A 288,358-nucleotide genomic window follows, 5' to 3' on the forward strand; every position below is an offset into this window, starting at 1 on the left:
GGAGTGTGGTGCAGACGTGGTCAGGGCCAGGAGCTTTGGGGTTACCCTGCCACTTGACGAGTGCACATATTGTGAGCTCGTTAATGGGCTCAAATTCTGTTATTGGGCCTGTATTTCATATCTGAGCCACTCGTACGGTAACTATTCTCTCCTGCCTATCGCTCACCTCATTGTGGATGACGTGAGTCTGGTATTGTGACTCCAGTGATTTTGCCATTATTTCTGCCTTTACTCATTTGTCATATGCAAGACCATTCTTGCTGTGGCATGGCTTGTTTTCTCTGGTGGGGTCTTTCTGCTGCTGGGTTATTTTACAGACGGTTTCTGCAGGTCACTCAGCTCGTCAAGGAACATCGCCGCTTGAGTGCAGGGGGAAGACTGTGGCTCTGTGGTAGCAGTCTCTGCGACCTGGGGTGGGGAGGTCTGTGGTGGTGGGGCACAGGGCGGCCGGGCGACAGCAGCCATCAGGGCACATGGTGGGTGAAGTGATGGGTAGGGTTCTGGCACTGGCATATTCGGTCTGTGGCTTTTGGTGGCAGCTGCACTGGTGCCTGTGGCTGTGGCTGCAGGAGCAGAGCTCATAGTCATTGCCGCAGCTGATGTAGCAGTTCATAAGGACGACCATGTGGGATGGCTAACCATCAGCTTCATTCTTGTAGGGCAGTGGCTGCAGTTTGCTGGACGGCAGTTACTGCAGAGAGCGCATTTTTCTGGCGTGTCCCGTTTCTTGGTACACGTTTTACTGAGATGGGGGCTGCGCATTTTACGCGCTCTGTTGGTTAGTTACAGTTTTTGGCACTGTGGAAGAGCTGCTGAAATTGGTGGCATTGTACAGGACCTACAGGCTGCCGATATTTTTTAATTGTGACTCCGCAATGCAGCATGAGCTTTATCACGTGTAGTTCGCAGTTTGTCTGGTCAGGATGGAGAATGACCTTGAAGGACACACGTTTCTTGCAACCTTCTCCTGATCTTGCCAGATCAGAGGCACGTGTTTCTTGTTTGACCTCTATGACCTTGAACCTGGAGAAGAGTTGGGGAGACCTTTTATCACTGCCTTGAATGTGTCTCATTCCAACATCAGATATGTGTGATGGCGGATGTTATGTCTCTGAAAGTAATCTTTTATTGTTCTGTAGTCTCAATGTGCGGACATCTGAAAATTTATTGACGAGACCCTACATGAGGTGTTGAGGCCACCACCTTTTAACATCGGTGCAATCTCCTTGATTACTTTCATAGTGCCAATTTGAATGGTAGCTATGATGGGAGGGATCTTGTCCTCCTCCTGTTTAGGCTGGGTCCCTGATGTGGAGGGATGGTTCTTCTTCACCACAATTTCATCCACTTCTGGCAATGCAATTGGGGCATAGCTATTGGAGGCGGAGATGTTGGTGACTACAGTCTCCTCACTCAGCTCCGTGTCATCTTCGGTGGTGGTACACTCCAAAGCGAGCTGGCTGGGTGCCAGATGCTTCGTCACTGGCATTATGTCCATGTCTGTGTGTTTTCGAGTTTTTCTCTTTGTAACATTTGTGGAGGAATGGCTGGGGGAGCCTAGAGACTGGGCACCACAGTGCGCCCAGTGGACTGGGGCTTTGGATTTACTGAGAGTGTCGGGAGCGGTTTCCAGAGTCAGACTGACACTGCCAAGGGGTGCTTAATGTTCATTTGTTGGCACTGTTAGGTCTCCCTGAACAGCGCCATCCCTAGCATAAACTACACACGGGTATCTGGGTAGTATCATGGGCACTGGTGTAGGAATTTCTCCACTCTTAGAGGAGCAGAGAGGATGCCCGGCGGCAGTTTCTGACTGCGACACACTGATGGCAGATCAGATAACTCAAAACGAGAGCAGTATGATGCCCGCAGCCCCTGCGCTGCCAGTAGACCGGCAGGTGCTGTGCCACAAAGGGACCACACATAGGTATTACCATGACAAAGTAGCTGTGCACAGGCAAAGCATGGGCTTCCGCACATAACAGTTGTGCTGCACTGTGTATACACGACGAATTTTCCTCCACTATGGCAAGTGTAAGCATTCCCCAAGAACAGCAGCCAGCAGCACAGTGACCATTCGCCACAAGTCCTCACCCTCGAACGAAAGACGTGGAAGAAAGATCTTTCCTCACCCTCAAGGAGGCACTAACATCATCTCCATTCATATCATTGTATGATGAGACAGAACTTCACACAAAGAGTAGCAGTTAAGGTACAGGTGGCAGTTCTGTAACAAATTCAGAAAGATATAGAAAAGGTGGTAACTTATTCTTCCACAGTACTCTTCAAGTCCATGACGAACTACTGTGAAACAGACTGAGTGCTTTGCAGCTGTTTAAAACAAGTTTTGGCCGTATTTATTTGGTGAACAATTCACTTTTGTGATGGACCACCACTCTCTATGCTGGCTGATGAGCCAGAAGGACCCATCGTGACTAGCTCAGGGAATCTTTAAGTTTCTTGTAGAAGACATCATTTTGAAACACAGAATCCCATGTGATGATCTCTGATCATGGAAAAGTTTTGCAGACCAGTATCAGAAGTAATTTCACACTTCAATATCACCCACAGAATAACAGTTGCCTAACATCTACAAGACGACTGCCCCCCAAGAATGCTTTCATAAGATATTGGCTGATATGCTCTAGATGTATACGGACTTTGAACGCAGAGATTGGGATACAATACTGCCTGTTGTGACAGTCTAATACAACACACTGAAGCAAGACACTGCAGACTTCACACTGTTCATTCTGCTCCACGGTTGCAAGGCCGATGCAGTAATGGATACATTGTTCCCGTTTCAACTCAACGATACTCAGGATGACTACATGGACACCTAATCACCAAGACTGAAGAAGCAAGACAGATGGCTAGTATACAAATTCTGGACACCTAGGAGAAAGACCGAGAGTATTATAACGCCAAGCACCAGCCAGTAAGGTACAGCCTGGGAGAGTTGCGATGGATTTTTGCACTACTGCAGGAAGTGCGACTATCAGAGAAGTTATTAAAGCACTACTTTGCGCTGCATCATATCCTTTATCATTGTCAGATGTCACATATGAAGTCTAAGACAAGAGCGAAGAGATGTGATCCATATCCTCTTTATGAAGCTGTACTACAGTCCCAAGGTGCATATTGATCATGGGGCTTCTTGTTCAAGGGAAATGAAGGCCCACTTGACAATGAGAAAGCTTCAATGATAATGGTTGTGATTATGATTTTAACAGGACTGAACACCTGGATTATCAGTTCCGCATTGCGCTGGGAATTCACGTGAAATTATATGGAAGGAGAAATGACATCAAGGTTTGTGATCTTGTCAAAATGGTTGAAAATTCACATCACACTAACCTAAGTCAGATGGTAAAATATGAGATAAAATTCAGAATGCTAAAAAGTGTAGCTGGTCACTGAAGGATACCCCATGGAGGGCCATCATAGTCAGTACTACGAAAAATGGGTGAGAAAATGAAATCTTTATGAACAACAGAGTCAATTAATGTAAACTATTAAATAAAATACACACAAAAAGTTAAAGAATGCATAACAATGCAGAGGTAGAATGTAGCTGGAGGCCATTCAGGGCACATGTTGCAGTTAGAGATGCTTCCCTTCTCACCCACATCTGGACACCACATCTTTAGATGCATTACATTTTATAATGAAACCAACTTTCCCTCAGGAATTTGTTATCAGGCATCACATCGTCTTCAAGTACCCATGTCAGAGAAGTAGACAGGTTGATGTCCTGTCTCACAGCAATCAGCAGGGCTACCATGAGATGAAAACCATACATTGAGCTTGACACAAAAGGAACCTGTGGATAAGCCTGGAGCAGCCAATACACAGCTGCCACAGTATGATGACATCTTTCAAAGAGCCTTGGAGAGAAGTACTCCATCCCTTGGTGGTCCTCTAGATTGGACTCAGCTTGCTTAGGGCATGGTAGCTTGCCACTGCGTAACAGAGGTTTTCAAAATCAGCTGTTGCATTTGCAGTCGTAGGTTTGTATCTGGTACTCGAAGTTCAAGTTTGTCTATTGTGGTGGCTTCTTTAGCTAATTTGGCAGTGAGTTCATTTTCTAGAATGCCCATGTGGCTTCGTGTCCACATCAATGTTACTTTCATTGTGGAACTGTGAAGGTCAACTAATAGGTATTGGTTGATATTGACCAAAAACTTTTCTGGAGTAGCACTGAGATATGTTTTATAAGTAGCTCAAGGAGTCACTACTAACAAAGATTTCCCTTATGGCGTGAATTGTATGTACTGCAGAGGCCATGATATAGTGCATGCCCTTGTGCCCCTTTGTATGGTAAAAGCGTAACCTACCCTGTGATTGACTTTTGATCCATCTACATCTACATCCATCCTCCGCAAGCTACCTGATGGTGTGTGGCGGAGGGTACCTTGAGTAACTATCGGTTCTCCCTTCTATTCCAGTCTCGTATCGTTCGTGGGAAGAAAGATTTTCGGTATGCCTCTGTGTGGGCTCTAATCTCTCTCATTTTATCCTCATGGTCTCTTTGTGAGATATACGTAGTAGGGAGCAATATACTGCGTGACTCCTCGGTGAATGTATGTTCTCGAAACGTGAACAAAAGCCTGTACCGACCTACTGAGCGTCTCTCTTGCAGAGTCTTCCACTGCAGTTTATCTGTCATCTCCGTAACAGTTTCACAATTACTAAATGATCCTGTAACGAAGCGCTCTGCTCTCCGTTGGATCTTCTCTATCTCTTCTATCAACCCTATCTGGTATGGATCCCACACCAGTGAGCAGCATTCAAGCAGTGAGAGAACAAGTGTACTGTAACCTAGTTCCTTTGTTTTCGGACTGCGTTTTCTTAGGATTCTTCCAATGAATCTCAGTCTGACATCTGCTGTACCGACGATTACTTTTATATGGTCATTCCATTTTAAATCACTCCTAATTCCTACTCCCAGATAATTTATGGAATTAACTGCTTCCAGTTGCTGACCTGCTATATTGTAGTTAATTGATAAACGACTTTCCTTTCTATGTATTCACAGCACATTACACTTATCTACATTCAGATGCAATTGCCATTCCCTGCACCATGCGTCATTTAGTTGCAGATCCTCCTGCATTTCAGTACAATTTTCCATTGTTACAACCTCTCGATATACTACAGCATCATCCGCAAAAAGCCTCAGTGAACTTTTGATGTTATCATCAAAGTCATTTATATATAATGCGAATAGCAACGGTCCTACCACACTCCCCTGCGGCACACCTGAAATCACTCTTACTTCGGAAGACTTCTCTCCATTGAGAATGACATGCTGCGTTCTGTTATCTAGAAACTCTTCAATCCCATCACACAATTGGTCTGATAGTCCGTATGCTCTCACTTTGTTCATTAAACGACTGTGGTGAACTGTTTCAAATGCCATGTGGAAGTCAAGAAACACAACTTCTACCTGGAAACCCGTGTCTCTGGCCCTCACAGTCTTGTTGACAAATAGTGCGACATGATAATCTTTTTAGAAACCCATGCAGATTCCTACAGACTATATTTCTCGGTTGGTTAGTTGGTTTGTGAGATTGAACGGACCAGACTGCTAGGGATATCAGTCCCTTCTTCCATGGACGCGAAACACCCACAAAGAATAAAAACTAACAATGGAGTTCACAAGAGATGACACAGGACAATGAAAACTCTGACAGAGACCAGACAAAGGGAATTAAAATCATAAAGAGTGTGACAGTGGATGGCCGACCATAGAGACAAAAAAGTAGAAGCCAACCACCAAGAAACACACTAAAAAAAAGTCTAAAATCGTAGTCAAAAGGCCACACTAAACACAAAATAAGGACAAACACTTAGATGAAGTAATAAAAGCCCACTGCATGAATAAAATGCAAAACTAAGCCTGCCATGGCAGTGTCATCTATTAGAAGTGCAGGGAGAGGTATCAGGCAGCACAAACGTCTGCCTGAGCGCAGTTAAAAAAGGACAGGTCAACAAAATGTGGACCACCGTCAAAGCTGACGCGGAGCGACATGGAGGTGGGTCCTCACGGCGCAATAAATAGCTGTGCGTCAGACGAGTGTGGCCAATGCGCAGCTGGCACAGAGAACAACAGACTCCTTGCGAGGGACCTGCAAGGAAGTGCAGAATGCACCAGTAGCATCCCTGATGGCCCAAAGTTTATTGGGTGAAGGAAGGGTGCGCCATTCTTCACACCAGGTGTGAAGTACCTTCTGATGCAAAACTGACCTGAGGCCACCCTCCGGAAGGCCAATAGCCCAGGCTTGTGCAACGACAGCGTGTTTGGCCAGCATGTCAACTCGTTCATTTCCTGGTATGCCAAAATGACCCAGGGTCCACAAAAAGACCACAGAGCAGCCGCAACAGGCAAGATTATGGAGGGAATCTTGGATAGCCATCACCAGACGAGAGCAAGGGAAACACTGGTTGATAGCTCATTAATCGCTCAAGGAGTCTCTACAGATAACGAAGGATTCATCTGAGCAGGAACGGATATAGTCTAAGGCGCAAAAGATGGCGACAAGCTCGGCAGTGAAAACGCTGCAGCCAGCCAGCAATGAGTGTTGTTCATAATGATACCCTGGAGTAAGAGCATAACTGACACAGTTAGCAACCATTGAACCGTCAGTATAGTCTACGTCAGAGCCTTCAAAGCTGCAAGGAATGAAAGAAAATGGCGGCGGAGTACCTCAGGAGGGACTGAGTCCTTCGGGCCCTGTGCCAAATCGAGCCAAATCCATGGGTGGGGCACACACCAGGGGGTGTACACAGAGGGGCCCGGACAAGAGGTGGAAGAGGGAAAACCTCAAGCCCAGAGAGAAGAGCTCTGACGAGAACTGCGATTGCACAACCCAACCGGGGCCGCCGTTCTGGAAGATAGACGACAGACTGAGGGAACAGGAGACAGTAATTGCCATGCCCGGGGAAGCAACAAACGTGTGTAGCATAAGCAGCCACTAATCGTTGGTGCCAGAACAGCAATGGAGAGACACCTGCCTCCACAAGTATGCTGTTGACAGGGATTGTCCGGAAAGTTCCAGTGGCGTGTCGGATCCTGCTGTTAAGGATAGGGTCCAGCAACCGCAATGCGGGAGGGTATGCCAAAGCATAAGCCATACTCCCATAATCTAGTCGAGACGGAATTAATGCCTGGTACAGCCGTGGAAGGGTAGACTGATCGGCACCCCAGCTGGTGTGGCTTAAGCAAGAAATGGCGTTAAGATGCCGCCAGCACGTCTGTTTAAGCTGCCGAATATGCAGCAGCCAAGTCAACTGGGTATCGAAAACCAATCCCAAAAACCGTCGTGTCTCTACCACAGCAAGAGGTTTGCCGTCAAGTTAAAGCCATGGCTCAGGGTGAACAGTGCGCCACCAGCAGAAATGCATAACGCAGGTCTTGGCAGCTGAAAACTGGAAGCCATGCGCTACAGCCCAAGACTGTGCCTTGCGGATAGCGCCCTGAAGCTGCCGTTCAGCAGCTGCAATGCCAGTAGAGCTATAGCATAGGCAAAAGTCATCAGCATACAAGGAAGCTGAGGCAGACGTTCCCACCACCGCAGCGGGCCCATTAATTGCAATAAAAAAGAAGCAGACACTCAAGACATAAACTTGCAGTACCCACTCTCCTGAACATGGGAAGAACTATGGGAGCCCACAACTTGCATGTGAAAGGTACGAAGCGACAGAAAATTTTGTATGAAAATCGGCAGCGGACCCCGAAGACCCCATCCATGAAGCTTAGAGAGGATTTCTTATCATATTGTATGCCGTCTGCATGTCAAAAAAGACGGCAACCAGGTGCCGACGGCAGCCAAAGGCCGTACGGATGGCAGACTCCAGGCTCACCAGATTATCGGCGGCAGAGTGGCCCTTAAGGAACCTGCCCTGAGTCGGAGCCAGAACGCCCCATGACTCGAGTAGACAACTCAACTGCCGGCTCACCATGCGTTCGAGCAACTTGCAAAGAACGTTGGTGAGGCTAATGGGGTGGTAGCTGCCTACCTCCAGTGGGTTCTTGCCAGGTTTCAAAATGGGGATTCTGATGTTTTCCCGCCATTGCGACAGGAACTCACCCTCAACCCAGATGCCGTTGGAAAGGTCTAGGAGGCGTCGTTGGCAGTCAACCGAGAGGTGTTTGAGCATCTGACAGTGGATGTGATCTGGCGCGGGAGCCGTATCAGGGCAAGCGGCTAGGGCAGTTCAGAATTCCCACTCACTGAACAGAGCACTGTAAGATTCAGGGTGGCGTGTGTGAAATGAACGGCTCCGACGTTCCAACCACTCTTTCAGCGAATGAAAGGCCAGTGGGTAATTTTCAGAAGCTGAACTCTGAGCAAAATGCTCCGCTAAGTGGTTGGCAAATGTGGCGGAGTCAGTACAGACCGCTCCATTCAGCGAAAGCGCAGGGACACTGACGGGGGTCCAATAGCTATAATTTCGCCTTATCTTGGCCCAAACCTGCGATGGAGAGGTACGGAGGCCAATGGTGGAGATATACCTTTCCCAACACTCCTGCTTGCATTGGAGAATGAGGCAGCGAGCTCATGCACGGAGCCGTTTAAAGGTGATGACGTGTTCCAATGAGGGATGCTGCTTCTGATGCTGGAGGGGCCACCTGCGATCTTTAATCGCCTCAGCGATCTTAGGCGACCACCAAAGCATAGCCCTCCACTGAGGGGACCCAGGAGAACAGGAACAGGAAATGGCAGATTCTGCAGCAGTAACGATGCTGGTGGTAACCGAGTGGACCACCCCATCAATGGAATCATTGGGAAAAGGCTCAATAGTGGCAATGGAGATGAAAAAGTCCCAGTCAGCTTTATTTATAGCCAATCTGCAGGGGTGCCCAAAAGAGTGACACTGTGGGAGTGACAAAGATCGGAAAGCGGTCACTACCGCACAAGTCGTGCACACTCCATTGGACAGATGGTAATAAGCTAGGGCTGAAGATCGAAAGGTCCATGGCTGAGTATGTGCCATGCACCACAATGAAATGTGGGGGAAGATAGAGACTGCAGACAGTAACAGCCTGAGGCATCCACACCCGAACAGCGACAGCCTCTAAAGGTGTTTGTAGAGGGACAGACTCGCTGCGAAGAAAGTGAAGGACAAAGATGCAGATGCCATCAGATACCCTCTCGTAAGCTCCCCGGTTATTATAACAACTCCAATAGCTACAGAGGGCGGGAGTTCACATTTCTGGAAACCAAGTTTGCTGAAGAGCAATGCAGAGGGAAGGGTGAAAGCTGAGAAGTTGTCAGAGTGCAGCAAGATGGTGGAAGAAACCACTACAGTTCCACTGGATGATGACATTGTACATGGCTAAGGAAGGCGTGAAGTGACAGAGGAGGCACATTAAGCCACTGGGTCACCTGCCACCACCAACTGAGTACCCATGCAAGTGACATCCATTGCGTCTGATGGTGGTGGTGGTTAGTATTTAACGTCCCATCGACAACGAGGTCATTAGAGACTGAGCGCAAGCTCGGCTTAGGGAAGGATTGGGAAGGAAATCGGCCATGCCCTTTCAAAGGAACCATCCCGGCATTTGCCTGAAACGATTTAGGGAAATCACGGAAAACCTAAATCAGGATGGCTGGAGACGGGATTGAACCGTCGTCCTCCCGAATGCGAGTCCAGTGTGCTAACCACTGCGCCACCTCGCTCGGTGCGTCTGATGGTCCAGCGGGTTTCTAGGTCCTCAGCGGATAACAGTATCTCCACCTCATCCTCAGACGCAGAGCTTTAAGGTTGTGGAGGGGTGGATGCCAACCCAAGTTCGCTGGTCTTAGAGGTCTTCTTCTTGGACTTATCTCGCTGCTCCTTGCATATCACTGGCTGGGAGGGATTCACAGATTCAGCTCCGGGACAAGCGCTATCATACCAGCCAGGCACAGATCATACATTCCATCACCTTGCTAACACAGCTGGTGACAACTGGAACAGCAACTAGAAGGAAGGTGTTTGTCCTCATCAGTCTTAGGTACAGGTACGGCAGTGGCTTCTTGCCAGCAACTGAGAAAGGTGCCATGTATGCAGATGCGACTGAATGTATGAAGAAGAAAGTACTTGCCTACAAGAGAAAGGTCCTGCCAAATATGAATGTTAACATTGTCCGGTCCTGGGGTGGAAGATCAGGATGAAGTGAGAGCATGATCTAGCTCCATCAGAGTAAAGGTGGCACTATAACATTCACTACTGAGAGGAGAAGGCTATCATCTGAGCTTCCTCCACTCATTTCTGATGAGGAAAGGCAGGTTGATAGTGGATAGACCTAGAAATATCTGCAAAATAGCAGCCTAAGGTGTTGGAGATAGAAGTTGAGTCCCATAGTGCTCAGAGCCATTTGAACCATTTTTTTTGTTGGAGATAGCAATGGGGTCCAGAATGACATCATCTGCTATGGTTGGGCAACAAACTTAGGACTGGACATTGGTCCCATAGAGCCGCTGGAGGTTGGCCCACATGATGGAAAAGAGAGTGGAACTGTTGAAAGTACTAGCAAATGAAATTAAGCTAGACATTTTGCTATCCTGAAGAACGTGACAACTCTGTGCATTCAAATGTTTGTAACGAATACAGTTTGCCATCATAGGATGACAATTTAAAACATGAAGAGCACATCTCTGTGTGTGAATCACATCATGGCATGCCTCAGTTTATTAAAGGACTGGGACACAGTGTGGTAAAGATGAAGTGTGATGAATGGATGTTCTGTTGCAGCAAGGATAAAGTCTGTAAGGTATTCTACCTGATCATCACATCTGAGAAAATGTTGTTCAGCAAAGTTCATCGGGGAGGAGTAAAGCCTCCAGTGAGCCTTATAAAGCTGCCAATTGGATTTACAAGCAGGTGGGTCAGGAGTCAGCAAATGGGCAGCACATCGGAAATGGTCGCTCGAGTACATGTTAGAACGGACCACTCAATATGACAGGTAATCTGGGCAGTGCAGAACAAGAGGATGAAATGGGAATAGGTGTGTGTGGAGTCTGAAAGGAATTCGGGTGCTCCAGCATTGAGGCAGATAAGGTTGAGGTGGTCAGCAAAGAGAGCACCTCTCTAACAGCTTCTGGAAAATCCAGAAAACGGATGGTATACATTAAAGTCACTGAGCGGCAGAGCGGGGTGAGGGAGTTGACCAATAAGCTGGAGGAAGTCTGCCCTGGTGAAACTGAATGACCAATAGGGATGGAGATGTTACAAGGAGAAAATATGAAGCGAGGAAGGAAAATGTGGACTGCAACAGTTTGTAGAAGGGTGCTCAGTGAGATTGTTTGACTATTATCATCATCCTGAATCAGCTGCATGATTCCCACACAAGATGGAATGTCATATGCCATCCTTGTGGGACTGTCAAAGCGGATTAGAAAGAAATGTGAGAGGTCAGATCAGTTGCAAGGGCACAATTTTCTTTCCTGGAGGCAGAAGACAAGTGGATGCTGTGATTCCAAGAGCAATTGTAACTCCTCCATGTCTGATCTAAGGCTGCAAATGTTCCACTGGAGGAGAGTCATATTGGAGAACCAGGAAGAGGGGAAAAAATGAAAGGTTGTGATTTCAGTGGCTGAAGAGGATCTACAAATCAGCGAAGGGGAAGACCAATCATCTTTGTTTGGGGCTCCTCTTATCCCTACTGGCCTGCTGGTTGTGAAGCATGGGATTTTGTCACTGGGGCAAAGAAGTGGTGGCTTGGTGTCCAGCTGGAAGATAAGGCTAGAGGGATGCTACTGCGATACTGGGTGATTTGATAATTACAATGCTGAATTTGAGGTCGCAAGTCTGCGTGGTCTTGTCCTTCATAGAGTGAGGTGTAACAAGTACAGAACTGTAATTCCCGGATGGTACAACTCAAGGGTTTGGACTAGCCAATAACTCGCGAGCAACAGGGTAAGGTACTTTTTCCTTCATCCAGATCTCCTGGACAGCCCCTCATCAAGATACATTAGACATTCCTGGGATGAGGCAGCACAGTCTACGTTACTACTGATACAACATGGAGCAGGAGGCACGCAATAGCCCTCGAGAGCATCCCTGCCACATGTAACATCGGGCAGTGTTTTCTACAGGACATTTGAGTGTGGTTGTAATGTTGCCATTGGTAGCAATGAATTGTGTTTGGAATGTATGGTCAGAATTTGACAACTTCATAGCCTGCTTTGATCTTTGATGGCACCACTAGCCGATCGAAACTGAGAAAAAGTGTGCCCATAGGAACTGAGGGGTGGCATCAACTGTTTTCATTACCTGATGCACTGCACTGACACCCTGATCAGAGAGGTAAGTTTGGCTTTTTCCCTTGGTCAGATAATAAAGCAGCTGAGTATAAATAACCACATGCAAAAAATTCAATGTTTGATGGGCCTTGACACAAACAGGTTAACCATGGAGGAGAGAAGCTGTAAGCAGTTGCCAGGCTTCAAAATCACTATTGGTTGCAAAAAGCGAAGCCCCATTATGCAGACAAGATCAAGATTTCACAGAGCCAGCAAGTGCATCTACGCCTTTCTGAAGAATAACCTGATTTACAGTAGCAAAGGACTGACCTCCTTCAGTATGTGATACCACAACAAACCAAGATGTGACTGGAAGAGTTTTTAAATCTTTATCCCCATTCCATTTACATTTAGCAGACACAGACTGTGCTGAAGGCGAGTGGCTCACCGTGAGAAAATTCCCCCATAGTTGCCAAAATTTCCAATGAAGCACTCCTTCCAACTGGGGGGACCCTCTGAGGGGGGCTCTCCTGCCTTAGCTGACTGTTCACACCTCAGGTCACACCTCCGAAACTACTGACAGAGACCAATTGGCTATTTGGGAAGGTCAAACTCAGGCAATCAGAGGGTACATGTGAACCCAACCAGTTGCCCCAGGGCTGGGAATTGTGTGTTATTAAGTTACCTGTTGCACATCAAGTGCATGGGCTGGCCTTCACGAGTGCACGGGAAGGAAGAAAAATAAATGAACCTCAAACACCGAAGTGGAGGACAGGTATGAGACAGAGAATGAAGAAAGGAAGAAAACAAATGAGGGACTGTTCTAATGCTTGCCTACTGAAAAATAAGAATAAATTCCCAAAAATATCCCAGACATGGTCCCCAAACAGAAGGACAATCATGCAGCACGGAAAGGGAAGGGATATGGCAAAGGCTAGGGCCTCGTGGTAGCCAAGTACAAACTCACCAAAGAGTGGTGAGCCCCCTGAAGGAAGGGGGGCAGGGGCAAGGAAGTGACAGGACCATCAGAAACTGGTCACTGTCACAATGATCTTCAAGTGGCAGCCATGATAGTGAAGCCACAAAATGGGGAAAGAGAGAGAATTAGGTCAATATCTGAAAATGTGCCTTATCTGGCACTGGAGTGGGTAAAAGTACTATCATTGACGAGATGCATATCAATGATCGAAAAGAAGCTGGTCAATAAGGCCTCTACCGGACAAAGGGTACTTCCCTATAGGAGGTGGCATGCATTGAAATCTGCATGTTGCAAAAAATGGAGAGGCAACAGAGTTATTGGGTTAAGGTGGTCACCTCAATGTAAATAAATGGTCTGCCTGGAGATTGATAAACATTACAAATGGTTTTCACTGGGACCTTTTGCACCCATATTGCTATTGCTTCCAATGTGGTAGAGAAGGGAATTCATTCACGGATGACGTATGTGCAAACCAATAGAAAGATACCTTCACATGCCCTCTAGGGGCCACACAGTTCTGAGAGAATGTGAAGTAACCTTGAAGCATTGGAGAGTGGTGAAGTGTGTTTCTTGGAGAGCAACAAGGACCAAATAAAAAAAGGAAATTGTTGTAGTTCTACTGTGACTGTAATATCCATTACAATTTCATTGGGTCATTGTGTTATGGGTGTCCTTGTTAGGTGTGAAGAGGCCAGGAGGACGAGTCATGGCCCAGCATTACTGCCCATCACAAGTAGAGATGGAACAACATCTACTACCACTACTAGTCATTTCCTTTCCTGTTCCACTGACAAATACGGCGGAAGGAGGGGGGGGGGGGACGCCTATCTATATGCCTCTATATGAGCCCTAATTTCTCTTATCTTAGTTTCATGGTCCTTATGCACAATGTTAGTGGCATACAGCTTAAAATGCCAGTTCTCTACATTTTCTCAATAATGTTTCTCAGTAAGAATGTGACCTTCCCTCCAGGGATTCCCATTTGAACTCCTAAAACATCTCCATAGCACTAATGTGTTGTTTGAACCCACGAGTAGCAAATCTAGCAGCCTGCCTATGAATTGCATCAATGACTCCTTTCAATCCGACCAGGTACTGATCCCAAACACTCTAGCACTATGCAAAAATAGGTCACTCCTCTGAAGTTGAACCACTCTTTCGTAAGATTCTCCCAATAAACCAAAGCTGACCATTCACCTTGCCTACTACAGTACTCGCATGCTTGTTCCATTTCATATCGCTTTGCAACGTTACGCCCAGATATTTAAATGACTTGACCATGTCAAGCAGGACAGTAGTAATACTATGTCTGAATGTTACAGTTATGTACTTCCTAATCATCCTCATTAACTTAAATTTTTCCATATTTAGAGCTAGCTGCCATTCATCACACCAACTAGAAATTTTGTCTAAGTCATCTAGTATCTTCCAACAGTCACTCAACTTCAACACCTTACTTACACCACAGTATCCTCAGCAAACAACTTCAGATTGCTGCACACCCTGTCCATCAAATCATTTATGTATACAGAGGACAAAAGCCATCCTTTCACACTTTGCTGTGGCACTTCTGATGATACCCTCGTCTCTTCTATTACTTAAGAAGTCTTTGAACCACTTACGTATCTGTGAACTTATTCCGCATGGCTGCACCTCTGTTAACAGCCTGCAGTGTGGCACTCAGTCAAATGCCTTCGGGAAAAATAGAAATATGGCATCTGCCTGTTGCCCTTCATCCACAGTTTGCAGTATGCCATGTGAGAAAAGGGCAAGCCGACTTTCGCATGCGCAATGCTTTCTAAAACCATGCTGATTCATGGAAATGAGCTTCTCAGTCTCAAGAAAGTTTATTACATTCAAACAAATAATATTTTCAATAATACTTCAGAAAACCAAGGTTAGGGATACTGATCTGTAATTTTTCAGATCCATTCTCCTACCCTTCTTATAAACCGGAGTCATCTGTGCTTTTTTTCCAGTCATTTGGGACTTTGTGCTGGGTGAAAGACTCACGATAAATGCAAGCTAGGTAAGGTGCTAATGCCATAGAGTACTCTTTGTAAAAACAAATTGGGATTCCATCTGGACCTGGTTATCTATTTGCTTTCAATTCTTTCAGTTGTTTCTCTATGCCAAGGATGCATATTGCTACGTTGTCCACATAGGAGTCTGTCCAATGGTGAACTGATGGTATGTTTGATTCTGTGTGAATGGTTTTATGAATGTGAAATTTAGAATTTCAGCTTTCATTTTGCTCAACATTACATTACAACATAAATACTCAATGCTTTGCTGTATTTGGAAATCTAAACATGGAAAATACGAAGAGATGAATCACAAAAGATAATACAAAACCACAGACAGAAGTAAAAATGGCATACAAAAATTGATACATAAACCAAGCTACAGCCAGTCTTTGACACTTATTAAGACAAGTAAAGAGCTTACAGTGTGCTAGGAAGTGAAACAAAACCTTAATTTTATTAAAATTAAATTTTGGGTTCCTGTTACATCTCTGAAGGCAGTATAGTTCCACATCAGGTTCTTATAGGAAAGAGGCAATGCCAGGAAAAGATGGGAAGAAATATAGGGAGGCAAATGAGGTCAGTAAAAGTTTTAATGAACACAGTGTTTAGGTACAGGCAAAACTTGAAGATACCATTACACCAAAACCTTTGTTTTAAATAAAAGAAACAACGTGAGAGAAAAAGTATGATGATCATTTCCAGTATCACAGAATGTGTTTTTCTGCTGCCAACAAATGTATCAGAGATAGCAAAAATGATACGCAGTCTAGTGCCCAGAAACACAGAGGGTCTTGATGCAATGCACTGCTTGGTTAAACAGACACACAAAATGATTACTATTACATAAAATGGCTACGATATTTATCTGCATCTACAATTTTACTCTGCAAAACAACAAAGTGCACAGTGGAGGTACTTACCATTGTATCACTCAGGGCTCCTTTCTGTTCCTTTGCTATACAGAGCATGCAAAGTAAGATTTCTTAAATGCACTCAGTATGCACTGTAATTAGTACAACTTTGTCTTTGCAGTCCCTACTGAAGTATACACAGCGTGCTGTGGTATAGTTCTAAATTTATCATTTAGTAATTGGTTGGTTTTGGGGTTTGATGGGGAGCTAAACATTGACGTCATCAGTCCCCTGTTCCAAACAGACATACTTGTAAAAGGCCTACACAGTAAAATGGAACCTCTGCACCCAGAGGGAGGGAACACCAAGGGGTACAGAGCTAAAATGAACACTGCAATAACACAGAACAGAGGACATTTAAAAGGAGCAGAGCAAATAGTTGACTAGAGTAAAACAGACTTCAGTGGTTGATGGATTAGGTAAAAGGTCAACCTCTCAACTACAAATGAAGAACCTCCAGCTGGAAAGCGTTGATAGAGGTACCAACACAACTTGCCGGCCGAAGTGGCCGAACGGTTCTAGGCGCTACAGTCTGGAACCGCGCGACCGCTACGCTCGCAGGTTCGAATCCTGCCTCTGGCATGGATATATGTGATGTCCTTACGTTAGTTAGGTTTAAGTAGTTCTAAGTTCTAGGGGACTGATGACCTCGGTAGTTAAGTCCCATAGTTCTCAGAGCCATTTGAACCAACACAACTTGTTACCATGAAAGGCCATATTTTGCTATCCAGGTCACAATTAGAAGTCGCTGGAGTGGGTGTGGCCTGAGAAATCACGCGAGAGCGCCCACACTAGAGCGAGTGATAAAACGCAGCTGCACAGATAAAACGTAAAACTGAGTCAGCTATAGAGGCATTGTCACCTACAATTAAAATAAGTGCAACTGCTAAGTTAAAGGACTGCCGCAAAGGGGCTAAAAGGGGGAACTCCATCAGAAGATGGACCACTGTCAGCACTGCATCAAAGCGACACTTGGGCGGGTTCTCACAGCGAAGGAGGTAACTGTGGGTGAACCACCTATGTCCAATTCGGAGATGGCAGAGAACAACAGAGTCCCTACGCGTGCACCTCAAGGATGAGTTCCATATGGCTGTGGATGACTTTACCATGCGGAGCTTATTTGGCGTGTTCAAGACAGACCATTCAGAGGTCCAGACATCGCGGACCTTGCAATGTAGGGCTGACCGGAGGTCTCTTTCCACGAGACCAAGCTCTAGGGGTGGCATAGTGGTGGCCTGCTTGGCCAACCTATCAACACCTTCCTTTCCTGGAATGCCGATGTGGTCCGGGAGACACACAAACGTTGCTGAACGACCACACTCTGCAAGAGCAAAAACAGCATCTTGAATACTATGCACCAAAGGGTCCCGAGGAAAACACTGGCCGAGTGCTTGCAATCCACTCAGGGAGTTACTGCATATGACAAATGACTCCCCAGGGCAGGAGGAAAGGTGAGCGAGTGCACGATAAAGAGCAACCAGTTCCGCAGTGAAAACACTGCTCCCACAAGGCAGGGAATACTGCTCAACGTAGTCGCTGTCGATTAAAGCAAACCCAGTGCGTCCATCGACCACAGAACCATCGGTGTAGACTACATCTGCATCGCGAAATGAGGCAAGAAGAGCGATGAATTGTTGACGAAGACTGGCAGGTGGAACGTAGGACTTGGAGTCACAGCACAAATCCAAGCAAAGCCGCAAGCGAGGGAGGTACCAAGGAGGACTAGAAGAAAAGGGCAGGAAGGATGGAGGAAGGCGAAAGGACTAGTGACGAGAGAAGGGAATGAATGCAGACCGCGATCGGGAGACCCGACCTAGGCCGCTATCGTTGGGAGGGGACTGCAGAAGATGGAAATAGGAGCCTGCAGTTTGGGTGGTCAGGCGAGGCATGGACGCGAGTGATGTGAGACACAAGCAACTGTTGTCAGCAGAATCGTAGGGGAGGGATTCCAGCTTCTACAAGAAGGCTAGCCACCGGATTAGTGCAGAAGGCACCTGTCGCCAGTCTGACGCCACAATGGAGAATCAGGTTGAGGATCTGCAACGTTGAAAGTGCTGCTGAGTAGTACACCACGCTCCCGTAGTCGAGACAGGACTGGACTAAGGCCTTGTAGAGCTGTAGGAGGGTTGTTCGTGCAGCCCTCCAAACAGTGTGGCTGAGGCAGCGAAGGATGTCGAGGTGCTGCCAGCACTGTTGTTTAAGCTCGCAAAGATCAGATGTCCAAGTGAGCTGAGCATCAAACAGCATTCCAAGAAAATGATGCATCTCCACAATATGTAGGAGTTCATTGGCAAGGTAGAGCTCTGGATGGAGGTGGACCATTCAACGGCGACAGAAATGCATCACTCGGGTCTTGGAGGCTGAGAACTGAAAACCATGGTTAGATGCCCAAAAATGTGCCTTATGGATAGCTCCCTGCAGCCACCGTTCAGAGACACTGATGCTTGGGGAACTGTAATAAAGACGTAAGTCATCAGCATATAGAGGAACAGACCGAAGAGCCGACTGCAGCCTCAAGGCCGTTAATGCCATCAAAAATAGGGGAACAATGAGAACCGAGCCCTGTGGGACACCGTTCTCCTGAATATAAGCAGAGCTACAATAGGTGCCAACTCTAACCCGAAAAGAGCGATTGGAGAGAAAATTCCGTAGAAAACTCGGAAGTGGACCCTGTAAGCCCTATACGTGCAGCATAGCAAGGATATGATGGCGCCAGGTGGTATCGTATGCCTTCTTAAGATCAAAGAAAACAGCAACTACATGTTCTCGCCGGGTAAAAGCTGTGCGAATAGCCGATTTTAGCGAGACTAAAATGTCGATCGCTGAGCGGCCCTGATTAAAGCCCCCCTGTTGCTGGGCCAGGAGGCCCCGAGCTTTGAGGATCGCCACCGACTCATCATCCCTTCCAGGAGTTTGCACATAACGTTGGTAAGGCTGATAGGGTGATAGCTATCAACCACCAGCGGATCTGCACCAGGTTTCAGCACCGGGATGGTAACGCTATCCTGCAAACGAGTTGGGAAAATGCCCTCGGTCCAGATGCGGTTAAACAGGGCGAGTATTTCACCCTGACAGTGCTCTGAGAGATGGCGAAGAAATTGGTGGTGAATTCCATCTGGACCTGGAGAGGTATCAGGGCAAGGTGTAAGTGCACTTTGGAACTCCCATTCACTAAACGGGCTAATGTATCATTCTCAATGGTGCGTGTGAAACTACAACTGCGTATGCTCAGCGTGCTCTTTAATGGTGCGGAATTCTGCACCGTAGCCTGCTGTCGCGGAAATACGAGCAAAGTACTCTGCCCTATGTTCAGCGATGGCGATTGGGTCAGTAAAAAGTGTACCCCGAAGAGAAAGGCAAAGGACAGATGCATTAGGGCGAAACCCAAAAATGCACCGAACCCGCGACCACACCTGAGATGGGGAGGTGCGAGAACTTATGGTGGCAACATATCGTTCACAGCAGTCCTGTTTGCACCGCCGGATTAACCGCCGAGCCCAGGCCCGCAGCCGTTTAAATGCATCCAGATTCTTTAGTGGAGGATGACGCCGGTGTCGTTGCCGGGCTCGCCGGCGGTCCCAGATAGCTTCTGCAATCTCTGGTGTCCACCAATGGACTGACATACACCTTAGGGTACTTGACAAATAGGGGACAGTTGCGTCGGCAGCAGGAACAATGGCCATAGTGACCTCGTCCACTGCCAAATCAATGTCAACAGGAAGTGAACCAATGGCCACAGTTGCTGAGGTATAGCCTGGCCAATCGGCTCCATGAAGACACCATCGTGGCAGCTGGTCAAGGGGTTGGAAGTGAAGAAGAAAAACCAGGATAGGAAAGTGGTCGCTACCACAGATCGTCGTGGACCCTCCAACTGAGGTATGGAAAAAGACCTGGGCTACTAAGAGAGAGATCAATGGCCGAGTATGTGCCATAAGTCAAGCTAAAATATCTGGCAGCACCAGTGTTAAGGAGGGAAATGTCCTGCTGTGCCAAGAGAGCCTCAATGTTCCTACCCTGGCCCGAGATCTGGGCCCCACCCCATAGAGGGTGGTGGGCATTAAAGTCCCCCAAAAGGAGGAATGGCGGGGGGAGCTGGGCGAACAAGACAGCTAGGTCAGCAAGAGGGACAACCTCATCTGGGGGAAGGTAGAGGGAACAGATGGTAAGCTCCATTCCTGCCCGGATTCTAACAGACACAGCCTCGAGAGCCGTGTCAAGTGGCACTGGGGCACTACAAACAGTGGCAAGAACATAAACACAGACACTGCCAGACACCACGTCGTATTCTACGCAATTCTTATAGTAATCCCGGTAGCCACAGAGGAAGGCGGTCCGCCGAACAGGAAACCAGTTTTCCTGTAGGGCTGACAAGTGGCAGGGAAGCGACACAAAAGCTGCTTCAACTCAGCAAGGTGGTGGAAAAAACCACAGCAATTCCATTGAAGGATAAGGGTATCTGACTATGGAGACATGAAAGAACCTGAGGGGGGGCGGAGGGGAGGGGATAGGTCACGCCTTAGAAGTGCTCGCCGCCACCGATTGTGAAGTAGCCTGATCAACTTCCATAGGAGCTGTGAGTCGAGCAACATCTAGTTCCTGAGTGGACGCTAAACACTCCACATCAACTTCAGGTGCAGTGGTGAACTCCTTTTCTGTCTCTATGTCCTCCTTCTGCTTTTTCTTCTTTTTGGTAGGGTTCTGTTTGTCCTTCGGTTTATCAGGCTGGGTGTGCTTTTCTGATCCAGTCTCATGGACCGAGGAAGATCTGGAAGCCCTACGGCCCTCAGCCACTGGCTGACATCTGGAGGGGCAGTAACCGTGGAAGGGAGGGCACCAAGGGGATCCAGAGGAGGCGGGCACTTCTCCGGTGCAGAGGTGGTGACTGAAGCCCCAAAGAAAACAGGGGAGCAACGGAAGAGGGTGTTCCCCAACTACCAGGGGGGCAGGAATAGACAGCCGGGGTGGATGACCCACGAAAGGTTGCTGAGCTTGGGGGCTCATCACCAGGGATAGTGACAACGAAGCTTCTGCAGCGTAAGTCGATGAAATGCGCACAGGGTGAAGTCGATCGTACTTGCATTTAGCCTCTGTGTAAGTGACCCTGTCCAAGGTCTTATACTCCATAATCTTCCGTTCTTTTTGATAAACTATGCAGTCTGACGAGAAAGGGGAATGTTTCTGTCCACAGTTGACACAAACAGGGGGCAGCAAACATGGGACGTTTGGGTGGGAGGCACGTCCACAATCCCGACAGGTAGGGTTGGCATCACATCTCTATGACATATGGCCAAACCTCCAGCAGTTGAAGCAGCACATGGGAGGAGGGACGTAATGCTTAACATCACATCGATGTATCATCACCTTGACCTTCTCGGGCAGGGTGTCACCCTCAAAAGCCAAGATTAAGGCACTGGTGGTGACCCTACTATCTTTACGTCCCCTGAAGACACGTCGTACAAAGTGGACACTGCGGCGTTCCAGATTTGCACGGAGCTCGTTATCAGACTGCAACAACAGGTCATGATGAAAAATAAGTCCCTGAACCATATTGAGGCTCTTATGAGGCGTAATGGAGACTGCAACATCACCGAGCTTGCCACAAGCGAACAATGCCTCTGACTGTGCTGGGGATGCTGTCTGTATGAGGACTGCTCCAGACCTCTAAATTTTCCACAAAAAACTGAGGCTTAGTGGTCAGAAATGTGTGCCCATCTGTTCGGCTGCAAACCAGAAATCAAGGAGAATACGTCTCACCAGGTAATTTAGACCACCTTTCCTCGCCTGGTGTGGACAGGGAAGCGTTCCCTTCCCTTGGGGGTCATACTGTAAAGCATTCAACTTTCCTTTCTTAGAGACCTGTGCTTGCACACTATTCGTATTTCTTTTCATGGTCGTCCCGCGAGCAGCTAGGAGAAGGGATGTCCACCCTGACAGAGCCCCGCTAGCCTGGGTAAGCCTAATAAAACCGGAGGGTGGCAGGTTCCCCAGAGGTCGCCTGCTAGCAACTGTTCAACCTCAACAGCCATGTGCCTCCTCGGTGCGCAGCACACCTTGAGATAGAGGTTTTTTTTTTATAGAGGTTTATACCATCCTCGCAACCCATGCAGTTAAGCCAAGATAACCAGGATCTGTACCACACAACATTCCACCATCGCGCCTTACGGTGGTCGTTTAAGCATGCTCAGAGGTTATGGTATTGAGGACTGGTGGCACTTCCCAGTCGCCAGCTCAGAGACCCCGGGGTTGCCAAGCCCATACCCAGCAACTAATGCTGAGCCCCCTGAGGGTATTGAATAGTTGTGCTTGAATTTTTTTAAGCAGAGTTTCACTGGATAGTTAGTGTCTATTTCCAAGGGTCTAACAATTTAGGTTTTTCAGCCTCTCCATGACAATCCCCCATGAGTGACAGAAAGTCATCGAGTAAAACAGAAGTGATTTCTGGCGTTCCCAAGGTAGCGTTATAGCCCCTTTGCTGTTCCTCCTCTATATACACAATTTGTGAAACAATCTGAGCAGCCGTCTTAGGTTGTTTGCAGATGATGCTGTCATTTATCGACTAATGAAGTCATCTGAGGATCAAAACAAATTGCAAAACAATTTAGAACAGATACCACAATGACGCGAAAATTGGCAGTTACCCTTAATAACGAAAAGTGTGAGGTCATCCACATGAGTGCTAAAAGTAATTCGTTAAACTTCGGTTACACAATAAATCAGTCAAATCTAAAAGTCGTAAATTCAACTAAATACGTAGGCATTACAATTAAGAACAACTAAAATTGCAAGGAACACACAGAATATGTTGTAGGAAAGGCAAAATAAAGACTGCTTTATTGGCAGGACACACAGAAAATTTAACAGATTTACTAAGGAGACTGCCTACACTACGCTTGTCTGTCCTCTTTTAGAATACTGCGGCATGGTGTGGGATCCTTTCGATATATGATTGACGGAGTACATCAAAGTTCAAAGAAGGGCAGCAGGTTTTGTGTTATCATGAAATATGGGAGAGAGTGGCACAGAAATGATACAGGATTTGGGCTGGACATCATTAAAAGAAAGGCATTCTTCGTTGTGACGGAATCTTCTCACGAAATTCCAATAACCAACTTTATCCTCAGAATGCACAAATATTTTGTTGACACCAATCTAAATAGGGAGAAATGATCACCATGATAAAATAAGGGAAATCAGAAATAGATGTTTGTTCTTTCCACACGCTACCCGAGATTGGAATAATAGAGAATTGTGAAGGTGGTTCTATGAACCCTCTGCCAGGCACTTAAATGTGATCTGCAGAGTATCCATGTAGATGTACATAAACATATTGATTCATCAAATGCAGTAATTTCCCATAATCTTATAAATTTCACTGCCGAATAACCTTTCAAAGGCTGCCGTTTCCAAAGGCACTTGGAAACACATCAAAATTATTTACTTTCCTGTATGTTACAGGTTTATCATGACCAAGTAAGAACGGAAATTGCTGCAACTGCTGATTTTGTGTCAGTTATTGCAGATGAGACAACTGACATTTGAAGAATTTCATGGTATGTTGTGGTTATCTGGTACATTATGTCCAAGATTAAACCTGTACAGAGGTTATGAACTTTTCTGACTCCTTATGAACATGATGCAAAAAGATTAGTAAAATTTATTGGATATAGTGAATAATTCAGACAAAGTTATTTCTGAGAGCTAAGAAGAAGCAGCTGTTATGAGTGGTCATTTTTCAGATATAGAGGATCTTCTGAAAGAGCATTTTAATCATGGCTATTTTGTTCATTCTTAGGCCCATAAGTTGAATCTGATTTTACACACTGACATATTGTATCATCAATTACAATTATAAGCTGATCCTTAACAAGCGGCAGAACATTTCAAAACAGCCACACAAGATATCCAAGGTAGAGTAATTGACAACTGCCACATGCAGAGAGCTGCCATATTCTGCGAAGAGAGAGACAAGAAAGCAAACTTCCAAAACCTGTTGCTGCAAAAGAAGTGTGTGATACTTTTGTCACTCAAGCTGGTGAGTGCTTTCACTTCACTGAGTATCTTGTCACTGAAAATTCTCTAGTTCTGTAAAGTTCATTGCATACACAAGTCAATTTCCGCAAACAGTGCTGAAGAGGTGTTTTGAGATATCTCTCTTCCTTGAATGAAATAAGCTGAGAAGGGGGCCTGCAGATACTGTACACAAGGATGGGTTTAGAATTCGTCACAGGTACTGTTCCATTTCTGAAATTCCTGTTCATCCAACTGAGCCTAGCAGAAGCTTTTTAGTGAAACACAAACTCCTCAAAGTGACTGCTACCTTACCGATGACAACATCTTAGGTGGAGTGATCTTTCTCTACCCTGAACAGAAACTTTTCTGCAAAGTACTATGAGTCAAGAGTAGCTAATAGCACTAGCAGTGTTTTACATCGAAATGGGCTTTGTATGCAGCATCACCAACTTCAATGAATGCACTATTGACAGCTTTGCTGCTTTTAAGGAGAGGAGATTGGATTCTTCATATGTTCATCTAAGGCAAGTGTATTTTCACACAGCATTTCTTTTGTTATTCATTTTTAGCTTTGTTATATTAGTTATTCGAAACTGTAGTCCATTTTCCAGTGAATCCCCTTGAAAAAGCTCCACTAACTGCTACTGTAGTAAACTAACACACAGGACAAAATGTATAAAGAATATATCTGTATTCAGAAATAAGTTAAGAGGTTACTTAGTCTAAACTTTTCTATACAGCCTAAATCAATACCTTGGAGTCAAACACTAATAATAATGAGCTTGCTGCTGCTCTTCTGGATTTTCTAGGTACCTTTGGACACACACTATTCTGCACAAGTGAAGATGCCATAGAGCAGAATTCTGAAGATGAATTAATGAAGTACTGAAGGCATCCAAGTTTGGTTTAATTGTAATTTTTACCCTCCTTTGGTTATGTCTGCAAAATCTTGAATTGAATTTTTTATAAACCTAGGAGTGATTTAGTTTTGTTTCAACTGATATGTTTGTGAAATTGTCGATGGTCTGAATCAGAGTTAACACCAATTCTGCAGGCTGCAGATTCCTTGACCAGCATCATGTGGTGGAGGTATCAGGGTCTTAATATTTCCTAGGTCCTCTACACACCTTTCTGCAATTGACCATGTCATCTTTATGGTGAGGAGAGTGTTTCATAATATTGTTAATAATTGGTTCCTTTTACTGACCACTGACAAAGACAATGTAGTTGCTGATAGGTTCAAGAAAAATCTGAGTTTCATCTCTATTAGAGATGCAACTCACACAATTATAGCAGGTGGTGGCTTAAGTCTACTATCGGTATGCTGTCAAAATACATGTTTCAAGGAAATGGTAGGCACAAAACATTTTATGAAATTTCTGAAAATTTATTTCAGCAGGTAGTTTGGATGCCCACACCAAGTGCAAAAGGTTGTGATAACATACTAGAGCTCTTAGTGACATACAATCCTTAGGTAACTGAGAACCTCTTGACACAGGAATCAGTAAAATGCAGGAAGATCTGCTGATGATTGATGCTTGGTGCAGGGAGTGGTAACTGACCTCAACATAAACAAATGAAACATATTGTTAATGCAGAGAAATAAACCTTATTTTATGACTACACATCTACACAACAATAACTGGAAGCCATTACTCCCACAAAATATCTAAAAGTATGCTTACACTGTGATCTGAAGTGGAACAACCACATAAAATTAATCACAGTAAGGCAGATGCCACACAGATTCATTGGAAAAACCATCAGGAAATGGAGTCAATCAACAAAGAAAGTAGCTTACAAAACATTTGTTCAATCAATGCTTGAATACCGATCATCATCTGGGATCCACATCAGATATGATTGATTGAGAAAACAGAAGAGACACAGAAGAGCACAGGTTACAGGTTCATTTAGTAAGCATGAAAGTGTCATGGAGACTCCAGTCAGAGACCCTGCAAGATAAAATTCCAAGAATGTACCATTCCTAGAGGAGTCAATCAATATACTGCTTCCTCCCATATTTGTCTCACAAAAAGACCACCAAGATATAATTAGAGAGATTTGATTCCACACAGAGGCTTAACAGCAATTGTTCTTCCCGTGAATCATACGCAACTCGAGTAGAAAAAGTAGGAAGTGACAGTTGTACACAAACCACTAGATGTAGTTGTGACCACAAGATCACTGCAGTGAAACTGAACACCATAACATTTAAATCCACCAAAACTAAATACAAAATACATCTAAATTAGGAAAAATTCAATTGATGCCTTCCTGAGAAAAAAATACCCAACCTTTCCAAAATAACAATGCACTGAAACTTCTTGGCAGATTAAAACTGTGTGTGCCGGACCGAGACTCTAACTCGGGACCTCTGCCTTTCGTGGGCAAGTGCTCTACTAACTGAGGTACCCAAGCACGACTCACGCCCCGTCCTCACAGCTTTACTTACGCCAGTACCTCACCTCCTACCTTCCAAACTTTACAGAAGCTCTCCCACGAACCTTGCAGAACTAGCACTCCTGAAAGAAAGGATATAGCGGAGACATGGCTCAGCCACAGCCTGGGGGATGTTTCCAGAGTGAGATTTTCACTCTGCAGTGGAGTGTGCACTGATATGAAACTTCCTAGCAGTGCATTGATTGGTTTGATCGTGAGGCACCAAAGAGTCACGAGTCTGACACTGGAGGAGTCTGTGGGTGATAAAAATTATATTGGGACACCAAGGCTAGAATACATTAACCATTTTAAAATGGATGTAGGCGGCAGTAGTTACATAGATATATAGAGGCTTGCACAGAACACACTAGCAAGGAAAGCCGCATTATAGTGTTCAGACTGAAGACCACAAGAACGACATCGTAACATTCTTATGACATACTTGCCAATGTTTTTGGAGCTAGGTGACAAGTATCTTTGAAGTTCCTCCTGGAAAAGTATGTGCAAATTGTACTACTGTAGAAATGGAAAACTATCAGCACCTTAACAGGAACCTAACTACAAATTAACATATAGACACGGCATGTCAGTTTCCGTAAGAATGAGCTTTTCTGATATCACAGTGTTAAAGAACTCGAATAAAGACCAAGAATATTGTTTGAATCAGACGCTATTTGTTATACTGCATATGTGAGCAGTACCTTCCACTTTCAATCGATTAAGCAACCAAAACACAATACATAAATGTATCTATTTTGTATACTTTTGCCAGTAAATTTTCCTCAATAAGACCTCAGATTTGAACCCATAGTACATTTTGCGATGTATACACAGGTTTAGCAAGTTTTCTACAACATTTGTAGTTTTATCTATTACGTTTAAGAAACATTAAAACATGATAGATGCAACAGAGACTACAGTATCTAATTTTGAGTAGTTAGTTAAGTATGGGAGCTGTTTTTCGCACTGATCGGGTGCTCATACGTTCACAGAAAAATTAATGGCCTTCCTAAAGTTCTGCCAAACAATCATTACATCTCACTTATAATAACATGATAAAAACTTCTACCACAAGCTCATCATATTGACTGAAAAATATTAATTTACCGTCTATAATTCAATAAATTTGGTAATTTGTGCCATACTACTCACTGAACACAATGCCTCTCCACACACAGCCTAAAAGAGAACCAGCCAGAACAAACAGCAACACCAAACTGAACCCAATACACCACGCAACACGGAAGCCCTGAACACACCACCAGAGGGCACCACGTACAGCAAGGTTTACCTCTGTCAGAAGATTCGATTGAAAAACTTTCCTTCGATCCGTAATTAACGACCTTGGGGCACCGTGTTTTAATACATTGTCTTCCACTATGAATTTAGCTACCTCGGATGCTTTGGCTGTTTTCACGGCTTTTGTAATGACGTAGCGTGCCAGATAATAAGTGCAAACAATAATCCGACTATTGTCACTAGCAGACATAGGAAATCGTCCAAGGAGGTCAATCCCAAAACGCTGGAAAGGCGTTTCGGCTGGTGGAATTTGTATAAGTTGGCCAAGTGGTTTCTGATCAGCTGCCTTTTTCCTCTGTCACTCTCGACAGTGCGACACAATGACGGACACTCCTAAATAAACCTGGCCAGAAAAATCTCTTGTGGATTCTATGCTATGTGTTAATAAATCATGAATGTCTGGCCTCAGGTGTGTCATTGAATTTCTGTAGAACGTATAAGCGAATGTGTTTAGGAATCACTGGTAGCCACCTCTTTCCAAACGGATCCAAATAATCCATTAACTATCTTTAATTGTCCTTTCACATCCTCTAACCGATTTAAGGCAAGCATAATTTTACATATCTTGGCGTCCTTCTTCTGCTCAGCAGAGAGATCCTGGAGTGCAGCCACACAGTCACTATCTTCATCAAAGTCTTGATGGTCTTGCACAGGATTTCTTGAGAAACAGCTGGCAGCTTGGTGGTTTCTTCCCCTTTTGTACATTCTGGTAATATCACACTGTTTATGATGTAGCGCCCACCTTATGAGTCGTCCTGTTGCATCCCTAAGATCTGTCAACACACAAAGTGAATGATGGTCTGTAACAACTGTGAATGGCCTTCCACAGAGCTACTGTCGAAATTTGCAAATGGGCCAGCTGTACCTCCACCAAAATAATGTCACGTAGAGGAAGGTCTAATTAGACGAATGGAGTTTTCTCACGATCAGCCTCATCTACTTCGATTCGCCAGTATCCCGAGTACATGTCCATAGCTGAGAAAAACTTACCCCCCATTCAGGCAATCTAGTGTATCGTCAATTCGTGGAAGAGGGTAAATGACCTTTTTAGTTATTCTATTAAGCTTCCTGTAATCAGCACAATTGCGTCAACTTCCATGCTTTTCCTGATGAGAACCACTGGTGACGACCATGGGCTGTGCGAAGGCAGCAGGATGTCATTCTTCATCATTTTCTCTACCTTGTCGCCAATTATTTGACGTTCCGTTGCTGACACACGGTATGCTTTCTGGCTTGTTAATTGATGGTCTCCAGTGGTAATCCGGTGCTTCACCGTCGATTTGTCTAATCTGCTCTTCACCTGTGGATTGATGCATTCAGAGAACTCTTGAAGAATGGCAAGTAGCTTCTTCTGCTGTTCCTTAGTGAGATCTGGCGATAGTCGAGCTAGAAGATCTTGTCTCTTGGTGGTAGTGCTAATGCTAATTTCGCTCATAGACTCGGCATGGGAGGTTTCTATGACGGTGAGCTGTTCTTCAATTAATGGCTCAGCATTTGCTACACACATGCGTCTTCGATGATTCTTGGCGACAGTTAGCTATCCACAGTTCACCGAACCCGCTCTTAAATGAGACAACAGAGGCTGGGATGACTTAGTTATTCACTGGTATACTTCTCTTACATTCCTCTACAAGATCCATGGATTGATGCATGGCATGACACATGACATTTACCTTTCTAGCGCTGACTGCAGGAATGAACACTTCATCCAGCACACATACTCTCCACACACTCTGATGTACATATGCCTGTCCACTGTATCTCATCTCATCTAGCATAATCTTCAAGTGACCACAATCTATAATTGCCTGAAAAGCTTTCAGAAAGTCCCATCCGAGAATGACGTCATGACTACACTCTTGGAAGATGTTGAATTCTCAGGGTTGTGTATGGCCACTTATACCCACACAAATGTTACATCTTCCTGTAGGTTTCCCATTTGCCACCCTCAGCAGAGACGTTTTTTGCATCGGTTATCTGCAAACTGGCGACAGTGATTTTCGGAAATGACTGAATATGATGCACCAGAGTTCACAAGAGCTTGGGCTGGTCGGATATTCAAGAGGATATCTATGTAGTTTCCTATCATTTTTGTAGTGATCGACAGTGAAGAATCTCTCTCTTCGGCGGCCTCACCTCCAAGGAAGGTCGCACCCTTTGGTTTCCCAGGTTGCGGCGGCTAGGTGATCGGCTGGAGCTTCTAAACGGCGATGGAGACCTTGATCTGCGTGTTGGGGAGCGTCCTCTCCAGTGGCTAGTCTGCGGCGGTGGTGACCTACGACGTCCTCCACCCACTACTTGTTGTTCATCTTCGTCGTCCCGGGGTTGGCGTCGGCTAAGATCTGTCTGTTGTCTTCTGGTGGAGGCGCCGGGTATTGGAACTTGTGATAGCGCACATCATCAACGACACAGTGGCTCCCATCAGGCCACAACAAAGCCGCCGTTTACGTGGCGAGAAACCAGAGTTCGAGCCATATTCAATAGATAGGAGACAGAAGAAGAAGAAGAAGAAGAGGACGTTATGGCGACAGCAACTGTCGCCCCCACATGAGACTTCCTTCCGGGTTCTCTGTGACGATGGTCAAGATCCAAACAAGTGGCTGAAGGTATATGAACATATAGCCAAATTTAACAAATGGGGTGACACCGTGTGTTTGGCTTACGTATTTTTGTACTTGGAGGGCACTGAGGAGCACTGGTATGAGAACAACGAGGAGAAATTCACTAGCTGGCGGAACTGCGCTAGTATTTCGGCGACACACAACGAAGTCATGGTATGACAGTGTAGAGGATTAACTGGGGGCGCGGGAACAGGAGCATTGACTGTCTGCTTGTTCCTGTTCCTCTTCTGTAATGATTTCGCTAGGCAGTGGCCTCTCAGCGATTGCACGCAGTTCTAGGTCTCGGTCAATCTGTGAGACATCAAAACCAGATCGAGCTATAGACCTCCCACCTAAATTTTTAAAATATTGTAAACATACAACGAAAATATGCATCGTCACTAGTTTTTAGTTAAAATCTTCAATGATCGGTGGAAAGGAGTCAAATATTTAAATGCATATGCAACATGCAAATGCATATAATTGCAGTCTCTAAATTATAACCAAACGGAAGAAATAAAATGAGCAGAACATACAGTGAGCACATATACGTATAATGTAGATAAAAATGGATGAAAGGTAGATGGAGAGAAACAGTTCATCATATTCCAACCTTGCTTAGATTCAGTATTATGGGACAGAGCACTCATGCGTGGCCTCATCCTCTGAAAAAATTGACATGTCCATCCTCACTGTCCAACCTTGCCTGTAAGGAGAGGTTCCCACCAGTGGGACAGACTTTTTGAAACAATCTATGCAGTGATTCCCCCCCATGAACCATGGACCTTGCCGTTGGTGGGGAGGCTTGCGTGCCTCATCGATACAGATAGCCGTACCGTAGGTACAACCACAACAGAGGGGTATCTGTTGAAAGGCCAGACAAACGTGTGGTTCCTGAAGAGGGGCAGCAGCCTTTTCAGTAGTTGCAAGGGCAACAGTCTGGATGATTGACTGATCTGGCCTTGTAACAATAACCAAAACGGCCTTGCTGTGCTGGTACTGCGAACAGCTGAAAGCAAGGGGAAACTACGGCCGTAATTTTTCCCGAGGGCATGCAGCTTTACTGTATGATTAAATGATGATGGCGTCCTCTTGGGTAAAATATTCCGGAGGTAAAATAGTCCCCCATTCGGATCTCCGGGCGGGGACTACTCAAGAGAATGTCGTTATCAGGAGAAAGAAAACTGGCGTTCTACGGATCGGAGCGTGGAATGTCAGGTCCCTTAATCGGGCAGGTAGGTTAGAAAATTTGAAAAGGGAAATGGATAGGTTAAAGTTAGATATAGTGGGAATTAGTGAAGTTCGGTGGCAGGAGGAACAAGACTTCTGGTCAGGTGACTACAGGGTTATAAACACAAAGTCAAATAGGGGTAATGCAGGAGTAGGTTTAATAATGAATAGGAAAATAGGAACGCGGGTAAGCTACTACAAACAGCTTAGTGAACGCATTATTGTGGCCAAGATAGATACGAAGCCCACACCTACTACAGTAGTACAAGTTTATATGCCAACTAGCTCTGCAGATAACGAAGAAATTGAAGAAATGTATGATGAAATAAAAGAAATTATTCAGATTGTGAAGGGAGACGAAAATTTAATAGTTATGGGTGACTGGAATTCGAGTGTAGGAAAAGGGAGAGAAGGAAACGTAGTAGGTGAATATGGATTGGGGCTAAGAAATGAAAGAGGAAGCCGCCTGGTAGAATTTTGCACAGAGCATAACTTAATCATAGCTAACACTTGGTTTAAGAATCATGATAGAAGGTTGTATACATGGAAGAATCCTGGAGATACTAATAGGTATCAGATAGATTATATAATGGTAAGACAGAGATTTAGGAACCAGGTTTTAAATTGTAAGACATTTCCAGGGGCAGATGTGGACTCTGACCACAATCTATTGGTTATGACCTGTAGATTAAAACTGAAGAAACTGCAAAAAGGTGGGAATTTAAGGAGATGGGACCTGGATAAACTGAAAGAACCAGAGGTTGTACAGAGTTTCAGGGAGAGCATAAGGGAACAATTGACAGGAATGGGGGAAAGAAATACAGTAGAAGAAGAATGGGTAGCTTTGAGGGATGAAGTAGTGAAGGCAGCAGAGGATCAAGTAGGTAAAAAGACGAGGGCTAGTAGAAATCCTTGGGTAACAGAAGAAATATTGAATTTAATTGATGAAAGGAGAAAATATAAAAATGCAGTAAATGAAGCAGGCAAAAAGGAATACAAACGTCTCAAAAATGAGATCGACAGGAAGTGCAAAATGGCTAAGCAGGGATGGCTAGAGGACAAATGTAAGGATGTAGAGGCTTATCTTACTAGGGGTAAGATAGATACTGCCTACAGGAAAATTAAAGAGACCTTTGGAGATAAGAGAACCACTTGTATGAACATCAAGAGCTCAGATGGAAACCCAGTTCTAAGCAAAGAAGAGAAAGCAGAAAGGTGGAAGGAGTATATAGAGGGTCTATACAAGGGCGATGTACTTGAGGACAATATTATGGAAATGGAAGAGGATGTAGATGAAGATGAAATGGGAGATACGATACTGCGTGAAGAGTTTGACAGAGCACTGAAAGACCTGAGTCGAAACAAGGCCCCGGGAGTAGACAACATTCCAGTAGAACTACTGACGGCCTTGGGAGAGCCAGTCCTGACAAAACTCTACCATCTGGTGAGCAAGATGTATGAAACAGGCGAAATACCCTCAGACTTCAAGAAGAATATAATAATTCCAATCCCAAAGAAAGCAGGTGTTGACAGATGTGAGAATTACCGAACAATCAGTTTAATAAGCCACAGCTGCAAAATACTAACACGAATTCTTTACAGACGAATGGAAAAACTAGTAGAAGCTGACCTCGGGGAAGATCAGTTTGGATTCCGTAGAAATACTGGGACACGTGAGGCAATACTGACCTTACGACTTATCTTAGAAGAAAGATTAAGGAAAGGCAAACCTACGTTTCTAGCATTTGTAGACTTAGAGAAAGCTTTTGACAATGTTGACTGGAATACTCTCTTTCAAATTCTAAAGGTGGCGGGGGTAAAATACAGGGAGCGAAAGGCTATTTACAATTTGTACAGAAACCAGATGGCAGTCATAAGAGTCGAGGGACATGAAAGGGAAGCAGTGGTTGGGAAGGGAGTAAGACAGGGTTGTAGCCTCTCCCCGATGTTATTCAATCTGTATATTGAGCAAGCAGTAAAGGAAACAAAAGAAAAATTCGGAGTAGGTATTAAAATCCATGGAGAAGAAATAAAAACTTTGAGGTTCGCCGATGACATTGTAATTCTGTCAGAGACAGCAAAGGACTTGGAAGAGCAGTTGAATGGAATGGATGGTGTCTTGAAGGGAGGATATAAGATGAACGTCAACAAAAGCAAAACGAGGATAATGGAATGTAGTCGAATTAAGTCGGGTGATGTTGAGGGTATTAGATTAGGAAATGAGACACTTAAAGTAGTAAAGGAGTTTTGCTATTTGGGGAGCAAAATAACTGATGATGGTCGAAGTAGAGAGGATATAAAATGTAGACTGGCAATGGCAAGGAAAGCGTTTCTGAAGAAGAGAAATTTGTTAACATCGAGTATAGATTTAAGTGTCAGGAAGTCTTTTCTGAAAGTATTTGTATGGAGTGTAGCCATGTATGGAAGTGAAACATGGACGATAACCAGTTTGGACAAGAAGAGAATAGAAGCTTTCGAAATGTGGTGCTACAGAAGAATGCTGAAGATTAGATGGGTAGATCACATAACTAATGAGGAGGTACTGAACAGGATTGGGGAGAAGAGGAGTTTGTGGCACAACTTGACCAGAAGAAGGGATCGGTTGATAGGACATGTTCTGAGGCATCAAGGGATCACCAATTTAGTATTGGAGGGCAGTGTGGAGGGTAAAAATCGTAGGGGGAGACCAAGAGATGCATACACTAAGCAGATTCAGAAGGATGTAGGTTGCAGTAGGTACTGGGAGGTGAAGAAGCTTGCACAGGATAGAGTAGCATGGAGAGCTGCATCAAACCAGTCTCAGGACTGAAGACCACAACAACAACAACAACAACAACAACAACAACAACAACATGCAGTGATTCAGGTAAAGGTCCAAGGAAATCACACCCTGCAACCATTCACCCTGGTGGGCCCTCATTTGCGAGTAATGGACGAAATAAAGATTCAGAATTTCGTGTCATGATCTATACATTTAAAAATGAAAGCACTTCACATAGTGGTTGCATAGTGTAATGGTGAAGGTATCGACCTCACGTACAGTGTGTTGTTGGTTTGAATCTCGGCAGATGTACTTAATTTATTTCTATTTTAAACCTTCATCGAAATGACTTTGATCATTATTTTTATTCAGTTAATTGGTGTAAATGTAATTTTTCTATTCATTGGTCACATTATTTTAATCAACGTTTTAATTTCATTTGCTCTTATTTTTTCTTCCTTTCGTTTTTTGCACTTGGAATCTTCGTGCATGTGAATCTAGTTAATTTTATGTATATATCATGTTTTAAAATTTGAAGATGCCGATCTGTGGGTTAAAAGCAGAAAGCAAATGATGAAATAATCTGTAAACGTAGTCTTCCCCGGCCGTTGTCACAGTCAATAAAATTCTTCTGAGTTTGAGGCCGCATTGTCATCTGTAAATTTAGCAATACACCCTGAGAAAGGCGCTTTGCAACAGTCGTCGAAACGTCGGAATTTTACAGATGACAATGGGGCCTCAAACCCAGAAGAACTTTATTGACGATGAAATAATCTATTTATATGACTGTGCAATGGATTCAAGAATGTATATTTCGTTAAAAGATTTACATCTATTTGGATGGCTATCGTCATAGAAACATTCAAAATATACATTCTTATTGCGCTATTTACAAATTAACATAGATAATGATTTAAACGAAAGCAGGGATTATAAGTAAAACGAAATTCAGGCAAAATGAGAGACATAAATGATGAATGCAATAACACTGATGAGAAGTCAGATGACAAAATGAAAGTAATTAAATCGAAATTAATAATACCAATAATCAAAATCACATGAACTATGATTCCAAATGAAAAAGGCGAATAGGTAGAAATATGAGTGCAAATGATGAACCTTATACGATGATAAATATGACTGGCAAATGATAAAAAATACATTTAAACCAATTAATTGAATAAAAATAATGATCAAACTCATTTCGATAGAGATCTAATAATAAATAAGTGTATATCACGAGATTTGAACTGCATGGGATGTCAGTACCTTCGCCATTACGCTATGTAACCGGACTGTAGGCCCTCATCGCTATTAAATCTTTACACCAATATGCGAAATATTTATTAATATTTACTTTCAAATCAGTGCACACCAGGATGAAAGACAATACGGCACCTCCATCCCTTACGGATAGATTTGAAGAGTCGATTCTCCACTTTCTACGACATTATGTTAAATTCAATGTTGCGGGACGGACCACGTATCTGCGGTCACGTCCTCCAAAAATTGATATCTCGAATTCTGATACCCTACCCTAATAGCTTGCAACAGATTTGTTGGCCAGAAATATTATATGTTACTACAAATGTTGTTGGGTGCGTATTACGCATGTCAGAAACAGTTAAGTTCCACGGGAGCTTATAGCTATTTTGTTAGCAAAACTGAAAACCTTGTAGCTATAGAGGCTTATTACTGTCACTTCTTCCTTGAAAAACTTCTGTTTGCTGTATGAAATCAACTTGCTATGAGCACTGCCTCAGGCGGCATGTGATACTTATGTAGCGTTGTCGGTAGATGGCAGCTCGCACGTTACCTCTTAGCGAGACGGGGGAGCGTCCCACACGTAAACTGAATGCGCGGGAAATAGAACTTCGCTATGTGTAGGGATGGGCTAAACTGTGACTTTTCAGTATCAGTGATTTCTGCGAGTGCTTCTTCCGGTAACTGCAATTCTTAGACGCAGCTTAAAATTACAGTTAACGCACTCTACCAACGCTATTTTCGCGATTTATAACCGTAGATGTGAAAGTCTCAAGTAAGAACTAAAGCTGGGTTTAGACTAGCAAGACGCTTGCAGAAGTTATTGCTGCAAGTTATTGCTGCAAGTTATTGCTAGCCGCTTGCAGCTGTGTTTACACAGCAGCTCAAGAATTAAGCAAGATTCTTCCGCAAGTTCTTTGGCAAGAAACTTGCGTCAATAAGTTGCTGATACTGTTTACATATGCTTTCAGTACCACTACGAGTGTCAGCCAAAGTGTAAAATGACAAGTAGGCGGGTGAGATATGCTGCAGCTCTTGTAATGCAAAACGTGAAAAAGAAAAAGAGAAGTATTTGGGTGAGAGAGTGGATAATGAGAAGATCGCAAAATGGTGCCTGTAATAACCCTTTGCAAGAACTTAGTATCGAGCGCATGGATACTTTTGAAAACTTTTGCAGAATGTCCTCAAACGATCTGGAGTATTTGTTGATGTTAATCAAACTTCGGTCATGCTATTTCAGCAAAGGAACGTTTGCTACTCACTCTGATTTATAGCTACCGGTGAGCTAGGAATAAAATAGGCATTTCATTTATTTATGTGAAACATACAACCAAAAAAAGTTTGAATTTTGGAATCTTTTCTTTGTAGGAGACTCATACAAGTCCCTAATGTACTTGTTTCATATTCCCGTCAGCGCGATTTCTCTGATCGTACCCGATGTATGTAGAGCCATTTTTAACGTTTTGAAAAGGGAAAATTATTTGAAGGTATGTGAAAACACAACAATGAAATTAAATTTTTATTGAAATAAACTGCATTTTACAGAATGATATGCTTATAAAAATGTTTTTTTTCTAATGCTCATAAAATGGAAAGTGATAAGCTAAGTAAATAGAACATGTAATAATTACACATCATCTTTTTCTAGACTCCTAAAACAACAAGCGAGTGGATGCAGGTGGCAAAGGGGTTGTGTCTTCAAGTTATGCTACTTTCTATGTACTTCTTTTATAGATGTGTCGAATATCGACGAGATTTCACTTAATGCGCTCATCTTCTTCACTCTATCCTTAAAGTCTCGGTTATGCACGTTCTGTATTTCGGGGTAGCTCTCCACGGCTTCAGTAAAATGTTCTGCATCATGTTTCATCCATTCCCGTTTCTCCTCCATTTCTGAAATTTGTTTGCATATAATACATAAGATTGTTGCATAGAATTAAGTCACCACATTAAGTAAAATGTTAAATATGAGTGTTATCCAGATGACATACATACTATAACTTGCGCTTCCTACTTGCAGGAAATAGAAATAAATCCTAAAAGCTGCAAGTTACTTGCAGATACTTCTTGCGTGGCGTTCACACTGGAAGCGGAAAACGTACAGCAAGTCACTTCTGCAATAAATTGCTACGGTCGCAAGTCGACTTGGCGATATGTTTACACTCGCAAATCTCACGGCAAGTTCCTCCGCGCAAGTAAATTGCTGCAATAACTTGCTGGTGTAAAACAAGCATAAGAAGCAGTTTCATATACAGGAATGCTCATTTCCCCGTCCTATAGCTTCGAAGAGTCGATTCTCCACTTTCTACGACATTATGTTAAATTCAATGTTGCGGGACGGACCACATATCTGCGGTCACGTCCTCCAAAAATTGATGTTTTGAAATCTGATTCCCTAGCCTAATAGCTTGCAACAGATTTGTTGGCCACAAATATTATATGTTACTACAAATGTTGTTGGGTGCGTATTACGCATGTCAGAAACAGTTAAGTTCCACGGGAGCTTATAGCTATTTTGTTAGCAAAATTGGAAAGGTCGTTGTTGTGGAGGTTTGTTACAGTCATTTCTTCCTTGCGAAACCTCTGTTTGCTATTTGAAATCGACTCGTTACGAGCGCTGCACGCGGTACTTGTTCAGCGTCGTCGGTAGATGGCAGCTCGCACGTTACCTCTTAGCGAGACAGGGTTGCGTCCCACTCGTAAACTGAATGCGCGGGAAATATAACTGCGCTATGGGTAGGGATGGGCTAAACTGTGACTGCTCAGTATCAGTGATTTCTGCGAGTGCTTCTTCCGGTAACTGCAATTCTTAGACGCAGCTTAAAATTACAGTTAACGCACTCTACCAATCCTATTTTCGCGATTTATAACGGTAGATGTGACGGTCGCAAATATCTAAGAAGCAGTTTCATGAACACGAATGCTTATTTCCCCGTCCTGTAATACATTCCATTCTAAAGTTATTTGCTGCAATTCGCAGTCAACTAAATGACGACAGAGCTTACAATCAGCCAACAAAAATTGTGATACGAGTGGCGTATTTTGTAGATTATCTTGGTTGACATGGTTCAGATACGGATCAGACGTGTACATTTTTGGGTAGATTTGTGTCCACAATCATAACTTACTATACATGTGCGTTTGCCAAGGCGACAGCAAGGAAGGGAAAAAAACATCAGATTCGTGACAGCTCAAAACACATGAAAACACGCAGGTCTACGAAAGGACATGTAAGGAACGTTTTCAATATAATATGATGGTGTGTTGTAGTGTTGTGGATGTATCTAAGACTATGTATTAGTTTCCTTAAGAACATGCTTAAAATGTATCTCGTTACTTTGTTAATAATGCATTATTTACTTTGCTATATGAAAATGCTTACCACATATCCTATTTCTTTTTTTAAGTGTCGTGCATACAGAGTGTTAAGTTCGTACATTCTCAAAATGGTAGAAGTTAGGATCCCATTTGGAAAATTTACCTGGACAAGGAGTGGTGATAAAACGGGAGTTTGCCTTGGCAGGTAACGAAACGTATTTACAGGTTTTGTTAAGAGTGTACATGACAGGATTTGAGGTGCATGAGAGTTCACTACCTTCGCCATTACGCTATGAAACCAGACTGTTTTAAGTCATTATCATTTTTAAATCTGTTCATCAATACACGAAATTTCGAAATTTTTGGTATTAATGAGTGCCCACCAGGTAGAAAGGCTGGAGGGAGGCTCAATATTGCAAGGGCCTCATGGTAGGAGCACGTAATGCATCCCAACAACAGTGCATAAAATGATAGTTTTGGTGATGCAGTTGTTAAACTGGAGGTGGGCACAATGTTGCAAGGGCAGATTGCCATATGTCAACCTAGCTTAGATCATAAAGTCCCTTACAGATAAGTCGGTCACCTCACAGATAAGTCTGTCATCTCAGCCAGTGTTCCATGGCATTGTGATGGACACTATCACACTCTAGCCATATTTTACAGATTAAAAGAAAGGCTAGAACAGTGTTTGTAAGAACCAGTAGTTAACTGTTTGTTACTTTCATGTAGTTTATTTCACTACATACAGTCTTTAGCTTGTAAAGCTTTCCCCCTTTTGTCAATTAGTATGATATTGACAGCGCATTGCATTCCGCCCATCCCTCCCCTCCTCCTCCTCCTCCTCCTCCTCCTCCTCCTCCTCCTCCTCCCCCTCCCCCGCCCCCCCGCCAAAATTCTTGATTCCTGTATAGCTGTTAGGTTGAGGAATCAAACTTGTGTTCCCGTTATGGTGTAAAGTCTTTGCACAATTATGAGATGCAATTATATTGATTTTAGTTGAGAATTAAATGTATTTTCTTCAGAAAAGCAATTTTACAAAATTGTTATCGACTATTACTTTATCATAATTGATATTTATATTTTTAGAGTTGCAAGCAGAACTCTGTACATTTCAAAAGGAAGGACATGTATCTTTTGATCGCCATCGATGGCAATGCATTGCAAAGTGCTCCCATGCTGGCCTCTAGTTTGGTATGTAGTTGTCATGTTACGGCTTTCCATTCACTGGCACAGTTGACAGTTGCAGGATCGTTGTTAGTGCATGTATATGTGCTGCAGTATGTTTCCTCAACACATCCACCTGTGCTAAATGGGAATTAAGATGGAAGTGGGCAGGCCAGACCAATCGACAAATATCTTTTCATTCCGAGATCTCTTGCACCTGTGCTGTTTGATGCAACTATGCATTGTCATCCAGAAAAATGAAGTCAGGGCTGCATACATTTCTGAAAATACAAACAGATTGAAGGAATAGTGTATCACGATGATGCAACATTATGGCTCTCCATACCATAACAACTAGACCACTGAAATGATCATGTTCGACAATGCTCCTGGGTGCATTATGTGAGGCCTCATGGTTGCAGCACTTACTGCACCCCTACAACACTGCCTAACATGATAGTTTTTGTGGTCTAGTTTTTATGCTGGAGGGAGGCACAATGTTGCAGGGGCATACTGCCTTCAGATCTCTGAACACAGTACACTCAACAGTCAACATCATTCTGACAATGTACTCGTTTCCAATGTTTGGTTTCTCACAAGCACATTTGGCCATTTTTATAGATGGCCATACGTGACCACATTGAACAGTGGAGCGGTCGAGCATGTTGGGAGGTGGGAGGGACGCATTGCAGTATGGTCACATGCACCAATGACCATCCAGCTGTGGAGGAATGGAACATCCTATCACAAGAACTCTCTACTAGGCTCGTGACTATGTGGGAGCACATTGTAGATTATGCATTACCATCCTCGGTGATCACACACCCTATTAAGAACTGTTGCATTTCTTTTGTAATCTCCAGGGAACCATAATAAATGATATCAACTTCAGGGTAATTATTATCTTTGCATGAAAGCATCATTTATGTTTATGTCATACTGTATTTCTTTCAGTTACCTTCAGTACTGTAATCAAGTAGTAATTTATATATATTGTCTCATCGAGCTATCTTACTTGGCATTGACACATAAAGTGAAAGTTACTTTTTCCTTATATTCTTCAAGCCAGTGTAGTATGAATGTATGTGTCTGTGAATGCTTTTGGGACCCTATTGTTGTTTACTGTGGTGTGAAACTAATATGTGTTGTACAATCTATTGCATGTACAACATGGTCACCATCACAAGATCCTGAAGAGTATGGAGAGCCATGTTCCTATTGCCATCCCCATGCTGTCAACAACTTGTTGCTCTTACTTACCTGCCGCAATTGTTAGCCTGCTGTAGTCATCAACCAGAAGATGCCCTCAAGAGATTGTAATAAATTAGAAATCAAGTGCAAGAGAGATTGCCAGATGTCATCCTGTTGTCAGTTTTCTGAAGGCGACATTTTCCCAATAACCTGTTGACAAAGCCATGTAAAGGTTTGTCCCTCTCACTCCCACAGAAGCCAACTCTGAAGAAATTTCTCACATTTTCCCAGAAAAACAGCTTCTATCAAAATCTGTATTAATTCAAAGTGTGTATTGTATAACCCAACGCTGAGATGCTGTTTGACAACACACTTACTAAGTCACTCCAGTATGAACACTTGAGTTAATTAATACTACGAAATATTAATACCATTTAAAAAAAAAGAAGATAATTGGAGATTATTTTGTGTTTGAATTACTCCCTGCTTCAAACAGTTGGTGATTAGACTTATTAGAAACATCATTAATGCTCAAACTATCATGTTTCATGTTTTAATAATGCAAATGGTAAAAGCAAGTTAGTGTCTCATGTAATAATAAAGTAATAAGTAGATTTATGAAAATTGCACAGAGTCTACGATTCATCAGTCTTCTTGTTAATATTATGAATTGACATGTGATTGTTGTATGTAAGTTTATTGGTACAATAAATTGATGAGTCTTGCAAGGAGTGTGAAAATCAGTTTTGGTTGTTTGATAAAAAAGCATTCAAGCTGGTGGTCAACTGTTCTGTTTGTATTAAATAAAGATGCACCACCCTACTGCATTCAGATACAGAGGAATAATCATCCTATAGGTATAAATCAAAGGTGGTGCCCGGTAATAGTTGATATGAATGTAGTAGTAGTAAACATGGGGAATAGTGTTCCACTGATGAGGGGTACCCAACAAAAACATTTTACAACAAAGAATTGTCAATATCTAATCATGAATGGTGCTCATCAGTTATCACATGCCTTCAGTATATTGAGATATAAAGCTAACAATTCCATCAGGTCCTAATAAAGCATTCATGATGGCTTATGATTGTTGCTAAAAGTATTGTGTTTCACTATAGAACAAGTTTATGGAACCAGCACACATCCACTCAAACAGCCCAACAACTGCTCTTATTGGTCTTGAGTACACAATATGCGTTACATATTCCTGCAGTAAAAAGTTACAGATGTGATCAGGAAAACGCAGATGAGGAAGTTGGTGTCTAATACCAGGAGGAAGATGGGCCTGCATTATGAATCAAAAATCCTTACTATTGTACAAAAAGGAGTCCATTACATGAGCTGCAAGGTGTTCAATGCTCTCCCACCATCACTGAAATTACTTATCGATGATCTTCCCAAATTTAAACAACAGCTCAAACAGTATTTATTAGATAATTCCTTCTGTTCGGTAGAAGAATATTTCAGTAGAGTTAACTGTAATTAATTTTTTCATTTACTAACTTTTTGTGCTATTGTGCCTTACGATACTCACAATCATTGTTAACATTTCTGTGTCTTTCATTTAGCTATTAAGATCTAGCATTTTTTTAATGTAATTTTTTCTATACCTATTAATGTGTATTTTGTCTCATACCAGATACCCTTTTGCAAGAGGTACTTTTATGTATTCCTTTTGTATTCTTTCACGTCCTACATCCATGCGAATGTCTCGCTGTAATGGATTTATGGGATATAAATAAATCAATAAATAAATAATACTTCTATTTACTCACCAACTGAAAGCAGTACAATACTCAAATTGGAGATTGTGACTGTACAACCATCTTGAATGAAGTATCCAATAAAGAATGTTTTGCAACTGATGACTTATTGAAGCAGCAGTAAGTGGTTGCCACACAAAGCATGTCACTATTTGACATATAGTGTACTGAAAACATTATATCTAAAAGGGACTGCCAGTGACTGTATTTGTCATTGTGGTACTGTTCAATGGAGAGAGACACACATCTAAAGCTACGAATGTGAAGGTGTCACCAACCAAGTAGCAATAGGGAAAGAAAAGTTAAATAATTTTGTCTCTTCCAGATTTGCCTGTTGCATATATTTTTATTAATATTAGTGTTTGTATTATGATTTGAAACAATTAATTGGTAATTACTGTGAAGGTTGTGCATGTGACAGGAACATACAGGTGCGTAGAAGTTCTATACAAGAAGACCATAGCTTCTCATCCAGGTAGTATGTACAGAGCAGTCTGTAGAACTGAAAACGTCCAATGAGTTTACAAGGATAATTTCGAAAGTAGTGTGAATAAACTATAAGACTGGCAAATTGTGGTGAATAACATGAAATAGGTAAGTCTGATAAACATCAGCACCACCAATGTGTTTTGGAAAATAATTGTCGAAAATAAACTTGTGAAAAATATGAAAGTTCAGAAGATGCAAAATCATTTGGGGTTCAAAACTACGCAAGTGATCTTACTATAATAAAATGCTAAAGTCCCAAAAGTGGCATCAAATCTAAAGACTAGCACCCAGCGAACGGCATACCCGATGGGAGGCCGTAGTTACACGATGACCAATTTTTTAGCTATTCCATGTAGGATTTTTTCCAGAGAGCTATTATTTTATTTTATGGTCTCCCTTATGATGAATTTCAGCATTGCCATTATCAGATCTGTATAAAAGAGGTACAAATGTTAGAAGTAAATGGTAAAATACGTAAGCTTAAATAGAAAATGACCTACCAGTAATAAATAGAGATTAAATATTGGTACAATGTAGCTCTAGCTCGCCAGTGAGTACCAGTACACAAGTAAGTGCCAACTGAATACCATATCAAGTAATTTCTGAAACAACTGCCCTCCACATGGTGCTAGTAAAGCAACTCTTAAATAATTGAAACCTTCCTCAAAATACTGTGACTCAAATATGTTTAGTCCCCTCCACAAATTTATTAATTCCACGAATTTTATGTTTGGGATGGTGAATGGAATTTGTATGAAGTTATCTACTGTCTGAGTTAGTTTTCTATAGAGTTTGTGTTCTCAAGCCCCATCAGTTTCTAATTACCATGTAAGGGGCACCAGCTCTTTCATATGGAGGCGCTTACCAAAAACAAATATTGGTGTTACAGTTAGTATAGATGTTAAAAGTTCTTTTTCATAAATTAAATGTTGTAATATCAGTGCTTAAGTATGGATATATTCATTTACAATTTCGTCTGTTACATGTAATTTGACTAGTGAGAAAAAATTTATGCTGGCTCGTGAACATTATAAGAAAAGGTAAATCGTTTTGTAATATGAAATTTCTCAAATTGTGTGTTCCTTCCCATTCAATGATGCTTCCATGTTTTGGTAATTCTGAACGTTAATTATCAATTGTGGTTCGTAACAGACTAGTCTAACATTCATTGTGCATTAAACTGCTTCGCTGTTTATTGATACTTTTTGTTACGTAGCTTCAGTCATTATAGAAATTTTTGTTTGTCATCCAACATCACTAATAGGAAGAAGTTAATTAGTCTATTATGTTAATAAGAACATGTTAGCATCCCACATGGTGTATAGGAAGTTATTATTCCAATTACAACTGTTAATTTTTAATTTACAGCAAAAAAATGTCAAATGCACGTACTGAGACCAATTCTGATAATTATTGTTGCTTGGTCTCAGATCTAAATATAAAATAAAAGGTTCAATATCACAGAAACAGTGTTACAAGCTGTACATGCAAAAATAAAATTTGTCTTCTATTTCGTTTTCCGTTGTGAACTTTATATTAAAATTAATATACGAGTGTCATTCAAATAAACTTGAACTTTGTTCATCTGACCAATATAGTGACATGAACAGCTAGGTGCACTACAGAACTGCTTTCAAGAGAAAGGAAGGGGGGGGGGGGGGGAGATAGCCATGCACATGACTCGACACTCACCAAGAGTGATCAGAAGGTCCCACTGCCTGTTGAGAAACATTATTATTTGTTTTCTCTCCAGCAAAGGTATGAAATCAAGTGACATTTTGGAAGGACTCTAAACATTGTTCATGAACACAAGAAAGCTGTTACCAAAATTTTATCACAAGTGGTGATACGTTTTGGAAGTTCCCATACCATTTTATTGGATATATTAGAACAGAGAAAAATATTGGCAAGGTGGGTTTCACAACCTCCCACTAAGCCACAAAAGGTTGTATGCAAAAATATCTGTCAATTACTTCTGAATCACTATGACAAAGAAGAAAGAGAAGCTTTTCTGTGTCATATCATGACCTGCAATGAGATATGGGTCACTGCTACACCTCAGATAACAAGGGGATGAGTATCGAGTGGAAAAAGTTGGAGACATGCATTGATCAATGTCAAGAATGAACTTTCTGCTAGGCAAGTTTTGGTAGTTTTGTTTTGGGACTCAAAAGGTGTGTATATATGTTTAATTACCTGCATGGGGGAAGGAAAGAGAATGTGGAGTAATATTGCAATCTACTTGTTGATGCTAAGGCTGCCTATTGCAACAAATGATGCCAGCAGCCAATTCTCAATGTCCTCCTCCTGCATGACAACACGTGACATGTACAGCAGCTCTAACGCAAGAACAACTCTTAAAGCTACAAAGGAAACTCTTTAACACTCCCTTGCACCGCAGAATTGTCCCCATTTTAGTACATCTACATCTACATACAAACTCCCCAATCCACCATACGGTACGTGGCGGAGGGTACCTCATACCACATCTAGCATCTTCTCTCCCTGTTCCACTCCCAAACAGAACGAGGGAAAAATGACTGCCTATATGCCTCTGTATGAGCCCTAATCTCTATTATCTTTGTGGTCTTTCCACGAATTGTAAGTTGGCAGCAGTAAAATTGTACTGCAGTCAGCCTCAATTGATGCTTCTCTAAATTTCCTCAGTAGCGATTCACGAAAAGAACGTCTCATTTCCTCTAGAGACTCCCACCCGAGTTCCTTAAGCATTTCCATAACACTCACGTGATGATCAAACCTACCAGTAACAAATCTAGCAGCCCGCCTCTGAATTGCAGCTATGTCCTCCCTCAATCCGATCTGATAGGGATCCCAAACGCTTGAGCAGTACTCAAGAATAGGTCGTGTTATTGTTTTATAAGCCGTCTCCTTTACAGATGAACCACATCTTCCCAAAATTCTACCAATGGACCGAAGACGACTATCTGCCTCCACCACAACTGCCATTACATGCTTGTCCCACGTCATATCCCTCTGCAATGTTACACCCAAAAATTTAATCGATGCGACTGTGTCAAGTGCTACACTACTAATAGAGTATTCAAACATTACAGGATTCTTTTTCCTATTCATCTGCATTAATTTACATTTATCTATATTTAGAGTTGGCTGTCATACTTTACACCAATCACAAATCCTGTCCAAGTCATCTTTTATCCTCCTACAGTCACTCAACGACGACACATTCCCGTACACCACAGCATCATCAGCAAACAGCCGCACACTGCTATCCACCCTATCCAAAAGATCATTTATGTAGATAGAAAACAACAACAGACCTACCACACTTCCCTGGGGCACTCCAGATGATACCCTCACTCCGATGAACACTCAACATCGAGGACAACGTACTGGGTTCTATTACTTAAAAAGTCTTCGAGCCACTCACATACTTGGGAACCAATCCCATATGCTCGTACCTTAGTTATGAGTCTGCAGTGGGGCACAGAGTCGAATGCTTTCCGGAAATCAAGGAATATAGGATCCGTCTGATACCCTTCATCCATGGTTTGCAAGATATCATGTGAAAGAATGGCGAGTTGCGTTTTGCAGGAGCAATGCTTTCTAAAGCCGTGCTGATGCATGTACAGCAACTTCTCTGTCTCAAGGAAATTCATTATATCCTAACTGAGAATATGTTCGGGAATCCTGCAACAAACCGATGTTAAGGATATTGGTCTGTAATTTTGAGGACCCGTCCTTCTACCCTTCTTATATACATATATACGTATATAGTACAAAATATTTAGTCCATTGAGGAAGGAATTATGGTGGGAACACTGGATGATGTCACTGGGGTTGAACAGTATGTGCTCAGGTGGCTACAGGGGTATCCAGTTTTTTGTTCCATGAAAGTATCATGAAAAGCATTGTTATGACCTTCCAATTTAAATTTTAAATGACGCTTGTAATATTTAAGTTCAATAATGGTCTGATCATTATTGTGTTAGGATGGACAGAGAAGTCACAGAAATTCAAAAACAACTTTAAGAGATAGGGAATGAGACTGAAATTAAACAAACTGTTGGCCTTAATGCTAAATAAACCAAACAGTGACAACACTTCTGCAGTACAAGCTACGTAACATGCAGGCATAACTCCACAATCTTAGTCAGCAGTTCGCTGATGTCACAACCCAACGATTGTTTCATTTAGCTGACAGGTATTTCAAACAATTTACATCTATGTGACTCCAATCAGGCAACATAAAAGCCATCAGCAAAATGAAAGGGAAGTGGAATACAAGGAGTACATCATTCCCAAAGTGTGCATAACTACTCACAATACCAATGTATTTCATAACCGCATCAAGTCAGCTACACATCAGCACCCATCAGTGTTTTCTCGACATGCTGATCAAAGTCTGACAAAGTGACTCAAAGGATTTGATCAAGTCACCAAATACAATAGGTGGGGTGATATGATGCATTTGGAAAATGTGTACCTTTACTTGAACAGCAGCAGTTGCAGACCAATAAAGAGAAACTTGATAGCTGCGACAAATTCCAGACTGAACTGAAGAAAGCATCTGGTGACAACCAGCAGCTAGTCCTCTTAGCAGAAGAGCAATTGACGAACATGGTCCAATGTCATAGGGGGGGTCAGGGATTTTCTCTGCCTCGTGATGGCTGGGTGTTGTGTGATGTCCTTAGGTTAGTTAGGTTTAATTAGTTCTAAGTTCTAGGGGACTGATGACCATAGATGTTAAGTCCCATAGTGCTCAGAGCCATTTGAACCATTTTTTTGTCATAGGGAAACAACAAAGTTCTACACAGACAGAAGCCTACAAAATGTCACACACGATGAAAGGGTTTGCCGAAGAAAGGCACAAAGCTCTTCTGATAAAGTATGTCACAATAATCAAGGAACTCATCAAATGATGCCAGTATATGGAGGAAATGCAGCAGAAAAGAGTCAGAAGAAAGAAATAGGACCAACTCCTGAATGTGGTCTCTACAGTAGTTGTGTCTCTCATACACCGGACAGTGAGAGAAGAGATACCTCTTTTACGGCAACCATGGATCACTTATTGTCATGAGCATCCACAACTCATCCCCAAAGGTATACATATAGGGATAGCTGAAGTAGTCCATGGAGGGCAGCTTAGTGCCATAAATGAAGAATCATTCTCTGCTACCACTACAGACAACATAGAAGAGGAAGCCATGTCAGGAAGAACATCTGGGAGTGTTAGCTGATCTGCGCCAGTTTTTGGATGCTTTCAGATCCTGGGTGGAGGAAAGACAGACTAAGTGACCCATGGTAAAACATGGTATCAACACTGAGGATCATGCAACAATTAGCCAGCACTCGTTTAGGGTGTCACTGCTTGAATGATGGACAATCAGATAGCGGGCAAAGAAGACACTGCAAGTCAACATTATTGAACCTTCAGAGAGTACTTTGTCCTCTCCTGTGGTCTTTGTGAAGAAGCAGTTGGTGTACGATTGTGTGTGGACTACGGATAACTGAACAAATTCAGAAAAAGTCGACTCCCCTGTACTGGTGACACCCTAGACTGCTTGAAAGGACCAAAGAATTTCTAAACTGTAGACAGACAATAGGAAAATCAAGGTTGCTGGTGCTCAAAGGCAACATACTGCTTTCGTATCATTTACGAGTTCAAAGTTATGCTATTTTGACTATGTAATTTTCCAGCAAACTTTGAACAAATGAGCGAAAAACCTGCTTTAACCCCTTAAATGGGTGACATTCCTTTTCAATGTGAAGGACATTCTCGTTTTTTTTAAAGTCAACTGAAGAATATCTATGCTGCTTGAGTTCTGTCTTGAGAAACATTTAGACCACAGCCCTACACCTGATGCCAGAAAACTACCTCTTTGTCACCCAACGAAATAAGATTTTGAAGCACCTGATGAATGGTGATTGATTCTGCTTGATCCAGAGAAAATAAACTCCATCTCAAATTTTATGACTCCTTGATCTATCTGCGAAGTGAGAAGTTTTTTGGAATGTGCTCGTACTAGCAGTAATTCATAAAGAACTTCTATACCAACAAACAGTTGCAGGGAGATGCCAAATTTTCATGGAAAGAGGTGGACGACGAGGCTATTGGTGTTCCAGTTGTACACGAAGTACCACTGAGCTGTGCCTGCCTGAGTTTGAAATGCACTAGGGGTTTTCATGAAACTGAGGGATTGATTTTTTTGTGCATAAGCTTGTGTTTGGTGTTTTACAAATGCGTCACCGGTGTCTAAAGAGGCATGTATGGATTAATTTTCAGCGTTTGTGAGAAACTTCTGGTGGTTTGTTTCCTAAATTTTGTATGAGAAAGTGGGGCAAAGTTTGTGTTGTTCCGTAAATTTTTTAGGTTTTTCTTGAGTACGTGTGTAAACGGTGAGTTGGCCTACGAAGTCATGTATGTGTGTGTGTGTGTGTGTGTGTGTGTTTTGGGGACGTATTTGCCAGCACCACAGATGGCATGGAAAACTTTGTTCTGGAGATGATGCCGTCGGAAGAGTGATGTGACACCATAGACCATACCTCCGAGCCATACAGGATGACTGGAAGTATGAGCTGGTGCCAGAGATGTAGTCTGCACTGGATGGTTATACTATCGCCTTTCAGGAGTGGATATAGCCTACAGGAGAGCGCACAGCCCTAATTTGCAGGGGTAGTGAGGTGCCTGTTCCATGTCAGGCATCGATCTACTTCAACCCCAGGTAGATGACTGAATTTCTCCCAGTTATCTCTCGGCCATCAATTGTGAGTTGACATTCTGGGAATTTGATTTTACGGGTGAAATAGATTGCTTGGCACTTTGTAAGGTTTATCTTAATTTTCAAACGGTTGCACCACAGGGTTCTTTTGTGGAGATGCTGCTGGAGGTAGCAGTGTATCAGGAGGCGGCTGCAACTGCTTCTGTATGTGGCGTTGTCATCCGCATAGAGAGCAGTCTCTCAGCCCATCAGCCTAGGGATGTCATTCGTACATATGCAATAGACTACAGGACCTAAAACCGAGCCTTGTGGGACTCCTGCCACAATCTGTCTGTCTGGCTGGACTTGTCTCCATTCCTTACGAAGAACTGATGTCCTCTAAGGAAGGAGTCAATGATCCAGGTTATATTATCTGGGCACCCTATCTTCTGAAGTTTGTAGATTAGGCCATCAGGCCAGATGTGGTCAAATGCTTTTTGTATGTCTACTGCTCCTGTTGCTTCTTTCCGTGCCCTGGCTAGACGAATGTGTTCTACCAAGTGAAGGGATTATTGGATGGTGGAGTCCTCAGCACAGAAACCAAACTATTCAGGCATAAGGATGTTCTATTCAGTCAGAAACTGATGGAGGGGTGAAAGGAGTATTAATTCCTGGATTTTCCCCAGGCCTGTTAGGAGAGAAATGGGCCTTTAGCTTTTGGGAAGTATCAGGTATTTATTGGGTTTTGGTAGGGCGATGACCTTTGCAGTTTTCCACACTGACGGGAAGTATGTAAGTTTCAAGCAAGTATTATAAATGCTTGCCTGGTAGGATATAGCGGGAGGGGGAAGGTGTTTTTGGAGTGTGGTGCAGACGTGGTCAGGGCCAGGAGCTTTGGGGTTACCCTGCCACTTGACGAGTGCACATATTGTGAGCTCGTTAATGGGCTCAAATTCTGTTATTGGGCCTGTATTTCATATCTGAGCCACTCGTACGGTAACTATTCTCTCCTGCCTATCGCTCACCTCATTGTGGATGACGTGAGTCTGGTATTGTGACTCCAGTGATTTTGCCATTATTTCTGCCTTTACTCATTTGTCATATGCAAGACCATTCTTGCTGTGGCATGGCTTGTTTTCTCTGGTGGGGTCTTTCTGCTGCTGGGTTATTTTACAGACGGTTTCTGCAGGTCACTCAGCTCGTCAAGGAACATCGCCGCTTGAGTGCAGGGGGAAGACTGTGGCTCTGTGGTAGCAGTCTCTGTGACCTGGGGTGGGGAGGTCTGTGGTGGTGGGGCACAGGGCGGCCGGGCGACAGCAGCCATCAGGGCACATGGTGGGTGAAGTGATGGGTAGGGTTCTGGCACTGGCATATTCGGTCTGTGGCTTTTGGTGGCAGCTGCACTGGTGCCTGTGGCTGTGGCTGCAGGAGCAGAGCTCATAGTCATTGCCGCAGCTGATGTAGCAGTTCATAAGGACGACCATGTGGGATGGCTAACCATCAGCTTCATTCTTGTAGGGCAGTGGCTGCAGTTTGCTGGATGGCAGTTACTGCAGAGAGCGCATTTTTCTGGCGTGTCCCGTTTCTTGGTACACGTTTTACTGAGATGGGGGCTGCGCATTTTACGCGCTTTCTTGGTTAGTTACAGTTTTTGGCACTGTGGAAGAGCTGCTGGAATTGGTGGCATTGTACAGGACCTACAGGCTGCCGATATTTTTTAATTGTGACTCCGCAATGCAGCATGAGCTTTATCACGTGTAGTTCGCAGTTTGTCTGGTCAGGATGGAGAATGACCTTGAAGGACACACGTTTCTTGCAACCTTCTCCTGATCTTGCCAGATCAGAGGCACGTGTTTCTTGTTTGACCTCTATGACCTTGAACCTGGAGAAGAGTTGGGGAGACCTTTTATCACTGCCTTGAATGTGTGTCATTCCAACATCAGATATGTGTGATGGCGGATGTTATGTCTCTGAAAGTAATCTTTTATTGTTCTGTAGTCTCAATGTGCGGACATCTGAAAATTTATTGACGAGACCCTACATGAGGTGTTGAGGCCACCACCTTTTAACATCGGTGCAATCTCCTTGATTACTTTCATAGTGCCAATTTGAATGGTAGCTATGATGGGAGGGATCTTGTCCTCCTCCTGTTTAGGCTGGGTCCCTGATGTGGAGGGATGGTTCTTCTTCACCACAATTTCATCCACTTCTGGCAATGCAATTGGGGCATAGCTATTGGAGGCGGGGATGTTGGTGACTACAGTCTCCTCACTCAGCTCCGTGTCATCTTCGGTGGTGGTACACTCCAAAGCGAGCTGGCTGGGTGCCAGATGCTTCGTCACTGGCATTATGTCCATGTCTGTGTGTTTTCGAGTTTTTCTCTTTGTAACATTTGTGGAGGAATGGCTGGGGGAGCCTAGAGACTGGGCACCACAGTGCGCCCAGTGGACTGGGGCTTTGGATTTACTGAGAGTGTCGGGAGCGGTTTCCAGAGTCAGACTGACACTGCCAAGGGGTGCTTAATGTTCATTTGTTGGCACTGTTAGGTCTCCCTGAACAGCGCCATCCCTAGCATAAACTACACACGGGTATCTGGGTAGTATCATGGGCACTGGTGTAGGAATTTCTCCACTCTTAGAGGAGCAGAGAGGATGCCCAGCGGCAGTTTCTGACTGCGACACACTGATGGCAGATCAGATAACTCAAAACGAGAGCAGTATGATGCCCGCAGCCCCTGCGCTGCCAGTAGACCGGCAGGTGCTGTGCCACAAAGGGACCACACATAGGTATTACCATGACAAAGTAGCTGTGCACAGGCAAAGCATGGGCTTCCGCACATAACAGTTGTGCTGCACTGTGTATACACGACGAATTTTCCTCCACTATGGCAAGTGTAAGCATTCCCCAAGAACAGCAGCCAGCAGCACAGTGACCATTCGCCACAAGTCCTCACCCTCGAACGAAAGACGTGGAAGAAAGATCTTTCCTCACCCTCAAGGAGGCACTAACATCATCTCCATTCATATCATTGTATGATGAGACAGAACTTCACACAAAGAGTAGCAGTTAAGGTACAGGTGGCAGTTCTGTAACAAATTCAGAAAGATATAGAAAAGGTGGTAACTTATTCTTCCACAGTACTCTTCAAGTCCATGACGAACTACTGTGAAACAGACTGAGTGCTTTGCAGCTGTTTAAAACAAGTTTTGGCCGTATTTATTTGGTGAACAATTCACTTTTGTGATGGACCACCACTCTCTATGCTGGCTGATGAGCCAGAAGGACCCATCGTGACTAGCTCAGGGAATCTTTAAGTTTCTTGTAGAAGACATCATTTTGAAACACAGAATCCCATGTGATGATCTCTGATCATGGAAAAGTTTTGCAGACCAGTATCAGAAGTAATTTCACACTTCAATATCACCCACAGAATAACAGTTGCCTAACATCTACAAGACGACTGCCCCCCAAGAATGCTTTCATAAGATATTGGCTGATATGCTCTAGATGTATACTGACTTTGAACGCAGAGATTGGGATACAATACTGCCTGTTGTGACAGTCTAATACAACACACTGACTGAAGCAAGACACTGCAGACTTCACACTGTTCATTCTGCTCCACGGTTGCAAGGCCGATGCAGTAATGGATACATTGTTCCCGTTTCAACTCAACGATACTCAGGATGACTACATGGACACCTAATCACCAAGACTGAAGAAGCAAGACAGATGGCTAGTATACAAATTCTGGACACCTAGGAGAAAGACCGAGAGTATTATAACGCCAAGCACCAGCCAGTAAGGTACAGCCTGGGAGAGTTGCGATGGATTTTTGCACTACTGCAGGAAGTGCGACTATCAGAGAAGTTATTAAAGCACTACTTTGCGCTGCATCATATCCTTTATCATTGTCAGACGTCACATATGAAGTCTAAGACAAGAGCGAAGAGATGTGGTCCATATCCTCTTTATGAAGCTGTACTACAGTCCCAAGATGCATATTGATCATGGGGCTTCTTGTTCAAGGGAAATGAAGGCCCACTTGACAATGAGAAAGCTTCAATGATAATGGTTGTGATTATGATTTTAACAGGACTAAACACCTGGATTATCAGTTCCGCATTGCGCTGGGAATTCACGTGAAATTATATGGAAGGAGAAATGACATCAAGGTTTGTGATCTTGTCAAAATGGTTGAAAATTCACATCACACTAACCTAAGTCAGATGGTAAAATATGAGATAAAATTCAGAATGCTAAAAAGTGTAGCTGGTCACTGAAGGAGGGCCATCATAGTCAGTACTACGAAAAATGGGTGAGAAAATGAAATCTTTATGAACAACAGAGTCAATTAATGTAAACTATTAAATAAAATACACACAAAAAGTTAAAGAATGCATAACAATGCAGAGGTAGAATGTAGCTGGAGGCCATTCAGGGCACATGTTGCAGTTAGAGATGCTTCCCTTCTCACCCACATCTGGACACCACATCTTTAGATGCATTACATTTTATAATGAAACCAACTTTCCCTCAGGAATTTGTTATCAGGCATCACATCGTCTTCAAGTACCCATGTCAGAGAAGTAGACAGGTTGATGTCCTGTCTCACAGCAATCAGCAGGGCTACCATGAGATGAAAACCATACATTGAGCTTGACACAAAAGGAACCTGTGGATAAGCCTGGAGCAGCCAATACACAGCTGCCACAGTATGATGACATCTTTCAAAGAGCCTTGGAGAGAAGTACTCCATCCCTTGGTGGTCCTCTAGATTGGACTCAGCTTGCTTACGGCATGGTAGCTTGCCACTGCGTAACAGAGGTTTTCAAAATCAGCTGTTGCATTTGCAGTCGTAGGTTTGTATCTGGTACTCGAAGTTCAAGTTTGTCTATTGTGGTGGCTTCTTTAGCTAATTTGGCAGTGAGTTCATTTTCTAGAATGCCCATGTGGCTTCGTGTCCACATCACTGTTACTTTCATTGTGGAACTGTGAAGGTCAACTAATAGGTATTGGTTGATATTGACCAAAAACTTTTCTGGAGTAGCACTGAGATATGTTTTATAAGTAGCTCAAGGAGTCACTACTAACAAAGATTTCCCTTATGGCGTGAATTGTATGTACTGCAGAGGCCATGATATAGTGCATGCCCTTGTGCCCCTTTGTATGGTAAAAGCGTAACCTACCCTGTGATTGACTTTTGATCCATCTACATCTACATCCATCCTCCGCAAGCTACCTGATGGTGTGTGGCGGAGGGTACCTTGAGTAACTATCGGTTCTCCCTTCTATTCCAGTCTCGTATCGTTCGTGGGAAGAAAGATTTTCGGTATGCCTCTGTGTGGGCTCTAATCTCTCTCATTTTATCCTCATGGTCTCTTTGTGAGATATACGTAGTAGGGAGCAATATACTGCGTGACTCCTCGGTGAATGTATGTTCTCGAAACGTGAACAAAAGCCTGTACCAAGCTACTGAGCGTCTCTCTTGCAGAGTCTTCCACTGCAGTTTATCTGTCATCTCCGTAACAGTTTCACAATTACTAAATGATCCTGTAATGAAGCGCTCTGCTCTCCGTTGGATCTTCTCTATCTCTTCTATCAACCCTATCTGGTATGGATCCCACACCAGTGAGCAGCATTCAAGCAGTGAGAGAACAAGTGTACTGTAACCTAGTTCCTTTGTTTTCGGACTGCATTTTCTTAGGATTCTTCCAATGAATCTCAGTCTGACATCTGCTGTACCGACGATTACTTTTATATGGTCATTCCATTTTAAATCACTCCTAATTCCTACTCCCAGATAATTTATGGAATTAACTGCTTCCAGTTGCTGACCTGCTATATTGTAGTTAATTGATAAACGACTTTCCTTTCTATGTATTCACAGCACATTACACTTATCTACATTCAGATGCAATTGCCATTCCCTGCACCATGCGTCATTTAGTTGCAGATCCTCCTGCATTTCAGTACAATTTTCCATTGTTACAACCTCTCGATATACTACAGCATCATCCGCAAAAAGCCTCAGTGAACTTCTGATGTTATCATCAAAGTCATTTATATATAATGCGAATAGCAACGGTCCTACCACACTCCCCTGCGGCACACCTGAAATCACTCTTACTTCGGAAGACTTCTCTCCATTGAGAATGACATGCTGCGTTCTGTTATCTAGAAACTCTTCAATCCCAACACACAATTGGTCTGATAGTCCGTATGCTCTCACTTTGTTCATTAAACGACTGTGGTGAACTGTTTCAAATGCCATGTGGAAGTCAAGAAACACAACTTCTACCTGGAAACCCGTGTCTCTGGCCCTCACAGTCTTGTTGACAAATAGTGCGACATGATAATCTTTTTAGAAACCCATGCAGATTCCTACAGAGTATATTTCTCGGTTGGTTAGTTGGTTTGTGAGATTGAACGGACCAGACTGCTAGGGATATGAGTCCCTTCTTCCACGGACGCGAAACACCCACAAAGAATAAAAACTAACAATGGAGTTCACAAGAGATGACACAGAACAATGAAAACTCTGACAGAGACCAGACAAAGGGAATTAAAATCATAAAGAGTGTGACAGTGGATGGCCGACCATAGAGACAAAAAAGTAGAAGCCAACCACCAAGAAACACACTAAAAAAAAACAGTCTAAAATCGTAGTCAAAAGGCCACACTAAACACAAAATAAGGACAAACACTTAGATGAAGTAATAAAAGCCCACTGCATGAATAAAATGCAAAACTAAGCCTGCCATGGCAGTGTCATCTATTAGAAGTGCAGGGAGAGGTATCAGGCAGCACAAACGTCTGCCTGAGCGCAGTTAAAAAAGGACAGGTCAACAAAATGTGGACCACCGTCAAAGCTGACGCGGAGCGACATGGAGGTGGGTCCTCACGGCGCAATAAATAGCTGTGCGTCAGACGAGTGTGGCCAATGCGCAGCTGGCACAGAGAACAACAGACTCCTTGCGAGGGACCTGCAAGGAAGTGCAGAATGCACCAGTAGCATCCCTGATGGCCCAAAGTTTATTGGGTGAAGGAAGGGTGCGCCATTCTTCACACCAGGTGTGAAGTACCTTCTGATGCAAAACTGACCTGAGGCCACCCTCCGGAAGGCCAATAGCCCAGGCTTGTGCAACGACAGCGTGTTTGGCCAGCATGTCAACTCGTTCATTTCCTGGTATGCCAAAATGACCCAGGGTCCACAAAAAGACCACAGAGCAGCCGCAACAGGCAAGATTATGGAGGGAATCTTGGATAGCCATCACCAGACGAGAGCAAGGGAAACACTGGTTGATAGCTCATTAATCGCTCAAGGAGTCTCTACAGATAACGAAGGATTCATCTGAGCAGGAACGGATATAGTCTAAGGCGCAAAAGATGGCGACAAGCTCGGCAGTGAAAACGCTGCAGCCAGCCAGCAATGAGTGTTGTTCATAATGATACCCTGGAGTAAGAGCATAACTGACACAGTTAGCAACCATTGAACCGTCAGTATAGTCTACGTCAGAGCCTTCAAAGCTGCAAGGAATGAAAGAAAATGGCGGCGGAGTACCTCAGGAGGGACTGAGTCCTTCGGGCCCTGTGCCAAATCGAGCCAAATCCATGGGTGGGGCACACACCAGGGGGTGTACACAGAGGGGCCCGGACAAGAGGTGGAAGAGGGAAAACCTCAAGCCCAGAGAGAAGAGCTCTGACGAGAACTGCGATTGCACAACCCAACCGGGGCCGCCGTTCTGGAAGATAGACGACAGACTGAGGGAACAGGAGACAGTAATTGCCATGCCCGGGGAAGCAACAAACGTGTTTAGCATAAGCAGCCACTAATCGTTGGTGCCAGAACAGCAATGGAGAGACACCTGCCTCCACAAGTATGCTGTTGACAGGGATTGTCCGGAAAGTTCCAGTGGCGTGTCGGATCCTGCTGTTAAGGATAGGGTCCAGCAACCGCAATGCGGGAGGGTATGCCAAAGCATAAGCCATACTCCCATAATCTAGTCGAGACTGAATTAATGCCTGGTACAGCCGTGGAAGGGTAGACTGATCGGCACCCCAGCTGGTGTGGCTTAAGCAAGAAATGGCGTTAAGATGCCGCCAGCACGTCTGTTTAAGCTGCCGAATATGCAGCAGCCAAGTCAACTGGGTATCGAAAACCAATCCCAAAAACCGTCGTGTCTCTACCACAGCAAGAGGTTTGCCGTCAAGTTAAAGCCGTGGCTCAGGGTGAACAGTGCGCCACCAGCAGAAATGCATAACGCAGGTCTTGGCAGCTGAAAACTGGAAGCCATGCGCTACAGCCCAAGACTGTGCCTTGCGGATAGCGCCCTGCAGCTGCCGTTCAGCAGCTGCAATGCCAGTAGAGCTATAGCATAGGCAAAAGTCATCAGCATACAAGGAAGCTGAGGCAGACGTTCCCACCACCGCAGCGGGCCCATTAATTGCAATAAAAAAGAAGCAGACACTCAAGACATAAACTTGCAGTACCCACTCTCCTGAACATGGGAAGAACTATGGGAGCCCACAACTTGCATGTGAAAGGTACGAAGCGACAGAAAATTTTGTATGAAAATCGGCAGCGGACCCCGAAGACCCCATCCATGAAGCTTAGAGAGGATTTCTTATCATATTGTATGCCGTCTGCATGTCAAAAAAGACGGCAACCAGGTGCCGACGGCAGCCAAAGGCCGTACGGATGGCAGACTCCAGGCTCACCAGATTATCGGCGGCAGAGTGGCCCTTAAGGAACCTGCCCTGAGGCGGAGCCAGAACGCCCCATGACTCGAGTAGACAATTCAACTGCCGGCTCACCATGCGTTCGAGCAACTTGCAAAGAACGTTGGTGAGGCTAATGGGGTGGTAGCTGCCTACCTCCAGTGGGTTCTTGCCAGGTTTCAAAATGGGGATTCTGATGTTTTCCCGCCATTGGGACAGGAACTCACCCTCAACCCAGATGCCATTGGAAAGGTCTAGGAGGCGTCGTTGGCAGTCAACCGAGAGGTGTTTGAGCATCTGACAGTGGATGTGATCTGGCGCGGGAGCCGTATCAGGGCAAGCGGCTAGGGCAGTTCAGAATTCCCACTCACTGAACAGAGCACTGTAAGATTCAGGGTGGCGTGTGTGAAATGAACGGCTCCGACGTTCCAACCACTCTTTCAGCGAATGAAAGGCCAGTGGGTAATTTGCAGAAGCTGAACTCTGAGCAAAATGCTCCGCTAAGTGGTTGGCAAATGTGGCGGAGTCAGTACAGACCGCTCCATTCAGCGAAAGCGCAGGGACACTGACGGGGGTCCAATAGCTATAATTTCGCCTTATCTTGGCCCAAACCTGCGATGGAGAGGTACGGAGGCCAATGGTGGAGATATACCTTTCCCAACACTCCTGCTTGCATTGGAGAATGAGGCAGCGAGCTCATGCACGGAGCCGTTTAAAGGTGATGACGTGTTCCAATGAGGGATGCTGCTTCTGATGCTGGAGGGGCCACCTGCGATCTTTAATCGCCTCAGCGATCTTAGGCGACCACCAAAGCATAGCCCTCCACTGAGGGGACCCAGGAGAACAGGAACAGGAAATGGCAGATTCTGCAGCAGTAACGATGCTGGTGGTAACCGAGTGGACCACCCCATCAATGGAATCATTGGGAAAAGGCTCAATAGTGGCAATGGAGGTGGAAAAGGCTTAATAGTGGCAATGGAGGTGGAAAAGGCTTAATAGTGGCAATGGAGGTGGAAAAGGCTCAATAGTGGCAATGGAGGTGAAAAAGTACCAGTCAGCTTTATTTATAGCCAATCTGCAGGGGTGCCCAAAAGAGTGACACTGTGGGAGTGACAAAGATCGGAAAGCGGTCACTACCGCACAAGTCGTGCACACTCCATTGGACAGATGGTAATAAGCTAGGGCTGAAGATCGAAAGGTCCATGGCTGAGTATGTGCCATGCACCACAATGAAATGTGGGGGGAAGATAGAGACTGCAGACAGTAACAGCCTGAGGCATCCACACCCGAACAGCGACAGCCTCTAAAGGTGTTTGTAGAGGGACAGACTCGCTGCGAAGAAAGTGAAGGACAAAGATGCAGATGCCATCAGATACCCTCTCGTAAGCTCCCCGGTTATTATAACAACTCCAATAGCTACAGAGGGCGGGAGTTCACATTTCTGGAAACCAAGTTTGCTTAAGAGCAATGCAGAGGGAAGGGTGAAAGCTGAGAAGTTGTCAGAGTGCAGCAAGATGGTGGAAGAAACCACTACAGTTCCACTGGATGATGACATTGTACATGGCTAAGGAAGGCGTGAAGTGACAGAGGAGGCACATTAAGCCACTGGGTCACCTGCCACCACCAACTGAGTACCCATGCAAGTGACATCCATTGCGTCTGATGGTGGTGGTGGTTAGTATTTAACGTCCCATCGACAACGAGGTCATTAGAGACTGAGCGCAAGCTCGGCTTAGGGAAGGATTGGGAAGGAAATCGGCAGTGCCCTTTCAAAGGAACCATCCCGGCATTTGCCTGAAACGATTTAGGGAAATCACGGAAAACCTAAATCAGGATGGCTGGAGACGGGATTGAACCGTCGTCCTCCCGAATGCGAGTCCAGTGTGCTAACCACTGCGCCACCTCGCTCGGTGCGTCTGATGGTCCGGCGGGTTTCTAGGTCCTCAGCGGATAACAGTATCTCCACCTCATCCTCAGACGCAGAGCTTTAAGGTTGTGGAGGGGTGGATGCCAACCCAAGTTCGCTGGTCTTAGAGGTCTTCTTCTTGGACTTATCTCGCTGCTCCTTGCATATCACTGGCTGGGAGGGATTCACAGATTCAGCTCCGGGACAAGCGCTATCATACCAGCCAGGCACAGATCACACATTCCACCACCTTGCTAACACAGCTGGTGACAACTGGAACAGCAACTAGAAGGAAGGTGTTTGTCCTCATCAGTCTTAGGTACAGGTACGGCAGTGGCTTCTTGCCAGCAACTGAGAAAGGTGCCATGTATGCAGATGCGACTGAATGTATGAAGAAGAAAGTACTTGCCTACAAGAGAAAGGTCCTGCCAAATCTGAATGTTAACATTGTCTGGTCCTGGGGTGGAAGATCAGGATGAAGTGAGAGCATGATCTAGCTCCATCAGAGTAAAGGTGGCACTATATCATTCACTACTGAGAGGAGAAGGCTATCATCTGAGCTTCCTCCACTCATTTCTGATGGGGAAAGGCAGGTTTATAGTGGATAGACCTAGAAATATCTGCAAAATAGCAGCCTAAGGTGTTGGAGATAGAAGTTGAGTCCCATAGTGCTCAGAGCCATTTGAACCATTTTTTTGTTGGAGATAGCAATGGGGTCCAGAATGACATCATCTGCTATGGTTGGGCAACAAACTTAGGACTGGACATTGGTCCCATAGAGCCGCTGGAGGTTGGCCCACATGATGGAAAAGAGAGTGGAACTGTTGAAAGTACTAGCAAATGAAATTAAGCTAGACATTTTGCTATCCTGAAGAACGTGACAACTCTGTGCATTCAAATGTTTGTAACGAATACAGTTTGCCATCATAGGATGACAATTTAAAACATGAAGAGCACATCTCTGTGTGTGAATCACATCATGGCATGCCTCAGTTTATTAAAGGACTGGGACACAGTGTGGTAAAGATGAAGTGTGATGAATGGATGTTCTGTTGCAGCAAGGATAAAGTCTGTAAGGTATTCTACCTGATCATCACATCTGAGAAAATGTTGTTCAGCAAAGTTCATCGAGGAGGAGTAAAGCCTCCAGTGAGCCTTATAAAGCTGCCAATTGGATTTACAAGCAGGTGGGTCAGGAGTCAGCAAATGGGCAGCACATCGGAAATGGTCGCTCGAGTACATGTTAGAACGGACCACTCAATATGACAGGTAATCTGGGCAGTGCAGAACAAGAGGATGAAATGGGAATAGGTGTGTGTGGAGTCTGAAAGGAATTCGGGTGCTCCAGCATTGAGGCAGATAAGGTTGAGGTGGTCAGCAAAGAGAGCACCTCTCTAACAGCTTCTGGAAAATCCAGAAAACGGATGGTATACATTAAAGTCACTGAGCGGCAGAGCGGGGTGAGGGAGTTGACCAATAAGCTGGAGGAAGTCTGCCCTGGTGAAATTGAATGACCAATAGGGATGGAGATGTTACAAGGAGAAAATATGAAGTGAGGAAGGAAAATGTGGACTGCAACAGTTTGTAGAAGGGTGCTCAGTGAGATTGTTTGACTATTATCATCATCCTGAATCAGCTGCATGATTCCCACACAAGATGGAATGTCATATGCCATCCTTGTGGGACTGCCAAAGCGGATTAGAAAGAAATGCGAGAGGTCAGATCAGTTGCAAGGGCACAATTTTCTTTCCTGGAGGCAGAAGACAAGTGGATGCTGTGATTCCAAGAGCAATTGTAACTCCTCCATGTCTGATCTAAGGCTGCAAATGTTCCACTGGAGGAGAGTCATATTGGAGAACCAGGAAGAGGGGAAAAAATGAAAGGTTGTGATTTCAGTGGCTGAAGAGGATCTACAAATCAGCGAAGGGGAAGACCAATCATCTTTGTTTGGGGCTCCTCTTATCCCTACTGGCCTGCTGGTTGTGAAGCATGGGATTTTGTCACTGGGGCAAAGAAGTGGTGGCTTGGTGTCCAGCTGGAAGATAAGGCTAGAGGGATGCTACTGCGATACTGGGTGATTTGATAATTACAATGCTGAATTTGAGGTCGCAAGTCTGCGTGGTCTTGTCCTTCATAGAGTGAGGTGTAACAAGTACAGAACTGTAATTCCCGGATGGTACAACTCAAGGGTTTGGACTAGCCAATAACTCGCGAGCAACAGGGTAAGGTACTTTTTCCTTCATCCAGATCTCCTGGACAGCCCCTCATCAAGATACATTAGACATTCCTGGGATGAGGCAGCACAGTCTACGTTACTACTGATACAACATGGAGCAGGAGGCACGCAATAGCCCTCGAGAGCATCCCTGCCACATGTAACATCGGGCAGTGTTTTCTACAGGACATTTGAGTGTGGTTGTAATGTTGCCATTGGTAGCAATGAATTGTGTTTGGAATGTATGGTCAGAATTTGACAACTTCATAGCCTGCTTTGATCTTTGATGGCACCACTAGCCGATCGAAACTGAGAAAAAGTGTGCCCATAGGAACTGAGGGGTGGCATCAACTGTTTTCATTACCTGATGCACTGCACTGACACCCTGATCAGAGAGGTAAGTTTGGCTTTTTCCCTTGGTCAGATAATAAAGCAGCTGAGTATAAATAACCACATGCAAAAAATTCAATGTTTGATGGGCCTTGACACAAACAGGTTAACCATGGAGGAGAGAAGCTGTAAGCAGTTGCCAGGCTTCAAAATCACTATTGGTTGCAAAAAGCAAAGCCCCATTATGCAGACAAGATCAAGGTTTCACAGAGCCAGCAAGTGCATCTACGCCTTTCTGAAGAATAACCTGATTTACAGTAGCAAAGGACTGACCTCCTTCAGTATGTGATACCACAACAAACCAAGATGTGACTGGAAGAGTTTTTAAATCTTTATCCCCATTCCATTTACATTTAGCAGACACAGACTGTGCTGAAGGCGAGTGGCTCACCGTGAGAAAATTCCCCCATAGTTGCCAAAATTTCCAATGAAGCACTCCTTCCAACTGGGGGGACCCTCTGAGGGGGGCTCTCCTGCCTTAGCTGACTGTTCACACCTCAGGTCACACCTCCGAAACTACTGACAGAGACCAATTGGCTATTTGGGAAGGTCAAACTCAGGCAATCAGAGGGTACATGTGAACCCAACCAGTTGCCCCAGGGCTGGGAATTGTGTGTTATTAAGTTACCTGTTGCACATCAAGTGCATGGGCTGGCCTTCACGAGTGCACAGGAAGGAAGAAAAATAAAGGAACCTCAAACACCGAAGTGGTGGACAGGTATGAGACAGAGAATGAAGAAAGGAAGAAAACAAATGAGGGACTGTTCTAATGCTTGCCTACTGAAAAATAAGAATAAATTCCCCAAACAGAAGGACAATCATGCAGCACGGAAAGGGAAGGGATATGGCAAAGGCTAGGGCCTCGTGGTAGCCAAGTACAAACTCACCAAAGAGTGGTGAGCCCCCTGAAGGAAGGGGGGCAGGGGCAAGGAAGTGACAGGACCATCAGAAACTGGTCACTGTCACAATGATCTTCAAGTGGCAGCCATGATAGTGAAGCCACAAAATGGGGAAAGAGAGAGAATTAGGTCAATATCTGAAAATGTGCCTTATCTGGCACTGGAGTGGGTAAAAGTACTATCATTGAGGAGATGCATATCAAGATCGAAAAGAAGCTGGTCAATAAGGCCTCTACCGGACAAAGGGTACTTCCCTATAGGAGGTGGCATGCATTGAAATCTGCATTTTGCAAAAAATGGAGAGGCAACAGAGTTATTGGGTTAAGGTGGTCACCTCAATGTAAATAAATGGTCTGCCTGGAGATTGATAAACATTACAAATGGTTTTCACTGGGACCTTTTGCACCCATATTGCTATTGCTTCCAATGTGGTAGAGAAGGGAATTCATTCACGGATGACGTATGTGCAAACCAATAGAAAGATACCTTCACATGCCCTCTAGGGGCCACACAGTTCTGAGAGAATGTGAAGTAACCTTGAAGCATTGGAGAGTGGTGAAGTGTGTTTCTTGGAGAGCAACAAGGACCAAATAAAAAAAGGAAATTGTTGTAGTTCTACTGTGACTGTAATATCCATTACAATTTCATTGGGTCATTGTGTTATGGGTGTCCTTGTTAGGTGTGAAGAGGCCAGGAGGACGAGTCATGGCCCAGCATTACTGCCCATCACAAGTAGAGATGGAACAACATCTACTACCACTACTAGTCATTTCCTTTCCTGTTCCACTGACAAATACGGCGGAAGGAGGGGGGGGGGGGGGGGGGACGCCTATCTACATGCCTCCATATGAGCCCTAATTTCTCTTATCTTAGTTTCATGGTCCTTATGCACAATGTTAGTGGCATACAGCTTAAAATGCCAGTTCTCTACATTTTCTCAATAATGTTTCTCAGTAAGAATGTGACCTTCCCTCCAGGGATTCCCATTTGAACTCCTAAAACATCTCCATAGCACTAGTGTGTTGTTTGAACCCACGAGTAGCAAATCTAGCAGCCTGCCTATGAATTGCATCAATGACTCCTTTCAATCCGACCAGGTACTGATCCCAAACACTCTAGCACTATGCAAAAATAGGTCACTCCTCTGAAGTTGAACCACTCTTTCGTAAGATTCTCCCAATAAACCAAAGCTGACCATTCACCTTGCCTACTACAGTACTCGCATGCTTGTTCCATTTCATATCGCTTTGCAACGTTACGCCCAGATATTTAAATGACTTGACCATGTCAAGCAGGACAGTAGTAATACTATGTCTGAATCCTCATTAACTTAAATTTTTCCATATTTAGAGCTAGCTGCCATTCATCACACCAACTAGAAATTTTGTCTAAGTCATCTAGTATCTTCCAACAGTCACTCAACTTCAACACCTTACTTACACCACAGTATCCTCAGCAAACAACTTCAGATTGCTGCACACCCTGTCCATCAAATCATTTATGTATACAGAGGACAAAAGCCATCCTTTCACACTTTGCTGTGGCACTTCTGATGATACCCTTGTCTCTTCTATTACTTAAGAAGTCTTTGAACCACTTACGTATCTGTGAACTTATTCCGCATGGCTGCACCTCTGTTAACAGCCTGCAGTGTGGCACTCAGTCAAATGCCTTCGGGAAAAATAGAAATATGGCATCTGCCTGTTGCCCTTCATCCACAGTTTGCAGTATGCCATGTGAGAAAAGGGCAAGCCCACTTTCGCATGCGCAATGCTTTCTAAAACCATGCTGATTCATGGAAATGAGCTTCTCAGTCTCAAGAAAGTTTATTACATTCAAACAAAGAATATTTTCAATAATACTTCAGAAAACCAAGGTTAGGGATACTGATCTGTAATTTTTCAGATCCATTCTCCTACCCTTCTTATAAACCGGAGTCATCTGTGCTTTTTTTCCAGTCATTTGGGACTTTGTGCTGGGTGAAAGACTCACGATAAATGCAAGCTAGGTAAGGTGCTAATGCCATAGAGTACTCTTTGTAAAAACAAATTGGGATTCCATCTGGACCTGGTTATCTATTTGCTTTCAATTCTTTCAGTTGTTTCTCTATGCCAAGGATGCATATTGCTACGTTGTCCACATAGGAGTCTGTCCAATGGTGAACTGATGGTATGTTTGATTCTGTGTGAATGGTTTTATGAATGTGAAATTTAGAATTTCAGCTTTCATTTTGCTCAACATTACATTACAACATAAATACTCAATGCTTTGCTGTATTTGGAAATCTAAACATGGAAAATACGAAGAGATGAATCACAAAAGATAATACAAAACCACAGACAGAAGTAAAAATGGCATACAAAAATTGATACATAAACCAAGCTACAGCCAGTCTTTGACACTTATTAAGACACGTAAAGAGCTTACAGTGTGCTAGGAAGTGAAACAAAACCTTAATTTTATTAAAATTAAATTTTGGGTTCCTGTTACATCTCTGAAGACAGTATAGTTCCACATCAGGTTCTTATAGGAAAGAGGCAATGCCAGGAAAAGATGGGAAGAAATATAGGGAGGCAAATGAGGTCAGTAACAGTTTTAATGAACACAGTGTTTAGGTACAGGCAAAACTTGAAGATACCATTACACCAAAACCTTTGTTTTAAATAAAAGAAACAACGTGAGAGAAAAAGTATGATGATCATTTCCAGTATCACAGAATGTGTTTTTCTGCTGCCAACAAATGTATCAGAGATAGCAAAAATGATACGCAGTCTAGTGCCCAGAAACACAGAGGGTCTTGATGCAATGCACTGCTTGGTTAAACAGACACACAAAATGATTACTATTACATAAAATGGCTACGATATTTATATGCATCTACAATTTTACTCTGCAAAACAACAAAGTGCCCAGTGGAGGTACTTACCATTGTATCACTCAGGGCTCCTTTCTGTTCCTTTGCTATACAGAGCATGCAAAGTAAGATTTCTTAAATGCACTCAGTATGCACTGTAATTAGTACAACTTTGTCTTTGCAGTCCCTACTGAAGTATACACAGCGTGCTGTGGTATAGTTCTAAATTTATCATTTAGTAATTGGTTGGTTTTGGGGTTTGATGGGGAGCTAAACATTGACGTCATCAGTCCCCTGTTCCAAACAGACATACTTGTAAAAGGCCTACACAGTAAAATGGAACCTCTGCACCCAGAGGGAGGGAACACCAAGGGGTACAGAGCTAAAATGAACACTGCAATAACACAGAACAGAGGACATTTAAAAGGAGCAGAGCAAATAGTTGACTAGAGTAAAACAGACTTCAGTGGTTGATGGATTAGGTAAAAGGTCAACCTCTCAACTACAAATGAAGAACCTCCAGCTGGAAAGCGTTGATAGAGGTACCAACACAACTTGCCGGCCGAAGTGGCCGAACGGTTCTAGGCGCTACAGTCTGGAACCGCGCGACCGCTACGCTCGCAGGTTCGAATCCTGCCTCTGGCATGGATATATGTGATGTCCTTACGTTAGTTAGGTTTAAGTAGTTCTAAGTTCTAGGGGACTGATGACCTCGGTAGTTAAGTCCCAGAGTTCTCAGAGCCATTTGAACCAACACAACTTGTTACCATGAAAGGCCATATTTTGCTATCCAGGTCACAATTAGAAGTCGCTGGAGTGGGTGTGGCCTGAGAAATCACGCGAGAGCGCCCACACTAGAGCGAGTGATAAAACGCAGCTGCACAGATAAAACGTAAAACTGAGTCAGCTATAGAGGCATTGTCACCTACAATTAAAATAAGTGCAACTGCTAAGTTAAAGGACTGCCGCAAAGGGGCTAAAAGGGGGAACTCCATCAGAAGATGGACCACTGTCAGCACTGCATCAAAGCGACACTTGGGCGGGTTCTCACAGCGAAGGAGGTAACTGTGGGTGAACCACCTATGTCCAATTCGGAGATGGCAGAGAACAACAGAGTCCCTACGCGTGCACCTCAAGGATGAGTTCCATATGGCTGTGGATGACTTTACCATGCGGAGCTTATTTGGCGTGTTCAAGACAGACCATTCAGAGGTCCAGACATCGCGGACCTTGCGATGTAGGGCTGACCGGAGGTCTCTTTCCACGAGACCAAGCTCTAGGGGTGGCATAGTGGTGGCCTGCTTGGCCAACCTATCAACACCTTCCTTTCCTGGAATGCCGATGTGGTCCGGGAGACACACAAACGTTGCTGAACGACCACACTCTGCAAGAGCAAAAACAGCATCTTGAATACTGTGCACCAAAGGGTCCCGAGGAAAACACTGGCCGAGTGCTTGCAATCCACTCAGGGAGTTACTGCATATGACAAATGACTCCCCAGGGCAGGAGGAAAGGTGAGCGAGTGCACGATAAAGAGCAACCAGTTCCGCAGTGAAAACACTGCTCCCACAAGGCAGGGAATACTGCTCAACGTAGTCGCTGTCGATTAAAGCAAACCCAGTGCGTCCATCGACCACAGAACCATCGGTGTAGACTACATCTGCATCGCGAAATGAGGCAAGAAGAGCGGTGAATTGTTGACGAAGACTGGCAGGTGGAACGTAGGACTTGGAGTCACAGCACAAATCCAAGCAAAGCCGCAAGCGAGGGAGGTACCAAGGAGGACTAGAAGAAAAGGGCAGGAAGGATGGAGGAAGGCGAAAGGACTAGTGACGAGAGAAGGGAATGAATGCAGACCGCGATCGGGAGACCCGACCTAGGCCGCTATCGTTGGGAGGGGACTGCAGAAGATGGAAATAGGAGCCTGCAGTTTGGGTGGTCAGGCGAGGCATGGACGCGAGTGATGTGAGACACAAGCAACTGTTGTCAGCAGAATCGTAGGGGAGGGATTCCAGCTTCTACAAGAAGGCTAGCCACCGGATTAGTGCAGAAGGCACCTGTCGCCAGTCTGACGCCACAATGGAGAATCAGGTTGAGGATCTGCAACGTTGAAAGTGCTGCTGAGTAGTACACCACGCTCCCGTAGTCGAGACAGGACTGGACTAAGGCCTTGTAGAGCTGTAGGAGGGTTGTTCGTGCAGCCCTCCAAACAGTGTGGCTGAGGCAGCGAAGGATGTCGAGGTGCTGCCAGCACTGTTGTTTAAGCTCGCAAAGATCAGATGTCCAAGTGAGCTGAGCATCAAACAGCATTCCAAGAAAATGATGCATCTCCACAATATGTAGGAGTTCATTGGCAAGGTAGAGCTCTGGATGGAGGTGGACCATTCAACGGCGACAGAAATGCATCACTCGGGTCTTGGAGGCTGAGAACTGAAAACCATGGTTAGATGCCCAAAAATGTGCCTTATGGATAGCTCCCTGCAGCCACCGTTCAGAGACACTGATGCTTGGGGAACTGTAATAAAGACGTAAGTCATCAGCATATAGAGGAACAGACCGAAGAGCCGACTGCAGCCTCAAGACCGTTAATGCCATCAAAAATAGGGGAACAATGAGAAACGAGCCCTGTGGGACACCGTTCTCCTGAATATAAGCAGAGCTAAAATAGGTGCCAACTCTAACCCGAAAAGAGCGATTGGAGAGAAAATTCCGTAGAAAACTCGGAAGTGGACCCTGTAAGCCCTATCCGTGCAGCATAGCAAGGATATGATGGCGCCAGGTGGTATCGTATGCCTTCTTAAGATCAAAGAAAACAGCAACTACATGTTCTCGCCGGGTAAAAGCTGTGCGAATAGCCGATTTTAGCGAGACTAAAATGTCGATCGCTGAGCGGCCATGATTAATTCCCCCCTGTTGCTGGGCCAGGAGGCCCCGAGCTTTGAGGATCGCCACCGACTCATCATCCCTTCCAGGAGTTTGCACATAACGTTGGTAAGGCTGATAGGGTGATAGCTATCAACCACCAGCGGATCTGCACCAGGTTTCAGCACCGGGATGGTAACGCTATCCTGCAAACGAGTTGGGAAAATGCCCTCGGTCCAGATGCGGTTAAACAGGGCGAGTATTTCACCCTGACAGTGCTCTGAGAGATGGCGAAGAAATTGGTGGTGAATTCCATCTGGACCTGGAGAGGTATCAGGGCAAGGTGTAAGTGCACTTTGGAACTCCCATTCACTAAACGGGCTAATGTATCATTCTCAATGGTGCGTGTGAAACTACAACTGCGTATGCTCAGCGTGCTCTTTAATGGTGCGGAAATACGAGCAAAGTACTCTGCCTTATGTTCAGCGATGGCGATTGGGTCAGTAAAGTGTACCCCGAAGAGAAAGGCAAAGGACAGATGCATTAGGGCGAAACCCAAAAATGCACCGAACCCGCGACCACACCTGAGATGGGGAGGTGCGAGAACTTATGGTGGCAACATATCGTTCTCAGCAGTCCTGTTTGCACCGCCGGATTAACCGCCGAGCCCAGGCCCGCAGCCGTTTAAATGCATCCAGATTCTTTAGTGGAGGATGACGCCGGTGTCGTTGCCGGGCTCGCCGGCGGTCCCAGATAGCTTCTGCAATCTCTGGTGTCCACCAATGGACTGACATACACCTTAGGGTACTTGACAAATAGGGGACAGTTGCGTCGGCAGCAGAAACAATGGCCATAGTGACCTCGTCCACTGCCAAATCAATGTCAACAGGAAGTGAACCAATGGCCACAGTTGCTGAGGTATAGCCTGGCCAATCGGCTCCATGAAGACACCATCGTGGCAGCTGGTCAAGGGGTTGGAAGTGAAGAAGAAAAACCAGGATAGGAAAGTGGTCGCTACAACAGATCGTCGTGGACCCTCCAACTGAGGTATGGAAAAAGACCTGGGCTACTAAGAGAGAGATCAATGGCCGAGTATGTGCCATAAGTCAAGCTAAAATATCTGGCAGCACCAGTGTTAAGGAGGGAAATGTCCTGCTGTGCCAAGAGAGCCTCAATGTTCCTACCCTGGCCCGAGATCTGGGCCCCACCCCATAGAGGGTGGTGGGCATTAAAGTCCCCCAAAAGGAGGAATGGCGGGGGGAGCTGGGCGAACAAGACAGCTAGGTCAGCAAGAGGGACAACCTCATCTGGGGGAAGGTAGAGGGAACAGATGGTAAGCTCCATTCCTGCCCGGATTCTAACAGACACAGCCTCGAGAGCCGTGTCAAGTGGCACTGGGGCACTACAAACAGTGGCAAGAACATAAACACAGACACTGCCAGACACCACGTCGTATTCTACGCAATTCTTATAGTAATCCCGGTAGCCACAGAGGAAGGCGGTCCGCCGAACAGGAAACCAGTTTTCCTGTAGGGCCGACAAGTGGCAGGGAAGCGACACAAAAGCTGCTTCAACTCAGCAAGGTGGTGGAAAAAACCACAGCAATTCCATTGAAGGATAAGGGTATCTGACTATGGAGACATGAAAGAACCTGAGGGGGGCAGAGGGGAGGGGATAGGTCACGCCTTAGAAGTGCTCGCCGTCACCGATTGTGAAGTAGCCTGATCAACTTCCATAGGAGCTGTGAGTCGAGCAACATCTAGTTCCTGAGTGGACGCTAAACACTCCACATCAACTTCAGGTGCAGTGGTGAACTCCTTTTCTGTCTATCTCCTCCTTTTGCTTTTTCTTCTTTTTGGTAGGGTTCTGTTTGTCCTTCGGTTTATCAGGCTGGGTGTGCTTTTCTGATCCAGTCTCATGGACCGAGGAAGATCTGGAAGCCCTCAGCCACTGGCTGACATCTGGAGGGGCAGTAACCGTGGAAGGGAGGGCACCAAGGGGATCCAGAGGAGGCGGGCACTTCTCCGGCGCAGAGGTGGTGACTGAAGCCCCAAAGAAGGAGGGGTTGTTACTCTTGATGTTGAAAACAGGGGAGCAACGGAAGAGGGTGTTCCCCAACTACCAGGGGGGCAGGAATAGACAACCAGGGTGGATGACCCACGAAAGGTTGCTGAGCTTGGGGGCTCATCACCAGGGTAGTGACATCGAAGCTTCTGCAGCGTAAGTCGATGAAATGCGCACAGGGTGAAGTCGATCGTACTTGCATTTAGCCTCTGTGTAAGTGACCCTGTCCAAGGTCTTATACTCCATAATCTTCCGTTCTTTTTGATAAACTATGCAGTCTGACGAGAAAGGTGAATGTTTCTGTCCACAGTTGACACAAACAGGGGGCAGCAAACATGGGACGTTTGGGTGGGAGGCACGTCCACAATCCCGACAGGTAGGGTTGGCATCACATCTCTATGACATATGGCCAAACCTCCAGCAGTTGAAGCAGCACATGGGAGGAGGGACGTAATGCTTAACATCACATCGATGTATCATCACCTTGACCTTCTCGGGCAGGGTGTCACCCTCAAAAGCCAAGATTAAGGCACTGGTGGTGACCCTACTATCTTTACGTCCCCTGAAGACACGTCGTACAAAGTGGACACTGCGGCGTTCCAGATTTGCACGGAGCTCGTTATCAGACTGCAACAACAGGTCATGATGAAAAATAAGTCCCTGAACCATATTGAGGCTCTTATGAGGCGTAATGGAGACTGCAACATCACCGAGCTTGCCACAAGCGAACAATGCCTCTGACTGTGCTGGGGATGCTGTCTGTATGAGGACTGCTCCAGACCTCTAAATTTTCCACAAAAAACTGAGGCTTAGTGGTCAGAAATGTGTGCCCATCTGTTCGGCTGCAAACCAGAAATCAAGGAGAATGCGTCTCACCAGGTAATTTAGACCACCTTTCCTCGCCTGGTGTGGACAGGGAAGCGTTCCCTTCCCTTGGGTGTCATACTGTAAAGCATTCAACTTTCCTTTCTTAGAGACCTGTGCATGCACACTATTCGTATTTCTTTTCATGGTCGTCCCGTGAGCAGCTAGGAGAAGGGATGTCCACCCCGACAGAGCTCCGCTAGCCTGGGTAAGCCTAATAAAACCGGAGGGTGGCAGGTTCCCCAGAGGTCGCCCGCTAGCAACTGTTCTACCTTAACAGCCATGCGTCTCCTCGGTGCGCAGCACGCCTTGAGATAGAGGTTTATACCATCCTCGCGACCCATGCAGTTAAGCCAAGATAACCAGGATCTGTACCACACAACATTCCACCATCGCGCCTTACGGTGGTCGTTTAAGCATGCTCAGAGGTTATGGTATTGAGGACTGGTGGCACTTCCCAGTCGCCAGCTCAGAGACCCCGGGGTCGCCAAGCCCATACCCAGCAACTAATGCTGAGCCCCCTGAGGGTATTGAATAGTTGTGCTTGAATTTTTTTAAGCAGAGTTTCACTGGATAGTTGGTGTCTATTTCCAAGGGTCTAACAATTTAGGTTTTTCAGCCTCTCCATGACAATCCCCCATGAGTGACAGAAATTCATCGAGTAAAACAGAAGTGATTTCTGGCGTTCCCAAGGTAGCGTTATAGCCCCTTTGCTGTTCCTCCTCTATATACACAATTTGTGAAACAATCTGAGCAGCCGTCTTAGGTTGTTTGCAGATGATGCTGTCATTTATCGACTAATGAAGTCATCTGAGGATCAAAACAAATTGCAAAACAATTTAGAACAGATACCACAATGACGCGAAAATTGGCAGTTACCCTTAATAACGAAAAGTGTGAGGTCATCCACATGAGTGCTAAAAGTAATTCGTTAAACTTCGGTTACACAATAAATCAGTCAAATCTAAAAGTCGTAAATTCAACTAAATACGTAGGCATTACAATTAAGAACAACTAAAATTGCAAGGAACACACAGAATATGTTGTAGGAAAGGCAAAATAAAGACTGCTTTATTGGCAGGACACACAGAAAATTTAACAGATTTACTAAGGAGACTGCCTACACTACGCTTGTCTGTCCTCTTTTAGAATACTGCGGCATGGTGTGGGATCCTTTCGATATATGATTGACGGAGTACATCAAAGTTCAAAGAAGGGCAGCAGGTTTTGTGTTATCATGAAATATGGGAGAGAGTGGCACAGAAATGATACAGGATTTGGGCTGGACATCATTAAAAGAAAGGCATTCTTCGTTGTGACGGAATCTTCTCACGAAATTCCAATAACCAACTTTATCCTCAGAATGCACAAATATTTTGTTGACACCAATCTAAATAGGGAGAAATGATCACCATGATAAAATAAGGGAAATCAGAAATAGATGTTTGTTCTTTCCACACGCTACCCGAGATTGGAATAATAGAGAATTGTGAAGGTGGTTCTATGAACCCTCTGCCAGGCACTTAAATGTGATCTGCAGAGTATCCATGTAGATGTACATAAACATATTGATTCATCAAATGCAGTAATTTCCCATAATCTTATAAATTTCACTGCTGAATAACCTTTCAAAGGCTGCCGTTTCCAAAGGCACTTGGAAACACATCAAAATTATTTACTTTCCTGTATGTTACAGGTTTATCATGATCAAGTAAGAACGGAAATTGCTGCAACTGCTGATTTTGTGTCAGTTATTGCAGATGAGACAACTGACATTTGAAGAATTTCATGGTATGTTGTGGTTATCTGGTACATTATGTCCAAGATTAAACCTGTACAGAGGTTATGAACTTTTCTGACTCCTTATGAACATGATGCAAAAAGATTAGTAAAATTTATTGGATATAGTGAATAATTCAGACAAAGTTATTTCTGAGAGCTAAGAAGAAGCAGCTGTTATGAGTGGTCATTTTTCAGATATAGAGGATCTTCTGAAAGAGCATTTTAATCATGGCTATTTTGTTCATTCTTAGGCCCATAAGTTGAATCTGATTTTACACACTGACATATTGTATCATCAATTACAATTATAAGCTGATCCTTAACAAGCGGCAGAACATTTCAAAACAGCCACACAAGATATCCAAGGTAGAGTAATTGACAACTGCCACATGCAGAGAGCTGCCATATTCTGCGAAGAGAGAGACAAGAAAGCAAACTTCCAAAACCTGTTGCTGCAAAAGAAGTGTGTGATACTTTTGTCACTCAAGCTGGTGAGTGCTTTCACTTCACTGAGTATCTTGTCACTGAAAATTCTCTAGTTCTGTAAAGTTCATTGCATACACAAGTCAATTTCCGCAAACAGTGCTGAAGAGGTGTTTTGAGATATCTCTCTTCCTTGAATGAAATAAGCTGAGAAGGGGGCCTGCAGATACTGTACACAAGGATGGGTTTAGAATTCGTCACAGGTACTGTTCCATTTCTGAAATTCCTGTTCATCCAACTGAGCCTAGCAGAAGCTTTTTAGTGAAACACAAACTCCTCAAAGTGACTGCTACCTTACCGATGACAACATCTTAGGTGGAGTGATCTTTCTCTACCCTGAACAGAAACTTTTCTGCAAAGTACTATGAGTCAAGAGTAGCTAATAGCACTAGCAGTGTTTTACATCGAAATGGGCTTTGTATGCAGCATCACCAACTTCAATGAATGCACTATTGACAGCTTTGCTGCTTTTAAGGAGAGGAGATTGGATTCTTCATATGTTCATCTAAGGCAAGTGTATTTTCACACAGCATTTCTTTTGTTATTCATTTTTAGCTTTGTTATATTAGTTATTCGAAACTGTAGTCCATTTTCCAGTGAATCCCCTTGAAAAAGCTCCACTAACTGCTACTGTAGTAAACTAACACACAGGACAAAATGTATAAAGAATATATCTGTATTCAGAAATAAGTTAAGAGGTTACTTAGTCTAAACTTTTCTATACAGCCTAAATCAATACCTTGGAGTCAAACACTAATAATAATGAGCTTGCTGCTGCTCTTCTGGATTTTCTAGGTACCTTTGGACACACACTATTCTGCACAAGTGAAGATGCCATAGAGCAGAATTCTGAAGATGAATTAATGAAGTACTGAAGGCATCCAAGTTTGGTTTAATTGTAATTTTTACCCTCCTTTGGTTATGTCTGCAAAATCTTGAATTGAATTTTTTATAAACCTAGGAGTGATTTAGTTTTGTTTCAACTGATATGTTTGTGAAATTGTCGATGGTCTGAATCAGAGTTAACACCAATTCTGCAGGCTGCAGATTCCTTGACCAGCATCATGTGGTGGAGGTATCAGGGTCTTAATATTTCCTAGGTCCTCTACACACCTTTCTGCAATTGACCATGTCATCTTTATGGTGAGGAGAGTGTTTCATAATATTGTTAATAATTGGTTCCTTTTACTGACCACTGACAAAGACAATGTAGTTGCTGATAGGTTCAAGAAAAATCTGAGTTTCATCTCTATTAGAGATGCAACTCACACAATTATAGCAGGTGGTGGCTTAAGTCTACTATCGGTATGCTGTCAAAATACATGTTTCAAGGAAATGGTAGGCACAAAACATTTTATGAAATTTCTGAAAATTTATTTCAGCAGGTAGTTTGGATGCCCACACCAAGTGCAAAAGGTTGTGATAACATACTAGAGCTCTTAGTGACATACAATCCTTAGGTAACTGAGAACCTCTTGACACAGGAATCAGTAAAATGCAGGAAGATCTGCTGATGATTGATGCTTGGTGCAGGGAGTGGTAACTGACCTCAACATAAACAAATGAAACATATTGTTAATGCAGAGAAATAAACCTTATTTTATGACTACACATCTACACAACAATAACTGGAAGCCATTACTCCCACAAAATATCTAAAAGTATGCTTACACTGTGATCTGAAGTGGAACAACCACATAAAATTAATCACAGTAAGGCAGATGCCACACAGATTCATTGGAAAAACCATCAGGAAATGGAGTCAATCAACAAAGAAAGTAGCTTACAAAACATTTGTTCAATCAATGCTTGAATACCGATCATCATCTGGGATCCACATCAGATATGATTGATTGAGAAAACAGAAGAGACACAGAAGAGCACAGGTTACAGGTTCATTTAGTAAGCATGAAAGTGTCATGGAGACTCCAGTCAGAGACCCTGCAAGATAAAATTCCAAGAATGTACCATTCCTAGAGGAGTCAATCAATATACTGCTTCCTCCCATATTTGTCTCACAAAAAGACCACCAAGATATAATTAGAGAGATTTGATTCCACACAGAGGCTTAACAGCAATTGTTCTTCCCGTGAATCATACGCAACTCGAGTAGAAAAAGTAGGAAGTGACAGTTGTACACAAACCACTAGATGTAGTTGTGACCACAAGATCACTGCAGTGAAACTGAACACCATAACATTTAAATCCACCAAAACTAAATACAAAATACATCTAAATTAGGAAAAATTCAATTGATGCCTTCCTGAGAAAAAAATACCCAACCTTTCCAAAATAACAATGCACTGAAACTTCTTGGCAGATTAAAACTGTGTGTGCCGGACCGAGACTCGAACTCGGGACCTCTGCCTTTCGTGGGCAAGTGCTCTACTAACTGAGGTACCCAAGCACGACTCACGCCCCGTCCTCACAGCTTTACTTACGCCAGTACCTCACCTCCTACCTTCCAAACTTTACAGAAGCTCTCCCACGAACCTTGCAGAACTAGCACTCCTGAAAGAAAGGATATAGCGGAGACATGGCTCAGCCACAGCCTGGGGGATGTTTCCAGAGTGAGATTTTCACTCTGCAGTGGAGTGTGCACTGATATGAAACTTCCTAGCAGTGCATTGATTGGTTTGATCGTGAGGCACCAAAGAGTCACGAGTCTGACACTGGAGGAGTCTGTGGGTGATAAAAATTATATTGGGACACCAAGGCTAGAATACATTAACCATTTTAAAATGGATGTAGGCGGCAGTAGTTACATAGATATATAGAGGCTTGCACAGAACACACTAGCAAGGAAAGCCGCATTATAGTGTTCAGACTGAAGACCACAAGAACGACATCGTAACATTCTTATGACATACTTGCCAATGTTTTTGGAGCTAGGTGACAAGTATCTTTGAAGTTCCTCCTGGAAAAGTATGTGCAAATTGTACTACTGTAGAAATGGAAAACTATCAGCACCTTAACAGGAACCTAACTACAAATTAACATATAGACACGGCATGTCAGTTTCCGTAAGAATGAGCTTTTCTGATATCACAGTGTTAAAGAACTCGAATAAAGACCAAGAATATTGTTTGAATCAGACGCTATTTGTTATACTGCATATGTGAGCAGTACCTTCCACTTTCAATCGATTAAGCAACCAAAACACAATACATAAATGTATCTATTTTGTATACTTTTGCCAGTAAATTTTCCTCAATAAGACCTCAGATTTGAACCCATAGTACATTTTGCGATGTATACACAGGTTTAGCAAGTTTTCTACAACATTTGTAGTTTTATCTATTACGTTTAAGAAACATTAAAACATGATAGATGCAACAGAGACTACAGTATCTAATTTTGAGTAGTTAGTTAAGTATGGGAGCTGTTTTTCGCACTGATCGGGTGCTCATACGTTCACAGAAAAATTAATGGCCTTCCTAAAGTTCTGCCAAACAATCATTACATCTCACTTATAATAACATGATAAAAACTTCTACCACAAGCTCATCATATTGACTGAAAAATATTAATTTACCGTCTATAATTCAATAAATTTGGTAATTTGTGCCATACTACTCACTGAACACAATGCCTCTCCACACACAGCCTAAAAGAGAACCAGCCAGAACAAACAGCAACACCAAACTGAACCCAATACACCACGCAACACGGAAGCCCTGAACACACCACCAGAGGGCACCACGTACAGCAAGGTTTACCTCTGTCAGAAGATTCGATTGAAAAACTTTCCTTCGATCCGTAATTAACGACCTTGGGGCACCGTGTTTTAATACATTGTCTTCCACTATGAATTTAGCTACCTCGGATGCTTTGGCTGTTTTCATGGCTTTTGTAATGACGTAGCGTGCCAGATAATCAGTGCAAACAATAATCCGACTATTGTCACTAGCAGACGTAGGAAATCGTCCAAGGAGGTCAATCCCAAAACGCTGGAAAGGCGTTTCGGCTGGTGGAATTTGTATAAGTTGGCCAAGTGGTTTCTGATCAGCCATTCGAGGGTTGGATTCCCTCTCGTCTTCATCGAAGAGTTTCACTGCCTGGGCTACTCTCAGGGTGCGACTTCGACGTGGAAGCTTCTCGCCGTTTTCCTTGCCGTGTCGTCTGCTGTCCGTCACTACTGCTCGCCGTCCGGTCCTCCTCCTCCTCCTCGCCGCCGCCGCCTGGTCGCCGCCGCCGCCGTTTGGTCGCCGCCTGCCGGTCCTCGCCGCCGCCGCCGCCGCCGCCGCCGCCGACGCCTGCCGCCTGCCGGTGCTCGCCGCCGCCGCCGCCGCCGCCGTCGCCGCCTGCCGCCTGCCGGTGCTCGCCGCCGCCGCCGCCGCCGCCGCCTGCCGCCTGCCGGTGCTCGCCGCCGCCGCCGTCGCCGTCGCCGTCTGGTCGCCGCCGCCGCCCTTCTCGCGCGCCGTCACCATGTCCCAACCCACCACCACCACCACTATCATTTTCACCTCTCCCTCCGCTGCTCCAACCACCATCACATGGAGCTCCTCCTCCACCCCACTTCCCGTCCTTCCTTCTCTCCCTGTCCACCCCACCCCTGCGCCACTTTCGGCTGTCACCACCCCCAACTCCTCCTCCCCTATCACTGTCGCCCCATCGACAGCTACTGACTTTCCGCCGCTCCCCGCACCGCCTCCGACAGGCTCCAAGCCCGCACGGATCTCTGCTCGCCGTTCCACAGTCTCAGTGACACCCACGCCCCCTCCGTCTGCGTCTTCCGCTGCTCAGGGTGGTCCTGCCCCCCGCCATCTCCCCTTGCAACCCATACCCCTGCCCCCTCTCCACCCGGTCGTGCCCACGAAACCTTCACAGCGCCCGAATGTTGACCCTTCCCCCGCAGTCTCCTCCAAAAAAAACCCCAACCCCCGTGACCCACCCACCCCCATGGACGCGGCTCCGACCCCCGCCCCCGCCACGCCTGCCACCCACACCTTTGTCCTCTCCAATCCTGACCCTCAATTCCTTGATGCCCGCTCCCTCACCCTCGCCATCCGGAAATACTACCCCCATGCTCCCATCTCCCAACTGATTCCTCGCAAGGACTCGGTCCTCATAAAATCCCCCAGTGCTTCCCTCCACACCGATCTCCTCTCCCGCATCCCCCGTATCCAATTTGGCCAACGTGCAACCCTCACCCCCTATCACACCCCATCCTCTCCCCGTCAGCCTCAACCTCCCCGGCGTACGCCAACCTTCACCGCTGTGATCACGAAGCTTAGCCCCGTGATCACGGAGGCTGAGGTGTTGGCGGAACTCAACTCCCGGCCCGACATTGAAATCCGCTCGGCCCGTCGCATCTTCAATGATGCCGGGCCGACTTTTCTCATGCGGATATTCACCGAATCCTCCTCCTCCATTGACCGCCTCCTCACCGAGGGAGCCCTCATCTACAATCAGCGCCATAAGGTGGACCCCTCCCGTTCCCCAGTCCAATCCTACCGCTGCCAACGCTGTCTCACCTACAACGACCACATTACCTCTGCCTGCAAAAACCCCCCTACTTGTCCCCACTGCAAAGCTTCCCACTTCCTCAAGCATTACCCCAACCTCACCGCTCCCCCCTCCTGCAACACTTGCAACGAACCACATCCTACCTACTCCTCGAAGTGTAAAGCAAAACCTCCACCAGTAACCCCTGAGCTCACCGTGCCTGTCCGTCCTGTTGATGACCCCATCCACCCCAACAACTCCCTCCGCCCTCCCCCTACTGCTGAGGACATCATCCGCTTCACCACCATAGTGCTCCAAAACATCCACCCCTTCCAGCGCTCACACACTCTTTCCCAAATCGCCCTTGCTGCCCGTTCCATCTTCCATCTTACCACCTATGCCACATACTCCCACAACCAGGCCCACTTCACCTTCACCCCCCTCACCACCCTTGTCTAACTCTCCACTCCCATGGTACAACAACCGTACCGTATCCTGTACCACAACATTCACTCCCTGCCCACCCACAAACTCCTCTTCCTCCACACCCTACATCAGCACCGCGTGGATGCCTTCATCCTAAATGAAACCTTCCTTCAACCCCGTATCTCCGTCTCCACGGCTCCTTACACTCTACACCGCACCGATAACCCGTACCCTCTCGCGCGTGGCGGAGTTGCTATAGGCCACCTCAAGCACCTCCCTGTCCGGCCCCAACCTCTCCTTAACAATCCTGCTGAGCATCTCACCCTCAGCCTCTTCTTCCCCACCCTTACCATCACCTGTGCCACCATTTATGTCCGCCCTCGCACCCCCATCCCGTACGATTTCCTGGCCCACATTGACCGCACCTTCTCCACCTACGTGATTGCCGCCGACCTCAATATCCACAGCCGTGATCCTGCCGACCTCCGGCGGTGGCATCAGTTTCTCACCACTCTCCAGGGAGACCTGGTTCCCCTGCCTCAGCACTCCCGGCCCGAATCCAACACCACTCCTGATGTGGTCCTTGCCTCTCCAAACCTCCTTGGGCGCATCACCGTGGATGTCCTTGACCTCATTGGCAGTGACCATGCTCCTGTCCTCCTCACTATCTCTAACGGTCGCCATCCCCGCCACGCTCCTCGCCCTGCCGTCCCTCCTAAACTTGTCCATGATTACTCCCGTGCCAACTGGGATGCCTACCGGGATTCCATTCACACCCAGGTTGACGGCCACGACCTTACCCTCCAGTCTCCTGATGACATCTCTCGCACTGCTGCCTTCCTGCACCAGACCTTGTCTGACGCCGTCGCCACCCATATCCCCACCAAAGCCATCCACCCTCACCGCCCCGCCCTGCCTCCACAGGCCGTCCTTCTCCTTCGAGAGTCCCGCCGCCTCTACCGCTCTTTTCTCCGCACTCGTGACCGGGATACACTTACCCGCCACCGGCAATTACAGCGACACATCCGCAACCTGCTTGTTGCGAAGAAACGCCGAGCCTGGCGCCAGACATGTACACAACTCAACACCACGCTCCCCATCAACTCTTCCAAGTATTGGTCTGCTTTCCACCGCCTTACTGGGAACCGCCCCACCCCCCAGTACCCTCTCCTCCTTAATGACCGTCCCTTTCCTGACAACCTCAGTAAGGCCACCCACTTTGCCTCCCACCTCTCTGATGTTTTTTCCATCCCAGACGATCCCCACTTTGATTATTCCCTCTTCCCTGATGTCATGGACCGTACGGATACCTCTGTTCCTCCCCTTGCTCCTAGCTTCCAGTACTTGGGCCACACCCCACCTTCTGCACTTAACACTCCCATCACTACACAGGACATCAGCCTCACACTCCGCACTAAACGCAACACTGCTCCCGGCCACGACTGCGTTACCTACCGCCACCTCATACACTGCCCTCCCTCCTTCCTTTCCCTCCTTGCCACCCTCTACAATGTCATCCTTGCCACTGGCTTCTATCCTGACCTGTGGAAAACCTCCCGTATCCTGATGTTCTCCAAACCCAATCAGCCTCCGTCTGATGCCTCTTCCTATCGTCCTATCTGTCTCACATCGGTGTTCAGCAAGCTCTTGGAATCCATCCTTTCCCGGCGCATCCATCTCCACCTCCACCAAAACCACCTCCTCCCAAACACCCAATGTGGCTTTCGACCTTCCTTCTCTGCTGATGACCAACTCCTCCGCCTCACTCATCTCCTCTCCCTCCAGCTTAACTCCCGTCGCTCCGCCATTTTTGTCTCACTTGACCTCGAAAAGGCCTACGACCGTGTCTGGCATCCCGGTCTCCTGTTTAAACTCCAAACCTACGCCCTTCCTATCAACTACATCCGTCTGGTGGCCTCCTTCCTCTCCCACCGCCCCTCCTATGTTACCATCCATAATGCCAATTCCCCCACCTTCTACCCCTCTGCCGGTGTGCCCCAGGGCTCTGTCCTCTCCCCTCTCCTCTACCTCCTGTACACGGCAGATATGCCCCAACCCCCCCCCTCCAGTACACCTCTTGCAATATGCTGATGACACCGCATTCCTCGCCCTCGCTCCTACGCTCCAACGGTCCCAACGCCTTCTCCAGAATCACCTTGACCTTTTTGCTGCATGGTGTAACCAGTGGCTCCTGAAACTCAATCCTTCCAAGACCCAGGCAATCATCGTAGGTCGTACCACTCGCTCCTTCCGGCTCCTGGATTTCTCCCTTACTGTCTGCGCACGTCCTGTCCGCCTCGCCCCCACCCTCACCTACCTTGGCCTCACCATTGACCGTCACCTCACCTGGATACCTCATCTCCGCTCCATCCAATCCAAAGCCCGCAACCGCCTCCAACTCCTCAAACTCCTCTCTGGCCGGACATGGGGGTTGCACCCCTCTACCATCCTCCACACCTACAAATCCTTAATCCGTCCCATCCTCTGTTATGCCAGTCCTGCCTGGATATCTGCCCCCCCCAAATTCTATCAGTCCCTCCAGATCCTTGAGCGTCATGCACTCCGCCTCGCCTTCCGTATCCGCCTCCCGTCCCCCACGCGGATCCTCTATGATCTCATTCCTTTCCCCCATCTCCTCCTATTCCTCGAACATATCCGCATCCTCTACACCTCCTGCCGTCTTGAACCCCCTCACCCCCTGGTTGCTCCTCTCCTCTCCCATCCCCGACCCCTGCCACGTCTTCACCGTTGTGTCCCCCCTACCCTCCATCTCTACACCCTCCATCTCCTTTCCCAAGGTGGCTTCCGTCAACTCCCCCTCCCGGATGATGCCCTCTCTCCCTCCATTTATCCTTCCTATCAACTCTGATCCTCACTCCCCCTCCTTTCCTCCGTCCTTTCCCTGGGCTCCCTCTTCCTCCCCCCCTTCCCTCCTGTGTTTTCTCCCCGCCCATCCTCCCCCTCGGTCCCTTCCCCCCCCCCCCCCCCCGAGTCCTTTTGCATTCCCCTCCTCTGCCTTCCCCACTCCCTGGCCCGTCTGCTCAGCACCCCCCACCCCTCTTATGGGTCCTCATTCTCCACTGGCTTCTTTCCCCCCTCCCACCCTTCCCTTTTCCTCTCCTTCTCCCCCCCCCCTTTTTTTATTTCTCCGTCTTCTGTCCTGTTTCCCCCCACCCCCCACCCGCTCTCGGCTGTGGTATGTCATGTTTGTGCCCACTTTTTAGTGCTGTGTTTAAGTGAGTGTTCGGTGTTGTGCGTCTTTCCACAGTGATGCGAACAGAAATCATGCTGTCGCTGGGTGTGCATTTTTCTATTTTGCGAACAGAAACCAGACTGTTGCCGTGTTTTTTTTAACTGTCTGTCTGCTATTTTTCTGCTTCTTGTATCATCAACCCTGTGTTTTATGTTTTAAGTTCTAGCATTTTCTGCCATTTTACCTTTACGTCACCGATTTTCTCGCCAACTGTTGTTTTTTCTTATCTTCATCTTTTTACCACAAATTCTGTAGGCTGAAGAGCGGCGTAGTAAGCTGCTGCCAGCCCGCCCCCTTCGGGGGGAATTGAAATTCAATAAAGAAAAAAAAAAAAAAAAAAAAAATCTGATCAGCTGCCTTTTTCCTCTGTCACTCTCGACAGTGCGACACAATGACGGACACTCCTAAATAAACCTGGCTAGAAAAATCTCTTGTGGATTCTATGCTATGTGTTAATAAATCCTGAATGTCTGGCCTCAGGTGTGTCATTGAATTTCTGTAGAACGTATAAGCGAATGTGTTTAGGAATCACTGGTAGCCACCTCTTTCCAAACGGATCCAAATAATCCATTAACTATCTTTAATTGTCCTTTCACATCCTCTAACCGATTTAAGGCAAGCATAATTTTACATATCTTGGCGTCCTTCTTCTGCTCAGCAGAGAGATCCTGGAGTGCAGCCACACAGTCACTATCTTCATCAAAGTCTCGATGGTCTTGCACAGGATTTCTTGAGAAACAGCTGGCAGCTTGGTGGTTTCTTCCCCTTTTGTACATTCTGGTAATATCACACTGTTTATGATGTAGCGCCCACCTTATGAGTCGTCCTGTTGCATCCCTAAGATCTGTCAACACACAAAGTGAATGATGGTCTGTAACAACTGTGAATGGCCTTCCACAGAGCTACTGTCGAAATTTGCAAATGGGCCAGCTGTACCTCCACCAAAATAATGTCACGTAGAGGAAGGTCTAATTAGACGAATGGAGTTTTCTCACGATCAGCCTCATCTACTTCGATTCGCCAGTATCCCGAGTACATGTCCATAGCTGAGAAAAACTTACCCCCCATTCAGGCAATCTAGTGTATCGTCAATTCGTGGAAGAGGGTAAATGACCTTTTTAGTTATTCTATTAAGCTTCCTGTAATCAGCACAATTGCGTCAACTTCCATGCTTTTCCTGATGAGAACCACTGGTGACGACCATGGGCTGTGCGAAGGCAGCAGGATGTCATTCTTCATCATTTTCTCTACCTTGTCGCCAATTATTTGACGTTCCGTTGCTGACACATGGTATGCTTTCTGGCTTGTTAATTGATGGTCTCCAGTGGTAATCCGGTGCTTCACCGTCGATTTGTCTAATCTGCTCTTCACCTGTGGATTGATGCATTCAGAGAACTCTTGAAGAATGGCAAGTAGCTTCTTCTGCTGTTCCTTAGTGAGATCTGGCGATAGTCGAGCTAGAAGATCTTGTCTCTTGGTGGTAGTGCTAATGCTAATTTCGCTCATAGACTCGGCATGGGAGGTTTCTATGACGGTGAGCTGTTCTTCAATTAATGGCTCAGCATTTGCTACACACATGCGTCTTCGATGATTCTTGGCGACAGTTAGCTATCCACAGTTCACCGAACCCGCTCTTAAATGAGACAACAGAGGCTGGGATGACATAGTTATTCACTGGTATACTTCTCTTACATTCCTCTACAAGATCCATGGATTGATGCATGGCATGACACATGACATTTACCTTTCTAGCGCTGACTGCAGGAATGAACACTTCATCCAGCACACATATTCTCCACACACTCTGATGTACATATGCCTGTCCACAGTATCTCATCTCATCTAGCATAATCTTCAAGTGACCACACTCTATAATTGCCTGAAAAGCCTTCAGAAAGTCCCATCCGAGAATGACGTCATGACTACACTCTTGGAAGATGTTGAATTCTCAGGGTTGTGTATGGCCACTTATACCCACACAAATGGTACATCTTCCTGTAGGTTTCCCATTTGCCACCCTCAGCAGAGACGTTTTTTGCATCGGTTATCTGCAAACTGGCGACAGTGATTTTCGGAAATGACTGAATATGATGCACCAGAGTTCACAAGAGCTTGGGCTGGTCGGATATTCAAGAGGATATCTATGTAGTTTCCTATCATTTTTGTAGTGATCGACAGTGAAGAATCTCTCTCTTCGGCGGCCTCACCTCCAAGGAAGGTCGCACCCTTTGGTTTTCCAGGTTGCGGCGGCTAGGTGATCGGCTGGAGCTTCTAAACGGCGATGGAGACCTTGATCTGCGTGTTGGGGAGCGTCCTCTCCAGTGGCTAGTCTGCGGCGGTGGTGACCTACGACGTCCTCCACCCACTACTTGTTGTTCATCTTCGTCGTCCCGGGGTTGGCGTCGGCTAAGATCTGTCTGTTGTCTTCTGGTGGAGGCGCCGGGTATTGGAACTTGTGATAGCGCACATCATCAACGACACAGTGGCTCCCATCAGGCCACAACAAAGCCGCCGTTTACGTGGCGAGAAACCAGAGTTCGAGCCATATTCAATAGATAGGAGACAGAAGAAGAAGAAGAAGAAGAGGACGTTATGGCGACAGCAACTGTCGCCCCCACATGAGACTTCCTTCCGGGTTCTCTGTGACGATGGTCAAGATCCAAACAAGTGGCTGAAGGTATATGAACGTATAGCCAAATTTAACAAATGGGGTGACACCGTGTGTTTGGCTTACGTATTTTTGTACTTGGAGGGCACTGAGGAGCACTGGTATGAGAACAACGAGGAGAAATTCACTAGCTGGCGGAACTGCGCTAGTATTTCGGCGACACACAACGAAGTCATGGTATGACAGTGTAGAGGATTAACTGGGGGCGCGGGAACAGGAGCATTGACTGTCTGCTTGTTCCTGTTCCTCTTCTGTAATGATTTCGCTAGGCAGTGGCCTCTCAGCGATTGCACGCAGTTCTAGGTCTCGGTCAATCTGTGAGACATCAAAACCAGATCGAGCTATAGACCTCCCACCTAAATTTTTAAAATATTGTAAACATACAACGAAAATATGCATCGTCACTAGTTTTTAGTTAAAATCTTCAATGATCGGTGGAAAGGAGTCAAATATTTAAATGCATATGCAACATGCAAATGCATATAATTGCAGTCTCTAAATTATAACCAAACGGAAGAAATGAAATGAGCAGAACATACAGTGAGCACATATACGTATAATGTAGATAAAAATTGATGAAAGGTAGATGGAGAGAAACAGTTCATCATATTCCAACCTTGCTTAGATTCAGTATTATGGGACAGAGCACTCATGCGTGGCCTCATCCTCTGAAAAAATTGACATGTCCATCCTCACTGTCCAACCTTGCCTGTAAGGAGAGGTTCCCACCAGTGGGACAGACTTTTTGAAACAATCTATGCAGTGATTCAGGTAAAGGTCCAAGGAAATCACACCCTGCAACCATTCACCTTGGTGGGCCCTCATTTGCGAGTAATGGACGAAATAAAGATTCAGAATTTCGTGTCATGATCTATACATTTAAAAATGAAAGCACTTCACATAGTGGTTGCATAGTGTAATGGTGAAGGTATCGACCTCACGTACAGTGTGTTGTTGGTTTGAATCTCGGCAGATGTACTTAATTTATTTCTATTTTAAACCTTCATCGAAATGACTTTGATCATTATTTTTATTCAGTTAATTGGTGTAAATGTAATTTTTCTATTCATTGGTCACATTATTTTAATCAACGTTTTAATTTCATTTGCTCTTATTTTTTCTTCCTTTCGTTTTTTGCACTTGGAATCTTCGTGCATGTGAATCTAGTTAATTTTATGTATATATCATTATGTTTTAACATTTGAAGATGACGATCTGTGGGTTAAAAGCAGAAAGCAAATGATGAAATAATCTGTAAACGTAGTCTTCCCCGGCCGTTGTCACAGTCAATAAAATTCTTCTGAGTTTGAGGCCGCATTGTCATCTGTAAATTTAGCAATACACCCTGAGAAAGGCGCTTTGCAACAGTCGTCGAAACGTCGGAATTTTACAGATGACAATGGGGCCTCAAACCCAGAAGAACTTTATTGACGATGAAATAATCTATTTATATGACTGTGCAATGGATTCAAGAATGTATATTTCGTTAAAAGATTTACATCTATTTGGATGGCTATCGTCATAGAAACATTCAAAATATACATTCTTATTGCGCTATTTACAAATTAACATAGATAATGATTTAAACGAAAGCAGGGATTATAAGTAAAACGAAATTCAGGCAAAATGAGAGACATAAATGATGAATGCAATAACACTGATGAGAAGTCAGATGACAAAATGAAAGTAATTAAATCGAAATTAATAATACCAATAATCAAAATCACATGAACTATGATTCCAAATGAAAAAGGCGAATAGGTAGAAATATGAGTGCAAATGATGAACCTTATACGATGATAAATATGACTGGCAAATGATAAAAAATACATTTAAACCAATTAATTGAATAAAAATAATGATCAAACTCATTTCGATAGAGATCTAATAATAAATAAGTGTATATCACGAGATTTGAACTGCATGGGATGTCAGTACCTTCGCCATTACGCTATGTAACCGGACTGTAGGCCCTCATCGCTATTAAATCTTTACACCAATATGCGAAATATTTATTAATATTTACTTTCAAATCAGTGCACACCAGGATGAAAGACAATACGGCACCTCCATCCCTTACGGATAGATTTGAAGAGTCGATTATCCACTTTCTACGACATTATGTTAAATTCAATGTTGCGGGACAGACCACGTATCTGCGGTCACGTCCTCCAAAAATTGATATCTCGAATTCTGATACCCTACCCTAATAGCTTGCAACAGATTTGTTGGCCACAAATATTATATGTTACTACAAATGTTGTTGGGTGCGTATTACGCATGTCAGAAACAGTTAAGTTCCACGGGAGCTTATAGCTATTTTGTTAGCAAAATTGGAAAGGTCGTTGTTGTGGAGGTTTGTTACAGTCATTTCTTCCTTGCGAAACTTCTGTTTGCTATTTGAAATCGACTCGTTACGAGCGCTGCACGCGGTACTTGTTCAGCGTCGTCGGTAGATGGCAGCTCGCACGTTACCTCTTAGCGAGACAGGGTTGCGTCCCACTCGTAAACTGAATGCGCGGGAAATAGAACTTCGCTATGTGTAGGGATGGGCTAAACTGTGACTTTTCAGTATCAGTGATTTCTGCGAGTGCTTCTTCCGGTAACTGCAATTCTTAGACGCAGCTTAAAATTACAGTTAACGCACTCTACCAATCCTATTTTCGCGATTTATAACGGTAGATGTGACGGTCGCAAATATCTAAGAAGCAGTTTCATGAACACGAATGCTTATTTCCCCGTCCTGTAATACATTCCATTCTAAAGTTATTTGCTGCAATTCGCAGTCAACTAAATGACGACAGAGCTTACAATCAGCCAACAAAAATTGTGATACGAGTGGCGTATTTTGTAGATTATCTTGGTTGGCATGGTTCAGATACGGATCAGACGTGTACATTTTTGGGTAGATTTGTGTCCACAATCATAACTTACTATACATGTGCGTTTGCCAAGGCGACAGCAAGGAAGGGAAAAAAACATCAGATTCGTGACAGCTCAAAACACATGAAAACACGCAGGTCTACGAAAGGACATGTAAGGAACGTTTTCAATATAATATGATGGTGTGTTGTAGTGTTGTGGATGTATCTAAGACTATGTATTAGTTTCCTTAAGAACATGCTTAAAATGTATCTCGTTACTTTGTTAATAATGCATTATTTACTTTGCTATATGAAAATGCTTACCACATATCCTATTTCTTTTTTTAAGTGTCGTGCATACAGAGTGTTAAGTTCGTACATTCACAAAATGGTAGAAGTTAGGATCCCATTTCGAAAATTTACCTGGACAAGGAGTGGTGATAAAACTGGAGTTTGCCTTGGCAGGTAACGAAACGTATTTTTTGTTAAGAGTGTACATGACAGGATTTGAGATGCATGAGAGTTCAGTACCCTCGCCATTACGCTACGTAATCATACTGTTGTAAGTCATTATCATTTTTAAATCTGTTCATCAATACACGAAATTTCGAAATTTTTGGTATTAATGAGTGCCCACCAGGTAGAAAGGCTGGAGGGAGGCTCAATATTGCAAGGGCCTCATGGTAGGAGCACATAATGCATCCCAACAACAGTGCATAAAATGATAGTTTTGGTGATGCAGTTGTTAAACTGGAGGTGGGCACAATGTTGCAAGGGCAGATTGCCATATGTCAACCTAGCTTAGATCATAAAGTCCCTTACAGATAAGTCGGTCACCTCACAGATAAGTCTGTCATCTCAGCCAGTGTTCCATGGCATTGTGATGGACACTATCACACTCTAGCCATATTTTACAGATTAAAAGAAAGGCTAGAACAGTGTTTGTAAGAACCAGTAGTTAACTGTTTGTTACTTTCATGTAGTTTATTTCACTACATACAGTCTTTAGCTTGTAAAGCTTTCCCCCTTTTGTCAATTAGTATGATATTGACAGCGCATTGCATTCCGCCCATCCCTCCCCTCCTCCTCCTCCTCCTCCTCCTCCTCCTCCTCCTCCTCCCCCCCCCCCCCCCCCCGCCAAAATTCTTGATTCCGGTATAGCTGTTAGGTTGAGGAATCAAACTTGTGTTCCCGTTATGGTGTAAAGTCTTTGCACAATTATGAGATGCAATTATATTGATTTTAGTTGAGAATTAAATGTATTTTCTTCAGAAAAGCAATTTTACAAAATTGTTATCGACTATTACTTTATCATAATTGATATTTATATTTTTAGAGTTGCAAGCAGAACTCTGTACATTTCAAAAGGAAGGACATGTATCTTTTGATCGCCATCGATGGCAATGCATTGCAAAGTGCTCCCATGCTGGCCTCTAGTTTGGTATGTAGTTGTCATGTTACGGCTTTCCATTCACTGGCACAGTTGACAGTTGCAGGATCGTTGTTAGTGCATGTATATGTGCTGCAGTATGTTTCCTCAACACATCCACCTGTGCTAAATGGGAATTAAGATGGAAGTGGGCAGGCCAGACCAATCGACAAATATCTTTTCATTCCGAGATCTCTTGCACCTGTGCTGTTTGATGCAACTATGCATTGTCATCCAGAAAAATGAAGTCAGGGCTGCATACATTTCTGAAAATACAAACAGATTGAAGGAATAGTGTATCACAATGATGCAACATTATGGCTCTCCATACCATAACAACTAGACCACTGAAATGATCATGTTCGACAATGCTCCTGGGTGCATTATGTGAGGCCTCATGGTTGCAGCACTTACTGCACCCCTACAACACTGCCTAACATGATAGTTTTTGTGGTCTAGTTTTTATGCTGGAGGGAGGCACAATGTTGCAGGGGCATACTGCCTTCAGATCTCTGAACACAGTACACTCAACAGTCAACATCATTCTGACAATGTACTCGTTTCCAATGTTTGGTTTCTCACAAGCACATTTGGCCATTTTTATAGATGACCATACGTGACCACATTGAACAGTGGAGCGATCGAGCATGTTGGGAGGTGGGAGGGACGCATTGCAGTATGGTCACATGCACCAATGACCATCCAGCTGTGGAGGAATGGAACATCCTATCACAAGAACTCTCTACTAGGCTCGTGACTATGTGGGAGCACATTGTAGATTATGCATTACCATCCTCGGTGATCACACACCCTATTAAGAACTGTTGCATTTCTTTTGTAATCTCCAGGGAACCATAATAAATGATATCAACTTCAGGGTAATTATTATCTTTGCATGAAAGCATCATTTATGTTTATGTCATACTGTATTTCTTTCAGTTACCTTCAGTACTGTAATCAAGTAGTAATTTATATATATTGTCTCATCGAGCTATCTTACTTGGCATTGACACATGAAGTGAAAGTTACTTTTTCCTTATATTCTTCAAGCCAGTGTAGTATGAATGTATGTGTCTGTGAATGCTTTTGGGACCCTATTGTTGTTTACTGTGGTGTGAAACTAATATGTGTTGTACAATCTATTGCATGTACAACATGGTCACCATCACAAGATCCTGAAGAGTATGGAGAGCCATGTTCCTATTGCCATCCCCATGCTGTCAACAACTTGTTGCTCTTACTTACCTGCCGCAATTGTTAGCCTGCTGTAGTCATCAACCAGAAGATGCCCTCAAGAGATTGTAATAAATTAGAAATCAAGTGCAAGAGAGATTGCCAGATGTCATCCTGTTGTCAGTTTTCTGAAGGCGACATTTTCCCAATAACCTGTTGACAAAGCCATGTAAAGGTTTGTCCCTCTCACTCCCACAGAAGCCAACTATGAAGAAATTTCTCACATTTTCCCAGAAAAACAGCTTCTATCAAAATCTGTATTAATTCAAAGTGTGTATTGTATAACCCAACGCTGAGATGCTGTTTGACAACACACTTACTAAGTCACTCCAGTATGAACACTTGAGTTAATTAATACTACGAAATATTAATACCATTTAAAAAAAAAGAAGATAATTGGAGATTATTTTGTGTTTGAATTACTCCCTGCTTCAAACAGTTGGTGATTAGACTTATTAGAAACATCATTAATGCTCAAACTATCATGTTTTATGTTTTAATAATGCAAATGGTAAAAGCAAGTTAGTGTCTCATGTAATAATAAAGTAATAAGTAGATTTATGAAAATTGCACAGAGTCTACGATTCATCAGTCTTCTTGTTAATATTATGAATTGACATGTGATTGTTGTATGTAAGTTTATTGGTACAATAAATTGATGAGTCTTGCAAGGAGTGTGAAAATCAGTTTTGGTTGTTTGATAAAAAAGCATTCAAGCTGGTGGTCAACTGTTCTGTTTGTATTAAATAAAGATGCACCACCCTACTGCATTCAGATACAGAGGAATAATCATCCTATAGGTATAAATCAAAGGTGGTGCCCGGTAATAGTTGATATGAATGTAGTAGTAGTAAACATGGGGAATAGTGTTCCACTGATGAGGGGTACCCAACAAAAACATTTTACAACAAAGAATTGTCAATATCTAATCATGAATGGTGCTCATCAGTTATCACATGCCTTCAGTATATTGAGATATAAAGCTAACAATTCCATCAGGTCCTAATAAAGCATTCATGATGGCTTATGATTGTTGCTAAAAGTATTGTGTTTCACTATAGAACAAGTTTATGGAACCAGCACACATCCACTCAAACAGCCCAACAACTGCTCTTATTGGTGTTGAGTACACAATATGCGTTACATATTCCTGCAGTAAAAAGTTACAGATGTGATCAGGAAAACGCAGATGAGGAAGTTGGTGTCTAATACCAGGAGGAAGATGGGCCTGCATTATGAATCAAAAATCCTTACTATTGTACAAAAAGGAGTCCATTACATGAGCTGCAAGGTGTTCAATGCTCTCCCACCATCACTGAAATTACTTATCGATGATCTTCCCAAATTTAAACAACAGCTCAAACAGTATTTATTAGATAATTCCTTCTGTTCGGTAGAAGAATATTTCAGTAGAGTTAACTGTAATTAATTTTTTCATTTACTAACTTTTTGTGCTATTGTGCCTTACGATACTCACAATCATTGTTAACATTTCTGTGTCTTTCATTTAGCTATTAAGATCTAGCATTTTTTTAATGTAATTTTTTCTATACCTATTAATGTGTATTTTGTCTCATACCAGATACCCTTTTGCAAGAGGTACTTTTATGTATTCCTTTTGTATTCTTTCACGTCCTACATCCATGCGAATGTCTCGCTGTAATGGATTTATGGGATATAAATAAATCAATAAATAAATAATACTTCTATTTACTCACCAACTGAAAGCAGTACAATACTCAAATTGGAGATTGTGACTGTACAACCATCTTGAATGAAGTATCCAATAAAGAATGTTTTGCAACTGATGACTTATTGAAGCAGCAGTAAGTGGTTGCCACACAAAGCATGTCACTATTTGACAAATAGTGTACTGAAAACATTATATCTAAAAGGGACTGCCAGTGACTGTATTTGTCATTGTGGTACTGTTCAATGGAGAGAGACACACATCTAAAGCTACGAATGTGAAGGTGTCACCAACCAAGTAGCAATAGGGAAAGAAAAGTTAAATAATTTTGTCTCTTCCAGATTTGCCTGTTGCATATATTTTTATTAATATTAGTGTTTGTATTATGATTTGAAACAATTAATTGGTAATTACTGTGAAGGTTGTGCATGTGACAGGAACATACAGGTGCGTAGAAGTTCTATACAAGAAGACCATAGCTTCTCATCCAGGTAGTATGTACAGAGCAGTCTGTAGAACTGAAAACGTCCAATGAGTTTACAAGGATAATTTCGAAAGTAGTGTGAATAAACTATATGACTGGCAAATTGTGGTGAATAACATGAAATAGGTAAGTCTGATAAACATCAGCACCACCAATGTGTTTTGGAAAATAATTGTCGAAAATAAACTTGTGAAAAATATGAAAGTTCAGAAGATGCAAAATCATTTGGGGTTCAAAACTACGCAAGTGATCTTACTATAATAAAATGCTAAAGTCCCAAAAGTGGCATCAAATCTAAAGACTAGCACCCAGCGAACGGCATACCCGATGGGAGGCCGTAGTTACACGATGACCAATTTTTTAGCTATTCCATGTAGGATTTTTTCCAGAGAGCTATTATTTTATTTTATGGTCTCCCTTATGATGAATTTCAGCATTGCCATTATCAGATCTGTATAAAAGAGGTACAAATGTTAGAAGTAAATGGTAAAATACGTAAGCTTAAATAGAAAATGACCTACCAGTAATAAATAGAGATTAAATATTGGTACAATGTAGCTCTAGCTCGCCAGTGAGTACCAGTACACAAGTAAGTGCCAACTGAATACCATATCAAGTAATTTCTGAAACAACTGCCCTCCACATGGTGCTAGTAAAGCAACTCTTAAATAATTGAAACCTTCCTCAAAATACTGTGACTCAAATATGTTTAGTCCCCTCCACAAATTTATTAATTCCACGAATTTTATGTTTGGGATGGTGAATGGAATTTGTATGAAGTTATCTACTGTCTGAGTTAGTTTTCTATAGAGTTTGTGTTCTCAAGCCCCATCAGTTTCTAATTACCATGTAAGGGGCACCAGCTCTTTCATATGGAGGCGCTTACCAAAAACAAATATTGGTGTTACAGTTAGTATAGATGTTAAAAGTTCTTTTTCATAAATTAAATGTTGTAATATCAGTGCTTAAGTATGGATATATTCATTTACAATTTCGTCTGTTACATGTAATTTGACTAGTGAGAAAAAATTTATGCTGGCTCGTGAACATTATAAGAAAAGGTAAATCGTTTTGTAATATGAAATTTCTCAAATTGTGTGTTCCTTCCCATTCAATGATGCTTCCATGTTTTGGTAATTCTGAACGTTAATTATCAATTGTGGTTCGTAACAGACTAGTCTAACATTCATTGTGCATTAAACTGCTTCGCTGTTTATTGATACTTTTTGTTACGTAGCTTCAGTCATTATAGAAATTTTTGTTTGTCATCCAACATCACTAATAGGAAGAAGTTAATTAGTCTATTATGTTAATAAGAACATGTTAGCATCCCACATGGTGTATAGGAAGTTATTATTCCAATTACAACTGTTAATTTTTAATTTACAGCAAAAAAATGTCAAATGCACGTACTGAGACCAATTCTGATAATTATTGTTGCTTGGTCTCAGATCTAAATATAAAATAAAAGGTTCAATATCACAGAAACAGTGTTACAAGCTGTACATGCAAAAATAAAATTTGTCTTCTATTTCGTTTTCCGTTGTGAACTTTATATTAAAATTAATATACGAGTGTCATTCAAATAAACTTGAACTTTGTTCATCTGACCAATATAGTGACATGAACAGCTAGGTGCACTACAGAACTGCTTTCAAGAGAAAGGAAGGGGGGGGGGGGAGATAGCCATGCACATGACTCGACACTCACCAAGAGTGATCAGAAGGTCCCACTGCCTGTTGAGAAACATTATTATTTGTTTTCTCTCCAGCAAAGGTATGAAATCAAGTGACATTTTGGAAGGACTCTAAACATTGTTCATGAACACAAGAAAGCTGTTACCAAAATTTTATCACAAGTGGTGATACGTTTTGGAAGTTCCCATACCATTTTATTGGATATATTAGAACAGAGAAAAATATTGGCAAGGTGGGTTTCACAACCTCCCACTAAGCCACAAAAGGTTGTATGCAAAAATATCTGTCAATTACTTCTGAATCACTATGACAAAGAAGAAAGAGAAGCTTTTCTGTGTCATATCATGACCTGCAATGAGATATGGGTCACTGCTACACCTCAGATAACAAGGGGATGAGTATCGAGTGGAAAAAGTTGGAGACATGCATTGATCAATGTCAAGAATGAACTTTCTGCTAGGCAAGTTTTGGTAGTTTTGTTTTGGGACTCAAAAGGTGTGTATATATGTTTAATTACCTGCATGGGGGAAGGAAAGAGAATGTGGAGTAATATTGCAATCTACTTGTTGATGCTAAGGCTGCCTATTGCAACAAATGATGCCAGCAGCCAATTCTCAATGTCCTCCTCCTGCATGACAACACGTGACATGTACAGCAGCTCTAACGCAAGAACAACTCTTAAAGCTACAAAGGAAACTCTTTAACACTCCCTTGCACCGCAGAATTGTCCCCATTTTAGTACATCTACATCTACATACAAACTCCCCAATCCACCATACGGTACGTGGCGGAGGGTACCTCATACCACATCTAGCATCTTCTCTCCCTGTTCCACTCCCAAACAGAACGAGGGAAAAATGACTGCCTATATGCCTCTGTATGAGCCCTAATCTCTATTATCTTTGTGGTCTTTCCACGAATTGTAAGTTGGCAGCAGTAAAATTGTACTGCAGTCAGCCTCAATTGATGCTTCTCTAAATTTCCTCAGTAGCGATTCACGAAAAGAACGTCTCATTTCCTCTAGAGACTCCCACCCGAGTTCCTTAAGCATTTCCATAACACTCACGTGATGATCAAACCTACCAGTAACAAATCTAGCAGCCCGCCTCTGAATTGCAGCTATGTCCTCCCTCAATCCGATCTGATAGGGATCCCAAACGCTTGAGCAGTACTCAAGAATAGGTCGTGTTATTGTTTTATAAGCCGTCTCCTTTACAGATGAACCACATCTTCCCAAAATTCTACCAATGGACCGAAGACGACTATCTGCCTCCACCACAACTGCCATTACATGCTTGTCCCACGTCATATCCCTCTGCAATGTTACACCCAAAAATTTAATCGATGCGACTGTGTCAAGCGCTACACTACTAATAGAGTATTCAAACATTACAGGATTCTTTTTCCTATTCATCTGCATTAATTTACATTTATCTATATTTAGAGTTGGCTGTCATACTTTACACCAATCACAAATCCTGTCCAAGTCATCTTTTATCCTCCTACAGTCACTCAACGACGACACATTCCGGTACACCACAGCATCATCAGCAAACAGCCGCACACTGCTATCCACCCTATCCAAAAGATCATTTATGTAGATAGAAAACAACAACAGACCTACCACACTTCCCTGGGGCACTCCAGATGATACCCTCACTCCGATGAACACTCAACATCGAGGACAACGTACTGGGTTCTATTACTTAAAAAGTCTTCGAGCCACTCACATACTTGGGAACCAATCCCATATGCTCGTACCTTAGTTATGAGTCTGCAGTGGGGCACAGAGTCGAATGCTTTCCGGAAATCAAGGAATATAGGATCCGTCTGATACCCTTCATCCATGGTTTGCAAGATATCATGTGAAAGAATGGCGAGTTGCGTTTTGCAGGAGCAATGCTTTCTAAAGCCGTGCTGATGCATGTACAGCAACTTCTCTGTCTCAAGGAAATTCATTATATCCTAACTGAGAATATGTTCGGGAATCCTGCAACAAACCGATGTTAAGGATATTGGTCTGTAATTTTGAGGACCCGTCCTTCTACCCTTCTTATATACATATATATATAGTACAAAATATTTAGTCCATTGAGGAAGGAATTATGGTGGGAACACTGGATGATGTCACTGGGGTTGAACAGTATGTGCTCAGGTGGCTACAGGGGTATCCAGTTTTTTGTTCCATGAAAGTATCATGAAAAGCATTGTTATGACCTTCCAATTTAAATTTTAAATGACGCTTGTAATATTTAAGTTCAATAATGGTCTGATCATTATTGTGTTAGGATGGACAGAGAAGTCACAGAAATTCAAAAACAACTTTAAGAGATAGGGAATGAGACTGAAATTAAACAAACTGTTGGCCTTAATGCTAAATAAACCAAACAGTGACAACACTTCTGCAGTACAAGCTACGTAACATGCAGGCATAACTCCACAATCTTAGTCAGCAGTTCGCTGATGTCACAACCCAACAATTGTTTCATTTAGCTGACAGGTATTTCAAACAATTTACATCTATGTGACTCCAATCAGGCAACATAAAAGCCATCAGCAAAATGAAAGGGAAGTGGAATACAAGGAGTACATCATTCCCAAAGTGTGCATAACTACTCACAATACCAATGTATTTCATAACCGCATCAAGTCAGCTACACATCAGCACCCATCAGTGTTTTCTCGACATGCTGATCAAAGTCTGACAAAGTGACTCAAAGGATTTGATCAAGTCACCAAATACAATAGGTGGGGTGATATGATGCATTTGGAAAATGTGTACCTTTACTTGAACAGCAGCAGTTGCAGACCAATAAAGAGAAACTTGATAGCTGCGACAAATTCCAGACTGAACTGAAGAAAGCATCTGGTGACAACCAGCAGCTAGTCCTCTTAGCAGAAGAGCAATTGACGAACATGGTCCAATGTCATAGGGGGGTCAGGGATTTTCTCTGCCTCGTGATGGCTGGGTGTTGTGTGATGTCCTTAGGTTAGTTAGGTTTAATTAGTTCTAAGTTCTAGGGGACTGATGACCATAGATGTTAAGTCCCATAGTGCTCAGAGCCATTTGAACCATTTTTTTGTCATAGGGAAACAACAAAGTTCTACACAGACAGAAGCCTACAAAATGTCACACACGATGAAGGTTTGCCGAAGAAAGGCACAAAGCTCTTCTGATAAAGTATGTCACAATAATCAAGGAACTCATCAAATGATGCCAGTATATGGAGGAAATGCAGCAGAAAAGAGTCAGAAGAAAGAAATAGGACCAACTCCTGAATGTGGTCTCTACAGTAGTTGTGTCTCTCATACACCGGACAGTGAGAAGAAGAGATACCTCTTTTACGGCAACCATGGATCACTTATTGTCATGAGCATCCACAACTCATCCCCAAAGGTATACATATAGGGATAGCTGAAGTAGTCCATGGAGGGCAGCTTAGTGCCATAAATGAAGAATCATTCTCTGCTACCACTACAGACAACATAGAAGAGGAAGCCATGTCAGGAAGAACATCTGGGAGTGTTAGCTGATCTGCGCCAGTTTTTGGATGCTTTCAGATCCTGGGTGGAGGAAAGACAGACTAAGTGACCCATGGTAAAACATGGTATCAACACTGAGGATCATGCAACAATTAGCCAGCACTCGTTTAGGGTGTCACTGCTTGAATGATGGACAATCAGATAGCGGGCAAAGAAGACACTGCAAGTCAACATTATTGAACCTTCAGAGAGTACTTTGTCCTCTCCTGTGGTCCTTGTGAAGAAGCAGTTGGTGTACGATTGTGTGTGGACTACGGATAACTGAACAAATTCAGAAAAAGTCGACTCCCCTGTACTGGTGACACCCTAGACTGCTTGAAAGGACCAAAGAATTTCTAAACTGTAGACAGACAATAGGAAAATCAAGGTTGCTGGTGCTCAAAGGCAACATACTGCTTTCGTATCATTTACGAGTTCAAAGTTATGCTATTTTGACTATGTAATTTTCCAGCAAACTTTGAACAAATGAGCGAAAAACCTGCTTTAACCCCTTAAATGGGTGACATTCCTTTTCAATGTGAAGGACATTCTCGTTTTTTTTTAAAGTCAACTGAAGAATATCTATGCTGCTTGAGTTCTGTCTTGAGAAACATTTAGACCACAGCCCTACACCTGATGCCAGAAAACTACCTCTTTGTCACCCAACGAAATAAGATTTTGAAGCACCTGATGAATGGTGATTGATTCTGCTTGATCCAGAGAAAATAAACTCCATCTCAAATTTTATGACTCCTTGATCTATCTGCGAAGTGAGAAGTTTTTTGGAATGTGCTCGTACTAGCAGTAATTCATAAAGAACTTCTATACCAACAAACAGTTGCAGGGAGATGCCAAATTTTCATGGAAAGAGGTGGACGACGAGGCTATTGGTGTTCCAGTTGTACACGAAGTACCACTGGGCTGTGCCTGCCTGACTTTGAAATGCACTAGGGGTTTTCATGAAACTGAGGGATTGGTTTTTTGTGCATAAGCTTGTGTTTGGTGTTTTACGAAGGGCGTCACTGGTGTCTAAAGAGGCATGTATGGATTAATTTTCAGCGTTTGTGAGAAACTTCTGGTGGTTTGTTTCCTAAATTTTGTATGAGAAAGTGGGGCAAAGTTTGTGTTGTTCCGTAAATTTTTTAGGTTTTTCTTGAATACGTGTGTAAACGGTGAGTTGGCCTACGAAGTCTCGTATGTGTGTGTGTGTGTGTGTGTGTGTGTGTGTGTGTGTGTGTGTGTGTGTGTGTGTGTGTGTTGGGGACGTATTTGCCAGCACCACAGATGGCATGGAAAACTTTGTTCTGGAGATGATGCCGTCGGAAGAGTGATGTGACACCATAGACCATACCTCCGAGCCATACAGGATGACTGGAAGTATGAGCTGGTGCCAGAGATGTAGTCTGCACTGGATGGTTATACTGTCGCCTTTCAGGAGTGGATATAGCCTACAGGAGAGCGCACAGCCCTAATTTGCAGGGGTAGTGAGGTGCCTGTTCCATGTCAGGCATCGATCTACTTCAACCCCAGGTAGATGACTGAATTTCTCCCAGTTATCTCTCGGCCATCAATTGTGAGTTGACGTTCTGGGAATTTGATTTTATGGGTGAAATAGATTGCTTGGCACTTTGTAAGGTTTATCTTAATTTTCAAACGGTTGCACCACAGGGTTCTTTTGTGGAGATGCTGCTGGAGGTAGCAGTGTATCAGGAGGCGGCTGCAACTGCTTCTGTATGTGGCGTTGTCATCCGCATAGAGAGCAGTCTCTCAGCCCATCAGCCTAGGGATGTCATTCGTACATATGCAATAGACTACAGGACCTAAAACCGAGCCTTGTGGGACTCCTGCCACAATCTGTCTGTCTGGCTGGACTTGTCTCCATTCCTTACGAAGAACTGATGTCCTCTAAGGAAGGAGTCAATGATCCAGGTTATATTATCTGGGCACCCTATCTTCTGAAGTTTGTAGATTAGGCCATCAGGCCAGATGTGGTCAAATGCTTTTTGTATGTCTACTGCTCCTGTTGCTTCTTTCCGTGCCCTGGCTAGACGAATGTGTTCTACCAAGTGAAGGGATTATTGGATGGTGGAGTCCTCAGCACAGAAACCAAACTATTCAGGCATAAGGATGTTCTATTCAGTCAGAAACTGATGGAGGGGTGAAAGGAGTATTAATTCCTGGATTTTCCCCAGGCCTGTTAGGAGAGAAATGGGCCTTTAGCTTTTGGGAAGTATCAGGTATTTATTGGGTTTTGGTAGGGCGATGACCTTTGCAGTTTTCCACACTGACGGGAAGTATGTAAGTTTCAAGCAAGTATTATAAATGCTTGCCTGGTAGGATATAGCGGGAGGGGGAAGGTGTTTTTGGAGTGTGGTGCAGACGTGGTCAGGGCCAGGAGCTTTGGGGTTACCCTGCCACTTGACGAGTGCACATATTGTGAGCTCGTTAATGGGCTCAAATTCTGTTATTGGGCCTGTATTTCATATCTGAGCCACTCGTACGGTAACTATTCTCTCCTGCCTATCGCTCACCTCATTGTGGATGACGTGAGTCTGGTATTGTGACTCCAGTGATTTTGCCATTATTTCTGCCTTTACTCATTTGTCATATGCAAGACCATTCTTGCTGTGGCATGGCTTGTTTTCTCTGGTGGGGTCTTTCTGCTGCTGGGTTATTTTACAGACGGTTTCTGCAGGTCACTCAGCTCGTCAAGGAACATCGCCGCTTGAGTGCTATTGGCTATGAGCACTATGGGACTCAACATCTTAGGTCATAAGTCCCCTAGAACTTAGAACTACTTAAACCTAACTAACCTAAGGACATCACACACACCCATGCCCGAGGCAGGATTCGAACCTGCGACCGTAGCAGTCCCGCGGTTCCGGACTGCAGCGCCAGAACCGCTAGACCACCGCGGCCGGCACGCTTGAGTGCAGGGGGAAGACTGTGGCTCTGTGGTAGCAGTCTCTGTGACCTGGGGTGGGGAGGTCTGTGGTGGTGGGGCACAGGGCGGCCGGGCGACAGCAGCCATCAGGGCACATGGTGGGTGAAGTGATGGGTAGGGTTCTGGCACTGGCATATTCGGTCTGTGGCTTTTGGTGGCAGCTGCACTGGTGCCTGTGGCTGTGGCTGCAGGAGCAGAGCTCATAGTCATTGCCGCAGCTGATGTAGCAGTTCATAAGGACGACCATGTGGGATGGCTAACCATCAGCTTCATTCTTGTAGGCCAGTGGCTGCAGTTTGCTGGATGGCAGTTACTGCAGAGAGCGCATTTTTCTGGCGTGTCCCGTTTCTTGGTACACGTTTTACTGAGATGGGGGCTGCGCATTTTACGCGCTTTCTTGGTTAGTTACAGTTTTTGGCACTGTGGAAGAGCTGCTGGAATTGGTGGCATTGTACAGGACCTACAGGCTGCCGATATTTTTTAATTGTGACTCCGCAATGCAGCATGAGCTTTATCACGTGTAGTTCGCAGTTTGTCTGGTCAGGATGGAGAATGACCTTGAAGGACACACGTTTCTTGCAACCTTCTCCTGATCTTGCCAGATCAGAGGCACGTGTTTCTTGTTTGACCTCTATGACCTTGAACCTGGAGAAGAGTTGGGGAGACCTTTTATCACTGCCTTGAATGTGTCTCATTCCAACATCAGATATGTGTGATGGCGGATGTTATGTCTCTGAAAGTAATCTTTTATTGTTCTGTAGTCTCAATGTGCGGACATCTGAAAATTTATTGACGAGACCCTACATGAGGTGTTGAGGCCACCACCTTTTAACATCGGTGCAATCTCCTTGATTACTTTCATAGCGCCAATTTGAATGGTAGCTATGATGGGAGGGATCTTGTCCTCCTCCTGTTTAGGCTGGGTCCCTGATGTGGAGGGATGGTTCTTCTTCACCACAATTTCATCCACTTCTGGCAATGCAATTGGGGCATAGCTATTGGAGGCGGGGATGTTGGTGACTACAGTCTCCTCACTCAGCTCCGTGTCATCTTCGGTGGTGGTACACTCCAAAGCGAGCTGGCTGGGTGCCAGATGCTTCGTCACTGGCATTATGACCATGTCTGTGTGTTTTAGAGTTTTTCTCTTTGTAACATTTGTGGAGGAATGGCTGGGGGAGCCTAGAGACTGGGCACCACAGTGCGCCCAGTGGACTGGGGCTTTGGATTTACTGAGTGTGTCAGGAGCGGTTTCCAGAGTCAGACTGACACTGCCAAGGGGTGCTTAATGTTCATTTGTTGGCACTGTTAGGTCTCCCTGAACAGCGCCATCCCTAGCATAAACTACACACGGGTATCTGGGTAGTATCATGGGCACTGGTGTAGGAATTTCTCCACTCTTAGAGGAGCAGAGAGGATGCCCGGCGGCAGTTTCTGACTGCGACACACTGATGGCAGATCAGATAACTCAAAACGAGAGCAGTATGATTCCCACAGCCCCTGCGCTGCCAGTAGACCGGCAGGTGCTGTGCCACAAAGGGACCACACATAGGTATTACCATGACAAAGTAGCTGTGCACAGGCAAAGCATGGGCTTCCGCACATAACAGTTGTGCTGCACTGTGTATACACGACGAATTTTCCTCCACTATGGCAAGTGTAAGCATTCCCCAAGAACAGCAGCCAGCAGCACAGTGACCATTCGCCACAAGTCCTCACCCTCGAACGAAAGACGTGGAAGAAAGATCTTTCCTCACCCTCAAGGAGGCACTAACATCATCTCCATTCATATCATTGTATGATGAGACAGAACTTCACACAAAGAGTAGCAGTTAAGGTACAGGTGGCAGTTCTGTAACAAATTCAGAAAGATATAGAAAAGGTGGTAACTTATTCTTCCACAGTACTCTTCAAGTCCATGATGAACTACTGTGAAACAGACTGAGTGCTTTGCAGCTGTTTAAAACAAGTTTTGGCCGTATTTATTTGGTGAACAATTCACTTTTGTGATGGACCACCACTCTCTATGCTGGCTGATGAGCCCGAAGGACCCATCGTGACTAGCTCAGGGAATCTTTAAGTTTCTTGTAGAAGACATCATTTTGAAACACAGAATCCCATGTGATGATCTCTGATCATGGAAAAGTTTTGCAGACCAGTATCAGAAGTAATTTCACACTTCAATATCACCCACAGAATAACAGTTGCCTAACATCTACAAGACGACTGCCCCCCAAGAATGCTTTCATAAGATATTGGCTGATATGCTCTAGATGTATACTGACTTTGAATGCAGAGATTGGGATACAATACTGCCTGTTGTGACAGTCTAATACAACACACTGAAGCAAGACACTGCAGACTTCACACTGTTCATTCTGCTCCACGGTTGCAAGGCCGATGCAGTAATGGATACATTGTTCCCGTTTCAACTCAACGATACTCAGGATGACTACATGGACACCTAATCACCAAGACTGAAGAAGCAAGACAGATGGCTAGTATACAAATTCTGGACACCTAGGAGAAAGACCGAGAGTATTATAACGCCAAGCACCAGCCAGTAAGGTACAGCCTGGGAGAGTTGAGATGGATTTTTGCACTACTGCAGGAAGTGCGACTATCAGAGAAGTTATTAAAGCACTACTTTGCGCTGCATCATATCCTTTATCATTGTCAGACGTCACATATGAAGTCTAAGACAAGAGCGAAGAGATGTGGTCCATATCCTCTTTATGAAGCTGTACTACAGTCCCAAGGTGCATATTGATCATGGGGCTTCTTGTTCAAGGGAAATGAAGGCCCACTTGATAATCAGAAAGCTTCAATGATAATGGTTGTGATTATGATTTTAACAGGACTAAACACCTGGATTATCAGTTCCGCATTGCGCTGGGAATTCACGTGAAATTATATGGAAGGAGAAATGACATCAAGGTTTGTGATCTTGTCAAAATGGTTGAAAATTCACATCACACTAACCTAAGTCAGATGGTAAAATATGAGATAAAATTCAGAATGCTAAAAAGTGTAGCTGGTCACTGAAGGATACCCCATGGAGGGCCATCATAGTCAGTACTACGAAAAATGGGTGAGAAAATGAAATCTTTATGAACAACAGAGTCAATTAATGTAAACTATTAAATAAAATACACACAAAAAGTTAAAGAATGCATAACAATGCAGAGGTAGAATGTAGCTGGAGGCCATTCAGGGCACATGTTGCAGTTAGAGATGCTTCCCTTCTCACCCACATCTGGACACCACATCTTTAGATGCATTACATTTTATAATGAAACCAACTTTCCCTCAGGAATTTGTTATCAGGCATCACATCGTCTTCAAGTACCCATGTCAGAGAAGTAGACAGGTTGATGTCCTGTCTCACAGCAATCAGCAGGGCTACCATGAGATGAAAACCATACATTGAGCTTGACACAAAAGGAACCTGTGGATAAGCCTGGAGCAGCCAATACACAGCTGCCACAGTATGATGACATCTTTCAAAGAGCCTTGGAGAGAAGTACTCCATCCCTTGGTGGTCCTCTAGATTGGACTCAGCTTGCTTAGGGCATGGTAGCTTGCCACTGCGTAACAGAGGTTTTCAAAATCAGCTGTTGCATTTGCAGTCGTAGGTTTGTATCTGGTACTCGAAGTTCAAGTTTGTCTATTGTGGTGGCTTCTTTAGCTAATTTGGCAGTGAGTTCATTTTCTAGAATGCCCATGTGGCTTCGTGTCCACATCAATGTTACTTTCATTGTGGAACTGTGAAGGTCAACTAATAGGTATTGGTTGATATTGACCAAAAACTTTTCTGGAGTAGCACTGAGATATGTTTTATAAGTAGCTCAAGGAGTCACTACTAACAAAGATTTCCCTTATGGCGTGAATTGTATGTACTGCAGAGGCCATGATATAGTGCATGCCCTTGTGCCCCTTTGTATGGTAAAAGCGTAACCTACCCTGTGATTGACTTTTGATCCATCTACATCTACATCCATCCTCCGCAAGCTACCTGATGGTGTGTGGCGGAGGGTACCTTGAGTAACTATCGGTTCTCCCTTCTATTCCAGTCTCGTATCGTTCGTGGGAAGAAAGATTTTCGGTATGCCTCTGTGTGGGCTCTAATCTCTCTCATTTTATCCTCATGGTCTCTTTGTGAGATATACGTAGTAGGGAGCAATATACTGCGTGACTCCTCGGTGAATGTATGTTCTCGAAACGTGAACAAAAGCCTGTACCGAGCTACTGAGCGTCTCTCTTGCAGAGTCTTCCACTGCAGTTTATCTGTCATCTCCGTAACAGTTTCACAATTACTAAATGATCCTGTAACGAAGCGCTCTGCTCTCCGTTGGATCTTCTCTATCTCTTCTATCAACCCTATCTGGTATGGATCCCACACCAGTGAGCAGCATTCAAGCAGTGAGAGAACAAGTGTACTGTAACCTAGTTCCTTTGTTTTCAGACTGCATTTTCTTAGGATTCTTCCAATGAATCTCAGTCTGACATCTGCTGTACCGACGATTACTTTTATATGGTCATTCCATTTTAAATCACTCCTAATTCCTACTCCCAGATAATTTATGGAATTAACTGCTTCCAGTTGCTGACCTGCTATATTGTAGTTAATTGATAAACGACTTTCCTTTCTATGTATTCACAGCACATTACACTTATCTACATTCAGATGCAATTGCCATTCCCTGCACCATGCATCATTTAGTTGCAGATCCTCCTGCATTTCAGTACAATTTTCCATTGTTACAACCTCTCGATATACTACAGCATCATCCGCAAAAAGCCTCAGTGAACTTCTGATGTTATCATCAAAGTCATTTATATATAATGCGAATAGCAACGGTCCTACCACACTCCCCTGCGGCACACCTGAAATCACTCTTACTTCGGAAGACTTCTCTCCATTGAGAATGACATGCTGCGTTCTGTTATCTAGAAACTCTTCAATCCCAACACACAATTGGTCTGATAGTCCGTATGCTCTCACTTTGTTCATTAAACGACTGTGGTGAACTGTTTCAAATGCCATGTGGAAGTCAAGAAACACAACTTCTACCTGGAAACCCGTGTCTCTGGCCCTCACAGTCTTGTTGACAAATAGTGCGACATGATAATCTTTTTAGAAACCCATGCAGATTCCTACAGACTATATTTCTCGGTTGGTTAGTTGGTTTGTGAGATTGAACGGGCCAGACTGCTAGGGATATCAGTCCCTTCTTCCATGGACGCGAAACACCCACAAAGAATAAAAACTAACAATGGAGTTCACAAGAGATGACACAGGACAATGAAAACTCTGACAGAGACCAGACAAAGGGAATTAAAATCATAAAGAGTGTGACAGTGGATGGCCGACCATATAGACAAAAAAGTAGAAGCCAACCACCAAGAAACACACTAAAAAAAAACAGTCTAAAATCGTAGTCAAAAGGCCACACTAAACACAAAATAAGGACAAACACTTAGATGAAGTAATAAGAGCCCACTGCATGAATAAAATGCAAAACTAAGCCTGCCATGGCAGTGTCATCTATTAGAAGTGCAGGGAGAGGTATCAGGCAGCACAAACGTCTGCCTGAGCGCAGTTAAAAAAGGACAGGTCAACAAAATGTGGACCACCGTCAAAGCTGACGCGGAGCGACATGGAGGTGGGTCCTCACGGCGCAATAAATAGCTGTGCGTCAGACGAGTGTGGCCAATGCGCAGCTGGCACAGAGAACAACAGACTCCTTGCGAGGGACCTGCAAGGAAGTGCAGAATGCACCAGTAGCATCCCTGATGGCCCAAAGTTTATTGGGTGAAGGAAGGGTGCGCCATTCTTCACACCAGGTGTGAAGTACCTTCTGATGCAAAACTGACCTGAGGCCACCCTCCGGAAGGCCAATAGCCCAGGCTTGTGCAACGACAGCGTGTTTGGCCAGCATGTCAACTCGTTCATTTCCTGGTATGCCAAAATGACCCAGGGTCCACAAAAAGACCACAGAGCAGCCGCAACAGGCAAGATTATGGAGGGAATCTTGGATAGCCATCACCAGACGAGAGCAAGGGAAACACTGGTTGATAGCTCATTAATCGCTCAAGGAGTCTCTACAGATAACGAAGGATTCATCTGAGCAGGAACGGATATAGTCTAAGGCGCAAAAGATGGCGACAAGCTCGGCAGTGAAAACGCTGCAGCCAGCCAGCAATGAGTGTTGTTCATAATGATACCCTGGAGTAAGAGCATAACTGACACAGTTAGCAACCATTGAACCGTCAGTATAGTCTACGTCAGAGCCTTCAAAGCTGCAAGGAATGAAAGAAAATGGCGGCGGAGTACCTCAGGAGGGACTGAGTCCTTCGGGCCCTGTGCCAAATCGAGCCAAATCCATGGGTGGGGCACACACCAGGGGGTGTACACAGAGGGGCCCGGACAAGAGGTGGAAGAGGGAAAACCTCAAGCCCAGAGAGAAGAGCTCTGACGAGAACTGCGATTGCACAACCCAACCGGGGCCGCCGTTCTGGAAGATAGACGACAGACTGAGGGAACAGGAGACAGTAATTGCCATGCCCGGGGAAGCAACAAACATGTCTAGCATAAGCAGCCACTAATCGTTGGTGCCAGAACAGCAATGGAGAGACACCTGCCTCCACAAGTATGCTGTTGACAGGGATTGTCCGGAAAGTTCCAGTGGCGTGTCGGATCCTGCTGTTAAGGATAGGGTCCAGCAACCGCAATGCGGGAGGGTATGCCAAAGCATAAGCCATACTCCCATAATCTAGTCGAGACTGAATTAATGCCTGGTACAGCCGTGGAAGGGTAGACTGATCGGCACCCCAGCTGGTGTGGCTTAAGCAAGAAATGGCGTTAAGATGCCGCCAGCACGTCTGTTTAAGCTGCCGAATATGCAGCAGCCAAGTCAACTGGGTATCGAAAACCAATCCCAAAAACCGTCGTGTCTCTACCACAGCAAGAGGTTTGCCGTCAAGTTAAAGCCGTGGCTCAGGGTGAACAGTGCGCCACCAGCAGAAATGCATAACGCAGGTCTTGGCAGCTGAAAACTGGAAGCCATGCGCTACAGCCCAAGACTGTGCCTTGCGGATAGCGCCCTGCAGCTGCCGTTCAGCAGCTGCAATGCCAGTAGAGCTATAGCATAGGCAAAAGTCATCAGCATACAAGGAAGCTGAGGCAGACGTTCCCACCACCGCAGCGGGCCCATTAATTGCAATAAAAAAGAAGCAGACACTCAAGACATAAACTTGCAGTACCCACTCTCCTGAACATGGGAAGAACTATGGGAGCCCACAACTTGCATGTGAAAGGTACGAAGCGACAGAAAATTTTGTATGAAAATCGGCAGTGGACCCCGAAGACCCCATCCATGAAGCTTAGAGAGGATTTCTTATCATATTGTATGCCGTCTGCATGTCAAAAAAGACGGCAACCAGGGCCGACGGCAGCCAAAGGCCGTACGGATGGCAGACTCCAGGCTCACCAGATTATCGGCGGCAGAGTGGCCCTTAAGGAACCTGCCCTGAGGCGGAGCCAGAAGGCCCCATGACTCGAGTAGACAACTCAACTGCCGGCTCACCATGCGTTCGAGCAACTTGCAAAGAACGTTGGTGAGGCTAATGGGGTGGTAGCTGCCTACCTCCAGTGGGTTCTTGCCAGGTTTCAAAATGGGGCTTCTGATGTTTTCCCGCCATTGCGACAGGAACTCACCCTCAACCCAGATGCCGTTGGAAAGGTCTAGGAGGCATCGTTGGCAGTCAACCGAGAGGTGTTTGAGCATCTGACAGTGGATGTGATCTGGCGCGGGAGCCGTATCAGGGCAAGCGGCTAGGGCAGTTCAGAATTCCCACTCACTGAACAGAGCACTGTAAGATTCAGGGTGGCGTGTGTGAAATGAACGGCTCCGACGTTCCAACCACTCTTTCAGCGAATGAAAGGCCAGTGGGTAATTTGCAGAAGCTGAACTCTGAGCAAAATGCTCCGCTAAGTGGTTGGCAAATGTGGCGGAGTCAGTACAGACCGCTCCATTCAGCGAAAGCGCAGGGACACTGACGGGGGTCCAATAGCTATAATTTCGCCTTATCTTGGAACAAACCTGCGATGGAGAGGTACGGAGGCCAATGGTGGAGATATACCTTTCCCAACACTCCTGCTTGCATTGGAGAATGAGGCAGCGAGCTCATGCACGGAGCCGTTTAAAGGTGATGACGTGTTCCAATGAGGGATGCTGCTTCTGATGCTGGAGGGGCCACCTGCGATCTTTAATCGCCTCAGCGATCTTAGGCGACCACCAAAGCATAGCCCTCCACTGAGGGGACCCAGGAGAACAGGAACAGGAAATGGCAGATTCTGCAGCAGTAACGATGCTGGTGGTAACCGAGTGGACCACCCCATCAATGGAATCATTGGGAAAAGGCTCAATAGTGGCAATGGAGGTGAAAAAGGCTTAATAGTGGCAATGGAGGTGGAAAAGGCTCAATAGTGGCAATGGAGGTGAAAAAGTCCCAGTCAGCTTTATTTATAGCCAATCTGCAGGAGTGCCCAAAAGAGTGACACTGTGGGAGTGACGAAGATCGGAAAGCGGTCACTACCGCACAAGTCGTGCACACTCCATTGGACAGATGGTAATAAGCTAGGGCTGAAGATCGAAAGGTCCATGGCTGAGTATGTGCCATGCACCACAATGAAATGTGGGGGAAGATAGAGACTGCAGACAGTAACAGCCTGAGGCATCCACACCCGAACAGCGACAGCCTCTAAAGGTGTTTGTAGAGGGACAGACTCGCTGCGAAGAAAGTGAAGGACAAAGATGCAGATGCCATCAGATACCCTCTCGTAAGCTCCCCGGTTATTATAACAACTCCAATAGCTACAGAGGGCGGGAGTTCACATTTCTGGAAACCAAGTTTGCTGAAGAGCAATGCAGAGGGAAGGGTGAAAGCTGAGAAGTTGTCAGAGTGCAGCAAGATGGTGGAAGAAACCACTACAGTTCCACTGGATGATGACATTGTACATGGCTAAGGAAGGCGTGAAGTGACAGAGGAGGCACATTAAGCCACTGGGTCACCTGCCACCACCAACTGAGTACCCATGCAAGTGACATCCATTGCGTCTGATGGTGGTGGTGGTTAGTATTTAACGTCCCATCGACAACGAGGTCATTAGAGACTGAGCGCAAGCTCGGCTTAGGGAAGGATTGGGAAGGAAATCGGCCGTGCCCTTTCAAAGGAACCATCCCGGCATTTACCTGAAACGATTTAGGGAAATCACGGAAAACCTAAATCAGGATGGCTGGAGACGGGATTGAACCGTCGTCCTCCCGAATGCGAGTCCAGTGTGCTAACCACTGCGCCACCTCGCTCGGTGCGTCTGATGGTCCGGCGGGTTTCTAGGTCCTCAGCGGATAACAGTATCTCCACCTCATCCTCAGACGCAGAGCTTTAAGGTTGTGGAGGGGTGGATGCCAACCCAAGTTCGCTGGTCTTAGAGGTCTTCTTCTTGGACTTATCTCGCTGCTCCTTGCATATCACTGGCTGGGAGGGATTCACAGATTCAGCTCCGGGACAAGCGCTATCATACCAGCCAGGCACAGATCATACATTCCACCACCTTGCTAACACAGCTGGTGACAACTGGAACAGCAACTAGAAGGAAGGTGTTTGTCCTCATCAGTCTTAGGTACAGGTACGGCAGTGGCTTCTTGCCAGCAACTGAGAAAGGTGCCATGTATGCAGATGCGACTGAATGTATGAAGAAGAAAGTACTTGCCTACAAGAGAAAGGTCCTGCCAAATCTGAATGTTAACATTGTCCGGTCCTGGGGTGGAAGATCAGGATGAAGTGAGAGCATGATCTAGCTCCATCAGAGTAAAGGTGGCACTATAATATTCACTACTGAGAGGAGAAGGCTATCATCTGAGCTTCCTCCACTCATTTCTGATGGGGAAAGGCAGGTTGATAGTGGATAGACCTAGAAATATCTGCAAAATAGCAGCCTAAGGTGTTGGAGATAGAAGTTGAGTCCCATAGTGCTCAGAGCCATTTGAACCATTTTTTTGTTGGAGATAGCAATGGGGTCCAGAATGACATCATCTGCTATGGTTGGGCAACAAACTTAGGACTGGACATTGGTCCCATAGAGCCGCTGGAGGTTGGCCCACATGATGGAAAAGAGAGTGGAACTGTTGAAAGTACTAGCAAATGAAATTAAGCTAGACATTTTGCTATCCTGAAGAACGTGACAACTCTGTGCATTCAAATGTTTGTAACGAATACAGTTTGCCATCATAGGATGACAATTTAAAACATGAAGAGCACATCTCTGTGTGTGAATCACATCATGGCATGCCTCAGTTTATTAAAGGACTGGGACACAGTGTGGTAAAGATGAAGTGTGATGAATGGATGTTCTGTTGCAGCAAGGATAAAGTCTGTAAGGTATTCTACCTGATCATCACATCTGAGAAAATGTTGTTCAGCAAAGTTCATCGGGGAGGAGTAAAGCCTCCAGTGAGCCTTATAAAGCTGCCAATTGGATTTACAAGCAGGTGGGTCAGGAGTCAGCAAATGGGCAGCACATCGGAAATGGTCGCTCGAGTACATGTTAGAACGGACCACTCAATATGACAGGTAATCTGGGCAGTGCAGAACAAGAGGATGAAATGGGAATAGGTGTGTGTGGAGTCTGAAAGGAATTCGGGTGCTCCAGCATTGAGGCAGATAAGGTTGAGGTGGTCAGCCAAGAGAGCACCTCTCTAACAGCTTCTGGAAAATCCAGAAAAAGGATGGTATACATTAAAGTCACTGAGCGGCAGAGCGGGGTGAGGGAGTTGACCAATAAGCTGGAGGAAGTCTGCCCTGGTGAAATTGAATGACCAATAGGGATGGAGATGTTACAAGGAGAAAATATGAAGCGAGGAAGGAAAATGTGGACTGCAGCAGTTTGTAGAAGGGTGCTCAGTGAGATTGTTTGACTATTATCATCATCCTGAATCAGCTGCATGATTCCCACACAAGATGTAATGTCATATGCCATCCTTGTGGGACTGTCAAAGCGGATTAGAAAGAAATGCGAGAGGTCAGATCAGTTGCAAGGGCACAATTTTCTTTCCTGGAGGCAGAAGACAAGTGGATGCTGTGATTCCAAGAGCAATTTTAACTCCTCCATGTCTGATCTAAGGCTGCAAATGTTCCACTGGAGGAGAGTCATATTGGAGAACCAGGAAGAGGGGAAAAAATGAAAGGTTGTGATTTCAGTGGCTGAAGAGGATCTACAAATCAGCGAAGGGGAAGGCCAATCATCTTTGTTTGGGGCTCCTCTTATCCCTACTGGCCTGCTGGTTGTGAAGCATGGGATTTTGTCACTGGGGCAAAGAAGTGGTGGCTTGGTGTCCAGCTGGAAGATAAGGCTAGAGGGATGCTACTGCGATACTGGGTGATTTGATAATTACAATGCTGAATTTGAGGTCGCAAGTCTGCGTGGTCTTGTCCTTCATAGAGTGAGGTGTAACAAGTACAGAACTGTAATTCCCGGATGGTACAACTCAAGGGTTTGGACTAGCCAATAACTCGCGAGCAACAAGGTAAGGTACTTTTTCCTTCATCCAGATCTCCTGAACAGCCCCTCATCAAGATACATTAGACATTCCTGGGATGAGGCAGCACAGTCTACGTTACTACTGATACAACATGGAGCAGGAGGCACGCAATAGCCCTCGAGAGCATCCCTGCCACATGTAACATCGGGCAGTGTTTTCTACAGGACATTTGAGTGTGGTTGTAATGTTGCCATTGGTAGCAATGAATTGTGTTTGGAATGTATGGTCAGAATTTGACAACTTCATAGCCTGCTTTGATCTTTGATGGCACCACTAGTCGATCGAAACTGAGAAAAAGTGTGCCCATAGGAACTGAGGGGTGGCATCAACTGTTTTCATTACCTGATGCACTGCACTGACACCCTGATCAGAGAGGTAAGTTTGGCTTTTTCCCTTGGTCAGATAATAAAGCAGCTGAGTATAAATAACCACATGCAAAAAATTCAATGTTTGATGGGCCTTGACACAAACAGGTTAACCATGGAGGAGAGAAGCTGTAAGCAGTTGCCAGGCTTCAAAATCACTATTGGTTGCAAAAAGCAAAGCCCCATTATGCAGACAAGATCAAGGTTTCACAGAGCCAGCAAGTGCATCTACGCCTTTCTGAAGAATAACCTGATTTACAGTAGCAAAGGACTGACCTCCTTCAGTATGTGATACCACAACAAACCAAGATGTGACTGGAAGAGTTTTTAAATCTTTATCCCCATTCCATTTACATTTAGCAGACACAGACTGTGCTGAAGGCGAGTGGCTCACCGTGAGAAAATTCCCCCATAGTTGCCAAAATTTCAATTGAAGCACTCCTTCCAACTGGGGGGACCCTCTGAGGGGGGCTCTCCTGCCTTAGCTGACTGTTCACACCTCAGGTCACACCTCCGAAACTACTGACAGACCAATTGGCTATTTGGGAAGGTCAAACTCAGGCAATCAGAGGGTACATGTGAACCCAACCAGTTGCCCCAGGGCTGGGAATTGTGTGTTATTAAGTTACCTGTTGCACATCAAGTGCAGGGGCTGGCCTTCACGAGTGCACAGGAAGGAAGAAAAATAAATGAACCTCAAACACCGAAGTGGAGGACAGGTATGAGACAGAGAATGAAGAAAGGAAGAAAACAAATGAGGGACTGTTCTAATGCTTGCCTACTGAAAAATAAGAATAAATTCCCAAAAATATCCCAGACATGGTCCCCAAACAGAAGGACAATCATGCAGCACGGAAAGGGAAGGGATATGGCAAAGGCTAGGGCCTCGTGGTAGCCAAGTACAAACTCACCAAAGAGTGGTGAGCCCCCTGAAGGAAGGGGGGCAGGGGCAGGGAAGTGACAGGACCATCAGAAACTGGTCACTGTCACAATGATCTTCAAGTGGCAGCCATGATAGTGAAGCCACAAAATGGGGAAAGAGAGAGAATTAGGTCAATATCTGGAAATGTGCCTTATCTGGCACTGGAGTGGGTAAAAGTACTATCAGTGAGGAGATGCATATCAAGATCGAAAAGAAGCTGGTCAATAAGGCCTCTACCAGACAAAGGGTACTTCCCTATAGGAGGTGGCATGCATTGAAATCTGCATGTTGCAAAAAATGGAGAGGCAACAGAGTTATTGGGTTAAGGTGGTCACCTCAATGTAAATAAATGGTCTGCCTGGAGATTGATAAACATTACAAATGGTTTTCACTGGGACCTTTTGCACCCATATTGCTATTGCTTCCAATGTGGTAGAGAAGGGAATTCATTCACGGATGACGTATGTGCAAACCAATAGAAAGATACCTTCACATGCCCTCTAGGGGCCACACAGTTCTGAGAGAATGTGAAGTAACCTTGAAGCATTGGAGAGTGGTGAAGTGTGTTTCTTGGAGAGCAACAAGGACCAAATAAAAAAATGAAATTGTTGTAGTTCTACTGTGACTGTAATATCCATTACAATTTCATTGGGTCATTGTGTTATGGGTGTCCTTGTTAGGTGTGAAGAGGCCAGGAGGACGAGTCATGGCCCAGCATTACTGCCCATCACAAGTAGAGATGGAACAACATCTACTACCACTACTAGTCATTTCCTTTCCTGTTCCACTAACAAATACGGCGGAAGGAGGGGGGGGGGGGTGCCTATCTATATGCCTCCATATGAGCCCTAATTTCTCTTATCTTAGTTTCATGGTCCTTATGCACAATGTTAGTGGCATACAGCTTAAAATGCCAGTTCTCTACATTTTCTCAATAATGTTTCTCAGTAAGAATGTGACCTTCCCTCCAGGGATTCCCATTTGAACTCCTAAAACATCTCCATAGCACTAGTGTGTTGTTTGAACCCACGAGTAGCAAATCTAGCAGCCTGCCTATGAATTGCATCAATGACTCCTTTCAATCCGACCAGGTACTGATCCCAAACACTCTAGCACTATGCAAAAATAGGTCACTCCTCTGAAGTTGAACCACTCTTTCGTAAGATTCTCCCAATAAACCAAAGCTGACCATTCACCTTGCCTACTACAGTACTCGCATGCTTGTTCCATTTCATATCACTTTGCAACGTTACGCCCAGATATTTAAATGACTTGACCATGTCAAGCAGGACAGTAGTAATACTATGTCTGAATCCTCATTAACTTAAATTTTTCCATATTTAGAGCTAGCTGCCATTCATCACACCAACTAGAAATTTTGTCTAAGTCATCTAGTATCTTCCAACAGTCACTCAACTTCAACACCTTACTTACACCACAGTATCCTCAGCAAACAACTTCAGATTGCTGCACACCCTGTCCATCAAATCATTTATGTATACAGAGGACAAAAGCCATCCTTTCACACTTTGCTGTGGCACTTCTGATGATACCCTCGTCTCTTCTATTACTTAAGAAGTCTTTGAACCACTTACGTATCTGTGAACTTATTCCGCATGGCTGCACCTCTGTTAACAGCCTGCAGTGTGGCACTCAGTCAAATGCCTTCGGGAAAAATAGAAATATGGCATCTGCCTGTTGCCCTTTATCCACAGTTTGCAGTATGCCATGTGAGAAAAGGGCAAGCCGACTTTCGCATGCGCAATGCTTTCTAAAACCATGCTGATTCATGGAAATGAGCTTCTCAGTCTCAAGAAAGTTTATTACATTCAAACAAAGAATATTTTCAATAATACTTCAGAAAACCAAGGTTAGGGATACTGATCTGTAATTTTTCAGATCCATTCTCCTACCCTTCTTATAAACCGGAGTCATCTGTGCTTTTTTTCCAGTCATTTGGGACTTTGTGCTGGGTGAAAGACTCACGATAAATGCAAGCTAGGTAAGGTGCTAATGCCATAGAGTACTCTTTGTAAAAACAAATTGGGATTCCATCTGGACCTGGTTATCTATTTGCTTTCAATTCTTTCAGTTGTTTCTCTATGCCAAGGATGCATATTGCTACGTTGTCCACATAGGAGTCTGTCCAATGGTGAACTGATGGTATGTTTGATTCTGTGTGAATGGTTTTATGAATGTGAAATTTAGAATTTCAGCTTTCATTTTGCTCAACATTACATTACAACATAAATACTCAATGCTTTGCTGTATTTGGAAATCTAAACATGGAAAATACGAAGAGATGAATCACAAAAGATAATACAAAACCACAGACAGAAGTAAAAATGGCATACAAAAATTGATACATAAACCAAGCTACAGCCAGTCTTTGACACTTATTAAGACACGTAAAGAGCTTACAGTGTGCTAGGAAGTGAAACAAAACCTTAATTTTATTAAAATTAAATTTTGGGTTCCTGTTACATCTCTGAAGACAGTATAGTTCCACATCAGGTTCTTATAGGAAAGAGGCAATGCCAGGAAAAGATGGGAAGAAATATAGGGAGGCAAATGAGGTCAGTAACAGTTTTAATGAACACAGTGTTTAGGTACAGGCAAAACTTGAAGATACCATTACACCAAAACCTTTGTTTTAAATAAAAGAAACAACGTGAGAGAAAAAGTATGATGATCATTTCCAGTATCACAGAATGTGTTTTTCTGCTGCCAACAAATGTATCAGAGATAGCAAAAATGATACGCAGTCTAGTGCCCAGAAACACAGAGGGTCTTGATGCAATGCACTGCTTGGTTAAACAGACACACAAAATGATTACTATTACATAAAATGGCTACGATATTTATCTGCATCTACAATTTTACTCTGCAAAACAACAAAGTGCACAGTGGAGGTACTTACCATTGTATCACTCAGGGCTCCTTTCTGTTCCTTTGCTATACAGAGCATGCAAAGTAAGATTTCTTAAATGCACTCAGTATGCACTGTAATTAGTACAACTTTGTCTTTGCAGTCCCTACTGAAGTATACACAGCGTGCTGTGGTATAGTTCTAAATTTATCATTTAGTAATTGGTTGGTTTTGGGGTTTGATGGGGAGCTAAACATTGACGTCATCAGTCCCCTGTTCCAAACAGACATACTTGTAAAAGAGGTACCAACACAACTTGCCGGCCGAAGTGGCCGAACGGTTCTAGGCGCTACAGTCTGGAACCGCACGACCGCTACGCTCGCAGGTTCGAATCCTGCCTCTGGCATGGATATATGTGATGTCCTTACGTTAGTTAGGTTTAAGTAGTTCTAAGTTCTAGGGGACTGATGACCTCGGTAGTTAAGTCCCATAGTTCTCAGAGCCATTTGAACCAACACAACTTGTTACCATGAAAGGCCATATTTTGCTATCCAGGTCACAATTAGAAGTCGCTGGAGTGGGTGTGGCCTGAGAAATCACGCGAGAGCGCCCACACTAGAGCGAGTGATAAAACGCAGCTGCACAGATAAAACGTAAAACTGAGTCAGCTATAGAGGCATTGTCACCTAGAATTAAAATAAGTGCAACTGCTAAGTTAAAGGACTGCCGCAAAGGGGCTAAAAGGGGGAACTCCATCAGAAGATGGACCACTGTCAGCACTGCATCAAAGCGACACTTGGGCGGGTTCTCACAGCGAAGGAGGTAACTGTGGGTGAACCACCTATGTCCAATTCGGAGATGGCAGAGAACAACAGAGTCCCTACGCATGCACCTCAAGGATGAGTTCCATATGGCTGTGGATGACTTTACCATGCGGAGCTTATTTGGCGTGTTCAAGACAGACCATTCAGAGGTCCAGACATCGCGGACCTTGCGATGTAGGGCTGACCGGAGGTCTCTTTCCACGAGACCAAGCTCTAGGCGTGGCATAGTGGTGGCCTGCTTGGCCAACCTATCAACACCTTCCTTTCCTGGAATGCCGATGTGGTCCGGGAGACACACAAACGTTGCTGAACGACCACACTCTGCAAGAGCAAAAACAGCATCTTGAATACTGTGCACCAAAGGGTCCCGAGGAAAACACTGGCCGAGTGCTTGCAATCCACTCAGGGAGTTACTGCATATGACAAATGACTCCCCAGGGCAGGAGGAAAGGTGAGCGAGTGCACGATAAAGAGCAACCAGTTCCGCAGTGAAAACACTGCTCCCACAAGGCAGGGAATACCGCTCAACGTAGTCGCTGTCGATTAAAGCAAACCCAGTGCGTCCATCGACCACAGAACCATCGGTGTAGACTACATCTGCATCGCGAAATGAGGCAAGAAGACCGATGAATTGTTGACGAAGACTGGCAGGTGGAACGTAGGACTTGGAGTCACAGCACAAATCCAAGCAAAGCCGCAAGCGAGGGAGGTACCAAGGAGGACTAGAAGAAAAGGGCAGGAAGGATGGAGGAAGGCGAAAGGACTAGTGACGAGAGAAGGGAATGAATGCAGACCGCGATCGGGAGACCCGACCTAGGCCGCTATCGTTGGGAGGGGACTGCAGAAGATGGAAATAGGAGCCTGCAGTTTGGGTGGTCAGGCGAGGCATGGACGCGAGTGATGTGAGACACAAGCAACTGTTGTCAGCAGAATCGTAGGGGAGGGATTCCAGCTTCTACAAGAAGGCTAGCCACCGGATTAGTGCAGAAGGCACCTGTCGCCAGTCTGACGCCACAATGGAGAATCAGGTTGAGGATCTGCAACGTTGAAAGTGCTGCTGAGTAGTACACCACGCTCCCGTAGTCGAGACAGGACTGGACTAAGGCCTTGTAGAGCTGTAGGAGGGTTGTTCGTGCAGCCCTCCAAACAGTGTGGCTGAGGCAGCGAAGGATGTTGAGGTGCTGCCAGCACTGTTGTTTAAGCTCGCAAAGATCAGATGTCCAAGTGAGCTGAGCATCAAACAGCATTCCAAGAAAATGATGCATCTCCACAATATGTAGGAGTTCATTGGCAAGGTAGAGCTCTGGATGGAGGTGGACCATTCAATGGCGACAGAAATGCATCACTCGGGTCTTGGAGACTGAGAACTGAAAACCATGGTTAGATGCCCAAAAATGTGCCTTATGGATAGCTCCCTGCAGCCACCGTTCAGAGACACTGATGCTTGGGGAACTGTAATAAAGACGTAAGTCATCAGCATATAGAGGAACAGACCGAAGAGCCGACTGCAGCCTCAAGACCGTTAATGCCATCAAAAATAGGGGAACAATGAGAACCGAGCCCTGTGGGACACCGTTCTCCTGAATATAAGCAGAGCTAAAATAGGTGCCAACTCTAACCCGAAAAGAGCGATTGGAGAGAAAATTCCGTAGAAAACTCGGAAGTGGACCCTGTAAGCCCTATCCGTGCAGCATAGCAAGGATATGATGGCGCCAGGTGGTATCGTATGCCTTCTTAAGATCAAAGAAAACAGCAACTACATGTTCTCGCCGGGTAAAAGCTGTGCGAATAGCCGACTCTAGCGAGACTAAAATGTCGATCGCTGAGCGGCCCTGATTAAAGCCCCCCTGTTGCTGGGCCAGGAGGCCCTGAGCTTTGAGGATCGCCACCGACTCATCATCCCTTCCAGGAGTTTGCACATAACGTTGGTAAGGCTGATAGGGTGATAGCTATCAACCACCAGCGGATCTGCACCAGGTTTCAGCACCGGGATGGTAACGCTATCCTGCAAACGAGTTGGGAAAATGCCCTCGGTCCAGATGCGGTTAAACAGGGCGAGTATTTCACCCTGACAGTGCTCTGAGAGATGGCGAAGAAATTGGTGGTGAATTCCATCTGGACCTGGAGAGGTATCAGGGCAAGGTGTAAGTGCACTTTGGAACTCCCATTCACTAAACGGGCTAATGTATCATTCTCAATGGTGCGTGTGAAACTACAACTGCGTATGCTCAGCGTGCTCTTTAATGGTGCGGAATTCTGCACCGTAGCCTGCTGTCGCGGAAATACGAGCAAAGTACTCTGCCCTATGTTCAGCGATGGCGATTGGGTCAGTAAAAAGTGTACCCCGAAGAGAAAGGCAAAGGACAGATGCATTAGGGCGAAACCCAAAAATGCACCGAACCCGCGACCACACCTGAGATGGGGAGGTGCGAGAACTTATGGTGGCAACATATCGTTCTCAGCAGTCCTGTTTGCACCGCCGGATTAACCGCCGAGCCCAGGCCCGCAGCCGTTTAAATGCATCCAGATTCTTTAGTGGAGGATGACGCCGGTGTCGTTGCTGGGCTCGCCGGCGGTCCCAGATAGCTTCTGCAATCTCTGGTGTCCACCAATGGACTGACATACACCTTAGGGTACTTGACAAATAGGGGACAGTTGCGTCGGCAGCAGAAACAATGGCCATAGTGACCTCGTCCACTGCCAAATCAATGTCAACAGGAAGTGAACCAATGGCCACAGTTGCTGAGGTATAGCCTGGCCAATCGGCTCCATGAAGACACCATCGTGGCAGCTGGTCAAGGGGTTGGAAGTGAAGAAGAAAAACCAGGATAGGAAAGTGGTCGCTACCACAGATCGTCGTGGACCCTCCAACTGAGGTATGGAAAAAGACCTGGGCTACTAAGAGAGAGATCAATGGCCGAGTATGTGCCATAAGTCAAGCTAAAATATCTGGCAGCACCAGTGTTAAGGAGGGAAATGTCCTGCTGTGCCAAGAGAGCCTCAATGTTCCTACCCTGGCCCGAGATCTGGGCCCCACCCCATAGAGGGTGGTGGGCATTAAAGTCCCCCAAAAGGAGGAATGGCGGGGGGAGCTGGGCGAACAAGACAGCTAGGTCAGCAAGAGGGACAACCTCATCTGGGGGAAGGTAGAGGGAACAGATGGTAAGCTCCATTCCTGCCCGGATTCTAACAGACACAGCCTCGAGAGCCGTGTCAAGTGGCACTGGGGCACTACAAACAGTGGCAAGAACATAAACACAGACACTGCCAGACACCACGTCGTATTCTACGCAATTCTTATAGTAATCCCGGTAGCCACAGAGGAAGGCGGTCCGCCGAACAGGAAACCAGTTTTCCTGTAGGGCCGACAAGTGGCAGGGAAGCGACACAAAAGCTGCTTCAACTCAGCAAGGTGGTGGAAAAAACCACAGCAATTCCATTGAAGGATAAGGGTATCTGACTATGGAGACATGAAAGAACCTGAGGGGGGCAGAGGGGAGGGGATAGGTCACGCCTTAGAAGTGCTCGCCGTCACCGATTGTGAAGTAGCCTGATCAACTTCCATAGGAGCTGTGAGTCGAGCAACATCTAGTTCCTGAGTGGACGCTAAACACTCCACATCAACTTCAGGTGCAGTGGTGAACTCCTTTTCTGTCTCTATCTCCTCCTTTTGCTTTTTCTTCTTTTTGGTAGGGTTCTGTTTGTCCTTCGGTTTATCAGGCTGGGTGTGCTTTTCTGATCCAGTCTCATGGACCGAGGAAGATCTGGAAGCCCTACGGCCCTCAGCCACTGGCTGACATCTGGAGGGGCAGTAACCGTGGAAGGGAGGGCACCAAGGGGATCCAGAGGAGGCGGGCACTTCTCCGGCGCAGAGGTGGTGACTGAAGCCCCAAAGAAGGAGGGGTTGTTACTCTTGATGTTGAAAACAGGGGAGCAACGGAAGAGGGTGTTCCCCAACTACCAGGGTGGCAGGAATAGACAGCCAGGGTGGATGACCCACGAAAGGTTGCTGAGCTTGGGGGCTCATCACCAGGGATAGTGACATCGAAGCTTCTGCAGCGTAAGTCGATGAAATGCGCACAGGGTGAAGTCGATCGTACTTGCATTTAGCCTCTGTGTAAGTGACCCTGTCCAAGGTCTTATACTCCATAATCTTCCGTTCTTTTTGATAAACTATGCAGTCTGACGAGAAAGGTGAATGTTTCTGTCCACAGTTGACACAAACAGGGGGCAGCAAACATGGGACGTTTGGGTGGGAGGCACGTCCACAATCCCGACAGGTAGGGTTGGCATCACATCTCTATGACATATGGCCAAACCTCCAGCAGTTGAAGCAGCACATGGGAGGAGGGACGTAATGCTTAACATCACATCGATGTATCATCACCTTGACCTTCTCGGGCAGGGTGTCACCCTCAAAAGCCAAGATTAAGGCACTGGTGGTGACCCTACTATCTTTACGTCCCCTGAAGACACGTCGTACAAAGTGGACACTGCGGCGTTCCAGATTTGCACGGAGCTCGTTATCAGACTGCAACAACAGGTCATGATGAAAAATAAGTCCCTGAACCATATTGAGGCTCTTATGAGGCGTAATGGAGACTGCAACATCACCGAGCTTGCCACAAGCGAACAATGCCTCTGACTGTGCTGGGGATGCTGTCTGTATGAGGACTGCTCCAGACCTCTAAATTTTCCACAAAAAACTGAGGCTTAGTGGTCAGAAATGTGTGCCCATCTGTTCGGCTGCAAACCAGAAATCAAGGAGAATGCGTCTCACCAGGTAATTTAGACCACCTTTCCTCGCCTGGTGTGGACAGGGAAGCGTTCCCTTCCCTTGGGTGTCATACTGTAAAGCATTCAACTTTCCTTTCTTAGAGACCTGTGCTTGCACACTATTCGTATTTCTTTTCATGGTCGTCCCGTGAGCAGCTAGGAGAAGGGATGTCCACCCCGACAGAGCCCCGCTAGCCTGGGTAAGCCTAATAAAACCGGAGGGTGGCAGGTTCCCCAGAGGTCGCCCGCTAGCAACTGTTCTACCTTAACAGCCATGCGTCTCCTCGGTGCGCAGCACGCCTTGAGATAGAGGTTTATACCATCCTCGCGACCCATGCAGTTAAGCCAAGATAACCAGGATCTGTACCACACAACATTCCACCATCGCGCCTTACGGTGGTCGTTTAAGCATGCTCAGAGGTTATGGTATTGAGGACTGGTGGCACTTCCCAGTCGCCAGCTCAGAGACCCCGGGGTCGCCAAGCCCATACCCAGCAACTAATGCTGAGCCCCCTGAGGGTATTGAATAGTTGTGCTTGAATTTTTTTAAGCAGAGTTTCACTGGATAGTTGGTGTCTATTTCCAAGGGTCTAACAATTTAGGTTTTTCAGCCTCTCCATGACAATCCCCCATGAGTGACAGAAATTCATCGAGTAAAACAGAAGTGATTTCTGGCGTTCCCAAGGTAGCGTTATAGCCCCTTTGCTGTTCCTTCTCTATATACACAATTTGTGAAACAATCTGAGCAGCCGTCTTAGGTTGTTTGCAGATGATGCTGTCATTTATCGACTAATGAAGTCATCTGAGGATCAAAACAAATTGCAAAACAATTTAGAACAGATACCACAATGACGCGAAAATTGGCAGTTACCCTTAATAACGAAAAGTGTGAGGTCATCCACATGAGTGCTAAAAGTAATTCGTTAAACTTCGGTTACACAATAAATCAGTCAAATCTAAAAGTCGTAAATTCAACTAAATACGTAGGCATTACAATTAAGAACAACTAAAATTGCAAGGAACACATAGAATATGTTGTAGGAAAGGCAAACTAAAGACTGCTTTATTGGCAGGACACACAGAAAATTTAACAGATTTACTAAGGAGACTGCCTACACTACGCTTGTCTGTCCTCTTTTAGAATACTGCGGCATGGTGTGGGATCCTTTCGATATATGATTGACGGAGTACATCAAAGTTCAAAGAAGGGCAGCAGGTTTTGTGTTATCATGAAATATGGGAGAGAGTGGCACAGAAATGATACAGGATTTGGGCTGGACATCATTAAAAGAAAGGCATTCTTCGTTGTGACGGAATCTTCTCACGAAATTCCAATAACCAACTTTATCCTCAGAATGCACAAATATTTTGTTGACACCAATCTAAATAGGGAGAAATGATCACCATGATAAAATAAGGGAAATCAGAAATAGATGTTTGTTCTTTCCACACGCTACCCGAGATTGGAATAATAGAGAATTGTGAAGGTGGTTCTATGAACCCTCTGCCAGGCACTTAAATGTGATCTGCAGAGTATCCATGTAGATGTACATAAACATATTGATTCATCAAATGCAGTAATTTCCCATAATCTTATAAATTTCACTGCCGAATAACCTTTCAAAGGCTGCCGTTTCCAAAGGCACTTGGAAACACATCAAAATTATTTACTTTCCTGTATGTTACAGGTTTATCATGACCAAGTAAGAACGGAAATTGCTGCAACTGCTGATTTTGTGTCAGTTATTGCAGATGAGACAACTGACATTTGAAGAATTTCATGGTATGTTGTGGTTATCTGGTACATTATGTCCAAGATTAAACCTGTACAGAGGTTATGAACTTTTCTGACTCCTTATGAACATGATGCAAAAAGATTAGTAAAATTTATTGGATATAGTGAATAATTCAGACAAAGTTATTTCTGAGAGCTAAGAAGAAGCAGCTGTTATGAGTGGTCATTTTTCAGATATAGAGGATCTTCTGAAAGAGCATTTTAATCATGGCTATTTTGTTCATTCTTAGGCCCATAAGTTGAATCTGATTTTACACACTGACATATTGTATCATCAATTACAATTATAAGCTGATCCTTAACAAGCGGCAGAACATTTCAAAACAGCCACACAAGATATCCAAGGTAGAGTAATTGACAACTGCCACATGCAGAGAGCTGCCATATTCTGCGAAGAGAGAGACAAGAAAGCAAACTTCCAAAACCTGTTGCTGCAAAAGAAGTGTGTGATACTTTTGTCACTCAAGCTGGTGAGTGCTTTCACTTCACTGAGTATCTTGTCACTGAAAATTCTCTAGTTCTGTAAAGTTCATTGCATACACAAGTCAATTTCCGCAAACAGTGCTGAAGAGGTGTTTTGAGATATCTCTCTTCCTTGAATGAAATAAGCTGAGAAGGGGGCCTGCAGATACTGTACACAAGGATGGGTTTAGAATTCGTCACAGGTACTGTTCCATTTCTGAAATTCCTGTTCATCCAACTGAGCCTAGCAGAAGCTTTTTAGTGAAACACAAACTCCTCAAAGTGACTGCTACCTTACCGATGACAACATCTTAGGTGGAGTGATCTTTCTCTACCCTGAACAGAAACTTTTCTGCAAAGTACTATGAGTCAAGAGTAGCTAATAGCACTAGCAGTGTTTTACATCGAAATGGGCTTTGTATGCAGCATCACCAACTTCAATGAATGCACTATTGACAGCTTTGCTGCTTTTAAGGAGAGGAGATTGGATTCTTCATATGTTCATCTAAGGCAAGTGTATTTTCACACAGCATTTCTTTTGTTATTCATTTTTAGCTTTGTTATATTAGTTATTCGAAACTGTAGTCCATTTTCCAGTGAATCCCCTTGAAAAAGCTCCACTAACTGCTACTGTAGTAAACTAACACACAGGACAAAATGTATAAAGAATATATCTGTATTCAGAAATAAGTTAAGAGGTTACTTAGTCTAAACTTTTCTATACAGCCTAAATCAATACCTTGGAGTCAAACACTAATAATAATGAGCTTGCTGCTGCTCTTCTGGATTTTCTAGGTACCTTTGGACACACACTATTCTGCACAAGTGAAGATGCCATAGAGCAGAATTCTGAAGATGAATTAATGAAGTACTGAAGGCATCCAAGTTTGGTTTAATTGTAATTTTTACCCTCCTTTGGTTATGTCTGCAAAATCTTGAATTGAATTTTTTATAAACCTAGGAGTGATTTAGTTTTGTTTCAACTGATATGTTTGTGAAATTGTCGATGGTCTGAATCAGAGTTAACACCAATTCTGCAGGCTGCAGATTCCTTGACCAGCATCATGTGGTGGAGGTATCAGGGTCTTAATATTTCCTAGGTCCTCTACACACCTTTCTGCAATTGACCATGTCATCTTTATGGTGAGGAGAGTGTTTCATAATATTGTTAATAATTGGTTCCTTTTACTGACCACTGACAAAGACAATGTAGTTGCTGATAGGTTCAAGAAAAATCTGAGTTTCATCTCTATTAGAGATGCAACTCACACAATTATAGCAGGTGGTGGCTTAAGTCTACTATCGGTATGCTGTCAAAATACATGTTTCAAGGAAATGGTAGGCACAAAACATTTTATGAAATTTCTGAAAATTTATTTCAGCAGGTAGTTTGGATGCCCACACCAAGTGCAAAAGGTTGTGATAACATACTAGAGCTCTTAGTGACATACAATCCTTAGGTAACTGAGAACCTCTTGACACAGGAATCAGTAAAATGCAGGAAGATCTGCTGATGATTGATGCTTGGTGCAGGGAGTGGTAACTGACCTCAACATAAACAAATGAAACATATTGTTAATGCAGAGAAATAAACCTTATTTTATGACTACACATCTACACAACAATAACTGGAAGCCATTACTCCCACAAAATATCTAAAAGTATGCTTACACTGTGATCTGAAGTGGAACAACCACATAAAATTAATCACAGTAAGGCAGATGCCACACAGATTCATTGGAAAAACCATCAGGAAATGGAGTCAATCAACAAAGAAAGTAGCTTACAAAACATTTGTTCAATCAATGCTTGAATACCGATCATCATCTGGGATCCACATCAGATATGATTGATTGAGAAAACAGAAGAGACACAGAAGAGCACAGGTTACAGGTTCATTTAGTAAGCATGAAAGTGTCATGGAGACTCCAGTCAGAGACCCTGCAAGATAAAATTCCAAGAATGTACCATTCCTAGAGGAGTCAATCAATATACTGCTTCCTCCCATATTTGTCTCACAAAAAGACCACCAAGATATAATTAGAGAGATTTGATTCCACACAGAGGCTTAACAGCAATTGTTCTTCCCGTGAATCATACGCAACTCGAGTAGAAAAAGTAGGAAGTGACAGTTGTACACAAACCACTTTGATCATAATGGCTTGCAGAGCATAGATGTAGTTGTGACCACAAGATCACTGCAGTGAAACTGAACACCATAACATTTAAATCCACCAAAACTAAATACAAAATACATCTAAATTAGGAAAAATTCAATTGATGCCTTCCTGAGAAAAAAATACCCAACCTTTCCAAAATAACAATGCACTGAAACTTCTTGGCAGATTAAAACTGTGTGTGCCGGACCGAGACTCGAACTCGGGACCTCTGCCTTTCGTGGGCAAGTGCTCTACCAACTGAGGCACCCAAGCACGACTCACGCCCCGTCCTCACAGCTTTACTTACGCCAGTACCTCACCTCCTACCTTCCAAACTTTACAGAAGCTCTCCCACGAACCTTGCAGAACTAGCACTCCTGAAAGCAAGGATATAGCGGAGACATGGCTCAGCCACAGCCTGGGGGATGTTTCCAGAGTGAGATTTTCACTCTACAGTGGAGTGTGCACTGATATGAAACTTCCTAGCAGTGCATTGATTGGTTTGATCGTGAGGCACCAAAGAGTCACGAGTCTGACACTGGAGGAGTCTGTGGGTGATAAAAATTATATTGGGACACCAAGGCTAGAATACATTAACCATTTTAAAATGGATGTAGGCGGCAGTAGTTACATAGATATATAGAGGCTTGCACAGAACACACTAGCAAGGAAAGCCGCATTATAGTGTTCAGACTGAAGACCACAAGAACGACATCGTAACATTCTTATGACATACTTGCCAATGTTTTTGGAGCTAGGTGACAAGTATCTTTGAAGTTCCTCCTGGAAAAGTATGTGCAAATTGTACTACTGTAGAAATGGAAAACTATCAGCACCTTAACAGGAACCTAACTACAAATTAACATATAGACACGGCATGTCAGTTTCCGTAAGAATGAGCTTTTCTGATATCACAGTGTTAAAGAACTCGAATAAAGACCAAGAATATTGTTTGAATCAGACGCTATTTGTTATACTGCATATGTGAGCAGTACCTTCCACTTTCAATCGATTAAGCAACCAAAACACAATACATAAATGTATCTATTTTGTATACTTTTGCCAGTAAATTTTCCTCAATAAGACCTCAGATTTGAACCCATAGTACATTTTGCGATGTATACACAGGTTTAGCAAGTTTTCTACAACATTTGTAGTTTTATCTATTACGTTTAAGAAACATTAAAACATGATAGATGCAACAGAGACTACAGTATCTAATTTTGAGTAGTTAGTTAAGTATGGGAGCTGTTTTTCGCACTGATCGGGTGCTCATACGTTCACAGAAAAATTAATGGCCTTCCTAAAGTTCTGCCAAACAATCATTACATCTCACTTATAATAACATGATAAAAACTTCTACCACAAGCTCATCATATTGACTGAAAAATATTAATTTACCGTCTATAATTCAATAAATTTGGTAATTTGTGCCATACTACTCACTGAACACAATGCCTCTCCACACACAGCCTAAAAGAGAACCAGCCAGAACAAACAGCAACACCAAACTGAACCCAATACACCACACAACACGGAAGCCCTGAACACACCACCAGAGGGCACCACGTACAGCAAGGTTTACCTCTGTCAGAAGATTCGATTGAAAAACTTTCCTTCGATCCGTAATTAACGACCTTGGGGCACCGTGTTTTAATACATTGTCTTCCACTATGAATTTAGCTACCTCGGATGCTTTGGCTGTTTTCACGGCTTTTGTAATGGCGTAGCGTGCCAGATAATCAGTGCAAACAATAATCCGACTATTGTCACTAGCAGACGTAGGAAATCGTCCAAGGAGGTCAATCCCAAAACGCTGGAAAGGCGTTTCGGCTGGTGGAATTTGTATAAGTTGGCCAAGTGGTTTCTGATCAGCTGCCTTTTTCCTCTGTCACTCTCGACAGTGCGACACAATGACGGACACTCCTAAATAAACCTGGCCAGAAAAATCTCTTGTGGATTCTATGCTATGTGTTAATAAATCCTGAATGTCTGGCCTCAGGTGTGTCATTGAATTTCTGTAGAACGTATAAGCGAATGTGTTTAGGAATCACTGGTAGCCACCTCTTTCCAAACGGATCCAAATAATCCATTAACTATCTTTAATTGTCCTTTCACATCCTCTAACCGATTTAAGGCAAGCATAATTTTACATATCTTGGCGTCCTTCTTCTGCTCAGCAGAGAGATCGTGGAGTGCAGCCACACAGTCACTATCTTCATCAAAGTCTTGATGGTCTTGCACAGGATTTCTTGAGAAACAGCTGGCAGCTTGGTGGTTTCTTCCCCTTTTGTACATTCTGGTAATATCACACTGTTTATGATGTAGCGCCCACCTTATGAGTCGTCCTGTTGCATCCCTAAGATCTGTCAACACACAAAGTGAATGATGGTCTGTAACAACTGTGAATGGCCTTCCACAGAGCTACTGTCGAAATTTGCAAATGGGCCAGCTGTACCTCCACCAAAATAATGTCACGTAGAGGAAGGTCTAATTAGACGAATGGAGTTTTCTCACGATCAGCCTCATCTACTTCGATTCGCCAGTATCCCGAGTACATGTCCATAGCTGAGAAAAACTTACCCCCCATTCAGGCAATCTAGTGTATCCTCAATTCGTGGAAGAGGGTAAATGACCTTTTTAGTTATTCTATTAAGCTTCCTGTAATCAGCACAATTGCGTCAACTTCCATGCTTTTCCTGATGAGAACCACTGGTGACGATCATGGGCTGTGCGAAGGCAGCAGGATGTCATTCTTCATCATTTTCTCTACCTTGTCGCCAATTATTTGACGTTCCGTTGCTGACACATGGTATGCTTTCTGGCTTGTTAATTGATGGTCTCCAGTGGTAATCCGGTGCTTCACCATCGATTTGTCTAATCTGCTCTTCACCTGTGGATTGATGCATTCAGAGAACTCTTGAAGAATGGCAAGTAGCTTCTTCTGCTGTTCCTTAGTGAGATCTGGCGATAGTCGAGCTAGAAGATCTTGTCTCTTGGTGGTAGTGCTAATGCTAATTTCGCTCATAGACTCGGCATGGGAGGTTTCTATGACGGTGAGCTGTTCTTCAATTAATGGCTCAGCATTTGCTACACACATGCGTCTTCGATGATTCTTGGCGACAGTTAGCTATCCACAGTTCACCGAACCCGCTCTTAAATGAGACAACAGAGGCTGGGATGACTTAGTTATTCACTGGTACACTTCTCTTACATTCCTCTACAAGATCCATGGATTGATGCATGGCATGACACATGACATTTACCTTTCTAGCGCTGACTGCAGGAATGAACACTTCATCCAGCACACATATTCTCCACACACTCTGATGTACATATGCCTGTCCACAGTATCTCATCTCATCTAGCATAATCTTCAAGTGACCACAATCTATAATTGCCTGAAAAGCCTTCAGAAAGTCCCATCCGAGAATGACGTCATGACTACACTCTTGGAAGATGTTGAATTCTCAGGGTTGTGTATGGCCACTTATACCCACACAAATGGTACATCTTCCTGTAGGTTTCCCATTTGCCACCCTCAGCAGAGACGTTTTTTGCATCGGTTATCTGCAAACTGGCGACAGTGATTTTCGGAAATGACTGAATATGATGCACCAGAGTTCACAAGAGCTTGGGCTGGTCGGATATTCAAGAGGATATCTATGTAGTTTCCTATCATTTTTGTAGTGATCGACAGTGAAGAATCTCTCTCTTCGGCGGCCTCACCTCCAAGGAAGGTCGCACCCTTTGGTTTTCCAGGTTGCGGCGGCTAGGTGATCGGCTGGAGCTTCTAAACGGCGATGGAGACCTTGATCTGCGTGTTGGGGAGCGTCCTCTCCAGTGGCTAGTCTGCGGCGGTGGTGACCTACGACGTCCTCCACCCACTACTTGTTGTTCATCTTCGTCGTCCCGGGGTTGGCGTCGGCTAAGATCTGTCTGTTGTCTTCTGGTGGAGGCGCCGGGTATTGGAACTTGTGATAGCGCACATCATCAACGACACAGTGGCTCCCATCAGGCCACAACAAAGCCGCCGTTTACGTGGCGAGAAACCAGAGTTCGAGCCATATTCAATAGATAGGAGACAGAAGAAGAAGAAGAAGAAGAAGAGGACGTTATGGCGACAGCAACTGTCGCCCCCACATGAGACTTCCTTCCGGGTTCTCTGTGACGATGGTCGAGATCCAAACAAGTGGCTGAAGGTATATGAACGTATAGCCAAATTTAACAAATGGGGTGACACCGTGTGTTTGGCTTACATATTTTTGTACTTGGAGGGCACTGAGGAGCACTGGTATGAGAACAACGAGGAGAAATTCACTAGCTGGCGGAACTGCGCTAGTATTTCGGCGACACACAACGAAGTCATGGTATGACAGTGTAGAGGATTAACTGGGGGCGCGGGAACAGGAGCATTGACTGTCTGCTTGTTCCTGTTCCTCTTCTGTAATGATTTCGCTAGGCAGTGGCCTCTCAGCGATTGCACGCAGTTCTAGGTCTCGGTCAATCTGTGAGACATCAAAACCAGATCGAGCTATAGACCTCCCACCTAAATTTTTAAAATATTGTAAACATACAACGAAAATATGCATCGTCACTAGTTTTTAGTTAAAATCTTCAATGATCGGTGGAAAGGAGTCAAATATTTAAATGCATATGCAACATGCAAATGCATATAATTGCAGTCTCTAAATTATAACCAAACGGAAGAAATAAAATGAGCAGAACATACAGTGAGCACATATACGTATAATGTAGATAAAAATGGATGAAAGGTAGATGGAGAGAAACAGTTCATCATATTCCAACCTTGCTTAGATTCAGTATTATGGGACAGAGCACTCATGCGTGGCCTCATCCTCTGAAAAAATTGACATGTCCATCCTCACTGTCCAACCTTGCCTGTAAGGAGAGGTTCCCACCAGTGGGACAGACTTTTTGAAACAATCTATGCAGTGATTCAGGTAAAGGTCCAAGGAAATCACACCCTGCAACCATTCACCCTGGTGGGCCCTCATTTGCGAGTAATGGACGAAATAAAGATTCAGAATTTCGTGTCATGATCTATACATTTAAAAATGAAAGCACTTCACATAGTGGTTGCATAGTGTAATGGTGAAGGTATCGACCTCACGTACAGTGTGTTGTTGGTTTGAATCTCGGCAGATGTACTTAATTTATTTCTATTTTAAACCTTCATCGAAATGACTTTGATCATTATTTTTATTCAGTTAATTGGTGTAAATGTAATTTTTCTATTCATTGGTCACATTATTTTAATCAACGTTTTAATTTCATTTGCTCTTATTTTTTCTTCCTTTCGTTTTTTGCACTTGGAATCTTCGTGCATGTGAATCTAGTTAATTTTATGTATATATCATTATGTTTTAACATTTGAAGATGACGATCTGTGGGTTAAAAGCAGAAAGCAAATGATGAAATAATCTGTAAACGTAGTCTTCCCCGGCCGTTGTCACAGTCAATAAAATTCTTCTGAGTTTGAGGCCGCATTGTCATCTGTAAATTTAGCAATACACCCTGAGAAAGGCGCTTTGCAACAGTCGTCGAAACGTCGGAATTTTACAGATGACAATGGGGCCTCAAACCCAGAAGAACTTTATTGACGATGAAATAATCTATTTATATGACTGTGCAATGGATTCAAGAATGTATATTTCGTTAAAAGATTTACATCTATTTGGATGGCTATCGTCATAGAAACATTCAAAATATACATTCTTATTGCGCTATTTACAAATTAACATAGATAATGATTTAAACGAAAGCAGGGATTATAAGTAAAACGAAATTCAGGCAAAATGAGAGACATAAATGATGAATGCAATAACACTGATGAGAAGTCAGATGACAAAATGAAAGTAATTAAATCGAAATTAATAATACCAATAATCAAAATCACATGAACTATGATTCCAAATGAAAAAGGCGAATAGGTAGAAATATGAGTGCAAATGATGAACCTTATACGATGATAAATATGACTGGCAAATGATAAAAAATACATTTAAACCAATTAATTGAATAAAAATAATGATCAAACTCATTTCGATAGAGATCTAATAATAAATAAGTGTATATCACGAGATTTGAACTGCATGGGATGTCAGTACCTTCGCCATTACGCTATGTAACCGGACTGTAGGCCCTCATCGCTATTAAATCTTTACACCAATATGCGAAATATTTATTAATATTTACTTTCAAATCAGTGCACACCAGGATGAAAGACAATACGGCACCTCCATCCCTTACGGATAGATTTGAAGAGTCGATTATCCACTTTCTACGACATTATGTTAAATTCAATGTTGCGGGACGGACCACGTATCTGCGGTCACGTCCTCCAAAAATTGCTATCACGAACTCTGATACCCTACCCTAATAGCTTGCAACAGATTTGTTGGCCAGAAATATTATATGTTACTACAAATGTTGTTGGGTGCGTATTACGCATGTCAGAAACAGTTATGTTCCACGGGAGCTTATAGCTATTTTGTTAGCAAAACTGAAAACCTTGTAGCTATAGAGGCTTATTACTGTCACTTCTTCCTTGAAAAACTTCTGTTTGCTGTATGAAATCAACTTGCTATGAGCACTGCCTCAGGCGGCATGTGATACTTATGTAGCGTTGTCGGTAGATGGCAGCTCGCACGTTACCTCTTAGCGAGACGGGGGAGCGTCCCACACGTAAACTGAATGCGCGGGAAATAGAACTTCGCTATGTGTAGGGATGGGCTAAACTGTGACTTTTCAGTATCAGTGATTTCTGCGAGTGCTTCTTCCGGTAACTGCAATTCTTAGACGCAGCTTAAAATTACAGTTAACGCACTCTACCAACGCTATTTTCGCGATTTATAACCGTAGATGTGAAAGTCTCAAGTAAGAACTAAAGCTGGGTTTAGACTAGCAAGACGCTTGCAGAAGTTATTGCTGCAAGTTATTGCTAGCCGCTTGCAGCTGTGTTTACACAGCAGCTCAAGAATTAAGCAAGATTCTTCCGCAAGTTCTTTGGCAAGAAACTTGCGTCAATAAGTTGCTGATACTGTTTACATATGCTTTCAGTACCACTACGAGTGTCAGCCAAAGTGTAAAATGACAAGTAGGCGGGTGAGATATGCTGCAGCTCTTGTAATGCAAAACGTGAAAAAGAAAAAGAGAAGTATTTGGGTTAGAGAGTGGATAATGAGAAGATCGCAAAATGGTGCCTGTAATAACCCTTTGCAAGAACTTAGTATCGAGCGCATGGATACTTTTGAAAACTTTTGCAGAATGTCCTCAAACGATCTGGAGTATTTGTTGATGTTAATCAAACTTCGGTCATGCTATTTCAGCAAAGGAACGTTTGCTACTCACTCTGATTTATAGCTACCGGTGAGCAAGGAATAAAATAGGCATTTCATTTATTTATGTGAAACATACAACCAAAAAAAGTTTGAATTTTGGAATCTTTTCTTTGTAGGAGACTCATACAAGTCCCTAATGTACTTGTTTCATATTCCCGTCAGCGCGATTTCTCTGATCGTACCCGATGTATGTAGAGCCATTTTTAACGTTTTGAAAAGGGAAAATTATTTGAAGGTATGTGAAAACACAACAATGAAATTAAATTTTTATTGAAATAAACTGCATTTTACAGAATGATATGCTTATAAAAATGTTTTTTTTCTAATGCTCATAAAATGGAAAGTGATAAGCTAAGTAAATAGAACATGTAATAATTACACATCATCTTCTTCTAGACTCCTAAAACAACAAGCGAGTGGATGCAGGTGGCAAAGGGGTTGTGTCTTCAAGTTATGCTACTTTCTATGTACTTCTTTTATAGATGTGTCGAATATCGACGAGATTTCACTTAATGCGCTCATCTTCTTCACTCTATCCTTAAAGTCTCGGTTATGCACGTTCTGTATTTCGGGGTAGCTCTCCACGGCTTCAGTAAAATGTTCTGCATCATGTTTCATCCATTCCCGTTTCTCCTCCATTTCTGAAATTTGTTTGCATATAATACATAAGATTGTTGCATAGAATTAAGTCACCACATTAAGTAAAATGTTAAATATGAGTGTTATCCAGATGACATACATACTATAACTTGCGCTTCCTACTTGCAGGAAATAGAAATAAATCCTAAAAGCTGCAAGTTACTTGCAGATACTTCTTGCGTGGCGTTCACACTGGAAGCGGAAAACGTACAGCAAGTCACTTCTGCAATAAATTGCTACGGTCGCAAGTCGACTTGGCGATATGTTTACACTCGCAAATCGCACAGCAAGTACCTCCGCGCAAGTAAATTGCTGCAATAACTTGCTGGTGTAAAACGAGCATAAGAAGCAGTTGCATATACAGGAATGCTCATTTCCCCGACCTATAGCTTCGGAGAGTCGATTCTCCACTTTCTACGACATTATGTTAATTTCAATGTTGCGGGACGGACCACATATCTGCAGTCACGTCCTCCAAAAATTGATGTCTTGAAATCTGATTCCCTAGCCTAATAGCTTGCAACAGATTTGTTGGCCACAAATATTATATGTTACTACAAATGTTGTTGGGTGCGTATTACGCATGTCAGAAACAGTTAAGTTCCACGGGAGCTTATAGCTATTTTGTTAGCAAAATTGGAAAGGTCGTTGTTGTGGAGGTTTGTTACAGTCATTTCTTCCTTGCGAAACTTCTGTTTGCTATTTGAAATCGACTCGTTACGAGCGCTGCACGCGGTACTTGTTCAGCGTCGTCGGTAGATGGCAGCTCGCACGTTACCTCTTAGCGAGACAGGGTTGCGTCCCACTCGTAAACTGAATGCGCGGGAAATATAACTGCGCTATGGGTAGGGATGGGCTAAACTGTGACTGCTCAGTATCAGTGATTTCTGCGAGTGCTTCTTCCGGTAACTGCAATTCTTAGACGCAGCTTAAAATTACAGTTAACGCACTCTACCAATCCTATTTTCGCGATTTATAACGGTAGATGTGACGGTCGCAAATATCTAAGAAGCAGTTTCATGAACACGAATGCTTATTTCCCCGTCCTGTAATACATTCCATTCTAAAGTTATTTGCTGCAATTCGCAGTCAACTAAATGACGACAGAGCTTACAATCAGCCAACAAAAATTGTGATACGAGTGGCGTATTTTGTAGATTATCTTGGTTGACATGGTTCAGATACGGATCAGACGTGTACATTTTTGGGTAGATTTGTGTCCACAATCATAACTTACTATACATGTGCGTTTGCCAAGGCGACAGCAAGGAAGGGAAAAAAACATCAGATTCGTGACAGCTCAAAACACATGAAAACACGCAGGTCTACGAAAGGACATGTAAGGAACGTTTTCAATATAATATGATGGTGTGTTGTAGTGTTGTGGATGTATCTAAGACTATGTATTAGTTTCCTTAAGAACATGCTTTAAATGTATCTCGTTACTTTGTTAATAATGCATTATTTACTTTGCTATATGAAAATGCTTACCACATATCCTATTTCTTTTTTTAAGTGTCGTGCATACAGAGTGTTAAGTTCGTACATTCTCAAAATGGTAGAAGTTAGGATCCCATTTGGAAAATTTACCTGGACAAGGAGTGGTGATAAAACTGGAGTTTGCCTTGGCAGGTAACGAAACGTATTTTTTGTTAAGAGTGTACATGACAGGATTTGAGATGCATGAGAGTTCAGTACCCTCGCCATTACGCTACGTAATCAGACTGTTGTAAGTCATTATCATTTTTAAATCTGTTCATCAATACACGAAATTTCGAAATTTTTGGTATTAATGAGTGCCCACCAGGTAGAAAGGCTGGAGGGAGGCTCAATATTGCAAGGACCTCATGGTAGGAGCACGTAATGCATCCCAACAACAGTGCATAAAATGATAGTTTTGGTGATGCAGTTGTTAAACTGGAGGTGGGCACAATGTTGCAAGGGCAGATTGCCATATGTCAACCTAGCTTAGATCATAAAGTCCCTTACAGATAAGTCGGTCACCTCACAGATAAGTCTGTCATCTCAGCCAGTGTTCCATGGCATTGTGATGGACACTATCACACTCTAGCCATATTTTACAGATTAAAAGAAAGGCTAGAACAGTGTTTGTAAGAACCAGTAGTTAACTGTTTGTTACTTTCATGTAGTTTATTTCACTACATACAGTCTTTAGCTTGTAAAGCTTTCCCCCTTTTGTCAATTAGTATGATATTGACAGCGCATCGCATTCCGCCCATCCCTCCCCTCCTCCTCCTCCTCCTCCTCCTCCTCCTCCTCCTCCTCCTCCCCCCCCGCCAAAATTCTTGATTCCGGTATAGCTGTTAGGTTGAGGAATCAAACTTGTGTTCCCGTTATGGTGTAAAGTCTTTGCACAATTATGAGATGCAATTATATTGATTTTAGTTGAGAATTAAATGTATTTTCTTCAGAAAAGCAATTTTACAAAATTGTTTTCGACTATTACTTTATCATAATTGATATTTATATTTTTAGAGTTGCAAGCAGAACTCTGTACATTTCAAAAGGAAGGACATGTATCTTTTGATCGCCATCGATGGCAATGCATTGCAAAGTGCTCCCATGCTGGCCTCTAGTTTGGTATGTAGTTGTCATGTTACGGCTTTCCATTCACTGGCACAGTTGACAGTTGCAGGATCGTTGTTAGTGCATGTATATGTGCTGCAGTATGTTTCCTCAACACATCCACCTGTGCTAAATGGGAATTAAGATGGAAGTGGGCAGGCCAGACCAATCGACAAATATCTTTTCATTCCGAGATCTCTTGCACCTGTGCTGTTTGATGCAACTATGCATTGTCATCCAGAAAAATGAAGTCAGGGCTGCATACATTTCTGAAAATACAAACAGATTGAAGGAATAGTGTATCACAATGATGCAACATTATGGCTCTCCATACCATAACAACTAGACCACTGAAATGATCATGTTCGACAATGCTCCTGGGTGCATTATGTGAGGCCTCATGGTTGCAGCACTTACTGCACCCCTACAACACTGCCTAACATGATAGTTTTTGTGGTCTAGTTTTTATGCTGGAGGGAGGCACAATGTTGCAGGGGCATACTGCCTTCAGATCTCTGAACACAGTACACTCAACAGTCAACATCATTCTGACAATGTACTCGTTTCCAATGTTTGGTTTCTCACAAGCACATTTGGCCATTTTTATAGATGACCATACGTGACCACATTGAACAGTGGAGCGATCGAGCATGTTGGGAGGTGGGAGGGACGCATTGCAGTATGGTCACATGCACCAATGACCATCCAGCTGTGGAGGAATGGAACATCCTATCACAAGAACTCTCTACTAGGCTCGTGACTATGTGGGAGCACATTGTAGATTATGCATTACCATCCTCGGTGATCACACACCCTATTAAGAACTGTTGCGTTTCTTTTGTAATCTCCAGGGAACCATAACAAATGATATCAACTTCAGGGTAATTATTATCTTTGCATGAAAGCATCATTTATGTTTATGTCATACTGTATTTCTTTCAGTTACCTTCAGTACTGTAATCAAGTAGTAATTTATATATATTGTCTCATCGAGCTATCTTACTTGGCATTGACACATAAAGTGAAAGTTACTTTTTCCTTATATTCTTCAAGCCAGTGTAGTATGAATGTATGTGTCTGTGAATGCTTTTGGGACCCTATTGTTGTTTACTGTGGTGTGAAACTAATATGTGTTGTACAATCTATTGCATGTACAACATGGTCACCATCACAAGATCCTGATGAGTATGGAGAGCCATGTTCCTATTGCCATCCCCATGCTGTCAACAACTTGTTGCTCTTACTTACCTGCCGCAATTGTTAGCCTGCTGTAGTCATCAACCAGAAGATGCCCTCAAGAGATTGTAATAAATTAGAAATCAAGTGCAAGAGAGATTGCCAGATGTCATCCTGTTGTCAGTTTTCTGAAGGCGACATTTTCCCAATAACCTGTTGACAAAGCCATGTAAAGGTTTGTCCCTCTCACTCCCACAGAAGCCAACTCTGAAGAAATTTCTCACATTTTCCCAGAAAAACAGCTTCTATCAAAATCTGTATTAATTCAAAGTGTGTATTGTATAACCCAACGCTGAGATGCTGTTTGACAACACACTTACTAAGTCACTCCAGTATGAACACTTGAGTTAATTAATACTACGAAATATTAATACCATTTAAAAAAAAAAGAAGATAATTGGAGATTATTTTGTGTTTGAATTACTCCCTGCTTCAAACAGTTGGTGATTAGACTTATTAGAAACATCATTAATGCTCAAACTATCATGTTTCATGTTTTAATAATGCAAATGGTAAAAGCAAGTTAGTGTCTCATGTAATAATAAAGTAATAAGTAGATTTATGAAAATTGCACAGAGTCTACGATTCATCAGTCTTCTTGTTAATATTATGAATTGACATGTGATTGTTGTATGTAAGTTTATTGGTACAATAAATTGATGAGTCTTGCAAGGAGTGTGAAAATCAGTTTTGGTTGTTTGATAAAAAAGCATTCAAGCTGGTGGTCAACTGTTCTGTTTGTATTAAATAAAGATGCACCACCCTACTGCATTCAGATACAGAGGAATAATCATCCTATAGGTATAAATCAAAGGTGGTGCCCGGTAATAGTTGATATGAATGTAGTAGTAGTAAACATGGGGAATAGTGTTCCACTGATGAGGGGTACCCAACAAAAACATTTTACAACAAAGAATTGTCAATATCTAATCATGAATGGTGCTCATCAGTTATCACATGCCTTCAGTATATTGAGATATAAAGCTAACAATTCCATCAGGTCCTAATAAAGCATTCATGATGGCTTATGATTGTTGCTAAAAGTATTGTGTTTCACTATAGAACAAGTTTATGAAACCAGCACACATCCACTCAAACAGCCCAACAACTGCTCTTATTGGTGTTGAGTACACAATATGCGTTACATATTCCTGCAGTAAAAAGTTACAGATGTGATCAGGAAAACGCAGATGAGGAAGTTGGTGTCTAATACCAGGAGGAAGATGGGCCTGCATTATGAATCAAAAATCCTTACTATTGTACAAAAAGGAGTCCATTACATGAGCTGCAAGGTGTTCAATGCTCTCCCACCATCACTGAAATTACTTATCGATGAGCTTCCCAAATTTAAACAACAGCTCAAACAGTATTTATTAGATAATTCCTTCTGTTCGGTAGAAGAATATTTCAGTAGAGTTAACTGTAATTAATTTTTTCATTTACTAACTTTTTGTGCTATTGTGCCTTACGATACTCACAATCATTGTTAACATTTCTGTGTCTTTCATTTAGCTATTAAGATCTAGCATTTTTTTAATGTAATTTTTTCTATACCTATTAATGTGTATTTTGTCTCATACCAGATATCCTTTTGCAAGAGGTACTTTTATGTATTCCTTTTGTATTCTTTGTAATAATTCTGACACGTCCTACATCCATGCGAATGTCTCGCTGTAATGGATTTATGGGATATAAATAAATCAATAAATAAATAAATAATACTTCTATTTACTCACCAACTGAAAGCAGTACAATACTCGAATTGGAGATTGTGACTGTACAACCATCTTGAATGAAGTATCCAATGAAGAATGTTTTGCAACTGATGACTTATTGAAGCAGCAGTAAGTGGTTGCCACACAAAGCATGTCACTATTTGACATATAGTGTACTGAAAACATTATATCTAAAAGGGACTGCCAGTGACTGTATTTGTCATTGTGGTACTGTTCAATGGAGAGAGACACACATCTAAAGCTACGAATGTGAAGGTGTCACCAACCAAGTAGCAATAGGGAAAGAAAAGTTAAATAATTTTGTCTCTTCCAGATTTGCCTGTTGCATATATTTTTATTAATATTAGTGTTTGTATTATGATTTGAAACAATTAATTGGTAATTACTGTGAAGGTTGTGCATGTGACAGGAACATACAGGTGCGTAGAAGTTCTATACAAGAAGACCATAGCTTCTCATCCAGGTAGTATGTACAGAGCAGTCTGTAGAACTGAAAACGTCCAATGAGTTTACAAGGATAATTTCGAAAGTAGTGTGAATAAACTATATGACTGGCAAATTGTGGTGAATAACATGAAATAGGTAAGTCTGATAAACATCAGCACCACCAATGTGTTTTGGAAAATAATTGTCGAAAATAAACTTGTGAAAAATATGAAAGTTCAGAAGATGCAAAATCATTTGGGGTTCAAAACTACGCAAGTGATCTTACTATAATAAAATGCTAAAGTCCCAAAAGTGGCATCAAATCTAAAGACTAGCACCCAGCGAACGGCATACCCGATGGGAGGCCGTAGTTACACGATGACCAATTTTTTAGCTATTCCATGTAGGATTTTTTCCAGAGAGCTATTATTTTATTTTATGGTCTCCCTTATGATGAATTTCAGCATTGCCATTATCAGATCTGTATAAAAGAGGTACAAATGTTAGAAGTAAATGGTAAAATACGTAAGCTTAAATAGAAAATGACCTACCAGTAATAAATAGAGATTAAATATTGGTACAATGTAGCTCTAGCTCGCCAGTGAGTACCAGTACACAAGTAAGTGCCAACTGAATACCATATCAAGTAATTTCTGAAACAACTGCCCTCCACATGGTGCTAGTAAAGCAACTCTTAAATAATTGAAACCTTCCTCAAAATACTGTGACTCAAATATGTTTAGTCCCCTCCACAAATTTATTAATTCCACGAATTTTATGTTTGGGATGGTGAATGGAATTTGTATGAAGTTATCTACTGTCTGAGTTAGTTTTCTATAGAGTTTGTGTTCTCAAGCCCCATCAGTTTCTAATTACCATGTAAGGGGCACCAGCTCTTTCATATGGAGGCGCTTACCAAAAACAAATATTGGTGTTACAGTTAGTATAGATGTTAAAAGTTCTTTTTCATAAATTAAATGTTGTAATATCAGTGCTTAAGTATGGATATATTCATTTACAATTTCGTCTGTTACATGTAATTTGACTAGTGAGAAAAAATTTATGCTGGCTCGTGAACATTATAAGAAAAGGTAAATCGTTTTGTAATATGAAATTTCTCAAATTGTGTGTTCCTTCCCATTCAATGATGCTTCCATGTTTTGGTAATTCTGAACGTTAATTATCAATTGTGGTTCGTAACAGACTAGTCTAACATTCATTGTGCATTAAACTGCTTCGCTGTTTATTGATACTTTTTGTTACGTAGCTTCAGTCATTATAGAAATTTTGGTTTGTCATCCAACGTCACTAATAGGAAGAAGTTAATTAGTCTGTTATGTTAATAAGAACATGTTAGCATCCCACATGGCGTATAGGAAGTTATTATTCCAATTACAACTGTTAATTTTTAATTTACAGCAAAAAAATGTCAAATGCACGTACTGAGACCAATTCTGATAATTATTGTTGCTTGGCCTCAGATCTAACTATAAAATAAAAGGTTCAATATCACAGAAACAGTGTTATAAGCTGTACATGCAAAAATAAAATTTGTCTTCTATTTCGTTTTCCATTGTGAACTTTATATTAAAATTAATATACGAGTGTCATTCAAATAAACTTGAACTTTGTTCATCTGACCAATATAGTGACATGAACAGCTAGGTGCACTACAGAACTGCTTTCAAGAGAAAGGAAGGGGGGGGGGGGGGAGATAGCCATGCACATGACTTGACACTCACCAAGAGTGATCAGAAGGTCCCACTGCCTGTTGAGAAACATTATTATTTGTTTTCTCTCCAGCAAAGGTATGAAATCAAGTGACATTTTGGAAGGACTCTAAACATTGTTCATGAACACAAGAAAGCTGTTACCAAAATTTTATCACAAGTGGTGATACGTTTTGGAAGTTCCCATATCATTTTATTGGATATATTAGAACAGAGAAAAATATTGGCAAGGTGGGTTTCACAACCTCCCACTAAGCCACAAAAGGTTGTATGCAAAAATATCTGTCAATTACTTCTGAATCACTATGACAAAGAAGAAAGAGAAGCTTTTCTGTGTCATATCATGACCTGCAATGAGATATGGGTCACTGCTACACCTCAGATAACAAGGGGATGAGTATGGAGTGGAAAAAGTTGGAGACATGCATTGATCAATGTCAAGAATCAACTTTCTGCTAGGCAAGTTTTGGTAGTTTTGTTTTGGGACTCAAAAGGTGTGTATATATGTTTAATTACCTGCATGGGGGAAGGAAAGAGAATGTGGAGTAATATTGCAATCTACTTGTTGATGCTAAGGCTGCCTATTGCAACAAATGATGCCAGCAGCCAATTCTCAATGTCCTCCTCCTGCATGACAACACGTGACATGTACAGCAGCTCTAACGCAAGAACAACTCTTAAAGCTACAAAGGAAACTCTTTAACACTCCCTTGCACCGCAGAATTGTCCCCATTTTAGTACATCTTCATCTACATACAAACTCCCCAATCCACCATACGGTACGTGGCGGAGGGTACCTCATACCACATCTAGCATCTTCTCTCCCTGTTCCACTCCCAAACAGAACGAGGGAAAAATGACTGCCTATATGCCTCTGTATGAGCCCTAATCTCTATTATCTTTGTGGTCTTTCCACGAATTGTAAGTTGGCAGCAGTAAAATTGTACTGCAGTCAGCCTCAATTGATGCTTCTCTAAATTTCCTCAGTAGCGATTCACGAAAAGAACGTCTCATTTCCTCTAGAGACTCCCACCCGAGTTCCTTAAGCATTTCCATAACACTCACGTGATGATCAAACCTACCAGTAACAAATCTAGCAGCCCGCCTCTGAATTGCAGCTATGTCCTCCCTCAATCCGATCTGATAGGGATCCCAAACGCTTGAGCAGTACTCAAGAATAGGTCGTGTTATTGTTTTATAAGCCGTCTCCTTTACAGATGAACCACATCTTCCCAAAATTCTACCAATGGACCGAAGACGACTATCTGCCTCCACCACAACTGCCATTACATGCTTGTCCCACGTCATATCCCTCTGCAATGTTACACCCAAAAATTTAATCGATGCGACTGTGTCAAGCGCTACACTACTAATAGAGTATTCAAACATTACAGGATTCTTTTTCCTATTCATCTGCATTAATTTACATTTATCTATATTTAGAGTTGGCTGTCATTCTTTACACCAATCACAAATCCTGTCCAAGTCATCTTGTATCCTCCTACAGTCACTCAACGACGACACATTCCCGTACACCACAGCATCATCAGCAAACAGCCGCACACTGCTATCCACCCTATCCAAAAGATCATTTATGTAGATAGAAAACAACAACAGACCTACCACACTTCCCTGGGGCACTCCAGATGATACCCTCACTCCGATGAACACTCAACATCGAGGACAACGTACTGCGTTCTATTACTTAAAAAGTCTTCGAGCCACTCACATACTTGGGAACCAATCCCATATGCTCGTACCTTAGTTATGAGTCTGCAGTGGGGCACAGAGTCGAATGCTTTCCGGAAATCAAGGAATATAGGATCCGTCTGATACCCTTCATCCATGGTTTGCAAGATATCATGTGAAAGAATGGCGAGTTGCGTTTTGCAGGAGCAATGCTTTCTAAAGCCGTGCTGATGCATGTACAGCAACTTCTCTGTCTCAAGGAAATTCATTATATCCTAACTGAGAATATGTTCGGGAATCCTGCAACAAACCGATGTTAAGGATATTGGTCTGTAATTTTGAGGACCCGTCCTTCTACCCTTCTTATATACATATATATATAGTACAAAATATTTAGTCCATTGAGGAAGGAATTATGGTGGGAACACTGGATGATGTCACTGGGGTTGAACAGTATGTGCTCAGGTGGCTACAGGGGTATCCAGTTTTTTGTTCCATGAAAGTATCATGAAAAGCATTGTTATGACCTTCCAATTTAAATTTTAAATGACGCTTGTAATATTTAAGTTCAATAATGGTCTGATCATTATTGTGTTAGGATGGACAGAGAAGTCACAGAAATTCAAAAACAACTTTAAGAGATAGGGAATGAGACTGAAATTAAACAAACTGTTGGCCTTAATGCTAAATAAACCAAACAGTGACAACACTTCTGCAGTACAAGCTACGTAACATGCAGGCATAACTCCACAATCTTAGTCAGCAGTTCGCTGATGTCACAACCCAACGATTGTTTCATTTAGCTGACAGGTATTTCAAACAATTTACATCTATGTGACTCCAATCAGGCAACATAAAAGCCATCAGCAAAATGAAAGGGAAGTGGAATACAAGGAGTACATCATTCCCAAAGTGTGCATAACTACTCACAATACCAATGTATTTCATAACCGCATCAAGTCAGCTACACATCAGCACCCATCAGTGTTTTCTCGACATGCTGATCAAAGTCTGACAAAGTGACTCAAAGGATTTGATCAAGTCACCAAATACAATAGGTGGGGTGATATGATGCATTTGGAAAATGTGTACCTTTACTTGAACAGCAGCAGTTGCAGACCAATAAAGAGAAACTTGATAGCTGCGACAAATTCCAGACTGAACTGAAGAAAGCATCTGGTGACAACCAGCAGCTAGTCCTCTTAGCAGAAGAGCAATTGACGAACATGGTCCAATGTCATAGGGGGGTCAGGGATTTTCTCTGCCTCGTGATGGCTGGGTGTTGTGTGATGTCCTTAGGTTAGTTAGGTTTAATTAGTTCTAAGTTCTAGGGGACTGATGACCATAGATGTTAAGTCCCATAGTGCTCAGAGCCATTTGAACCATTTTTTTGTCATAGGGAAACAACAAAGTTCTACACAGACAGAAGCCTACAAAATGTCACACACGATGAAGGTTTGCCGAAGAAAGGCACAAAGCTCTTCTGATAAAGTATGTCACAATAATCAAGGAACTCATCAAATGATGCCAGTATATGGAGGAAATGCAGCAGAAAAGAGTCAGAAGAAAGAAATAGGACCAACTCCTGAATGTGGTCTCTACAGTAGTTGTGTCTCTCATACACCGGACAGTGAGAAGAAGAGATACCTCTTTTACGGCAACCATGGATCACTTATTGTCATGAGCATCCACAACTCATCCCCAAAGGTATACATATAGGGATAGCTGAAGTAGTCCATGGAGGGCAGCTTAGTGCCATAAATGAAGAATCATTCTCTGCTACCACTACAGACAACATAGAAGAGGAAGCCATGTCAGGAAGAACATCTGGGAGTGTTAGCTGATCTGCGCCAGTTTTTGGATGCTTTCAGATCCTGGGTGGAGGAAAGACAGACTAAGTGACCCATGGTAAAACATGGTATCAACACTGAGGATCATGCAACAATTAGCCAGCACTCGTTTAGGGTGTCACTGCTTGAATGATGGACAATCAGATAGCGGGCAAAGAAGACACTGCAAGTCAACATTATTGAACCTTCAGAGAGTACTTTGTCCTCTCCTGTGGTCCTTGTGAAGAAGCAGTTGGTGTACGATTGTGTGTGGACTACGGATAACTGAACAAATTCAGAAAAAGTCGACTCCCCTGTACTGGTGACACCCTAGACTGCTTGAAAGGACCAAAGAATTTCTAAACTGTAGACAGACAATAGGAAAATCAAGGTTGCTGGTGCTCAAAGGCAACATACTGCTTTCGTATCATTTACGAGTTCAAAGTTATGCTATTTTGACTATGTAATTTTCCAGCAAACTTTGAACAAATGAGCGAAAAACCTGCTTTAACCCCTTAAATGGGTGACATTCCTTTTCAATGTGAAGGACATTCTCGTTTTTTTTTAAAGTCAACTGAAGAATATCTATGCTGCTTGAGTTCTGTCTTGAGAAACATTTAGACCACAGCCCTACACCTGATGCCAGAAAACTACCTCTTTGTCACCCAACGAAATAAGATTTTGAAGCACCTGATGAATGGTGATTGATTCTGCTTGATCCAGAGAAAATAAACTCCATCTCAAATTTTATGACTCCTTGATCTATCTGCGAAGTGAGAAGTTTTTTGGAATGTGCTCGTACTAGCAGTAATTCATAAAGAACTTCTATACCAACAAACAGTTGCAGGGAGATGCCAAATTTTCATGGAAAGAGGTGGACGACGAGGCTATTGGTGTTCCAGTTGTACATGAAGTACCACTGGGCTGTGCCTGCCTGACTTTGAAATGCACTAGGGGTTTTCATGAAACTCAGGGATTGGTTTTTTTGTGCATAAGCTTGTGTTTGGTGTTTTACGAATGCGTCACTGGTGTCTAAAGAGGCATGTATGGATTAATTTTCAGCGTTTGTGAGAAACTTCTGGTGGTTTGTTTCCTAAATTTTGTATGAGAAAGTGGGGCAAAGTTTGTGTTGTTCCGTAAATTTTTTAGGTTTTTCTTGAGTACGTGTGTAAACGGTGAGTTGGCCTACGAAGTCTCGTATGTGTGTGTGTGTGTGTGTGTGTGTTGGGGACGTATTTGCCAGCACCACAGATGGCATGGAAAACTTTGTTCTGGAGATGATGCCGTCGGAAGAGTGATGTGACACCATAGACCATACCTCCGAGCCATACAGGATGACTGGAAGTATGAGCTGGTGCCAGAGATGTAGTCTGCACTGGATGGTTATACTGTCGCCTTTCAGGAGTGGATATAGCCTACAGGAGAGCGCACAGCCCTAATTTGCAGGGGTAGTGAGGTGCCTGTTCCATGTCAGGCATCGATCTACTTCAACCCCAGGTAGATGACTGAATTTCTCCCAGTTATCTCTCGGCCATCAATTGTGAGTTGACGTTCTGGGAATTTGATTTTATGGGTGAAATAGATTGCTTGGCACTTTGTAAGGTTTATCTTAATTTTCAAACGGTTGCACCACAGGGTTCTTTTGTGGAGATGCTGCTGGAGGTAGCAGTGTATCAGGAGGCGTCTGCAACTGCTTCTGTATGTGGCGTTGTCATCCGCATAGAGAGCAGTCTCTCAGCCCATCAGCCTAGGGATGTCATTCGTACATATGCAATAGACTACAGGACCTAAAACCGAGCCTTGTGGGACTCCTGCCACAATCTGTCTGTCTGGCTGGACTTGTCTCCATTCCTTACGAAGAACTGATGTCCTCTAAGGAAGGAGTCAATGATCCAGGTTATATTATCTGGGCACCCTATCTTCTGAAGTTTGTAGATTAGGCCATCAGGCCAGATGTGGTCAAATGCTTTTTGTATGTCTACTGTTCCTGTTGCTTCTTTCCGTGCCCTGGCTAGACGAATGTGTTCTACCAAGTGAAGGGATTATTGGATGGTGGAGTCCTCAGCACAGAAACCAAACTATTCAGGCATAAGGATGTTCTATTCAGTCAGAAACTGATGGAGGGGTGAAAGGAGTATTAATTCCTGGATTTTCCCCAGGCCTGTTAGGAGAGAAATGGGCCTTTAGCTTTTGGGAAGTATCAGGTATTTATTGGGTTTTGGTAGGGCGATGACCTTTGCAGTTTTCCACACTGACGGGAAGTATGTAAGTTTCAAGCAAGTATTATAAATGCTTGCCTGGTAGGATATAGCGGGAGGGGGAAGGTGTTTTTGGAGTGTGGTGCAGACGTGGTCAGGGCCAGGAGCTTTGGGGTTACCCTGCCACTTGACGAGTGCACATATTGTGAGCTCGTTAATGGGCTCAAATTCTGTTATTGGGCCTGTATTTCATATCTGAGCCACTCGTACGGTAACTATTCTCTCCTGCCTATCGCTCACCTCATTGTGGATGACGTGAGTCTGGTATTGTGACTCCAGTGATTTTGCCATTATTTCTGCCTTTACTCATTTGTCATATGCAAGACCATTCTTGCTGTGGCATGGCTTGTTTTCTCTGGTGGGGTCTTTCTGCTGCTGGGTTATTTTACAGACGGTTTCTGCAGGTCACTCAGCTCGTCAAGGAACATCGCCGCTTGAGTGCAGGGGGAAGACTGTGGCTCTGTGGTAGCAGTCTCTGTGACCTGGGGTGGGGAGGTCTGTGGTGGTGGGGCACAGGGCGGCCGGGCGACAGCAGCCATCAGGGCACATGGTGGGTGAAGTGATGGGTAGGGTTCTGGCACTGGCATATTCGGTCTGTGGCTTTTGGTGGCAGCTGCACTGGTGCCTGTGGCTGTGGCTGCAGGAGCAGAGCTCATAGTCATTGCCGCAGCTGATGTAGCAGTTCATAAGGACGACCATGTGGGATGGCTAACCATCAGCTTCATTCTTGTAGGGCAGTGGCTGCAGTTTGCTGGATGGCAGTTACTGCAGAGAGCGCATTTTTCTGGCGTGTCCCATTTCTTGGTACACGTTTTACTGAGATGGGGGCTGCGCATTTTACGCGCTTTCTTGGTTAGTTACAGTTTTTGGCACTGTGGAAGAGCTGCTGGAATTGGTGGCATTGTACAGGACCTACAGGCTGCCGATATTTTTTAATTGTGACTCCGCAATGCAGCATGAGCTTTATCACGTGTAGTTCGCAGTTTGTCTGGTCAGGATGGAGAATGACCTTGAAGGACACACGTTTCTTGCAACCTTCTCCTGATCTTGCCAGATCAGAGGCACGTGTTTCTTGTTTGACCTCTATGACCTTGAACCTGGAGAAGAGTTGGGGAGACCTTTTATCACTGCCTTGAATGTGTGTCATTCCAACATCAGATATGTGTGATGGCGGATGTTATGTCTCTGAAAGTAATCTTTTATTGTTCTGTAGTCTCAATGTGCGGACATCTGAAAATTTATTGACGAGACCCTACATGAGGTGTTGAGGCCACCACCTTTTAACATCGGTGCAATCTCCTTGATTACTTTCATAGTGCCAATTTGAATGGTAGCTATGATGGGAGGGATCTTGTCCTCCTCCTGTTTAGGCTGGGTCCCTGATGTGGAGGGATGGTTCTTCTTCACCACAATTTCATCCACTTCTGGCAATGCAATTGGGGCATAGCTATTGGAGGCGGGGATGTTGGTGACTACAGTCTCCTCACTCAGCTCCGTGTCATCTTCGGTGGTGGTACACTCCAAAGCGAGCTGGCTGGGTGCCAGATGCTTCGTCACTGGCATTATGTCCATGTCTGTGTGTTTTCGAGTTTTTCTCTTTGTAACATTTGTGGAGGAATGGCTGGGGGAGCCTAGAGACTGGGCACCACAGTGCGCCCAGTGGACTGGGGCTTTGGATTTACTGAGAGTGTCGGGAGCGGTTTCCAGAGTCAGACTGACACTGCCAAGGGGTGCTTAATGTTCATTTGTTGGCACTGTTAGGTCTCCCTGAACAGCGCCATCCCTAGCATAAACTACACACGGGTATCTGGGTAGTATCATGGGCACTGGTGTAGGAATTTCTCCACTCTTAGAGGAGCAGAGAGGATGCCCGGCGGCAGTTTCTGACTGCGACACACTGATGGCAGATCAGATAACTCAAAACGAGAGCAGTATGATGCCCACAGCCAGTGCGCTGCCAGTAGACCGGCAGGTGCTGTGCCACAAAGGGACCACACATAGGTATTACCATGACAAAGTAGCTGTGCACAGGCAAAGCATGGGCTTCCGCACATAACAGTTGTGCTGCACTGTGTATACACGACGAATTTTCCTCCACTATGGCAAGTGTAAGCATTCCCCAAGAACAGCAGCCAGCAGCACAGTGACCATTCGCCACAAGTCCTCACCCTCGAACGAAAGACGTGGAAGAAAGATCTTTCCTCACCCTCAAGGAGGCACTATCATCATCTCCATTCATATCATTGTATGATGAGACAGAACTTCACACAAAGAGTAGCAGTTAAGGTACAGGTGGCAGTTCTGTAACAAATTCAGAAAGATATAGAAAAGGTGGTAACTTATTCTTCCACAGTACTCTTCAAGTCCATGATGAACTACTGTGAAACAGACTGAGTGCTTTGCAGCTGTTTAAAACAAGTTTTGGCCGTATTTATTTGGTGAACAATTCACTTTTGTGATGGACCACCACTCTCTATGCTGGCTGATGAGCCAGAAGGACCCATCGTGACTAGCTCAGGGAATCTTTAAGTTTCTTGTAGAAGACATCATTTTGAAACACAGAATCCCATGTGATGATCTCTGATCATGGAAAAGTTTTGCAGACCAGTATCAGAAGTAATTTCACACTTCAATATCACCCACAGAATAACAGTTGCCTAACATCTACAAGACGACTGCCCCCCAAGAATGCTTTCATAAGATATTGGCTGATATGCTCTAGATGTATACTGACTTTGAACGCAGAGATTGGGATACAATACTGCCTGTTGTGACAGTCTAATACAACACACTGAAGCAAGACACTGCAGACTTCACACTGTTCATTCTGCTCCACGGTTGCAAGGCCGATGCAGTAATGGATACATTGTTCCCGTTTCAACTCAACGATACTCAGGATGACTACATGGACACCTAATCACCAAGACTGAAGAAGCAAGACAGATGGCTAGTATACAAATTCTGGACACCTAGGAGAAAGACCGAGAGTATTATAACGCCAAGCACCAGCCAGTAAGGTACAGCCTGGGAGAGTTGCGATGGATTTTTGCACTACTGCAGGAAGTGCGACTATCAGAGAAGTTATTAAAGCACTACTTTGCGCTGCATCATATCCTTTATCATTGTCAGACGTCACATATGAAGTCTAAGACAAGAGCGAAGAGATGTGGTCCATATCCTCTTTATGAAGCTGTACTACAGTCCCAAGGTGCATATTGATCATGGGGCTTCTTGTTCAAGGGAAATGAAGGCCCACTTGACAATGAGAAAGCTTCAATGATAATGGTTGTGATTATGATTTTAACAGGACTAAACACCTGGATTATCAGTTCCGCATTGCGCTGGGAATTCACGTGAAATTATATGGAAGGAGAAATGACATCAAGGTTTGTGATCTTGTCAAAATGGTTGAAAATTCACATCACACTAACCTAAGTCAGATGGTAAAATATGAGATAAAATTCAGAATGCTAAAAAGTGTAGCTGGTCACTGAAGGAGGGCCATCATAGTCAGTACTACGAAAAATGGGTGAGAAAATGAAATCTTTATGAACAACAGAGTCAATTAATGTAAACTATTAAATAAAATACACACAAAAAGTTAAAGAATGCATAACAATGCAGAGGTAGAATGTAGCTGGAGGCCATTCAGGGCACATGTTGCAGTTAGAGATGCTTCCCTTCTCACCCACATCTGGACACCACATCTTTAGATGCATTACATTTTATAATGAAACCAACTTTCCCTCAGGAATTTGTTATCAGGCATCACATCGTCTTCAAGTACCCATGTCAGAGAAGTAGACAGGTTGATGTCCTGTCTCACAGCAATCAGCAGGGCTACCATGAGATGAAAACCATACATTGAGCTTGACACAAAAGGAACCTGTGGATAAGCCTGGAGCAGCCAATACACAGCTGCCACAGTATGATGACATCTTTCAAAGAGCCTTGGAGAGAAGTACTCCATCCCTTGGTGGTCCTCTAGATTGGACTCAGCTTGCTTACGGCATGGTAGCTTGCCACTGCGTAACAGAGGTTTTCAAAATCAGCTGTTGCATTTGCAGTCGTAGGTTTGTATCTGGTACTCGAAGTTCAAGTTTGTCTATTGTGGTGGCTTCTTTAGCTAATTTGGCAGTGAGTTCATTTTCTAGAATGCCCATGTGGCTTCGTGTCCACATCAATGTTACTTTCATTGTGGAACTGTGAAGGTCAACTAATAGGTATTGGTTGATATTGACCAAAAACTTTTCTGGAGTAGCACTGAGATATGTTTTATAAGTAGCTCAAGGAGTCACTACTAACAAAGATTTCCCTTATGGCGTGAATTGTATGTACTGCAGAGGCCATGATATAGTGCATGCCCTTGTGCCCCTTTGTATGGTAAAAGCGTAACCTACCCTGTGATTGACTTTTGATCCATCTACATCTACATCCATCCTCCGCAAGCTACCTGATGGTGTGTGGCGGAGGGTACCTTGAGTAACTATCGGTTCTCCCTTCTATTCCAGTCTCGTATCGTTCGTGGGAAGAAAGATTTTCGGTATGCCTCTGTGTGGGCTCTAATCTCTCTCATTTTATCCTCATGGTCTCTTTGTGAGATATACGTAGTAGGGAGCAATATACTGCGTGACTCCTCGGTGAATGTATGTTCTCGAAACGTGAACAAAAGCCTGTACCGAGCTACTGAGCGTCTCTCTTGCAGAGTCTTCCACTGCAGTTTATCTGTCATCTCCGTAACAGTTTCACAATTACTAAATGATCCTGTAACGAAGCGCTCTGCTCTCCGTTGGATCTTCTCTCTCTTCTATCAACCCTATCTGGTATGGATCCCACACCAGTGAGCAGCATTCAAGCAGTGAGAGAACAAGTGTACTGTAACCTAGTTCCTTTGTTTTCGGACTGCATTTTCTTAGGATTCTTCCAATGAATCTCAGTCTGACATCTGCTGTACCGACGATTACTTTTATATGGTCATTCCATTTTAAATCACTCCTAATTCCTACTCCCAGATAATTTATGGAATTAACTGCTTCCAGTTGCTGACCTGCTATATTGTAGTTAATTGATAAACGACTTTCCTTTCTATGTATTCACAGCACATTACACTTATCTACATTCAGATGCAATTGCCATTCCCTGCACCATGCGTCATTTAGTTGCAGATCCTCCTGCATTTCAGTACAATTTTCCATTGTTACAACCTCTCGATATACTACAGCATCATCCGCAAAAAGCCTCAGTGAACTTCTGATGTTATCATCAAAGTCATTTATATATAATGCGAATAGCAACGGTCCTACGACACTCCCCTGCGGCACACCTGAAATCACTCTTACTTCGGAAGACTTCTCTCCATTGAGAATGACATGCTGCGTTCTGTTATCTAGAAACTCTTCAATCCCAACACACAATTGGTCTGATAGTCCGTATGCTCTCACTTTGTTCATTAAACGACTGTGGTGAACTGTTTCAAATGCCATGTGGAAGTCAAGAAACACAACTTCTACCTGGAAACCCGTGTCTCTGGCCCTCACAGTCTTGTTGACAAATAGTGCGACATGATAATCTTTTTAGAAACCCATGCAGATTCCTACAGAGTATATTTCTCGGTTGGTTAGTTGGTTTGTGAGATTGAACGGACCAGACTGCTAGGGATATCAGTCCCTTCTTCCATGGACGCGAAACACCCACAAAGAATAAAAACTAACAATGGAGTTCACAAGAGATGACACAGGACAATGAAAACTCTGACAGAGACCAGACAAAGGGAATTAAAATCATAAAGAGTGTGACAGTGGATGGCCGACCATATAGACAAAAAAGTAGAAGCCAACCACCAAGAAACACACTAAAAAAGAACAGTCTAAAATCGTAGTCAAAAGGCCACACTAAACACAAAATAAGGACAAACACTTAGATGAAGTAATAAAAGCCCACTGCATGAATAAAATGCAAAACTAAGCCTGCCATGGCAGTGTCATCTATTAGAAGTGCAGGGAGAGGTATCAGGCAGCACAAACGTCTGCCTGAGCGCAGTTAAAAAAGGACAGGTCAACAAAATGTGGACCACCGTCAAAGCTGACGCGGAGCGACATGGAGGTGGGTCCTCACGGCGCAATAAATAGCTGTGCGTCAGACGAGTGTGGCCAATGCGCAGCTGGCACAGAGAACAACAGACTCCTTGCGAGGGACCTGCAAGGAAGTGCAGAATGCACCAGTAGCATCCCTGATGGCCCAAAGTTTATTGGGTGAAGGAAGGGTGCGCCATTCTTCACACCAGGTGTGAAGTACCTTCTGATGCAAAACTGACCTGAGGCCACCCTCCGGAAGGCCAATAGCCCAGGCTTGTGCAACGACAGCGTGTTTGGCCAGCATGTCAACTCGTTCATTTCCTGGTATGCCAAAATGACCCAGGGTCCACAAAAAGACCACAGAGCAGCCGCAACAGGCAAGATTATGGAGGGAATCTTGGATAGCCATCACCAGACGAGAGCAAGGGAAACACTGGTTGATAGCTCATTAATCGCTCAAGGAGTCTCTACAGATAACGAAGGATTCATCTGAGCAGGAACGGATATAGTCTAAGGCGCAAAAGATGGCGACAAGCTCGGCAGTGAAAACGCTGCAGCCAGCCAGCAATGAGTGTTGTTCATAATGATACCCTGGAGTAAGAGCATAACTGACACAGTTAGCAACCATTGAACCGTCAGTATAGTCTACGTCAGAGCCTTCAAAGCTGCAAGGAATGAAAGAAAATGGCGGCGGAGTACCTCAGGAGGGACTGAGTCCTTCGGGCCCTGTGCCAAATCGAGCCAAATCCATGGGTGGGGCACACACCAGGGGGTGTACACAGAGGGGCCCGGACAAGAGGTGGAAGAGGGAAAACCTCAAGCCCAGAGAGAAGAGCTCTGACGAGAACTGCGATTGCACAACCCAACCGGGGCCGCCGTTCTGGAAGATAGACGACAGACTGAGGGAACAGGAGACAGTAATTGCCATGCCCAGGGAAGCAACAAACGTGTGTAGCATAAGCAGCCACTAATCGTTGGTGCCAGAACAGCAATGGAGAGACACCTGCCTCCACAAGTATGCTGTTGACAGGGATTGTCCGGAAAGTTCCAGTGGCGTGTCAGATCCTGCTGTTAAGGATAGGGTCCAGCAACCGCAATGCGGGAGGGTATGCCAAAGCATAAGCCATACTCCCATAATCTAGTCGAGACTGAATTAATGCCTGGTACAGCCGTGGAAGGGTAGACTGATCGGCACCCCAGCTGGTGTGGCTTAAGCAAGAAATGACGTTAAGATGCCGCCAGCACGTCTGTTTAAGCTGCCGAATATGCAGCAGCCAAGTCAACTGGGTATCGAAAACCAATCCCAAAAACCGTCGTGTCTCTACCACAGCAAGAGGTTTGCCGTCAAGTTAAAGCCGTGGCTCAGGGTGAACAGTGCGCCACCAGCAGAAATGCATAACGCAGGTCTTGGCAGCTGAAAACTGGAAGCCATGCGCTACAGCCCAAGACTGTGCCTTGCGGATAGCGCCCTGCAGCTGCCGTTCAGCAGCTGCAATGCCAGTAGAGCTATAGCATAGGCAAAAGTCATCAGCATACAAGGAAGCTGAGGCAGACGTTCCCACCACCGCAGCGGGCCCATTAATTGCAATAAAAAAGAAGCAGACACTCAAGACATAAACTTGCAGTACCCACTCTCCTGAACATGGGAAGAACTATGGGAGCCCACAACTTGCATGTGAAAGGTACGAAGCGACAGAAAATTTTGTATGAAAATCGGCAGCGGACCCCGAAGACCCCATCCATGAAGCTTAGAGAGGATTTCTTATCATATTGTATGCCGTCTGCATGTCAAAAAAGACGGCAACCAGGTGCCGACGGCAGCCAAAGGCCGTACGGATGGCAGACTCCAGGCTCACCAGATTATCGGCGGCAGAGTGGCCCTTAAGGAACCTGCCCTGAGGCGGAGCCAGAAGGCCCCATGACTCGAGTAGACAACTCAACTGCCGGCTCACCATGCGTTCGAGCAACTTGCAAAGAACGTTGGTGAGGCTAATGGGGTGGTAGCTGCCTACCTCCAGTGGCTTCTTGCCAGGTTTCAAAATGGGGATTCTGATGTTTTCCCGCCATTGCGACAGGAACTCACCCTCAACCCAGATGCCGTTGGAAAGGTCTAGGAGGCGTCGTTGGCAGTCAACCGAGAGGTGTTTGAGCATCTGACAGTGGATGTGATCTGGCGCGGGAGCCGTATCAGGGCAAGCGGCTAGGGCAGTTCAGAATTCCCACTCACTGAACAGAGCACTGTAAGATTCAGGGTGGCGTGTGTGAAATGAACGGCTCCGACGTTCCAACCACTCTTTCAGCGAATGAAAGGCCAGTGGGTAATTTGCAGAAGCTGAACTCTGAGCAAAATGCTCCGCTAAGTGGTTGGCAAATGTGGCGGAGTCAGTACAGACCGCTCCATTCAGCGAAAGCGCAGGGACACTGACGGGGGTCCAATAGCTATAATTTCGCCTTATCTTGGCCCAAACCTGCGATGGAGAGGTACGGAGGCCAATGGTGGAGATATACCTTTCCCAACACTCCTGCTTGCATTGGAGAATGAGGCAGCGAGCTCATGCACGGAGCCGTTTAAAGGTGATGACGTGTTCCAATGAGGGATGCTGCTTCTGATGCTGGAGGGGCCACCTGCGATCTTTAATCGCCTCAGCGATCTTAGGCGACCACCAAAGCATAGCCCTCCACTGAGGGGACCCAGGAGAACAGGAACAGGAAATGGCAGATTCTGCAGCAGTAACGATGCTGGTGGTAACCGAGTGGACCACCCCATCAATGGAATCATTGGGAAAAGGCTCAATAGTGGCAATGGAGGTGGAAAAGGCTTAATAGTGGCAATGGAAGTGGAAAAGGCTCAATAGTGGCAATGGAGGTGAAAAAGTCCCAGTCAGCTTTATTTATAGCCAATCTGCAGGGGTGCCCAAAAGAGTGACACTGTGGGAGTGACAAAGATCGGAAAGCGGTCACTACCGCACAAGTCGTGCACACTCCATTGGACAGATGGTAATAAGCTAGGGCTGAAGATCGAAAGGTCCATGGCTGAGTATGTGCCATGCACCACAATGAAATGTGGGGGAAGATAGAGACTGCAGACAGTAACAGCCTGAGGCATCCACACCCGAACAGCGACAGCCTCTAAAGGTGTTTGTAGAGGGACAGACTCTCTGCGAAGAAAGTGAAGGACAAAGATGCAGATGCCATCAGATACCCTCTCGTAAGCTCCCCGGTTATTATAACAACTCCAATAGCTACAGAGGGCGGGAGTTCACATTTCTGGAAACCAAGTTTGCTGAAGAGCAATGCAGAGGGAAGGGTGAAAGCTGAGAAGTTGTCAGAGTGCAGCAAGATGGTGGAAGAAACCACTACAGTTCCACTGGATGATGACATTGTACATGGCTAAGGAAGGCGTGAAGTGACAGAGGAGGCACATTAAGCCACTGGGTCACCTGCCACCACCAACTGAGTACCCATGCAAGTGACATCCATTGCGTCTGATGGTGGTGGTGGTTAGTATTTAACGTCCCATCGACAACGAGGTCATTAGAGACTGAGCGCAAGCTCGGCTTAGGGAAGGATTGGGAAGGAAATCGGCCATGCCCTTTCAAAGGAACCATCCCGGCATTTGCCTGAAACGATTTAGGGAAATCACGGAAAACCTAAATCAGGATGGCTGGAGACGGGATTGAACCGTCGTCCTCCCGAATGCGAGTCCAGTGTGCTAACCACTGCGCCACCTCGCTCGGTGCGTCTGATGGTCCGGTGGGTTTCTAGGTCCTCAGCGGATAACAGTATCTCCACCTCATCCTCAGACGCAGAGCTTTAAGGTTGTGGAGGGGTGGATGCCAACCCAAGTTCGCTGGTCTTAGAGGTCTTCTTCTTGGACTTATCTCGCTGCTCCTTGCATATCACTGGCTGGGAGGGATTCACAGATTCAGCTCCGGGACAAGCGCTATCATACCAGCCAGGCACAGATCACACATTCCATCACCTTGCTAACACAGCTGGTGACAACTGGAACAGCAACTAGAAGGAAGGTGTTTGTCCTCATCAGTCTTAGGTACAGGTACGAAAACAGCAACTGAGAAAGGTGCCATGTATGCAGATGCGACTGAATGTATGAAGAAGAAAGTACTTGCCTACAAGAGAAAGGTCCTGCCAAATCTGGATATTAACATTGTCTGGTCCTGGGGTGGAAGATCAGGATGAAGTGAGAGCATGATCTAGCTCCATCAGAGTAAAGGTGGCACTATAACATTCACTACTGAGAGGAGAAGGCTATCATCTGAGCTTCCTCCACTCATTTCTGATGGGGAAAGGCAGGTTGATAGTGGATAGACCTAGAAATATCTGCAAAATAGCAGCCTAAGGTGTTGGAGATAGAAGTTGAGTCCCATAGTGCTCAGAGCCATTTGAACCATTTTTTTGTTGGAGATAGCAATGGGGTCCAGAATGACATCATCTGCTATGGTTGGGCAACAAACTTAGGACTGGACATTGGTCCCATAGAGCCGCTGGAGGTTGGCCCACATGATGGAAAAGAGAGTGGAACTGTTGAAAGTACTAGCAAATGAAATTAAGCTAGACATTTTGCTATCCTGAAGAACGTGACAACTCTGTGCATTCAAATGTTTGTAACGAATACAGTTTGCCATCATAGGATGACAATTTAAAACATGAAGAGCACATCTCTGTGTGTGAATCACATCATGGCATGCCTCAGTTTATTAAAGGACTGGGACACAGTGTGGTAAAGATGAAGTGTGATGAATGGATGTTCTGTTGCAGCAAGGATAAAGTCTGTAAGGTATTCTACCTGATCATCACATCTGAGAAAATGTTGTTCAGCAAAGTTCATCGGGGAGGAGTAAAGCCTCCAGTGAGCCTTATAAAGCTGCCAATTTGATTTACAAGCAGGTGGGTCAGGAGTCAGCAAATGGGCAGCACATCGGAAATGGTCGCTCGAGTACATGTTAGAACGGACCACTCAATATGACAGGTAATCTGGGCAGTGCAGAACAAGAGGATGAAATGGGAATAGGTGTGTGTGGAGTCTGAAAGGAATTCGGGTGCTCCAGCATTGAGGCAGATAAGGTTGAGGTGGTCAGCAAAGAGAGCACCTCTCTAACAGCTTCTGGAAAATCCAGAAAACGGATGGTATACATTAAAGTCACTGAGCGGCAGAGCGGGGTGAGGGAGTTGACCAATAAGCTGGAGGAAGTCTGCCCTGGTGAAATTGAATGACCAATAGGGATGGAGATGTTACAAGGAGAAAATATGAAGCGAGGAAGGAAAATGTGGACTGCAACAGTTTGTAGAAGGGTGCTCAGTGAGATTGTTTGACTATTATCATCATCCTGAATCAGCTGCATGATTCCCACACAAGATGGAATGTCATATGCCATCCTTGTGGGACTGTCAAAGCGGATTAGAAAGAAATGCGAGAGGTCAGATCAGTTGCAAGGGCACAATTTTCTTTCCTGGAGGCAGAAGACAAGTGGATGCTGTGATTCCAAGAGCAATTGTAACTCCTCCATGTCTGATCTAAGGCTGCAAATGTTCCACTGGAGGAGAGTCATATTGGAGAACCAGGAAGAGGGGAAAAAATGAAAGGTTGTGATTTCAGTGGCTGAAGAGGATCTACAAATCAGCGAAGGGGAAGACCAATCATCTTTGTTTGGGGCTCCTCTTATCCCTACTGGCCTGCTGGTTGTGAAGCATGGGATTTTGTCACTGGGGCAAAGAAGTGGTGGCTTGGTGTCCAGCTGGAAGATAAGGCTAGAGGGATGCTACTGCGATACTGGGTGATTTGATAATTACAATGCTGAATTTGAGGTCGCAAGTCTGCGTGGTCTTGTCCTTCATAGAGTGAGGTGTAACAAGTACAGAACTGTAATTCCCGGATGGTACAACTCAAGGGTTTGGACTAGCCAATAACTCGCGAGCAACAGGGTAAGGTACTTTTTCCTTCATCCAGATCTCCTGGACAGCCCCTCATCAAGATACATTAGACATTCCTGGGATGAGGCAGCACAGTCTACGTTACTACTGATACAACATGGAGCAGGAGGCACGCAATAGCCCTCGAGAGCATCCCTGCCACATGTAACATCGGGCAGTGTTTTCTACAGGACATTTGAGTGTGGTTGTAATGTTGCCATTGGTAGCAATGAATTGTGTTTGGAATGTATGGTCAGAATTTGACAACTTCATAGCCTGCTTAGATCTTTGATGGCACCACTAGCCGATCGAAACTGAGAAAAAGTGTGCCCATAGGAACTGAGGGGTGGCATCAACTGTTTTCATTACCTGATGCACTGCACTGACACCCTGATCAGAGAGGTAAGTTTGGCTTTTTCCCTTGGTCAGATAATAAAGCAGCTGAGTATAAATAACCACATGCAAAAAATTCAATGTTTGATGGGCCTTGACACAAACAGGTTAACCATGGAGGAGAGAAGCTGTAAGCAGTTGCCAGGCTTCAAAATCACTATTGGTTGCAAAAAGCAAAGCCCCATTATGCAGACAAGATCAAGGTTTCACAGAGCCAGCAAGTGCATCTACGCCTTTCTGAAGAATAACCTGATTTACAGTAGCAAAGGACTGACCTCCTTCAGTATGTGATACCACAACAAACCAAGATGTGTCTGGAAGAGTTTTTAAATCTTTATCCCCATTCCATTTACATTTAGCAGACACAGACTGTGCTGAAGGCGAGTGGCTCACCGTGAGAAAATTCCCCCATAGTTGCCAAAATTTCCAATGAAGCACTCCTTCCAACTGGGGGGACCCTCTGAGGGGGGCTCTCCTGCCTTAGCTGACTGTTCACACCTCAGGTCACACCTCCGAAACTACTGACAGAGACCAATTGGCTATTTGGGAAGGTCAAACTCAGGCAATCAGAGGGTACATGTGAACCCAACCAGTTGCCCCAGGGCTGGGAATTGTGTGTTATTAAGTTACCTGTTGCACATCAAGTGCAGGGGCTGGCCTTCACGAGTGCACAGGAAGGAAGAAAAATAAAGGAACCTCAAACACCGAAGTGGAGGACAGGTATGAGACTGAGAATGAAGAAAGGAAGAAAACAAATGAGGGACTGTTCTAATGCTTGCCTACTGAAAAATAAGAATAAATTCCCAAAAATATTCCAGACATGGTCCCCAAACAGAAGGACAATCATGCAGCACGGAAAGGGAAGGGATACGGCAAAGGCTAGGGCCTCGTGGTAGCCAAGTACAAACTCACCAAAGAGTGGTGAGCCCCCTGAAGGAAGGGGGGCAGGGGCAAGGAAGTGACAGGACCATCAGAAACTGGTCACTGTCACAATGATCTTCAAGTGGCAGCCATGATAGTGAAGCCACAAAATGGGGAAAGAGAGAGAATTAGGTCAATATCTGAAAATGTGCCTTATCTGGCACTGGAGTGGGTAAAAGTACTATCATTGAGGAGATGCATATCAAGATCGAAAAGAAGCTGGTCAATAAGGCCTCTACCGGACAAAGGGTACTTCCCTATAGGAGGTGGCATGCATTGAAATCTGCATGTTGCAAAAAATGGAGAGGCAACAGAGTTATTGGGTTAAGGTGGTCACCTCAATGTAAATAAATGGTCTGCCTGGAGATTGATAAACATTACAAATGGTTTTCACTGGGACCTTTTGCACCCATATTGCTATTGCTTCCAATGTGGTAGAGAAGGGAATTCATTCACAGATGACGTATGTGCAAACCAATAGAAAGATACCTTCACATGCCCTCTAGGGGCCACACAGTTCTGAGAGAATGTGAAGTAACCTTGAAGCATTGGAGAGTGGTGAAGTGTGTTTCTTGGAGAGCAACAAGGACCAAATAAAAAAAGGAAATTGTTGTAGTTCTACTGTGACTGTAATATCCATTACAATTTCATTGGGTCATTGTGTTATGGGTGTCCTTGTTAGGTGTGAAGAGGCCAGGAGGACGAGTCATGGCCCAGCATTACTGCCCATCACAAGTAGAGATGGAACAACATCTACTACCACTACTAGTCATTTCCTTTCCTGTTCCACTGACAAATACGGCGGAAGGAGGGGGGGGGGGGGGGGGGACGCCTATCTACATGCCTCCATATGAGCCCTAATTTCTCTTATCTTAGTTTCATGGTCCTTATGCACAATGTTAGTGGCATACAGCTTAAAATGCCAGTTCTCTACATTTTCTCAATAATGTTTCTCAGTAAGAATGTGACCTTCCCTCCAGGGATTCCCATTTGAACTCCTAAAACATCTCCATAGCACTAATGTGTTGTTTGAACCCACGAGTAGCAAATCTAGCAGCCTGCCTATGAATTGCATCAATGACTCCTTTCAATCCGACCAGGTACTGATCCCAAACACTCTAGCACTATGCAAAAATAGGTCACTCCTCTGAAGTTGAACCACTCTTTCGTAAGATTCTCCCAATAAACCAAAGCTGACCATTCACCTTGCCTACTACAGTACTCGCATGCTTGTTCCATTTCATATCGCTTTGCAACGTTACGCCCAGATATTTAAATGACTTGACCATGTCAAGCAGGACAGTAGTAATACTATGTCTGAATGTTACAGTTATGTTCTTCCTAATCATCCTCATTAACTTAAATTTTTCCATATTTAGAGCTAGCTGCCATTCATCACACCAACTAGAAATTTTGTCTAAGTCATCTAGTATCTTCCAACAGTCACTCAACTTCAACACCTTACTTACACCACAGTATCCTCAGCAAACAACTTCAGATTGCTGCACACCCTGTCCATCAAATCATTTATGTATACAGAGGACAAAAGCCATCCTTTCACACTTTGCTGTGGCACTTCTGATGATACCCTCGTCTCTTCTATTACTTAAGAAGTCTTTGAACCACTTACGTATCTGTGAACTTATTCCGCATGGCTGCACCTCTGTTAACAGCCTGCAGTGTGGCACTCAGTCAAATGCCTTCGGGAAAAATAGAAATATGGCATCTGCCTGTTGCCCTTCATCCACAGTTTGCAGTATGCCATGTGAGAAAAGGGCAAGCCGACTTTCGCATGCGCAATGCTTTCTAAAACCATGCTGATTCATGGAAATGAGCTTCTCAGTCTCAAGAAAGTTTATTACATTCAAACAAAGAATATTTTCAATAATACTTCAGAAAACCAAGGTTAGGGATACTGATCTGTAATTTTTCAGATCCATTCTCCTACCCTTCTTATAAACCGGAGTCATCTGTGCTTTTTTTCCAGTCATTTGGGACTTTGTGCTGGGTGAAAGACTCACGATAAATGCAAGCTAGGTAAGGTGCTAATGCCATAGAGTACTCTTTGTAAAAACAAATTGGGATTCCATCTGGACCTGGTTATCTATTTGCTTTCAATTCTTTCAGTTGTTTCTCTATGCCAAGGATGCATATTGCTACGTTGTCCACATAGGAGTCTGTCCAATGGTGAACTGATGGCATGTTTGATTCTGTGTGAATGGTTTTATGAATGTGAAATTTAGAATTTCAGCTTTCATTTTGCTCAACATTACATTACAACATAAATACTCAATGCTTTGCTGTATTTGGAAATCTAAACATGGAAAATACGAAGAGATGAATCACAAAAGATAATACAAAACCACAGACAGAAGTAAAAATGGCATACAAAAATTGATACATAAACCAAGCTACAGCCAGTCTTTGACACTTATTAAGACAAGTAAAGAGCTTACAGTGTGCTAGGAAGTGAAACAAAACCTTAATTTTATTAAAATTAAATTTTGGGTTCCTGTTACATCTCTGAAGGCAGTATAGTTCCACATCAGGTTCTTATAGGAAAGAGGCAATGCCAGGAAAAGATGGGAAGAAATATAGGGAGGCAAATGAGGTCAGTAACAGTTTTAATGAACACAGTGTTTAGGTACAGGCAAAACTTGTAGATACCATTACACCAAAACCTTTGTTTTAAATAAAAGAAACAACGTGAGAGAAAAAGTATGATGATCATTTCCAGTATCACAGAATGTGTTTTTCTGCTGCCAACAAATGTATCAGAGATAGCAAAAATGATACGCAGTCTAGTGCCCAGAAACACAGAGGGTCTTGATGCAATGCACTGCTTGGTTAAACAGACACACAAAATGATTACTATTACATAAAATGGCTACGATATTTATCTGCATCTACAATTTTACTCTGCAAAACAACAAAGTGCACAGTGGAGGTACTTACCATTGTATCACTCAGGGCTCCTTTCTGTTCCTTTGCTATACAGAGCATGCAAAGTAAGATTTCTTAAATGCACTCAGTATGCACTGTAATTAGTACAACTTTGTCTTTGCAGTCCCTACTGAAGTATACACAGCGTGCTGTGGTATAGTTCTAAATTTATCATTTAGTAATTGGTTGGTTTTGGGGTTTGATGGGGAGCTAAACATTGACGTCATCAGTCCCCTGTTCCAAACAGACATACTTGTAAAAGGCCTACACAGTAAAATGGAACCTCTGCACCCAGAGGGAGGGAACACCAAGGGGTACAGAGCTAAAATGAACACTGCAATAACACAGAACAGCAGACATTTAAAAGGAGCAGAGCAAATAGTTGACTAGAGTAAAACAGACTTCAGTGGTTGATGGATTAGGTAAAAGGTCAACCTCTCAACTACAAATGAAGAACCTCCAGCTGGAAAGCGTTGATAGAGGTACCAACACAACTTGCCGGCCGAAGTGGCCGAACGGTTCTAGGCGCTACAGTCTGGAACCGCGCGACCTCTACGCTCGCAGATTCGAATCCTGCCTCTGGCATGGATATATGTGATGTCCTTACGTTAGTTAGGTTTAAGTAGTTCTAAGTTCTAGGGGACTGATGACCTCGGTAGTTAAGTCCCATAGTTCTCAGAGCCATTTGAACCAACACAACTTGTTACCATGAAAGGCCATATTTTGCTATCCAGGTCACAATTAGAAGTCGCTGGAGTGGGTGTGGCCTGAGAAATCACGCGAGAGCGCCCACACTAGAGCGAGTGATAAAACGCAGCTGCACAGATAAAACGTAAAACTGAGTCAGCTATAGAGGCATTGTCACCTAGAATTAAAATAAGTGCAACTGCTAAGTTAAAGGACTGCCGCAAAGGGGCTAAAAGGGGGAACTCCATCAGAAGATGGACCACTGTCAGCACTGCATCAAAGCGACACTTGGGCGGGTTCTCACAGCGAAGGAGGTAACTGTGGGTGAACCACCTATGTCCAATTCGGAGATGGCAGAGAACAACAGAGTCCCTACGCGTGCACCTCAAGGATGAGTTCCATATGGCTGTGGATGACTTTACCATGCGGAGCTTATTTGGCGTGTTCAAGACAGACCATTCAGAGGTCCAGACATCGCGGACCTTGCGATGTAGGGCTGACCGGAGGTCTCTTTCCACGAGACCAAGCTCTAGGGGTGGCATAGTGGTGGCCTGCTTGGCCAACCTATCAACACCTTCCTTTCCTGGAATGCCGATGTGGTCCGGGAGACACACAAACGTTGCTGAACGACCACACTCTGCAAGAGCAAAAACAGCATCTTGAATACTGTGCACCAAAGGGTCCCGAGGAAAACACTGGCCGAGTGCTTGCAATCCACTCAGGGAGTTACTGCATATGACAAATGACTCCCCAGGGCAGGAGGAAAGGTGAGCGAGTGCACGATAAAGAGCAACCAGTTCCGCAGTGAAAACACTGCTCCCACAAGGCAGGGAATACTGCTCAACGTAGTCGCTGTCGATTAAAGCAAACCCAGTGCGTCCATCGACCACAGAACCATCGGTGTAGACTACATCTGCATCGCGAAATGAGGCAAGAAGACCGATGAATTGTTGACGAAGACTGGCAGGTGGAACGTAGGACTTGGAGTCACAGCACAAATCCAAGCAAAGCCGCAAGCGAGGGAGGTACCAAGGAGGACTAGAAGAAAAGGGCAGGAAGGATGGAGGAAGGCGAAAGGACTAGTGACGAGAGAAGGGAATGAATGCAGACCGCGATCGGGAGACCCGACCTAGGCCGCTATCGTTGGGAGGGGACTGCAGAAGATGGAAATAGGAGCCTGCAGTTTGGGTGGTCAGGCGAGGCATGGACGCGAGTGATGTGAGACACAAGCAACTGTTGTCAGCAGAATCGTAGGGGAGGGATTCCAGCTTCTACAAGAAGGCTAGCCACCGGATTAGTGCAGAAGGCACCTGTCGCCAGTCTGACGCCACAATGGAGAATCAGGTTGAGGATCTGCAACGTTGAAAGTGCTGCTGAGTAGTACACCACGCTCCCGTAGTCGAGACAGGACTGGACTAAGGCCTTGTAGAGCTGTAGGAGGGTTGTTCGTGCAGCCCTCCAAACAGTGTGGCTGAGGCAGCGAAGGATGTTGAGGTGCTGCCAGCACTGTTGTTTAAGCTCGCAAAGATCAGATGTCCAAGTGAGCTGAGCATCAAACAGCATTCCAAGAAAATGATGCATCTCCACAATATGTAGGAGTTCATTGGCAAGGTAGAGCTCTGGATGGAGGTGGACCATTCAATGGCGACAGAAATGCATCACTCGGGTCTTGGAGGCTGAGAACTGAAAACCATGGTTAGATGCCCAAAAATGTGCCTTATGGATAGCTCCCTGCAGCCACCGTTCAGAGACACTGATGCTTGGGGAACTGTAATAAAGACGTAAGTCATCAGCATATAGAGGAACAGACCGAAGAGCCGACTGCAGCCTCAAGACCGTTAATGCCATCAAAAATAGGGGAACAATGAGAACCGAGCCCTGTGGGACACCGTTCTCCTGAATATAAGCAGAGCTAAAATAGGTGCCAACTCTAACCCGAAAAGAGCGATTGGAGAGAAAATTCCGTAGAAAACTCGGAAGTGGACCCTGTAAGCCCTATCCGTGCAGCATAGCAAGGATATGATGGCGCCAGGTGGTATCGTATGCCTTCTTAAGATCAAAGAAAACAGCAACTACATGTTCTCGCCGGGTAAAAGCTGTGCGAATAGCCGACTCTAGCGAGACTAAAATGTCGATCGCTGAGCGGCCCTGATTAAAGCCCCCCTGTTGCTGGGCCAGGAGGCCCTGAGCTTTGAGGATCGCCACCGACTCATCATCCCTTCCAGGAGTTTGCACATAACGATGGTAAGGCTGATAGGGTGATAGCTATCAACCACCAGCGGATCTGCACCAGGTTTCAGCACCGGGATGGTAACGCTATCCTGCAAACGAGTTGGGAAAATGCCCTCGGTCCAGATGCGGTTAAACAGGACGAGTATTTCACCCTGACAGTGCTCTGAGAGATGGCGAAGAAATTGGTGGTGAATTCCATCTGGACCTGGAGAGGTATCAGGGCAAGGTGTAAGTGCACTTTGGAACTCCCATTCACTAAACGGGCTAATGTATCATTCTCAATGGTGCGTGTGAAACTACAACTGCGTATGCTCAGCGTGCTCTTTAATGGTGCGGAATTCTGCACCGTAGCCTGCTGTCGCGGAAATACGAGCAAAGTACTCTGCCCTATGTTCAGCGATGGCGATTGGGTCAGTAAAAAGTGTACCCCGAAGAGAAAGGCAAAGGACAGATGCATTAGGGCGAAACCCAAAAATGCACCGAACCCGCGACCACACCTGAGATGGGGAGGTGCGAGAACTTATGGTGGCAACATATCGTTCTCAGCAGTCCTGTTTGCACCGCCGGATTAACCGCCGAGCCCAGGCCCGCAGCCGTTTAAATGCATCCAGATTCTTTAGTGGAGGATGACGCCGGTGTCGTTGCTGGGCTCGCCGGCGGTCCCAGATAGCTTCTGCAATCTCTGGTGTCCACCAATGGACTGACATACACCTTAGGGTACTTGACAAATAGGGGACAGTTGCGTCGGCAGCAGAAACAATGGCCATAGTGACCTCGTCCACTGCCAAATCAATGTCAACAGGAAGTGAACCAATGGCCACAGTTGCTGAGGTATAGCCTGGCCAATCGGCTCCATGAAGACACCATCGTGGCAGCTGGTCAAGGGGTTGGAAGTGAAGAAGAAAAACCAGGATAGGAAAGTGGTCGCTACCACAGATCGTCGTGGACCCTCCAACTGAGGTATGGAAAAAGACCTGGGCTACTAAGAGAGAGATCAATGGCCGAGTATGTGCCATAAGTCAAGCTAAAATATCTGGCAGCACCAGTGTTAAGGAGGGAAATGTCCTGCTGTGCCAAGAGAGCCTCAATGTTCCTACCCTGGCCCGAGATCTGGGCCCCACCCCATAGAGGGTGGTGGGCATTAAAGTCCCCCAAAAGGAGGAATGGCGGGGGGAGCTGGGCGAACAAGACAGCTAGGTCAGCAAGAGGGACAACCTCATCTGGGGGAAGGTAGAGGGAACAGATGGTAAGCTCCATTCCTGCCCGGATTCTAACAGACACAGCCTCGAGAGCCGTGTCAAGTGGCACTGGGGCACTACAAACAGTGGCAAGAACATAAACACAGACACTGCCAGACACCACGTCGTATTCTACGCAATTCTTATAGTAATCCCGGTAGCCACAGAGGAAGGCGGTCCGCCGAACAGGAAACCAGTTTTCCTGTAGGGCCGACAAGTGGCAGGGAAGCGACACAAAAGCTGCTTCAACTCAGCAAGGTGGTGGAAAAAACCACAGCAATTCCATTGAAGGATAAGGGTATCTGACTATGGAGACATGAAAGAACCTGAGGGGGGCGGAGGGGAGGGGATAGGTCACGCCTTAGAAGTGCTCGCCGTCACCGATTGTGAAGTAGCCTGATCAACTTCCATAGGAGCTGTGAGTCGAGCAACATCTAGTTCCTGAGTGGACGCTAAACACTCCACATCAACTTCAGGTGCAGTGGTGAACTCCTTTTCTGTCTCTATCTCCTCCTTTTGCTTTTTCTTCTTTTTGGTAGGGTTCTGTTTGTCCTTCGGTTTATCAGGCTGGGTGTGCTTTTCTGATCCAGTCTCATGGACCGAGGAAGATCTGGAAGCCCTACGGCCCTCAGCCACTGGCTGACATCTGGAGGGGCAGTAACCGTGGAAGGGAGGGCACCAAGGGGATCCAGAGGAGGTGGGCACTTCTCCGGCGCAGAGGTGGTGACTGAAGCCCCAAAGAAGGAGGGGTTGTTACTCTTGATGTTGAAAACAGGGGAGCAACGGAAGAGGGTGTTCCCCAACTACCAGGGGGGCAGGAATAGACAGCCAGGGTGGATGACCCACGAAAGGTTGCTGAGCTTGGGGGCTCATCACCAGGGATAGTGACATCGAAGCTTCTGCAGCGTAAGTCGATGAAATGCGCACAGGGTGAAGTCGATCGTACTTGCATTTAGCCTCTGTGTAAGTGACCCTGTCCAAGGTCTTATACTCCATAATCTTCCGTTCTTTTTGATAAACTATGCAGTCTGACGAGAAAGGTGAATGTTTCTGTCCACAGTTGACACAAACAGGGGGCAGCAAACATGGGACGTTTGGGTGGGAGGCACGTCCACAATCCCGACAGGTAGGGTTGGCATCACATCTCTATGACATATGGCCAAACCTCCAGCAGTTGAAGCAGCACATGGGAGGAGGGACGTAATGCTTAATATCACATCGATGTATCATCACCTTGACCTTCTCGGGCAGGGTGTCACCCTCAAAAGCCAAGATTAAGGCACTGGTGGTGACCCTACTATCTTTACGTCCCCTGAAGACACGTCGTACAAAGTGGACACTGCGGCGTTCCAGATTTGCACGGAGCTCGTTATCAGACTGCAACAACAGGTCATGATGAAAAATAAGTCCCTGAACCATATTGAGGCTCTTATGAGGCGTAATGGAGACTGCAACATCACCGAGCTTGCCACAAGCGAACAATGCCTCTGACTGTGCTGGGGATGCTGTCTGTATGAGGACTGCTCCAGACCTCTAAATTTTCCACAAAAAACTGAGGCTTAGTGGTCAGAAATGTGTGCCCATCTGTTCGGCTGCAAACCAGAAATCAAGGAGAATGCATCTCACCAGGTAATTTAGACCACCTTTCCTCGCCTGGTGTGGACAGGGAAGCGTTCCCTTCCCTTGGGTGTCATACTGTAAAGCATTCAACTTTCCTTTCTTAGAGACCTGTGCTTGCACACTATTCGTATTTCTTTTCATGGTCGTCCCGTGAGCAGCTAGGAGAAGGGATGTCCACCCCGACAGAGCCCCGCTAGCCTGGGTAAGCCTAATAAAACCGGAGGGTGGCAGGTTCCCCAGAGGTCGCCCGCTAGCAACTGTTCTACCTTAACAGCCATGCGTCTCCTCGGTGCGCAGCACGCCTTGAGATAGAGGTTTATACCATCCTCGCGACCCATGCAGTTAAGCCAAGATAACCAGGATCTGTACCACACAACATTCCACCATCGCGCCTTACGGTGGTCGTTTAAGCATGCTCAGAGGTTATGGTATTGAGGACTGGTGGCACTTCCCAGTCGCCAGCTCAGAGACCCCGGGGTCGCCAAGCCCATACCCAGCAACTAATGCTGAGCCCCCTGAGGGTATTGAATAGTTGTGCTTGAATTTTTTTAAGCAGAGTTTCACTGGATAGTTGGTGTCTATTTCCAAGGGTCTAACAATTTAGGTTTTTCAGCCTCTCCATGACAATCCCCCATGAGTGACAGAAATTCATCGAGTAAAACAGAAGTGATTTCTGGCGTTCCCAAGGTAGCGTTATAGCCCCTTTGCTGTTCCTTCTCTATATACACAATTTGTGAAACAATCTGAGCAGCCGTCTTAGGTTGTTTGCAGATGATGCTGTCATTTATCGACTAATGAAGTCATCTGAGGATCAAAACAAATTGCAAAACAATTTAGAACAGATACCACAATGACGCGAAAATTGGCAGTTACCCTTAATAACGAAAAGTGTGAGGTCATCCACATGAGTGCTAAAAGTAATTCGTTAAACTTCGGTTACACAATAAATCAGTCAAATCTAAAAGTCGTAAATTCAACTAAATACGTAGGCATTACAATTAAGAACAACTAAAATTGCAAGGAACACATAGAATATGTTGTAGGAAAGGCAAACTAAAGACTGCTTTATTGGCAGGACACACAGAAAATTTAACAGATTTACTAAGGAGACTGCCTACACTACGCTTGTCTGTCCTCTTTTAGAATACTGCGGCATGGTGTGGGATCCTTTCGATATATGATTGACGGAGTACATCAAAGTTCAAAGAAGGGCAGCAGGTTTTGTGTTATCATGAAATATGGGAGAGAGTGGCACAGAAATGATACAGGATTTGGGCTGGACATCATTAAAAGAAAGGCATTCTTCGTTGTGACGGAATCTTCTCACGAAATTCCAATAACCAACTTTATCCTCAGAATGCACAAATATTTTGTTGACACCAATCTAAATAGGGAGAAATGATCACCATGATAAAATAAGGGAAATCAGAAATAGATGTTTGTTCTTTCCACACGCTACCCGAGATTGGAATAATAGAGAATTGTGAAGGTGGTTCTATGAACCCTCTGCCAGGCACTTAAATGTGATCTGCAGAGTATCCATGTAGATGTACATAAACATATTGATTCATCAAATGCAGTAATTTCCCATAATCTTATAAATTTCACTGCCGAATAACCTTTCAAAGGCTGCCGTTTCCAAAGGCACTTGGAAACACATCAAAATTATTTACTTTCCTGTATGTTACAGGTTTATCATGACCAAGTAAGAACGGAAATTGCTGCAACTGCTGATTTTGTGTCAGTTATTGCAGATGAGACAACTGACATTTGAAGAATTTCATGGTATGTTGTGGTTATCTGGTACATTATGTCCAAGATTAAACCTGTACAGAGGTTATGAACTTTTCTGACTCCTTATGAACATGATGCAAAAAGATTAGTAAAATTTATTGGATATAGTGAATAATTCAGACAAAGTTATTTCTGAGAGCTAAGAAGAAGCAGCTGTTATGAGTGGTCATTTTTCAGATATAGAGGATCTTCTGAAAGAGCATTTTAATCATGGCTATTTTGTTCATTCTTAGGCCCATAAGTTGAATCTGATTTTACACACTGACATATTGTATCATCAATTACAATTATAAGCTGATCCTTAACAAGCGGCAGAACATTTCAAAACAGCCACACAAGATATCCAAGGTAGAGTAATTGACAACTGCCACATGCAGAGAGCTGCCATATTCTGCGAAGAGAGAGACAAGAAAGCAAACTTCCAAAACCTGTTGCTGCAAAAGAAGTGTGTGATACTTTTGTCACTCAAGCTGGTGAGTGCTTTCACTTCACTGAGTATCTTGTCACTGAAAATTCTCTAGTTCTGTAAAGTTCATTGCATACACAAGTCAATTTCCGCAAACAGTGCTGAAGAGGTGTTTTGAGATATCTCTCTTCCTTGAATGAAATAAGCTGAGAAGGGGGCCTGCAGATACTGTACACAAGGATGGGTTTAGAATTCGTCACAGGTACTGTTCCATTTCTGAAATTCCTGTTCATCCAACTGAGCCTAGCAGAAGCTTTTTAGTGAAACACAAACTCCTCAAAGTGACTGCTACCTTACCGATGACAACATCTTAGGTGGAGTGATCTTTCTCTACCCTGAACAGAAACTTTTCTGCAAAGTACTATGAGTCAAGAGTAGCTAATAGCACTAGCAGTGTTTTACATCGAAATGGGCTTTGTATGCAGCATCACCAACTTCAATGAATGCACTATTGACAGCTTTGCTGCTTTTAAGGAGAGGAGATTGGATTCTTCATATGTTCATCTAAGGCAAGTGTATTTTCACACAGCATTTCTTTTGTTATTCATTTTTAGCTTTGTTATATTAGTTATTCGAAACTGTAGTCCATTTTCCAGTGAATCCCCTTGAAAAAGCTCCACTAACTGCTACTGTAGTAAACTAACACACAGGACAAAATGTATAAAGAATATATCTGTATTCAGAAATAAGTTAAGAGGTTACTTAGTCTAAACTTTTCTATACAGCCTAAATCAATACCTTGGAGTCAAACACTAATAATAATGAGCTTGCTGCTGCTCTTCTGGATTTTCTAGGTACCTTTGGACACACACTATTCTGCACAAGTGAAGATGCCATAGAGCAGAATTCTGAAGATGAATTAATGAAGTACTGAAGGCATCCAAGTTTGGTTTAATTGTAATTTTTACCCTCCTTTGGTTATGTCTGCAAAATCTTGAATTGAATTTTTTATAAACCTAGGAGTGATTTAGTTTTGTTTCAACTGATATGTTTGTGAAATTGTCGATGGTCTGAATCAGAGTTAACACCAATTCTGCAGGCTGCAGATTCCTTGACCAGCATCATGTGGTGGAGGTATCAGGGTCTTAATATTTCCTAGGTCCTCTACACACCTTTCTGCAATTGACCATGTCATCTTTATGGTGAGGAGAGTGTTTCATAATATTGTTAATAATTGGTTCCTTTTACTGACCACTGACAAAGACAATGTAGTTGCTGATAGGTTCAAGAAAAATCTGAGTTTCATCTCTATTAGAGATGCAACTCACACAATTATAGCAGGTGGTGGCTTAAGTCTACTATCGGTATGCTGTCAAAATACATGTTTCAAGGAAATGGTAGGCACAAAACATTTTATGAAATTTCTGAAAATTTATTTCAGCAGGTAGTTTGGATGCCCACACCAAGTGCAAAAGGTTGTGATAACATACTAGAGCTCTTAGTGACATACAATCCTTAGGTAACTGAGAACCTCTTGACACAGGAATCAGTAAAATGCAGGAAGATCTGCTGATGATTGATGCTTGGTGCAGGGAGTGGTAACTGACCTCAACATAAACAAATGAAACATATTGTTAATGCAGAGAAATAAACCTTATTTTATGACTACACATCTACACAACAATAACTGGAAGCCATTACTCCCACAAAATATCTAAAAGTATGCTTACACTGTGATCTGAAGTGGAACAACCACATAAAATTAATCACAGTAAGGCAGATGCCACACAGATTCATTGGAAAAACCATCAGGAAATGGAGTCAATCAACAAAGAAAGTAGCTTACAAAACATTTGTTCAATCAATGCTTGAATACCGATCATCATCTGGGATCCACATCAGATATGATTGATTGAGAAAACAGAAGAGACACAGAAGAGCACAGGTTACAGGTTCATTTAGTAAGCATGAAAGTGTCATGGAGACTCCAGTCAGAGACCCTGCAAGATAAAATTCCAAGAATGTACCATTCCTAGAGGAGTCAATCAATATACTGCTTCCTCCCATATTTGTCTCACAAAAAGACCACCAAGATATAATTAGAGAGATTTGATTCCACACAGAGGCTTAACAGCAATTGTTCTTCCCGTGAATCATACGCAACTCGAGTAGAAAAAGTAGGAAGTGACAGTTGTACACAAACCACTTTGATCATAATGGCTTGCAGAGCATAGATGTAGTTGTGACCACAATATCACTGCAGTGAAACTGAACACCATAACATTTAAATCCACCAAAACTAAATACAAAATACATCTAAATTAGGAAAAATTCAATTGATGCCTTCCTGAGAAAAAAATACCCAACTTTTCCAAAATAACAATGCACTGAAACTTCTTGGCAGATTAAAACTGTGTGTGCCGGACCGAGACTCGAACTCGGGACCTCTGCCTTTCGTGGGCAAGTGCTCTACCAACTGAGGTACCCAAGCACGACTCACGCCCTGTCCTCACAGCTTTACTTACGCCAGTACCTCACCTCCTACCTTCCAAACTTTACAGAAGCTCTCCCACGAACCTTGCAGAACTAGCACTCCTGAAAGAAAGGATATAGCGGAGACATGGCTCAGCCACAGCCTGGGGGATGTTTCCAGAGTGAGATTTTCACTCTGCAGTGGAGTGTGCACTGATATGAAACTTCCTAGCAGTGCATTGATTGGTTTGATCGTGAGGCACCAAAGAGTCACGAGTCTGACACTGGAGGAGTCTGTGGGTGATAAAAATTATATTGGGACACCAAGGCTAGAATACATTAACCATTTTAAAATGGATGTAGGCGGCAGTAGTTACATAGATATATAGAGGCTTGCACAGAACACACTAGCAAGGAAAGCCGCATTATAGTGTTCAGACTGAAGACCACAAGAACGACATCGTAACATTCTTATGACATACTTGCCAATGTTTTTGGAGCTAGGTGACAAGTATCTTTGAAGTTCCTCCTGGAAAAGTATGTGCAAATTGTACTACTGTAGAAATGGAAAACTATCAGCACATTAACAGGAACCTAACTACAAATTAACATATAGACACGGCATGTCAGTTTCCGTAAGAATGAGCTTTTCTGATATCACAGTGTTAAAGAACTCGAATAAAGACCAAGAATATTGTTTGAATCAGACGCTATTTGTTATACTGCATATGTGAGCAGTACCTTCCACTTTCAATCGATTAAGCAACCAAAACACAATACATAAATGTATCTATTTTGTATACTTTTGCCAGTAAATTTTCCTCAATAAGACCTCAGATTTGAACCCATAGTACATTTTGCGATGTATACACAGGTTTAGCAAGTTTTCTACAACATTTGTAGTTTTATCTATTACGTTTAAGAAACATTAAAACATGATAGATGCAACAGAGACTACAGTATCTAATTTTGAGTAGTTAGTTAAGTATGGGAGCTGTTTTTCGCACTGATCGGGTGCTCATACGTTCACAGAAAAATTAATGGCCTTCCTAAAGTTCTGCCAAACAATCATTACATCTCACTTATAATAACATGATAAAAACTTCTACCACAAGCTCATCATATTGACTGAAAAATATTAATTTACCGTCTATAATTCAATAAATTTGGTAATTTGTGCCATACTACTCACTGAACACAATGCCTCTCCACACACAGCCTAAAAGAGAACCAGCCAGAACAAACAGCAACACCAAACTGAACCCAATACACCACACAACACGGAAGCCCTGAACACACCACCAGAGGGCACCACGTACAGCAAGGTTTACCTCTGTCAGAAGATTCGATTGAAAAACTTTCCTTCGATCCGTAATTAACGACCTTGGGGCACCGTGTTTTAATACATTGTCTTCCACTATGAATTTAGCTACCTCGGATGCTTTGGCTGTTTTCACGGCTTTTGTAATGGCGTAGCGTGCCAGATAATCAGTGCAAACAATAATCCGACTATTGTCACTAGCAGACGTAGGAAATCGTCCAAGGAGGTCAATCCCAAAACGCTGGAAAGGCGTTTCGGCTGGTGGAATTTGTATAAGTTGGCCAAGTGGTTTCTGATCAGCTGCCTTTTTCCTCTGTCACTCTCGACAGTGCGACACAATGACGGACACTCCTAAATAAACCTGGCCAGAAAAATCTCTTGTGGATTCTATGCTATGTGTTAATAAATCCTGAATGTCTGGCCTCAGGTGTGTCATTGAATTTCTGTAGAACGTATAAGCGAATGTGTTTAGGAATCACTGGTAGCCACCTCTTTCCAAACGGATCCAAATAATCCATTAACTATCTTTAATTGTCCTTTCACATCCTCTAACCGATTTAAGGCAAGCATAATTTTACATATCTTGGCGTCCTTCTTCTGCTCAGCAGAGAGATCCTGGAGTGCAGCCACACAGTCACTATCTTCATCAAAGTCTTGATGGTCTTGCACAGGATTTCTTGAGAAACAGCTGGCAGCTTGGTGGTTTCTTCCCCTTTTGTACATTCTGGTAATATCACACTGTTTATGATGTAGCGCCCACCTTATGAGTCGTCCTGTTGCATCCCTAAGATCTGTCAACACACAAAGTGAATGATGGTCTGTAACAACTGTGAATGGCCTTCCACAGAGCTACTGTCGAAATTTGCAAATGGGCCAGCTGTACCTCCACCAAAATAATGTCACGTAGAGGAAGGTCTAATTAGACGAATGGAGTTTTCTCACGATCAGCCTCATCTACTTCGATTCGCCAGTATCCCGAGTACATGTCCATAGCTGAGAAAAACTTACCCCCCATTCAGGCAATCTAGTGTATCGTCAATTCGTGGAAGAGGGTAAATGACCTTTTTAGTTATTCTATTAAGCTTCCTGTAATCAGCACAATTGCGTCAACTTCCATGCTTTTCCTGATGAGAACCACTGGTGACGACCATGGGCTGTGCGAAGGCAGCAGGATGTCATTCTTCATCATTTTCTCTACCTTGTCGCCAATTATTTGACGTTCCGTTGCTGACACATGGTATGCTTTCTGGCTTGTTAATTGATGGTCTCCAGTGGTAATCCGGTGCTTCACCGTCGATTTGTCTAATCTGCTCTTCACCTGTGGATTGATGCATTCAGAGAACTCTTGAAGAATGGCAAGTAGCTTCTTCTGCTGTTCCTTAGTGAGATCTGGCGATAGTCGAGCTAGAAGATCTTGTCTCTTGGTGGTAGTGCTAATGCTAATTTCGCTCATAGACTCGGCATGGGAGGTTTCTATGACGGTGAGCTGTTCTTCAATTAATGGCTCAGCATTTGCTACACACATGCGTCTTCGATGATTCTTGGCGACAGTTAGCTATCCACAGTTCACCGAACCCGCTCTTAAATGAGACAACAGAGGCTGGGATGACTTAGTTATTCACTGGTATACTTCTCTTACATTCCTCTACAAGATCCATGGATTGATGCATGGCATGACACATGACATTTACCTTTCTAGCGCTGACTGCAGGAATGAACACTTCATCCAGCACACATATTCTCCACACACTCTGATGTACATATGCCTGTCCACAGTATCTCATCTCATCTAGCATAATCTTCAAGTGACCACAATCTATAATTGCCTGAAAAGCCTTCAGAAAGTCCCATCCGAGAATGACGTCATGACTACACTCTTGGAAGATGTTGAATTCTCAGGGTTGTGTATGGCCACTTATACCCACACAAATGGTACATCTTCCTGTAGGTTTCCCATTTGCCACCCTCAGCAGAGACGTTTTTTGCATCGGTTATCTGCAAACTGGCGACAGTGATTTTCGGAAATGACTGAATATGATGCACCAGAGTTCACAAGAGCTTGGGCTGGTCGGATATTCAAGAGGATATCTATGTAGTTTCCTATCATTTTTGTAGTGATCGACAGTGAAGAATCTCTCTCTTCTGCGGCCTCACCTCCAAGGAAGGTCGCACCCTTTGGTTTTCCAGGTTGCGGCGGCTAGGTGATCGGCTGGAGCTTCTAAACGGCGATGGAGACCTTGATCTGCGTGTTGGGGAGCGTCCTCTCCAGTGGCTAGTCTGCGGCGGTGGTGACCTACGACGTCCTCCACCCACTACTTGTTGTTCATCTTCGTCGTCCCGGGGTTGGCGTCGGCTAAGATCTGTCTGTTGTCTTCTGGTGGAGGCGCCGGGTATTGGAACTTGTGATAGCGCACATCATCAACGACACAGTGGCTCCCATCAGGCCACAACAAAGCCGCCGTTTACGTGGCGAGAAACCAGAGTTCGAGCCATATTCAATAGATAGGAGACAGAAGAAGAAGAAGAAGAAGAAGAGGACGTTATGGCGACAGCAACTGTCGCCCCCACATGAGACTTCCTTCCGGGTTCTCTGTGACGATGGTCAAGATCCAAACAAGTGGCTGAAGGTATATGAACGTATAGCCAAATTTAACAAATGGGGTGACACCGTGTGTTTGGCTTACGTATTTTTGTACTTGGAGGGCACTGAGGAGCACTGGTATGAGAACAACGAGGAGAAATTCACTAGCTGGCGGAACTGCGCTAGTATTTCGGCGACACACAACGAAGTCATGGTATGACAGTGTAGAGGATTAACTGGGGGCGCGGGAACAGGAGCATTGACTGTCTGCTTGTTCCTGTTCCTCTTCTGTAATGATTTCGCTAGGCAGTGGCCTCTCAGCGATTGCACGCAGTTCTAGGTCTCGGTCAATCTGTGAGACATCAAAACCAGATCGAGCTATAGACCTCCCACCTAAATTTTTAAAATATTGTAAACATACAACGAAAATATGCATCGTCACTAGTTTTTAGTTAAAATCTTCAATGATCGGTGGAAAGGAGTCAAATATTTAAATGCATATGCAACATGCAAATGCATATGCATATAATTGCAGTCTCTAAATTATAACCAAACGGAAGAAATAAAATGAGCAGAACATACAGTGAGCACATATACGTATAATGTAGATAAAAATGGATGAAAGGTAGATGGAGAGAAACAGTTCATCATATTCCAACCTTGCTTAGATTCAGTATTATGGGACAGAGCACTCATGCGTGGCCTCATCCTCTGAAAAAATTGACATGTCCATCCTCACTGTCCAACCTTGCCTGTAAGGAGAGGTTCCCACCAGTGGGACAGACTTTTTGAAACAATCTATGCAGTGATTCAGGTAAAGGTCCAAGGAAATCACACCCTGCAACCATTCACCCTGGTGGGCCCTCATTTGCGAGTAATGGACGAAATAAAGATTCAGAATTTCGTGTCATGATCTATACATTTAAAAATGAAAGCACTTCACATAGTGGTTGCATAGTGTAATGGTGAAGGTATCGACCTCACGTACAGTGTGTTGTTGGTTTGAATCTCGGCAGATGTACTTAATTTATTTCTATTTTAAACCTTCATCGAAATGACTTTGATCATTATTTTTATTCAGTTAATTGGTGTAAATGTAATTTTTCTATTCATTGGTCACATTATTTTAATCAACGTTTTAATTTCATTTGCTCTTATTTTTTCTTCCTTTCGTTTTTTGCACTTGGAATCTTCGTGCATGTGAATCTAGTTAATTTTATGTATATATCATTATGTTTTAACATTTGAAGATGACGATCTGTGGGTTAAAAGCAGAAAGCAAATGATGAAATAATCTGTAAACGTAGGCTTCTCCGGCCGTTGTCACAGTCAATAAAATTCTTCTGAGTTTGAGGCCGCATTGTCATCTGTAAATTTAGCAATACACCCTGAGAAAGGCGCTTTGCAACAGTCGTCGAAACGTCGGAATTTTACAGATGACAATGGGGCCTCAAACCCAGAAGAACTTTATTGACGATGAAATAATCTATTTATATGACTGTGCAATGGATTCAAGAATGTATATTTCGTTAAAAGATTTACATCTATTTGGATGGCTATCGTCATAGAAACATTCAAAATATACATTCTTATTGCGCTATTTACAAATTAACATAGATAATGATTTAAACGAAAGCAGGGATTATAAGTAAAACGAAATTCAGGCAAAATGAGAGACATAAATGATGAATGCAATAACACTGATGAGAAGTCAGATGACAAAATGAAAGTAATTAAATCGAAATTAATAATACCAATAATCAAAATCACATGAACTATGATTCCAAATGAAAAAGGCGAATAGGTAGAAATATGAGTGCAAATGATGAACCTTATACGATGATAAATATGACTGGCAAATGATAAAAAATACATTTAAACCAATTAATTGAATAAAAATAATGATCAAACTCATTTCGATAGAGATCTAATAATAAATAAGTGTATATCACGAGATTTGAACTGCATGGGATGTCAGTACCTTCGCCATTACGCTATGTAACCGGACTGTAGGCCCTCATCGCTATTAAATCTTTACACCAATATGCGAAATATTTATTAATATTTACTTTCAAATCAGTGCACACTAGTGATGGGGAGCTCGTGAATGAGTCGTTTAAATGAACACTTCACTCCAGTGAAGTGTGAACTAACCACTCAATTTCAGTGAACTGGTACTTCAAACTCTCCACAGATAGTACACTCCACACTTTTTTTCTAGTTCGTTCACTCACTCTCTTCCCCTCTCCCACTACATCGGCGCTACGTCTCTCATTCTCCCTTCACTTCAATCCTCCCTGTACTGCCTGTCGACGAATCGCGCGGTGAAATACACTTAGAACAACAGTTGCACTTTGCTTTCACGTAACCTAAATCGGCGAAGAAACCCCAAATTTCATTACTTTTACGCGATCGCGTGTTGCTAGCCATTGTATAAGCGTGAACAGACACAAAAACTGCTTTCGAATAAAATAAAGAGGGATTTTACATGAAATCGTACCAATGACTACAGGTGACAGTTTACGTTTTGAATTTAGAGGGTTATTATTCTCAATAAAAATAAAATCTCCAGGAAAACTTCTGAATAATTACTTAGCGTAGGTATATAGACTTTGTGACAGTGGTAAACATACTCATTCTATTTTGGATTAAATTTTAAAAGTAACATAAACTTGGACTGCATTTCGTTGGTAGCCCTAGTTTTCAGTCCATAAATACAACAAATAAGGTTTCACTTGGCAGATGAAGACTCTTTTTGGCGCTTCATGAGAAAATGTCGAGCAAGATTAAACGTAATATCTTCTTTATATGTGACAGGCTTCTCTGTTTATCTTTCCTTTGTCCCCTTCGACCATCCTGTATTTAAGTTAACTCAGACGCTGTAAGACGCAAAACGTTGCGTGCACGTTACTGCATAGTTCGGCCATCTGTTGGTAAAAATATGAAGTATTACGAAGCTTTATTGTACGAGCGAGGCGAAGCGAGCGTAGCCGCGGCTGAACGGCGAACTGGGCAACTTCGCCAGGCTCCCGTACTTCATGAATGAACTACTTCATTTGAACGCTTCACGGCAAAGAATGAAATGAATGAAGTACTTCACGGGAATGAACGAGTTCGACCCATCTCTAGTGCACACCAGGATGAAAGACAATACGGCACCTCCATCCCTTACGGATAGATTTGAAGAGTCGATTCTCCACTTTCTACGACATTATGTTAAATTCAATGTTGCGGGACGGACCACGTATCTGCGGTCACGTCCTCCAAAAATTGATGTCGTGAAATGAACACATAGCCTGATAGCATGCAACAGATTTGTTGGCCACATATATTATATGTTACTACAAATGTTGTTGGGTGCGTATTACGCATGTCAGAAACAGTTAAGTTCCACGGGAGCTTATAGCTATTTTGTTAGCAAAATTGGAAAGGTCGTTGTTGTGGAGGTTTGTTACAGTCATTTCTTCCTTGCGAAACTTCTGTTTGCTATTTGAAATCGACTCGTTACGAGCGCTGCACGCGGTACTTGTTCAGCGTCGTCGGTAGATGGCAGCTCGCACGTTACCTCTTAGCGAGACAGGGTTGCGTCCCACTCGTAAACTGAATGCGCGGGAAATATAACTGCGCTATGTGTAGGGATGGGCTAAACTGTGACTTTTCAGTATCAGTGATTTCTGCGAGTGCTTCTTCCGGTAACTGCAATTCTTAGACGCAGCTTAAAATTACAGTTAACGCACTCTACCAACGCTATTTTCGCGATTTATAACCGTAGATGTGAAAGTCTCAAGTAAGAACTAAGAAGCAGTTTCATATACAGGAATGCTCATTTCCCCGACCTATAGTTTCGAAGAGTCGATTCATGCTCATTTCCCCGACCTATAGTTTCGAAGAGTCGATTCTCCACTTTCTATGACATTATGTTAAATTCAATGTTGCGGGACGGACCACATATCTGCGGTCACGTCCTCCAAAAATTGATGTCGTGAAATGAACACATAGCCTGATAGCATGCAACAGATTTGTTGGCCACATATATTATATGTTACTACAAATGTTGTTGGGTGCGTATTACGCATGTCAGAAACAGTTAAGTTCCACGGGAGCTTATAGCTATTTTGTTAGCAAAATTGGAAAGGTCGTTGTTGTGGAGGTTTGTTACAGTCATTTCTTCCTTGCGAAACTTCTGTTTGCTATTTGAAATCGACTCGTTACGAGCGCTGCACGCGGTACTTGTTCAGCGTCGTCGGTAGATGGCAGCTCGCACGTTACCTCTTAGCGAGACAGGGTTGCGTCCCACTCGTAAACTGAATGCGCGGGAAATATAACTGCGCTATGGGTAGCGATGGGCTAAACTGTGACTTTTCAGTATCAGTGATTTCTGCGAGTGCTTCTTCCGGTAACTGCAATTCTTAGACGCAGCTTAAAATTACAGTTAACGCACTCTACCAACGCTATTTTCGCGATTTATAACCGTAGATGTGAAAGTCTCAAGTAAGAACTAAGAAGCAGTTTCATATACAGGAATGCTCATTTCCCCGACCTATAGTTTCGAAGAGTCGATTCATGCTCATTTCCCCGACCTATAGTTTCGAAGAGTCGATTCTCCACTTTCTATGACATTATGTTAAATTCAATGTTGCGGGACGGACCACATATCTGCGGTCACGTCCTCCAAAAATTGATGTCGTGAAATGAACACATAGCCTGATAGCATGCAACAGATTTGTTGGCCACATATATTATATGTTACTACAAATGTTGTTGGGTGCGTATTACGCATGTCAGAAACAGTTAAGTTCCACGGGAGCTTATAGCTATTTTGTTAGCAAAATTGGAAAGGTCGTTGTTGTGGAGGTTTGTTACAGTCATTTCTTCCTTGCGAAACTTCTGTTTGCTATTTGAAATCGACTCGTTACGAGCGCTGCACGCGGTACTTGTTCAGCGTCGTCGGTAGATGGCAGCTCGCACGTTACCTCTTAGCGAGACAGGGTTGCGTCCCACTCGTAAACTGAATGCGCGGGAAATATAACTGCGCTATGGGTAGGGATGGGCTAAACTGTGACTGCTCAGTATCAGTGATTTCTGCGAGTGCTTCTTCCGGTAACTGCAATTCTTAGACGCAGCTTAAAATTACAGTTAACGCACTCTACCAATCCTATTTTCGCGATTTATAACGGTAGATGTGACGGTCGCAAATATCTAAGAAGCAGTTTCATGAACACGAATGCTTATTTCCCCGTCCTGTAATACATTCCATTCTAAAGTTATTTGCTGCAATTCGCAGTCAACTAAATGACGACAGAGCTTACAATCAGCCAACAAAAATTGTGATACGAGTGGCGTATTTTGTAGATTATCTTGGTTGACATGGTTCAGATACGGATCAGACGTGTACATTTTTGGGTAGATTTGTGTCCACAATCATAACTTACTATACATGTGCGTTTTCCAAGGCGACAGCAAGGAAGGGAAAAAAACATCAGATTCGTGACAGCTCAAAACACATGAAAACACGCAGGTCTACGAAAGGACATGTAAGGAACGTTTTCAATATAATATGATGGTGTGTTGTAGTGTTGTGGATGTATCTAAGACTATGTATTAGTTTCCTTAAGAACATGCTTAAAATGTATCTCGTTACTTTGTTAATAATGCATTATTTACTTTGCTATATGAAAATGCTTACCACATATCCTATTTCTTTTTTTAAGTGTCGTGCATACAGAGTGTTAAGTTCGTACATTCTCAAAATGGTAGAAGTTAGGATCCCATTTCGAAAATTTACCTGGACAAGGAGTGGTGATAAAACTGGAGTTTGCCTTGGCAGGTAACGAAACGTATTTTTTGTTAAGAGTGTACATGACAGGATTTGAGATGCATGAGAGTTCAGTACCCTCGCCACTACGCTACGTAATCAGACTGTTGTAAGTCATTATCATTTTTAAATCTGTTCATCAATACACGAAATTTCGAAATTTTTGGTATTAATGAGTGCCCACCAGGTAGAAAGGCTGGAGGGAGGCTCAATATTGCAAGGGCCTCATGGTAGGAGCACGTAATGCATCCCAACAACAGTGCATAAAATGATAGTTTTGGTGATGCAGTTGTTAAACTGGAGGTGGGCACAATGTTGCAAGGGCAGATTGCCATATGTCAACCTAGCTTAGATCATAAAGTCCCTTACAGATAAGTCGGTCACCTCACAGATAAGTCTGTCATCTCAGCCAGTGTTCCATGGCATTGTGATGGACACTATCACACTCTAGCCATATTTTACAGATTAAAAGAAAGGCTAGAACAGTGTTTGTAAGAACCAGTAGTTAACTGTTTGTTACTTTCATGTAGTTTATTTCACTACATACAGTCTTTAGCTTGTAAAGCTTTCCCCCTTTTGTCAATTAGTATGATATTGACAGCGCATCGCATTCCGCCCATCCCTCCCCCCCTCCTCCTCCTCCCCCCCCCCTCCTCCTCCTCCCCCCCCCCCCCCCCGCCAAAATTCTTGATTCCGGTATAGCTGTTAGGTTGAGGAATCAAACTTGTGTTCCCGTTATGGTGTAAAGTCTTTGCACAATTATGAGATGCAATTATATTGATTTTAGTTGAGAATTAAATGTATTTTCTTCAGAAAAGCAATTTTACAAAATTGTTTTCGACTATTACTTTATCATAATTGATATTTATATTTTTAGAGTTGCAAGCAGAACTCTGTACATTTCAAAAGGAAGGACATGTATCTTTTGATCGCCATCGATGGCAATGCATTGCAAAGTGCTCCCATGCTGGCCTCTAGTTTGGTATGTAGTTGTCATGTTACGGCTTTCCATTCACTGGCACAGTTGACAGTTGCAGGATCGTTGTTAGTGCATGTATATGTGCTGCAGTATGTTTCCTCAACACATCCACCTGTGCTAAATGGGAATTAAGATGGAAGTGGGCAGGCCAGACCAATCGCCAAATATCTTTTCATTCCGAGATCTCTTGCACCTGTGCTGTTTGATGCAACTATGCATTGTCATCCAGAAAAATGAAGTCAGGGCTGCATACATTTCTGAAAATACAAACAGATTGAAGGAATAGTGTATCACAATGATGCAACATTATGGCTCTCCATACCATAACAACTAGACCACTGAAATGATCATGTTCGACAATGCTCCTGGGTGCATTATGTGAGGCCTCATGGTTGCAGCACTTACTGCACCCCTACAACACTGCCTAACATGATAGTTTTTGTGGTCTAGTTTCTATGCTGGAGGGAGGCACAATGTTGCAGGGGCATACTGCCTTCAGATCTCTGAACACAGTACACTCAACAGTCAACATCATTCTGACAATGTACTCGTTTCCAATGTTTGGTTTCTCACAAGCACATTTGGCCATTTTTATAGATGGCCATACGTGACCACATTGAACAGTGGAGCGGTCGAGCATGTTGGGAGGTGGGAGGGACGCATTGCAGTATGGTCACATGCACCAATGACCATCCAGCTGTGGAGGAATGGAACATCCTATCACAAGAACTCTCTACTAGGCTCGTGACTATATGGGAGCACATTGTAGATTATGCATTACCATCCTCGGTGATCACACACCCTATTAAGAACTGTTGCGTTTCTTTTGTAATCTCCAGGGAACCATAATAAATGATATCAACTTCAGGGTAATTATTATCTTTGCATGAAAGCATCATTTATGTTTATGTCATACTGTATTTCTTTCAGTTACCTTCAGTACTGCAATCAAGTAGTAATTTATATATATTGTCTCATCGAGCTATCTTACTTGGCATTGACACATAAAGTGAAAGTTACGTTTTCCTTATATTCTTCAAGCCAGTGTAGTATGAATGTATGTGTCTGTGAATGCTTTTGGGACCCTATTGTTGTTTACTGTGGTGTGAAACTAATATGTGTTGTACAATCTATTGCATGTACAACATGGTCACCATCACAAGATCCTGAAGAGTATGGAGAGCCATGTTCCTATTGCCATCCCCATGCTGTCAACAACTTGTTGCTCTTACTTACCTGCCGCAATTGTTAGCCTGCTGTAGTCATCAACCAGAAGATGCCCTCAAGAGATTGTAATAAATTAGAAATCAAGTGCAAGAGAGATTGCCAGATGTCATCCTGTTGTCAGTTTTCTGAAGGCGACATTTTCCCAATAACCTGTTGACAAAGCCATGTAAAGGTTTGTCCCTCTCACTCCCACAGAAGCCAACTCTGAAGAAATTTCTCACATTTTCCCAGAAAAACAGCTTCTATCAAAATCTGTATTAATTCAAAGTGTGTATTGTATAACCCAACGCTGAGATGCTGTTTGACAACACACTTACTAAGTCACTCCAGTATGAACACTTGAGTTAATTAATACTACGAAATATTAATACCATTTAAAAAAAAGAAGATAATTGGAGATTATTTTGTGTTTGAATTACTCCCTGCTTCAAACAGTTGGTGATTAGACTTATTAGAAACATCATTAATGCTCAAACTATCATGTTTCATGTTTTAATAATGCAAATGGTAAAAGCAAGTTAGTGTCTCATGTAATAATAAAGTAATAAGTAGATTTATGAAAATTGCACAGAGTCTACGATTCATCAGTCTTCTTGTTAATATTATGAATTGACATGTGATTGTTGTATGCAAGTTTATTGGTACAATAAATTGATGAGTCTTGCAAGGAGTGTGAAAATCAGTTTTGGTTGTTTGATAAAAAAGCATTCAAGCTGGTGGTCAACTGTTCTGTTTGTATTAAATAAAGATGCACCACCCTACTGCATTCAGATACAGAGGAATAATCATCCTATAGGTATAAATCAAAGGTGGTGCCCGGTAATAGTTGATATGAATGTAGTAGTAGTAAACATGGGGAATAGTGTTCCAATGATGAGGGGTACCCAACAAAAACATTTTACAACAAAGAATTGTCAATATCTAATCATGAATGGTGCTCATCAGTTATCACATGCCTTCAGTATATTGAGATATAAAGCTAACAATTCCATCAGGTCCTAATAAAGCATTCATGATGGCTTATGATTGTTGCTAAAAGTATTGTGTTTCACTATAGAACAAGTTTATGAAACCAGCACACATCCACTCAAACAGCCCAACAACTGCTCTTATTGGTGTTGAGTACACAATATGCGTTACATATTCCTGCAGTAAAAAGTTACAGATGTGATCAGGAAAACGCAGATGAGGAAGTTGGTGTCTAATACCAGGAGGAAGATGGGCCTGCATTATGAATCAAAAATCCTTACTATTGTACAAAAAGGAGTCCATTACATGAGCTGCAAGGTGTTCAATGCTCTCCCACCATCACTGAAATTACTTATCGATGAGCTTCCCAAATTTAAACAACAGCTCAAACAGTATTTATTAGATAATTCCTTCTGTTCGGTAGAAGAATATTTCAGTAGAGTTAACTGTAATTAATTTTTTCATTTACTAACTTTTTGTGCTATTGTGCCTTACGATACTCACAATCATTGTTAACATCTCTGTGTCTTTCATTTAGCTATTAAGATCTAGCATTTTTTTAATGTAATTTTTTCTATACCTATTAATGTGTATTTTGTCTCATACCAGATACCCTTTTGCAAGAGGTACTTTTATGTATTCCTTTTGTATTCTTTGTAATAATTCTGACACGTCCTACATCCATGCGAATGTCTCGCTGTAATGGATTTATGGGATATAAATAAATAAATAATACTTCTATTTACTCACCAACTGAAAGCAGTACAATACTCGAATTGGAGATTGTGACTGTACAACCATCTTGAATGAAGTATCCAATAAAGAATGTTTTGCAACTGATGACTTATTGAAGCAGCAGTAAGTGGTTGCCACACAAAGCATGTCACTATTTGACAAATAGTGTACTGAAAACATTATATCTAAAAGGGACTGCCAGTGACTGTATTTGTCATTGTGGTACTGTTCAATGGAGAGAGACACACATCTAAAGCTACGAATGTGAAGGTGTCACCAACCAAGTAGCAATAGGGAAAGAAAAGTTAAATAATTTTGTCTCTTCCAGATTTGCCTGTTGCATATATTTTTATTAATATTAGTGTTTGTATTATGATTTGAAACAATTAATTGGTAATTACTGTGAAGGTTGTGCATGTGACAGGAACATACAGGTGCGTAGAAGTTCTATACAAGAAGACCATAGCTTCTCATCCAGGTAGTATGTACAGAGCAGTCTGTAGAACTGAAAACGTCCAATGAGTTTACAAGGATAATTTCGAAAGTAGTGTGAATAAACTATATGACTGGCAAATTGTGGTGAATAACATGAAATAGGTAAGTCTGATAAACATCAGCACCACTAATGTGTTTTGGAAAATAATTGTCGAAAATAAACTTGTGAAAAATATGAAAGTTCAGAAGATGCAAAAACATTTGGGGTTCAAAACTACGCAAGTGATCTTACTATAATAAAATGCTAAAGTCCCAAAAGTGGCATCAAATCTAAAGACTAGCACCCAGCGAACGGCATACCCGATGGGAGGCCGTAGTTACACGATGACCAATTTTTTAGCTATTCCATGTAGGATTTTTTCCAGAGAGCTATTATTTTATTTTATGGTCTCCCTTATGATGAATTTCAGCATTGCCATTATCAGATCTGTATAAAAGAGGTACAAATGTTAGAAGTAAATGGTAAAATACGTAAGCTTAAATAGAAAATGACCTACCAGTAATAAATAGAGATTAAATATTGGTACAACGTAGCTCTAGCTCGCCAATGAGTACCAGTACACAAGTAAGTGCCAACTGAATACCATATCAAGTAATTTCTGAAACAACTGCCCTCCAGATGGTGCTAGTAAAGCAACTCTTAAATAATTGAAACCTTCCTCAAAATACTGTGACTCAAATATGTTTAGTCCCCTCCACAAATGTATTAATTCCACGAATTTTATGTTTGGGATGGTGAATGGAATTTGTATGAAGTTATCTACTGTCTGAGTTAGTTTTCTATAGAGTTTGTGTTCTCAAGCCCCATCAGTTTCTAATTACCATGTAAGGGGCACCAGCTCTTTCATATGGAGGCGCTTACCAAAAACAAATATTGGTTTACCGTTGGTATAGATGTTAAAAGTTCTTTTTCAAAAATTAAATGTTGTAATATCAGTGCTTAAGTATGGATGTATTCATTTACAATTTCGTCTGTTACATGTAATTTGACTAGTGAGAAAAAATTTATGCTGGCTCGTGAACATTATAAGAAAAGGTAAATCGTTTTGTAATATGAAATTTCTCAAATTGTGTGTTCCTTCCCATTCAATGATGCTTCCATGTTTTGGTAATTCTGAACGTTAATTATCAATTGTGGTTCGTAACAGACTAGTCTAACATTCATTGTGCATTAAACTGCTTCGCTGTTTATTGATACTTTTTGTTACGTAGCTTCAGTCATTATAGAAATTTTGGTTTGTCATCCAACGTCACTAATTGGAAGAAGTTAATTAGTCTGTTATGTTAATAAGAACATGTTAGCATCCCACATGGCGTATAGGAAGTTATTATTCCAATTACAACTGTTAATTTTTAATTTACAGCAAAAAAATGTCAAATGCACGTACTGAGACCAATTCTGATAATTATTGTTGCTTGGCCTCAGATCTAACTATAAAATAAAAGGTTCAATATCACAGAAACAGTGTTACAAGCTGTACATGCAAAAATAAAATTTGTCTTCTATTTCGTTTTCCGTTGTGAACTTTATATTAAAATTAATATTCATCTGACCAATATAGTGACATGAACAGCTAGTTGCACTACAGAACTGCTTTCAAGAGAAAGGAAGGGGGGGGGGGGAGATAGCCATGCACATGACTTGACACTCACCAAGAGTGATCAGAAGGTCCCACTGCCTGTTGAGAAACACATTATTATTTGTTTTCTCTCCAGCAAAGGTATGAAATCAAGTGACATTTTGGAAGGACTCTAAACATTGTTCATGAACACAAGAAAGCTGTTACCAAAATTTTATCACAAGTGGTGATACGTTTTGGAAGTTCCCATACCATTTTATTGGATATATTAGAACAGAGAAAAATATTGGCAAGGTGGGTTTCACAACCTCCCACTAAGCCACAAAAGGTTGTATGCAAAAATATCTGTCAATTACTTCTGAATCACTATGACAAAGAAGAAAGAGAAGCTTTTCTGTGTCATATCATGACCTGCAATGAGATATGGGTCACTGCTACACCTCAGATAACAAGGGGATGAGTATGGAGTGGAAAAAGTTGGAGACATGCATTGATCAATGTCAAGAATCAACTTTCTGCTAGGCAAGTTTTGGTAGTTTTGTTTTGGGACTCAAAAGGTGTGTATATATGTTTAATTACCTGCATGGGGGAAGGAAAGAGAATGTGGAGTAATATTGCAATCTACTTGTTGATGCTAAGGCTGCCTATTGCAACAAATGATGCCAGCAGCCAATTCTCAATGTCCTCCTCCTGCATGACAACACGTGACATGTACAGCAGCTCTAACGCAAGAACAACTCTTAAAGCTACAAAGGAAACTCTTTAACACTCCCTTGCACCGCAGAATTGTCCCCATTTTAGTACATCTACATCTACATACAAACTCCCCAATCCACCATACGGTACGTGGCGGAGGGTACCTCATACCACATCTAGCATCTTCTCTCCCTGTTCCACTCCCAAACAGAACGAGGGAAAAATGACTGCCTATATGCCTCTGTATGAGCCCTAATCTCTATTATCTTTGTGGTCTTTCCACGAATTGTAAGTTGGCAGCAGTAAAATTGTACTGCAGTCAGCCTCAATTGATGCTTCTCTAAATTTCCTCAGTAGCGATTCACGAAAAGAACGTCTCATTTCCTCTAGAGACTCCCACCCGAGTTCCTTAAGCATTTCCATAACACTCACGTGATGATCAAACCTACCAGTAACAAATCTAGCAGCCCGCCTCTGAATTGCAGCTATGTCCTCCCTCAATCCGATCTGATAGGGATCCCAAACGCTTGAGCAGTACTCAAGAATAGGTCGTGTTATTGTTTTATAAGCCGTCTCCTTTACAGATGAACCACATCTTCCCAAAATTCTACCAATGGACCGAAGACGACTATCTGCCTCCACCACAACTGCCATTACATGCTTGTCCCACGTCATATCCCTCTGCAATGTTACACCCAAAAATTTAATCGATGCGACTGTGTCAAGCGCTACACTACTAATAGAGTATTCAAACATTACAGGATTCTTTTTCCTATTCATCTGCATTAATTTACATTTATCTATATTTAGAGTTGGCTGTCATTCTTTACACCAATCACAAATCCTGTCCAAGTCATCTTGTATCCTCCTACAGTCACTCAACGACGACACATTCCCGTACACCACAGCATCATCAGCAAACAGCCGCACACTGCTATCCACCCTATCCAAAAGATCATTTATGTAGATAGAAAACAACAACAGACCTACCACACTTCCCTGGGGCACTCCAGATGATACCCTCACTCCGATGAACACTCAACATCGAGGACAACGTACTGCGTTCTATTACTTAAAAAGTCTTCGAGCCACTCACATACTTGGGAACCAATCCCATATGCTCGTACCTTAGTTATGAGTCTGCAGTGGGGCACAGAGTCGAATGCTTTCCGGAAATCAAGGAATATAGGATCCGTCTGATACCCTTCATCCATGGTTTGCAAGATATCATGTGAAAGAATGGCGAGTTGCGTTTTGCAGGAGCAATGCTTTCTAAAGCCGTGCTGATGCATGTACAGCAACTTCTCTGTCTCAAGGAAATTCATTATATCCTAACTGAGAATATGTTCGGGAATCCTGCAACAAACCGATGTTAAGGATATTGGTCTGTAATTTTGAGGACCCGTCCTTCTACCCTTCTTATATACATATATATATAGTACAAAATATTTAGTCCATTGAGGAAGGAATTATGGTGGGAACACTGGATGATGTCACTGGGGTTGAACAGTATGTGCTCAGGTGGCTACAGGGGTATCCAGTTTTTTGTTCCATGAAAGTATCATGAAAAGCATTGTTATGACCTTCCAATTTAAATTTTAAATGACACTTGTAATATTTAAGTTCAATAATGGTCTGATCATTATTGTGTTAGGATGGACAGAGAAGTCACAGAAATTCAAAAACAACTTTAAGAGATAGGGAATGAGACTGAAATTAAACAAACTGTTGGCCTTAATGCTAAATAAACCAAACAGTGACAACACTTCTGCAGTACAAGCTACGTAACATGCAGGCATAACTCCACAATCTTAGTCAGCAGTTCGCTGATGTCACAACCCAACGATTGTTTCATTTAGCCTTGTGGGACTCCTGCCACAATCTGTCTGTCTGGCTGGACTTGTCTCCATTCCTTACGAAGAACTGATGTCCTCTAAGGAAGGAGTCAATGATCCAGGTTATATTATCTGGGCACCCTATCTTCTGAAGTTTGTAGATTAGGCCATCAGGCCAGATGTGGTCAAATGCTTTTTGTATGTCTACTGCTCCTGTTGCTTCTTTCCGTGCCCTGGCTAGACGAATGTGTTCTACCAAGTGAAGGGATTATTGGATGGTGGAGTCCTCAGCACAGAAACCAAACTATTCAGGCATAAGGATGTTCTATTCAGTCAGAAACTGATGGAGGGGTGAAAGGAGTATTAATTCCTGGATTTTCCCCAGGCCTGTTAGGAGAGAAATGGGCCTTTAGCTTTTGGGAAGTATCAGGTAGTTATTGGGTTTTGGTAGGGCGATGACCTTTGCAGTTTTCCACACTGACGGGAAGTATGTAAGTTTCAAGCAAGTATTATAAATGCTTGCCTGGTAGGATATAGCGGGAGGGGGAAGGTGTTTTTGGAGTGTGGTGCAGACGTGGTCAGGGCCAGGAGCTTTGGGGTTACCCTGCCACTTGACGAGTGCACATATTGTGAGCTCGTTAATGGGCTCAAATTCTGTTATTGGGCCTGTATTTCATATCTGAGCCACTCGTACGGTAACTATTCTCTCCTGCCTATCGCTCACCTCATTGTGGATGACGTGAGTCTGGTATTGTGACTCCAGTGATTTTGCCATTATTTCTGCCTTTACTCATTTGTCATATGCAAGACCATTCTTGCTGTGGCATGGCTTGTTTTCTCTGGTGGGGTCTTTCTGCTGCTGGGTTATTTTACAGACGGTTTCTGCAGGTCACTCAGCTCGTCAAGGAACATCGCCGCTTGAGTGCAGGGGGAAGACTGTGGCTCTGTGGTAGCAGTCTCTGTGACCTGGGGTGGGGAGGTCTGTGGTGGTGGGGCACAGGGCGGCCGGGCGACAGCAGCCATCAGGGCACATGGTGGGTGAAGTGATGGGTAGGGTTCTGGCACTGGCATATTCGGTCTGTGGCTTTTGGTGGCAGCTGCACTGGTGCCTGTGGCTGTGGCTGCAGGAGCAGAGCTCATAGTCATTGCCGCAGCTGATGTAGCAGTTCATAAGGACGACCATGTGGGATGGCTAACCATCAGCTTCATTCTTGTAGGGCAGTGGCTGCAGTTTGCTGGATGGCAGTTACTGCAGAGAGCGCATTTTTCTGGCGTGTCCCGTTTCTTGGTACACGTTTTACTGAGATGGGGGCTGCGCATTTTACGCGCTTTCTTGGTTAGTTACAGTTTTTGGCACTGTGGAAGAGCTGCTGGAATTGGTGGCATTGTACAGGACCTACAGGCTGCCGATATTTTTTAATTGTGACTCCGCAATGCAGCATGAGCTTTATCACATGTAGTTCGCAGTTTGTCTGGTCAGGATGGAGAATGACCTTGAAGGACACACGTTTCTTGCAACCTTCTCCTGATCTTGCCAGATCAGAGGCACGTGTTTCTTGTTTGACCTCTATGACCTTGAACCTGGAGAAGAGTTGGGGAGACCTTTTATCACTGCCTTGAATGTGTCTCATTCCAACATCAGATATGTGTGATGGCGGATGTTATGTCTCTGAAAGTAATCTTTTATTGTTCTGTAGTCTCAATGTGCGGACATCTGAAAATTTATTGATGAGACCCTACATGAGGTGTTGAGGCCACCACCTTTTAACATCGGTGCAATCTCCTTGATTACTTTCATAGTGCCAATTTGAATGGTAGCTATGATGGGAGGGATCTTGTCCTCCTCCTGTTTAGGCTGGGTCCCTGATGTGGAGGGATGGTTCTTCTTCACCACAATTTCATCCACTTCTGGCAATGCAATTGGGGCATAGCTATTGGAGGCGGGGATGTTGGTGACTACAGTCTCCTCACTCAGCTCCGTGTCATCTTCGGTGGTGGTACACTCCAAAGCGAGCTGGCTGGGTGCCAGATGCTTCGTCACTGGCATTATGTCCATGTCTGTGTGTTTTCGAGTTTTTCTCTTTGTAACATTTGTGGAGGAATGGCTGGGGGAGCCTAGAGACTGGGCACCACAGTGCGCCCAGTGGACTGGGGCTTTGGATTTACTGAGAGTGTCGGGAGCGGTTTCCAGAGTCAGACTGACACTGCCAAGGGGTGCTTAATGTTCATTTGTTGGCACTGTTAGGTCTCCCTGAACAGCGCCATCCCTAGCATAAACTACACACGGGTATCTGGGTAGTATCATGGGCACTGGTGTAGGAATTTCTCCACTCTTAGAGGAGCAGAGAGGATGCCCGGTGGCAGTTTCTGACTGCGACACACTGATGGCAGATCAGATAACTCAAAACGAGAGCAGTATGATGCCCGCAGCCCCTGCGCTGCCAGTAGACCGGCAGGTGCTGTGCCACAAAGGGACCACACATAGGTATTACCATGACAAAGTAGCTGTGCACAGGCAAAGCATGGGCTTCCGCACATAACAGTTGTGCTGCACTGTGTATACACGACGAATTTTCCTCCACTATGGCAAGTGTAAGCATTCCCCAAGAACAGCAGCCAGCAGCACAGTGACCATTCGCCACAAGTCCTCACCCTCGAACGAAAGACGTGGAAGAAAGATCTTTCCTCACCCTCAAGGAGGCACTAACATCATCTCCATTCATATCATTGTATGATGAGACAGAACTTCACACAAAGAGTAGCAGTTAAGGTACAGGTGGCAGTTCTGTAACAAATTCAGAAAGATATAGAAAAGGTGGTAACTTATTCTTCCACAGTACTCTTCAAGTCCATGATGAACTACTGTGAAACAGACTGAGTGCTTTGCAGCTGTTTAAAACAAGTTTTGGCCGTATTTATTTGGTGAACAATTCACTTTTGTGATGGACCACCTCTCTCTAAGCTGGCTGATGAGCCAGAAGGACCCATCGTGAGTAGCTCAATGGGCACTTAGGATTAAGAAGCACAACATAACAGTGCTATAAAAAACTGGATCCAAACACAAGGATGCCAGCTGCCTTTCAAAGAATCCTTTGTGAGAATGCAGCAGCATGAATGATATCTAAGTGATCATTGTAGTAAAGGATACTGCCACACTGAACAGTGGGGAAGATCTAGTACTACCAAAAATTGGAGAACTATTGAAGGAGGGGGAAACAATGGAAAAAGAATTTCGGTTGAGAAATAGAGAATTGTATATGAGGAGCTGTGAGTCAATGGGACGGAAATAGTTGCTCATCATCCCAGCTATTGTATGTACAAGTATTTACATGATGTTCCAACAATTGGTCACCTGGGATTTCTGAAGACACTAAGCAGACACAGTACAGGTATCACTTATCAGGTCTCTACCGACCTGTTAGATACTACAGACACTGTATGAGCCACTGTAAGCAGTGGCAATGGTGGAAGCATGTGCCACAGTGTCTGTATACTAGGGTATCTGGTACCAATCTTGCCTGAAGCACTGTCGCTCCACTGAACCAGAATCAATCTTTTCGGGAGGTTCCCTAAGTCAACTAATGGGAATTATGGATAATGGTTTGAACTGACTGCCTCACCAACTGTGTTGTCACTAAGGCTGTGTCAGCTGACGAGGCTGTGCCAGCTGATGAGGCTCAGGGAATCTCGAAGTTTCTTGTAGAAGACATCATTTTGAAACACAGAGAATCCCATGTGATGATCTCTGATCATGGAAAAGTTTTGCAGACCAGTATCAGAAGTAATTTCACACTTCAATAACACCCACAGAATAACAGTTGCCTAACATCTACAAGACGACTGCCCCCCAAGAATGCTTTCATAAGATATTGGCTGATATGCTCTCGATGTATACTGACTTTGAACGCAGAGATTGGGATACAATACTGCCTGTTGTGACAGTCTAATACAACACACTGAACCAAGACACTGCAGACTTCACACTGTTCTTTCTGCTCCACAGTTGCAAGGCCGATGCAGTAATGGATACATTGTTCCCGTTTCAACTCAACGATACTCAGGATGACTACATGGACACCTAATCACCAAGACTGAAGAAGCAAGACAGATGGCTAGTATACAAATTCTGGACACCTAGGAGAAAGACCGAGAGTATTATAACGCCAAGCACCAGCCAGTAAGGTACAGCCTGGGAGAGTTGAGATGGATTTTTGCACTACTGTAGGAAGTGCGACTATCAGAGAAGTTATTAAAGCACTACTTTGCGCTGCATCATATCCTTTATCATTGTCAGACGTCACATATGAAGTCTAAGACAAGAGCGAAGAGATGTGGTCCATATCCTCTGTATGAAGCTGTACTACAGTCCCAAGGTGCAAACTGATCATGGGGCTTCTTGTTCAAGGGAAATGAAGGCCCACCTGACAATCAGAAAGCTTCAATGATAATGGTTGTGATTATGATTTTAACAGAACTAAACACCTGGATTATCAGTTCCGCATTGCCCTGGGAATTAACGAGAATTATGTGGCAGGAGACAAGGAGAAATGACATCAAGGTTTGTGATATTGTCAAAATGGTTCAAATTTCACATCATACTAACCTAAGCCATATGGTATAAAGGGAGATAAAATTCAAGAAGCTAAAAAGTGTAGCTGGTCACAGAAGGATACCCCACGGAGGGTCATCATAGTCAGTACCTCGAAAAAAGGGTGAGAAAATGAAGACTTTATAAAATAGAGAGTCAATATAAACTATTAAATAAAATACATACTCAAAAAATTAAAAAATGCATAACAATGCAGAGGTAGAATGTAGCTGGAGGCCATTCAGGGCACACGTTGCAGTGATAGATGCTTCCACTCTCACTCACATCTGGACACCAAATATTTAGATGCATTACATTTTATAATAAAACCAACTTTCCCTCAGGAATTTTTTATCTGCTATCACATCGTATGCAAGTACCGATGTCAGAGAAGTAGACAGGTTGATGTCTTGTCTCAGAGTAACCAGCAGGGCTACCATGAAATGAAAACCATACATTGAGCTTGACACAAAAGGAACCTGTGGATAAGCCTGGAGCAGCCAATACACAGTTTCCACAGTATGATGACACATTTCAAAGAGCCTTGGAGAGAAGTACTCCATCCCTTGGTGGTCCTCTTGATTGGACTCAGCTTGCTTAGGGCATGGTAGCTTGCCATTGCGTAACACAGGTTTTCAAAATCAGATGTTGCATTTGCAGTCGTAGGTTTGTATCTGGTACTCGAAGTTCAAGTTTGTCTATTGTGGTGGCTTCTTTAGCTAATTTGGCAGTGAGTTCATTTTCTAGAATGCCCATGTGGCTTCGTGTCCACATCACTGTTACTTTCATTGTGGAACTGTGAAGGTCAACTAATAGGTACTGGTTGATATTGACCAAAAACTTTTCTGGAGTAGCACTGAGATATGTTTTATAAGTAGCTCAAGGAGTCACTACTAACAAAGATTTCCTTTATGGCGTGAATTGTATGTACTGCAGAGGCCATGATGTAGTGCATGCCCTTGTGCCCCTTTGTTATGGTAAAGCGTAACCTACCCTGTGATTGACTTTTGATCCATCTACATCTTCGTTCCATCCTCCGCAAATCACCTGATGGCGTGTGGCGGAGGGTACCTTGAGTAACTATCGTTTCTCCCTTCTATTCCAGTCTCGTAGCGTTCGTGGGAAGAAAGATTTTCGGTATGCCTCTGTGTGGGCTCTAATCTCTCTCATTTTATCCTCACGGTCTCTTCGTGAGATATACGTAGTAGGGAGCAATATACTGCGTGACTCCTCGGTGAAGGTATGTTCTCGAAACGTGAACAAAAGCCTGTACCGAGCTACTGAGCGTCTCTCTTGCAGAGTCTTCCACTGCAGTTTATCTGTCATCTCCGTAACAGTTTCACAATTACTAAATGATCTTGTAACGAAGCGCTCTGCTCTCCGTTGGATCTTCTCTATCTCTTCTATCAACACTATCTGGTATGGATCCCACACCAGTGAGCAGCATTCAAGCAGTGAGAGAACAAGTGTACTGTAACCTAGTTCCTTTGTTTTAGGACTGCATTTTCTTAGGATTCTTCCAATGAATCTCAGTCTGACATCTGCTGTACCGACGATTACTTTTATATGGTCATTCCTTTTTTAAATCACTCCTAATGCCTACTCCCAGATAATATATCGAATTAACTGCTTCCAGTTGCTGACCTGCTATATTGTAGTTAATTGATAAACGACTTTCCTTTCTATGTATTCACAGCACATTACACTTATCTACATTCAGATTCAATTGCCATTCCCTGCACCATGCGTCATTTAGTTGCAGATCCTCCTGCATTTCAGTACAATTTTCCATTGTTACAACCTGTCCATATACTACAGCATCATCCGCAAAAAGCCTCAGTGAACTTCTGATGTTATCATCAAAGTCATTTATATATAATGCGAATAGCAACGGTCCTACGACACTCCCCTGCGGCACACCTGAAATCACTCTTACTTCGGAAGACTTCTCTCCATTGAGAATGACATGCTGCGTTCTGGTATCTAGAAACTCTTCAATCCCATCACACAATTGGTCCGATAGTTCGTATGCTCTCACTTTGTTCATTGAACGACTGTGGTGAACTGTATCAAATGCCATGTGGAAGTCAAGAAACACAGCTTCTACCTGGGAACCCGTGTCTCTGGCCCTCACAGTCTTGTGGACAAATAGTGCGACATGATAATCTTTTTAGCAATCCATGCAGATTCCTACAGAGTATATTTCTCGGTTGGTTGGTTGGTTTGTGAGATTGAACGGACCAGACTGCTAGGGATATCGGTCCCTTCTTCCACGGACGCGAAACACCCACAAAGAATAAAAACTAACAATGGAGTTCACAAGAGATGACACAGGACAATGAAGACTCAGACAGAGACCAGACAAACGGAATTAAAATCATAAAGAGTGTGACAGTGGATGGCCGACCATAGAGACAAAAAAGGAGAAGCCAACCACCAAGAAACACACTTAAAAAAAAAAAAAAAAAAAGTCTAAAATCGTAGTCCAAAGGCCACATTAAACACAAAATAAGGACAAACACTTAGATGAAGTAATAAAAGCCCCCTGCATGAATAAAACGCAAAACTAAGCCTGCCATGGCAGTGTCATCTGTTAGAAGTGCAGGGAGAGGTATCAGGCAGCACAAACGTCTGCCTGAGCACAGTTAAAAAAGGACAGGTCAACAAAATGTGGACCACCGTCAAAGCTGACGCGGAGCGACATGGAGGTGGGTCCTCACGGCGCAATAAATAGCTGTGCGTCATCCGAGTGCAGCCAACGCGCAGCCAGCAGAGAACAACATACTCCTTGCCAGAGACCTGCAAGGAAGTACGGCATGCACCACTAGCCTCCCTGATGGCCCAAAGTTTGTTGGGTGAAGGAAGGGTGCGCCATTCTTCACCCCAGGTGTGAAATACCTTCTGATGCAAAACTGACCTGAGGCCACCCTCCGAAAGGCCAATAGATTAGGTTTGTGCACCGACAGCGTGTTTGGCCAGCATGTCAACTCGTTCATTTCCTGGTATGCCAAAATGACCCAGGGTCCACAAAAAGACCACAGAGCAGCCGCAACAGGCAAGATTATGGAGGGAATCTTGGATAGCCATCACCAGATAAGAGCGAGGGAAACACTGGTTGATAGCTCATAAATCGCTCAAGGAGTCTCTACAGATAACGAAGGACTCACCTGAGGAGGAACGGATATAGTCTAAGGCGCGAAAGATGGCGACAAGCTTGGCAGTGAAAACGCTGCAGCCAGCCAGCAATGAGTGTTGTTCATAATGATACACTGGAGTAAGAGCATAACTGACACAACCAGCAACCATTGAACCGTCAGTATAGTCTATGTCAGAGCCTTCAAAGCTGCAAGGAATGAAAGAAAATGGCGGCGGAGTACCTCAGGAGGGACTGAGTCCTTCGGGCCCTGTGCCAAATCGAGCCAAATCCATGGGTGGGGCACACACCAGGGGGTGTATGCAGAGGGGCCCGGACAAGAGGTGGAAGAGGGAAAAACCTCAAGCCCAGAGAGAAGAGCTCTGACGAGAACTGCGATTGTACAACCCGACCGGGGCCGCCGTTCTGGAAGATAGACGACAGACTGAGGGAACAGGAGACAGTAATTGCCATGCCCGGGCAAGATACAAACGTGTGTAGCATAAGCAGCCACTAATCGTTGGTGCCAGAACCGCAATGGAGAGACACCTGCCTCCACAAGTATGCTGTTGATAGGGATTGTCCGGAAAGTTCCAGTGGCGAGTCGGATCCTGCTGTTAAGGATAGGGTCCAGCAACCGCAATGCGGGAGGGTATGCCAAAGCATAAGCCATACTCCCATAATCTAGTCGAGACTGAATTAATGCCTGGTACAGCCGTGGAAGGGTATGCCGATCGGCACCCCAGCTGGTGTGGCTTAAGCAAGAAATAGCGTCAAGATGCCGCAAGCATGTCTGTTTAAGCTGCCGAATATGCAGCAGCCAAGTCAACTGGGTATCGAAAACCAATCCCAAAAACCATCATGTCTCCACCACAGCAAGAGGTTTGCCGTCAAGTTAAAGCCATGGCTCAGGGTGAACAGTGCACCACCAGCGGAAATGTATAACGCAGGTCTTGGCAGCTGAAAACTGGAGCCATGCGCTACAGCCCAAGACTGTGTCTTGCGGATAGCGCCCTGCAGCTGCCGTTCAGCAGCTGCAATGCCAGTAGAGCTATAGCATAGGCAAAAGTCATCAGCATACAAGGAAGCTGAGGCAGACGTTCCCACTACCGCAGCGGGCCCATTAATTGCAATTAAAAAGAAGCAGACACTCAAGATATAAACTTGCAGTACCCACTCTCCTGAACTTGGGAAGAACTATGGGAGCCCACAACTTGCACGTGGAAGGTACGAAGCGACAGAAAATTTTGTATGAAAATCGGCAGCGGACCCCGAAGACCCCATCCATGAAGCGTAGAGAGGATGTCGTACCATATCGTATGCCTTCTGCATGTCAAAAAAGACGGCAACCAGGTGCTGACGGCGGCCAAAGGCCGTACGGATGGCAGACTCCAGGCTCACCAGATTATCGGCGGCAGAGTGGCCCTTAAGGAACCTGCCCTGAGGCGGAGCCTGAAGGCCCCATGACTCGAGTAGACAATTCAACTGCCGGCTCACCATGTCTTCGAGCAACTTGCAAAGAACGTTGGTGAGGCTAATGGGGTGGTAGCTGTCTACCTCCAGTGGGTTCTTGCCAGGTTTCAAAATGGGGATTCTGATGTTTTCCCGCCATTGCGACAGGAACTCACCCTCAACCCAGATGCCGATGGAAAGGTCTAGGAGGCGTCGTTGGCAGTCAACCGAGAGGTGTTTGAGCATCTGACAGTGGATGTGATCTGGCGCGGGAGCCGTATCAGGGCAAGCGGCTAGGGCAGTTCAGAATTCCCACTCACTGAACAGAACATTGTAAGATTCAGGGTGGCGTGTGTGAAATGAACGGCTCCGACGTTCCAACCACTCTTTCAGCGAATGAAAGGCCAGTGGGTAATTTGCAGAAGCTGAACTCTGAGCAAAATGCTCCGCTAAGTGGTTGGCAAATGTGGCGGAGTCAGTACAGACCGCTCCATTCAGCGAAAGCGCAGGGACACTGACGGGGGTCCAATAGCCATAATTTCGCCTTATCTTGGCCCAAAACTGCGATAGAGAGGTACGGAAGCCAATGGTGGAGATATACCTTTCCCAACACTCCTGCTTGCATTGGAGAATGAGGCAGCGAGCTCAAGCATGGAGCCGTTTAAAGGTGATGACGTGTTCCAATGAGGGATGCTGCTTCCGATGCTGGAGGGCCCACCTGCGATCTTTAATCGCCTCAGCGATCTCAGGCGACCACCAAAGCATAGCCCTCCACTGAGGGGACCCAGAAGAACAGGAACAGGGAATGGCAGATTCTGCAGCTGTAACGATGCTGCTGGTAACCGAGTGGACCATCCCATCAATGGAATCATTGGGAAAAGGCTCAATAGTGGCAATGGAGGTGGAAAAGGCTTAATAGTGGCAATGGAGGTGGAAAAGGCTCAATAGTGGCAATGGAGGTGAAAAAGTCCCAGTCAGGTTTATTTATAGCCAATCTGCAGGGGTGCCCAAAAGAGTGACACTGTGGGAGTGACAGAAAGATCGGAAAGCGGTCACTACCGCACAAGTCGTGCACACTCCATTGGACAGATAGTAATAAGCTAGGGCTGAAGATCGAAAGGTCCATGGCTGAGTATGTGCCATGCACCACAATGAAATGTGGGGGAAGATAGAGACTGCAGACAGTAACAGCCTGAGGCATCCACACCCAAACAGCGACAGCCTCTAAAGGTGTTTGTAGAGGGACAGCTCGCTGCGAAGAAAGTGAAGGACAAAGATGCAGATGCCATCAGATACCCTCTCGTAAGCTCCCCAGTTATTATAACAACTCCAATAGCTACAGAGGGCGGGAGTTCGCATTGCTGGAAACCCAGTTTCCTGAAGAGCAATGCAGAGGGAAGGGTGAAAGCTGAGAAGTTGTCAGAGCGCAGCAAGATGGTGGAAGAAACCACTACAGTTCCACTGGAGGATGACATTGTACATGGCTAAGGAAGGCGTGAAGTGACTGAGGAGGCAGATTACGCGACTGTGTCACCTGCCACCACCGACTGAGTACCCGTGCAAGTGACATCTATTGCGTCTGATGGTCCGGCGAGATCTAGGTCCTCAGTGGATACCAGTATCTCCACCTCATCCTCAGACGCAGAGCTTTAAGGTTGTGGAGGGGTGGATGCCAACCCAAGTTCGCTGGTCTTAGAGGTCTTCTTCTTGGAATTATCTCGTTGCTCCTTGGGTTTCATTCGCTGGGAGGGCTTCACCGATTCAGTCTCCGGGATGGAAGAGGATCGCAAATCCCTATGACATGCTACTTGTTGGCACTTATGCCACTGTTGGGCATCATTCTCCAGCTTGTGGAAACCTGGTACGGGAGGGACCCAAGGGACCCCTTGCAAGGGAGAGGAGCCGAAGAAGTTTGATGCTTCTCTGGCTTAGAATCGGGGACGGACATCCCCGATGGGTGGGGGGTGTTGTTCCCGAGGTAGGAGGCCCAGGAGCAACAGTGACCCCTATGGGCAAGGGGGCATGTGGAGTTGTACAGCTTGGCGATCCGACTGGGGCTAGCACAGGTGTCGTAGCGGCGGCATATGAAGAAGTCATTCACACAGGATGTACTCGTTCATATTTCCTCTTAGCCTCTGTATAGGTCTGTCAGTCCACGGTCTTATATTCCATGATTGTTCACTCTTTCTGTAAAATCCTGCAGTCTGGCGAGCAAGGTGAATGATTCTCTCCGCAGCTGATACAGATAGGATGCGGGGCACATGGAGTATTGGGATGTGATGGGCGTCCGCCATCTCGACATCTTAGACTAAGTACAGCAGGAAGACATAGGGCCAAACTTACAGCACTTAAAGCAACGCATTGGGGGATGGATATAGGGCTTGTCATAACAGCAGTAGAACATCACCTTGACCTTCTCCAGTAATGCATCACGCTCGAAAGCCAAGATGAAGGCACCGGTAGCAATCTCATTATCCTTCGGACCCCGATGAACGCACCAGACAAAATGAACACCTCGTCGCTCTAAACTGGCGCGCAGCTCGTCATCAGACTGCAAAAGAAGGTCCCTATGATAAGTAATACCCTGGACCATATTGAAACTCTTATGAGGTGTGATGGTAATGCATATGACTTCAGCAGGTGTCATAGGCTTTCACCAAATCAAAAACCACAGCCACAGTCTGGTATTTCCACAGAAAAGTGGGCATGACATGGGTTGATAAGCGACAATATGGTCAACTGCAGCATGGTGTGTAGTGGTTAGTAAATTATGAGACAAGAGCTATCATACCAGCCAGGCACAGATCATACATTCCATCACCTTGCTAACACAGCTGGTGACAACTGGAACAGCAACTAGAAGGAAGGTGTTTGTCCTCATCAGTCTTAGGTACAGGAATGGCAGTGGCTTCTTGCCAGCAACTGAGAAAGGTGCCATGTATGCAGATGAGACTGAATGTATGAAGAAGAAAGTACTTGCCTGCAAGAGAAAGGTCCTGCCACATCTGAATGAGAACATCGTCCGGTCTTGGGGAAGAAGATCAGGATGAAGTGAGAGCATGATCTAGCTCCATCAGAGTAAAGGTGGCACTATAACATTCACTACTGAGAGGAGAAGGCTATCATCTGAGCTTCCTCCACTCATTTCTGATGGGGAAAGGCAGGTTGATAGTGGATAGACCTAGAAATATCTGCAAAATAGCAGCCTAAGGTGTTGGAGATAGCAATGGGGTCCAGAATGACATCATCTGCTATGGTTGGGCAACAAACTTAGGACTTGACATTGGTCCCATAGAGCCGCTGGAGGTTGGCCCACATGATGGAAGAGGGAGTGGAACTGTTGAAAGTACTAGCAAATGAAATCTAGCTAGACATTTTGCTATCCTGAAGAACGTGACAAAACTGTGCATACAAATGTTTGTAACGAATACAGTTTGCCATCATAGGATGACAATTTAAAACATGAAGAGCACATCTCTGTGTGTGAATCGCATCATGGCATGCCTCAGTTTATTAAAGGACTGGGACACAGTGTGGTAAAGATGAAGTGTGATGAATGGATGTTCTGTTGCAGCAAGGATAAAGTCTGTAAGGTATTCTACCTGATCATCATATCTGAGAAAATGTTGTTCAGCAAAGTTCATCGGGGAGGAGTAAAGCCTCCAGTGAGCCTTATAAAGCTGCCAATTGGATTTACAAGCAGGTGCGTCAGGAGTCAGCAAATGGGCAGCACATTGGAAATGGTCGCTCGAGTACATGTTAGAACGGACCACTCAATATGACAGGTAATCTGGGCAGTGCAGAACAAGAGGCTGAAATGGGAATAGGTGTGTGTGGAGTCTGAAAGGAATTCGGGTGCTCCAGCATTGAGGCAGATAAGGTTGAGGTGGTCAGCCAAGAGAGCACCTCTCTAACAGCTTCTGGAAAATCCAGAAAAAGGATGGTATACATTAAAGTCACTGAGCGGCAGAGCGGGGTGAGGGAGTTGACCAATAAGCTGGAGGAAGTCTGCCCTGGTGAAATTGAATGACCAATAGGGATGGAGATGTTACAAGGAGAAAATATGAAGCGAGGAAGGAAAATGTGGACTGCAACAGTTTGTAGAAGGGTGCTCAGTGAGATTGTTTGACTATTATCATCATCCTGAATCAGCTGCATGATTCCCACACAAGATGGAATGTCATATGCCATCCTTGTGGGACTGTCAAAGCGGATTAGAAAGAAATGCGAGAGGTCAGATCAGTTGCAAGGGCACAATTTTCTTTCCTGGAGGCAGAAGACAAGTGGATGCTGTGATTCCAAGAGCAATTGTAACTCCTCCATGTCTGATCTAAGGCTGCAAATGTTCCACTGGAGGAGAGTCATATTGGGGAACCAGGAAGAGGGGAAAAAATGAAAGGTTGTGATTTCAGTGGCTGAAGAGGATCTACAAATCAGCGATGGGGAAGACCAATTATCTTTGTTTGGGGCTCCTTTCATCCCTACTGGCCTGCTGGTTGTGAAGTATGGGATTTCGTCACTGGGGCAAAAATGTGGTGGCTTGCTAGAAGAGAAGGCTAGAGCGATACTAATGCGATACTGGGTGACTTGATAATTCCAATGCTGAATTTGAGGTCGCAAGTCTGCGTGGTCTTGTCCTTCGTAGAGTGAGGTGTAAGAAGTACAGAACTGTAATTCCCGGATGGTACAACACAAGGGTTTTGACTAGCCAATAACTCGCGAGCAACAGGGTAAGGTACTTTTTCCTTCATCCGGATCTCCTGGACAGCTCCTCATCAAGATACATAAGACATTCTTGGGATGAGGCAGCACAGTATACGTTACTACTGATACAACATGGAGCAGGAGGCACGCAATAGCCCTAGAGAGCATCCCTGTCACATGTAACACATCTGGCAGTGTTTTTTACAGGACATTCGAGTGTAGTTGTAATGTTCCCATTGGTAGCAATGAATTGTGTTTGGAATGTATGGTCAGAATTTGACAACTTCATAGCCTGCTTTGATCTTTGATGGCACCACTAGCCAATCAAAACTGACAAAAAGTGTGCCCATAGGAACTGAGGGGTGGCATCAACTGTTTTCATTACCTTATGCACTGCACTGACACCCTGATCAGAGAGGTAAGTTTGGCTTTTTCCCTTGGTCAGATAATAAAGCAGCTGAGTATAAATAACCACATGCAAAAAATTCAATGTTTGATGGGCCTTGACACAAACAGGTTAACCATGGAGGAGAGAAGCTGTAAGCAGTTGCCAGGCTTCAAAATCACTATTGGTTGCAAAAAGCAAAGCCCCATTATGCAGACAAGATCAAGGTTTCACAGAGCCAGCAAGTGCATCTACGCCTTTCTGAAGAATAACCTGATTTACAGTAGCAAAGGACTGACCTCCTTCAGTATGTGATACCACAACAAACCAAGATGTGACTGGAAGAGTTTTTGAATCTTTATCCCCATTCCATTTACATTTAGCAGACACAGACTGTGCTGAAGGCGAGTGGCTCACTGTGAGAAAATTCCCCCATAGTTGCCAAAATATCCAATGAAGCACTCCTTCCAACTGGGGGGACCCTCTGAGGGGGGCTCTCCTGCCTTAGCTGACTGTTTACACCTCAGGTCACACCTCCCAAACTACTGACAGAGACCAATTGGCTATTTGGGAAGGTCAAACTCAGGCAATCAGAGGGTACATGTGAACCCAACCAGTCGCCCCAGGGCTGGGAATTGTGTGTTATTAAGTTACCTGTTGCACATCAAGTGCATGGGCTGGCCTTCACGAGTGCACAGGAAGGAAGAAATATAAAGGAACCTCAAACACCGAAGTGGAGGACAGGTACGAGACAGAGAATGAAGAAAGAAAGAAAAAACAAATGAGGGAATGTTCTAATGCTTGCCTACTGAAAAATAAGAATAAATTCCCAAAAATATCCCAGACATGGTCCCCAAACAGAAGGACAAACATGCAGCACGGAAAGGGAAGGGATATGGCAAAGGCTAGGCCCTCGTGGTAGCCAAGTACAAACTCAACAAAGAGTGGTGAGCCCCCTGAAGGAAGGGGGGCAGGGGCGAGGAAGTGACAGGACCATCAGAAACTGGTCACTGTCACAATGATCTTCATATGGCAGCCATGATAGTGAAGCCACAAAATGGGGAAAGAGAGAGAATTAGGTCAATATCTGAAAATGTGCCTTATCTGGCACTGGAGTGGGTAAAAGTACTATCATTGAGGAGATGCATATCAAGATCGAAAAGAAGCTGTTCAGTAAGGCCTCTACCGGACAAAGGGTACTTCCCTATAGGAGGTGGCATGCATTGAAATCCGCATGTTGCAAAAAATGGAGAGGCAACAGAGTTATTGGGTTAAGGTGGTCACCTCAAGGTAAATAAATGGTCTGCCTGGAGATTGATAAACATTACAAATGGTTTTCACTGGGACCTTTTGCACCCACATTGCTATTGCTTCCAATGTGGTAGAGAAGGGAATTCATTCACAGATGACGTATGTGCAAACCAATAGAAAGATACCTTCACATGCCCTCTAGGGGCCACACAGTTCTGAGAGAATGTGAAGTAACCTTGAAGCATTGGAGAGTGGTGAAGTGTGTTTCTTGGAGAGCAACAAGGACCAAATAAAAAAAGGAAATTGTTGTAGTTCTACTGTGACTGTAATATCCATTACAATTTCATTGGGTCATCGTGTTGTGGGTGTCCTTGTTAGGTGTGAAGAGGCCAGGAGGACGAGTCATGGCCCAGCATTACTGCCCATCACAAGTGGAGATGGAACAACATTCATGGTTCAAATGGCTCTCAGCACTATGGGACTTAACTTCTGAGGTCATCAGCCCAACATTAATGAACATTGGTTCAATATCATATGGCGTGGGGTGATCTGGCACTTCCAGGGTCACAGGAATAGCCTTCTCCCAAGAATTATTTTCTTCTCTTTCACTTTTGGCAGTTGACGTTCTTGGCACAGCTTGTCCACCGAGTGTAGAAACAGACCCACAGTCCTGGGTTCCAGCAGCTGCTGGCTGGTTTCAGGCCTCTGATTGGTGGATTACTGTGCAGTAGTGTTCTGAGAGGGAGCCCTGTCACCACTAAACACCCGAGGTGGGTGGATGCAGGAAGTGGTTATTGAAGATGGTGGCATAGGAACTTCGAGAAGAGAGGGCTGTGGTAGATTCAGCTTTGAAAAGTTGAAGTAGGAGGGGTAATAGCTGTGATTTTGCATACATCGTTATCATGCCTGCTCGATGCATGTGTTCATGTTTTTTCCTTGCCTTAGCATTTGACAGGTAGTCAGTTGATCTACAATCTTGTATTTCTTTATTTTCAAGTTGTTTACTCCCTTATTTGCTGTAGCACTTCTACAAACAGTTTACATTTCTTTACACTGTCACTGTATTTGTATCTTTAAAATGAGAAAGTGTTCCCATTTCAAAATACATGCCATCATCAAAGGGGTCACCTGGCTGCACTCCTGTACATCGTGCGAATAGATGATAGTCATTCAAAAAGGTGTTGTGGAATCTCACAGACATTGATCAGTCACATAGTCATTAATATACCACAGATACAGAGGGTGGTTTGAATAAATTACAGCAATCTCAGGTAATTACAGTCAAGAAGCTGAAATATCAGGAATAAGTGTTGTCTGTGAAGAAATACTTGTAGGTTTTAGGCAGTTGAGGCAAGGAAATTTTAAAACTTGAAGAATTAATAAAAGCAATAGACTGGAAGGAGATATACTCATCTAATAACATACAAGAGTCAGATGGAGATACTTCTGCATCTACATATATACTCTGCAAGCCACCATACAGTATGCGGTGGGGGGTACCCTGTACCACTACTAGACTACTAGTCATTTCCTTTCCTGTTCCACTGACAAATACGGCGGAAGGAGGGGGGGGGGGGGGGAAGGCTATTTATATGCCTCCATACGAGCCCTAATTTCTCCTATCTTAGTTTCTTGGTCCTTATGCACAATGTTAGTAGCATACAGCTTAAAATTCCAGTTCTCTACATTTTCTCAATAATGTTTCTCAGTAAGAATGTGACCTTCCCTCCAGGGATTCCCATTTTAGCTCCTAAAGCATCTCCATAGCACTAATGTGTTGTTTGAACCCACGAGTAGCAAATCTAGCAGCCTGCCTATGAATTGCATCAATGACTCCTTTCAATCCGACCAGGTACTGATCCCAAACAATCTAGCACTATGCAAAAATAGGTCACTCCTCTGAAGTTGAACCACTCTTTCGTAAGATTCTCCCAATAAACCAAAGCTGACCATTCACCTTGCCTACTACAGTACTCGCATGCTTGTTCCATTTCATATCGCTTTGCAACGTTACGCCCAGATATTTAAATGACTTGACCATGTCAAGCAGGACAGTAGTAATACGATGTCTGAATGTTACAGTTATGTTCTTCCTAATCATCCTCATTAACTTAAATTTTTCCATATTTTGAGCACCAACTAGAAATTTTGTGTATGTCGTCTTGTATCTTCCAACAGTCACTCAACTTCAACACCTTGCTTACACCACAGTATCCTCAGCAAACAACTGCAGATTGCTGCACACCCTGTCCATCAAATCATTTATGTATACAGAGGACAAAAGCCATCCCTTCACACTTTGCTGCAGCACTTCTGATGATACCCTCATCTCTTCTATTACTTAAGAAATCTTTGAACCACTTACGTATCTGTGAACTTATTCTGCATGGCTGCACCTTTGTTAACAGCCTGCAGTGTGGCACTCGGTCAAATGCCTTTGGGAAAAATAGAAATATGGCATCTGCCTGCTGCCCTTCATCCACAGTTTGCAGTATGCCATGTGAGAAAAGGGCAAGCCGACTTTCGCATGCGCAATGCTTTCTAAAACCATGCTGATTCATGGAAATGAGCTTCTCAGTCTCAAGAAAGTTTATTACATTCAAACAAAGAATATTTTCAATAATACTACAGAAAACCAAGGTTAGGGATACTGATCTGTAATTTTTCAGATCCATTCTCCTACCCTTCTTATAAACCGGAGTCATCTGTGCTTTTTTTCCAGTCATTTGGGACTTTGTGCTGGGTGAAAGACTCACGATAAATGCAAGCTAGGTAAGGTGCTAATGCCATAGAGTACTCTTTGTAAAAACAAATTGGGATTCCATCTGGACCTGGTTATCTATTTGCTTTCAATTCTTTCAGTTGTTTCTCTATGCCAAGGATGCATATTGCTACGTTGTCCACATAGGAGTCTGTCCAATGGTGAACTGATGGTATGTTTGATTCTGTGTGAATGGTTTTATGAATGTGAAATTTAGAATTTCAGCTTTCATTTTGCTCAACATTACATTACAACATAAATACTCAATGCTTTGCTGTATTTGGAAATCTAAACATGGAAAATACGAAGAGATGAATCACAAAAGATAATACAAAACCACAGACAGAAGTAAAAATGGCATACAAAAATTGATACATAAACCAAGCTACAGCCAGTCTTTGACACTTATTAAGACAAGTAAAGAGCTTACAGTGTGCTAGGAAGTGAAACAAAACCTTAATTTTATTAAAATTAAATTTTGGGTTCCTGTTACATCTCTCAAGACAGTGTAGTTCCACATCATGTTCTTATAGGAAAGAGGCAATGCCAGGAAAAGATGGGAAGAAATATAGGGAGACAAATGAGGTCAGTAACAGTTTTAATGAACACAGTGTTTAGGTACAGGCAAAACTTGAAGATACCATTACACCAAAACCTTTGTTTTAAATAAAAGAAACAACGTGAGAGAAAAAGTATGATGATCATTTCCAGTATCACAGAATGTGTTTTTCTGCTGCCAACAAATGTATCAGAGATAGCAAAAATGATACGCAGTCTAGTGCCCAGAAACACAGAGGGTCTTGATGCAATGCACTGCTTGGTTAAACAGACACACAAAATGATTACTATTACATAAAATGGCTACGATATTTATATGCATCTACAATTTTACTCTGCAAAACAACAAAGTGCACAGTGGAGGTACTTACCATTGTATCACTCAGGGCTCCTTTCTGTTCCTTTGCTATACAGAGCATGCAAAGTAAGATTTCTTAAATGCACTCAGTATGCACTGTAATTAGTACAACTTTGTCTTTGCAGTCCCTACTGAAGTATACACAGCGTGCTGTGGTATAGTTCTAAATTTATCATTTAGTAATTGGTTGGTTTTGGGGTTTGATGGGGAGCTGAACATTGACGTCATCAGTCCCCTGTTCCAAACAGACATACTTGTAAAAGGCCTACACAGTAAAATGGAACCTCTGCACCCAGAGGGAGGGAACACCAAGGGGTACAGAGCTAAAATGAACACTGCCCAGAGGACATTTAAAAGGAGCAGATCAAATAGTTGACTAGAGTAAAACAGACTACAGTGATTGATGGATCAGGTAAAAGGTCAACCTCTCAACTACAAATGAAGAACCTCCAGCTGGAAAGCGTTGATAGAGGTACCAACACAACTTGCCGGCCGAAGTGGCCGAACGGTTCTAGGCGCTACAGTCTGGAACCGCGCGACCGCTACGCTCGCAGGTTCGAATCCTGCCTCTGGCATGGATATATGTGATGTCCTTACGTTAGTTAGGTTTAAGTAGTTCTAAGTTCTAGGGGACTGATGACCTCGGTAGTTAAGTCCCATAGTTCTCAGAGCCATTTGAACCAACACAACTTGTTACCAGAAAAGGCAATATTTTGCTATCCAGGTCACAATTAGAAGTCGCTGGAGTGGGTGTGGCCTGAGAAATCACGCGAGAGCGCCCACACTAGAGCGAGTGATAAAACCCAGCTGCACAGATAAAACGTAAAACTGAGTCAGCTATAGAGGCATTGTCACCTAGAATTAAAATAAGTGCAACTGCTAAGTTAAAGGACTGCCGCAAGGGGGCTAAAAGGGGGCAGTCCATCAGTAGATGGACCACTGTCAGCACTGCATCAAAGCAACACTTGGGCGGGTTCTCACAGCGAAGGAGGTAACTGTGGGTGAACCACCTATGTCCAATTCGGAGATGGCAGAGAACAACTGAGTCCCTACACGTGCACCTCAAGGATGAGTTCCATATGGCTGTGGACGACTTTACCATGCGGAGCTTATTTGGCGTGTTCAAGACAGATCATTCAGAGGTCCAGACATCGCGGACCTTGCGATGTAGGGCTGACCGGAGGTCTCTTTCCACGAGACCAAGCTCTAGGGGTGGCATAGTGGTGGCCTGCTTGGCCAACCGATCGACACCTTCCTTTCCTGGAATGCCGAAGTGGGCCAGGATACACACAAACGTTGCTGAACGACCACACTCTGCAAGAGCAAAAACAGCATCTTGAATACCATGCACCAAAGGGTCCAGGCGAAAACACTGGCCGAGTGCTTGCAATCCACTCACGGAGTCACTGCATATGACAAATGACTCTCCAGGGCAGGAGGACAGGTGAGCGAGTGCACGATAAAGAGCAACCAGTTCCGCAGTGAAAAACACTGCTCCCACAAGGCAGGGAATGCTGCTCAACATAGTCGCAGTCGATTAAAGCAAACCCAGTGCGTCCATCGACCACAGAACCATCGGTGTAGACTACATCTGCATCGCAAAAAGAGGCAAGAAGAACGATGAATTGTTGACGAAGACTGGCAGGTGGAACGTAGGACTTGGAGTCACAGCACAAATCCAAGCAAAGCTGCAAGCGACGGAGGTACCAAGGAGGGGTAGAAGAAAAGGGCTGGAAGGATGGAGGAAGGCGAAAGGACTAGTGACGAGAGAAGGGAATGAACGCAGACCGCGATCGGGAGACCCAACCTAGGCCGATATCGTGGGGAGGGGACTGCAGAAGATTGAAATAGGAGCCTGTGGTTTGGGTAGTCAGGCGAGGCATGGACGCGAGTGATGTGAGACACAAGCAACTGTTGTCAGAAGAATCGTAGGGGAGGGATTCCAGCTTCTACAAGAAGGCTAGCCACCGGACTAGTGTGGAAGGCACCTGTCGCCAGTCTGACGCCACAGTGGAGAATCAGGTTGAGGATCTGCAACGTTGAAAGTGCTGCTGAGTAATACACCACGCTCCCGTAGTCGAGACGGGACTGGACTAAGGACTTGTAGAGCTGTAGGAGGGTTGTTCGTGCAGCCCCCCAAACAGTGTGCCTGCCAGCACTGTTGTTTAAGCTCGCGTAGATCAGATGTCCAAGTGAGCTGAGCATCAAACAGCATTCCAAGAAAATGATGCATCTCCACAATATGAAGGAGTTCATTGGCAAGGTAGAGCTCTGGATGGAGGTGGACCATTCAACGGCGACAGAAATGCATCACTCGGGTCTTGGAGGTTGAGAACTGAAAACCATGGTTGGATGCCCAAAAATGTACCTTATGGATAGCTTCCTGCAGCCACCGTTCAGAGACACTGATGCTTGGGGAACTGTAATAAAGACAAAAGTCATCAGCATATAGAGGAACAGACCGAAGAGCCGACTGCAGCCTCAAGACCGTTAATGCCATCAAAAATAGGGGAACAATGAGAACCGAGCCCTGTGGGACACCGTTCTCCTGAATATGAGCAGAGCTAAAATAAGTGCCAACTCTAACCCGAAAAGAGCGATTGGAGAGAAAATTCCGTAGGAAACTCGGAAGTGGACCCTGTAAGCCCTATCCGTGCAGCATAGCAAGGATATGATGGCGCCAGGTGGTATCGTATGCCTTCTTAAGATCAAAGAAAACAGCAACTACATGTTCTCGTTGGGTAAAAGCTGTGCGAATAGCCGACTCTAGCGAGACTAAAATGTCGATCGCTGAGCGGCCCTGATTAAAGCCCCCCTGTTGCTGGGCCAGGAGGCCCCGAGCTTCGAGGATCGCCACCGACTCATCATCCCCTCCAGGAGTTTCCACATAACATTGGTAAGGCTGATAGGGCGATAGCTATCAACCACCAGCGGATCTGCTCCAGGTTTCAGCACCGGGATGGTAACGCTATCCTGCAAACGAGTTGGGAAAATGCCCTCGGTCCAGATGCGGTTAAACAGGGCGAGTATTTCACCCTGACAGTGATCTGAGAGATGGCGAAGAAATTGGTGGTGAATTCCATCTGGACCTGGAGAGGTATCAGGGCAAGGTGTAAGTGCACTTTGGAACTCCCATTCACTAAATGGACAGATGTATCATTCTCAATGGTGCGTGTGAAACGACAACTGCGTATGCTCAGCGTGCTCTTTATGGCGCGGAATTCTGCGCCGTAGCCTGCTGTCGCGGAAATACGAGCAAAGTACTCTGCCTGATGTTCAGCGATGGCGATTGAGTCAATACAAAGTGTACCCCGAAGAGAAAGGCAAGGGACAGACGCATTAGGGCGAAACCCAAAAATGCACCGAACCCGCGACGACACCTGAGATGGGGAGGTGCGAGAACTTATAGTGGCAACATATCGTTTTCAGCAGACCTGTTTGCTTTGCCGCATTAACCGCCGAGCCCAGCCCGCAGCCGTTTAAATTCATCCAGATTCTCTAGCGAAGGATGACGCCGGTGTCGTTGCCGGGCTCGCCGGCGGTCCCAGATAGCTTCTGCAATCTCTGGTGTCCACCAATGGACTGACATACACCTTAGGGTACTTGACGAACAGGGGACAGTTGCGTCGGCAGCAGAAACAATGACCATAGTGACATCATCCACTGCCAAATCAATGTCAACGGGAAGGGAACCAATGGCCATAGTAGCTGAGGTATAGCCTGGCCAATCGGCTCCATGAAGACACCATCGTGGCAGCTGGTCAAGGGGTTGGAAGTGAAGAAGAAAAACCAGGATAGGAAAGTGGTCGCTACCACAGATCGTCGTGGACCCTCCAACTGAGGTATGGAAAAAGACCTGGGCTACTAAGAGAGAGATCAATGGCCGAGTATGTGCCATAAGTCAAGCTAAAATATCTGGCAGCACCAGTGTTAAGGAGGCAAATGTCCTGCTGTGCCAAGAGAGCCTCAATGTTCCTACCCTGGCCCGAGATCTGGGCCCCACCCCATAGAGGGTGGTGGTCATTAAAGTCCCCCAAAAGGAGGAATGGCGAGGGGAGCTGGGCGAACAAGACAGCTAGATCAGCAAGAGGGACAACCTCATCTGGGGGAAGGTAGAGGGAACAGATGGTAAGCTCCATTCCTGCCCGGATTCTAACAGACACAGCCTCGAGAGCCGTGTGAAGTGGCACTGGGGCACTATAAACAGTGGCAACAACATAAACACAGACAGTGCCAGACACCACGTCGTATTCTACGCAATTCTTATAGTAATCCCGGTAGCCACAGAGGAAGGCGGTCCGCCGAACAGGAAACCAGTTTTCCTGTAGGGCCGACAAGTGGCAGGGAAGAGACACAAAAGCAGCTTCAACTCAGCAAGGTTGTGGAAAAAACCACGGCAATTCCATTGAAGGATAAGGGTATCCGACTATGGAGACGTGAAAGAACCTGTGGGGGGGGGGGGGGGGGGGGAAGGGGATAGGTCACGCCTTAGAAGTGCTCGCCGCCACCGATTGTGAAGTAGCCTGATCAACTTCCATAGGAGCTGTGAGTCGAGCAACATCTAGTTCCTGAGTGGACGCTAGACGCTCCACATCAACTTCTGGTGCAGTGGTGAACTCCTTTTCTGTATCTATGTCCTCCTTTTGCTTTTTCTTCTTTTTGGTAGGGTTCTGTTTGTCCTTCGGTCTATCAGGCTGGGTGTGCTTTTCCGATGCAGTCTCATGGACCGAGGAAGATCTGGAAGCCCTACGGCCCTCAGCCACTGGCTGACATCTGGAGGGGCAGTAACTCGTGGAAGGGAGGGCACCAAGCGATCCCTTCCACTCAAGGGTATCCAGAGGCGGCGGGCACTTCTCCGGTGCAGAGGTGGTGACTGAAGTCCCCAAAGAAGGAGGGGTTGTTACTCCCGATCTTGAAAACAGGGTAGCAATGGAAGAGGGTGTTCCCCAACTACCAGGGGGGCAGGAATAGACGGCCGGGGTGGATGACCCACGAAAGGTTGCTGAGCTTGGGGGCTCATCACCAGGGATAGTGACATCGAAGCTTCTACAGCATAAGTCGAAGAAATTCGCACAGCGTGAAGTCGATCGTACTTGTATTTAGCCTCTGTGTAAGTGAGCCTGTCCAAGGTCTTATACTCCATAATCTTCCGTTCTTTTTGATAAACTGTACAGTCTGACAAGCAAGGTGAATGTTTCTGTCCACAGTTGACACAAACAGGGGGCAGCAAACATGGGACGTTGGGGTGGGAGGCACGTCCACAATCCCGACAGGTAGGGTTGGCATCACATCTCTGACATATGCCCAAACCTCCAGCAGTTAAACCAACGCAAGGGAGTAGGGACGTAAGGCTTAACATCACATCGATGTATCATCACCTAACCTTCTCGGGCAGGGTGTCACCCTCGAAAGCCAAGATTAAGGTGCTGGTGGTGACCCTACTATCTTTACGCCCCTGAAGACACGTCGTACAAAGTGGACACTGCGGCGTTCCAGATTTGCACGGAGCTCGTTATCAGACTGCAACAACAGGTCATGATGAAAAATAAGTCCCTGAACCATATTGAGGCTCTTATGAGGCGTAATGGAGACTGCAACATCACCGAGCTTGTCACAAGCGAACACTCCCCGTGACTGTGCTGGGGATGCTGTCTGTATGAGGACTGCTCCAGACCTAAATTTTCCACAAAAAACTGAGGCTTAGTGGTCAGAAATGTGTCCCCATCTGTTCGGCTGCAAACCAGAAATCAAGGAGAATACGTCTCGCCAGGTAATTTAGACCGCCGTTCCTCCCCTGTTGTGGACAAGGAAGGGAACTATTGGGGGTCATACTGTAAAGCATTCAACTTTCCTTTCTTAGAGACTCGTGCTTGCGCACTATTCATATTTCTTTTCATGGTGGTCCCACGAGTAGCTACGGGAAGGGATGTCCACCCAGACACAGCCCCGCTTCCCTGGGTAAGCCTAATAACACCGGAGGGTGGCAGGTTCCCCAGAGGTCGCCCGCTAGCAACTGTTCTACCTTAACAGCCATGCGTCTCCTCAGTGCGCAGCACGCCTTGAGATAGAGGTTTATACCATCCTCGCGACCCATGCAGTTAAGACAAGATAACCGGGATCTGTACCACACAACATTCCACCATCGCGCCTTACGGTGGTCGTTTAAGCATGCTCAGAGGTTACGGTATTGAGGACTGGTGGCACTTCCCAGTCGCCAGCTCAGAGACCCCGGGGTCGCCAAGCCCATACCCAGCAACTAAATGCTGAGCCCCCAGAGGGTATTGAATAGTTGTGCTTGAATTTTTTTAAGCAGAGTTTCACTGGATAGTTGGTGTCTATTTCCAAGGGTCTAACAAGTTAGGTTTTTCAGCCTCTCCATGACAATCCTCCATGAGTGACAGAAAGTCATCGAGTAAAACAGAAGTGATTTCTGGCGTTCCCAAGGTAGCGTTATAGCCCCTTTGCTGTTCCTTCTCTATATACACAATTTGTGAAACAATCTGAGCAGCCGTCTTAGGTTGTTTGCAGATGATGCTGTCATTTATCGACTAAAGAAGTCATCTGAGGATCAAAACAAATTGCAAAACAATTTAGAACAGATACCACAATGACGCGAAAATTGGCAGGTACCCTTAATAACGAAAAGTGTGAGGTCATCCACATGAGTGCTAAAAGTAATTCGTTAAACTTCGGTTACACAATAAATCAGTCAAAGCTAAAGGTCGTAAATTCAACTAAATACCTAGGCATTACAATTAAGAATAACTTAAATTGCAAGGAACACATAGAAAATGTTGTAGGAAAGGCACACCAAGGACTGCTTTATTGGCAGGACACATAGAAAATTTAACAGATTTACTAAGGAGACTGCCTACACTACGATTGTCTGTGCTCTTTTAGAATACTGTAGCATGGTGTGGGATCCTTTCGATATAGGACTGACGAAGTACATCAAAAAAGTTCAAAGAAGGCAGCACGTTTTGTATTATCGTGAAATATGGGAGACAGTGACACAGAAATGAGACAGGATTTGGGCTGGACATCATTAAAGGAAAGGCATTTTTCGTTGTGACGGAAAATTCCAATAAACAACTTTCTCCTTAGAATGCACAAATATTTTGTTGACACCAACCTAAATAGGGAGAAATGATCACCATGATAAAATAAGGGAAATCAGAAATAGATGTTCGTTCTTTCCATGCGCTACGTGAGATTGGAATAATAGATAATTGTGAAGGTGGTTCTATGAACCCTCTGCCAGGCACTTAAATGTGATCTGCAGAGTATCCATGTAGATGTAGATGTATATAAACACAGTGATTCATCAAATGCAGGAATTTCCCATGATCTTATAAATTTCACTGCCGAATAACCTTTCAAACGCTAACGTTTCCAAAGGCACTTGAAAACTTATCAAAATTATTTACTTTCCTGTTTGCTACAGGTTTATCATGACCAAGTAAGAACGGAAATTGATGCAACTGCTGATTTTGTGTCAGTTATTGCAGATGAGACAACTGACATTTGAAGAATTTCATGGTATGTTGTGGTTATCTGGTACTTATGTCCAAGATTAAACCTGTACAGAGGTTATGAACTTTTCTCACGCCTCATGAACATGATGCAAAAAGGTTAGTAAAATTTATTGGATATTGTGGATAATTCAGACAAAGATATTTCTGAGAGCTAAGAAGAAGCAGCTGTCATGAGTGGTCGTTTTTCAGATATAGAGGATCTTCTGAAAGAGGATTTTAATCATGGCTACTTTGTTCATTGTTAGGCCCATAAGTTGAATCTGATTTTACACACTGACATATTGTATCGTCAATAACAATTATAAGCTGATCCTTAACAAGCGGCAGAACATTTCAAAATAGCCACACAAGATATCGAATGTATTGTAAATGACAATTCCCACATGCAGAGAGCTGCCATATTCTGCAAAGTGAGAGAGACAGGAAAACCAACTTCCAAAACCTGTTGCTGCAAAAGAAGTGTGTGATACTATTGTCACTCAAGCTGTTGAGTGCTTTCACTTCACTGAGCATCTCGTCACTGCAAATTCTCTAGTTCTGGAAAGTTCATTTCGTACACAAGTCCATTTCCGCATACAGTGCTGAAGAAGTGTTTTAAGATATCTCTCTTCCTTGAATGAAATACGCTGAGAAGGGGACCTGCAGATCCTGTACACAAGGATGGGTTTAGAATTCGTCACAGGTGCTGTTCCATTCCTGAAATTCCTGTTCATCCAACTGAGCCTAGCAGAACCCTTTTAGTGAAACACTGAAACTCCTGAAAGTAACTGATACCTTACCGATGACAACATCTTAGGTGGAGTGATCTTTCTCTACCCTGAACAGAAACTTTTCTGCAAAGTACTATGAGTCAAGAGTAGCTAATAGCACTAGCAGTGTTTTACATCGAAATGGGCTTTGTATGCAGCATCACCAAATTCAATGAATGCACTATTGACAGATTTTCTGCTTTTAAAGAGAGGAGATTCGATTTCTCATATGCTCATCTGAGGCAAGTGTATTTTCATACAGAATTTCTTTTGTTATTCATTTTTAGCTTTGTTATATTAGTTATTCGAAACTGTAGTCCATTTTCCAGTGAATCCCCTTGAAAAAGCTCCACTAACTGCTACTGTAGTAAACTAACACACAGGACAAAATGTATAAAGAATATATCTGTATTCAGAAATAAGTTAAGAGGTTACCTAGTCTAAACTTTTCTATACAGCCTAAATCAGTACCTTGGAGTCAAACACTAATAATAATGAGCTTGCTGCTGCTCTTCTGGATTTTCTAGGTACCTTTGGACACACACTATTCTGCACAAGTGAAGATGCCGTAGAGCAGAATTCTGAAGATGAATTAATGAAGTACTGAAGGCATCCAAGTTTGGTTTAATTGTAATTTTTACCCTCCTTTGGTTATGTCTGCAAAATCTTGAATTGAATTTTTTATAAACCTAGGAGTGATTTAGTTTTGTTTCAACTGATATGTTTGTGAAATTGTCGATGGTCTGAATCAGAATTAACACCAGTTCTGCAGGCTGCAGATTCCTTGACCAGCATCATGTGGTGGAGGTATCAGGGTCTTAATATTTCCTAGGCCCTCTACACACCTTTCTGCAATTGACCATGTCATCTTTATGGTGAGGAGAGTGTTTCATAATATTGTTAATAATTGGTTCCTTTTACTGACCACTGACAAAGACAATGTAGTTGCTGACAGGTTCAAGGAAAATCTGAGTTTCATCTCTATTAGAGATGCAACTCACACAATTATAGCAGGTGGTGGCTTAAGTCTACTATCGGTATGCTGTCAAAATACATGTTTCAAGGAAATGGTAGGCATAAAGCATTGTATGAAATTTCTGAATATTGTTTTGAGCAGGTAGTTCAGATGCCCACACCAAGAGCAAAAGGTTGTGATAACATACTAGAGCTCTTAGTGACATACAATCCTTAGGTAACTGAGAACCTCATGACACAGGAATCAGTAAAATGCAGGAAGATCTGCTGATGACTGATGCTTGGTGCAGGGAGCGGTAACTGACCTCAACATAAACAAATGTAACATATTGTGAATGCAGAGAAATAAACCTTATTTTATGACTACATGACTACAGACCAATAACTGGAAGCCATTACTCCCATAAAATACCTAAAAGTATGCTTACACTGTGATCTGAAGTGGAACAACCACATAAAATTAATCACAGGTAAGGCAGATGCCACACAGATTCATTGGAAAAACCATCAGGAAATGGACTCAATCAACAAAGAAAGTAGCTTACAAAACTTTTGCTCAATCAATGCTTGAATACTGATCATCATCTGGGATCCACATCAGATATGATTGATTGAGAAAGCAGAAGAGACACAGAAGAGCACGACATATTGTTACAGGTTCATTTAGTAAGCATGAAAGTGTCATGGAGACTCCAGTCACAGACCCTGCAAGTTAAAATTCCAAGAATGTACCATTCCTAGAGGAGTCACCCAATATACTGCTTCCTCCCATATCTGTCTCACAAAAAGACCACCAAGATATAATTAGAGAGATTTGATTCCACACAGAGGCTTAACAGCAATTGTTCTTCCCACTAATCATACGCAACTCGAATAGGAAAAGTAGGAAGTGACAGTTGTACACAAACCACCCTACACCAAACACCGTATGATGGCTTGCAGAGCATAGATGTAGTTGTTGTGACCACAAGATCATTGCAGTGAAACTGAACACCATAACATTTAAATCCACCAAAACTGAACACAAAATACATCTAAAATTAGGAAAAATTCAATTGATGCCTTCCTGAGAAAAAGAAATACCCATTCTTTCCGAACTAACAATGCACTGAAACTTCCTAGCAGATTAAAACTGTGTGCCGGACCGAGATTCGAACTCGGGACCTTTGCCTTTTGCGCGCAAGTGCTCTACCAACTGAGCTACCCAAGCACGACTCACGCCTCGTCCTCACAGCTTTACTTCCACCAGTACCTAGCCTCCTACCTTCCAAACTTTAGTGAAGCTCTCCTGCAAACCTTGCAGAACTAGCACTCCTGAAAGAAAGGATATTGCGGAGACATGGCTCAGCCACAGCCTGGGGGATGTTTCCAGAGTGAGATTTTCACTCTGCAGTGGAGTGTGCACTGATATGAAACTTCCTAGCAGTGCATTGATTGGTTTGATCGTGAGGCACCAAAGAGTCACGAGTCTGACACTGGAGGAGTCTGTGGGTGATAAAAATTATATTGGGACACCAAGGCTAGACTACACTAACCAGTTTAAAATGGATGTAGGCGGCAGTAGTTACATAGATACATAGAGGCTTTCACAGAACAGACTAGCAAGGAAAGCTGCATTATAGTCTTGAGACTGAAAACCACAAGAACAACATCTTAACATTCTTATGACATACTTGCCAATGTTTTTGGAGCTAGGTGACAAGTATCTTTGAAGTTCCTCCTGGAAAAGTATGTGCAAATTGTACTACTGTAGAAATGGAAAACTATCAGCACCTTAACAGGAACCTAACTACAAATTAACATATAGACACAGCATGTCAGTTTCCGTAAGAGTGAGCTTTTCTGATATCACAGTGTTAAAGAACTCGAATAAAGACCAAGAATATTGTTTGAATCAGACGCTATTTTTTATACTGCATATGTGAACAGTACCTTCCACCTTCAATCAGTTAGGCAACCAAAACATAATACATAAAAGTATCTATTTTGTATACTTTTGCCAGTAAATTTTCCTCAATAAGACCTTAGATTTGAACCCATAGTACATTTTGCGATGTATACACAGGTTTAGCAAACTTTCTACAACATTTTAAGTTTTATCTATTACATTTGAGAAACATTAAAACATGATAGATGCAACAGGGACTACAGTATCTCATTTTATGGTGTTAATTAAATATGGGAGCTGTTTTTCGCACTGATGGAGTGCTCATACATTCACAGAAAAATTAATGGCCTTCCTAAAGTTCTGCCAAACAATCATTACCGTCACTTGGGGTGATTTGGAACCACTGGGATGAAATGGAACACGGTATCCATTTCAACAAATCATCTTTGCTGTGGAGTGATACTTTGGTGTAACTAATGGAAACCACCTTCTAGAGTCACCACAGATATTAGTTGTTCCAGTGATATAAAAATTGTATGTGTCAAATAGGTATGTGATATTTTTTTAAAAATAATGTATTTAAGTGTAAAATTTACCTTTTTTCTAAAACTTTGGAAACAAACTCTGGTAATAGTAGTACAGTTCTCTGGAATGGGAATGTGGAGGACAACTTTCAGTGATGATGTTTGAAAAGTTAGGTTAGGTTTGGTTATGTTATTCATTAGTTGGAGGCATAAATGTAGAAAATCATATTTTTTCAGGGTGAATTGGAACATGTCACGGGTATACAAAAGAAGATTGGGCCAGCTGGCTATCAAAAATACAGCCAGACAAGCTTGGAGAAAGCTGTCAGATGTCAAGGCATGTAAATTATCACTCAGGAATGCACCCAAAAAATATGGTATACAACCTAGCACACTTTCAAGGAAATTAAATAACAAAATCCTTTGAAAATAGGTGGACAAACTGTTTTGATTTTAGAAGAAGAGAAGACATTAGTCAGTGGATTATTTAAATCCACAGAATGGGGTCATCCATTAATGACAAGTGAGATCAGGGATATTGTAAAGAGCTACTTGGACAGTAGGGGAGAGTGGAAAAGAGGTTTGAAGACAATAGGCCTGGATATGAGTGAAAAATCAGCTTTCACATCACCACAATCTTACTGTCCGTTTGAACGAAAATGTAAAGAGAGCTAGAGCTCAAGTGAACAGAGATGTTATTGCAAGCTATTTCGAAAATTTGGAGGAGACTGTGAGAGGTGTTCCATGTAGCCACATAGTCAACTACGATGAGACCAACTTCTCCGATGATCCTTGTGCTATCAGAGTGTTGGTCAAGAGGGGATGTAAACATCCTCATAGAATCATAGATTCATCCAAAACAAGCACATCTGTAATGTTAGCTGCTGCAGGAGCTGGACATCTTCTGCCACATTATGTAGTTTACAAGGCCTCTCATCTGTATCCAACCTGGACTGAAGGTGGAGTGAATGGTACAGCCTACAACAGAAACCAAAGTGGATGGTTTGACCTCAGTATATTTGAAGATTGGTTTCAGACAATAGCTTTGGCGTGTCTTAGAAGGCTTGAGGGGGTCAAAGTTCTGATAGGAGACAGTCTCTCAAGCCACATTTCCTTGTTTTTAGTCTCCCAATGTGAGAAGAAGAATATTAAGTTTGTGTTGCTCTCGCCAAATGTAACACACATCTGCCAACCTCTAGATGTGGCGTTCTTTCGCCCAATGAAGATAGCTTGGCAAAAAGATTTGACTGATTGGAAGAAAGGCAATACGGGTGTTCTTCCAAAAAGTGAATTCCCTAAGACATTGAAGGCGACATTATTGCAGGATTTCGTGCTTCTGGTATCATACCTTTAAATCAAGGAAAAGTTCTCTCTCTCTCTTACCTGTTAGTAGCTTGGAAAATGAAACAGGTGACCCAATGCAAGTATGGTCTGAAGCCTTTGTGGAACACTTTAAAGGTGTTCGTTACGGATCTGTTAATTTTCAACCCAAAAAATCTCGTGGTAGAAAACTGGGAGTTCTCCCTGAAAAAAGTGTCGTGTCACAGACAGAAATTTCAGACGATATTGGAGAGGACAGCAAGGAGAAGGAAGATGATGATCCCAAAGTTTTGGAGCAAGAAACTATAATCTCCGAGACGACAACTGAAGAGGAATATGGACCTGGACCTTCTGAGGCACCTCCAATGACACTGGCCAAAAACGATTTTGTCTTGGTTATGTTTCCTGTTACAGAGACTAACCATTCAAAATTATACGTAGGAAGGATTGAGGCTATGGAGCTGTATGACGACATTCAAGTTAATTTCATGAGGAAGAAAATTAGTGAGAAACAAGAATTTTTTTTTCCTGATGTTGTAGACATGTGTGTGGTGTCAAAGGCACAAGTTGTGATGAAGGTGCAAGGAACTGATTTCTGACAAGGCAGAGTGATATTTACAACTCTTGAAGGCATTGACATGTAATGTAAAGTGTTGTCTTAAGTAATGAATGATATGGTTTGTTTTTTGTAACATCATTGTCTTAGAAGAGCATTTGTAAGCTCAGAGACTTAATTGGCAATAATTAACACAAAGTTGAAGTAGTATAAACGCATTTTATTAGTAAAATGATTGTTAGATGAGTTTCACATGTTCCAGTTCACCTCACCACATGTTTAAAATGCAACTACTGTTAAAAATATGCAGTGTTCCAAATCACCCCAAGTCTAGGGGTGATTTGGAACACAATTCAGATCAAAATCTCAAGCAGGGTTATGGCACAGCATTTTCATTCATGTAACACACTGCTGTAGGAAGGACTAGAGATGCTGTATTTCAAATTTCAATATTATAGTACAATATTTTGCTATTTATTTTCAGTAAAAATTTCACTTTCTGTACCAATTCACCCCAAGTTACAGTACATCTCACAACAACATGATAAAAACTTCTACTACAAGCTCATCATATTGACTGAAAAATATTAATTTTCCCTCTATTATTAAATAAATTTGGTAATTTGTGCCACACCTACTCACTGAAAACAATGCCTCTCCACACAGAGCCAAAACGAGAACCAGCCAGAACAAGCAGTAACACCAAACTGAACCCAATACACCACACACCACGAAACCCTTGAACACACCACCACAGGCAACCACGAACAGCAACACAACGACACCTGCAAACACGCCAGATTCACAAACCAAACTCCTCGCCGTCCTAACGTCACACAGCACAACAGCCTTACGTCACGGGTCAAGGCCGAAGGGTGGGATCGGACGCTTCGGTCGACCCGAGAAACAGCTGCATTTGGCGGACGCCCGACACCTACCACTCGACGCATGGAAACGTCAATCACAAAGCAATTTTAATTAAGTACACTAACTTCTTAATGACATTGTTTCTCAAACACTTACTACTGCTCTTTGATTTAAATTTCACAGACGAGATAGTGGCACATACTACCAACTGTTCAACTGACACGCGCGATATTTCACTTATGTGCAGATGGCACTACATAAATAAATGTACGTGTTTTACGGTTGGACCTTAATCACTATTACTGTTTCAGCTAGAAAACAGAATTCTCTAATTCTGGCAGAAATACAGAGCAACGTTCACGCAGTCATTAGTGAATCTATCGAAGTTATTATACAAATAGAAGACCACCTAGCTCGATCTGCAACAGTTTTCTTCCATATTCATTGCTGAAGGGGCCTGCATGTGGTAGAAAATTGATTATTCTGTTTTACAAAGCCATCATATCCATAGGAATCAGCAATATGGGTAGCATGAAGACGTGTATGAGGGGGGGCCTCAGGTCAGCAGCGCAAAAAGGGGCAATTGCGCTCCCCTGGACCATGTAGTGCAGAGTTTTTAGTGTCACCTATAACATTTAGTTCTTGTGGCGTGACGTGTCTCGAAATTGAACAACTTATTTATATAAAAAAATGTCAAATTTAGATTCTAGTCACCTCCTGGAAAAATTCCTGCTGACGCTCATGATCATATCAGATTACTTTGATCATAATGTTTTCAATTTACGCGCAAATAAATACCTTATTATTGATGTTCTCAGATTCTATATTGATTAACCCACCGTGTCGAAAAAGTAATATTGCTAAAAGCAGCCTTCTGTATTTAATTTCATAATGTGTGCCAGAATTCGGTAGATGTCATTGACACAGTGGGCACGGGAATGTGTGCTGTGTTAATTCTTGAATGCTAGATTTTCTTATGCATGGACGTAACTAGAGGGCTAGTACCTTCTGCCAGTAAATAGCGGCATTGGAACTAAACTGATTAGCCAATGCATTTTGTCTTTTGAGTACTCACTAGAGTTGTATATCTACCGCAGACTATCACAAGTAAGCATAGACTATGGTAGTTTTCCTACTAGCCTTGGCCAGTAAAGATAGTAACAGTGTTACCTGCACGTAGGTGTGTTGTATACCTATGGGTGGTTAATTCATTTCGATCGCTTTGTTTGCATATATGATTAGTGCCTTAAGCCTGGTTCACATACGTAGCAAACGTGTCCCCACGGCTAGTGGTATAGTACTGTTGCACGTGTGAACTACCAGTTCATAGTGGCGCAACATATGAGACGTAACTTTCGTGATGCCACAGAAAGTTCAACTTACATTCCATCACTGCTGCATGGTGGCTGTATTTCGAAACACGAGCGTTCTGTCGCAATTATGGCGGAGTAATTGCTGCAGTGCTTTATTCGATTTCAGTGTGTCTTCATTTTATTACAGAAAAAAGTAAAAACCGTCGTCGGAAAGTAATGGACTTACTTTGTAACCAGTAAAGTGAGGCGTATAAACTTCACTTGTGAGACCAAGCACTGTATAAACTGTGGATTATATACGGAAAATAGCCCGCGTGTATGAATTGGCAGCTAATCGAAATGCCTACATCACCGAAAATAAGATTCTAAAATCTTGGAAGAATGGCCTATCTGTAAACGAACTTAACATGGCAACTATGGGTTAGCTTGCCACAGCAGACAGTATTTCCAGCTCCAAGCGTTATTTCTTTTATAAATGTGCTTCTGGCCCCTGATTTATCCATGCGCGAAATCTATTTTCGGTTTTTGTGTTCTGTCTCCCTTGTATTTCACTCTGGTCACAGCCCTTACGTCATAATGAGCATTATAACGTTGATATCCGCCCATATTATTTCAACTGAAGCCATACCGAAAGCTGTGCAGCTACGTAGAATTTCTGGCGTCCTGTGTGAACAGTAGTCACGGTGCCACTACAGAAGGCCACAAGCTGTGCCGTTACAGTAGTTGCGCGTGTGAACCCAACTTTACCAGATTCCCCTATAAACTGGATGAGGTGGATTGTCTAGAAACTGAGGGAGGATCTAGAAAGGGCCACATAACCTACGGAACAGTTTTGTTCTACATAGTTATCCTCCTGTCGGTTACTAAATAATATTTATAGCAAAATTGAAAGTGTCAGTATTTAATTCAGGTTTTATTCGAAAATGGTTGATTATTAACGTGAATCAAAGGGATTTATAATAAAAAATACATAATTAACTATACAGATTCTTCATGCTATTTCCTCTAGAAATGGTAAAACTAAAAAAGAAAATACGCGAAAGACAAACATGTCAAACATCGCTTCAACACTTCGTCGACCTTATATTACAATGTTTCTGTTATTTATAAACAACTGTCGTACTTAACAGTAATCAGAAACTCTTGCTTTTGATTATGATGGACAACGTTCTATTCAGTACGAAACAGGGACACCAATTGTACAGATTTTTTTATGTTTATGCATTTAAACTGTACATCGATCAAAAGTAATTGTTTTGGTTACTTAAAAGCGCACAAGTTACGCGGTCAAATAATTTTTATTACTTATAAAATGCAATTTATCTTTTTTAAGGATATAAAATACACATTGGATTATGTAACGTGAACAATGTGCGTTTCTAAATATCTGCAAAAGCGAAGAGAATTCGCTGGCTCCGAGTTTCTCTCAAACATTGATTTCTGTTTCTTCCCTTTAGTGGTAATAATACTTCTGACAATCCTACCGTTTACTGCTTGATTTATGTAAAATAAAAAAAATTAAAAAAACGAACAGTAGTTTTGGTAGAGCTGAACTCTAGTACTAACCCAATCTGCATCAACATCAGTAGGCATACTGTGCAAACCACTGTGAACTGCATAGCAAAAGTTACATTTCATTTTACCATGTATTGGGTATTGGAGTATCTTCCTGTTCTATTCACATATGGACCTCGCGAAGAATGATTGTTTAAATGCCTCTGAATGTGCTATAACGCATTAGTCTAAATTTGTCATCACAGTCCGTACTGGATCCGTAAGTATGGAGCAATAGTTAGTTCCTGGATTATTAACTTAATATTGCTTTTGGAACTTCATAAGTAAGCTTTTCCAGGATTGGCAGTTCAGGGTTTTCAGCATTTCTGTGATGTTTTCCACTGAGACAAACAAACCTGTGATCATTCGTATTGCTCTTCTTTGTACATGACCAAAATCCCTATCAGACCTGTTTGGTATGGATCCCACAGCCTTGAGAAAAATTCTGAGATGGAATTCACAATTGCTTTACAAGGAATCTGCTTTTTACACTGACAGCAATTCCCCATAATCTTATCAATGAACCGAAGTCTGCCACTTGCTTTACCTTAAACTGAGCATATGCAGTCTTCCCATCTCAAGTCCCCACAAGTTGTTACACCCAAGTATGTATGACATCTCAGTCCAGCTGTGGTAAATTGGTATTTTAGTCATAGTATACAGCTGTATTTTATTATGTGCACAGTTTTATGTTTCTGATTGTTTGAAATAAGTTGCCAATCTTCACATCACTTTGAAATCTTATCAAGATCTGACTGTATATTTTTGCTGCCGTTTTTTTAACATGGTACTTCATTATACATAACTGCATCATCTGTAAAAATCTGAGGTTCCTGTTAATATTGTCTACAAGGTCATTGACATAGGATGACCAAATTTCCAAAATCAAATTATAGGATACAAATTAGATGATGAAGTCAATCAAAATATTCTGGAAACTTTCGTTAATACTATGTATGTATAGCAGATTGGTGTTAAAATGGCTAGTGCTAAAACTACATAGGTCGTCGTACATTTTTGTTAAAACTTGCCCTAAAAAACAACGAAATACCTTGCATTACTAACATAGTAAATATTTTGTTGTTTTATTGTTGTCACATGCATGCACAATGTATCACTTTAACATAACGAGTTAACTATGGTAGACAATTATTACTTATCTATGTACTTATTTCTCATTCTAAATTCATCTGGAAGTTTTTCAGTGGGTAGTGTCTGAAAAAACATTTTTTTTATATTATATAGAAGAACATGTCATTCAGGAGTTTGATATCATATAGAATTGTATAAAATCAGCTCATGAAATATCCTGAAAATGAATCTTAGTTAAGATTATTTTCTTAACAGTTTCCACGCTAAATGTATTGTTTTTATCACTCCATAAAACATTTGTGATAGAGAACACATTTTCTGCAAAAGAATTAGTGCTAGATACAGCTAGCACAAACAAAGTAGTAAGTTTCAAATTCTTACACCACATATCTTGAGATCCAAGGAAGTTGAAAGTGATAGACCATTTTTACCACCAAAATTAACAGTTCCTAATTAATGGTTTTCCCATTCCACGAACTTCACTTACATGGTTCACTTCCCCAAAAAAGTTCTGGAACTGGTAAATTTCTTCTCAGTCAGCTTCCTTATGGTCGCAGTAGTGTAGTCCATTGACCTGAGGGAATGGTGGTATTCCATTGCATGGAAAGCTAGCACGTATAGTAATCACACCTGACAAACAAGAATTAACTGATGAAATTGTCAATAATGTCTTTCAGACATTCCTTGTAAACGTACTCTAACTGAATTTTGAAAAGACACAGTACACACAGTTCTGTATAGTAAATGGTATGACGCCATTAATAAATATAGACCTTAATCAGACGCATATAGCTAAGGTAGAATATTCAAAATTTTTAGGTGTGTTCATGGATGAGAGATTAAATTAGAAGAAACACATTGATGATCTGCTGAAACGTTTGAGTTCAGCTACTTATGCAATACGGGTCATTGCAAATTTTGGTGATTAACATCTTAGTAAATTAGCTTACTACGCCTATTTTCACTCATTGCTTGCATATGGCAACATATTTTGGGGTAATTCATCACTGAGGAAGTATTTATTGCACAAAAGCGTGTAATCAGAATAATAGCTGGAGTCCACCCAAGATCATACTGCAGACATTTGTTTAAGGATCTAGGGATATTCACAGTAGCTTCTCAGTATATATACTCTCTTATGAAATTTGTTATTAACAACCAAACCCAAATAAGAAGTAATAGCAGTTTGCATAACTACAATACTAGGAGAAAGGATGATCTTCAGTATTCAAGATTAAATCCAACTTTGGCACAGAAAGGGGTGAATTATACTGCCACTAAAGTCTTTGGTCACTTACCAAATAGTATCTGACAGATCACCAACAAGTATTTAAGAAGAAAATAAAAGAATTTCTGAATGACAACTCCTACTCTATAGAGGAATTTTTAGATATAAATTAAGAAAAAAAGAAAAACCAAACAAAAAAGTTATTTAAAAAAATAAAATAAAAACAAAAAATAAAAAGTTTTTATATTAACTTAATTATGTCGTGTATTGGAAAATTTGATTCGTTCCACATACCCAAATCCAAACCTAACCTGGCTCCAACAGTGTGGGGAGTTGGCAGGCAGTGTGATCAATCTTTGGAAATCACGCTACTTGGAGGCGGGACGAGGCATGCATACAGAACTGAATGTACCCCTGACAAAGGTCCCAATGCTCAAATGTTAGGGATATTGCTCCATTGACGAATACAATGTACGGCTGCATTTGCATATCGTAAGCTCTTAAGACGACTCCGCACAGACGCTCGCTTCAACAACTTCAGATTGTTGGACGTTTTGCAGTGCACTCAGTACGTCAGTGTGTACATGGCTTCTCAACTTAACCATTACACTCACGTATTACCGATGAGACACGATGGCTTCCAGGATACATGCAGTGTTTGGACACGTGGTGAATGCTGTTTTGTTATTCTTACTTTACCCCTTCACAAAGGAGGTATAGCACTTACGTGAAGCACAGAGCGCTCGTGCTTGTACCTTCCCTCAATACTGCGATTCTAGCTTTCACCAACAGACAGTCTTCCTGGCATCATGATAGCAGAGGTGGCCCCACACACATTGTGCCCACTGGTACCTGTTGGACATTTATCGCCATCCCTACCATATATTATGAAGGTTTTCGTGGAGCATATGGTTAGAGTTATACCGGAGGCACGGAATTCGACAGCAAAGATTTATTATAGTGTTCTCCAACGCTGGAATGCGGCTAACGACATTGTTCATAGCAACCCCACGGTCGACTGGACGCGGGTTTGACGAGCAATCTATGTGCCCTTCCTGTCAACTTTAGTGAGGTCAGTTGGGTACAAGGAATAGCGATACACTACATGCAGCGCAACGGCATAAAGGAAGTCCCCGATTTGTGGCAATACATGATCGACGAGTTCCTGGTCTTAATGAACAGACCGCAATATGGGAAGGTATTTGCTAACTATTTGGGATCGTTATTCATGGACCCACCACCCAACTGGAGTGTGCCGGGTGTGAGAAAAAACTGACTTGCAGACGTGGTGTTTCCACGATTCCGCTATGGTAACAGAAACAGTCTCTGTGTGCAGCGGCCCCGGACACTCTGATGGTTGCAGACTGGTGATACCCATTGCAATGACGACCGCCCCTTACTTGCTGCCAGCTTCGATAAGGCGATCCCTGCTGGCAAGATGGCCTTTGTTTAGATCATATTTTCGGCATAATTTTTGGCGTGTGGCTCCCTTGTTTTCCTTGCTCATTATATAAGATCCAGACGAGGTCACGAGGCTGGTAGACAACAAGGCAGTGGCTTGCGTCACACCTTCGACGGTCGTTTTCTCGAGCCAGTAGTGTGTGAAGTCGAGGTAACCGCCAAGCTACCTCATCTTTGGTTAACACCTGGCCGATGTAGTCGACGTCCACGTCATCAGGATGTAACAGAAACAGTGTCCATCGTCGTAGTCACCTCACGCCCATGCACCAGGAAAAATTGCGTAAATCCTGTGGCGTCTTCTTTGGCTGTGTTGTAGGCAAACGTCACGAAAAGTGTTATCTCTACCCAGTGGCTCTGCTCAATACTGACAAACATTTATAGCATGTCGGCCAAGGTCTTCTTAAAGCGTTCAGTAAGTCTGTTAGTTTGTGGATGGTAGGCAGTTGTCATGTGATGAGTAATGTTCCAAAGACGGTTTACCTCTGTCAGAAGATTCGATTGAAAAACTTTCCTTCGATCCGTAATTAACGACCTTGGGGCACCGTGTTTTAATACAATGTCTTCCACTATGAATTTGGCTACCTCGGATGCCTCAGCTGTTTTCACGGCTTTTGTACATCTACATCTACCTCCATACTCCGCAAGCAACCTGATGGTGTTTGGCGGAGGGTACCTGGAGTATCTCTATCGGTTCTCCCTTCTATTCCACTGTCGTATTGTTCGTGGAAAGAAGAATTGTCGGTATGCCTCTGTGCGCCCCGGCTCTAATCTCTCTGATTTTATCCTCATGGTCTCTTCGCGAGATATACGTAGGAGGGAGCAATATGCTGCTTGACTCCTCGGTGAAGGTATGTTCTCGAAACTTCATCAAAAGCCTGTACCGAGCTTTGTAATGGCGTAGCGTGTCAGATAATCAGTGCAAACAATAATTCGACTATTGCCACTAGCAGACGTTGGAAAGCGTCCGAGGTGGTCAATCCCAAAACGCTGGAAAGGCGTTTCGGCTGGTGGTATTTGTATGCGTTGGGCAGGTGGTTTCTGATCAGCTGCCTTTTTCTTCTGGCAGTCTTGACAGTGCGCCACATAGTGACCAACACTCCTAAATAAACCTGGGCAGAAAAATTTCTTGTGGATTCTATCTTATGTGTTAATTAATCCTAAATGTCTGGCCTCAGGTGTGTCATTGAATTTCTGTAGAATGTATAAGCTCATGTGTTTAGCAATCACTGGTAGCCACCTCTTTCCAAACGGATCAGAATAATCCATTACATATCTTTAATTCTCCTTTCACATCTTCTGACAGATTTAAGGCAAGCATTATTTTATATATCTTGGCGTCGTCCTCCTGCTCAGCAGAGAGATCCTGGAGTGCAGCCAGACAGTCACTATCTTCATCAACGTCTTGATGGTCTTGCACAGGATTTCTTGAGAAACAGTTGGCACCTTGGTGTTTTCTTCCACTTTTGTACATTATAGTAATGTCATACTGTTTAATATGTAGTGCCCACCTGACGATTCGTCCTACTACATCCTGAAGACCTGTCAAAAACAAAGTGAATGATGGTCTGTAACAACTGTGAATGGCCTTCCACAGAGCTACTGTCGAAATTTGCAAATGGGCCAGCTGTACCTCCACCAGAATAATGTCACGTAGAGGAAGGTGTAATTAGATGAATGGGGTTTTCTCACGATCAACCTCATCTACTTCGATTCGCCAGTATCCCGAGTACATGTCCATAGCTGAGAAAAACTTACCCCCCTTCAGACAATCTAGTGTATCGTCAATTCGTGGAAGAGGGTGAATGACCTTTTTAGTTATCTTATTAAGCTTCCTGTAATCAGCACAATTGCACCAACTGCCATTCTTTTTCCTGACGAGGACCACTGGTGACGACCATGGGCTCTGCCAAGGCTGAATGGTGTCATTCATCATTATTTTCTCTACCTCGTCGCCAATTATTCGACGTTCCTTTGCTTACACACGGTATGCTCTCTGGCTTGTTAGTTGATGGTCTCCAGTGTTAATCCGGTGCTTCACTGTCGATTTGTCTAATCTGCTCTTGACCTGTAGATTGATGCATTCAGAGAACTCTTGAAGAATGGCAAGTAGCCTCTTCTGCTGATGCTTAGTGAGATCTGGCGATAGTCGAGCTAGACGATCTTGTCTCTTGGTGGTAGTGCTAATGCTAATTTCGCTCATAGACTCGGCATGGGAGGTTTCTATGACGGTGAGCTGTTCTTCAATTAATGGCTCAGCATTTGCTACACACATGCGTCTTCGATGATTCTTGGCGACAGTTAGCTATCCACAGTTCACCGAACCCGCTCTTAAATGAGACAACAGAGGCTGGGATGACTTAGTTATTCACTGGTATACTTCTCTTACATTCCTCTACAAGATCCATGGATTGATGCATGGCATGACACATGACATTTACCTTTCTAGCGCTGACTGCAGGAATGAACACTTCATCCAGCACACATATTCTCCACACACTCTGATGTACATATGCCTGTCCACAGTATCTCATCTCATCTAGCATAATGTTCAAGCGACCACAATCTATAATTGCCTGAGAAGCTTTCAGAAAGTCCCATCCGAGAATGACGTCATGACTACACTCTTGGAAGATGTTGAATTCTCAAGGCTGTGTATGGCCACTTATACCCACACAAATGGTACATCTTCCTGTAGGTTTCCCATTTGCCACCTTCAGCAGAGATGTTTTGCTGTCGACGAATACGATTTTTTGCAACTGGCGACAGTACTTTTCGGAAATGACCAAATATGATGCACCAGAGTCCACAAGAGCTTGGGCTGGTCGGCCATCCATGAGGATATCGACATAGTTTCCTATCATTTTTGTAGTGATCGACGGTGGAGAATTTTTATCTTCGGCGGCCTCACCTCCAATGAAGTTCGCACCCTTTAGTTTTCCACGTTGCGGCGGCTAGGAGATCGGCTGGAGCTTCTGAACAGCGATGGAGAGATTGATCTGCGTGTTGGGGATCGTCCTCTCCAGTGGCTAGCCTGCGGCGGTGGTGACCTACGTCGTCCTCCACCCACTACTTGTTGTTTATCTTTGTCCTCCCGGGGTTGGCGTCGGCTAAAATCCGTCTGTTGTCTTCTGGTAGAGGCGCCGGGTATTGGAACTTGTGATAGCGCTCATTATCGACGACACAGTGGCTCCCTTCAGGCCACGACAAAGCCGCCGTTTACGTGGCGAGAAACCAGAGTTCGAGCCATATTCAACAGATCGGAGACAGAAGAAGAAGAGGACGTTATGACGACAGTAACTGTCGCCCCCACATGTGACTTCCTTCCTGGTTCTCTGTGACGATGGCCAAGATCCAAACAAATGGCTGAAGGTATATGAACGTAAAGCCAAATTTAACAAATGGGATAACACCGTGTGTTTGGCTTACGTATTTTTGTACTTGGAGGGCACTGAAGAGCAATGGCATCAGAACAACGAGGAGAAGTTCACAAGCTGGCGGAACTGCGCTAGTATTTCGGCGACACACAACGAAGTCATGGTATGACAGTGTCGAGGATTAACCGGGGGCGCGGGAACAGGAGCATTGACTGTCTGCCTGTTCCTGTTCCTCTTCTGTAATGATTTCGCTAGGCAGTGGCCTCTCAGCGATTGCACGCAGTTCTAGGTCGCGGTCAATCTGTGAGACATCAAAACTACATCGAGCTATAGACCTCCCGTCTAAATTTTTAAAATATTGTAAACATACAGCGAAAATATGCATCGTCACTAGTTTTTAGTTAAAATCTGCAGTATCCGGTGAAAATAAGCCAAATATTTAAATGCATATGCAACATGTAAATGCATATAACTGCGGTTTCTAAATTATAACCAAACAGAAGGAATAAAAGGAGCAGAACATATAGTGAGCACATATATGTATCATAATTGTAGATAAAAATGGATAACGGGTAGATGGACAGAATCAGATCATCCTATTCCAGCCTTGCTTAGATTCAGTATTGTAAGATGGGCCACTCATGCGCGGTCACATCCTCCGGAAAATTGGTATCTCCATCCTGTCTGTCCAACCTTGCCTATAGAGGAAGGTTCCCACCAGCGGGGCCTACTTTTTGAAACAATCTATGCGGTGATGTAGGTTAAGGTCCAAGGAAATCACACCCTACGACTATTCGACCTGGTGGCGAGTAATGGACGGAAAAAAGACTCAGAATTTGGCGTCATAATCTATACCTTTAAAAATTGAAGCACTTCACATAGTGGTTGCATAGTGTAATGGTGAAGGTGTCAACTTCACGTGCAGCATGTTGTTGGTTCTGAACTCAGCAGATGTACTTACTTTTCTATTTTAAACCTTTATCGAAATGATTTTCATCATTATTTTTATTCAGTTAACTGACAACTGTAAGTTTTCTATTCATTCGTCACATCATTTATATCAACGTTTTAATTTCAATTGCTCTTATTTTTACTTACTTTCGTTTTTTGCATTTGGAATCTTGGTGCATGTGAATCTAGATAATTTTACTTATATATCATCATGTCTAAACATATGAAGATGCCGATTTGTGGGTTAAAAAATGATGAAATAATCTATTTATGTCTGTTCAGTGGACTGAAGAATGTATATACTTCGTTAAAAGATTTACATCTATTTGTATAATTTGACTGTTTCTATGATGATAGCCATCCATTCTTATTGCGCTATGGACAAATTAACATACATGATGGTTTACACGAAAGCAGGAATTCTAAGTAAAATGAAATTCAAGCAAAACGAGAAACAGAAATGATGAATGCAATAACACTGATGGAAAGTCAGATGACAAAATGAAAGAAATTAAATCGAAATTAATACATACCAATAATCAAAATCACATGAACCAGGATTTCAAATAAAAAAGGCGGATAGGTAGAAAAATGAGTGCAAATGACATACCTTATACGATGACTAATATGAATGGCAAATCAAAAAATACATTTAAACCAATTAATTAAATACAATTAATGATCAAACTAATTTCGATAGAGATCTAATTATAAAAATGTGTACATGACGAGATTTGAACTGCATGTCAGTACCTTCGCCATTACAGTATGTAACTAGACTGTTGGAAGTAATTATTTTTAAATCTGTACACCAATATGCGAAAAATGTTCCCACCAGGGAGAAAGGCTGGAGCCAGGCGCAATATTGCAAGGGCCTCATGGTAGGAGTACTTAATGCATCCCAACAACAGTGCCTAAAATGATAGTTTTGGTGATCTAGTTGTTACGCTGGGGGGAGGCACAATGTTGCAAGGGCAGATTGTCATATATCAACCCAGCTTGGATCACAAAGTCCCCTACAGATAAGTGTCACCTCACAGATAAATCTGTCAGCTAAACCAGTATTCCATGGCATGGTGGTGGGCACTATCACACTCTAGCCATATTTTACAGATTAAAATAAAGGCAAGAACAGTGTTTGTAAGAACCAGTAGTTAACTGTTTGTTACTTTCATGTAGTTTATTTCACTATATACAGTCTTTGCCTTGTAAAGCTTTCCCCCTTTTGTGAATTAGTATGATATTGACAGCGCATTCCGCCCATCCCCCTCTCCTCCTCCTCCTCCTCCTCCTCCTCCTCCCCCCCCCCCCCAAATTCTTGATTCCGGAGTAGTTGTTATGTTGAGGAATCAAACTTGTGTTCCCAGTATGGTGTGAAGTCTTTGCACACTTATGAGATGCAATTATATTGATTTTAGTTGAGAATTAAATGTTTTTTCTTCAGAAAAGCAATTTTACAAATTTGCTTTCGACGATTACTTTATGATAACTGATACTTATATTTTTAGAGTTGCAAGCAGAACTCTGTACATTTCAAAAGGAAGGAAAGGTATCTTTTGATCGCAATGGATGGCAATGCATTGCAAAGTACTCCCATGCTGGCCTCTAGTTTGGTATGTAGTTGTGTCAGGGCTTTCCATTCACTGGCACAGTTGACAGTCGCAGGATGGTTGTTAGTGCATGTATATGTGCTGCAGTATGTTTCCTCAACACATCCACCTGTGCTAAATGGGAATTAAGTTGGAAATGGGCAGTCCAGCCCATTCGCCAGATGTCTGCAACTATGCATTGTCATCCAGAAAAATGAAGTCATGACCGCATGTATTTCTGAAAAGACAAACAGCTTGAAAGAATGGAGTGTCACAATGATGTTGCAACATTATTGCTCTCCATACCATAGCAACTAGACCACTGAAATGATCATGTTCGACAGTGTTCCTGGGTGCATTACGTGTGGACTGATGGTAGCAGCACTTAATGCTCCCAACAACACTACGTAACATGATAGTTTTGGTGGTCTAGTTTTTATGCTGGAGGGAGGCACAATGTTGCAGGGGCATACTGCCTTCAGATATATGAACACAGTACACTCATCAGTCAATATAATTCTGACACTGTACTCCTTCCCAATGCTTGGTTTTTCACGAGAACATTTGGCCATTTTTATATATGAGCATACATGACCACATTGAACAGCGGAGGTGGAGCTCTTTGAACGGGAGGAATTGGAATACAGCAAATCGAGTGAAGTGGCCTGATGAGGGGTATCTAACAAAAACATTTTACAACAAAGAATCGTCAATATCTAATCATGAATGGTGCTCATCAGGCATCACATGCCTTCAGTATATTGAGATATATAGCTAACAATTCCGTCAGGTCCTAATAAAACATTGGTGATGACTTATGTTTGCTGTTAAAAGTATTATGTTTCACTATAGAGCAAGTTTGTGAAAGCTGCACACATCCACTCAAAAAGTCCAACAACTGCTCTTATTGGTGTTGAGTACACAATGTGTTACATATTCCTGTAGTAAAAAGTTAGAGATGTGGTCAGGAAAACGCATGCCACGAAGTTGGTGTCTACTATTTACTCACCAATTGAAAGCAGTACAATATTCGAATTGGGGATTGTGACTGTACAACCATTTTGAATGAAGTATCCAATAAAGAAGGTTTTGGAACTGCTGACTAATTTAAACAGCAGTGAGTGTTTGCCACACAAATCATGTCACTATTTGAGAAACTGAGTACTGAAAATATTACGACTAAAAAGGACTGATCGCAATTGTACGTGCCAGTCTGTTACTGTGCAATGGAGAATGAGACTTCTTGCATAGAAACATTTTGATGTGCAATCAAATATGCGTACCATAGTATTTTTTGGTGGTAATAAATATGGAAAAATAGCCATGTTACTTGTAGTGTACGTCATTTGCAAGAGTTCTATAAAACAGTTTACAACAGTTTACTGAGACTTTGATCGTCATGAGTCCTGGGGCTTAACGGATCATGGAGGTAGGCAGCATCACAATGTTATACTTCTGAAGTACTTCAGGTTATTTCAGTCAGCTTCATCCAGAGAAATTTCTAACACTTTATGTACATAGGAAGATAATATTGGGATAAAATGAACACAACTCTGTAGAGTCATGTAGAAGAAACTGGATTCTCTCTCTCTCTCTCTCTCTCTCTCTCTCTCTCTCTCTCTCTATCTCTCTCTCCCCCACCCACCCCCCTAATTTCCCAACTGGAAATTATTCTGACACATCTTTTCATTCAGACTATTGAAAATTCTAGAGTAGGTAATACTAAGACGAAAAAACAGTAAGAAAAAAGCAAGGCTATAGATCGGAGCACAAGGCTAAAGGCCAAGATCACAACAACAAAAATATACTGGTGCTATTCTATCTTTTACACAGTCCTTAAGAAAAAAAAATCTGTACAATTATGTGGCAAATGGTGCTGGATTATAGAAAGGAAATTGGGCTAGGATACTTTTGTGACTAGCAGATCAAAAGTGAAAAAGATACTTGTAATTTTCAGTCAAGATCACTATAGATTAGGTTAAGTAATAGAGAAATCCATAGTCTATGCACATGGATTGCACAAGGTATTTTACTGCTGGTTAATCAAGATCGACTAGGGACTGGACAAAAAATTGACCTCCTTAAAGGCATGGATTAGAGGAATGGATAAAAGTAGTTTTTTCTTTGTGTTTTCATAAATATACATAATCCATATGACTTTCAATGTTAATATTACTCTTAACGCCAATAAGAAATAAACGTTTGGAACATATGGAGAAGTACGAACACTATTAAGCGCAGTAGTGTAATTTTACCTTTATTTTTGTGAGAATTATATGAGTGCTCAGGTCTAAACTTTGGAACTGGAAAGAGAAACCACTTTCAACCTACAGAAGAGTAGAAGTATAAACCACTTGAGGAGAACCAGCAAAGAACTTTGTAGTGAGGGGCAGGACCCAAATGTTTATACATTCTTTAGAATAAGCTAGTGTGCTGAAAGAAATATAGAAGTGAAGAAGGTATGATCTATGCACCAAGCCATGGAAGGTGAGTTATAAAGGTAAGTAAAAAACACAATGAAAGGAACACGAGCTGCAAACATAACTGACACAACCAGATCAGTAGATACTGTGAACTTAATAGGAGAATAACAAATAGTACACACTTACATCTAAAGCTACTTATGTGAAGGTGTCACTAACCATGGAGGAATAGGGAAAGAAAAGTTAAATAATTTTGTCTGTTCCAAATGGTTCAAATGGCTCTGAGCACTATGGGACTCAACTGCTGATGTCATAAGTCCCCTAGAACTTAGAACTACTTAAACCTAACTAACCTAAGGACAACACACACATCCATGCCCGAGGCAGGATTCGAACCTGCGACCGTAGCGGTCGCGTGGTTCCAGACTGTAGCGCCAGAATCGCTCGGCCACAAGCGGCCGGCTGTCTGTTCTAGATTTGCCTCTTGTATGTATTTATTAATATTAGTGTTTGTATTATGATTTGAAATTATAAATTGGTAATTACTGTGAAGGTTGTGCATGTGACAGGAACATACAGGTGCATACAAGTTCTATACAAGACCATAGCTCCTCATCCAGGAAGTATGTACAGAGCAGTGTGTAGAACTGAAAACGTCCAATGAGTTTACAAGGAGAATTTGGAAAGTTGTGTAAATAAGCAATGTGACTGGCAAATTGTGGTGCATGACATGAAATAGATAAGTCTGATAAACATCAGCATCACCAATGTGCTTTGGAAAAGAATTGTCGAAACTGAACTTGTGAAAAATATGAAAGTTCAGAAGATGCAAAAACATTTGGGGTTCAAATCTACGCTAGTGATCTTACGATAATAAAATGCTCAAGTCGCCAAAGTGGTGTCAAATCTAAAGACTTGCAACCGGCGAACGGCATACCCTATGGGAGGCCGCAGTTACACAATATCATAGAACCAGTTTACAACCTGTACATACAAAAACAAAATTTGTTGTCTCCTTCATTTTCCATTGTGAACTTCATATTAGAATTAAGATATGAGTGCCATTCAAATAACCCTGAACTTTGTTGATTTGACACAGTTTGGTGCACAACAGAACTGCTTACAAGAGAAAGAAAGGGCGGAAAGGGGGGAAGAGCCATTCACATGACTTGACGCTCACCATGAGTGATCAGAAGGTCCCACTGTCTGTTGAGAAACATTACAATTTGTTTCCTCGCCAATAAAGGTGCGAAATCAAGTGACATTTTGGAGGGATTCTAAGCATAGTTCATGAACACAGGAAGGCTGTTACCAAGGTTTTATAACAAGTGGTGATACGTTTTGGAAGTTCAAATACCATTTTATTGGATACATTTGAATACAGAAAAATATTGTCAAGGTGGGTTTCACGGCTTCCCACTGAGGCACAAAAGGCTGTATGGAAAAATTGCTGTCAATGACTTCTGAATCACTATGAAGAAGAAGAAAGAGAAGCTTTTCTGGGCCATATCATGACCTGCAATGAAATATGTTTAACTGCTATACCTCAGGTAACAAGGGGATGAGTATGGAGTGGAAGAAGTTGGAGACATGCATTGATCAATGTCAAGAATCGACTTTCTGCTAGGCAAGTTTTGGTAGTTTTGCTTTGGGACTCAAAATATGTGTGTATGCTTAATTTGCTGCATGGTCGAAGGAAAGTAAATGTGGACTAATATGGCAAGCTACTTGTTGATGCTAAGGCTGCCTATTGCAACAAATGATGCCAGCAGCCAATTCTCAATGTCATCCTCCTGAATGACAAAACGTGGCGTGTACAGCAGCTCTAACTCTTGAAAAACTCACAAGGCTACATAGGAAACTGGAACACTCCCTTACACTGCAGAATTGTCCCCATTTTAGCACCACATATTTAGCCCATTGAGAAAGGAATTATGGTTGAAACACTGGATAATGTCACTGGGGTTGAGCAGTATGTACTCAGGTGGCTACAGGCGTATCCAGTTTTTTCGTTCCATGGAAATGTCATGAAAAGCATTGTTGCGACATTCCGATTTATATTTTAAATGACGCTTGTAATATTTAAGTTTAATCATGGTCTGATCATTATTATGTTGTGATGGACAGAAAAGTCACAGAAATTCAGAAACAACTTTAACAGAAAGGGAATAAGACTGAAATTAAAGAAGCTGCTGGCCTTAATGCTAAATAAGTCAAACAGTGGCAACACGTCTGCAGTACAAGCTACGTAACACGCAGGCATAACTGCACAATCTTAGCCAGCAATTCGCTGATGTCACAACTCAACGATTGTTTCAGGTAGGTGCCAGGTATGTTAAAACATTCACACCTATGTGGCTCCAATCAGGCAACATAAAAGGGATCTGGAATACAAGGAGTAGATCATTACCGAAGTGCGCGTAACTACTCACAATACCAATGGATTTCATAACAGCAGCAAGTCAGCTACACATCAGGTACCCATCAGTGTTTCTCGACATGCTGATCAAAGTCTGACAAAGCGACTCAAGGGATTTGATCAAGACACCAAATACATTAGGTGGGGTGATATGATGCATTTGGAAAATGTGTACCTTTACTTGAACAGCAGCAGTTGCAGACCAACAAAGAGAAACTTGATAGCTGTGACAAATTCCAGACTGAACTGAAAAAAGCATTTGGTGACAACCAGCAGCTAGTCCTCTTAGCAGAAGAGCAATTGACGAACATGGTCCAACGTCATAGGGAAACAAAAAAGTCCTACACAGCCTACAAAATCTCACACACGATGAAAGGGTTTGTTGAAGAAATGCACAGAGCTCTTCTGATAAAGGATGTCACAATAATCAAGGAACTCATCAAATGATGCCAGCACATGGAGGAAATGCAGCAGAAAAAAGTCAGAAGAAAGAAATAGGACCAACTCCTGAATGTTGTCTCTACAGTAGTTGTCTCTCTCATACACCGGACAGTGAGAGAAGAGATACCTCTCTTTTATGGGAACCATGGATCACTTATTGTCATGAGCATCCACAACTCATCGCCAAAGGTATACATATAGGGACAGCTGAAGCAGTCCACAGAGGGCAGCTTAGTGCCATCAATGAAGAACCATTCTCTGCTACCACTACAGACAACATACAAGAGGAAACTACCACTGAACAGCCAGTAAGATCTGGGCTAAGTGAGGAACAACATCTGGGAGTGTTAGCTGCTCTGCGCCATGTTTTGGATACTTTCAGATCCTGGGTGGAGGAAAGACAGACTAAGTGACCCATGGTAAAACATGGTATCAACACCGAGGATCATGCAACAATTAGCCAGCTCTCGTATAGGGTGTCATTGCCTGAATGATCGACAATCACATAGCAGATAAAGAAGACGCTGCAAGTCGACATTATTGAACTTTCAGAGAGAACTTAGTCCTCGCATGTGGTCCTTGTGAAAAAGCAGTTGGTGCATGATTGAGTGTGGACTACTGATGACTGAACAAATTCAAAAAAAGAAGACTTCCCTGTACTGATGACACCCTAGACTGCTTGAAAGGAGCCAATAATTTCTCAACTGTAGACATTTAGACAGGCAACTGGAGGATCAAGGCTGATGACGCTCAAAGGAAATAGACTGCTTTCCAAGTTATGCCATTTGGACTATGTAATTTTGCAGCAAACTTTGAAAAAATGAAGGAAAAACCTGCTGTAACCCCTTAAATAGGTTGGTTGGTTGGTTTTTTGGGGAAGGAGACCAGACAGCGTGGTGATCGGTCTCATCGGATTAGGGAAGGAAGTTGGCCGTGCCCTTTCAGAGGAACCATCCCGGCATTTGCCTGGAGTGATTTAGGGAAATCACGGAAAACCTAAATCAGGATGGCCGGACGCGGGATTGAACCGTCGTCCTCCCGAATGCGAGTCCAGTGTCTAACCACTGCGCCACCTCGCTCGGTCCTTAAATAGGTGACACTTCTTTCCTACATGGATGACATTCTCGTTTTTTTTAGACGACTGCAGGCTTACACCTGATGCCAGAAAACTACCTCTTTGTCATCAAAGGAAATAATTTTGGAGCACCTGATGAATGGTGATGGAGTCTGCTTGATCCAGAGGAAATAAACTCAATCTCAGATTTTATGACTCCATGATCTATCTGTGAAGTGAGAAGTTTTTTTGGAATGTTCTCGTACTAGCAGTAATTCATGAAGAACTTCTATACCAAGGCATGTCTCTTCCACAAACAGTTGTAGGGAGATGCCAACTTTTCATGGAAAGAGGTGGACGACGAGGCTATGGGTGTTCTGGTTGTACACAAAGTATGATTGGGCTGCGCCCACCTGACTTTGGGATGTGCTAGGGGTTTTCGTGAAACTGGGGGATTGGGGTTTGTGCATGTTTTCTGTGTGTAAGCTTGTGTTTGGTGATTTACGTATGCGTCACTGGTGTGAAATTAGGCATGTCATTATTAATTCTAGGTGTTTGTGAGAAGCTTCGGGTGGTTTGTTTCCTAAATTTTGTATGAGAAAGTGGGGCGAAGTTTGTGTTGTTCCGTAAAAGTTTTTGGGTTTTTCTTGTGTAAGTGTGTAAATGGTGAGTTGGCCTACAAAGTCTCTTATGTGTGTGTTTGGCAGCGATCTATTTCGAACCCATGTAGATGACTGCATTTCTCCAACTGATTTTAAAGGTGAAATAGATTGCTTGGCACTTTGTAAGGTTTATCTTAATTTTCAAACAGTTGCACCACAGGGTTATTTTGTCAAGATGCTGCTGGACGTAGTGGTGTATGATGATGATGCGACTGCTTCTATATATGGCGATGTCATCCGCATAGAGAGCAATCCCTCCGCCGATCTGCCTAGGGATGCCATTCGTATATATAGAATAGACGACAGGACCTAAAACCTAGCCTTGCAGGACTCCTGCCACAATCTGTCTAGTTGGCTGGACTCGTATCCATTCTTCTGTTATTGGGCTCGTATTTCATATCTGATCCACTCGTACGGTAACTATTCTCTCCTGCCTATCGGTCACCTCATTGTGGATAATGTGAGTCTGGTATTGTGACTCCAGTGATTTTGCCATTATTTCTGCCTTTTCTTGTTTGTCATATGCAAGATCATTCTCGCTGTGGCGTGCCTTGTTTCCTGTGGCGGGATCTTTCCGCTGCTGGGTTTTTTTCATATTTTGCATCTGGATATGTCTGCTTTGTCGGATCTTAGTTTTCCCTCCCAGCAGCGGCTCTTGTTCTTTTGTAGTTGTTTTCTCACCTGGACCTCTAGACTCTGCAGTGGGCGGCGATCGGCTGCATCATGGTAGCACTGACACAGCCTGTGTCACCTGTGGTGGGCAACTATGTGGTCCCAGATGTCAGGGGGCAGGTCCCTGGCGAAATGATGAGTGGTTATCCTGACGCTAGTTGCTTGAGCACAGGAATGGAGGATGCCAATGAATTTCTCAATGGCTTTGTCCATGTCCCTTTCTGTCCAGAGCGGGGATTTTCCTCCATGTACTCTCCCACTAGATAGGTATATCCGTCCCAGTTTGTGATTACTTGCGTGCCTGGCATCCTCCTGACCTCGTCTTCAACACTGTCGAGATCCAGCACGACATGACTGTGGTCAAAGTCCAGTTCATAGTGCACTGAGGCCGAAGTTTACACGACAAAAATATCTAACATGTCAGAATTTCTGTTCGCATTGCCAGGAATATGCGTGGGCTAATCTGGGGTGATGACACTCAAGGTGGCATGCCCCTCAATGAATCCCCACAAAGTTCTGCCACTTGCATTCTCGGCACAACAGCCCCAGGCTCTGTGTTTCGAATGTAGATCCCCTCTCACCAATACATGATTGCCAACACTAAGCAGTGGCTGAAGGTCTTGTGCAGTGATAAGTGAAGTGGAAGGATGGTAGGCCGAAATAAGTTGCCAAATGTTTTGGCCAATTTTGCTTTCTACACCGGCAGCCTCAATAGTCTGAGTCTGTGGAAGTTCCAAGGATTAGAAGCACCTTCTACCCTTAACCAATACAGCTGTCCCGCGCCTGGGCAGTCCACACAGTCAAACTGGTGGATGGGATAGTTTCTGACAGCGAATCGTTCCTAGGGCTTCAGGTGCATTTCAGTCAGACACACAATATCGATGGCATGCCGGTCCAGATAGTCTTCCAAAAAAATTTTGCTGGGTTTAACGCCGTTGGCATCCCATGTTGCGAGTTTTATTCTTGTGTACCTAGGGGGATCCATCAAAGCATGTCATTAATGCCATTACTCCTTCAGCAATAATCATGAATTTTGTCAGGGCATCTGGTGCAGCTCAAAGCTTTGCTAAGATGTCCTAAAATGTGTTAAAGAGGGTACACGATGCTGAATCCTGAAAACGGTTGCCGCAGGTCACTCAGCTCGTCAAGGAACATCGCCGATTGAGTGCAGGGGGAAGACTGTGGCTGTGTGGTAGCAGCCTCTGTGCACTAGGGTGGGGAGGGCTGTGGTGGTGGAGCGCAGGGCGGCCAGGCGACAGCAGCTATCGAGACACGTGCTGGGTAAAGTGATGGGTAGGGTTTTGGCGCTGGCACGTTCGGTCTGCAGCTTTTGATGGCAGCCGCAGCCGCGCTGTTGCCTGTGGCTGCAGGAGCAGAGCTCGTAGTCATTGCCACGGCTGATGTAGCAGTTCATGAGGACGACCATGTGGGATGGCTCACGGTCAGCTTCAGTCTTGTAGGGCAGTGGCTGTAGTTTACTCGATGGCTGCTACTGCAGATAGCGCAATTTTCTGGCGTGTCCCGTTTCTTGGTACAAGTTTTACTGAGATGGGGCAGCACATTTTATGCACTTTAGTGTGGTTACAGTGTTTAGCACTGTGAAAGAGCTGCTAGAACTGGTGGCACTGTGCAGGACCTTCAGGCTGCTGATATTTTTTAATTATGACTCCGCAATGCAGAATGAGCCTTATCGCGTAGAGTTCACAGTTTTTCTGGTTGGGGTGGAGAATGACCTTGAAGGACACGCGCTTCTTGTGAAATTCTCCTGATCTTGCTGGGTCAGAGACACGCATTTCTTGTTTGAGCTCTATGACCTTGAAATTGCAGAAGTTGAGGTCTGCCATGATTTCTGTTGGGTCTGTGTCATGGGGGAGACCTTTTATCACTGCCTTGAATGTGTCTTATTCAGACATCAGATATGTGTGATGGCGGATGTCGTGTCTCTGAAAGCCATCTTTTATTGTTCTGTAGTCTGTATGTGTGGACACCTGAAACTTTCTTGATGAGACCCTACATGAGGTGTTGAGGCCACCTTTTACCATCGGTGCAATCTCCTTGATTACTTTCATAGTGTCATTTTGGATGGTAGCTATGATGGGAGGGATCTTGTCCCTCTTCTGATAGGGTGGGACCCTGATGTGGAGGGATGGTTCTTCTTCACCACAATTTCATCCACTTCCGGCAATGCAATTGGGGCAAAGCTATTGGAGGTGGGGATGTTGGTGACTACAGTCTCCTCACCAAGCTCCATGTCATCTTCATCTTCAGTGGTGGCACACACCGAAGCGAGCCGGCTGGGGGACGGATGCTTTGTCACTGGCATTACACCAATGTCTGTGTGTTTTCGAGTTTTTCCCTTTGTACTGTTCGTGGAGGAATGGCTGCGGGAGCCTAGAGACTGGGCGCCACAGTGCGCCCAGTGGTCTGGGGCTTTGAATCTACCCATTGTGTCCAGAGCAGTTTTCGGAGTCAGACTGACACTGCCAAGGGGCGCTGGATGTTCATTTATTGGCACCGTTAGGTCTCCCTGAACAGTGTCAGCCCTAGCATGAACTACACATGGGTATCTGGGTAGTATCATGGGCATTGGTGTAGGAATGTCCCTACTCTTGGAGGAGCAGGGAGGATGCCCTGCGGCACTTCCTGACAGGGACACATTGGTGGTAGATCAGGCAGCTCAAAACAGGAACAGCGTAACCCCTGCAGCACTTTTGTGATGGACCACCATTCTTTATGCAGTAAATGATACTGCCACTCAACAGGAGAAAGATCTAGTACTACCAAAATTTGGAGAACCACTGAAGGAGGAGGAACCAATGGAGGATAATTTCAGTTGAGAAATAGAGAATTGTATAAGACGAGCTGTGAGCCAATGGGATGGAAATAGTTGCTCATCATCCCAGCTATTCTATGTCCAAGTATCTGCATGATGCTCCAACATCTGGTCACCTGGGATTCCTGAAGACACTACACAAACACAGTACAGGTATCACTAGTCAAGTCTCTACTGATCTGTTAGATACTACAGACACTGTGTGAGCCACTGTAAGCAGTGGCAGTGGTGGAAGGATGTGCCACAGTGTCTGTATACCAGGGTATCTGGTACCAATCTTGCCTGAAGCACTGTCGCTCCACTGAACCAGAATCAATCTTTTCGGGAGGTTCCCTAAGTCAACTAATGGGAATGATGGATAATGGTTTGAACTGACTGCCTCACCAACTGTGTTGTCACTAAGGATGTGCCAGCTGACGAGGCTGAGCCAGCTGATGAGGCTCAGGGAATCTCGAAGTTTCTTGTAGAAGACATCATTTTGAAACACAGAGAATCCCATGTGATGATCTCTGATCATGGAAAAGTTTTGCAGACCAGTATCAGAAGTAATTTTCACTTCAGTATCACCCACAGAATAACAGTTGCTTAACATCTACAAGACGACTGCCCCCACAGAATGCTTTCATAAGATATTGGCATATATGCTCTCGATGTATACTGACTTTGAACGCAGAGATTGGGATACAATACTGCCTGTTGTGACAGTCTAATACAACACACTGAAGCAAGACACTGCAGACTTCACACTGTTCTTTCTGCTCCACGGTTGCAAGGCCGATGCAGTAATGGATACATTGTTCCGGTTTCAACTCAATGATACTCAGGATGACTACATGGACACCTAATCACCAAGACTGAAGAAGCAAGACAGATGGCTAGTATACAAATTCTGGACACCTAGGAGAAAGACCGAGAGTATTATAACGCCAAGCACCAGCCAGTAAGGTACAGCCTGGGAGAGTTGAGATGGATTTTTACACTATTGCAGAAAGTGCGACTATCAGAGAAGTTATTAAAGCACTACTCTGCGCCGCATCATATCCTTTATCATTGTCAGACGTCACATATGAAGTCGAAGACAAGAGCAAAGAGATGTTGTCCATATCCTCTATATGAAGCTGTACTGCAGTCCCAAGGTGCAAATTAATGGTGGTGGTGGTGGTTAGTGTTTAACGTCCCGTCGACAACGAGGTCATTAGAGACGGAGCGCAAGCTTGTGGTAGGGAAGGATTCGGAAGGAAATCGGGCGTGCCCTTTCAAAGGAACCATCCCGGCATTTGCCTGAAACGATTTAGGGAAATCACGGAAAACCTAAATCAGGATGGCCGGAGGTGCAAATTGATGATGGGGCTTCATGCTCAAGGAAAATGAAGGCCCACCTGACAATCAGAAAGTTTCAACGATAATGGTTGAGATTATGATTTTAACAGGACTAAACACCTGGATTATCAGTTCCGCATTGCACTGGGAATTCACGTGAAATTATGTGGAAGGGGAAATGACGTCAAGGTTTGTGATCTTGTCAAAATGGTTGAAAATTCACATCACACTAACCTAAGTCAGATGGTAAAATGTGAGATAAAATTCAGAATGCTAAAAAGTGTAGCTGGTCACTGAGGGATACCCAATGGAGGGTCATCATAGTCAGTACTACGAAAAATGGGTGAGAAAATGAAAACTTTATGAACAAGAGAGTCAATTATTGTAAACTATTAAATAAAATACACAACAAATTAAAGAATGCATAACAATGCAGAGGTAGAATGTAGCTGGAGGCCATTCAGGGCACATGTTGCAGTAGGAGATGCTTCCCTTCTCACACACATCTGGACACCACATCTTTAGATGCATTACATGTTATAATAAAACCAACTTCCCTTCAGGAATTTGTTATCAGCCATCACATTGTCTTCAAGTACCCATGTCAGAGAAGTAGACAGGTTGATGTCTTGTCTCACAGTAACCAGCAGGGCTCCCATGATATGAACACCATACATTGAGCTTGACACCAAAGGAACCCATGGATAAGCCTGGAGCTGTCAATACACAGTTGCCGCAGTATGATGACACCGTTCGAAGAGCCATGCAGGTAAGTTCAAATGGCTCTGAGTACCATGGGACTTAACATCTCAGGTCATCAGTCCCCTAGAACTGCTTAAACCTAACTAACCTAAGAACATCACACACATCCATGCCCGAGGCAGGATTCGAACCTGCGACCATAGCGGTCATGCTGTTCCAGACTGAAGCGCCTAGAACCACACGGCCACACCGGCCGGCTGGAGATAAGTACTCCATCCCTTGGTGGTCCCCTTGATTGGTCTCAGCTTGCTTAGGGCATGGTAGCTTGCCATTGCATAATGCAGGTTTTCAAAATCTGATGTTGCATGTGCAGTCGTAGGTTTGTATCTGGTACTGCAAGCTCAAGTTTATCTCTTGTGGTGTCTTCTTTAGCTAATTTGTCAGCTAGTTCATTTTCTAGAATGCCAATGTGGCTTGATGTCCACATCAACGTTACTTTCATTGCAGAGCTGTGAAGGTCAATTAATGTTTCTGGAGTAGCACTGAGATATGCCTTATAAGTAGCTCATGGAGTCGCTACTAATCAATATGTCACTTATGGCATGAGTTTTATGTACTGCAGAGCCCATGATATAGTGCATGCCCTTGTGCCCCTTTGTGATTGTAAAAACATAACCTACCCTGTGACTGACTTTTTATCCATCTCCATCCTCCACAAGGCACCTGAAAGTGTGTGGTGGAGGGTACCTTGAGTACCTCTATCAGTTCTCTCTTCTAGTCCTGTCTCGTATTGTTTGTGGAAAGAAATATTGTCCATATGCCTCTGTGTGGGCTCTAATCTCTTTTATTTTATCCTCATGGTCTCTTTGTGAGATATACGTAGGAGGGAACAATATACTGCATGACTCCTCAGTATGTATGTTCTTGAAACTTCAACAAAAGCCCATACCAAGCTACTGAGCGTCTCTCTTGCAGAGTCTTCCACTGGACATTATCTGTCATCTCCGTAACACTTTCATAATTACTAAATGATCCTGTAACGAAGCGCTCTGCTCTCCATTGGATCTTCTCTATCTCTTCCATCAACCCTATCTGGTACGGAACCCACACTGGTGAGCAATATTCAAGCAGTGTGCGAACAAGTGTACTGTAACCTACTTCCCGTGTTTTTGGACTGCATTTTCTTAGGATTCTTCCAATGAATCTCAGTCTGGCATCTGCTGTATCGATGATTAATTTTATAAGGTCATTCCATTTTAAATCACTCCTAATGCCTACACCCAGATAATTTATGGAACTAACTGCTTCCAGTTGCTGACCTGGTATATTGTAGCTAAATGATAAAGGTTCTTTCTTTCTACATATTTGCAGCACATTACACTTGTCTACATTCATATTCAACTGCCATTCCGTGCGCCAGGCATCAATTCATTGCAGATCCTCCTGCATTTCAGTACAGTTTTCCATTGTTACAACCTCTCGATATACTATAGCATCATCCACAAAAAGCCTCAGTGAACTTCTGATGTTATCCACAAGGTCATTTATATATATTTTGAATATCCACGGTCAGACGACACTCCCCTGCGGCACACCTGAAATCACTCTTACTTCGGAAGACTTCTCTCCATTGAGAATCACATGCTGTGTTCTGTTATCTAGGAACTCTTCAATCCAATCACACAATTGGTCTGATAGTCCATATGCTCTCACTTTGTTCATTAACACTTAAAGGTCTGGGACTTAATACAACATTCTCGCTCACGAGACTGCGGTTTTTTGTCATTTTTCAAAAAAATCGTAATTCAGGAACGGTTAGAGATAAATCATTACAGTTTTTTCATTTTTACCACTTTAACATAAACTTTACAGTGAAGTAACACTTTATAGTTACCAACTACACTTACATTTACACGGTTATCACAAGCTGATAGCTGAAACAAGGAAAATAGAAAATTGTTATAGTAGGATTTATTGTTGGTAGAAAGAATATGGCACTGGATTATGTTTTATAAAAACAACATGAAAGGTATTTTTTTAAAAAAAATACATTGCACAACTAAATTACATTACATTTTGTATATATCATTTCTATACGTAATTGGTTTTCATATGAAATAGCTCAAAGCATTCTGGCATGCACAGTGCAACATCACACATTGCACAATAATAAGTTGTATCTTTCCTCTTCCCCTTTCCAGTTTCTTTCTTAGCCCTGTCACCACTCACTTTGCACGATCTGCATGGCCTTGCTTTGTTGTCAGTTGGAGGAATTTTTCTTCCAAAATGACGCCCAGTTAGTCTGTCGCCTACAGTCAAAGGGTTCATTCCCACTTGTTCCTCCCCTGCCAACATGGCCAGTTTTTCTCCAATCACAGACATGAATTTATGCAGGGAACATGGTTGTCTGTGTGACATTTTATACATTATGTAACTGTTTACTATTCCCCGAATGAAAAAATGGAAGAAAAGCTTCTTCCAGCATTTCATACTTTTCTTTTGAAGGGGTAGTAAGCAACAAGTTGATCACTTCGATCACCTGTCTTGTTTATATTATAATCAAGGACTGCATCAGGCTTGAATTTTTTTATATGGCCCCCTTTAGCCCTGACGGTTACGTCAGATACTGTTGCCCCATGTTTTGAAGACTGTGGTGTCACCGCCAGACACCACACTTGCTAAGTGGTAGCCTTTTAAATCGGCCGCGGTCCATTAGTATACGTCGGACCCGCGTGTCGCCACTGTCAGTAATTGCAGACCGAGCGCCACCACACGGCAGGTCTAGAGAGACGTCCTGGCACTCGCCCCAGTTGTACAGCCGACTTTGCAAGGAAAAGTTCACTGACAAATACGCTCTCATTTGCCGAGACGATAGTTAGCATAGCCTTCAGCTACATTTGCTACGACCTAGCAAGGCGCCGTATTCAACTGATATTGAGATTCTATTAATGTATCATCAAGAGCGCTGTTCTACAAATGTGGATTAAAGTTAAGTATTCCAGAAGCTACGTACTTTTCTTTATAGCATTCATTACGTATCCTGTTTCAGACCTCACGCCAGCCTGCGTGAGTTTAAGCGCGTGCCTTTCGGCTTCCTCTCATTGTGTTTAGGCTGTCTTGTCTAGACCCAACAACGACAACACTGCCGCATCCCTGGTGTCCTTCCACTTACAAGCCATCATATGTGGTCTGTGTCTGAATGTCATTTCACCTTTCTTCAGTACAGCTTTTTTCATATTCGTAGGCATTTCCTTTCTGTTTAGCATAACATGCCGACACCTAAAGTGTCTTTCCTCCATAAGAAGTCAATAACTTTCGGGCTAGTACAAAACCGGTCCATGTAAACAGTGTGACCTTTAGGTACCTAGGGTTGAAGTAGACGTTCAAACAAAATGATTGAAATGGCTCTGAGCACTATGGGACTTAACTTCTGAGGTCATCAGTCCCCTAGAACTTAGAAGTACTTAAACCTAACTAACCTAAGGACATCACACACATCCATGCCCGAGACAGGATTCGAACCTGCGACCGTAGCGGTCACGCGGTTCCAGACTGAAGCGCCTAGAACCGCTCGGCCACCCCGGCCGGCGACGTTCAAACAATGGAATAATTGTGAAGTCGTCATCTTTGCCTGTGTAAACCTCCATATTTAGAGCATAACCAGTGTTTGAGTCACACACAAAGAACAGTTTGATGCCATACTTCTCTGGTTTGTTCTTCGTATAGACTCTAACATGTATCCTGCCTTTAAAGGCACACATTCCTTCGTCTATGGTCGAATTCTCACTTGGCACTAGCGAGTCTCTGAAGCTCTGCACAAGATAATCAAAATATGGCCTGATTTTATGTAAAAGATCATGATTTGGCTGTCCCCGTTGTATGTATGGATGTATCATTATTATTTGTATGCAGCATTGCCAAAATTGACTTGAAACGATCTCGGGACATCAGTCTAGCTGCAAATGCGTAGTGAAGGATGGGAGCTGTGGACCAGTAACCTGCTACGGATGACTTCTTAATCAGGCACATGTGAATTACTATATAAATAAATTCATAAACCTATGCTAAAGTAACAGGTTTCCAATGCGACCACAAACTGTGTTCCTTGATTTGATTGGTACGCCTCAAGTTTGCAATGGTATTTCCAGCATACCTGTTTGTTTCTTGTTTCACAAGCTTCGCCATATTCCTGTTGACATTGTTTTCATAAAAGTCAAATTCAGTCGATGTGGTATCAAGTGGAACTGTAATTCTCGGAACTTCTCCATAAACAGTATTCCTTACAGGAGGTGCAGACAAACGAATGTCATCCCATCCCAAGTCAGCATCATTGTCTGTCCTGGGTCTTCTTACTTGATGTACTCAACATGTACGCTGAGGTTTCGGTTGGTGAACTAAAATGACAATATGAAAGATTTGTAAATTTAGGGTGTCATAATTTTGCTCTAAATCAACAGCATTCTTATTGGTAATGAGAAAGATAAGGTTGAGAATAATTACCATTTTCAACTTCATGATCAGGAGCAGCTTGCTCTACATGCTGGGGTGTCTCCACACCATCAGTTTCATCTTCAGTTTCTGTAAATTAGTCGTATGAAGGATTTGCTAACATGTGTTCTATTATTTACCTAAATACCTAAACTAGTTATTACATAACACTGGCCAAAATTGTTTACTTTTATTACAGTCTACTGATTATTTATAAGCACAGAGAGGGAGTGAGAGCAATTACCATTCCGAAATTCACGATCTACTGGACGCGTTTCCTGCTGAGATGTCAAGTCAATATCATTCTGAAGCTCTTCTTCTGTAAATAAATAATCACATGTACAACTGGATAAACTTGTATTATCATTATAAGTCTAAAATATACTACTCGAAATATACATAGCAAACGTGTATGAGCAGCCTACTGTTTCTTACATGTTTCAACGTAACACAGTCTAAATTCCAGTAAATATGTTATAATTACCTATAGCATCTCTATCAACTTCAGAACCGTCACTAAGTTCTTCAGAACCCTAATCATTGAACAGAACATCCAAAATTTCTTCATCTTTTAGTCTTCGTCTACACTGTGACACCTTGCCACCACTGCTAATGCACAGATGTGACAGAATCTATAGAAACGAACATTTTTCCCATTGGTGCTGCTATCTAGCGGATTTTTCGCATAACTAAACCATCAAGCTGCGTAACGGAACACACTAGTATAGCCCATAGTTTGTTTTCTATGCATTTTTATACATCACTGCGGGCATAGCTCGTCGCGCGTCGGCAACGCTCACTACAGGGACTGCGGGCATAGACCGCAAAGTATTAAACGACTGTGGGGAACTGCATCAAACGCCTTGTGGATGTCACGAAACACAGCATCTACCTGGGAACCCGTGTCTATGGCCCGGTCCCTTGTTGCACGGACGTAAAACACCCACAAAGAATAAAAACTAACAATGGAGTTCACAAGAGACGACACAGGACGACGACTCAGACAGAGACCAGACAAAAGGAATTAAAATCACACAGAGTGTGACTGGTTGGCCGACAATAGAGACAAAAAAGGTAAAGCCAACCACCAAGAAAAACACTAAAAAATCCAGCCTAAAATCGTAGGCCAAAGGCCAGACTCAACACAAAATAAGGTCAAACAGATCAAGCGATAAAAGCCCCCTGCACGAATAAAATGCAAAACTAAGCCTTCCATGGCACTGTCATCCGTTCAAAGTGCAGGGAGTGTATCAGGCAGTGCAAACGTCTGCCTTAGATCAGTTAAAAGGGGACAGGTCAACAAAATGTGGAGCACCGTCAAAGCTGACCCGCAGTGACACAGAGGTGGGTCATCATGGCGCAATAAATAGCTGTGCATCATCCAGGTATGGCCAATGCACAGCCGGCAGAGAGCAACAGACTCCTTGCGAGAGACCCGCAGGGAGGTGCGCCACGCACCAGTAGCCTCCTTGATGGCCCAAAGTTTGTTGGGTGAAGGAAGGGTGCGCCATTCTTCACCCCAGGTGCAAAGTACCTGCTGTCACAAAACCGACCTGAGGTCACTCTCCGAAAGGCCAATCGCCAAGGCTGGTGCACCGACAGCCTATTTGGCCAGCATGTCAACTCGTTCATTTCCCGGGATGCCAACATGAACCAGGGTCCACACAAAGACCACAGAGCGGCCGCAACGGACAAGAGTATGGAGGAACTCTTTGATAGCCATCACCAGACGAGAGCGAGGGAAACACTGGTTGATAGCTCATAAATCGCTCAAGGAGTGTCTACAGATAACGAATGACTCACCTGAGCAGGAGCGGATATACTCTGGAGCGCAGAGATGGTGACCAGCTCGGCAATGAAAACTGCTGCAGCCAGCCGGCAATGAGTGTTGTTCATAATGATATCCTAGAGTAAAAGCACACACAACCAACAACCATCAAACCGTCAGTATAGACAACGTCAGAGCCTTGAAACATGGCAAGGATTGAAAGAAAGCGGCGGCGGAGGCCCTCAGGAGGGACTGAGTCCTTTGGGCCCTGTGCCAAATCGAGCCAAAGGCATGGGTGGGGCACACACCAGGGGCTATACGCAGAGGGGCCCGGAAAAGGGGTGGAAGAGGGAAAACCTCACGCCCAGAGAGAAGAACTCTGACGCGAACTGCGATTGTACAACCTGACCGGGGCCGCCGTTCTGGAAGATGGACGACAGACTGAGGGAACAGGAGACGGTAATTGGGAAGCCTGGACAAGCTAAAAACATGTGTAGCATAAGCAGCCAGTGATTGTTGGCGCCGGAACCGCAATGAAGGGACACCTGCCTCCACAATTATGTGGCTGACAGGGCTTGTCCAGAAAGCTCAAGTGGCGAGTCAGATCCTGCTGTTAAGGATAGGGTCCAGCAACCACAACGCGGAAGGGGATGCCAAACCATAAGCCATGCTCCCATAATCTAGTCTGGACTGAATTAACGCCTGGTACAGCCATAGAAAAGTAGACCGATCGGCATCCCAGCTGGTGTGGCTCCAGCAACGAAGGGTGTTAAGATGCCGCCAGCACATCTGTTTAAGCTGCCAAATATGTGGCAGCCAAGTCAACCGGGTATCGAAAACCAATCCCAAAAACCTATGCATCTCCACCACAGTAAGAGGTTCGCCATCAAGATAAAGCTGTGGCTCAGGATGAACAGTGCACCGCTGGCAGAAATGCATAATGCACGTCTTGGCAGCTGAAAACTGGAAGCCATGGTCTACAGCACAAGACTGCACCTTGCGGATAGCGCCCTGCAGCTGCCATTCAGCAGCTGCAATGCCAGTAGAGCTATAGTATAGGCAAAAGTCATGATCATACAAGGAAGCTGAGACAGACATTCCCAATGCCGCAGCGAGCCCATTAATTGCCATTAAAAAGAGGCTGACACTTTAGACAGATCTTTGCAGTAACCCATTCTCCTGAACTCGGGAGGAACTATGGGAGGCCGCAACTTGCACGCGGAAGGTACAAAGTGACAGAGAATTTTGTATGAAAATTGGCAGTGGACCCCGAAGACCACAACCATGAAACGTAGAGAGGATGTGATGTCGACATGTCGTATCGTATCGTATGCCTTCCGCATGTCAAAAAGCACAGTGACGAGGTGCTGATGGTGGGCAAAGTCTGTTGGTTGATTGTGGGATTAAAGGGACCAGACTACTATGGTCATCAGTCCCTTTTTCCAAAACTTGGAAACACCCACACAGAATAAAAACGAATAATGGAGACAAAAACAGACGACACATCACAAGAAAGACAGACAGAGACCAGACAAAAGGAATTAAAATCACACAGTGTGTGACAGTGGTTGGCCGACGAGCCAACATTAAAAACTCAGTCTAAAATCATAGACCAAAGGCCAGAATCAACACAAAAAATCATAACAAACACTCCAATTAAATGATAAAAAAACCCTGCCCGAATAAAGCGCAAAACTAAGCCTGCCATGACAGTGTCATCAGTTATAGTGGCAGGAAGCGTATCAGGCAGCGCTAACGTCTGCCTGAGCACACTTAAAATTGGACAGGCCAACAAAATGTGGACTACCGTCAAAGCCGACCCACATTGACATGGAGGCGGGTCCTCATGCCGCAGTAAATGGCTGTGTGTCAAGTACGTGTGGCCAATGTGTAGCCGACAAAGGACTACCGAGTCCCTGTATGTGGCTTGCAGGTATGACCGCCACACATCTGTCGTCTCCTTGATAGGACAGAGTTAGTTTGGTGTGGTCAGGTTGCGCCATTCAGTGTCCCAAAGTTCCAAAACTTTGGGGCGTAAGAGTGCTCACAAATCAGGCCCCGGGCGGCCAATGTCCAGAGATGGTTTACTGGTGGCCTGTTTCACCAGGCAGTCAATATTTTCATTGCCAGGTATCCCAACATGGCCTGGGGTCCACACAAAGACTGAAGAGCGGCCGCAACGGGGAAGAGTATGCAGGGACTTCTGGATAGCCATCATAAGACGAGAACGAGGGAAACACAGGTCGATAGCTCGTAAACCACTCAGGGAGTCGCTACAGATAACGAAGGACTCACCTGAGCAGGAGCGGATATACTAGAGGGCATGAAAGATGGCGACCAGCTCAGCAGTGAAAACGCTGCAGCCAGCCAGCAATGAACGTTGTTCGTAATGGAGTGAGTGCATAACCGACACGACCAGCAACCATCGAACAGTCAGTGTAAAGAACGCCAGAGCCTGATACGTGGCAAGGATGGAATGAAAGTGGCGGGAGAAGGCCTCTGGATGGACTGAGTCCTTCGGGCCCTGTGCCAATTCGAGACGAAGGCAAAGGCGGGGCACACACCACGGGGGTGTATGCAGAGGGGTCCGGAAAGGAGGTGGACTAGGGAAGACCCAAAGCCCGGAGAGAAGCTCTCTGATGCGGACCGCGATCGTGCAACCCGACCGGTGCCAACGTTCTGGGAGACGGATGACCAACTGCGGGAACAGGAGACAATAATTAGGATGCCCAGGCAAGCTACAAACATGCATAGCGTAAGCAGCCAGTAAACGTTGGCGCCGTAACCACAGGGGAGGGACACCTGCCTCCGCAAGTATGCTGTCCACAGGGCTGGTCCGGAAAGCACCAGTGGCAAGTCGGATCCCATTGTGAAGGACTGGGTCCAGCACCCACAACACAGATGGGGATGCTGAACCATAAGACAAGCTCCCATAATCAAGACGGGATTAATGCCTGGTAGAGCCGTAAGAGGGTGGATTGGTCGGCACCCCAGCTGGTGAGGCTCAAGCATCGCAGAGCATTAAGATGCCGCCAACACATCTGTTTAAGCTGCCGAACATGTGGGAGGCAAGTCAACCGGGCATCAAAAAAGACACCCAAAAACCAATGTGTCTCCACCACAGCAAGAGGTTCGCCGTCAAGATAAAGCCACGGCTCAGGGTGAACAGTGCACTGCCGGCAGAGATGCATAACGCAAGTCTTGGCAGCCAAAAACTGGAAGCTGTGTGTTACAGCCCAAGACTGCGCCTTGTGGATAACGCCCTGCAGCTGATGTTCAGCAACTGCAATGCCAATGGAGCTACAGGAGAGGCAGAAGTCGTCAGCATACAACGAAGCTGAGACAAACGTTCCAACCGCCGCAGAGAGCCTGTTAATTGCAATTAAAAACAGGCAGATACTGAGGACAGATCCCTGTGGTACACCGTTCTCCTGAACCCGGGAGGAACTATGGGAAGCCGCGACTTTAACATGGAAGGTACGATGCGACAGAAAATTTCGTAGGAAAGACCCCAATTATGAAGCCTAGAGAGAATGTGATGGCGCCATGTCGTATCGTACGCCTTCCGCATGTCAAAAAAGACAGCGACGAGGTGGTGACGGCGGGCAAAGGCCATATGGATGGCTGACTCCAGGCTCACCAGATTGTCGGCGGCAGAGCGGCCTTTACGGAACCAGCCCGGAGACGGAGCCAGAAGGCCCCGAGACTTGAGATGTTTACATTTTACCACCTCCGCGTGGCAAATGTTTTGACTTTTGAGTGAAATGCCCAGTCGATGTGCTGTTGTTTTCACGTCAATTCTACCAACAGTGGTTCAAATGACTCTGAGCACTATGGGACTTAACATCTGTGGTCATCAGTCCCCTAGAACTTAGAACTACTTAAAGCTAACTAACCTAAGGACATCACACACATCCATGCCGGAGGCTGGATTCGAACCTACGACCGTAGCGGTTGCGCGGTTCCAGACTGAAGCGCCTAGAATCGCTCGCCCACTTCAGTTCACAATGATGTCGGGGTCAGTACAAACTGTTCCATTCAGTGACAGCGCAGGTACACTGACAGGGGTCCGATAGCCATAGAGGCGTCTAATCTTGGCCCAGACCTGTGATGGAGAGATATAGAGGCCAATGGTGGAGACATACCGTTCCCAGCACTCCTGCTTGTGTTGGCGAATGATGCGGTGGGCCCGCACATGCAGCCGTTTAAAGGCGATGAGGTTTTCTAAAGATAGCTGCCGCTTGTGACGCTAGATCGCCCGCCGGCGATCTTTAATTACCTTGGCGATCGCAGGCGACCACAAAGGCACAGTCCTCCGCCGAGGGGACCCAGAAGAACGGGGAATGGCAGATTCTGCGGCAGTAACGATGCCGGTGGTGACCGAGTTAACCACCACATCAATGGCTTCATTAGAAAGAGGCCCAAGATGGAGGAGAACAAGTCCCAGTCAGCCTTATTCAGAGCCCATCTGCAAGGGTGCCCAGAAGAGTGGCTCTGTGGCAGTGACAGAAAGATTGGGAAGTGGTCACTACCACTCCATTGGACAGATGGTAAGAGGCTAGGGCTGCAGACTGGAAGGTCAATGGCTGAGTACGTGCCATGTGCCACACTGAAATGTGTGAAAGCACTATCATTTAAAATCGAAAGGCCGAAAGTGTCAATACATGCTCAACAGTGGCGGCTCGACCTGTTGCCACTGACCCTCTCCACAGAGGGTTATGGGCGTTGAAGTCGCCCAGTAACAAGGAAGGCGGCGGCAATTAGGCTATCAGCGCAGTGAGGACATGCTGTGGGACATCACCATCTAGTGAAAGATAGAGACTGCAGACAGTAACAGCCTATGGTGTCAACACCTGAACAGCGACAGCCTCTAAAGGTGTTTGTAGAGGGACAGACTCGCTGTGAAGAGAGTGAAGGACATAGATGCAGACGCCACCAGATACCCTTTCATAAGCTGCCCGGTTCTTATAACAACCCCGATAGCCATGGAGGGCAGGGGTTCGCAGTGCTGGAAACCAAGTTTCCTGAAGAGCAATTCAGAAGAAAGGGTGAAGGCTGAGAAGTTGTTGGAGCTCAACTAGATCGTGGAAGAAACTGCCGCAGTTCCACTGGAGGATGACGTTGTCCATGGCTGAGAAAGGCGTGAAGGGACTGGGGGGGGGGGGGGCAGATTACGCAGCTGGGTCACTTGCTACCGATTCAGTACCTGCGCGAGTGACATCCACTACGTCCGAGGGTCCGGTGAGATCCAGGTCTTCAGCAGATGCCAGAATCTCGACCTCATCCTCAGACACGGAGCTTGTAGGAAGCAGTGGGATGGGTGCCACCACATTGACGTGATTCTTGAGAACCACCTCCTTTTTCTGCTTCTCCTGCTGTGCCTTTGATGGTTCAAGCTGGGAGGGCTTCACTGGGTCAGTCTCAGGGACGGACGACGACCATGAGGCCCTACAACCAGCGACTGGTGGTTGTTTCAGCCACTTGCGGGTGTCCGCTTTTCCGCTGGTCGGAAAATGCGAAGGGAGGTCCCCAAGGGACCCTTTCCTGGCGAGAGTAGCCGAAGAAGTCTTACGCTTCTCTGGCTGTGAAGTGGGAACTGATGTCCCCGATGGTTGGGGGTGTGTTGCTCCTGAAGTAGATGGAGCAGGAGCAACAGAGAGTGAAGGGCCCCCACAATCAAGGGGACCGGTGGATTCTGACCAATCATAGAGCCAATCGGACATGACGACATGGGAGATGGGAGAATCGTTGTTGCGGCAGTGGCGTAGGTCGACGTCATTGGCACAGGATGGAGCCTCTCATATTTATGCTTAGCCTTGGTGTAGGTCAGGTGATCCAGGGTCTTTTATTCCATTATCTTCCGTTCTTTCTGGAAAATCCTACAGTCTGGCGAGCAGGGGGAATGGTGTTCTCCGCAGTTAACACAGATAGGAGGCGGGGCACATGGAGTATTGGGATGCGAAGGACATCCACAATCTCGACACGTGATGCTGGACTACATCGGGATGACATATGCCCAAACTTCCAGCATTTAAAACACCGCATTGGAGGAGGGACATAAGGCTTCACATCACAGTGGTAAACCATCACCTTGACCTTTTAGGGTAAGACATCAGCCTCGTAGGTCAAGATGAAGGCAGCCATAGCTACCTGATTATCCCTCGGACCCCGATGGACGCGCCGGACGAAGTGAACTCCTCGTCATTCTAGGTTGGTGTGTAGTTCATTGTCTGACTACATAAGAAGATCCATGTGGAATATAATACCCTGGACCAGGTTTAAACTCTTATGGGGCATGATTGTAACAAACATCCCCCAACTTGTCACAAGCGAGCAGTCTCCATGACTGGGCAGAGGATGCTGTTTTGATTAGAACTGACCCAGATCACATTTTGGACAAGCCCTCCACCTCCCCAAACTTGTCCTCTAAATGCTCCATAAAAAACTGAGGTTAGTCGGCATAAATGATTCACCATCAACTCGCATACAGACAAGGTACTGGGGTGAATAATCGGCAGTGCTGTCTTTAGCCAGACGTTCCTGCCATGGATTGGCAAGGGAGGGAAATGATCTCTGATCATATTTCTTCCCGTTGAGGTGAGACCTCGATCGCTTAGAGACTGCTGGTGGAGGCCCACCAGCGAGAGATGATGTAACACACTTCATTGCGGGTCACCTGCCCTCATGCCACCCACTCCAACCAGGGGCTCTCCCCACGGGCACCACCCAGCCACAGCAAAGACTACCTGGCAGAATGGCCTTTGCCGGGAGTCCTGATACCCCAGAGGGATAGGCATCTACTCCTCGGCATACATGGGGAGGTAGCAGCTCAGGCATCAGCAGTGCGATCCCAGTGTAGTGAGGGGGCTACCACCAAGAGGGTACATGACCCCACCACAACGGGCTGGCTACAATGCTGGTTGTCTGGTGTCTAATATCCGTATATATATATATATATATATATATATATATATATATATATATATATAGGGAGCAAAGATGGAAGTACACAATGGAGGGAAGGTATGCTACCCAGAACACACTGCAGCCAATGTGGCCGGAAGCTCGATGTAAGTCCAACTCCATGACAATAACGAATGTGCCAGGTCTTACGGCAAGATGGATATAGAATGCACCACATAAGGCCTCCTTCCCCAAATGGTACGCACTAACGGAAAATTTGGAAATGTAGTGGTCAAACCCATTAGGGGACCATCACATTAAGACCGAAAGGTTGGAGACTCCTTTTAGTCGCGTCTTACAACAGGCAGGAATACCGTGGGCCTATTCTTACCCCCGAACCCGCGGAGAGAGAGGGGGGGGGGGGCAAAGGCTGTACGGGATGGCAGACTCCAGGCTTACCAGGTTATCGGCGACAGAGCGGCCCTTATGGAACCCACCCTGAGATTGAGCCAGAAAGGCCAGAGACTCGAGTAGCCAACTCAACGGCTGGCTCACCATGCATCCGAGCAACTTGCAAAGAAAGTTGATGAGACTAATTGGGCAGTAGCTGACTACCTCCAGTGGGTTCTTTCTAGGTTTCAAAACTGGGATTACGATGCTTTCCCGCCACTGCAATGGGAACTCACCCTCAACCCAGATGCAGTTGGAAAGGTCTAGGAGGCGTCGCTGGCAGTCCACCGAAAGGTGTTTGAGCATCTAACAGTGGATGCGATTTGGCCCAGGAGCCATATCAGGGCAAGCGGCTATGGCACTTCAGGATTCCCACTCACTAAACGAGGCATTCTAAGACTCAGGGTGGCGTGTGTGAAATGAAAGGCTCCGACGTTCCAACTGCTCTTTCAGTGAATGATAAGCCACAGGGTAATTTGCAGAAGCTGAACTCTGAGCAAAATGCTGCGCTAAGTGGTTTGCAAGTGTGGCGGAGTCAGTACAGACCGCTCCATTCAGCGAAAGCGCAGGTACACTGAAAGGTGTCCTACAGCCATAAATTCACCTTATCTTGGCCCAAACCTGCGATGGAGAGGCACGGAGGCCAATGGTCGAGATATACCTTTCCCAACACACCTGCTTGCATCAGAAAATGAGGCGGCGGGCTCAAGCACGCAGCCGTTTAAAGGTGATGAGGTGTTCCAATTAGGGATGTTGCTTGTGATGCAGGAGGGCCTGCCTGCCATCTTTAATCGTATCAGCGATCTTGGGCGACCACCAAGGCGTAGTCCTACACCGAGAGGACCCAGACGAACAGGCAATGGCAGATTCTGCGGCAGTAATGATTCCAGTGGTGACCGAGTGAACTGCTGCATGAATGGCATCATGGAAAGAGATGGAGGTGAACAAGTCCCAGTCAGCCTTATTCAGAGCCCATCTGCAGGGATGCACAAAAGAGTGACGCTGTGGCAGTGACAGAAAGATCTGAAAGTGGTCACTACCGCACAAGTCGTCATTCACACTCCATTGGACAGATGGTAATAAGCTAGGGCTGCAGATTGAAAGGTCGATGGCTGAGTGTGTGCCGTGCGCCACACTGAAATTTGTGAAGGCACCATTATTCAGAAGGGAAAGGTCGAGCTGTGCCAACACTTGCTCAACAACGCTGCCTCGGCCTGTTGCCACCGATCCACCCCACAGACGGTTATGGCCATTGAAATCGCCCAGTAACAAGAAAGGCGGCGGCAATTGGGCTATCAGCGCAGCCACGACATGCTGCGGGACATCGCCATCCGGGGGAAGGCAGATTCTGCCTGAGGCGTCCACACTTGAACAGAGACAGCCTCTAAAGGTGTTTGTAGAGGGACAGACCCGCAGTGAGGAGAGTGAAGGACGTAGATGCAGACGCCACCAGATAACCTCTCATAAGCTGCCTGGTTCTTGTAACCACAGACAGCGGGGTTTCGCATTGCTGGAAACCAAGTTTCCTGAAGAGCAATGCAGAGGGAAGGGTGAAAGCTGAGAAGTTGTCAGAGCGCAGCAAGATGGTGGAAGAAACCACTACAGTTCCACTGGAGGATGACATTGTCCATGACTGAGAAAGGCGTGAAGAGACTGAGGGGGCAGACTACGCGACTGTGTCACCTGCCACCACCGACTGAGTACCCGTGCGAGTGACATCCATTGCGCCTGATGGTCTGGCGAGATCTAGGTCCTCAGCGGACGCCAGAATCTCCACCTCATCCTCAGACGCAGAGCTTGAAGATTGTGGTGGGGTGGGTGCCACCGCAAGTTCCATGGTCTTAGAGGTGGTCTTCTTGGACTTATCTCGCTCCTCCTTGCATATCACTGGCTGGGAGGGCTTCACAGATTCAGCTCCAGGACGGAGGAGGATCATAAAGCCCTATGACCAGCTATGCCACTGTCTGGCGTCATCCTTCCAGCTTGTGGAAACCTGGGAAGGAAGGGACCCCCTGTGAGCGAGAGGAGCCGAAGAAGTTGGACACTTCTCCAGCTTAGAATCTGAGATGGACATCCTCAATGGGTCGGGGGGTGTTGCTTCCGACGTAGGTGGCTCAGGAGCAACAGAGGATGTGGCTTCCGAGGTAGGTGGCTCAGGAGCATAAGGGTGGGTACTGCCCCCCATGGGCAAGGGGGCATGTGGAGTTGTACGGCTCGGCTATCCTACTGGAGGTCGCTGAACTGATGGGCCTAGCATGGTTGTCGTAGCAGTGGCATATGAAGAAGTCATACACACAGGATGTAGCCTCAGTATAGGTCGGTCAGTCCAGGGGCTTATATTCCATGATTTTTCACTCTTTCTGTAAGATCCTGCAGTCTGGCGAGCAAGGTGAATGATTCTCTCCGCAGCTGGCACAGATAGGAGGCGGGGAACATGGAGTATTGGAATGTGATGGGCGTCCGAAATCTCGACATGTGAGGCTGGGAGTACAGTGGGAAGACATATGGCGAAACTTCCCGCACTTAAAGCACCGCATCGGTGGAGGGATATAGGGCTTGTCATCACAGCAATAGACCATCACCTTGACCTCTTCCGGTAATGTATCACCCTCCAAGGCCAAGATGAAGGCACTGGTATCAATGTGATTATCCTTCGGACCACGATGAACACGCTGGACGAAACGCCGCATCAGACTGCAAAATAAGGTCCCTATGGAAAATAATACCCTGGACCATATTTGAACTCTTATGGGGTAACGGAATCATCCCCAACTTGTCACAAGCAAGTAACCTTCATGACTGGACAGAGGATGCCATCTTTACCAATACTGACACAGAACGCATTTTGGATAAGCCCTCCACCTCCCCAAACTTGTCCTCTAAATGCTCGTTGAAGAATTTAGGCTTTTTTGACATGAAAGCCTCCCCATCAGCTGTCGTACAAACGAGGAACCAGGGGAAAAAGTGTCACTGCCAACCTGAGCCTTACACTCCCATGGTGTGGCCAGGGAGGGGAACGATTTGGGATCCTATTTCTGAGCACTGAATTGAGCCCGAGAACGCTTAGAGACTGCTGGTGGGTGGCCACCAGCGAGAGATGATGTACCACACTTCATTGCAGGTCATCTGCCCTGATGCCACCCACTCTGACCAACGGCCCTCACCACAGGCGCCACCAATCTTCAGTAAAGGCCACCTGGCAGGATGGCCATTGCCAGGAGTCCCAATGCCGCAGGAAGATAGGCATCTACTCCTTGGCATACGTGGGAGTTAATGGCGCAGACATCAGCAGATAGATCCCTGTGTTGTCAAGGGGCTACAACCAACAGGGTACATGGCAGCCCCACTACAACGGATTGGCTACCATGCTGGATATTAGGTGCAAGTACGTCCGTGGTCGTTGTCTCTGCAAAAAGCAACACTGCACAGTGCATACTGGAAATCACACCCAAGAGTATATCCTCGCCCAAGAGATGGAGAACGAGCAGGAGAGCAATGCGACAACAAGAAAGCTGGCTAAAGGTCGCAATGCACAATGAACACAATGCACCATGTAAGGCTCCCTTCCCCAAGTGGCTCACTCTTCGGAAGAATTTTGGAACATGTAGGTCAAACCTGAGAGGGGACCATCACATATATGCCGAAACATTTGAGACTCCTTTAGTAGATTTCTAGTGTCCAGGAAAGTCATTATACTCTAACATAATACGTGTTCCAAAGTTCTACAACTGATCGACATTAGAGATATAGGTCTATAGTTCTGCACATCTGTTCGACGTCCCTTCTTGAAAACGGGGATGACCTGTGCCCTTTTCCAATCCTTTGGAACGCTACGCTCTTCTAGAGACCTATGGTACACAACTGCAAGAAGGGGGCAAGTTCCTTCGCATACTCTGTGTAAAATCAAACTGGTATCCCATCAGGTCCAGTGGCCTTTCCTCTTTTGAGCAATTTTAATTGTTTTTCTCTGTCATATTTCGATATCTACCATTTCGTCATCTATGTAACAATCAAGAGAAGGAACTACAGTGCAGTCTTCTACTGTGAAACAGCTTTGGAAAAAGACATTTATTATTACTGCCTTTGTCATCCTCTGTTTCAGTACCACTTTCATCAGAGAGTGTCTGGACATTTTGTTGTGGTCCATCTACTGCTTTGACGTAAGACCAAAATTTCTTAGGATTTTCTGCCAAGTCAGTACATAGAACTTTACTTTCGAATTCATTGAACGCCTCTTGCATAGTCCTCCTCTCACTACATTTCGCTTCGTGTAATTTTTGTTTGTCTGCAAGGCTTTGGCTATGTTTATGTTTGCTGTGAAGTTCCCTTTGCTTCTGCAGCAGTTTTCTAACTTGGTTGTTGTACCGCAGTGGCTCTTTTCCATCTCTTACTATCTTACTTGGCACATACTCATCTAATGCATATTGTACAACGGATTTGAACTTTGTCCACTGATCCTCAACACTATAAGTACTTGAGATAAAATTTGTGTTGAGCCGTCAAGTACGTTGAAATCTGCTTTTTTTGTCACTTTTACTAAACACTTTTGCTAAACAAAAAAATCTTCCTACCTTTTTTAATATTTCTATTTACGGCTGAAGTCATCGATGCAGTAACCACTTTATGATCGCTCATTCCCTGTTCTGCATTAACCATTTCAAATAGTTCGGATAGATGCTTATCGAATTTGGGTAGTTGCAGAGAACCAAATGGAATAGTCATCTGAGAATTTGGGGGGGGGGGGTGAGGGATCAGTATTTTCCTTAGGTCCACAAATGTCAATCTGAGTCATGGGCCAGGGTACACACCATACGGGGCGCTGAGAGGAAGCACTGTATACATGACAATAGGGTGCAGTTGGAGGTCTCTGCATAAAGCTTCCAGTTGTATCCCAGCTGATATACCCACTTTTGGGTTATTCGTAAACAATATAAACTGTGGGTTGGGAAACAGAATTGAGAGGCATGTATAGGCAAACATCTGACAGCCAGTGACTGCACAGTTTGCTTAGAGTTGCTAGCATCTGACCCGTAAAGGTAGGATGACAGATTCAACCATGAGGCTGTATACAGAGCTCATATGAAAAGCTCCAATTGCCATCCACATACTACTTTTCTGGACAGTGTCTCACAACCTCCATACTGATGGTGCTGCCTACCCGTAAGCAACACATCCATAGTCCAAGCAAGATAAAATCAAAGACTTGTAGAGTCGCAGATGAACTTTGCAGTCTGCGCCCCAGGAGTTGCTACTGAGAAATGTAAGGATATTAAGTTCAAGAAGTTTGCCTTGAGCTGCCTTATATGTTGTAACTATGTTAACCTGTTGTCAAATAAAAGGGCTAAAAATTTGAAAGGTTCAATAAATTCAAGTAAATGTTTTTTTTTTTTTTTTTTTTTTTTTTTTTTTTTTTTTTTTTGGGCGCAACACTGCTATGGTCATTAGCGCCCGGTCCGTGACTTAGGAAACAGTAAAAAACGAAAATGGAAACCAGCAGCAATGGGAACGAAACTCAAAAAATTGGAGACACTAAAAGCAGAATGAAAGCTTAAAAATCCACTACAGAAAGGGGTTGGTTGTCCCCAAAAAAAGCTTCAAATGACTGACGTCATCTCACTGGCACTAATAAACTCGAGAACGCGATCGGCCGAGCGCGTGTCACCTGCTAAAATGGTCGATATATCAGGCGACAGCTGTAGACGGGCGCGTAACGGAGTAAAATACAGGCACTCAATTAAAAGGTGTCTTACCGTCCACAGCTGAGAGCAGTGGGGACAGAGTGGGGGAGAATCGCCGCTTAAAAGATGTCGATGGCTAAAAAGACAGTGCCCTATCCGGAGTCTAGTTAAAATTACCTCCTCCCGACGACGCGTTCGGGAGGAAGAGGTCCAAGCACAGGGAAGAGCTTTCACGTCCCGCAATTTATTATTGGGAAGTGTCCACCAATGTGCGTGCCATAAAAGAACAACACGACGACATAAAACGCTCCGTAGATCGGCGAAGGGAATCGATCGAATAGCTGGCCAAAGAAGAGAGACTGCAGCCTTGGCCGCTATATCGGCCGCCTCATTTCCACAGATACCAACGTGTCCTGGGAGCCAGAGGAGCGCCACCGAGACGCCCCCCAGGTGGAGCAAGCGCAGACAGTCCTGAATCCGGTGGACCAGAGGGTGTACAGGGTAGAGATCTTGGAGACTGAGGAGAGAGCTGAGAGAATCTGAACAGATAACATACTGTGTCCGCTGACGGCGGCGGTTATATTGGACAGCCTGGAGAACAGCGTAAAGCTCCGCAGTATAAACCGAACACTGGTCGGGAAGCCGAAATCGATTTGGGGTGTCGCCAACAATATAGGCACTTCCTACACCTAACGATGTTTTCGAGCCATCAGTGTAAATAAATGTGGCATCCTTCATTTGTGCACATAGAGCAGCAAATGCCCGACGATAAACAAGTGAAGGGGTACCATCCTTGGGAAATTGACAAAGGTCACGGAGCAGGCAGATCCGGGGAGCCAAGGCGGTGCTGTACCCCAAGTTGTCAAGAAGGTTTTAGGCAAGCGGAAGGAAAGAGAATGGAGCAGCGGACTCCCGGTGGTAGTAGGGAGGAAGGGCGGCCTACATACCCTACATCCAAGGAGGCGTCGAAAAAAATGTCATGGGCTGGATTAACAGGCATGGAAGACAGGTGGCTAGCATAACGACTCAGGACTGCTCGCCGATTGGACAGCGGAGGTTCAGCAGTCTTAGCATAAAGGCTTTCCACAGGGCTGGTGTAAAAAGCTCCAGACACTAAACGTAATCCACGGTGGTGGATAGAGTCGAGACGCCGAAGAATAGACGGCCGAGCAGAGGAGTAAACTATGCTTCCATAGTCCAATTTCGAGCGCACTAAGGCGCGATGGAGGCGGAGAAGGACCACTCGGTCCGCTCCCCAGGAGGTACCATTCAGGACACGGAGGGTGTTGAGGGATCGCAGGCAGCGAGCCGAAAGATAGGAAACGTGGGAGGACCAGCACAATTTTCTGTCAAACATAAGACCCAAGAATTTAGCGACGTCCGAAAACGGAAGGTTGACAGGTCCGAGATGTAAGGAGGGTGGAAGGAACTCCTTACGTCGCCAAAAATTAACACAAACGGTCTTACTGGGAGAAAAACGGAAGCCCGTTTCGATGCTCCAAGAGTGGAGGCGCTCGAGACAGCCTTGAAGACGCCGTTCAAGATGGCTGGTCCGTTGAGAGCTGTAGTAGATCGCAAAATCGTCCACAAAGAGGGAACCCGAGACATCAGGAAGGAGACAATCCATAATTGGATTTATGGCAATGGCAAACAGTACAACACTTAGCACGGAGCCCTGGGGTACCCCGTTTTCTTGGGAGAAAGTACGGGAGAGAGTAGTGTTCACCCGCACTCTAAATGTGCGCTCTGCCATAAATTCGCGAAGAAATAGTGGCAGACGACCTCGAAAGCCCCAAGAGAACAGTGTGCGGAGGATGCCTGTCCTCCAACAGGTATCGTATGCTCTCTCCAGATCAAAAAATATTGCTACCGTTTGGCGTTTCCGGAGAAAATTGTTCATGATATAAGTGGAGAGAGCAACAAGATGGTCAACTGCAGAACGATGATTTCGGAAACCGCATTGGGCAGGTGTTAAAAGACTGCGGGACTCCAGCCACCAAGCTAAACGGCAATTCACCATACGCTCCAAAACCTTACATACACTACTCGTGAGAGAAATAGGGCGATAGCTAGAGGGGAGATGTTTGTCCTTTCCAGGTTTCGGAACAGGAACGACGATAGCTTCCCGCAATCGTCTGGGAAAAGTACTGTCGGTCCAAATTCGATTATAAAGGCGAACGAGGTGACGCAGACTATGGGTTGATAAATGCAGCAACATTTGGATGTGGATACCATCCGGTCCTGGGGCGGAGGAGCGAGAAGAAGAGAGTGCATGTTGGAGTTCCCGCATGGAGAAAACAGTATTATAGCTTACGCGATTTTGAGAGAAGAAAGCAAGAGGTTGCACTTCCGCTGCACGTTTCTTCGGGAGAAACGCTGGCGGGTAATTTGAAGAGCTCAAAAAAGTGTTGACCCAATGAGTTAGAAATTGCGACTGGCACCACTAATGTATCACGCGCGACAGTGAGCCCAGAGACCGAGGAGAAACTAGGCACGTCTGATAACCGTCGAATCCGACTCCAAACTTCCAAGGAGGGAGTGAAGGCGTTAAATGAGCTATTAAAGAATTTCCAGCTTGCCTTCTTGCTATCGCGGATGACGCGGCGGCATCGCGCACGGAACTGCTTATAGTGGATACAGTTGGCCAAAGCAGGATGGTGGCGGAAAATGCGAAGAGCACGTCGCCGCTCACGTATTGCGACACGGCATGCCTCGTTCCACCAAGGAACCGGGGGGGGCGCCGGGGCAATTCGGAGGTGCGTGGTATTGAACGTTCCGCAGCTGTAAGAATAACGTCTGTAATATGTGTGACCTCATCGTCGACGCTAGGAAAGCGACGGTCATCGAATGTCGCTAGAGACGAAAAAAGTGTCCAATCGGCTTAGGCAAACTTCCAGCGTCGCGGGCGCATATATGGCAGTTGAGGCTGCAGTCTAAGGAAACATGGAAAGTGGTCACTCGAGTGTGTATCATCAAGGGCGAACCATTCGAAGCGCCGAGCTAGCGGAACAGTACCGACCGAAAGGTCCAAATGAGAGAAATTTGTCGTGGAGACAGACAAAAATGTAGGGACCCCAGTGTTGTGGCAAACTAGATCCGCTTGGTGGAAGACGTCTAGCAATAGTGAGCCACGTGCACAAGGATGTGGAGATCCCCAAAGCGAGTGGTGGGCATTGAAGTCCCCAACCAGCAAATAGGGGGGTGGAAGCTGACCAAGAAGATAAAGGAGATCAGCTCGTGCCACTGGTGTGGACGATGGAATGTATACAGTACAAAGAGAAAAGGTATATCCAGAAAGGGAAAGACTGACAGTGACAGCTTGGAAGGAAGTGTTTAAGGGGATTGGGTGATCATGGAGAGTATCACGGAGAAGAATCATGAGTCCTCCATGGGCTGGAGTGCCTTCAACAGAGGAGAGATGAAATCGGAAAGACTGAAAATGGGGGAGAACAAAGCGGTCATGGGGACAACTTTATTTCCTGAAGACAGAAGATCACCGGCGAGTAGGATTGTAAGAGGATCGACAATTCATCCCGATTGGCTCGAATGCCGCAGATATTCCAGTGGATAATGGACATAGGGTGAACAGAAAATGGAGGAATGTGACCAACGTTGCCCTCAACTCAACGACTGCTCAGAGCTTGCGACCGACAGCATGGAATGGCATTCAGCCGAAGGCAGAAGATCCTGATCCATAGGTTGTTCAGGAGCAGCTCCTGCCACCAGCGATCGGCCGGTTGATCGGCCGCCAGCAGTGCGCCTCGGCGACACAGAAGACGGCCGAGGGCGATTTCCGCCAGGTGGTGCTGTAGATAAGTAAATGGTTACCAAGGTGTTGTTCTGGGTGGAAGTGCACCATCATGAGTCTACAAAACTGCATGATGCAAGTTTTCATGGGAGACAACTGATATCCATTATTCAGAGCCCTGTTATGTACTGCCCTTATGCCCCCCTGAAGTTGGCACTATGGTGCACACTAATGTGGAGCTATAACACTGAGAAAGGTTTCCCCACAAACACTGACATTGATATCATAAGTTCCACTGCATTCACAATACCATTGATTGAGGTGGTGGATAGGGTTACTCGCAGAACTGATCCCAGAGGTACTGCAGTTTGCTGTATGTAATGGATGCGGAGGACTGGAACTATCAGAAGAATAGAAAATCCTTGAGTGGGTTTAAATCCAGGGTGTTTGGTGGCCACAGGAGTACGGTAAACTTGTCCTGCTGCTCTAAGGACCATGCATGTACACTGCAAGCTGTGTAACATGTTACATTGTTCTGCTGGTGGGTGCCACTGTACTGAGGAAAAACAAATTGCTGGTAGTGGTGGACATGGTCCCCAAGGATAGATGCCTACTTGTGTTGATACATTATGCCTTTCAAAATGACGAGATCAGCCAGGGAATGACACGAAAACATTCCCCAGACCATACAGCTCCTCCCTCCAGCCTGGACCCTTTTGACAACTGTTGCAGGTTGTTTACTTTCCGACATTTCACACCAAAGAATCATGAAACATAATTCATCTGAAAAGGCCTCCTGTTGCCACTCGGACATCGAGTTGTGGTATAGACGTGTGTGTTCCAGCCTTTGTTGCCAATGAACAGAAGTCAGCATGGGTGCATGAACCAGATGCCTGCAACGGAGAACAATACACAGTATCGCACACTGAATGGTAATCGAGTAGACACTAACAGGGCACCTTACTTCATCTGGGTGGTCAGTTGCTCAACAGCTTCATGTGTATTTGCCTGTGCACATCTCTGCAGCTGTCTTTCAAGCCCATCATCTACAGCTCATGGTGCAATACAGTTGCCACAATGCTGGTTTTGGATAACGCCACTTTGTCACGCATGGTATACTTTAATCAAGGCAGCATGGGAACAGTTTAAAAGCTTTGCCATTTAGGAAATGCTTCTCCCTTTGGCGTGACAGCCAACAATCATGTTGTTTTGGACATCAAATAAATCACTCCGTTTGCGCATTATGACTGCACTTTTTTCCATCTCCCTCCTGACAGGCTTTAAATACCCTCCACCACCACCACCACCACCACCACCACCACCACCACCACCACCACCACCACAACCCACTGGTTGTTAATGGTTATTGCACATTGATGTCTAACGTATGTTGTTGTCCCATTCATGTGACTGGATGTGTACATAACTAGAACACTAGATAAAATTGATTCAACAAACACTGATAAACATGTTCAGTTTGCCATATTTAAAGAGGCAAAAGAACCTTAGCTTATCATTAAGATAAAATGACAAAATTTTAAGCTGCAAGTGCAAATTATTGTACAATAAAAAATCCATTATCAATGTTAGAGGTAACAACATTTACCAGGTTGTTAAAATACCCATCAATGAGTCTACAGTTACATTACGCTTTGTACTAGTAGGTGTCTCAAAACAGTTTTTTTAAATATTGTTCTTGCTGCTGCTTCACGGACAAAAATGGATTTTGTATTTAGTCTTTCTTATGTGGCTATCACAGTTCTTTTGCTCTTTTAAAACAATGCATGCCATTTTTAACAATTGTTTTACAAGGCTGTTGGCACCTTGCAGAGTTGCCAGTCATGCAGCTTAACTGAGTGTGATACCAGTAACACAGTCAAATGTTTCATGCAGTTTCTGCTATGGCATTGCACAATGGTCAATTGAAGATTAATTCTGTTCCTTGGTAGCTTTGAGTGTGTGACCAAAAGTGAGATCTCAGATTGTGCTCAATGGCAAGTGGTGTATTTCTTGGAAAGTTTGATAATGGAATGAAAAACCCAGCCACTGCATGAATGAGCTTGCACATAATGAATTTTTCACTCTGCTGTAGAGTGTCTGCTGGTATGAAACTCCCTGGCAGATTAAAACTGTGTCAGACTGAGATACAAACTTCGGACCTTTACTTTTTACAGGCAAATACTCTACCGACTGAGCTATCCAAACAACTCACAATCTATGCCCATAGCTTTAATTCTGCAAGTAACTTGTCTCCTACTACCAGAACTTTGCAGAAGCTCTCCTGCAAAACTTGCAAGACTGCCTATGGAAGGCCGATGTCCCAAGTTCGAGTCTCGGTCCAGCACACAATTTTAAATTGCCAGGAAGTTTCATATCAGCGTAATCTCCACTACAGAGTGAAAAATTCCTTCTGGAAATATCCCCCAGGCAGTGGCTAAGCCATGTCTCTACATACCCTTTCTTCCAGGAGTGCTACTACTGCAAGTTTCACAGGAGAACTTCTGTGAAGTTTGGAAGGTAGGGGATGAGATGCTGTAGGAATTAAATCAGTGAGAATGGGTCTTGAGTCATGCTTGCGTAACTCAGTTGGAACAGCACTTGCATGTGAAGGGAAAAGGTACTGAGCTCAAGTCTCTGTCCTGCACACAGTTTTTATTTGCCAGGAAGTTTACACATATTGAACTGCACTACAAAATTTAGACGTACAGCTGTAATCATTTACATAAATCTTATGTATCTTTTATGTCAAATGGAATTTGTCAGGAGTGCAAGTCTCCCCCCATTGATGTCTTTTCAGTGGTTACAAAATCTAAATAAATTTAAAAATAACCTGGCAATATTAGCTCACTTATCAGTATGATGTTGCTCCCTCTCTGGTCCATATGCAAGCAATGACTCAGCTGGGAAGGGTATCATCAAGCTGTTGGATCCTCTCCTGAGGCAAGCTCACTCCCGACTGTTTTAACTAGTCCTTGAGACCCTGGATATTGGCACAGTGTTGAGATCTGAGCTGGTCCCATATGTTCTACTGGTCTTGCTGGCCACTGAAATACCTCAACATCATGCAGACGGTTTCAGAGAGACATGAACCATGTGTGGACAAGCATTGTTGTGTTGAAAAATGGCACAGCAGTACTGTCCCAGGACAATGCAGGATGTCTGTAACATACCCTTGTGCCATCAGAGTTCCTTCAATCACTACCAGCTGACATGAAGTAATCCCTGATGGCTCTCACACCATGTTGCCAGGAATAGCACCACTGTACTTCTCCAAAACAATGGAAGAATGGGACCTCTACTGAAGTCACCACCATACACACTGATGACAGTCATCAACAGTAGGGCAGAACCAAGGTTGTTCTCTGAATATTCATAAGCACTCCATGCTTCCTGGTCATGACACCACTCCAAATGCAGCTGTTTGTATTATGATGTTAACGGCAGACTCCCTGTGGAACAGTAATTGCCAAGTTGTGCTGCTGCTAGTTTCCCCCCAATGATGCAGAATGACATAGAATGTTGCATGGATTTCATTGTGTGTTCTCGGATGGCACGCACAATGTGATGGGGTTACAATGTGCTTGGTGCGCAATAAAACAATCCTTCCTTGTTGTGGTCAGATGTGGACAACCGATTGATGAGTACTCTTGCTGTCACATTCCAACCATCACAGTCCAGCATTAGGACCTGTCAGATCTGAATACCCCATAAATCTGTATATTGTACAATTTGACCAGCCAGCTAAATGGGGACACACAATGAACCCCTTTCAAACTATCTCTAAAGAGTATGCAGCAACCCCTGTACTTCACAGTGATCACTCAGTATCTGACTTCTTTCACACACCTACCAGGCCAGGTAACAACACTATCCCTGAACAACACTAATGCACTCTGATGACCATTACTCCTGTTACAGAGAATTGCAAATCTAATCATTTACATAATGACTTATGCTGTGTCCATGTATGAAGTCATAATGACAACTGACGCTGTTGACATGTTTCACTTTTTTCTCAGGCAGTTGCCTTTACACAATAGCTACTACATTCACCACAATTTACTGTTCTGATGTGTTCTGATGACAGCCTGACACTCGGTATATTTTTTTCTTTTTCTTTTTCATTCTGTAACTCCTGGGCTCTCCAATTTGACAATTGCTTTCACTCTCCTACTCAGGGAACCCTTGGATAATTTTACTATCCTCTGAAAGGTTTTGTCCCAAAAAGATTTATTAATAGGGCACTGAAAGTGTTTTTAAAATAAGCACCAAATAAATTAAGAGAAGTAAAATTGTCACCTCCAACAATGAAGATAATGACTGTGTTACTCATGCAAAATTTCAGTTTCAATCTTGTAAATCATTGCTTTCTTTGTTGCATAACCAACAGCTTTCTTCAGATTATGTTTCCAGCTCTGATCAATATGGCATTCACACAATCCATGTCAGTCAGTAGGAATCGCCACACTTCACGCATTAAAATGTGAATGAATACTGTCTAACCTGGAAACCCTTGCATACACAGTACCTACATTATCTTTAATACTACTAAAACAACAAAAACACAGTGGAATCATCCAGCTTACTACGTAGGCAGTTACACAGAGGAAGCCCACATACAAATTCATATGAAACTATAACAGTTGTTAATTGAAAATCATATTGCTACACAAATGCAACTACTCGGACCACTTTTGTAGCATATCTTGTGGAACAAGATTCACAACAGCAAGTAACAAATCGTTTCTGTCCAGATGGTATTTACGATGTTACTGCTCTGTTGACAAAAAAAGTAATACCATGTTGCCTTTGCTCTGTATCCTATTTACCTATAGGCTCACACTAACTAGATTTATCAAATGTAGTTGTTCAGCTTTCCCTGTTTTAAATCCTCATTCTACATTAAGGATGTATACCCATGATGCAGTTTGCAAGTTTTTCCACAGTGGTGATAGATGAGCATCCAGCCTTTATTATTACAGGAACCTTGGGCTTTTGAAGTCCTTATTACAGCAGAAATGTACACCACCTTGCTTGATCTGTGACATACATAATAACATGGCCCTTTGTTGTTCTGTAGATTCCTATTTTAACAACTCTGCAACAAAGAAATTTGAGACTGCATCTGTTTTAAAATGACATGCAACTCTCACCCATTCATCATTGGTAACAGCAGTTATCAAAGACGGAGAAAAAATTGGAAACAGAGATTTAAAACCATTGACTGAAAATCCTGCTCTAATTAATGCTGTTATAACTGCAACAGTTGGGCCAAAATCTGTGTATTTGCACAATAGTGATAACTGGTTGTAAATTTTAATTTATCAGCTACTGAATACTGGAATTTCAATAACTCACGAGTGTCCAAAAGTATGTGGTGGTGATGTTCGATATGTTATTTAAACTACACATAGGTCATAAATTCATGGCTATGGCCAGAAGCTGAACACAATAAATTACCTGAATTATCTGGGCTCCCTTCATGTACAACATTCATATGCTGCTTCAACCACTTTTCTTTTGGAAAGAACCTGTCACAGTACACATACATCACACTTTTAAAACTTTCTACCATCTTGTACCATTTTTAATAGAAAATGTGGCCACTTCATGGGACACACACACAGAGAGGAAAGCCTTACATGCTGAATGAGTGAAAGACATGACATTGTAAGCCCACAGATGCTGCCGTTATACTGATTATATCACGTTTTCCAGTTAATTGGGTCACAGGATGTTACTCAGCCTAGTCACTCCCCCAGTTCAGGCAGCAGACTAAATGTCTGCCCATACTGTTCCAGTCATGTCATTTCCTTTTTTTCTATTCTTACACGAAGCAGTTGCTTTCACAACAAACTATTTTCCTCAAAAAGGAAGAAGGAGAAGCAGAATAAGAATAAGAAAAACAACTGTGGCACATTTTTTGCCAAGTATAATAAGTAAGTAGTAAGGAATCATGATTAAATTTACATTTACTCATCAATACATTCATGGGCATATAAAAAAGTTATATCGATAAAGTCAATTACACTTATAATTTGTTGTAAGTGGAAGGCCAAAAGCGTTTGGAGTGAGCTGCATCATGAAAGTATGAAAAATACATTACTGCTTTTCCACAAGCACGTCTTATGAACAACACTTTTGTTTCTAATAATTATCACACAAAACACACCTCATTACCATTAGAAAGAATTGCCATTCAGCTATATTTTTTTATGCATAATGTGTGTTTTCCATCACAGGTATTAATAACTGTGCTGTCAAATAATGCAGTACCAGGAAGTGAAGAGTAATATAGCTTTCAAATGATGATATCTCTCTGGTCCAACAACAATGTAGATGCATTCTGAAATAACTACTGTAAATTTTTGATTTTGTCATAAATGTATACATCAGTAGGCAAATATAATGGTGTCACAGTGTTTATGATGATGATTGTAATAACAACACTTGGCATCATTGTCAAGAAATAGGATTAATTGCAGTGATAACAGTGTTCAGTGGAAAATAAAAAAAGGGGTGTACTAATGCCACTGCTTGATGGCTGGCACTTATGTATGGTATTCAACAGTCTCTTAACACTTTCAACCTCGATCTCCCAAATGCTACGTAAGTGCATTGTACGTGGGCACCATTCATTACATCAAAGTACTTCCTACACCTGTGCAAGAGATGAGCAAAACTGATGACACCTTGCGTGTGTTTCCCTTTGTAACACAGAATCTTACTCTTGCTGCAGTGATTTAAAAAAGGCCTCAGGTATAATTTAAGAAATTATGACAGATCAAATTGCACATGATTACAGCAGACCAAAAAATGAAAATATTTTATTCATTTTTTGCAGAAACCAATACTGTACATACCAGGGGATGATTTTCTGTCCTGTAGCCTAAATAAACTATTTAAAGTTCTCTCTCCCCCCTGACATCATCTTCAAAATGTCTATGAACATCCAGGAACTTTGAATGCTGTACTAATTCAAATTTATCAGCTTTCATCTGATTGGTGTTAAAAGCATACACTGTCCTACTGCTTATCCATCTCTGATGGGCCATACATATATAACATCTTACATGTGGCCCAACGATAGTGCAGATCATGGAGTAATTTTTCCAAAGGTGGAGCTTTTGCAACATTCCTATCAGAGCCTCCAAGCTGCTCTGGTTGAATAAGGAGTGAGCAAATATCTAATGGCTTGTCTTCATAATATCAGGATAGTGACTTCCTCAAAGTTTACATATATGCATCTATTTCACTTCACATAACTTTTCATACACCACATGTATTTATGACCCATTTTCACTTTGGCAAAGAGTCACTACAGCATCATAAAATATCAAACACCATGTTACTGTAACCCTATTAACCACAAAGATGCAGATACTAAGTTCTTTTTCTTTTTCAAATGAAAGTTGGTATTAAGGTTCCAAATCAGTAGTTCTCGGAAAGTTCTGCTGCTGTGCATAGACTGTTTCCACTGTAGTGAATTTGTATCTTCAGAAAGGCAACACGCAACTGAAACCAGATCTGCTGACTATCTGTACTTAAGTGGTTTAAGTCCAGAGTTGAAATCCTGTGTCTACACAGGTTCATCAACTTGACCACCTTATACTATCCATTAGATGGATAAGATGAAGCCACACTACCTTCACATCATACTGAAGAAATGGATTGGAGCATTACCATGCTGTAGCTATATGACCCTTTGTAAATGTCCAAGGCACTTCTTCAGCAGAGAAGGCAAGTGAGTCCCAGCAGGAAGTGTAGTCATGTCATACAGAACAAGATGGTACATACACAGAACAAAATGATTCTGTGGCACATTGAACAAACCAACAACAAAACAGTGTGTGTGTGTGTGTGTGTGTGTGTGTGTGTGTGTGTGTGTGTGTGTGTGTGTGTGTGTTTGAGGTTTACGGGTGCTAAACAGCGGGGTCATCAGCGCCCAAACGCATAAAAACAGGAACACATGCAGTGAAGGGACTAAGACGGACAGCGAACAAACAACAAAAAACAACAAAACAGAACCAGAGGAAATTCCATCAGTAACATGTTTTGTAAATGTTTTGAGTGATATGGATGTTAACAGTTTCCATGGAAGATGTTCCACAACTTCATCGAACTTGCCTCATACTAGCAGGTCACCTGCCCATTGCTAATATGGGAGCAGTCATTTTATATTGTGCTGGTCAATGTTCCACAGCAGATTTATGTTTATCACATATCTGGCTTCAGTGGACATCTATTCCTACAAACAGGCCTGCTTCACACAGACAGCAAAACAATTTTGCACATACAAAGATTGAACAAAGATTTGGAAACATCATGAGAAATGTATGCTTGAATGTAAATGCAGATGCTAACCAAACCTGCAGGTATCACTGTTCTGTTTGACTACAAACAGCACTGGTGGAATATTCTCAATACATTGCAAGTGTCAGCCATGATCAGAACAACTTTCTGTGTAGTTATGAGTGCATTATGCTGGCGGTAAGTGAATTCAAACATAGGCAAATTGTTGGTGTTCATACAATGGGAGCTTCCTTAACCAAGGCAGCCTAAGTGTTTGGTGTTACAAAATGGATGAAAGTGTGCATTCAGTGATCATGACTGTCAGTCACTGAAGAGGATTGTGACAAAAGTAAGAGGACAACAGCTTGAAAAGTCTCTATGGAGCTGAGTGCCACACTTGTGAACCCTGTCAGTCCCAAAACAACATGAAGGGAGCACGATTGGTGAGGAATTGTAGTAAAGGTTGAAATTCCAAAACCACTTATCAGTGTTGTAAATGTCTAACAGGAAAACGTTGTGCCAAAGCCATAAAATATGGACCAGAGAGCAATGCCCCTAGGCCTTGTTTCAATTTATTATCAGTTGATCCAACATCTAACTGCTACTCAAAGCCACCATCTACTCAGGATCTTCATCTGTATGTCAAAGGTGTCTTCCCTTTGCAAGTGGTGAGATAGACTCATCATTGCAAACCTTAAGCTAGACAAAAACCCAATGGCTGTCATCAGATACTGACCATTTAGTCTCACCAATGTGCTCTGCAAACTGCTTGAAAGGGTGATCACTCATCGATCATGCACACCCTGTTGCTCCAAATTGGCATGCAACTCATTATCAGTCTGCAAAATGAGTTTGCAGTGGAAGATGATACCCTATATCACACTTAGATTCTTATGTGGAGTTATAGTTACAGGAATGTCACTCAGCTTGTCACAGGCAAGCAGTACCTGTGACTGAGCAGGGGAGGCCATTTAAATCAGATCAGAGCCACTTTTCATTTTTGAAACTGTTGATATTTCCTCAAACCCGTCCTTGGGGTGTGTGATGAAGAACAGTGGCTTTGTAAACAAAAACGAATTGTCGTCAGTGTACAACACATTGACTATTGAGGGGGGGGGGCAGGGGGGGAGGGAGGGGGATGGGGGAGTTCCTCTCCTTGCCTCTCAGCCCTTTGTTTAGCAGGACAGACCTGAAGCAAGGAAAACAAAGTAGCACTGCAAGGGCAGAGACCCTGTGGTGGCTACACACATGCTCAGAAAAGAGTTTTGTGCCTCCTGGGAGGGAGGGCATGGTGGGGGGCACCAAGTGGTGGTGTATGTCTTACATAGGGCAAAACAGATTGCGATAATGAGTTGGCATTTAAAAAAACCTGTCAGATTTCCATTTCCAACCTAATCAAATGGTCAGTTGTCAATTGTCCCTCCAGGAAATCACACCGATAGGGAGACAAAATGCTTTGAGATTTGGAAATCTAGCATGATCGATGAGTGATCATATTTTCAAGCAGTTTGTAGATCACGTTGGTGAGACTAAATGGTCAGTATCTGATGACAGCCATTGAGTTTTTGTCTAGCTTGAGGTCTGCAATGATGAGTATCTTACCACTGCAAAGGGAAGACACCTTCGACACAAATACAGATAAAGGTAAAGAATAGATGGTGGCTTTGAGTAACAGTTAGATGTTGGATCAACTGATTTTAAACTGAATCAAGGCCTAGGACCGTACTGTGATGAGGCAAGAGCCTGAAGTAGTTTCCGATCAGTAAATGGTTCATTAAACAGGGTGAACATTAATAAAACCGACAAACTGCATGGACAGATTCCTGACTGGAAATGGAGGTAAAAGGTTCCATGAACATGTGTCTAGAAATGCATCATTGCCATGGTAGATAGCACTGACAAATGAAAAATGCTCTGACCATGTGCCATGTGTTCCTTGTGTGTTGCAGGTTGTGTGACTGATGCAGCATACTGTAAGCAGCAGAATGGTCCGCTATTCCTGTCAGGAACAAACCAAGATAGTGTGTGTATGGTGAAGCAGATGGAAATGGTCAATAGGCAGAATCCATTCTCCAAATCTGGTGTATGCACAGTCCGCCACATGCCTGCACATTCATCTGTCTGAAAGGACCCATGTTCACAATAAACACCCAACAATGGTGTGAAATAATGAGTAATGTTGTCAGTGCCTGCAAGGGCAATTGTTTTGGTATAGCCATGCTGCCTCTGAACTGTTCCCTTCTGTTTTCCCACAGACAAACACCATCTCAGCTTGTTTCTGACATGAATACCAGACCATTCTGCTACTTACAATACACTACGTCAATCGCACAGTCGGCAACACACATGGAACACACCATCTACCATGACAATAATGCATTTCTGGACACAAGTTCACAGGACCTTTTTTTTTCCCTCCATTTACCATTAGGTATCCATCCTTGCAGTTTGTCGGTTTTATTAATGGTGGCCTGAGGGGGTAAAGGATAGGGAGATGTCTTCAACTTATCGTTTACACATTCAGGAGGCAGATAGGTAAGAAGAGGATGCCAATGCTGTCCCAAGTTGGGTCACAAGCTAGTCAGCAAGAACCAATGCCTAAGTACAAAGCCCACTCAGAAGGAAACAACAGTACAGATGTTGATCGTTTGCAGCTCAGACTAATATGGAGCTTGGCCCACACGTGGGTGAAGAGACTTACATTCCCAAGGAGGAGATATAGCATTCCTTCTTGCTTTGTTTACAGCGTCAGCCTTAGCAGCAAGTAACTTAAAAGTGAGGGGGGTCTGTTAAGGATGTCACTTGCAACATTCCTAGGTTCTTTGGCAGTGCTGCATATAGGTTTGCCATGTCTTTGGTCTGCCATGGCACTGATCGGTGGCAGATGGGGCCCATAGGAAGAAGAATAGCATTCCAGAAGTGCAGGTGATAAGGTTACCAATACCTCCCACAACCTCGTTTATGCCATCTCATGAAAGGGGGGCAAACTTGACAACAGAGAAACACAGCTGCCAATTGGATCTTCAAAATGACCAACACGGTATTTCAGCCATTGGGCAGTGGCAAGGA

This window comes from Schistocerca nitens, chromosome 3 (genome assembly GCF_023898315.1).
Source record: "Schistocerca nitens isolate TAMUIC-IGC-003100 chromosome 3, iqSchNite1.1, whole genome shotgun sequence".
Classification (NCBI taxonomy): Eukaryota; Metazoa; Arthropoda; class Insecta; order Orthoptera; family Acrididae; genus Schistocerca; species Schistocerca nitens.